Genomic DNA, 288,358 nt, shown 5'->3' on the forward strand with positions numbered 1-288,358 from the left:
GGTTACTTCGGAGGACAGGTGGGTCTGAAGGGCGGAAAGGAAATCCATACATCTCCTGTGCCCACCCCCTGCCACTGCCCCCAGGGGTGTGAATGAAGCTGTTTTCCCGATTCAGAAAGATCCAGTGCCAGCCTGCCGCTTCAACACAAGGGTTCACTGTGACTCATCGCTCTGTCCATGCTCTAACCCACGCTTCCCCCTCCATCCACCTCTCTCCCTGTTCTCTGACTCTCAGTGTCACACACACTTGTTGACCGCCCTCTGGTGCCAGGTCTATATTTGGTTCCGATGACACAAAGATGAATGACAGACAATCTCGTCTTCCGAGAAATTCCCCAAGGGGAGATGGCGCTGAAAACCCAGAATTGCAGCCTAGTGGGGTACCGGGAACCCGGGCAGCTTCTCGTGGGTCCAAGGAAGCAGGCAGTGATGAATCCGCTCCGAGAACCTCAACGGGGTCTGGATCAGGCAAACCCGTGAAGTTTCTTGACCGCTGAATAAAGTGATTATTTTGTCATGGTTACACATAGAGCTTCTCTTTCTCACAGATAAAAGCTTTGGATTTTAGGAGGAAAATGCACTGTTTTAATCACACGCACACATGTGTGCACACACACATAGGCACACTCACACTCACACACACACACACAGGTGTAAGAAGGAGCTGATGTTTCAGGGCCCCTCTCAAAGTGCTCTCTCTCTTCCAGGTAACTTCGATCACCTTACATGAAGGTCTGAAGGTCAGCAGGCCCCGCAGGTAGCCTTCGTGTTTAAGAGGCCGGGACCAAAGGTGAAGCCTGCCAGCAACACCAGAGTTGCATCCCACACTCAGTCCGGCTTGCAATCGGAGGGCAGGCACGTCACAATTCTGGTGGAAAGGATCCAAGGTGTGTGTGTGTGTGTGTGTGTGTGTGTGTGTGTGTGTGTGTGTGTGTGTTTTAGCCATGCCTATGGCATGCAAACTTTCCTGGGCCAGGGATCAAACCCAAGTCACAGCAGTGACAATGCCAGATCCTTTCACCACTAGGCCACCAGGGAGCTCCCCCAGTTCTGTGTCTTTGTGGCTCTCGCCTTTGGCATTTACTCAGGAAATAACATCTGAAAAGCTCAGCCAAGGGGGCCAACTATGAAAGTTTCCTTTCCATCAACAAACCAGTGGCACTGTCCTTAACAAATGACGGTGGATTCATTCCTCGGCTCAGTTTCACGTATGCCATTCAGTCAGTTAATGAACACTCTTTTGGTACCCGCTGTGTGCCGGCGCTGGGCCGAGCCTTGGGATGCACACGGCCACCTCCTGGGTGATGCAGGAAGAGGGATGCTGCTCCCACGCTTTCATCTGGGCTTTTGTTCCTTTGCCCTGCCCCCTTTCTCCCTGCCTGTTCTACCCTCGTCATTTTCATCCTCACTCCAGGCCTACAGGGGGCTGCCCAAACACTTCTTCGTTGATGGAGTGTGGGCTCTGATCGGATCCATCACTAATCACTCGGCCTCCGGGAGTTTCCCTGCAGGGGCCCTAAATAATGCAGGCACTTAGGTGACTCTCAAAGCAGCTTAGGAGACTGAAATCGGGCATCCAGCTGCGCAGCCGCAGCCCTCCTGATAATTTACAAACTGTTTATGCTTTCAGCCCTGATCTGCCCTGTCCCCAAGCGAGGGTAAGTCCAGGGCCAGAGAGGAGCAGAGAAGTGGGAGTTTTCCTTCTCTCTGACACCCGAGGATGAGCTGCCCCCACAGAACATCACGTTGGATTCACTCCATGCTTCTTCTCCAGAACCCCTGCCTGCTGGACCTGCAGACAGACTCAGATTCTCCAGGACGAGGCCCCTGCGGAAAGATGGTGGGAGGAGAGAAGGTGAACTTGGTCCCGGGACTGCATCAGGTGAGTGGTCCGTGGGGCCAGGAGACCTGAATTCCTAGGGCAGGTGTCCGGCTCCAGTCCCGGCTCCGTGTGAACCGAAGTAGCAGGGTCATGCTCTCCTCTGCTGGGCTCCCTGGACGGGATCTTTGGAAGTTCCAAGCACTGAAATTCTTAGGAAGCCATCTCTCCTCCCCTGGCTCTCTGTACCCTAGACCCATTCGAAATGCAGACTCTTCTGAACTTAAACCAGTCCCAAGATCCAGCAATATAATTTTTTATTATTTATTTATTTAGATTTTTGATTTAAATTAAAAAAATTAAAATATAGGTGATATACAATGTTGTGCCAATTTCTGCTGCACAGCAAAGGGACCCAGTCATACATAGACAGATGTTCTTTTTCTCATATTATCTTCTATCCTGTTCTATCACAAAAGACTGGATAGGAGTTCCCGTCGTGGCGCAGTGGTTAACGAATCCGACTAGGAACCATGAGGTTGCGGGTTCGGTCCCTGGCCTTGCTCAGTGGGTTGAGGATCCGGCGTTGCCGTGAGCTGTGGTGTAGGTTGCAGACGCGGCTCGGATCCTGCGTTGCTGTGGCTCTGGCGTAGGCCGGTGGCTACAGCTCCGATTCAACCCCTAGCCTGGGAACCTCCATATGCCGCGGGAGCGGCGCAAGAAATAGCAACAACAATAACAACAACAAAAAGACCAAACAAACAAACAAACAAACAAAAGACTGGATAGAGTTCCCTGTGCTGTGCAGCAGGACCTTGTTGCTTATCCATCCTGAATGTAGTAGTTTGCATCTGTTAACCCCAAACTCCCCGTCCATCCCAATCCTTCCCCCTCCCCCTTGGAAACCACAAGTCTCTTCTCCAACATTATAGTTTTTTTAAATGGAGAATATTTAGGGCATATTTTGAAAGATTCCATTACTTCCATTACTGTTATTGTTGTCGCTGTCATTGTTATTATTCATGATCCGCCTCCCACGCCCCCTGGCAACCACAAGTCTGCTCTCCTGGTCCCTGATATGCTTCTGTTTTGTAGATAAGATCATTTGTATCATATTTTAGATTCTATATATATTTGTCTCTCTCTTTCTGACTTACTTCACTCGTGATGAAAATCTCTAGTTGCATCCGTGTTGCTGCAAATGGTATTATTTTGTCCTTTTCATGACTGAGTAGTATTCCATCACATAGAGGTACCACATCTTCTTAATCCATTCACCTGTTGATGGACATTTAGGTTGTTTCCGTGACTTAGATATCATGAACCCTAAATATAGAACTACCATATGCCCTAGCAATTCCACTCCTGGGCATGTGTCTGGATAAAACTTTGATTCAAAAAGATACAGGCACCCCTACGGTCACTGCAGCCCTATTCACAACATCCACAGAAGGATTTTTATTAATACTTTTTCTTTGGAGATGTTACTTACAATGATTTTTGCTCTTCGATTCCTTACCCAGCTGAACCAAGATTGATAAAAAGGTTCTCCTGGATTCAGAAATTGATGTTCATTCATTGCCATGGTCTCCTTTGCTTGGGGTTGTCCCACCATTTTTCTACCCTTAGCACCTGGAAGACCAGGCATTGTGCGAAGCAGGACAGCAATCAGAAGGAGGGCAGAGCTTGGAGGGACATTGCACCCCTTTGAGGGTTGGCAGGGGGACCGGGGCTTCATTAATCTAATCTGGCCCCTGAGGAAGAAAAAATTAGTGCTCTCCGTATGTACATGACCTTTGCCCCAGTTCTATTTTTGGAATCATTGCTGGAGGGTCTGTCAGTGGTGTCTGGGGGGGAGTTAAAACAGAATTTACAATTGAGTGGTCGGTTCACCCTTGCATGGAGCTCACTGCCTTGAGAGAAATCTGCAGCTCAAATAATAAAGAGTCCGAGATTCCTCCAAAGCAGTCTGTTCATTCAGAAAAGTCATTAAGTGATGCTAAAAGTAGATGCTAAAAGTAGATAGAACTGGAGTTCCCGTCATGGCGCAGCAGAAACGAATCCCACTAGGAACCGTGAGGTTGCGGGTTTGATCCCTGGCCTTGCTCAGTGGGTTAAGGATCCAGCATTGCCGTGAGCTGTGGTGTAGGTCAAAGATGCAGCTTGGCTGTGGTGCCGGCCGGCAGCTGTAGCTCTGATTCAACCCCTAGTCTGGGAACTTCTATATGCCGCAGGTACGGCCCTAAAAAGCAAATAAACAAATAAATAACTAAATAAAATCGGATAGAACAACCACCTAGCTGGGCTGCTGACTGAATTTTCATACAGTGGCTAAATATTTTGATTCAATATATTCAAGCAGAATCAAATACTTGTTTAATTTTATTTATGAAACGTCATTTCAGTTGAACAGATGCTATGGTTAATTTCAATTCATGTTGGAGACAGACGCGTACAATTTCATTATTGTCTTGGTCAGATGTCCAATCTTCTACTACCTCTTTGTGCTAATCCAGTTAGTTGGCAGCTCGTGACTGAGAGGTACTAATGTAGGGAAAGAAGGCCACTTTCTTCGATGGATTTTTAAAATTAGAATTTGGGAGTTGCCGTCGTGGCGCAGGGGAAACGAATCTGATGAGGAACCATGAGATGGCAGGTTCAATCCCTGGCCTCCCTCAGGGGGTTAAGGAGCTGGGGTTGCTGTGAGCTGTGGTGTAGGTTGCAGATGCGGCTCAGATCTGCTGTTGCTGTGGCCGTGGTGTCGGCCAGCAGCTGTAGCTCCAATTCGACCCCTAGCCTGGGAACTTCCATATGCCATGGTGCGGCCCTAAAAAAGCAAAAAATAAAAATAAAATAAAAAATTAAAATTTATCTATGTCGATGTTCTTAGGACCAATGATATAAAGTCGCCTCAAAACTGTGTAACTACAGACCCAATTCTGTACTGCTTACAAGAGACACCCATTAAATATAACTCAGGCACTCAATAATCATGAGAAAGCAGGAGTGACTCTATTAGCATCAGAAAAAGTCCACTTCAAGACAAGACGTATTATCAGAGACAATTTCATAATGATGAAAACAGAACCTGACAGAATTAGAGACGTCAATGCACGCTTATAGTCAGGAATTTTAACATTTCCCTTTGCATCATTGATGGAACCAGTAGGTGGTATAAGACGTCAGGATACAGACGATTTGAACAACACTACCGTTCAATTAACCTAATGGACATTTCTAGAACTACACACGCAACCAGGTAGAATACACGTTCTTTTCTGGTAGACGGAGATCATTTGCCAAGATAGACCACGTGCTATCAAATAGCAAATATTCAGCTAGCCAATACTCAGAGATATAAAAATATTCGATCATGCAGAATATCTTCTCTGACTACAATGGAGTTAAATTAGAAATGGAAAATAAAAAGATATCTGGAAAAGCCCCCGCTATTTAGAAGATAAACCACATACTCCTGAATAACCCTTGGCTGGAAAGAGAAATCCTAAGGGAAATACGGCCAACTGAACGATCGGGGCTGGCACAACAGGTTAAAATCGGAGAGATGGATCAAAGACATAGTCCTCAGTGAAATCTGTAACTCTAAATGCTGATATTACGAAAGAAGAATGGTTTTAAATCAATCCTTTGAGCTTCCCTTTTAAGGGACTAGAAAAACAAGAGAAAGCAAATCAAAACCGAAATAAAAGGAATGAAGGAAACGGTAAAGATAAGATCAGAAACCAGTGAAATACAAAATGCACAGACAATGGAGAAAATCAGTAACACTAAAGGCTGGTTCTTCGAAAGATCAATAAAATTGAAAAAGCTCTGGTTAAACAACTGATGAATTGATACTGATAAAGGTGAGAAAAAAATACGAATGACTAAATCAGGAATGAAGAAGGACATTAGTTTGGATGCCACAGATGCTAAAAAGACAGAAAGGGGATATACTGCGAGCAGATTTACATCCTTCAGTTTAGCGACTCAGGTGACATGGAAAAATTTCTAGAAAAACATATGTTGCAAAAACAAGACACACAAAGAAACAGAAAATGTAAATAGCTCAAAGATGTTCAATTCAATTCATAATAAGATCCTGGATCAAAGAAAATTCTATGAAAGATGGCTTTCCTAGTAAATTTTATGATACAGTTAAGGAAGAAATAAAACTAATTTTAGACAAACTCTGTCTGAAAATGCGAGGCCAGCATAACCCTGATTCCAAAACCAGACAAGAATATTACAAGGAAACCACAGACCAATAACAAAAATTTGTCTTATGAACAAAGATTCCCAGACCCCTTGAAAAAAAAAAATAGCACATATTTATCTTGGTCAAGTTAATAATATCCTAAAGGCTTACCCTTGTATAGGATCCAGGAGTTCCTAAAGAGGCACAGTGGAAACAAATCCGACTAGGAACCTTGAGATTGCAGGTTTGATCCCTGGCCTCGCTCAGTGGGTTAAGGATCTGGCATTGCCAGGAGTTGTGGTGTAGGTCACAGACGTGGTTCAGATCTGGCGTTGCTGTGGCTGTGGTGTAGGCCAGCAGCTATAGCTCTGATTCGACCCCTAGCCTGGGAACCTCCGTATGCGGTGGGTGCAGCCCTAAAAAGACAAAAGACCAAAAAAAAAAAAGATCCATAGACAGGCACCTTCATTTACATATACAAATGTCTTATGCTTATTGGAACACAAAAATTAAAACATCCTATTACTTTAATTATACCTAAACTAAATTTATTATTAATTCCACATTAATGGAATTTTTTTGCTTATGCATATTTTAAGTAATAATTATTGTCCAGAAACTTATTTTTGTGTATTTTTCTTATATTTGGTTATATTATCAGCAAGACTCCAATATCATAACAAAATATTAGCAAATTGAATTCATAACTACATGAAAACGCTAACACTTCATGAGACAGTGAGCTTTTTTCCTTTAAGAAGTCACGACTGCTTTACCCTTCAAAAATCAACCAGTGTATTTTACTACACTAACAGAATGAAGGAAAACTCCTGATCAACTCAATTCGTGCAGAAAAAAGTATTGGGTAAAATGAAAAACCCACGTGTGATAAAAATTCTCAGCAAACGAAGAAGAGAAGCTTAACCTGATCATGAATAGCCATGAGGAATCTACAGCTAACATCATAGTAAATGGCATTTGTAAAAATCTTAACGCTTTGCTCTTAAGATCTGGCACAAAACGAAAATACCCGGTATCCTGATTTTGAATGTACTCCTGTACTCCTTTTAATTTTTTATTTTTATTTTTTGACTGCACCTGTTCCCAGCCAGGGATCAAACCCATGCCACAGCAGTGACAGTGCCAGATCCTTAACCTGCTGAGCCAGCGGGGCACTCCTTCTGTGCTTCTTTATGTGTGTGTGTGTTTTGTATTGTTTTTTATACGCCTGTTGGTACTTTGGATAACTGTCTAGGCTTTCTGTCTCAGAGATCATAGGCAGTTCTGGGATTTGCTTCTTTTCTTCAGCAGAATACTTCTCAGGTGGCTGAGCCTTATTCATTCATTTTCGCTGTGTTTTATTCCATGATGTGAACAGTTTACACTACATTGACTAGCTTTAGATGCTTACTTTTTGGGGGTGGTGGTGGTTTGGTTTGAAGTTCACTGCCTTTGAAAGAAGATAGGGAGTATCTTGGTATGAGCTGGAAATGTAAACAATATTTTAAAGCAGAAGTTCCCAGAAGTTTATCGACATCGAACTTTCCAGGGTTTTACGACCTTCTTCTCGACAGCCTCTTTTGGTCTCAGGGGTTGTAGAGCGAAAATGAGCAAGGTTTATTCTCTCCCAGACTTCTCGCCAGTCTACATGGTGTCTGCTAGTGAATCCGGTGTAAACACTCCATGTCGTTGGTCCTGAGGCCTCGGGGCCCCATTAGATGCCATGCCTTTCAGGACCAGGCGCCAGAAATGGCCCGTCCTACTCAGGGTGGGGAATGGAATGATCCAGTTTAGAAGGGCTTGGGATCTTATCCAAAATGTCCTTTCTAACAAATAAAGAAATCGAGTCCCGGAGAGAGAAAATAATAATGTCGCGAAGGTTATTAGAGGTGTAATAAAGACCCCGGCGTCCTTGGGGTGAGCCCCTGTCTCTGGACACCCGATTGGCATGCAAATCAGCGACATTAGAGAGACGATGCGTGCACCTGCCAGCGTCATGAATGCATTAACAGAACGACCTTTATCAGATTGGCTCCCTGCTACTTAGCAGAGAGGGGGCCGGAGGGAAAGGGTTACTGGAAGGGTCAGTTCTGACTGTGTCTCTCGGAGGACAGGCTTGGGGGGGAATTCTGGGATTGTGCCTTGGGGGGGCGGTGGTCCCCAGGAGGCAAACATAATTCCTGGCTCCTTTGGAGGTCGGGGCTGGGGAGGGAATTTAGGGAAGGGGTCAGCACCAACAAAGGAGAGATGAGGGGATGTCGAAGTCGAGAGATGTGGACGTTTCTGTGTGACGGTGAAGAAATAACTTTGCTTTGTGTAGAACAGGCTGTAGTCATCACAGAGCTGGAGGCCTAAAAACCTTCATGCTCTTTCTTCCTTCCCTGTATCCCTGCTTTTATTGTTTTCTGTTTCTCCTCGTTCCCAACGCCTCCGCCAAGTCTGTGCTGGATTTTGAGAGTTTTTATAACGAGTCTCCTCGCCTGGTCCTTCTTGCCTAGAGAACTTGCCCGTTCCTGCAGATTCACTCCACCTGCTGTTCTGAATCCTTCTGTGGCTCCTCATTATTATAGAACAGTTGGACCTGCCTCTGCTTCTCAGGCAAAATCTATGTGCACTTATTTCCAGTGAGAGCGCTCAGCACCCCCACTCATGGTTTTATGGGTTTTTTTAAAGTGAGGTCTCATCAGACTCCCTGTAACCTACTAACCTTCTCCTCCCCTAATCAGCTCAAAATCACTGCTGTGGCCAGCTGGTCTCCTGGAGGTCTTATCTCGTAACCCCGTCCTGCCCCACCGGCCGCATCTCCTCTCCAGGATGCTCTCCGGTTACCCAGCAGAGAGCATCGCCCACCCTCCCTGCCCCAGCTGGCCCGGCTCAGGGCCTGTTTTGTCAGCTGGATCTTTGTTGACCTTTCCAATGCCGATGATATACTTTCAGTTTTGCCTTTTAAAGGCCAATGAGAACTAATTAAATAAAACAGCAGAGTGCCGTGGAACGCGGCCACTACCTAAGTGCTTTACACGCCCACCGCCTTGTCTCAGGCAAGCTCCGTAACAACCTGCTGAGATGGCTCCTATTAGCGTCCTCTTCTCACAGAGAAGAAAGCTCGAGATGCAGAGGAGCATTAGAGCCAGTATCTAATTCTAAAGACTCCAACCTCTCCCTTCATGGCCTCTGCTAATTAGAGCCACACCCCTTGTTTTCATCAAGACGCTTCAGTTCCCTTCGTGGGATCGAAAAACCTCCCTTAGCAGCTGTGCTTTTCCCTGTAGCCCTGAAAGTGGCCGCCCCGAGCCATAAAGGCTGCTTCTCTACGCTTGTTCATGGATATTCTTCAATGCAACAGTTTTTCTCAGAGATGCTGTCGAGATGCCTTTTAGAAATGAAATGAAGCTACATAAATAAGTCCAGTGAATCCATGCTAAAGAGTTAGCCATTTATCCTGCAGGCTATGGATTGTTTTAGGAGGAATGTAACAGGGTCCAATTTATTTTTATTTGTTTTTTAGAAATTTCCCACTGACAGTGCTGTGGAGGGTGGATTGCAGTGGGAAAGAATTGGGGCCAGAACAATAGCTATTGTAGCACTGTCAGCTCTCAACAAAGTAATTATGTATATAATATATATAATAATCTCATATACGGTATGTATAATATATATAACTATATACCATATATAATATATATAATAAATATATATTTCAAATATATATATACCTTTAGACGTTCATCTACACATATCATTTTTCTTGCAAACATCTTTGTTGTTCCACATACGTGTTTTCACTGGTCAGTTTTTACCATCTTCTGGGACTTAGGAGGCACTTTTATCAGCAAGGATGAGTATAAAAAGTGCTGCAGTAACACACCCTGACAGCTCAGGGATTGCGGCCGGTGGTGGTTCATTTCTGAGCCACACAAGGTCCCATGTGGTTCAGGAAGTGCTCGGGAATTCCAGCTGCTGCCAACTCAAGGCCCTGCCCTTGCGCCACAAGGCCTCCTGAACCACCCCCCCAGCAGAGCATCAGGGGCCGGCTTAGCGGCTCGTAAGTGCAGTGCGCCTCTTCTGCGCTGCCTTCACTGTCTCCAGTGCTTCACACGATCCTGTTGCAGTGCTATATATTGTATTAAAAATACATGTAATATATATATTTTAAAAATATGTATTTTAAATTTTCAGCGGTTACTTTGTACTCGTTGACCAGCAGCACCCAGCAGGGCCCCATGATAAGGAGGGGCTGGGCCCTGAGCCAGGCTGGCTCCTACCTGGGTTCTTGCCTATGTGATGCTTATCCTGGCTCAGAAAACTTACCAATTGTGACATGGAAGGAACCTTCAAGGCTACTCTGAAATAACGGAAACCACACCGATTAAGTCCTTGAATGCTCAACTGTAGAGCTATAATTTGGGGGAGGGGCTTCCTTCAGTAGTATACTTAAAAAAAAATTCACTATGGACTTTCGGCCCTTCACGGATTATGTCAAAGCAATGAGAAGAAAAATATATGTGTATCACTGCCTCTCTGCATCCCTGGTTTATGTGCTCCTTTATTACCCCTGAAATAACCAAAGAATGAATCGACAAGAGACGCTTTACGAGGGCTGAGATGCTGCTGAACCCCAGTGGAAGCTTCCAACGCCCCATTTTGTAGCAGAAAACTTGTTCCATGGGCAGCGTTCTAGCTCCATGGCATGCGGAACTTTTGTTGCTTATCTCTCGCCCCCAGGTCCCCCAGGTCAGGGTGGGAAGAAGATGCATTTGCTGGCCTGGAAGGTACACGCGTAGGGCTGCTCCCAGAAGCCTGGCACTTGAAAGGATTGGAAAATGAGAGGGCACTTCAAGTGAGGAGGAGATAACTCATGGTACCTTCTTTCGGCATCCAATTTCCCTTCCCAAAGCCATTAGCTCTAATGTTCCATCATTAACTGGCTTTAAAAACACACAACCAAGCCTTGTGTTGTTTTGCTTTCCTGCCGTCATTCATGGTGACACTTTTCGTGGGGATCAGAAGATGCCTTCAACAAAAACAAGAGCAGAAGACTCAGAAGCCAGGGATGACCCTCCATGGAAAACATTCCAAGTGTGTGTGTGGAGGGCAGTTTCAGACCCCAGAAAGGTACGGGACAAGCAGAAATCACTTTTCCCCTCCCCTTGAGGTCATTTGCATGGAAACTATGATACTAATTGGCCTAACGTGGCTCTTGGGCTCTGTGCGTTTTGTCTTGCCCTCATCTTCAAAGTGCTCCACGAACAATGGGGCTGATTCTTCCACAGAGTTCCTGCTAAGATTTTCCGGACTGGGAGCAGAGGCGTCCCGAGATCTTGGTCCCCTGCAGGGCGAAGTTGGTGGCTTGAGGCAGGGCTCCTCTGATCTTAGCCCAGAACCGGGGAGGCGGGGTGGGCAGAGACTCACCTAGGGAGCCGCAGTTCCTTCTGAAGAACAAGGATGTAGAAAAAACCCTGAACATGAGGGCTTCCCAAGCTGAGACTGGGAGAGAAGTTGTGGGTGAATTAAACCAAGGGAATGGGGTCAGCCTGGAAGCTGCGTGGTGTTCCTGGTGAGCCCAGCATCAGACCTCCTCTTGCTTCTCCAGCAGGACGTTGGGAAGATGTGCCAGCTTCCCCTGTGTGGTACCCAAAACTCTGCCAAGGCAACGAGTCACAGTCTTGCTTTAAAATCTGGTTAAAGGTGACTACTTTGTATACACACGCAATGGAATATTACTCACCTCTCGCAAGGAAGGAAATCAGATACAGGCAGCAACGCGGATGAACCTTGGCGACATGATGCTCCATGAATAATGAGCCAGGCACCAAGGACACATCCCAGATGATTTCTCTGAGGCTCCTGGCATCATCAGACTCACAGAGACAGAGAAGAGGATGGTGGGCGGAGAGGGTGGGGTGTTCCTGTTTGATGGGGACAGACTTTCAGTTGTGCAAGATGAAAAGAGTCCTGTGGGTGGAGGGCGGAGACGCTTGGCCACCACATGAATGTGCTTCAAGCCACTGACCGGCACACCTCGAGATGGTTCAGAGGGTACCCGCTGTGCTGTGTATATTTTTTTTAACCATGATTTAAAAGAAAAAAAGGCCTCTCTCAGAGCACCTCGTTAGGGCTGCCCACTCTGGAAGGTTAAAGCCAAGTTAAAAGGGGATGGAGAGGAGGAGGAAGAGCTTGTGGGGTGAGAACAGGAGGGGGCAGCCGCCTCCGGAGCCTCGGAGGTCCAGAGGATGGAGGGGGAGAGTGACTGTCCCGCCTCCATTCAAGGAAGAGGAAGGATGGCATTTTCTGGGGTTCCTTCTCGGGACGGTACCATTTTGAAGCCCTGAATGGCCCCCAAGCCTCGGATAGAGGCGGCGTGGGTTTCCAGCATCTGACGTCGGGTGGGAATGCCAGTAACAGAGGCAGTATGGTCGCCACTGACGGAGGGCTCGGATCTGAACTCATGAAGACGCTGCTGCACACTGGCTCATTACTTATGCATCTGATTTTTTTCGTGGCGTCAGACTGGCTGAAACTGGTTATCGTTTCTTCTATTTATATTTTGCAAACCACCAACCATTCTTAACCAGTGAGCCCAGCAAGCATTTGTGGCTGTTTGGGTCTTGGGTTCCTTCTAGCAAATAAGTACATTGAGATATTGCAGAACATGGAAAAGAAGAGGAAAAAAAAAAAAAAAAAAGCCAACTCTGTTGGATGGAGGAGGTTGTTCATGTAAAATAATAAACAGATGCTCGACTTCATCCTAACTCCCAAGCAACCCTTAAAAGTCCTAACTCAGAAACTCGTTATTGTTTGCCTGCCTTGTGTCCTCTGCGGGGTCCTAGACATGCTAGATGTTTAAAGGTATTTTAATGAATCAATTAAAAGAGACAGTCTGCATTCTTTATACTCTTGGCAGCTCTGGAGGCGTTGGATGTAGGTAGACTGTCTTTGCTTGGCTATGGCTTCCTGGGTGATTTTTTTCTATTCAGCTAATGTTTTCTCTAACATATAACTTTCGATGAGGAAAGAATCTTCTCTTAGATCCTCTAACTTTTCAATTTTAGATGAAAGCGAATCCGGCAGACCTGGCACAGATGTGTCCCTGGTACCGTGGGCAGCGGCGATTTGGGTGGCGTGTTGGGGGTGGAAGTCAGATTGGGGTAAAGGTCAAATCGGAATTCAGGAGCAAACAGAATTCTCTCCTCTTTCGGAGGATTTTGGCCTTGGAGAGAAGAAACAAGGTGATGGCTTAGGGATGTCCTGGAGGAGGCTCCTTGTTGTGATTGGAGTGTTTCTAAGCTGAGGGCAGTAATCCAGGAGGGAAGAGGGAGAAGAGAATGGGGGTGAGGCTGCAGAGAGGGAGAGGGTGGGAGGGGAGACAGAGAGGGTGGGAGGGAGAGGGAGGGAGCGGGTGGGAGAGTTACGCTGCAGGATGACTACATAAAAAGTGAAAAGCAAAGTCATAGACCTTTTTCAAGTCTTAGAAAATAATTTTAGAGAGTATTTTATGTTTAAAAAACCCTTCTTCAGCGTACATTTCTCTAATGATCTGTATCAGGAGCGCTAATATTTCTTGTTTCCCTCTATGAAAAATAGGCGTATCGAAAGCTTTCATGTCACCGTTTCTTCTCTGCAATTCATTCCTGACTTTTTTGTTTCGATTCTATGACTTTCAGCACAGAGAATTAGCATTAAACCATCATGTACTCTTATGCAACTTGTGTGTTCATTCTAACATAGTTTTCTATTTGTAGTCTAGTTGTAATTCTAAATTTTACTGGGTTCAATATTCCCGCATTAGGGCTCTAATTCCGTGAAATATTCCCATTTTTGAATTTTATGTTTTGATGCAGCAATAGATTATTGATTTATGTCTTGGTGGATTTTTAAAGCAATAGGACTTGGATGGTACTTTTTCTCTATCCTTGGATGTTGTACATGAATTTCTATTTAATTGCCTTCACCTTGTCCTGATGATTAATTCTTAGGTCATGAATTTTCCTCCATATGAATTAGAGAATGTTCCCTTCATTTTTGTCTCATGTTTAATACGATAGAGAAGAAATTTCAGGATCACCTATTTAAAAAAATTTTTATAGATAATGTCTTTGGGTTTTGTTTAGGAAAAATTATAGCCTTTACCTTTAAAAGACAACGATTTCATAAGACTATGCTTTTTTTGTTTTTTTTTTATGTTGCAATTAATTACTCCTGGCGCTGGATGAAAGTTTGGAATCTAAAGACTTGAACCTATCCTTGGTTTCCTTGGTTCTAGAAAGTTACCTTTTATTCCATTTATTCCATTTGTTCCAATATCTTGCTCAGAAATAAAAATTGGAGTTCCCGTCGTGGCGCAGTGGTTAACGAATCCGACTAGGAACCATGAGGTTGCAGGTTCGATCCCTGCCCTTGCTCAGTGGGTTAACGATCCAGCGTTGCCATGAGCTGTGGTGTAGGTTGCAGACGCGGCTCGGATCCAGCGTTGCTATGGCTCTGGTGTAGGCCGGTGGCCACAGCTCCGATTCGACCCCTAGTCTGGGAACCTCCATATGCCGTGGGAGCGGCCCAAAGAAATAGCAAAAAGACAAAAAAAAAAAAAAAAAAAAAGAAATAAAAATTACTGGGGTTTTTTTGTTTGTTTCTTTTTTTGGCCGTGACACAGCATGGGGAATTTCCTGGACCAGGGATCAAACCCGAGACACAGCAAAAGGAACCAAGCTGCTGTAGTGACAATGCCGGATCCTTAACCTGTTGCACCACAAGAGAACTCCAAAATCACTCTATTTTATAAGCGGAATATCCTCTCCAATGGTTGGCATGGATTTCTTTGTTCTGTCCCATTTCCCATTATATTTTGTAAGCATTCCTGAGGTTTTTTCCCTCCAAATCAATAATTCCACTTGGATTTTGCTGCCACATTTTAATTTTCCTTGGTATCTTCTCTTGCCTTGTCCAGGCCTCCTTTAGTTTTTCCTCCAAAGTCTGTTATCATCTCATGTTTTGCGCGAGGACCCATTTTGGGGGAAAAGTACTCAGAGCACCAATCAGGTGATTTCTTGAAGGTACAGCCTTTCCCATGCTGTTGACTGCTCTGCGCTCTCTCCTGGACAGCTGCTTCTCTTCCGAGGCCCCAGGTTTCCTGGACTCATCCTCGTATTTCCCATGAACAGGATGGATGGAGTTTTCTCGAACCCACCTAATTTTTAGAGTTCTCTCCAATCATAAGATGCAAGTCAGCAAATACCTGTCGTGTTTCCCTTTTTATAAAGAATGACTGAAGACCCAGAATTCCCCAAACTCTCTGCCCTGTTGCTTCTTCCCATTTCTGCTCTTTCTTTGTCTGTAACACCCACCACTTCTTCCCCAAACCCTACTCCGTTGTTGGGTATCATTATCCCAAGTACAGGCAGAAAGATGCTGCTGGGGTGGATGACCGAGTGATTGGAGCCCCCGCTGCCTTAGGTAACTCGTCCATGGTCGCTGCAGAGCTTCTGTTCCTGAGCTGGGGAAGAATGGAGCACATCCTTGTCGGTGAATTTATCCATTTTCAGCTGGGAACTGTAGCAGAGGTGGTTTGGGATTTCGTCCTTGCCCCCCATCTTTTAAATTGTGGACATTCTTCCAAGAGTCTCACAGGAATTTGATTCTCCGTCGTTTCTTATGTGGGATAAGTTTCTTCTTCCTTCCTTCCTCCCTCCCTCCCTTCTTTTCTTTCTTTCTCTCTCTCTTCTTTCTTCGCTCCCTCCCTCCCTTCTTCCCTCCTCCCTCCCTTCATTTCTTTCTTAAAATTTAGTCTCCCTGGTTATTTTGGCCAGAACATAGAAGACCTCCTTTTGTGAACTCCGATTCCGATTTCAACCTAAACTGGAAGTTCCACACCCACTTTCCAAAGTAACGTTACTCGCAGCAAAGGCTTAGAATTCTTACCGCATCACTGAACCATCCTAAGGAAGAGGGTTAGTGCCCGACTCTGTTGGTTCCCCACCCAGCAGACATTCCCACCCTTCTCCACAACCCTCGATTTGGGGGGGACATTTATTTCCCCAGACTCCCCTGCAGTTAGAACTGATCCAAATCCAGACAATGTCAGAAAATGTGTTAGGACTTCTGGCTAAGATTTTTCTCTGTAATGAAAGGAGAGAAAGTCAGAAAGCAATGTCTGGCCTCCTTCCCTCCATTTCTATACTGCATTTTTAAAAAAATAGGCTTTTTTTTTTAGTAGTTTTAGATTTACAGAAAAATTGAGCTTATCGTGCAAAGAGTTCCATGCACCTGCCCAAACCCCTAACCTTGACATAGTGTTTCTTTTATTACTACTGTCTTGCATTAGTGTGGGACCTATTTTGCAGTTGATGAGCCAATATGGGTAAATTGTTATTAACTAAAGTTCACAGTTGACTGTAGGGTTCACTCTTGGTGTTGTCCACTCTAGGGGTTTGGACAAAAGCATAATGCCTTGTATCCACACTGCAGTACCGACCAAAAAGTCCCTCACCTGTTCATAACCCTTGGCCACCACTGATCTTCTAACTGTCTCCGTAGTTCTGCCTTTTTCCAAATGTCACCTGGTTAGAATGGAACAGTACGTAGGCTTTACAGACTGGGTCTTTTCACTTAACAATATGCATTCAATTCCTCCATATCTTTTCTTAACTCATTTTATCACTGAATAATAGTCTATGGGATGGATATACCGCCGTTTGTTTATCCATTTGCCTATGGAAGGACATCTTGACTGCTTCCAGCTTTAGGGAATAATAAATAAAGCTGCTATAAACACTCATGGGCAGTACTTGATGATCTTTTGTGAGAAGGTGATGCCTGGTGCAATGGCAGCCGTGTTTCTACCATGAGGTGACAAAGGTGAGGAAGAAAGCAAAGATGCTGAGGACGAGAGTGCAAGAAGGGAAGAACTGGGACCTTGCCGATGTCTGAGCCAGTGAGCCAATCCAGGACTCCTTAGTAAGTTAGCACTAACTGCCTCCATGAATTAAGCCACCATGACCTTCTGTGTGTGTGTAAAATGGCTAATGCACTCCATCCTTTATTTGGTTGGGGTTAGGTTCTGTAGCACATTCTAATTTAATGTAGCATTTTAGGTAGAAAGAAGACTTCGACAGTGTGGGGGTTTTTTATTTTTATTTTTTCCTTTTCGGGGCCATATCGGTGGCATAAGAATATTCCCAAGCTAGGGGTCAAATTGGAGCTGCAGGTGCCCGCTTACACCACAGCCACAGCAACGTGGGATCCGAGCCTCGTCTGCAACCTACACCACAGCTCACAGCCATGCCAGATGCTTAACCCACTGAGTGAGGCCAGGTATTGAACCCGCATCCTCATGGATCCTAGTGGGTTCGTTACCGCTGGGCCACAACGGGAACGCTGACACTGTATATTTTTTAAGTCAAAATTTCCTGATGTGCTGTAGAACACGAGGGTCATTTACTATTTAAACCTTCGTCCGTAGTAACTCATGCTTAGTAAACTTGTAGTGCCAGTGAATAGGAAGAGCTTACATTCCGGTGCTCCCCGCGGTTCTCAGGGATGCTACTTTGCAATGTGCGCGGATGCCTCTGCCTCTTCTACCCTTTAAGTGCAGCCTCTTTATTCCGGGCCTCTGAAAAGAACGGTGACTTTCTCACTCATCCTCACAAACAGGAGGCCGCCAAGCAGCCAGCAAGCCCCGCTTGGAAATGTTGGGCCAGACAGAATTCGTTAACAGTTGCCATCAGGACGGCCCAAGGAGAAAACCCTCTGTGGCTGAGGAAGAAAATCAGACTTGATGCCTGCCGCCTCATTAGCAATCTGATCTTCAAAGCACCAGCATTCTAAAAAACCTCCATCTCAACACTAATCTCCACTCTGAATAACCTCAAGCTCTTCCAGCCTCAGCTTTATTATCCCTTTCTGGCTGCCTCCAAAGCCACAGCCCTTTCCTCGGGCCAAGGCACCCAGTCTGCCTCCATCTAGGTGCCAAGTCCACACGGTCCGTGGTCACCCCCTGGATCCACCCACACCAAGCCATCCTCTCTTCCGCCTCCCGGGATTTCAGACACAACCATCTCTGTATCCCAGAGCCCTTCCTAAAGTTAAATACCTCTGGGCTCTTTAATTTCCCTGCTAAGACATCATTTCCAGACCCTCTTCTCTCTGGGTCTCTCCCACTGGACGCAGCCTCTCCCGTCAGCATCCTCCGTTCACTGTGGTGCCTCAATTCCACAATTGGGCTCTTCCAGAAGCAGGTCGTCAGATGAGGACCGAAATGCAGGCAGAGTACAGCACAGGGAACGACACTCACTATCTTGGATAACCTATCGTGGAAAATAATCTGAAAAAGAAATACACATATACGTGTCGCCGAACCACGTTGCTGTACACGTGACGCAAACACACCATGGTGTATGCACCATCGTTGGATTTAGAAAAGAATGTTAGAAAGGCAGGTGGCTATGTGGAAATGAGCGCTCTGGGCACCTGTGGGGGGGTCCATCTGCCCTGTGCCTGCAGGCCAGCATCTGGAGCTTACTCTCAGAGCTGCCCACGGATGAGTAAAGAAGCCGTGAAGTCTGAGCCGACTCCCACCTGTGGTTAGTATTCCAGGGGTGACCTGGTACACACACATTCTCATGAGCACTCACTGCCTTTGTGAAGAGTCTAGAGTTCTTTTTCTTTTCTTTTTTAAGATACCTGAATCCTATTCTTGAGTCCTTCACATTAGGAGGGTAACCAATCGAAACCCATGAATTTACACACTGCCCCCAAGTCTCTGCCAGCTTGTATGTGTGCAGTTTGTTGCGTGTATTTGATGAGTTGGGGGCGTCCACATGGGGAACCCTACTTGTATTGCCTTTCCCTTATTTGGTGGGTTTGGAGGCAGAAGCCAAGCTGTGAAGACCTATCTTCTGCCTGAAGATGCCCTCCTTCCACCCTGTCCCCTCCCTTTCTTCTGACATGGTCTGCCCTGTGCTAACATCTTCTCCTGCCCAGGCACCCCTTGCCAGCTCTCAGATCCCAGGCCCGCCACGGGTCACGTACTTAACAGCTCTTGTACTCCCCAGCGAAGCCCTGCACATTAAACAAATGAAGTTACACAGCCGTCACAGAGGAAGCCAGGAAAACAGGGCAGCTGTTTTGCCTTCTAGTTAAAGAATACAAGGAAGCTGGGTTTTCTCTCTGAGTGCATAGGACTACATATAAATTTTCCATGGAAAGTAATTCAGTTAGTACGTGTGGCAAGTTTGCAAATTTATTTACACTATACTTAGCTGTGCACAGACATTTTAACGTTTCTGTTCCCTACACTGTGTCTGTTTTTTCTTGGAATCCCCTCACCATGCCGGGAAGAAGAAGAAACATTTAACTTTTGATTTGCATATGTGTGTGGTATTGTGGTGGTTTCCAGCCTAAGGAGCCTTTTGGATGACTCAGTCTCTCCTGGGAAAATCCTTGGTCTTTCCTATGATTTTCTCCTTCTTTTCCCCGAGTAATCTCTCTGAATGCCAGGAGAGCTGTGTGGAGCTGAGGCTGGGGGCTGGGGCGCAGGCAGTGCAGCCCTCCTTTGGGACGAGGGACGATGGATATTGTACCTGCAGCTGCCTTTAGAATTGATGGTGGGGACCTCTGGCTTCTGGTTGCAAACACCCTGTACACTGCAGTCTTTTTATCTTACTTCCCCATGTCAGCTGGTCCACCAGCCTGTCCACCAGCTCCGTGTCCCCTCAGTGGAGAACAGGGAACCACAGAACCTTCTGGTTTCTCCAAGCAGCGCGGCAGTGGGAGTACAGCAGTGGGCTTATCTCTCCAGCCACCTCCCTCGGCAAGGCTGCCCTACCGGGCGGAACATAGCCCGGTGACTTTCATAGCAGCATCTCCAGGCTGTGGCCAGGGACTCTGACATCCTTGGGTTTGCCCACACCTATCTAGGGATTTCTATCATTTCCTTTTTTTTGAATTCCATTGTCAGAAAGGGAAAACAGGAGCACACTCATGGGTCTCTCTTCCCTATTGGAAATCAAATATTCCAACCCACTCGCTCTCTCTCGCAATTCTTTTGGACCACGTGACTCTGTGGGGCCATTCGCACCTCGGGGTTGATAAGCTGCGACCAGGTGTATCTCCACATCCCTCTCCTCTCAGGCCTGACAAGCCACCAGAAGCCACAGGATTAAGGATGGCAGAGCTCCAAGTTAGAGGCAGGATGCCTGTGCCACCTCAGACTTTAAAAGAACAAGGAGCAAACCTTTGTTGTGATAAGCCCCTGAGATGTCAGAGTCTGTTTCTGCTGTAGAGAGGCAGTTACCCTCCACAGCACACCCTTTCCCAGCTGCTGAAGCAGGGAAGGGTGGTTTTCCCACTTCCTCTTCCGTGGGGAAGGGCATCTCAGGATTTGTGTCTTCCTTCTGGGGGCGGGCTGTGGGGTGGAGGTTGGGGGCAAGGTGCATTAACCTTCATGGCTGAGCCTTCATGGTGGAGGGTGAACCTTACTGGGCCAGTTCAATTGGGTTTTGAGCTCAAATCTCTCCAGTTATAGGTTTTCAGACATAATCATGTATGTTTCATCACATAGGCTTCATGAGGCTTCCTGACTAGAACCAAGGGGCTCTTTTGATTGTAAACGCTGGAAGTCTCAGTGTGAATAAAAGCATCACCAACAAGCCTAAAGGTGGTCATATCAAGTGCAAAAACATGCATGAGATGTGTGAAGGGTCCAATTGTTTCCCCACAAAGAGGCTGAAGTCTTGACTCCCACCTTACACCTGTAAATAGGACTCGTCTTCGGAAATGGGTCTTTGCAGATGTAATCAAATCAAGATGAGGCCATCAGGATGGACCCTAATCCGAAATGACTGAAGTCCTTATTGAAAAGGGAAATTGAGCTGACAGAGAGACAGACGTGCACAGAGGGAGGCTGACGTGAAGACAGGGAGAATGCCACCTGCAAACCAAGACCACCTGAGGCTCCCAGAATCTTCTAGAGATACCCTCCCTCACAGCCTGCAGAAGGGCCCAGCTCTGTTGACACCTTGACCTAGGACTTTCAGCTTCCAGAAGAGGAAGACACTGCATCTTGGTTGTTTGGGTCCCCCAGTTTGTGGGATTTTATTGCAGCAGCTCCAGGAAGTGCATACAGGAGATACACGTCAGTTTCAGGTGTGTGGTTGCTCCAGGGAGAGAGAGGGGAGAAGGCATGGGCACGCAGGTGAGGGGACGGCTACACCTGCAATGCGTCCTCTCTCTAGGAAAGTGAGACCTGCACCCACGTGGTCAAAAATGGTGTTAGATGAGGGTGACGAGGGTGCATACCTGTGTACGGGATCCCATAGGGTTTAATGCATTTTTCTGTTTGTTTGGAGTACAGCCCAGGCCCACGATAATGGGGTTACTGACTGCCCAGCACGCTCAGCCTGGCCGCCTCATCAATCTGGAACTGCGTGGTTCTGTCTTTCGCACATTTGCATTTTCTGGACCTTCCATGCAGAGGGCACTCTGTGCTTTCAGATTCATAATGTCCACTGTAATTCACAACTTCACGTGTAAATCACGTGCTCCCACCTTTCCATGGGAGAATCGGCAAGCGCTCCATGTGAGGGTCCCAGCCAATAGCCAGTGTGCTTTTATCACCACTGAGCTCTTGAACTTCCGGTGGCGGTAAGGGCGGCTTAGAGCCCAGAGGGAGCACTGAAGGGACACCAAGTCACCCTGAAGGGCAGGCCACTTTCCCAGGGTTGATGTGGAGTAGGCATTCAGGGCCAGCCGTCACCTGTAGCATCCTCTTTCATTCTGAACCCAGAAATGTGTCACAACCATGGCATATTTTAAAATGGCTCCATGACGGCAGAAAAAAAATACTGGTTGGAAAATTTATTTTTCTAGGGAAAAAACACAAAATGTCCATGACAACCTTGGGGGAAGAAACCTCTCTAGGCCTCAGTTTCCCCATCTGTAAAATGGGAATAATGATAGGACCATCTCATAGATAGACTGAGATTATATGAGTTAATTATTTATAAAATCTGTAGCACAGAACCATATACATATTGGCAGTTTTCCTGGGTGTAAGAAGCCTTTTGCGACCTTGAAGGTACTTTCTCCTTTTGGTCACCTGAGTTGCAACGGTGCCCGTGCTATAGATGAGAATCGTAAAAATCATTGCTATGACCTTCTGTTGTTGCCATTTTTTAAAGAGAAAACTGAGCTCAGAGAGCTTAGGCGTCTTGCTCTTGTTAAGTCATGCAGTTGATGCCAGACTTGGGAGCTTCCCACTCTCAGAATCCCCGCCTTGCCTTCTTACCTTTGAACAAGTCTTCCTGACAAGTTCCATCCCTGCCTCCCAGAGTGAACGTGATCCTGGCTCGCCTTCACGAGAGCCGTGAGCTGTCATGAACATGAGGCCGGCTTTCACAGATCCCAGAGTCTTTAACACGGGTCCAGATGTTCAGAGGAAGGAGAAGAAAACCCCGCTTCAACAGGCCTAGCTGAAGGCCACATAACTCGTGGTAAAGCTGCTAAATCTATTTGCATTTCACACCCAATAATTTAGACTCCATCTCTGAACCCTCTGTCTTAAATTAGGCCGTGTGATGCTTCAGCCCAGCCGTTTGCTAACCGCCTTGGGGTGAACGCTGGGAAAGACAGCTAGCAGAACTTCTCTGGGTGGAGAGGAACCACTGTTTGTGGGTCTTGCTTCTCCGCTCCAGCAAAACTCTCCAGGCCCCTTGGCACCGCTCCGTTCTGAGCCTGCCGAGGATGGCCTGATGGGCGGGGGTTGGGGGGCTGAGTTTGCCAACCCTCAAGGTCACGTGTCACACTTTCAGAACATGACCTGGAAAGTGTCTCAAAGCAATAATGTTCCGGGTGCCCTTTGGTTCTAGGCTTGAGCTCATTCTCTTGCAGGGACTGTAAATTATTTTGTGCTGCAATGGAATTGTAGGAGTGCTGAATGGTAGGCTCATAAAGAAATGATTTATAATTAAATTAGACCTCAGAAAAATGTCCCGAGTTATATCTATTTGGCTTTCTCTGGCTTTTTTGAAGGTCCACAAACAGACTGAATGGAAATTTCACTTAAGAAATTGTTGTCATAAAATTTTATGGGGCCATCTCCGTGGTTAGGGGGCTGTTAAACATCCCTGCAGAGGGAAAAACAAACACAATTAGATACAGACTAGTGGCTCTGTTTGGAGGGTGAAAACCAAAGTCATGATGGAAATGCCACGTCCCTGGGAGCAGAACATTCAACCCCAGCTGGATTTTCTGATGCAAGATTATCGTAAAAATTCGGTCAGGGTCTAACTTTCTATTCTGTTTTTCTTTTCTCCTCTTTTTCCTCACTGCTTTTTTTTTTTTTTTCCTTTTAAATAGGCTCTATGGTTTAGAGCGTTTTAAAGTGCAGAGCCATAGTGAGCAGAAAGTACAGAGATTTCTTACCTCTGACCCCACCAAGCACACAGCCTCCCATCATCCACATCCCACCAGAGTGGCCCATTTGTCACAAGTGATGAGCCTGCACTGACCTATTGTAAGCACTCAGAGTCTTCGGTTTGTGTTATGCTTCCCTCTTCGTGTTGTCCGTTCTGTGGATTTGGACAAAATAAATAATGTCATGTACCCACCATTCTAGCATCTCGCAGAGCAGTTTCACGACCCTAAAAATTGTCTGTGCTTTGCCTAGCCATCCTTCATTCTCCCTTCACGTTGGGCAACCACTGATCTTTCCACGGTCTGCATAATTTTGCTTTCTCAGAAAGTCACAGAGTTAGAATTATGCAATAAGTAGCCTTTTCATAAGCTTCTGTCAGGCTCAGAAGCCTCCTCCAGGTCTTTCTGGGACTTTCTTTTTCGTGCTGAGTAATATTCCTTTGCCTGGATGGACCACCGTTTATTTATTTCCTCACCTGCTGGAGAACCTCTTGGTTGCTTCCAAGTTTGGCCAACTACGAATAGGGCTGCAATAGACATCCCTGTGCTGGTTTTGGTGTAGTTACACATTTTCAACTCCTTTCAACCAACAAGGGGTGATCCTTACATGCTTTACGTAGATTATGTCATTCAATCATAACAACGCTTTCCTCTAGCTATTATTATGATTTCTGTTGTATAGACAGAAACTCTGACACTTGGTCACATTCTGTGACTTGTCCAAGGTACCAGAGCCAGGCGGCAGTGGACCTGGGATTCAGTTCCAGGCTGTGTGACTCCAAGTCCTGGCTTTTTTTGGAGTCACTACCTTAGAACACACACTGTCACATCTGAAAGGGAGCACGGCTGACAATGTCCTTCCTGTTGCCTTTCTCTCCAGGCTGGGAGCAAGTGGGCTGCCAAAGTTCTAGACATCATAGCTAGATGCACGATTCCCAAAGAAGAGAGGTTTTACCTTCTCCTGTCTCCTTGGGAGTGAGGAAGCCCTTGTCAGGCACTTTCAGCTGCCTTTGCATGTTTTCTCACTGGCCAGAACCTATGCCTGAAAAAAAAGTGGAACAGAAGAGCCTGTGCCCATCATTCCCATGTCAGAGAGTGATGACTACATACAATACGCGAATATACTGACTACGTATATGGTCAATCCATATATGACTCTATGTGACTATACACTGTGCATGGGAATACTTTTAAGCTGAAAAGAATTATACGAAGAACTTATGGTTAATTATCTGGTGGGGAAATACACCATCTGCTTCTTTTACGATGAAGAAAGAGTCCTGTTGATTGTCCACAAAAATAGGAAGTTACAACCCGTGTTCCCTCTATGCCTCTTCCTTTCCGTTCTGCCTTTTTTTTCCTTCTCTTGGATGGTTCCTTTGTTTCTCTCTCTCTCTCTCTCTTTTTTTTTTTTTCACTTCAAGGTGCTTTTCATTTCTGCTGCTCTCTGTACCAAGAGGCAGGCAGTGGCTGCTTATTGAACAGAACTGAAGTCTTCCTTCTATTGTTTCTCCTTTTGGGGGGCCAATATTTTCCTTTAAAAAAGTTTTTATTATAGTTGATTTACAATGTTTTATCAGTTTCTGCTGTACAACAAAGTGACCCAGTCATGCATAGATATACTTTTTTTTTTTCTCATAGTATCTTCTACCATGTCCATTTTCTTATTTTCAACCCTTCGCTTCTCTGGGTGATCTTAAGAGGGCAGCAGCTAGGGGTTCTCAGGGACAAAGGATTTCTGTTCCCCAGGCTCAGCACTTTGACCCAACAAGGCACAGAGGAATCAGGAAGGTGCCTTATTGGAGCAGGGGTCCTCGGGGTTGACTGCAGGGGCTCTGGAGGACGCCCGGCTGGGCTTGGAATCTGATTCGCTTGCATTTGGTGTGGCAAGTGCATTTTTTCTCCGAGCTTGCTTAAGTATATATTTTTAAAAATTCTCCAGGTGGTAGTAACCCACCAAAAAAGGTTCAGAATCCCTGTAAGACTCAATCTGAGTGAAGGCTCAGCGGTTTGACTCTTCACAGCCTTTCCACCTAAGCCACTTAGACCAACTCAGGCAGAAGGAGAGGAGGAAAGCCAGAATTTTCAATGAAGCATTAAATGCCGTTCTCACCAGTTTACTTTTTCTTTTAGGGGTTAAGGGGGAGCATTTATGAATGTTTCAAAAATATAATCTCTTCCTATGCAGGGATCTCTTATTTTGTTTCTCCAACGCTGGTCTTTTCTTTCCCCAGAACATGTAAAAAAATTGAGCTAAGTTGACATACAGCGTGATTAGTTTCAAACGTATAACGTAATGATTCCATGCCCACATATATTGTGAAATGATCAGCATGATAAGTCTAGTTAATATGTGTCACCAGGAGTTCCCGTCGTGGCGCAGTGGTTAACGAATCCGACTAGGAACCATGAGGTTGCGGGTTCGGTCCCTGCCCTTGCTCAGTGGGTTAACAATCCGGCGTTGCCGTGAGCTGGTGTAGGTTGCAGACGCAGCTCGGATCCCGCGTTGCTGTGGCTCTGGCGTAGGCCGGTGGCTGCGGCTCCGATTGGACCCCTGGCCTGGGAACCTCCATATGCCGAGGGAGTGGCCCAAGAAATAGCAAAAAGACAAAAAAAAAAAAAAAAACGTGTCACCATACAAAGTCACCAAACATTTTTTTTTGTGATGAGACCCTAGAGTGTCTTGACACTAATTGTCTACGGATTTCTTCTCCTAAAATACCATGCTACTTGTTTTCACTCAAAATACAGCTTTCATTGCCTACAGAATAAGCCCAGACTCCTTACTGATGAATCCCTGACTGTGTCTCCAATTCCACCTTCCACTTGTCTTTAAGTCTGAATTTGTCACACGTCATAAGGTTTCCTACGATGAGGGGTTGCCCCTTTTCTGGTCCTCTCACTCGGAAAACCTCCCTCCTCTTCCCACGGAGGGCACCCCTCCCCAGGTTTGTTATTCTCCCTCCCTGCTCCTTCGAGACCCAGGCTGCCCCCTTCTCTGTGCCCTGGGGGCCTGAGCCCTGGGGATCTTCCCCGGGGCCTGCCTGCAGGCTGGCACTGGCTGGATTTGGTCCCTAGGAGGCAGGAGGGATGGAGAACAGGAAAGAGAGTCCCACGACTTCCTCCCCTGCCCGCTCCGTGTCTCCCGTTCAGGGTCTGGAAACAGCTGATGGCCCCTCTTCCTAATCACGGCCCTTCCTCCAGGGTCCCAGCTCTTCTGGTCCCAGCATGCTCGTCCCCTCCTGATGGCTCTTCAGCCCTAGGGTGACACTGGCTTCCACTGTGGCTGCCCCCTGGGAACCTCGGCATCACTACCTGTTTCCCTGCATCCTGCTCCCGCCTCTATAATTGGACCTTCCGTAGCCTCTCTCCACCTGGACCATCTGGGGTGAAGATTTCTCACCAGGGCTTGGCACGAGTCCCTCCCTCGCTCACAAACCGTGATGTTTGGTTGCAAGATGGGTAATTGAATAGGAAACCCTTATCCCTATGGTTTTTTTTTTAAATGCTTGGCTGTACCTGCAGCATGGAGAAGTTCCAGGGACAGGAATCAAACCAGAGCTGTGGCAGAGACAAGGCCATGTAGTCATGCTGTAGGCCACAGAAGAGTCCTCCTGGGCTCTTCATCTCGATTTTGGTGATGGGTGCACATGGATCTTTGTCAAAACTGGTTGACCTGTATACTCAAAACACACGCATTTATTGTAGGCAGATCTATTTTGGTTATTTTCTATTTCTTCAAATTTTGTTTAAGGCCTCACTTGCGGCACGTGGAGGTTCCCAGGCCAGGAATCGAATCTGAGCTGCAGCTGCGGCAACGCCAGATCCTTTAACCCACTGCGCCAGGTCAGGAATCAACTCCAAGGCTCTGCAGCCACCTGAGCCACTGTATTTGGATCCTTAACCTGCTGCGCCCCAGCAGGCGCTCTGCAGATATATTTTAATAAAATTGATTTTTAAAAAACCACCTGGAGTCCCTATTGTGGTGCAATGGGATGGTGGCGTCTCTGCAGCGCTGGGATGTGGGTTCGATCCCCAACCAGGCAGAGTAGGTTAAAGATCTGGTGTGGCTGCGTCTGTGGCTTAGGTCACAACTAGAGCCCAGATCTCAGCCGTGGCCCGGGAACTCCACATGCTTCAGGGCGGCCAAGAAAGAAAAAACAACCCCCCAACAACCCCTATTCCTGAATCATTAAAGCCACTCTCAATGACACAAGTATCAGGATGTGAAAACCCCTCCTGCGATTGTCATGTTGTCCCAGGACCCTCTACTCTTCAGTCAGAGTCCTCTTTCCTTTCAGGGTAAATGCAGACACATCCCAGGATGCAGAAGTCTGTTCAGTTTCGGAATATTTATAAAAATCAGTCATAGAGACGCGGTCTTGGAAGCTGGGGTTTTCTGTGGCAAGAGCTGGGTTTTTTAGGAACCCTCTCCCCAAAGACTCAGGATCTGGAAAACTTGGAGGATTGAGTTTCTTCCATAAACCGCAGCGCACAGTGATGTAAGAGAACTTTTCCAAACCAAAAAGTAGCAGCGGGCAGGGGACAGCGGGACAGAGGCTGGAGAGCATGAGACGGGTGAGCGAGCACTATCAGCTCCCGAAAAGAATCACACACAAGCCTGTCTGCTGAATCAAGCTCCCGAGGAGAACCGAGACTCCTGAGAGAATGTTCCGGAGCAACAGAGCAAAAACAGCCTCTTCCTTACATTTCGGACGGAGTCCAAGTGACACGGGCTGGGACCTGGGACCTGGGACCCTTGCGGCCATGGCTGCAGCGTCTACACCTGGACCAGCGCTTCCTCAAGCAACAAAATACAAAGACGACAAATAACTGCGTGTGTGCGGAGTTGGGGCAAATTGTGGACAACGAGATACGCAAAGATTGAAACAACCACCTGCCAGGACCTGAAGAGCTGAGAGCAGAAGCAGGGTGTTGGGAGAAAATGCAGCACACGAGCCTCTGGCACACAGCACCACCAAAGGGTGGGCAGCCCACCAACCCCGGGCCTGTCTCTACCCTCGCCCCACATGAGGAACTGGCTCAGCCTCCTCCCCACCCCACCCCACCCAGCAAGCCAGGGAGCCAGGGAATTTGTTGCTTGTTTTCACTTCTGTCTGCTGCAGCAGGGGCCCCAAAAAGCTTTGCCTGAATCTTCCTGTCTGACCTCTCAGCAATTATTATTGATTAAGGTGGCCAAAAACCCTGCACAGTAACACAGGAAGCCAGGAGCCTTCTAGTGGGTTCTTTAAGCTTGGGAAGCAGAGTCTCATGAAACAGGAAGGATGAAGTGGTGGCTTCTTTGGGAAAGTGAGCATAGCCTAAGGGACTTTTGTCCCTCCTCTGAGTCTCCCATGGCCTGTGACCTCCAAGGACATGAGCCTCCTGCCCCTCCAGGAGTGAGGTGTGGCGGGGGCAGAGGGCGGGTTGCGAGACCTAGAGAGCCTCACCATTGGGATGCAGGGTGGAGTCGGTGCCAAAGAGGTGTAGACACCCCTAAATAGTGTTTTCTTTCATGACTTTAAGCAAGACCATGGGTTTTACAAATGGTGATAATGTAACCTGGACGCCACGCCATCCGATTGTACTCGAAATATTTCATGTACTTCTCACGCCATCATGCAAGAGGGGTGTGGCCCAGCTGGACACCTGTCAGGGGAAGGAAGGACCAAAGCTGGTGACAGTTATGTGGGGCTTGAGACTGTGCAGAATGAGATGTGGACTGGAAGGAGACTAGACTTAGATATTCTCAAACCATAACGTAAAACCGAGATCCAGACAGGAGTGAGACAGTGTCTGGGGGGTTGTGTTCCAGAGTGATGTCATCGAAGGACTTCTAGCCTTGACCAGGGGTCCTGCGGTGTTTTCATCATTGCTGTCCTGTGATTGGACGAAGCTTCCATACTGTGTAAATTTCAACAGGACCATGTCCATTTTTTTCTCTTTTTACCTTTTCTCCTGGCCTCTTAACAAAGATTGAAGGACCTACTAATGCTCGAGGCACCCTTGAAAAAACCACTGTTGGATTAGCTCTTGGTTCTTAAAAAAAAAAAAAAAAAAAAAAAAAAAAGCAGTCTCTTGCTTTGGTTTGCTGCCTTTTGCCCAAGGTGGTGGCGTGGAGGTGTTTCTCTCCCTACCTCTGCTTTGGGGACCAGGTCAGGTGAGAGCAGATTGCCTGGGGTGAGAGCAGAGTCCCGCCTGAAACATTCACTCGGAGGAGCGTTGTGTACTTGGCACTTAGCATCCTGCCACCCTCAGCAGCCGCGTTCCCCTGCCACCCTCGTGGCTCTTTGTTCCTGCTGAGGCTGCAGCGAGCTGTGGCTGCCGAGGTCTCCTTTGCTGTCGGCTTGGATGTCCAGAGAGGCCTCAAGCCTAACAACCAGGAGGGGAAAATTTAGAAGGCGTCTGGTGGTTCTAATTTGCTACAACAAATTATTCCTAAATCCAGGGCATATTTCAGTGGTTCCCAAATGGAAAAAAAAAAAAAAAAAGAGAGAGTGAAATTCTTATCTGGGTTTAGGCAGTGGTATTTCCCCCATGAAGTTGTAGCTTTTGCAAAGACAGAAGAAGCTCTAGCCTGCAACGTCGCCCCCATGTTTTCCAAACATCTAAATCCTGCTCATGCTAAACACGACAAAGGGGTTTTCTGCAACTTTCCAATCAGAGGAAATCTCATCCTTCTCAGAGTTTCCAAGGAAAGTTGGAAACGAGGCCTGTTCAACATAAATTTTATTGTGCCCGTGCTGTTTCCATTCTTGTCTTTTCCGCAAGATTGCAGATTTCTCATTAGCATTTTCATCCTGATGTGCCTCCCAGGGCCCAAGTGTGACGCCTGTTCACGGGCAGGTGGTGGGTTACGTGTGGCGAGAACAGAGCAAGGAACCCATCGGACTGAGACCAGCTGCAGACCAGCCCCCAGAGCAGGAGGAAACGCTAAAGAGAATAAATGAATCAATACTTGACATTTCAGAGTACTTTACACTTAAGTGAGTTTGAACACGATGAATTTGTTAGGCAGTCTTTGTGCTAGAAAGTCCCCCCCCCAAATGCCAATATCTGCTTGACAATACAACTGTATGGTTTGAAAAGGTTCAAAATGGAATCTCTGGGTTTATGCTACAAGGTCCTAGAGGACGGAACTGCCTCTTCTCCCCTCCCTCGATGCATTTAGCCTCACTCCCAGCAATGATGGGTCTTCTGTAAATATCTGATGAATTTCCAAAAAAATAAAGGAAAGTAAGCATTCATTCATAAAATTTTCCTTCTTAGTGATTCATATAGGTTCAACCTAGGGGACCAAAGCCAAGGGAACTGAAAAATGCTGAAACATCTTGTCTACTTTTTTTTCCTTTTTTAGGGCCGCGCCCGCAGCATAGGGCCATTCCCAGGCTAAGGGTCGAATTGGAGTTGCAATGCTGGGTCCTTAACCCGATGAGTGAAGCCAGGGATCGAACCCGCATCCTTGTGGATCTTAAGTCGGGCTCGTTCATCGCTGCGCCACAAAGGAACTCCCTATTCTGGCTACTTTTAACTAGTGGGTTAGGATGACAGCGGAGGCTGTGACACAAAAGTCAACTAACACAATGTGGTTGACTCTGCGGCCTCCCAGAGACACCGCTGGGAGAATTGTCCCAGTCACTGGGGTGGGGGATGATCTGCTGTGTAATGATTTCCAAACTAAGGTTTCAAAGGAAATGAGTGGTTTCTACCAGAATCCAAATCGCATCATTCTCGGCCAGCAGCCTGTGGGGTGTTGATGCTGCATCAGTGACGGTGGTGTATTAACAAGAAGATCGAAAGATGATATTATCTCTGTGGGGTTCCACCAACAGATTTTCACAGCTAATCTTTTTTTTGTGTGTGTGTGAATAATAAGTGTGCTCTTATATACGGACGGTGAGAAAGTCGTGGAATCTGGAGTCTAGAGATCTGGATTGTTTTCTCGGCCCTGTAACCAACTAGCTCCCCCGTCTGGGGACCTGTAGTTTCATCCATCTTTCTATTGCAGTTGTTTGCAACTATATTCTAGTGACTCCTATGAATATTTTTTATTCCATTCCCTCCTCTAGGTCTGAGGCTGTCTTGTTTATCTTCCAACTCCCAGCGCTCAGCAGAGACCTGGCAGGGAGTGCATAGAAATGAAGAGCTGGCTAAGCCCATTCATTTCTGCTGCTAAGGTTGAGATTCTTAAGATCAGAGCAATTCAATGCCCATGCAATTTAAATTATGGGTTCGAATATTTTGCATTGGGAAACTATAGAGGTCCATTGGTCTAAGATTTCCCCCTGGGTGAAGACTGTGGAAATTTGGTCTATCAGCTTTTACCACCTGACAGGAACCCTTGTAAGTTTCCAGTAGGAGGAGTACCAACCTCCACCCATCCATAACCATCTCATCCTCTTTTCCCTCAGGACCACAGGGTCTGGTTCCACATCCCCTCTCCCTGACCCTCTCAGCTGGTTTGCCAAATTCCAGAAAATTCCACAATCTGCTCTGTGAGCTAGCATGAGCTAGGTCCTGCACACAGCTGCAGCGGTTTCTCTTCCCTGGCTGGATTCTCTATTTGGGTTGCTTTAAAAATATCTTCTTGGCTCTGCTGTGGTGTGAGTTCAATCCCTGGCCTGGGAACTTCCGTATGTCATGGGCACAGCCAAAAAAAATATATCTCCTGGAGTTCCCATCGTGGCTCAGTGGTTAACGAATCTGACTAGGAACCATGAGGTTGCGGGTTTGCTCCCTGGCCTTACTCAGTGGGTTAAGGATCCAGCGTTGCCGTGAATTGTGGTGTAGGTTGCAGATGTGGCTCAGATCTGGAGTTGCTGTGGCTCTGGCGTAGGCTTGCAGCTACAGCTCCAATTAGATCTCTAGCCTGGGAACTTCCATATGCCTCAGGAGCAGCCCTAGAAAAGGCAAAAAGACAAATATATATATATATATCTCCTTGGGACCTAATCACACTTACAAGCTTTTGTTCAGCAAAGGAAACCATAAACAAGATGAAAAGACAACCTACAGCATGGGAGAAAGTATTTGCAAATGATGAGACCCACAAGCTTAATTTCCAAAATATACGAACGGCTCACACAACTCAACAACAACAACAAAAAAACCCAGTCAAAAAAATGGGCAGAAGATCTAAAAAGATATTTCTCCAAAGAAGAAATAGAAATGGTCGATAGGCACGTGAAAAAATGCTCAATATCACTAATTATTAGAGACATGCAAATCAAAACTACAATACGGTACTACCTCGCACCAGTCAGAATGGCCATAGAAACGTCTACAAATAACAAATTCTGGAGGGGACGTGGAGAAATGGGGACCTTCCTATTCTGCTGCTGGGAATGTGAGTTGGTGGAACCACTCTGGAAAACAGTATGGAGGTTCCTCAGAAAACGATACATAGAACTGCCACATGATCCAGCCATCCCACTCCTGGGCATATGTCCGGATAGAACTGTAATCCAAAAAGATACAGACACTTCTAGGTTCATTGCAGCACTATTCACAATAGCCAAGCTATGGAAACAACCCAGAAGTCCATCAACAGGTGAATGGATTAAGAAGATGTGGCACATATACACAATGGAATACTACTCAGCCATAAAAAAGTGCAAAATAATGCCATTTGCAGCAACACGGCTGCAACTAGAGATTCTCATACTAAGTGAAGTAAGTCTGAAAGAGAAAAACAAATGCAGTATGATACTTATACGTAGAATCTAAAATACGACGCAAATATACCTATCTGTGAAACAAAAACAGACTCACAGGGAGAGCAGACTTGTGGTTGCCAAGGGCAGAGGGGTGGGGGTTGGGGGCCGGATGGAGTAGGGGGTTGGGGTTAGCAGTTGTAAGCTAGTATATAGGAAGGGATAAACAATGAGACCCTACTGTACAGCACAGGGAACTATATTCAATATCCTGTGATAAAGCCTAATGGAAAAGAATATTTTAAAAAAGAATTTATATATATATATATATATATATATATATACTGAGTCCCTTTGCTGTACAGCAGAAATTAACACAACATTGTGAATCAACGATACTTCAATTAAAAAAAGACTTACAGGCAGGAAAAAACGTATCCTTCATTTTAAGAGCTCAGCTAAATCATCACTTCCTTAGAGACGCCTTCTTTGATCTCCCCGACTAGGTTCAAGCCTCCTACCAGATGTTCCCCTGGCTCACGCGGTGCCTCTTTAGAGCACTTACCACGTTGTTCTTCTGCATTTATTTTATCAGATTTGATCAATGCCTGTCCCTTGAGTAGCCTTTCAGCTTCATGAGTAAGGACGTGTCTGCTTTTCCCTGCCATTGAATCCCCGGGGCTCGACGTAGCATCAAGAACACAGCAAACACGCTACATGGGTTGTTGGATGGGTGGTCAAAAGGGACTTTTGGCACAGAGAGCATCCTGATGTCCATTTCTGCGTTTACGTCTGGAATGGACGTGTCTGGAGCAGGGTCGCTAGTGGGTTCCTGGTGCACGTTCAGATCGATGTCTTACAGATCAACATCTAAAATGGACTGGGAAAGTTCCCGTTGTGGCTCAGAGGTAATGAACCCAACAGTCTCCATGAGGATGCGGGTTCAATCCCTGGCCTCTCTCAGACGGTTAAGGATCCAGTGTTGCTGTGAGCTGTGGTGTAGGTCGCAGATGCGGCTCGGATCCCGACTTGCTGTGGCTGTGGTGGGGGCTGGCAGCTGCAACTCCAATTCGACCCCTAGCCTGGGAATCTCCATGTGCTGCTGGTGCTGCCCTAAACCACCCCCCCCCAAAAAAAGGGGGAAAAATGGATTGGGTCTTCCTCAAAAACCAAAATACATTTGGTAGAAGGGGAAATGCTTAATTGGGTTGAATCTGGTTCCTGAGTTTGACGGACAAATGATCTTCAGTTCATTGCTTATCCTTTAGGTAAACTGCTATTCCTCAGATGTCCGTCCCCTCCCCTTTCCCCTAGATGGAAAATCTGGGTACCGGGGGAAGGGGCGTGGCTGGTGGGACCTCTTGGCCCCAGAGATGAGGGCGGATCAGTGCTCCCTTAGGAAGGTCCTTGTTCACCTCCCCTTACGCCAAGTGGCTCTGTGACCTTCCATGGTCCCCATGGAGGGCGGTAGAAAATGCAAAATTTCTGTGGCTCCGCGGGCTCTCTTGAGGCCGTATCGACTTCTCTCACGTCAAACTGTCAGGTGCTTCGTGTCCGTGGCCCACGTGCTGACCTTTAGCTCCCTCTGCTTTTGCCACGACGCTCCCCTCGCTTGCAGTGTTTCTACCCAGACCCCATTCCAAGCTCACCCCCTGCTGAAGCTGTCCTTCCACCAAAGGGGACTGGTCGCACAGCCAGGTGGCCAGCTGTGCCACGTAGGCAACGCTGAAGTCTGTGCAGACTGAGTTCCCAGCTGAGCCTCTAACTAGCTGGATCATCTTGGACAAGCAGCCTCCCCTCTCTAGGGTGAATTCCCTTTACCCAGTCGGAGCAGAAGAGTAAGACAGAGGCAGCTTTTTAAGTGGCCTCTGAGAGTCTCCTTGAAACCATGCACTGAGGACATTGTTTGTGGCTCATAATCCAAAGACCAGGCACTTTTTTCTTCTTTTTATCATGTTGGGAAAGTATATTGAGTGTGTTTTTCCAAGCTTGGCAATCTTTCTTCCTTTTTTTTTTTTTTTAAGGGGGCACCTGCAGCATATGGAGGTTCCCAGGCTAGGGGTCAAATCGGAGCTGCAGCGGCCCACCTACACCACAGCCACAACAACAAACAGGATCCGAATCATGTCTGCGACCTACACCACAGCTCACGGTAACGCCAAATCCTTAACCCACTGAGCAGGGCCAGGGATCGAACCCACATCCTCATGGATACTATTCAGATTTGTTTTTGCTGAGCCCCAACGGGAACTCCCCATGCAATTTTTAAAAGGATTGAATTAATAGCCAATATGTAAAAACTGGGAGAGTTCACATAACATTTAAATCTCTGGGTTCTTTAGGAACAAATTTAATGCACTGGGCTGGCGTCGCTGCACGGGTCGGTGTTGTGTGGCTGTCCCGTTGGGTGGGATCTATGTTCTCCGGGACCCCCTGCTGTCCTGCACTCTGTTAAGCCAGTTGGCTCCTGTAGACGCTGGGTGTCAGGCCTCGGCTTTAGGTGGTTTCTCATGCCATTTCTTATACTGAGCTACGATGTTGTATTGTTGTTTAATGATTAATGAGTTAATGGCTTGTTTCCCCAGGTACCCTGTGATTGCCTTGGGGCCAAGGCGCGTATCTTATAAGAATGGCGGTTAACACTTTTGAGCTCTGACCACATGCCAGGCATTATAATAAGCACTTTACGTGTATTAACTCATTCAGCTGAACTTCTTTATTCCCCACAGCAGCTGGGAAAATGTATTGCATGTAGCTGCTGCCAAATGTACTTGTGGGTTATTTCATGGACTGTTTGGCTTGGAGTCAGAGTGGAGTCAGGCTCCCTGTGTTCAAGGTGCACTCGAATCCCACGTCTACTCTAACTGGATGACCTTGAGAAATGGCTAAACTTTTGTATTAACACTAAGCCCTACCCATCCCTCCATCTATCTATCTAGTTATCTATCTATGCGTCTATCCATATATGATCTATTATCTATCTCTGTCTGTCTGTCTTTCTATCTATCTATCTATCTATCTATCTATCTATCTATCTATCTATCTATCTTTCTATCTATCTATCCATCTATCTGTCTGTCTATCAACTATCTTCATCACCTGTCAGTATCCTTTTTGAGAGATGTGATTTTCACAAAGCAAAATGCACAGCCCAGTGAGTTTCGACAAACACTCCCTCAACACACACAGCTTCGATACCAGCACCTTGATCAAGACAGTGGTGTCCGCCTCGACAGTGTCTCCATCACTCCTACACATTCTCTCACGTCTCTTCCCGGTAAATATCTACCCCTCTTTGGTTTCTATCATGTAGATTGGTTTTACTTGTTCTAGAACGTCATGAGAATAGATCATGCACTGGGATTTTTATATTGCATACTTAGATAGATTTTTGGGCGGGGTGTTTTACTCCACATAATGTTTTGGAGATGTGTCTATGTTGTAACCGATGAGTGGCTCTTTCATATTTTTATCAGTGAGTAGTATTCCCTTGTACGAATACACCACGATTTGTCCATCAGTTGGTGCACATCTGGATTAGTTCCAACGGGGGGGCTGCTTATAAATAAAGCGTCTATGAATAGTCTCATGCAAATACTTTTTTTTTGGTAGAAATATAATTTTGCTCTTAGTTTTCTCATCTGCCACATGGGGTGAAAAGTAATATCTACCTCTTATCATAGTCTGAGGATTACATGAAAATATGCACGTGAAGCCATAACATAAGCCTCGGCACATAATAAATTCTGACCATTACTTTTACCTGTTATTGTTTTGCGAGGTAACTAAAATATGATTTTACTGTGTCTATAGAAAGAGCTCAGGTATTAATTCTGATTTGTCTCCCAACAAAAAATAAAGTGCATGATTTCAAAACATTCTTTCCTTGAGACCATTTGACCCACACAGATACTTAGGTTTGAATTATCTGGATAATGTCTGCAGCTCAAATTCAAAGGTACTCAAGTTTGACTTAAACTCCAGTCACGCAAACACATGCAGAGTTGAAGGGCGTGCAAAACCAGTAATTGAAAGAACTTGTTTATAAGAAGAACTAATACCAGCCTCATACCAGAAGCTCAGATAATTTTCTGGACTTAAAATGAATCGTATGGGATAATGTTTTGATAAGTTGAGTAGAAATGAATTAGGACCATGTGTGAGTACATTTTCTGTAAAAGGGATTTGAATGTTGAAATAGAATGGAAAAAAAAAAAAAAAGATGCTTGGGGCAAATGCATTTAGAGCTTTGAGATACTCACAAGTTGTCACAGTTGCATAAACATAAAGCCCATTACTGCTCAATTCCCCACCACCACCCCCAAAATGACTAGAATGCCCCGTCGCATCTGCCACTTCGCTCAGGGAGACATGATAAAAACACACTTGCTGTGTTGGCAGAAGAACGAAGTGTGACATCTTTTACCCAGTAGGTGACTTACCAGCCACTTGTCTCTGTCATTGGCTCCATTTGCTTTCTTGTTGAATGTCTGATCTTTCCCATGTGCCCTTCATTCCAGCAAGTTCTCTGAGCGTGGGCCAGTAGGTAATGCAAGTTCTCTAAGCCCGAACCAACCTTTTTTTTTTTTCCCCTTTTTAGGGCCGCACCTGCGGCATATGGAAGTTCCCTGACTAAGGGTCAAATCAGAGCTACCACTGCAGGCCTAGGCCAGAGCCACAGCTATCTGGGATCCCAGCCTCATCTGTGAGCCACACCACAGCTCCCAGCAATGCCAGCTCCTTAACCCACCGAGCGAGGCCAGGGATCAGACACGAGTCCTCATGGTGACTAGTTGGGTTCTTAAACCACGAAGCCACGATGGAAACCCCAGACCACCAATCTTTTAAACCCCTTTTGGATGATCCTGTTGAAAAGAATTACAGAAATTTCCATCGGTCAGTTTTCTGGCTGTCCATTCCCTTGTTCTTGACTCTTCTGACGACTGGAAATACCTCTGCTACGTGTAGGTGGCTCAGCGGGTTAAATGGAGTCTCATGCAGTAAAATGCCTTTTTTAAAAGGCATTTAAAAATCTGTTGTATACTTAACCCAGAAATGGTGCTGTTTAAGATCGTTCTTTGCCCTCTCAAAACTCACTATTTAGAAAGGAAGCCAAGACCCATGTACATAAACACTATTTAACTTAAGACATGAGAGAGGCCGTAAGGGTTTCCTCTCTTCTTCCCATCACTACAAACATCATCCTTAATCTCACCCTTCAGCAAAGTTCACATTCATGTTTTTGTAGATTTCCTCGAATTCCTATTTTTTCTGCGAGGTGTTCACATATCTAGGTCAACGATGGTATGCTTCTTTCACTGAATATACTCTTTCTGATGCAATTAAAACCCGTTCAGGAGTTCCTGTCGTGGCGCAGTGGTTAACGAATCCGACTAGGAGCCATGAGGTTGCGGGTTCGGTCCCTGCCCTTGCTCAGTGGGTTAACGATCCGGCGTTGCCGTGAGCTGTGGTGTAGGTTGCAGACGTGGCTCGGATCCCAAGTTGCTGTGGCTCTGGCGTAGGCCGGTGGCTGCAGCTCCGATTCAACCCCTAGCCTGGGAAACTCCATATGCCGCGGGAGCGGCCCAAGAAATAGCAACAACAACAACAACAACAAAGACAAAAGACAAAAAAACAAAAACAAACACAAACAAACAAACAAACAAAAAAAACCCGTTCACACTTTTTAATGCCCATATGCCACTTAATGGTATGTATCCACTGTCTCTTAAGTATTGCATTGTTATCTTTTAGGTTTAATTTCTATATTTCATTATTATCAGTCAGTATCTTCACAAGAACACATTTGTCTGTGTTTCATATTTCATCCTTAATCTCATCCTCAGATACAGAAATAGGGGAGTCAAATTGTCAGATACTTGTACGAAGGCTCCTGGTGCGTATTTCCAACTTGCTTTAAAATCCTTGCATTAAGTTATTTCCATAACCAGTGCATGATGGCTCCGACAACCTCACAGGCAACAGCTATTAGAGTAGAAGAGTCTTGGCTAATAGGATACCTGAACGAGGGGTTTGCATTGTTTAGAGGTTCCTCGTTCTCTGAGAATGGACGAGGAACCGCACGAGTTTATATATGGTTCTCAGTCAGCTCACACACGGCATTAGAATTCCGAAGTTTGCCAGTTTGTTTAAGCTGTGTATTAAAATCCCACCATGATGGCCAAAAGTGGAAACAATTCACACTTCTAGCACTGGGAACTGTATCCAGTCATTTATGATGGCGCGTGATAACGTGAGAGTGTATGTGTGACTGGGTCCCCTTGCTGGACAGGACAAAACAGACAGAACACTGTAAACCAGCTACAATGGAAAAAAAAAATCATTAAAAAAACACAAACGTCTACCAATGGATTAATGGATAAATAAAATATGGCCTATCCGTGCCACAGGATAGTATTCATTCATAGCAAGGAATGGGGTGTGAGACACTTCCCCAAGGCGGGATAGGGGAAACGGTGTGCCCAGTGGAAGAAGCCAGTCAGTGACAAAAGGTCACACACTGCGTGTTTCCACGTAGGTGAAGTGTGTGGAAGAGAAACATAGAAACAGGCAGTAAGCTAGTAGCTTCCATGGGCTTGGGGAAGAGGGGAATGAGAAGTTACTGGCAAAGAATGTGGGTTTCTTTACGGGGTAATGAAAATGTTCAGGAATGGGAGAGTGGGGACTGTTGCATACGTTGTGAATATATTAAAACACTGAATTAGACACATTAAAACATGAATTGCATAATGTGTAAATTAAATATCCTTTTTAAAAAAGTATTATACACTGGCCATGAAGCTAGTTGCTGGGGACAACAGATAAGATGGAGCCTAGCGTTCGGCGGGCGACGATGCCTGGTTATCTAAGGGCTCAGAGGAACTGCGTGTAACTGGATCTTGTACTAGTTTAAAAGCCAAACAAACCTCCCCAGACTAGTGTGTGGAAGAACCATTAGAGGTAGGAATGTCTTCCATGGATTTTCCATGGAGTCTTTGATTCGGGTTATAATTTTGTCTCCTTTGGGAAACTGACTTTTTAAATTTATTTGGCTTGATTCAAGTAACCGGAAGATGATCAAATCTGCACTTCGCTGTAGACTAAACACTACATATAGGAAATCTCCATGCCTGGGCCTCATTTTCTTAGCATTTACAGTGGGATATTTCCTAGGGAGCATCTCCTTGAAAGCGTCTTTGTGCCCCAACACCTGACGCAGTGACTGATAGACTTCTTTCATCAATTCTGTGTTTCAGCTTTACTCAAGAAATAAGTAAAGCCATTGTTTAATCCTTCTCAGTAAGTGTAAAATACTTTGGGCTAAGTTTTTTTTTTTTTTCTTTTTCCTTCATTGTGTGCAGGTCTATTGTTTGCAAATCCTGCCCTAATGCTAATTATGTTCTGTTTGTTCCACAATCTCTAAGATGGGAGGGGCTTCAGTCAGGCTGCATTTCTCAAGTAGCCCCGAAACACGGCTGGACTAAGAGACTTCTAGATGGGTGATGAGACCCGGGCTTACCCTCCCACTCCTGTCCGCGTCTCCCACTCCTCAAGTACAACATCCTTTGGAATTCAGGTATTCATCTGAACAAGTGTATCGTTGACCGGCATTATCTCTTTCACAGAAGTTCTCATAAAGATTACATGAGAAATAATGCGACACCCTCTTCCAGAGCGGAACGTGCTGTCTGAGCTGAGACGTCCCCTCATCACCGGTGACCAGCATCCATCATCATCAGCTCAATAAGTCTGTTTTTCAAAATCCAAATCCTCTTCAGTCGCCCCAGCAGGATGGTAGAGAATGAGAGGAGGGTAGAAACTTGGTTTCTCTTATTTCTTAAATCAACACCAAAGTCATTTCAGTCGCCTCCTTGGTTATGGCTAAAGAGGAATATGGCATCAAACGCATTTTGCTTGACTTCTACAGTAAGATTTGTAGGAAAATGGAGTGATTTTGATTTCTGGAGGGAGTGCTCACGTGCTGGGCTGGCTTATCCAAACACACCGCAGCCGGGCTATGCCTTAACCTCTAGGCAGCGCACGTCTCATTATTTCGTGGCACCCCATGAAGGTTTTCTGGAAAATGAGGCTGAGTTATGGCTGGTCCTGGAAGGCAGTGTCATTTTCATTTGCTGTCAGCGAGTGCTGGAGAGTGAAGAGTCACAAGGGCACTATATTTTGTGTCAGACGAGATTGCCCTGTGATAAATGATCACTGCACAGCAATGGGAGTCTGAACGAATCAGCCACGGGCGGGTGGTATTGACAAGCACCCATCACCCTGGCAGCAGTGAAGTAGGACGAGAGCTAAAAGAACCTATACTTTACAGTTCATTGTAAGACCAAACCATTACCTGGGACTGGAGGTGGAGGAGAGAGCCTTAATCGGCCATCACCTTTGAACCTTTGCTGGGTGACCTGACATCCAGAATGTTTCCTAGACCGTTCGTAGAAAGCACATCCGATGATGCTTGCACTGCCTTGCGAAGACAGTGAAATCAATTAGGACTAGAACTGAGGGCGTCTGTTCATTGCCCGACGGCGAGGGGATGGGTTTATTAGGGAGAAGCAGGGATGCTGGGCTGCGTGTTTAGAGGTCAGTGAGAAACGTCTTCTTTGCTTAGTTTCTCAAGACCATTAGAAGGTGCTACCTGGAGGGAAGGATTTTCTGCCGGGGGATGTCTGAAGGGCTGCTGGCTGTACCGGTATTGCCTTGCCCACTTCTTTCTGCTGAGACTGCGGGTCCAGAATCACAGATGTTTGGGGCTTGCTGGGTCCATCCACAGCATCACCACCCTCCCGAGAAGCTGGTGCTTGAGAGTCTTCCATTAGAAATTCATTTGGTTGTGAACCGTACTTCTCTGATCTTCCTTCAAAATGCAGCGGGTGATGATCTAACGAGAATGAGGTTTTTAGACCCCCCCCCCTTTTTTTTGTAACAGCAGATGAGAGAGAATCTGAGATCTGGAAAGCAGTGAACATGAAGGGGGAGGGAGGGATGGCGTGGGGGGGGACAGTGGAGAATCCCAAGGAACTGGGCTTTGTTTCCATTTCTTCTGGAGGAGGCTGCCTGAATTCCTTCCACTTGGAAGAAGACAGATCGACAGGTGGGAACGTCTTGGGATGGAAAGATAGTTGGTTGGAGATCGGGGCAGCTCCCACTTTCCCAGGCATGCCTTGGAAAGGACAGCAGGCAGGTAGCGGCTGGCCTCACCCTCTGCAGGCTGGGTCCAGATCCACCCAGAGAAAAGCCGAAAGTCATGGGCACCCACGGATCAAAGGGAGCCTCCCTTGTTTGTTTTCACCTAAGGTAATGGAGCGGTTCCCACACCCTTGCACAGAGCTGTTCTAAAATTCTTAATTCCTTAACCAGCATGAATAATAATCCACTTGACCCCCTTGCAAGGATGAGAGCTGACGAGATGAAACACTGTCCCATTTCAGAGCGGGTACTTTTATGACCTAAAAAAAAAAAAAAGTGAATTCATTTCACGCAAATTAGAAACAAAAAGAGTATTTAAATGGACGAAGATACTGTCACCTGAGATAATCATGATTGCCATTCTGAAGCAGAACCTTTAAGACGTTTTCTCTGTCTGGGTACACATCTGTTTTCTCAAAATTGATACCTTTTAAAGACCACTTTACAACATAATTTTCTCACTTACCTGGTTATGTACGTATTTGATGTGAAATACGTATCAACATCATCGAGGAGATACCTGCTCTCGTACCTTGATTTAAATTTATTTAACCGACTCCATACTGCTGAGTAACTGTTTCCTTCTCCCTCCCTCTCTCTCAACTTCCCTCTTTCCGGTTATCTATTTATGTATCTAGGCATCTATCGAATCTATCTTTATCTATCTATCATCTGTCATTATTGCTATTACAAACAGAACTGGAAAAGGCACTCAAGTGTAAGTCATATGGGCACATCATCATTTCCCTAGAAATGAGATTTCGAGATAAAATGATGCGTCGAAGGTCCTGATGCGTGTTTTACATTCTCGTCATCAGTGTACACGTGTCCGCCTTGTCACCGTTTAAGACAGTGGGTTTTGATCCTCAGTCCTCTATAAAATCATCTGGGGAGATTTCAGAAAAAGGACAGGCCTGGCCTGTGCCACAAATGATTTGCGGCGACGTCACCACGTGAGGGTGCAGTCTTTTTGAAAGGCTCCCCAAGGGATTCCCCTGGGGTTAAGAAGGTCACTGGTCCGTGAGCAGCCCTCTTTCCCCTCTTCTGTGTCCACCGGGACATCAGTGATGGAAACACCCTTCTGAGCTCACAATTTTCATCCTCCTCAGCATGCTGCCACCCACAGTAACTAACACGGGACAGGCTCTGACCTGAGAGGGAGCTGTTCAGATGTTCTCTGACTTTACTGATTTTTGTCATTTGGGGAGAGGGGATGTTACATCTTCCTTGGCACGATTATGGAATTATCCACCTCTCCTTTAATTTAATTGCGCCTCTGTTTGCTTTATGTAGTTTCAGGCTCGATTATTGGGTCCATATGCATTAGGGAGTCTTCCGACTTCCTGATGAGTTTATTCTTTTACATCGTGGAATGTTTCTCTGAATCACTGGTGATACTCTGTTTTAAAGCCGTCGTTCTGACTTAATACAGCCGATCTAGTCTTTGTATGTTTTCTGCTTGCCTTGACTGTCCGTTATGACCCACTTGTTCTCAACCGAACCATGTCTCGGTGCAGCTCCTATGCACACTCTTCTTTTGGGTCTTGCTGTGTTCGCCATGCTGACAAACTTTAACTTTTAACTGGCATTGATTTACGTCCACCACTTTGTCACTTGTTTTCTGCTTGAGGTTCCTCTCGTCTCTTTTCCTGCTATACCCTGTGTTCTGGGCATCGAGGGTTTGCTGGTTTCCTCAGCGCTCTAGGCGAGGAGGGCGACATTAAATCGGAGGAGGTCGGTTCATCATCTGAGGACCTGCAGGCAAGAGGCGCCGAGGAGACGTGTGTAAAGGGGACCCTGGAGATGCTCCGGCCTCTTCTCTGAGTCACTGCTAATGACTTTGTGCTGATCCCTTGACCCCTCGGCGGTTAGTTTCACCTCCACTGGGGCGATGGGACCATATCAAAACTCTCCACTGAGTTCTGACACATGTCTACACTTAGGCAACCTCCAACTCAACTGAGAAAGACATCATCTCTACAATCCACAAGGCTTCCTTCATGGTGATTCCAAGTCGTGCTTTACAGCCTTACAGATGTGTTTCGTCTCTTCTAGAACTTTGTTAGAGTGAACGCATACAGTAGATTTTCCCTCCAGCCAGTGTGGGTGTCTGAGCCCTGGTTCTGTGTGTGTGTTTTTTATTTTTGGTCATCATTCATGCGATTTGATGTACTATCCCCCCCACCCCCAGCCTGCGCCTTTTTGTTTGTTCGTTTCAGGGCTGCTCTGCGGCATATGGAAGTTCCTGGGCTGGGGTCAAATCAGAGCTGCACCTGAGGCCACAGCCACAGCCACAGCCATACCAGATTCAAGCTGCATCTGTGATCTAAGCAGCAGTTTGCAGCAACACCGGATCCTTAATCCACTGAGCGAGGCCGGGGATCAAACCTGCATCCTCGTGGATACTAGCTGGGTTCTTAACCCACTGAGCCCCAACGGGAACTCCTGCAACACCTCTTTTACATGGATGAATGAGAAAAAGACAGTGACCCCGCATTCTCAAAGCTCCACCAATGAGTCTGAGGATGACTGATGGTTGTGAAAGTTTGGAAGGGTCTGATCTCAGGTTCTCTGTCTGAGGTTCTCATCCCGGGCTCTTCATCAGGCCAGGAGACGTCTATGCTGAGCGAGCTGGGTCAGAAGCAGGAGGTTACAGTCCTGAGGTCAGGTCACAGGAGGCTGGGCTGGGTACACAGGCTCCCATCTGGATGGGGAGCAAGTTTGCAGGGAGAGGGTGGTTGCAAGACACAGAACTAAGGCCCAGGAGCAAATACCTGGCGACATCCTTTTCAGCTCTCCAGGGACTGAGCATTCTCTTTGATGAGAATTCTGGTTTTTTTCCTTGGCAAGCAGCGTGTTTGATCGCCAGCTCTCATATCTCAGTTCCCCAGATAAAGCATTCATTGTTGGAAGTGGAAGCTAATAAACGCCTCTGGGCAAGCTTGGGTGTTTGTTATGGGAATCGTGTTTAGATATGATTTAAACTGAGACAAGCAGGACACAGTTTCTTCTGTGTCTTGTCTTCTCTTGGGTCGGAGGATACAGTTCAGGCATAAGGCAGCATCTTATACAGGGGTCGATCCTGCCGTTTCAATTAGCACCTTGCTGATTCCAGCCTTTCTGGGGGGGCGGGGGAAAAGAAAAAAGCAACTGTAATTTTTTTTTTGAGACTCTAAGCCTCAGTGTTGGGTGCATCCTCAAGGAGAGCTGAGAGTCTGCATTTCTTGAGGCTTTGCTGCCTCCAAAGGTCAGAAGCACTGACTGTGGCTGCTGGACGTTCACCCAGCTTGTGGGCAATTCTTCAGTCTGTTATTACCTCTCAGGAAGTTTCACAGAAAGCTGTGTCTGTGGTATAGGCAGCCTTTCCAGCAGTTTCCTTTTTGGGGGACCGTGGTGCATACCCTTAAAAGCCATGAAGTTTAAAAGAAGAAACATGCACCTTCGGAATGGACCAAGTGAACTACACCCGAGCTCATTTTTGCAACATTGAACTTGCTGGAATGATGGACTGAGCACTGAGTGAGTTGTAAGCATCACTGTTAACATGGGCATCTGGTCTCCCATGGACTCCAGGGGCAGGAGGTGGCACCGACATCCAGCACCAACAGGTGGTGCCACTGTCACTTAGCTTCTCGGGGCTTTGGGGCCCTCATCGGGAAAATGAAGTGGTTGGAGGTAAACCCACTGAGGTTTCAGGGCTGCGTCTGGCCAAGATGCTGGATTCTCACAACTGCAGGTTCTGTGCCAAGAGTCATCGTGGAGAGAACAAAGGTGGAAACTGCAAAGAGCAGGCGGAAGCTGTAATAAACTCTGGGGAGATGAGCGGGGTGTGTGTAGCAGGTTGGCCCAGGAAAACTAAAACAGGAAACAATTACTAACGTTCCTTTGCTGCTTCTTTGCCATCGCCTTGGGACAGACATGTACCTTCCTCTCGGCTGCTGCATCTTGATTTCTGGTCCAGGAGTCCCCGGGAGTGAAATTAGGGCAACGTGGAAGTCCAGGACTTGTGAAGAACCAAGAGGAACAGATGTGTCCTGATTCATGACAGCAGTAATTTGGCCAAAACCAAAAAAAAAAAAAAAAAAAAAAGAGAGAGAGAGAGAAAGGTGTTAAGCAACCCCTCTTAGTTACATGTCAGCCACAGGAAAAAGGAACAGCAAAACATAGAAAAGAACTAAAAAAAAAATATTAGTGGTGAAAACTGTAATAGTTGAAATAAGGCAAACAACAGATTAAACCAATGGCAGGAAGGGCACAGATGAGGAGTAATTAGTGAAATTTGAAGACGGCTTGAGGAAACCTCCCACGTGGAAGAAGAATAATAGAACGAAGTATAAAATGTCCATAAAACATGGGGAGAAGGGAGGTGAAGTGGTAAAAGCCAGGTAATAAAAGTCCCGGAAAGAGAGAGAGATTAAAACAAAATAATGAGAAGAGAAAAAAATGATGGAGATAATTTTTCCTGAATTAAAAGGAGAAGGGAATCAGTGAGGAAACCCAAGGAGTTCCCTGGTGGCACAGTGGGTTGGGGTCCCAGTGTTGTCGCTGCTGTGGCAAGAGTTTGCTCCCTGGCTCGGGAACTTCTGTATGTTGCAGGTGCAGCCAAAACAAGGAGCTATAAAAAAAGCCTCATACACTGTGGGCTGGTTTAGGAACCACAAGTTCCCATGGCGGCTCAGTGGAAACGAATCTGACGAGCATCCATGAGGAGGTGCAGGGTCGATCCCTGGCCTTGCTCCATTGGTTAAGGATCTGGCGTTGCCTTGAGCTGTGGTGTAGACTGCAGATGCAGCTCAGGTCTGGCATTGTTGTGGCTGTGGAGTAGGCCAGCAGTTACAGCTCCCCTAAGCCTGGGAACCTCCATATGCCTCGGGGTGGCCTTAAAAAGCTAAAAAAAAAAAAAAAAAAAAAAAAAGCCCAAAACTAAAATCCTATAGAAAAGAGTTGATTATTATAGGAGTCTGACTGCCATGAGACTCTTCAGTAGCAACACTAGGGACAAGGAGGCCACAGAGGGTGTTTAGAGAAGGTTGAGAAAGGGAATGCAGAAAATAAACTTCTGGTTACCAAAGGAGACACAACCTGGGGAGAGGACGCTCTGGGGTTTGGGACTGGCCCGTTCACTCTGAGATACATGGAGTGGCTGGCCAGAGGGGACCCTCTGTGGAGCACAGGGAGCTCTACCAATTGTTCTGTGATGATCAGTAGGGGAAAGACTCTGGAAAAGAACGGATGTGTCTGTGGGTAACTGAATGCAGCAGAAATGAGCACAACCTTGCAGACCAACTCTGCGTCAACAGAACTTTTAAAAAGAGAATGGAGAGCCTCTGTTTCATAGCCAGATTTTCACTCCACAAAAGCAGGATTTAAACTCTTCTCGGGCATAAAAGGACTCATAGCGTTTTGCCACACAAAGACCCACATTAAAGACAATTCTGGTTGAATTCCTTTCCAATAGTGGGAAAGAACATGAGAAATACTGCCAGAACTATAAGAAGGCAGTCAAATATCTTGGTGAGTCTTCTTATTTTAAGAAAACTAATACCAATTAATTATGAATATAATAACAGTTATTAACTAGTATAAATTTAGATATTTGCATGATATCAGGAGATTCCAAAGAGACCAAAGAATACGAGAAAGGGCTGAAGCCTCTGGATTATCAGGCTAGAGATAGAGGCATCATTTGTTTTTAAGGAAAAACAGTTAAAAAGTAACTTGGGAAAAAATGCGACAGATTAATAGAATAAATTCAGTTGGTAAACATAGTTCTAAATATAATTACTAGTTTTACTATTTAACAACAAAACTCATCAGTTAAAAAAAGGAAAGATTTGCAGATTAAAAAATCAAAAACAAAATCAATACTCAGATTCAGGCTGTTTTCAGGAGATATATCTAAGAATCAGGGCACATAAAAGTTGTAAGTAGAAGGATGGAAATATATATATATATATATATATAAAATAAAAATAGAAAATATTCCACTAATTTTGGGGGGCTTTAGACTATGCCTGCAGAATGCAGAAGTTCTCAGGCCAGGGATCAAACCCAAGCCACAGCAGTGACAATGCTGGATCCATAATCACTAGACCACCAGGGAACTTCAACCGATTCTTTTTTGAAGCTAACCTAACCCTGATACCAACGCCAGACAAAAACATTACAAGAAATGAAATAGAAAATACAGGGCCACTTTACTCGTGAATTAGAAGACATTAATCATCTAGGAATAAAGTGAAAAAGATTTCCAAGATGCTATGAAAAAATATTAAAAATATGTTTGGAGATTTTAAAAGACCCAAATAAAAAATAAACTATGCTAATTGATTAAAAAAAAAGACAGTATTGTGAATATATGTATAGACCCTCAAATAACCTATAGGTTCACTGCATTTATAAACAAAATTATCATCCTGGCAAGAGAATTCTAAAATTTGTTTTGAAGCGGAAAGGGGCAAGAATTATCAGAATATTTCTGAAAACCACTTTTCTTAGTGGGAAGGAACTTGCCCTGTGGTTTAGCAGGACGATATAAAAAGTTTTATATATATATATATAAAGTTATAGTTATTGACAGATATATATATATATATAGTTATAGTTATTAAGACGTGTGGCATTGGCCCTGGTATAGACAAATTGATCATTGGAGTAGAAGATCCAATCCAGAAACAGGCTCACATGTGTGGGATGTTTTGGTATAAGAGAGGTGACAGGTCACTAGAAAAAGGTGAGACTTCCATTAGTAGCACTGAAAAAATAACTGGTTACCTTTTTGGGAAAACCTGTATCCCTACCTCGCATCATGTATAGAAATCAACCTGAAATGGACTAAGGGTTCAAGTGTCCAAATCACCTTCGAAATACTTAATAGAAATTACAAACACCACTCAGACCCTGGCGTCAGGATAACATTCTTAAACAAGTCACAAAAAGGCATTCCTCTATTAGACAAATTTCCTAAAGAAAAATTTTCACGTTGTTCATTCAGACACTTTTCAAAGGGACAATAATTTACAAACTAGGAGAAAATCTTTGCAGAACGCGGAAATAAAGCATTAGTGTTAAGAACAGAGAAATAAATAAGAGACAAACAGAAAACCGAGCAAAAGTCAAAAATAGGCAGTTCACATAGAGCCAAACACTTGCTGGGGAGATTTGATACCATTAGTGAGGATGAGAATGCAATTCAAGGCTATATAATAAGGCATCATTTTATACTCCTCTGATTGGCAGAAATTGAGAAGGCTGACAGCACTTAGTATTGGAAAAGACCTGGGGCTGTGGCTTCTCTGAGGTGCCATCCTTCTGAGACATTTGTTGCCAAAACTCATGTAACCAATTACTCAGCAATTCCACCCCTAGAGGTGTGTGCCCACCCCTAAGCTGTGTGCCCAAGCAGGTCAGAGGAATGTGCAAGACCTTTGTTAGCAGCACGGCTCTAGCAAAACCCAGAAAACAGCTCAAATTCCTATGAACACAGTAGATGAATACCCTGTTATATTGCTGAATGGAATAGTATACAGCTGCCCAAATCATAACCATGGTACATGCGACAATGTGGACACATCTTAGCAATGTAGCATTAAGCGACAACATTGAATACCCTTTTTTAAAGCTGGAGATGACATTACAATGTGCCTTTGGAATTGTCTTAGAACTGCATATAGGCACGGTAAATGTACAGGAAAGGAAAAACATCATTGCGATGCAGGACGATGGTTACCTTGGGTGGGAGAAAGCAGAGCAGGGAGGGGAAGCCACTTGGCTAGATGGAGGTTACAGCCGACATCCTACTGGGATGAGAGGATCACGGATGCGGGTTCCATTATTATTGTGAGCCAAGAAAGAAATGAAGGAAGAAAAGAAGAATGCAAGGAAGGAAAAAAGAGACGGGGAGAAGAAAAAGGAGGAAAGCAGAGAGAAACGAAGAAAAGAAAAAAAAGGAAGCGAGCTCATGAAACACTGCTGGGCGTCTCGGCATCTCAAGGAGACGGGGTGTTTCTCAAAGCAGACGCTCAGAAATGCCTCTGCAGAACGTCACTGCTTCACTTGTGGGCTCTGGTAAAATCTGTCCTCATTAGGCATGTTCAAGAAAACGTGCATGTCTCTGGGGCATCCCGTTGTGAACAACTGCCAGCCACCCTGGCGCAAGAGGGGCGTCTATTTAGGAAACACACGCACCGGAACAGATCCTTCTTGTGTGCAGAAAGGACAGCCGCTCCGCCATCCCGGGTCCCCTCTCCTTCGTCTCTGCCTCCTCCTCTTTCTCATCCCTCCTGCCCCCTCATTTCCTCCCTCCCAAACCTCCATATTTTGCTCACACTCTGAGGCTGTCACGGGGTAGGGTTGCCTTAGGGAGGACAGCGTTCCGTCTTTTGTCCCAGTGGCACCAGAAAGCGTTCTGTTTGTTTGGGTAAATTATATTTTCCGGCTCACAGGTATCTTTTCTATGCGGCACTTACGGGAGGAACCCGATCCCGCACCTTCCCTCGGAGCCAAATTGGCATCTATTTCCTGATTTCTGAAGAGGGTTTCTGGGCTTGTGGATGGGGGAACGTCTCACGCAGGGCAGCGCTTTGATTTAAAAGAATTTTCTGCCGAGAGATCAGTTCCAGACTTGCCCAGCTATTAGAGCTTGAGGGAAGAGAGGAGCGGAAGGTGGTAATTTGCTAAGAAAGGAAGGAAAAACAATAATATTTATTTGATTTCATTTTCTCGTGTCCTCGTGGGGGGTAAATTACAGGCCTGATGACTTCAAGGTTGAGGGCTTGCCATGAACAAAGCTTCCTAAGGTGGAGAGGGTTTTGCAGTTAAAGGGAACTCAGCAGAGAGGAAATACACCCTCCTGTCAGCGCTAGGGTTTTATAGGCAAGACAAGCATTTCCAATAAGACGGTTTTGCTCCGAGCACCCTCTGCCCGCTCTCTTTAACCATGACTACAAATGAACTTGAAAAGAAAGGGGGAAATTTGCAGGTTATTAACGACGGAAATAAAAACATGATGCATTCGTGTTTCAAAGGCCTGTCATTACTGGTAAATTTTCATCGTCGCAGCGGCTCCGGGCAGTATACACTTGTTCCCATGTTAGAAGTGAAGAAACTGCGACTCTGTTCCCTGAATATGATTTACTAGTTCTTTTTTTTTTTTAAGGATTTGGACTTTGGACAAGGGTCTCCTATTATTTTCCAAAGCCTGAATTCCCAAAGAGCTCCAGACCCGTCTGTCAGCAAAGCTCTCCAGGCGCACGAAGGCAGGATGCGCCCCAAGGCTCACCACGCGGGTCTGGGAAGCTGGGGAGGCCACGGGCCAAGGACTGGTCCAAGGGCTTGGTCCACCCCCCCACCCCCCCACCCCCGCTGGCCCCTTTCCTCTCTGCTCTGCGGCCCAGGATTCTGCACCCTGACTCCACAGAGGCTTAGACAACTGGTCAGCTTGGGTTTTACGCCCAGATCATCTCCCTGGGGCAGTGAGTCTGGGGGAAGGGGTGGATTATGGACTGCTTTAAGTTCTGCATTCCTCACCCTTCGTTCAGGGGAAATGCTTATCCACCTCGGGCCCTTGTTGGTGAGGCTCAAATGCAGAAGCAGATGAAAGGGTAGCAAGACACCGCGCATGCGCACACACCCAGGCGCCTCCCGACCGGAGGTGTTCGCCCAGCCCACGGGGAGCCACGTGACTTTATCTTCAGGATAAAGGTCCCCCCCCCTTTTTTTTTGAGACTAGAGGTGGGGGAGGGAAGAAAACAAGCTCACCCACATCCTCACGATCAGGATGGAATTGCTAGGAATTTCCTCTGAGGCGGCAGGGAGGCCTCGCCTCTTCTGCAAAGCCTAATCCTGCCCTCATGATTCTGGGAGGTAAGGGTTCCAGAAAGATCGCTGGATGGAAAAACAAATCCTTGGGGCTCGACGTCCCAACTCGGTCACTTACTGTCTGTGTGACCCTGAGCCCTTCACTTAGCCTCTCGGAGTCACCTACGTCATACATTTTCTGCTCCTTCATGGTGTCAAAGAAATTTGAGAGAGACCAGATTTTTAAAAAGATTTTTAAACTATACAGCAGTCTCCGACAAAAAGCTGCATCACCTCTGCTGTTGACATAATTAATATTCTGCACTGCAACAAACGTTTCTCTGTAAACTTCCTCCAGGAGACTAATCCTTAAAAATCTTCGGGAAATAGACCAGAACTGTCTCTGTCAGTTGATGCTCCTGCCTCCCCGGGCCCCTGACAGCCTCTGTGTTCAGGAATCTCAGTGGGATCCTGATTCCCTGGGGGGTTTGGAGGCATTTCTCATTTGCAGGATGAGCCAAGAATTAGACCAGAAGCTCCCTCCATCTCCGAGGGAGAGAAACAGGCTCCAAACCCAGCTCACAGCCAGATAAACTGGTCCCAGGGACCAGGTGTTTGGGAAGGGTTAATTGAAGGTTCGGTCCACTTTCATGGCATCTCAACCAGGGGGCATCATTGTTCTTGGTTCAGTCCTTCCAGCTCTCCTCTCCCTTCAGCTTGCAGGCTTCTGATGATAAAACGCCATCTTTCTATTACTGGCATTTGACCTTTAAATGGCGAGGAGCTGCTCTGTCATCAGATAGAGTCATGAAGAGCCATAAAGGAGGAGATGGGGCTAGAATACTAACACGTCTAAACCAGTGCATTGCACAGCCTCGTCGACTCAGGCACGGCTCCTTGTTGGGGAGCCGCGGGAGAACCGGCCTGCCAAACTTCCCTGCCGAAGCCCTTGGCTGCAATGTCCCAACATTTATTGAGAGCTGGCCGGGTGCCCAGCCACCCACAGCCTCCCCTCTTTCAAATCTCGACTTAAAACTCTCTGTCTGCATGATGCCACCCACTTCCTCCGTTCAAGATTTAAACAATAACGATTCACACCTGATTGCCAGTTGCACGGTGCCACCTCCTTGAGTTATTCTAAATGTCCCCAAGCACAGACACTGAAAATTCTCTGATGTTTGAACCTTCTCTATGAGATCTCGCCAGGCAGGAGTTAAAACGCACGCTCGTCATCAAATTGCTGGGCAACCTTGCCAAGCCACTTAACCTTTCTGTGCCTCTGCTTCCAGAGCCATAAAGTAGAATGAGTTTAATAGCATCGCCTCACCTCGTAATGGGCGTGTTTTCGGGAATAACTAAAGCTGCACCTTGTAAAACACGTAGAAAACTTGGAAACATGACATGAAGCCTTGATCTTCATTCTTCCTCCAGGGCGTTTGGGGCGGGGGCAGTGGAGCGGTGGGAGAGAAAAAGAACGACATGGGGGCTGTCAGGTCGGCTGGGGAGACCCAGCATTTCTGTGTTCGACTCCGCAAAGCAGATCCTTTTAGATTTTTGCACAGCAGAAATCAATAGGTAATATCTCTGGCATGAAAGGCAACAAATGGAGGGAGCATTGATCCATCTGGCAATTCCAGCCTTCCGAACTCAAACCAGGTGCCCTGATAGGTCAGGGTGACAAGCGACAGACACACTCCCTCATCATCGGCCATCCTGTCTTCCTCTTCTGAGCCACCATCCTCCTGCCACATCTCACATTAATCCTCGCGCGACGAGGAGCTGTCACCAAATGCGACATCTGCAGGAGATGTTGAGCACATCGTCATCAATTCGGCACCTGGAGGCCCTGTGGCTATAACTTTACACCTGTGTGGTGCGCCATCAACAAATCAACATTCAGAAATGCACCTACAGAGGCACACAAGCTAGGAATTGAGGGCATGAAAAATGGTAAGAAGTGGCACCTAAGAGTAGGGCCACCAGGCAGGGAACAATTGAGACATCAGATATGACTCTGTATAAGTCAGGGCTGACTCTCTGGTACAGGTGGTCCATCTGCAGGGTTTGGGAGGATACGTGGGGGGAGTGGGCAACACAGCCTTTACGAGTCACTGCGAACTGAACCAAACCCCTTAGACGGAGAAAACCAGGGTTGGGGCCGGCGGCAGGGGTGGGGTGAAGAGGCCGTTACCTGGAGAGCAGCAGACACGCAGGTGCAGAGACGGGAAGGGGCTGGTGTGAGTACGTGGGGGACATGAGGGGGTGATGATGCCGTGGTGAACTGATGCTCGGCGGGATGGACCCACGGTGATGGGGAACCTGGCTGCCTATTTGACATAAAAGCTTCAGTTGCAGAGGTCTAAGGCAGGTGCCACCCCCTTTTCTGTGAATTAACATTTAGGGACATTGCGACAGCTATTTACAACTCAAAAAGATTGGTTTCCCCTAGCTTCCTAATACAGTTTGGTATTTTGGAAGACTGAAAGTAAGCCAAGTGAAACTTTTAGACAAGTAGGCTTCTGTTCCCATCCCTGCAGGGTCCACGTCATATCATCATCATTTCAAGCTAATCATGGCATCTGGAAGTGCTGTTGAAATGGCACAAAGATATGAAGGTGCAAGAGGGGAGGTTGGAAGAGCTCCAAATTCTGCGGTTCTGTGGGGCCAGCCTCACGTGCTGGCAGAACAGGCAAGTGCCTATTCGCGGTGTGATGTCTGGGATTTCAGAATACGCCCCAAGTGTCAAGGAGGAGGCTCCCCACCTTCTGGCTGACTGAAATTTCACCAACAGCACTTAAGCTCTTTTGATGAGGCGTTGATCCCCAGTAAAATGTCTATATCCAGGGGTGTGGTAAGAATTTAAGCTGCCCCCTCAAGCTACTGTCCCATTTCTTGCTTCCTTTGACTGCAGATTTCTTAATTAAGTGGTCGGCAGCCCTGAGCCCCCATTTCCTTACCACCCACTTTCTCCTTCATCTCCTAAAATCTAGCTTCTGACCCTGTCTCTCAGCAGAACCCATTCTCTCCAAGGTCACCAAAGGTGATACCAAGTTTCCCCACTTTTAACCCTGCGTCCATGCGCCTGCTTCCTTGAAATGCTCCGTGCTCAGACCAGCGGTCCTGGGGCTTTGTCCATATAACCCTCAACGGTTCCTGCTCATCTCCCAAACCCTCCAGAGCAGCTCAGATGTGCACATGGCTTTACAGGTCACTGAACACGTCCGTCCCTGTTATTTCTGCTTTTCAAAGCGTCACGAGTAGGTGTATCACCACCCTCGCCCGCCTGAGAGTCCTACGTCTCAGAGAGTGGCTCACAGGAAGCGGAGCTAAGTTCCCCCAGACTCCCTGACTCCAAGTCTGCACTCTGACGGCAGACACATCTGAATGGCCAGTTTTCACTTCCCTCCTCTTCCCTCTGTAGTGCCAGCCGTCTTCAGGGCAGCTTTCTCATTCCACTTCCATGGGCCCGCAAAAGGACTGGTCTATGCGGTAGCGAGTATACATTCGCCACACCCTGAGGCATTTGGAAAAGGTGCAAGAAGCTCCTACTGGCTTAAAGGAGCACCGTTTGTGCTTACCTGCCGAGAGATTGAAGCTGTGTAGATGCTGATGTGGGGGCCGCCAGGAGCCCATGCCCATAGCAGTGATACTATTGGAGGCCTGTTAGATATGAGGACAGCTGGGTCCACCCCAGATTTAGAACATGATGGGTCACCTCTTCGGACATTCTAGAAAGGATCCGCTTACCTCCCTTAGCATGTCCCCCTCTAGAATCAAATAGTTTGGATCACAAGGGTTTTCCGAGATTTTTGTCTTCGTTTTGGTGCTTGTCATCAATGCATCTTCCCAGGTAGTAGGGGCGTGGCGAGTTTTCGCAGCGGGATACCCCACGTGCGCCCGTCGATGACAGACAGCGCTAACTCCACCTCTGGTAACACTGACGGCATAATTATAGGGGAAAGGGAATGGGGTCTTTAAAATACGAGCGCAGGTGGCTTTGCTTTTCCTTTTGCCCTTCCTGTGCTCATCCAAATTTTGGAAATAGCCCTGTCATTTTTTTTTTTTTTTGTCCACCACACCCGTGGCATAAGGAACTCCCCAGGCCAGAGATGGAGCCCACACCCCAGCAGTGACAACACTGGATCTTTAACATTCAAGCACCAGGGAGCTCCAGTAACCCTGTCATTTAAACCTCCCTTCTTGGGAGGGGAGTTTTAGGAGAGGTTTGCCAAAAGGTTAAGAAAAAAAGAACATTCATGAACAGGCTAGTGATGAACATGAAGGGACGTGGCCTTGAAAAAGACACCTTCCTAGGCCAGCCATAGAGAAATGAGAACATCAAGGCACAGACAGGGAGCTTTCTTCTTGATCTTTAGCTGGCCTATGCTGGGGCTGAAATTCTGTGGGGTTTCACACCTTTTGTGGCCATTCTGGGTCCCTCTGGCCCCTTTCATTAAGAATCACCTATTGTTGCCTCTGTGTCTCTTTTCCTCTATGCTTCTTTAGAAGCTTTTATTCCCCGTGTCTTTTTAGAACTCAACTTTTCTCTTTCATGCACTTGGCAGATGCCCCCAAAGCCTGAAGGTTAGAGTCTCTCTCGGCATCAGAGTGTGCATCTTTGTAATTCACACTGAATTCTGATATTCTCAATCAGAAAGGAGGCATTTTCTTTTCTTACGCCCTGAAGCTCCCCTCTAAAATTTACAACCTGCTCTAACTCAACCTGCTTTAAGGGACTAACTTACCAAAATCCAAGCCTACGAGACCATAATTACTTCTGAAGCATATTTAGTCTGAATAGACATACAGGTGCACAAAAAAGAATTTGAAGTACATGCCCCCACAGTTTTATTCCATGCTACCAGTCAAAAGAATGAACGTGGCTGTGACGGAAGATAATATAAGAAAAGGAATGTGTGTGTATATATATATATATATATGACTGGGTCACCTTGCTCTATAGCAGAAACTGGCACATCATTATAAATCAACTACACTTTAATAAAATAATACAATAAATCAACTCTACTTTAATAAAAAATGTAAAAAAAAAAAAAAGGATTGAACATGAACGCCATATGTTTTCAGCATCCCTGAATTACAGGTCAACCAGGGAGTCATGCATTAAATTCCCTTTGGTTCCTTGGATGAAAATTAAATTTTGGATTTAAAAAAAAAAAGGTAAATAACCTTGGATGAAAATTAAATTTTGAACTTAAAAAAAAGGTAAGCATTGATTTTAAAAGTAGTCATTGGGACGCACTCTGTGAGAACTAGAAGTGTGTACAAGATACAGCTTTTATTTTCGATAGGCTTAGAGGTTCCTAGGAGAGGGCAAAATATACCCCAACCATTGAGCTACAAAGGTGAATTTTAAGGGACTAAATGAAAGAGAAGGCTGCTGGGCACTTGGGGAAGAAAGTGGTACTTAGTCGGCACTTTCGACCGTAGAGATGATGCGGACAAGCAGAAATGATGGATGGACAGACATTCTGGCTGCCGCCGGAGGGTGAGCGAAGCTGATCAAGACCAAAAAATCCCTGCCCTGGTCTAAAACAACTAAAAGGTTATTTTTTCGATAAAGTAAGATCAGAATGATGCTGAGGAGGGAACGGTGAGGTGAAAAACCCAGCCTGGAGTCACTTAAGGAGTGTGTGGGGGGAGGCTTAAATGATGTAAACGTAGTTTGAACTTTATTCTTTGCCACTGAAATTTTCAGAAGTAATTTGCTCTCGAGCCCTTGGTAGTAAAAAAATATATATAATTCCCTCTTACCTTCGGTGTAGAATCTCATCAAAGGATGCACATTCCCCTCCTTGGGTGGGGCGGGGGGGAGGCGGGGAGGTCTTTTCAGCTTACAGACAAAGAAAGCAAGTGCCAAGAGGAGTGATGGCGGGGAGAGGGGAACCAGGCATCCTCCGTGGGGCTTAATGCTGTTTCATGGTGCAGGACGCCAGCCACCCCTAGCGTGGCAGCGGTGAGTACGCAGAGCCTGATGTCGGATTGGGTGTTTGGCAACATGTTCCAGAGGCTTTCTGTTCTCTCAACAGCTTTGCCATCCATGGGGGGAGTACGTGGCCGCTCCTAAAACTCCGAGCATCGTCGTTACAGGCTTTCTGTCGGCATAACAGCCGATGGTTACCGTACAAACAGTCATTAACCGCAGGCTGTGGGCAAAGCTAATCCTGAGTGTGTTGCAACCCCTTGGAGCCAGGAAATCTGAGCTGCTGCTAATAGGCTTCCAGCAGCTGAGTCCTCAGCCAGTTTTGGCCCAGCTTCCACCCATGATAACAGGCCTCGAGTCCTGCTTGGGCCCTGTTGTTTGGTTTCTGTGAAAGGGTTTTTTCCCTGGGTGGAAGAAAAATCATGGATTGGCCTTTTTTTTTCCTTTTCCTTCTGAAAGTGCAGTGCCAGAGCTGGACAGGGATCTTAAAGAAAGATCTTCGTGGTAACCATGACTCATCGGCAGATGCTGAGGTCCAGGAGAGGGAGGGCGGCCTGGGGCAAGTTAGGCTGTGGTTTTTGGCCGACTTCTCTTTTATGAAATCCCCTTTACTCAGCTTCTCCTCTTCAGCAGACCTGGGAAGCAGCCATTCTTGCCTCTCAGTCTTTAATTATCTCTCCCCACCTTCCAACTTCACTCAGAGACGGCTGAGCTTGTAAAAGCTTTCAACTGGTCCGTATCTTTCTCTGTAACATCTCCCTTCGCGGATGGCTTGACAGGATGAGGATCCAGGGAAAGGAAAGGGCTGATAGACCCGAGGGGTTGGAATAGTTGGACCTCTGGGGACTCGTGGGTATGTGGTGGCACAGCCCCCTTAGCCCACTGGATGTCAAGGACCAACTGTGAAATGTCTGTCATGGTAAGGCGGTAAGGAAAACCGCTCAGGGCACCTGATTTTGACATGCACTCATCCAACGACCAAATCACATCTGAAGGCTCTCAGCGTGAGATGCTGGGCTAGCTGCAGAGATTGGTGGTCCACTTTCTTGTCTAAGAAGGTCCAGTTTCTATGACGCAGAACTTGGGTCATGCGTCCAGATCCTCGTTGCAAGCTGCCTCCCACCAAGACTCCCCTGGAGGTGAGCTTTACAGATGCGGGAATGGGGGTTCAGACGTGGGGTGGCCAGAGAGAGTGATGCCTGCCCCATGCCGATGGGAAAAGCTGTCACAAAGATGCCAGTGCTGGCGCTGGGTATCGACAATGGCGGGGAGACCCGGATCCAGGGGATCCTGCAGCTCAGACAAGACAGGACGGGACATCCTGAGTCATACTCCCGACTCCCCACCGGATTCACGGGGGAGAGGGACCCGGACCGCTCGGACTGCGTATCCCTATCAGGTGCACTGATCTCAACAGGGTTATCCTCTTTAACCGGAAAAGCGCACCATCTGAGACGTACGTGCAGCAGATCCAGTGAAGCACGTCTGCGTGGAGTCATACCTCACAGAGTGGATTTCGGCAGGAAGATAATGCAACCGATCCCGTTACTTTTGTGTGGGGACGTGTGTTTTGGGGGTGGGGCGGGAGTCCACGCAGGGCCTTCTCTGGGGTTACATCTTTTTCGTATTCTTCTCATCCTAAAAAGACGGGGAGGAGTTCCCGCCTTGGCACAGCCGTTTAAGGATCCTGCCTTTGCTGCAACTGTGCCTCGAATTCAATCCCTGGCCCTGGGAACTTCCATGTGCCGTGGGTGTGGCCATAAAAAAGAAAAAAGTAATAGCATAAAACAAAAAGATGGGGAAATTCAGAACTCTGAAAGAAAACCTTAGACGCGTCTCTCCCTGGTCAGAAGATTCCCTCCGTGACTTCTGAAATTCCCCTCGTCAAATCCAGTGAAATACTACTCAGCAATTCAGTTCAGACACTAACTGTCCAGATGGAAGCTCCACCCTTCAACAGGAGGCACAGACTGGGCTTTGGAGGTGGTTTGGCTTCTCGGTGATGGGGCTGGGGACACAAAGGAATTTCTCCTGCAGCCACATAGCCCATGTTTTTGGTGGAAGCCACTGAGCAGTTGTTTTGATAGGTGGGAGATGTCCTGACTCCCTTTATTTTCTTCCTTGGGGCAGAAACTGTGCTTATAAACAACCACATTTTATCACTTATTTGGGTGCAGGGAAGGAGGGCGGCCTTCTCTGTGAACAAATCATGATATTGTGCAAGCACAATTTCTAAACAAATATAAATATTAAACAGGGGAGTCAGAGATATGACTCTTCTCCTCCTTGGTGTAGCTACGAAGCCCATTTTCCATAAATGGGTCTGGGGTTTGCCTCTATTGCTTAATAACAATATAAAAATTCACTTTTTATCCACTTGTTTTCCAGAAGAAGGGAAGGTAGTTACATGATGATATTAAAGAGTCTTGGAGTTCCCACCATTGCTCAGAGGTTAACGAACCCGAGTAGCATCCATGAGGAAGTGGGTTGGATCCCTGGCCCTGCTCGGTGGGTTAAGGATCTGGCATTGCCGTGGGCTGTAGTGTAGGTCGCAGATGAGGCTTGGATCCCACGCAGCTGTAGCTGTGGCGTAGGCCAGTGGCTACAGCTCTGATTCAACCCCTAGCCTGGGAACCTACATATGCCTCAGGTGCAGCCCTAAAAAGACAAAAAAAAAAAAAGGACTCTTGATCTACAAAAGGGCATTTTTTTTTTTTTTTTTTTTTTTTTTTTTGCGTGGGGGATAGGCTGGTCTTCTTTGTTTGGATGTGAGAGCAGTGGGGAATAAGAGAGACATATGCACATCAAAGGTGTGATTTCTAGCCCTCTGGCAACTCTTTCATTTTTGGAAATATGATCGACCAAGTAGTTCTCCTGAAACTCTCTCATTACCAAACCCAAATTCTGGAGAAAATATCTCTTAGAAACCTTGAAATTCAAAGATTCAAAGATGGAATTGTAAGAAAGCAAGGACATGCTTCTGAGGGCAGGAAAAATCTGGGCACGTGAATTCAGGAAGGTAAGTCCCCACTCTCCGCGGGGCATCTATTGCTCAGAGAAGCCCGGGGCTTCCGCAGTAATGGCTGCATGCAAATCGGCACAGAAGATAAAGCCTTAGACCTTTGCAGGCTGCGGAGTCAGATCAGTGAACCCAGCATACATCAGGGGCACGTCACACCCTCAAGAAGAGGGTGAACTCAGACCACCCCTGAAAGGTCCTAGTCTTGGCTCTGGGTGAGAGGGAGCATTGTCTAAGGACTCATAGCTGACTCTGGTCTTACGTGGGCTTGTGCTGGATTCATAGTATTTATGTGGCCCCCAAATCCATCATTTCATTTGAGAATTCTACTTAAAGGTGAAGCAGGTTAGGTAGTAGCCCAAGGAACCTTGCAGGTGGAAGTTGTTCCCTCACAACAAATCATCTCATTCTAGCCCTCAAAGAAGGTCCCCGAGAGGGTTTGCGCAAACGTGCTCACAGTGAAAAATAAAACACCCAAGGTCACTAGGCGTCGTGACAGAGAGTCAACAGAACAAGCCATGCCCTAAAATTTTACAATCTAAGATACGCATATTTAATGTGCTTAAAGAAATACAATAAGGGGTACACATTCCAAGTGGGAAGCAAGAGACTACCCAAAATATTAGAGCTGTTTTAAGACTTCCCTTGTGGCACAGTAGCTTAAGGATCTGGCATTGTCACTCCAGTGGTTCAAGTCATTGCTGTGGCATGGATTCAATCTCTGGCCTAGGAACTTAGTGGTCACACCAATTTACATTCCCACCAACAGTGTAGGAACTACCACATAATTCAGCAATCCCACACCTGGCCATATATACAGAGAAAAACATAATTTGAAAAGATATACACACCCCAATGGTCACTGCAGCACCATTTACAATAGCCATACATGGAAGCACCTTAAATGTCCATTGATAGATGAACGGATAAAGAAGATGTGGTACATGTATACAGTGGAATACTACTCAGCCAACAAAAAGAATGAAATAATGCCATCTGCAGCAACATGGATGGACCTAGCAATTGCCATACTGAATGAAGTCAGTCAGACCAAGAGAGACAAATATCACAGGAAATTATTAATATGTGGCATCTCATGAAAGCGATACAAAAGAACTTATTGCCAAAACAAACTCAGAGATTTCAAAACAAAGCTTATGGGTAGCAGAGGGGAAATGTTGGGGGTGGGATAAATTAGGAGTTTGGGATTAACACAGAGACTACTTCCTATTTACAAAATAGACAACTAAAAAGGACTTACTGTCTAGCATGGGGAAATCTACTCAGTATGGTGTAAAAACCTATATGGGAAAAGAATCTGAGAGGAAATGAATATATGCTCATGCATAACGGATTTAATTATTGTAAACCTGAAACTTACACAGCATCGTAAGTCAACCATATTCCATTACATGTTTTTTTTAATGTCCAAAAAAAAAAAAAAGTAGTGACTGTGTTGCAGGAGCTCTCCCACAGGGCGGCAATAGCGACACCTCAAGGGGAAGAGAGGAAAGATGCATGGGACATGGGACAGCTGAGATGAACCAGTGGCCGGTTGCTCCTGAGTAGGGATGGCGGTCACACAAGCACATAAAGGCTGCTACGACTTCGGAGAGGAGACGTCGCCTCTGAGCGCAGAGAGAAAACAAAAATAAGACGGCGGAAGGGAATACTAACGTCTCAGGACCCACAGCTCTCGTAAACAGGCTCGGAACTTGAGTTTAAAAGGTACAGGTCATCCATCCGTCTAGGTTGACGTACAGTGTTTACAAGTCGCCAGGAAAAGAGGGGAAACTGCCTCCTCCCAGCATCACTGGCCCACGTCCTCCCCATCCCTTCAAGGCTGGGTGGTTCCTTCCCTCTGCCGACCCTGCTGTGTCTGGTTGCTGGGAGTCTTGGGACACCTTTTCCCGCTGGGCATCAGAGTGAGAGGGTTTTTTTCCTTCGTGTTATTTTTAACTGTTTTATGGCCAGACCTGCGGCACACGGACGTTCCCAGGCCAGGGATCGAAAGCGCAGGTGCAGCCACGCCAGATCCTCAACCCGCAGCACCGGGACACGGATCAAATGGCTCTGCCACAGAGGCAAGTTGGATCATTCACCCCCTGGGCCACAGTGGGAACTCCCAGAGTGAGAGCTTTAAAAGAAATAAGACATTTTCCGTCTCTACAAACAAAGGAGTTGGACATAAGGAGGAGAAGGGATCTGTCGAAAGTCACAAAATCCTATAGAGGTAGATCTGAGACCAGAAGCTGGGTATGTTAAGGCCAAATTCGTTTCCTCTGCCTCCATAGCAAGGTGGGCAGCAAACGTGTTTCTGGAAAGGATTACAGATTTTAGTCTTCGGAGGCACTTAGGTCTCTGTTGTGACTACTCAAACCTGCCATTGTGACGCAGAGGCAGCCCAGACAATATGGAGATGAGTGGCCAAGGCTGTATTTCCGTGTGATTTTGTTTACAAAAACAGCAAGCAGTACTTTCTGGGCTTTGCCCTGCGTGGGGCTGCCCTAGCCAGGGACTCAGCCCAATGCACATGGATGCTAAGGCTATGGCATCCGCTTTTGAGAAAAGAAAAGGCTTTATTGTGAGGTCAACCAGCAAAGAAACAGGAGATGGGGCTCAAATAGGGCCCTTGGGTAGGTTTGGTCAAACTTTGAGGAGTTGGGGGAGGAGGGCTGGTCTGCAGAAGCGCTGAAGGGGCAGGTTTGGGTTGGGGGCTTTGGACCTGGGCATTCATAGTCTAAACGGGTGTCAGCATCGGATCCTCCCGACATGACCCTACCCTCAGGTCCTGGCTGTGCTCTGGTCCTGTGGTTCCCTGCGGAGGGGAGAAACTTTGGTTCTGGGGGTTGGTTGGGGCCAAAATGTCCTCCGCGCTCACGTTGGCTGTAACTTGTCGCTTTGTCCTGTTGTCTCAGAAAAACAACTCAGCCCCTTGCTAGACACAGGGCAGGGCCAGTCCGGGGCGGGTTCTGCGGCTACATCAGGGTCTTTTTCTCAGCTGTACCCAAAACAATGTCAAGCTCACGTCTCACAAATGAGAAGTAGCTGTTCCCCCCCCACACACACATCCCACCCCACCTCCCCCACCAGGATGGAAGAAAAAGACAATGAAGGAAAAGAGAAGAGGCTACTCCCTGATCTTTTCAAGATGGTCATTTAAGCCCACAGCTTTCCTTTCAAAGTCCCTTGTAGGGAGGGCAAGTTCCCAGCGGTCTCTGACGCAGGGGACATGCTGGCTGAAGACGAGTACGCATCTTCTCAGCTAAATAGCGCTCCATTTGGTAATACATTTTCTGGAAGCCCCTTCCCCACCCCGCCTCCTTAGCCCCTGGAAAAGTCTCGCCTGCCGGTCGAGGTCATTCCCCCCACCCCATTCCAGCCACATACAAAAGAGACCACCCCAATCTAAAACAACATCTATTTCGCCCCCTTGCCCATTTGTCCAAAATTATGGAAATGTCCCCTTTTATAGATAAACATTTTCTGCTGTTTCACAAGGCTCGCAGCTTTCTTGGAAGCGAGGAGTTCAGTTCTGCCGCAAGAATTGCTTTGTTTTCCTTCTTCCATTCGCCTCTTCCCCCCCCCCCACCCTCTGGACATGACAAAGAACAGTTTATGCTTGTTAAAATATAAAACTTGGCACCCTTGCAGTTGAAAAAGGACAGAATTTAATTTGTCCTTTGTAGTTCCTCTTTTCTCTCCCGTTTGGTACCATTTCATTAACTCCATGCTTTCCTCAAAAGTCACCCGTCTTATTCTTTGTTTTTGAAAAAACAAAACAAAACAAAGCAAACCCCAAAGCTAACAGCCCTTCTCCAAAGAACAATAGGAAATGAATGGCCGAGGGCTCCCAGCAATGACTATTATTATGAATCTCTGTGAGAAAATGTCCCTGAGACCCAGCCATGGAATTGAATTCCTCTTCCCGACTTTATTGGCACTTATTGGGTCTGACAGTTTGATGAGAGAATCACGGATTATTTAGAAGCTCTTCCATCACTGATCGGATCCAGTTTGATAAAAGGCATTTATTGAGTGTTAGTTACAACCTCCGTTACTGCGAGGAGGAAGGAGACAAATTAAATCGCTGCCGTCCCACCAGAAGGGGAGGGAAGGAGAAATTCATGAAAGACATTCGTCTTGTTCATTTAACCAAGATTTAGTCCTCACTTCGTTTTTTGTTTTTTGTTTTTTTACACAACCAAAGAGAAAAGGCATCGATGATGGCCATTCAGAATTATTTAAACCAAGTTTCTCAGGGAGATGCGGGCACATGGGGTGGAGATAAGCAGGAAATGCTTCCTAGGGGATTGAGCACGTGCCAGATCACCTCTATGGCCGTGGCATCAAAACCCAAAGTCAGAGGGTGTCCATTTCTTTCCTTTTTAGAATGTCTCAATTTTGGTTTTGTTTTGTTTTTTTTAGGGCCGCGCCCATGGCATATGGAAGTTCCCAGGCTAGGAGGCCAATCAGAGCTACAGCTGCCAGCCTCCACCACAGCCACAGCCACACCAGATCCGAGCTGCGTCTGTGACCTACACCACGGCTCACGGCAACACCAGATCCTGAGCCCACCCGGCGAGGCCAGGGATCGAACCCGCATCCTCATGGATACCAGTTGCAAACGTTACCACTGAACCACGACGGGAGCTCCCTCAAATTTTTTTTTTTTTTAAGAAAACATTTTACTTCCCAGCTTAAAAAATGGAAGTTTCCCCCTCCCTGCCCGCCACGTGTGAGTCCTGGCTGGACTCCGATTGGAAGATTTGAGTGTTGAAAAGAGGAAATCTAACCAGAGTGGAGACCTCTGGCCGGCACTCCAGGAGCCCAGCCCAGCGATCAGAGGTCACATCACCAGTGATAAGACATCCGGATATTAGGTACGTCCTGAGATGCTTCAATGAGAAAGACACCTTGCCTCCGTGGTCTCCTCTCCCCAAACCCAGTCGACTCATGGGTCAAACATCAGACAAATTCACATGGAGGAGCAGCCCAGGAAAGGCCTAGCCAGTCATCCTGAAACTGCTGAGGTCGTGGAAACCACTCAAGGGCTGAGAAACAATCAGAAGGGGGTTAAGGAGATAAGAGGTATCTTGTAACACCCTCAGGCGTCCTGGAGGGGATCCTGGGACAGAAGGAGGACAAAATGGGAAAACTGCTAAGATCTGCATCAAGTCTGGAGTTTGGTTAAGAGTCACGTGCAAATAGAGGTGTGCCCAAGTAATGTCTCAATTCTTAGTTTTGGCAAATACACCCAGACGACGCATGGCAATGTAAGATGCTAATAGCAGGGGAAGCTGCCCAAGGAATGTATGCAAACTATGTTTTCTGCTTTTCCGTAAGTCGAAAATTATTCCAAACGAGAGTCTAATGAATACAGTTTCTGAACCACTCAATAACGGATGAAAATAGGTTTGGTATCCAAACTGTCTTCATGAAGACATTATAATAAATTAGTACCTCTGTTAACTTGGAAGGTAGCATAACAGCCCCCTGGGCAGCAAATGCTGAGGATAAGCTAAGACGTCAGAGGGGCTGTTCATGTGCTGTCACACTTTAGTTGGATCTGAGGGGTTGGCTGTAGGAAGAGCCAGCTTAAAAGTTCAACCTCACAAGGTTGTAATAACATAAGATACTCTGAAAAATAAAGATAATCTGTAGCAGCCACCGTTTTTTGCCTTTTCTGGCTTCCACTGTGGTTGACAAGGATGCCAAGCCTTCCCTCCCTGTGTGCTCGTGTCTTCTTACTGGGACAAAAGCCAGTGGCAAAAAGTAAGACTACATGTCCTTCCTTTCTCACTCCCCCATCTCTGGAAGCAGAGATCCAGAAATATGCCATCTGGAGAATAAGGAAGCTTTCCCGTCACCCCCACGAATGCTGGTGGCAGAGACACCCCCGCCCCAACCCCCTGCTCTTACCCAGACAGCAGCTACCAGGACAGAAGAGGGAAACAGGGCGAGGACGCGCAAACCGGGACCGAGCGCAGACGGCAGTCATGGAAGAACGGGCTCCTTTTTCCTTTGCACCAACATCCAAGACACCAAGAAAGACCTTCTGCTCTCCCCTCCTCCCGCCATAACCACCTCTTTCGACCATGAGGGCTCTGGTCCCAGCCAAGCTCATCTTTCTCGCTCTCTCTTTTTGCTTTTTAGGGCCACATCTACAGCATAGGGAAGTTCCCAGGCCAGGGGTGGAATCGCAGCCACGTCTGCAACCTACAGCACAGCTCAGAGCAACGCCAGATCCTCCACCCACTGAGGCGAGGCCAGGGATCCAACCCACATGCTCGTGGATACTAGTCTGATTCCTAACCTGCTGAGCCACAACGGGAACTCCCAACCTCACCTCTTGACACGAACCTTCTAAGTACCCCCTCCCCTCTTATCCTTGCCCCCTCGGTGGTCTGTTTGCAAGCTCAGAAAGAGAAACAAAGTCAGGGGGTGTCGCTCCTCCGCTCTAAAGCCTGCAGTGCTTCCCCCACTTCACGTGGGCAGTCAGCACATCTTCCCATGGACCACACAGCTGACCACCTGCTACCTTGGTGATCTTAACACTTGCTTCTCTCTCCTGCTCCCTCGTTTCAAGCACGCCGACCTCAGGTGTTGCTTCTAACCTGCCAGGTATCTTCCCACCTTGAGACCATTGCATGGGCTTCGTTTCCTGCCTGGGACTCCCTTCTTTTAGGTTTTTGTTCTGTTTTGTTTGGGGGGGAACAATGCGCCAATCAGTAGGTAATGAGTTGCTCAAGAAAAGAGTTGACTGGAGCCAGAGAGGAGAAGAACCTTTCAGAAGCGCATGTTTTGGGTAACATAATTTCATTCAGCCACAAGCCTCACATTGACCAGGCGATACGGTAAATGCCATCCCCTTGGCATTAGAGACCAGGCAATACGGTAAACTCCCTCCCCTTGGTAAAGAGGAGTTGCTTTAGTGAAAGTCAAAGTGCGGGGAATTGAACACACAAGGAGCTGGCTGCTCTCTTGCTTTTGTTTGTCTTCCCCTTAAATTCTTAGCAAACCAGCTTTCATTCGAACGACGTTTCCATCCCTCGCCAATGGTCGGGGAGAAGTTCTGGATCTTTCCCTGCCTTCTCTGCCCACCAGACCAGAGCATCAAGCCTGGAAAAGAATGGAGGGGGTGCTGGGGGCGGGGAGGAGGAGGGAGGAAGGAGGTTGCAATTAAAAAAGGAGAGAGAAAGAGCCTCGAAGGAAACTGTGGGTCAGACCAGCTTCAGAAGTCAGCAGGACCACTTCCCGCAGCGCCCCCTCCCGCTGCAGCTATCACACACGGAGAACAATATTCAGTAGTCATTTTGATCTGTGGCCAAGGCTTCAAAACGTGTCTTTGAAACGCCAGGCAGCATCTGGAGCAAAAGACATCCAGCCCCCGAAGGCCCCCCAGGCTGAAGGAACTCGGCCCTGGAGTCGGATGGCCTAACCTGCCATGTCACAGTGTTGCTTGCTTCTCCAGGGTGAGCCTCCAACGCAGCATCGGGCCTCCGATTCCGCAGGACCCCGCGTCTGTGTGGGCAGCCTCTGCCCTGCAGAGGAGAAGACGGTCTGTGCATTTCTGCTTTGGGCTTCTGGGTTTAATTACGGGAATACGAGGTGTCAGGTACAAATTCAAGGACTGCTTAGCACACCTGCGGCCTCCTCGCGTCCTCTCCCCACCTCGCCGCCGCCGCCCCCCTCACCTCCTGCTGAAGGCAGAGCTCCTAGGGCCCCTGATGTCAATGAGGCAGGCAGCCCAGGGCACCGAGGGAGCCCCATGGAGCCAAGAGCAGCCTGTGTTCTTGGTCTGGGATTTCTATGATGAGACCTGGTTCTCAGGATCAAGAACAAAGGCCCAGTCTCCAGCCATCATATCTGATCTCGAGGTATCAGGCTGGAAGATGAGAAAAAAAGCAAAAAAAGCAAAGGTCACTTGTCAGCGATTGCCAAGATCCCTTCACTCCCATCACATTGACCGGAATTTAAACCTGTTACACTTGAACGGAGGGAAAACTGGGAAATGAAAGCCCAGCCCAAATCCCGGTGTTCTTTTTTCCTTTTTTTTTTTTGTCTCTTTAGGGCCGCACCTGTGGCATAAGGAGGTTCCTAGGCTAGGGGCAGAATCAGAGCTGCAGCTGAGGCCTACACCACAGCCACGGCCATGTGGCATCCTTAACCCACTGATCAAGACCAGGGATAGAACTCAAATCTTCGTGGATCCTAGTCGGGTTCTTCCCTCACTGAGCCTCGACAGGAACGCCTGAAGTTTTCTTAACTAAGAATGAGAGAGAAGAGAAACTGAGTTCTCTGCCAGGATTGATCATCTTGAGTGGCCAACCAAAGTTCTTTATTTGACCAAAATAAGAGTGGGAACATCTGTTGTGCACCAAACACATTCACATGGCTCCTCGAGGGAGGAAAACAAAGTTTTAACGCTTTGCCACCTCCCGGCAAAGTTGAGAGTCTATGGCCCTCTGTGTCTGCCTCCCGGCAAAGTTCAGAGTCTGTGGCCCTCTGTGTCTGCCTCCCGGCAAAGTTGAGAGTCTATGGCCCTCTGTGTCTGCCTCCAGGTGCTGTTTCTTATAACCTTGCAGTTTGAGGCAAAAGAAAGTTATGCAGAGGGTGACTTACCCGATATCAAGACCTGTTATAATTCTAGCACGGGGACAGACAGACAGATCAATGGGGCCAAAGATAGCGCCTAAAAGAGACCTCAGCGTTTATGAGACTTTGTGATATGGTCCAGGAGATATGATAATTAAATGGGGGAAAAGCTGGACTAATCAAAAAGTGTTTTAGAGATATATCTCTCTCTGCCTCAGAGTGTGCACAAAAATCAGCTCACGTGGCATCAAAACTCTCAATGTCGAAAACGGAAAACAGCTCCACAACGGGAGAATATCTTTATGACACTGGAGGTCAGACAGGCTTTCCCTTTTTTATTATGAAAATTCATCTTTCATTTATGGCGAGAATGATTGCAGTAGGTGACAGGTTTAGCTATGAAAAATATTAACTATGGGTATTTTCGAGCATATACAAAAGGAGAGGGAAGTGCCTCATGAACACCACATATGGCCCCTAAACTTCAGTCTTCTAAAGACTTTGTTCTGTTTTTGTACCCTCTCTTCCTCCCTCCTTGCTTGTTTTTTTTCCTCCTGTTTGCTGGAGAATTTAAAACTAAATCTCAGACAATGCACGTTTCACCTTTAACATGCTCCTACCAGAAAAGGACTTCAAAAACAAACTAACTAACTAACTAACTACAGTACCACCCCATGAAATGAATGCCTCATTAGCATCTAAAACTCTGTATGTGTTGATGTTTCACCAAATGTCCTTTGATAGTTTGTTCAGATCAGAATATAAAAAAAAAGTCCCTCAAGAATCCCCGGATGATGCGCTGTTAACTCGACACAGCTGCCCTTTCACACCTCTTCCCCCACTCCCACCCCCCACCGACCCCCCCTGTTATCTGTTTTGGTGAAGAAAAGGGGGACCTTCGTTCTGCAGAATGTTGCATCTTCCGATTTGGCTGACAGCTTCCTGTCTCCCCTTCTTTCTTATAAACAGACGGTTTGGGCTGGAAGTTTGATGAGATTCAGTTTGGGGTTTTGTTGGGGGTTGGGGGTGTCTGGGTGCGTTTTGCACAACGTTTTGAAAGACAGTTCGCAGGCTGTGTGCTCCTCCCTGCATCCTGGTGACTTTTTCCATTAGGCATTTTATGACGTTAACATGGATTGTCAATCTGATCCGTCCGTCGAGTTTTCACCAACTTTCCGCCTCGTGACTGTGGCAGCTGATGATGATAACGGCCCTGGACGCATTATTTTCCGTGTTCTGCAAAGGGACGCTTTTCTAGCTCAATTATCCTTCTGCATTTATGAGCTTAATTCTTCTGTAAAGAATTCCCTTATTGACTATGTAGTTACCTTGAAGGGTGGTTCTTACTGAGGAGGCAGGATAAGTGCCTGGGTGCCTTAGCAACCCGCCAAAGGGATCAATGACGTTTATTTGTTCGCATTATAAAAGGCTCATGGATTTTTATATATTTAACTGGTTTTTATCTTCCGTAATCATTATTAATCATGATGCTCAAACTGTCCCCACTTTGACCTGAGAGTTCCTTCCCGTGGCTTCCGGTGTTCTTTTGACCTGTTTCCGTTACACGTGAGAGCCTCCTGGCTTTTCAGGTACAAGAAGGCCCAAGGTCATCTTTTACATTTGCAGTCCCAGATATGGAATCAGTAATTTCTCAAGGGGCACGATGCCTGTTAGTGAAACATGATACTTGGAGAACAGAATGCGTCTGCTAGAAAAGAAGGGATGCCTTCCATAGGGGAAAAAAAAAAAAAAACTGACTTACGCTGGAAATGTAGATAAATTTGATTTTGTCAAAACTTCATTATTATTATTATTATTATTTTAGACTGCACCCGCGGCATATGGAGGTTACCAGGCTAGGGGTGTAATCGGAGCTACAGCTGCTGGCCTACACCACAGCCACAGCAACGCAGGATCCAAGCCACATCTATGACCTATACCACAGCTCCCCACAACGCCAGATCCTTAACCCACTGAGCGAGGCCAGGGATCGAACCCACAACCTCATCGTTCCTAGTCGGATTCCTTTCTGCTGCACCACAATGGGACCTCCAAAACTTCACTATTACAAAATGTTCTTTTATTTTTATTTGTTTTTTGGCCATGCCTGCAGCATGTGGAAGTTCCTGGGTCAGGGATGGAACCAGAGCCACAGCAGGAACCTGAGCCACTGCAAGGACCACGTCAGATCCTTGACCTACTCCACCGCATGAGAACTCCTCCAATTTTTCTTTTCCTTTTAAATAAAATAAACAATTTTAAGTTTGACAATTTTCTGTGCTTCCAAGATGCCCAAAGCAAAGGTAAAAAAACCAAGTCACAGGTTGGGCAAAGCAAAGGAATCATATTCACGATGGACCAAGGACGCCTACAAACGAAGAAGGAAAAGATAAACACCCATAAGAGGAAAAGTCCAGGGACACTCCCAAGGATTTAACAAAACAAGGAGAACAAATTATCAGTAAACCTATGAAAAACTACTTTCCCTCACCGGAGGTCAGGAAAATACGTATTAAAATGTCAATAACGGAGTTCCCGTCGTGGCGCAGTGGTTAACGAATCCGACTAGGAACCATGAGGTTGCGGGTTCGGTCCCTGCCCTTGCTCAGTGGGTTAACGATCCGGCGTTGCCGTGAGCTGTGGTGTAGGGTGCAGACGCGGCTCGGATCCCGCGTTGCTGTGGCTCTGGCGTGGGCCGGTGGCTACAGCTCCGATTCGACCCCTAGCCTGGGAACCTCCATATGCCGCGGGAGCGGCCCAAGAAATAGCAACAACAACAACAACAACAACAAAAAGACAAAATACAAAAAAAAATGAAAAAAAAAATGTCAATAACTTCAAGCCTATCTGATGGGCAAAAATAATTTTAAGACCCGTGTAAGACCAAGTTTTTGGTAACATGTAAAGGGCAAACAATTAAACTATTGCATTTCCTCCTGGCTAAAATAGAAATTAATACAGCAGCTTCAAAGAGAACTTGCTAATCTTTAGGGGAACTGAACATGTGTGTAACTATTGATCCAGGAATCCTACCTTTACACATTACATGAGAGAAATTCGCACATATGTAGACAAGGAAGTATGCACAAGAGCGGTCACTGCGGTGTTGTTTCTGAAGGTGAAAAATTGGGATCAACCTTCACGTACATGCAGGAGAATGGGAAATAAATTGTACTGTGGTCGTCGCATGGAATCCTGTACAACACTGAAAGGAATTAGCTAAATCTGTATGCGCTGATATAGAGAAATCAGGGAAAGAATGAGTTAAAAGAAGAAGAAAATCACATATCCCTCTATTTAGGTGAATTTAAATAAAATCTAAAAGCAACCACATATCTTTAATCAATCAATAAAGCAGATGTAATATAACCGCATATCTTTAATTAATTAATAAAGTAGATATAATAAGATGGAATTTGGTTATATACCAAATCCATGAATATGCTTCCTCTTGCCGTAAACAGATGAGGAGCCGGATTATAGCCGGCACATAGTGGAGCCTCAGGAAACATTGGTTCTTCCTTCACTGAGGAACTCTGTCCCACGGTCCCCATTTTTCTGTTCATTGTCTTGACCTGTTCTCTACATACTGGACTCTGTTCCCACCAGCCCTGGACTCTGACGAAGGGGGAGCTTGGATGGAGTGTGAAGGGTTAATGACATGTGTTCCACATGCTAACTTGTGAGGCTTTCTCCCTGATTCTTACGCCTTGTGCTGTGTCCACCTCTCCCAGTCTGCCCGACTCCAGGACCCAGGGCCTCCTCCCTGCTCTGCCAGCCAAAGACAACCTGTGAGTTCTACCCACTGGCAATGGCAGCCATCATGCCAAAACAAGGCATCATCTTCCTGGCGTCCTCTCTCAATTTGAACATGAAAGCATTTCATGGTAGGACTTCCCGACGTAGCTCAGAGGGTTAAGAACCCAACTGGTATCCATGAGGATGCGGGTTCAATCCCTGGCCCCTCTCAATGGGTTAAGGATCCTGCGTTGCCACAAGCTGCAGTGTAGGTTGCCGATGTGGCTCAGATCTGGCGTTGCTGTGGCTGTGGTGTAGGCTGGTGGCTACAGCTCCGATTCAACCCCTGGTCTGGGAACTTCCATAACCCATGGAAGCGGTGGGGTGTGGGAAACATTTCATGGTAAATTGTATGTTTCACGACCCCCTTTTTTGATCATGTACCCCTCCTCTTACACGTGGGCTTGCTCCTGTGGGTCCCTAGCTGGTCTCTTACCTCTTCTGTCTCCCCTGTTGGTCTTCGGGTGTCCTGAGAATCCCACACCTGGACCACCGAGATCTTAGAATACCGTGCCTGAACCAAAGTCATCTAGGAAGGGAGAGGTGTGAGCTTGAGGTGTGCACAGAGCTGACCAAGACCTCTCTGGCGATTTCACACACTGTCTTGTCTTGCTCTTTCATATCTTCAAGGGCAGCGGAAGACTGGCTTTACCAGCCTGTAAATCAGCAGCAGCTATAAAACATCTCTGTCCTCGGCAATGACTTTCCCCTTGTGGGGAATCTTTACAACCATGGAACATGCCTAACATACTAATGACACAACGTCCTGTCTCTAGATGCCTGTTCTGATGGACACGTGCCATAGGTGTGGGGAGAAGGGGGTGTGTGGACCAGGGTCTGTTTCTGACGCTGAGGACTATAGACGGATGAGCAGATCCGCCCCCATCCTCAGCCCTTGAATGCATGAGTTTTGGTGCAGCCACCTCGCACCATCCCAGCACATCAAGGGAGCTCGAAGAACAGGGACAATCAAAATGACAGAGACCCACCGACTCCCAGGGCAAGCCCCCCTCGAAGCGTTTCACAAAAGGAACACGGGCCCGTTCATCCAAACCCTGGGCAGCCCCCGTGTTTTAGACGTTTTCTGCTTTCCGTTGTTGGGATGGTTCAACGATAATAAGGGATTTTGAAATTAAGGAACGAGCCATTCGTAAACGCATTTTTTTGTCTGTTTTTCCTCCTGGTCCTAATTGATTTCTGGGAATCCCTTCGCATCGTTATCATCATGTCACAGATGACATGGTGTTCTCCACCATTTGCCACGGCTTAAGATCTTAGGACGGTTCTTTGAAACTGTCGTTGTCAGTAGTCAGAGCAGAGAAGCCATGCATTTCTTGGCGTGTAAGCCAGCCTGGCTAGGAGAGAGTAGTCCCTCCAAAATGCAGCCTGGAGCCCTCCGTCTCTGCCACGCTCTCTAGTGGCTGACTTGATGTAAAGCGCTGTAAGATATACATAGGTTTGCCAGCTCCTTGGGATTCTGGGTTGACCTTGATACCTGGACAATAAGAAGTTCGCTCCTGCTTCTCACCCCAGGTCTCAGCAGGAACCAGTCCGTAGGTCCTGCTCATCGGGGGGTACAGATATGACCGCTTGCTGGCGGAGAGAGCTGATGTTTGTAAAGGGAGAATAAAGCTGATGGGCTTCGCCGAGTGCCACTGTCACTGTCAGCTAACTAGACTGCAAGGTAGCACTGTAAGATGCAAATGAGCCAAAGAATGAGTTTGGTGTTTTGGTTTTTTTTACTACAAGAAACAAACTCCGGAACCAGGCTGTGTCTGTAGGGCTCTGGCGCTTGCAAACCACAAAGTCCTCTTTCCTGAACACTGTGCGTGGATCGAGCCTTTTATTGAAATGATTATTCTCTGCAACCCTCCTATTCACGTGTAAAAATTACGACTCCCTCAGAGGTTGGGCTGAAAGGCACCTGCTACCTATTGATTTGTCTACTGGCAAGGCTTCAAAAAAAAGGTTATTCTCTCTCAGGCTACATATGCGTTACGAGTTGGCTGGGGATTCTGCTCCGTGCTGTCACCCACACTGGGCCCCAGGTTGATGGAGAAACCCCAAGGGGACATTGGTGGTGGCCACAGAGGCAGAGACCAGGGTGCCGTGTCCCAGTGTGCACTGGCTCCTGATGCTCCCGGATGGAGGGAGCCCTCCATCTGAGTTCCGGGGCCATACCTGAGGGCGAACGTCCGGGGGAAAGAGCATCTCTTATTTTCCGTAGCCTTTGCGACCGCCACAGGGACCTCCGACTTCCAGACGATCTAAGAACAAAGTCCTGTGGACATAAAGCAAGGGTGATTCACAGAGCTTGGGGCAAACAGAGCAGTGAGGCATCCGACTGCTTAGACGGACTCACCCTACCACCTCCGTGCATCTCATTATCATCCCCGAGTTACTGAATATGACTGAGCCCATCTTCCGGTTGCTGGGTCCTCCTACAGCCTACCAAGTGCGTGGGGGTCTGGGGGAGGGGAGCTGCCGGGATTCCTGTTGGCAGCTCTGCCTGCCATGCCAGCATCCTCAGGCCCACCTCACTGTCCACTCTGCAGAGCCTCAAGCTCCAATCAGAGAAAAGGAGGCAAAGGGTTACCTTTCTGCTCACCAGTCCCAGTGCTTACAAAGGGATCTCTTTATCCTCTTAAATGAGTCAAAAATTAGAAAACAGCCTACCTCCTAATCAGTTAATTAACTAGTTGATTCTTGTGGCTAGAGATAGATGTAGGCCTTAATCTCCGCTTAGAGAGGCTCTGAAACAATCCGGGAATTCAGTCAGGGGTGCGTGCAGGGGAATGGCAATTCTGCATTTGCTTCCTGGGTCTTCGGGATTTGAGGAAGCCCTGCCCAACTCTCAACCCAACTGGCTTTGCCTCTCCTCTTGTTGCCCATCGATTCCCGCCCCTGTCAGCCACACACAGACGTCCCTTGTTTACTTTTTTAATAAAAAGGTGTTTTCACATGGACCCCAGTGGACCTCAGTGGAATCGATGGGCTATGGGAGCCAGCAGAGGTCAAGGCCGGCACCTAGGACACACACCATCGGTGTGTGTAGGAACACGAGCACCGAGGGTTTATGGTTTTTTTTTTTCAGTGAACAGTCTGACTCCCCACCTTATTTTGGCCTCACCAATGACAGTGTCACATGGGAGAGGGGCCTGGTATAAATCTCACAGCCTGCTTGTACAGTCTATGAACACAGCCATGTTGACCGAGAAGCATAATTCATCAATGCGGTTTGACCAAGTTATAGCCACCCGTTGACTCACCTGAATGGTCACCCCAAGCTCAAGATCCAACAGGTTGGATGGACAGACGTAGTCTTGCTCTTCACGGCCAAGGTTACATGGAAGGTGAAGGAGGACGATATGGTTCATTCGTCTCAAATTATTCAGAAAATGGATTCTACCCTCTGCCCGGCCTTAGCCAAGGAGGTGGTGTCAGCGTCTTCCAGGAAGACCCAGAGAATTCCATGCACGTCAATGGCTTGTGACCCAAGGAGATAGTATTCAATGCTGAGCAGAGTCGTGCAAAACCTGGGCAGACGGAATGAACAGAATGTGTGGGATTAGTTTAAGAGAACGATTTCCTGCGCAGAATATCATTATCCACAATTTTCAGGCCTCTGCAAATAGCACTTATGGTCATTTGGAGCCCATTAAAATGCTTTTTAGGCATGAGGCTGAGCTAAAAAGTAGTCATTGCTCCAAATCCCCGTGATGAGCTGATGGCATTACGACGCAAATTACAGGCTTTGGCAAACTATTTGCGCAGAATCCTTCTAGCCTTGCTTGTTGAATAGAACTTGGGGAGCTTTAATTTAATTATGATTAAAGCAAATTCCTTAGTGAAACGAGGGTGCAAGGGTGGAGGATGCGTTGTTTTTGTTTGAACAGGGGAAAAGAGCTCTGAGCGCTTTATCGACTCAGACACTAAAGGAGGGTAAACACAGAAGTCAGTGATATGACACTTCTTGTTAGGGAACCGAAAGGGCACATCATCCGGCTGACTTATCTGTTCAAGTTCTGTCTTTAGGATTACTGAGAAAGGAAAGGAAAGACCAGAAATTGCCCTTATTTAATGCATTAGGAGAGAATTGACCATAAATTGAACTTTTATTAAGAGCAATTAATTTCCTCCTGCTAAATAGTCAATTGGGGCCAAAGGCATGAAATCATTTATAAGTACATATCCTCCGACAATTGGGGAAAATATTACTTTTGGCATCATTTTTGGCGTGGACGCATTGAATTGCGCTATTTATCACCATTCTGTAAGTCCAGTGACCGTTTGAAAACACTGACCTGGAAAAAGTAAAACACGACCCACCAGAAACCAAAAGCACTCAGCCCCCAGCAGAGCAGCACGTGGGATTTGGGATTTGCAGAGTGTGGGTATGTTTCCTAACTTGCTCTCGCTACCTTGTCTAAGGACCTGGCAGCCACTTCCCACATGGGAACAGCCAATTTCTGCAGGACGGCCAAGACTCAGTCGTACCTATTGTTTTGGGAAGCCTCCAACACGCACCCCCAGACCCCCTGGGCCTGGGGGCCTGGTGCTTGCTGATTATCTAGAAGTTTTCCTACGTTCCTTCGCTCTTCAACATCTTTTTTATTTGGAGGCTCGGACTCTTGACTCTCTTCTCGCCCAGCGTCTTCGGCCTGACTTCTGTCTCTGCCACCACTTGTAAGACGTGCATTCGTTTCCCACGGCCGTGGGAGTGAGTGATCACAGATGACGTGGCTTAAGACAACGGAAATGTCTTCTCACCCAGTTGTGCAGCCTTGAAGCCTGAAATCACAGGGTCTGCAGGGCGTGCTCCCTCTGAAGGCTCCAGGAAAGAACCCTTCCTGATCTCCATCTAGATTCTAGGGTACGCTGGCAGTCTTTGGCACTCTTTGGTTTGGGGCTGTATCACTCCCATTTCTGCCTCCCTGGTCACACGGCTGCCTGTGTCTTTACATGACCTTCTTCGAAGGACACCAGTCATTGTGTTTAGGGCCCGTCCTAATCCAGTATGGCCTCGTCTTAACTAATTATGTTTGCAAGTTTCTGGGTGGACATGATTTTGGGGGGTACCCTACAGAACTCAGTGGAGGACTTTTGTAAGGGAGACGACATGGTGCATCAAGAGCAGCTCCTAGGTGACGATGGCCGTAACACACAGCCTGAACCTCTAAAATGGGTCTGCAAACTCAAACGCCTCCAAGAGTGTGAAGCAGGATACATAACGGCTACCAAGAAATGGGCAGCGGGAGGGCTGGGTTAACTAGAGTGTTCAAGTCTTAACGACGCCAAATCCATGTTCTTTCTCAGGCTGTACCTCTCTAAGTTGGCCTGTGGGTCCCCAGGGTGTGACTTCTACAACTCAAGTGGTCCAAGCAGCTCCGGAAAATATACTTCGGGCACAGAAACACACACTTTCTGAGTGAGTAATAGGGAGGAAAGGAAAGATACCCATGATCTCCCAGGGCAGAGTGCTTTGATGTGCAAAGGATAAAATCATGCATGATCCATTCTGCTCTCAAGATTTCCAGCTATTAGCCAGGAGGAAGAGCGCTAAGAGAGCATGGCTGAGGGAAAGAGAGGTCGGGAGAGCACATCATTAGCCTTAGAAGTTGATGCTGAAAGGAACAGCATCGTAACGACTACAGGTAGAACAGCGGCTACAGGTAGACGATGGCCGTGGATGATGCCTACAGATAGATAATGATGAGAATAACGAAGGCTCCAGGTAGGAGCAAAACCACGGGGGAGCCTTTCCCGTGATTATAGCTATGATCTGTGGCACCTGCTGGCCTGGCTGTATTTAGGTCTGCGCACGCATTATCTTTTTTCGTTCATGTCTATCATTCGTATATTTCAAATATAGGCTTTCTACTACTTGACACTATGCAGTTTTCACAGATTTTTGCCTGTTTAATTTCTACATTTTAGAACGTATTAAAGTTTTCTCTGCAGCCAAGTATATTAATTGAATTTTGTAAGCAATGGGTTTTTGAAAAGAATTGTATATCCTCTTGGGTATAAAGTTTGATATCTAAACATGTTCATTAAAATAACCTTATGAATTATATTACTCAAAGCATCTATGCTTATGATGTATATTTAATCCAGTCATAGAGTCTAATGATGACAGCTTTTGATCCTACGTATTTATTTATATATGATCATAGTTTTTATTAATATATTTCAATTCTAGGTCACTTGAACTAGATAGGCTCATAACTAGAATTGCTTTATGGTGGCTTATTTCTTTCTTCCCATTAAAAAAATGTAGCATTGTTATAAATTCTTGTTCTTCTTGAAATTAGTTCTGCCAACCTATTTTCTCTTTTTTTCTCCTGCCTTTCTTCCATTCCCATCTCTCCTTTAAAATTTTTAAAGATGATATATAAATAAAAAGTTTATACTTTACAATTTATAATAATTTTTGTTCTTACTGTTTTCCCCTTGTGCCTTTTGAAATTAAAATTTAATTTTTGCATCTAATATGAGAAACATTTATGTCAATATGCCTGCTTCCTTCATCTATATTTAATGTTATAAATGCTATAATCTCTTTGATTTTTTTTTTGCTTTATGCATCCTGCTTTTTATGTTTCTTTTTTCTATGTTGCACATTTTCTTTCTTAGGTACGTTCACCACCCCCTCTTCCCCAGGATAGTATTTTTCAAAGAAACTTTGGCAAAATAATAGTTTGAGGAAATGCTAATGAGTGCTCTGGGGGGGGGGGAAATACATAACACTTTCTATGATTAAACAAGGCAGGGAAACATTTAGGGATTGTTTTGGGGAAAACCGCAATAAATATTTAAAATGTAGAGTTTCTGTGATGCTCAGCTGTGAAAGCAATCTGTTTAACTACGTGGAATTGAAGTTCACAACCTCATGGGACCTCATATTTTTCATAAGATACCTAGTGACACCCTATGGAACAGTTGTTTGGGTGCTATGGGTTTGAGAAAGGCACCCTTTAGGATTCGGAACTCAAACATCCTACCTCAGTAAATCATTGTTCACCTCTGAGTCTTGCAACACAGTGTGTTGAACGCATTTCTCCAACCCTACTTTTGAGCTCATCTTCTGCTTTGTGTGTCTTTTCATCTGGACCCTTCAACTGCTTCTTTGGATTTACGGCTGCACATGACCTGGTTTCATGGTGTAATTCTATCACCATTAGAGCTTGCCAGCTGAGACATTTTATTAGCAAATGATTAAATTGAGCTATTGCAAGAGAAATTTATAGTGACAATGCTTAGCTTGGCCTCAGGTAGGTGTTCGGATGGCTACGGGTAAGAAGGAACATCTAATGGATGCTAAGAGAGACAGAGACGATCTGAAAGCCACATGAAGATGGGCAGGACATTATCACCTAAGACACGGAGATCTGGAGATCGGCTTTAAAAGGGGTAGTGTCACCGCGTTAAGCTGGCACTTTTATTCCAGGGAGTTCAAAAGACTTCAAAGGCTCCATGGCAAACGTATTTTATGAGAGTCAAAAAATAGCTTGTTTGGCTTAGAAGTAGCCATCGATGGTCTGATGGTTTCCTAGTTGGCAAAGAAGAGAAAAGATGCTTTGTGAGAGGGAACTTGTCTCAAGTCAGGAGAACTGGGTACCCCTTGGCATCTTCTTACACATCTTGTGCGTGTTTGAGAGCTTCTCTTGGGGAGTACCTTGCATTTTTTATCCTCTCCATATTGACTTATAGGAGCTTACAAAATATATTCTGGGAGTTCCCGTAGTGGCTCAGCGGTTAATGAATCCAACTAAGAACCGTGAGGTTGCAGGTTCGATCCCTGGCCTCAATCAGTGGGTTAAGGAGGTTAAGGATCCGGCGTTGCCATGAGCTGTGGTGTAGGTCACAGAGGCGGCTTGGATCCTGCGTTGCTGTGGGGTGGTGTAGGCCGGCAGCTATAGCTCTTATAAGACCCCTAGCCTGGGAACCTCCATGTGCCACGTGTGCGGCCCAAGAAAATACAGAAAGACAAAAAAAAAATTTTTTTTAATTAAAAAATATCTATTCTGGATACTCCCTTTCCCAGAGGATTGTGAGATAAATTCAGCAAGCCACTACCAAAGTTTTTTAAGAACCGCGAGAGCAGAATAAAAACGTCAAAATGCACCACATACAGTTAAGGGTAATGAATGTTTTCTGAAAGTGTGTCTTATTTTATTTACCAGTGTATGTGTACACAGGTGCTGGGTTGTCCTAGAAAAGGTATTTTCTACAGTGGGTCCTTTCAAAACAGTTTGAAAGACACTCCATGGACAGTAATTACCTATCTGTGGGTTCGATGAGTTCATATATTGTGTTTATTTTACTCCCAAGCGTGGCGGTATCAGCTTACACTCTCAGCAGCCACAGTGACTATTCAGAATCTGAATATTCATTAACACTTTTTTCCCCAGAAGTGCTCATTTTTCCAAGCTAAAGGGTAGAAAACAGTAGCCGTTTTCATTTTTTGCTTGCTAGCAAAGCTGAACTTTTCACGGTCCTACCAGCCACCCGAGATTCCTAGTCATTGACTTACTCACATCTTGGGTCTACTTGTACATTTTTTGGTCCCTTCGTTACTGACTGATAGGAGTTTAAAAGTAAATTCTAGATATTTCATGAGTGGAATTCCCTGCTAATATATTTTTTTTCCATTAAGAAATGCAGGGCTCGATGGTATCTGGTGTCTTACAGTTCAGAGGCCTTAAAATTTCATACGGTCAAATGTCTCAGTCCTTCATGACTTCTGTTTTTGGGGTCTTGTTTAAGAAAGTCTTCTCTCTTCCAGGTTCATAAAAACAAACCCTTATATATCCCTCTAACAGTTTTAAAGTTTTGCTGTACAGATTTATGTCTTTATTCCATCTGGAGAAGGCTGTTGAGTGCTGTGCAAGGCACGGATCTATTTTTTTTCAATATGGATAGCCAATTTTCTCAACAACATTTATTAAGTCATTCATTCTTTGCTCAATCGTAAAGTGCTCGTTCTCGTACACCCAGCTCCCAGATAGATGGAGCGCTGTTTTTGTTATAAAAATGACTGATGTCTTACAAAGCTGATCTTATTTGCTGCCAGACCCTCCCTGATAACTCCTTGAAAGAGTGGAGAGGAGATTATTTAGCAGAGGATTGTCACTCTGTATTAATGTTTGAAGGGTTTCCATTAGCAAGAAACAGCGACCGCATGTTACAGGCGTTAAATAACCTTAAAATGCATCGGTGTCTTCTAGCGGGGAGGCAATCGGTCATGAACCAGTGGCAAATATGAATATGATTGTTACCCTTGAATGACAGGAAGTTCTTCAAGGAAGTTATGGGGAGAGTTACTCTTACCCCAGCAGGTCCTTCTTTAGAACATTTTATCTCCACCTACACCCCCTCCTGGATTTTATTTTATTTATACAGACAAGAGACTCCATCTGCTCACACATCAGCAAATCAATAAAACACGAGTCGGTAATTGAAATGAAAAATACTTAAGAGATATGTATATTAGCATGCAAATACTCAGGCAGGGCCCACCCTCATAAAGGCATCAAATGCCTACCCTGTGTGTAGAATCACCTGGAATGGGACCGTTGCAGGTGTAGGCTCATTTTTTCACTGTTACTATTTTTTTGTTGTTGTTTTTAGTGTGGGCTCATATTTTGGGTTGTTATTTCTTTGGTTGTTAGCGTAGGCTCATATTTTGGGTTGTTAATTTTGTTAGTGAAGGCTCCTATTTTGGGTTTGTCGGTGGTGGTGGTGGTGGAGGCTGGCATTTTTTCACCATTCATTTTTGTTGACTCAGTTACCATAAGAACCACTGCCGCTGAAATAGTGAACAATTACCTAGGTTTGAAACAAAACCAAGTACCACCTTCCCTTGACTCCCAGCAGCTGCCTTCCCGGAGAATTCAGGAAGCATGCAAGTGGGGAAATTTACTTGTGTATCGTGTGGCATTCGAGTCTAGGCTCAGGAGAGTATAAACAGAAATATCCAGCTGAACAAAAATCAAGAGAGATGAGGGATGATTCTTTTTCTGGGTGTGTTCCTTGTTTGGCAGGAAAATTCAGTCTCCCGGGTTCTTGCCCGAGACCTGCCCGCCGGACCCTCTGGATCACCATGACAACCAGAAAACGCCTCCTCCCCATCAGCAGGCCCTGGAACGGACCCCCGCACCCACGGAAACTAGCATCCCAACTGACCACACTTGGTAGAGGTAAGAGCCAGAAACACCAAAAAAAGCTGCCATCAATGCTTATGTGGGGGCCCCGGGCATGAACGCGGTGCGGGGGCGGGGGGCCCGCTGGTGCCCCTCCAGTGGGCCGAGGAGTCGTCACCAGTGGCAGAGCGGACAGAGGGCTGGAGCTTAGCAACGATACCTAGAACATGCCAGGCGGACCGAGTCTAAAGCACAGGGTTGAAGGCGTTTCTGTCTGTAAGGAAAGCCTCCTCTTCTGCTCCCTCAAAAGATGCTGAGGCTAGAAGCCACCAACAACGAAGGTCTTCCCACAAAAATGTCACCCCAAGCCAGACTGGACCGCCTCCACTCCCAAAGGATGCAAAACTCTCTTGGTCTTAACTAGGTTATAGATGCGGACAGAAAAGATACATCATTGTCTTAAGTCAGGAAACAGGTTTTTGGTTTTGTTTTTTGCCCTATAAAACTCATACACTGAGAGGTCCCTGAATGTTTTTCCTCTGAAAGCCTCACCTTGTTACGTTGCCTGCAAAACAAGCAGCTTCACTTCAACCGTGTCTCTTCCGCGTCTGTTTTGTTAACACACCTCTCCTTTGAAATGATACCTGGGAAAGAAAAAAAAAAAAAAAATGGAGAGAACATTCCTCTGGGAAGGGGCTTGCTCCTTATAGGAACTTTTAAAGGTCATTTCTCCCTTAATATATTTATTTTAGCATCCATTGGCAAGTGATAGAAGAGAAATGGACACCGAGCTGGATCATGACGCAGAATGTTCTATCAGTTTATTAGTGTGTCCAGGAAATTCACAGCTGGCATAGGTTGTATCCTCCAGAGGGGTAACAGTTCAACCAAAACCTAATCTGAGGAGTTCCCGTCGTGGCGCAGTGGTTAACGAATCCGACTAGGAACCATGAGGTCGCGGGTTCGGTCCCTGCCCCTGCTCAGTGGGTTAACGATCCGGCGTTGCCGTGAGCTGTGGTGTAGGTTGCAGACGCGGCTCGGATCGCGCGTTGCTATGGCTCTGGCGTAGGCCGGTGGCTACAGCTCCGATTCAACCCCTAGCCTGGGAACCTCCATATGCCGCGGGAGCGGCCCAAGAGATAGCAACAACAACAACAACAAAAAGACAAAAAAAAAAAAAAAAAAAAGACAAGAAAAAAAAAAAAAAAAACCTAATCTGAATGATCTCACAGGAGATAAGTTCTCCAGGGAGAAATTTTTATCACTAAACAAGGCAATTCTTGCTGGTACTAATTATCCAAAAATAATGTTGTTGATTATAACGTCATTCCCTCTTTTTTTTTTTTTTTTTTTTTTCCTTATCGTCTTTTTAGGGTGGTTCCTGCTGCATATGGAAGTTCCCCAGCTAGGGGTCAAATCAGAGCTGTAGCTACCAGCCTCGCCATAGCTCACAGCAATGCCAGATCATTAACCCACTAACTGAGGCTAGGAGGTGAACCCACATCCTCGTGGATACTAGTTGGGTTCATTACTACTGAGCCACAATGGAAACTCCCATTCACAATCTTTTTAAAAAAAAATGGCCATTGCTAGATATGAATTCTGGGTTCTACTCAACCTGGGGCCATGACTGAGAACATCTTGTCCTCAGGGATCCCTGGTGGCTCAGCTGGTTAAGGATCTGGCATTGTCATTGGCTCTGGCGGGGTTGCTGCTGTGGCGCGGGTTCGATCCCTGGCCGGGCAATTTCCACATGCTGTGGGTATGGCCGAAAAAGAGAGAAAAGCATCATGTCCTCAATGCCAGCCCTGCACTTGCTATAATGAACGGCTGCTGAATTAAATGTCGAATAAATAAACACCAGGTTCATGCCAAGAAGCCGCATAAGTGCATACACTCAGTTAATTTACCCTGCTGTTGTTATTCACCACGTTAACCAGGCTCCTAGAGTTCCCCATCTAGACCCCCAAGAAAGACGGAGAGAGACCGAAAGCTAAGAGGAACAGGAAGGAAGCCTAAAGCCCAGTGGGAGGTCGGCTGGTCCCAGCACCAGGCCGTCAGCATTTCCATCTGTGCTTCTCTTGCACGCCTCTGCCTATCGTGGGCTACCAGGCAACCTGGGAGAGAAGGAAAATACAGAGCCAAGGCGGGACTGCTGAGTAGTCTTACCTACCCGAAAGGACTCCTGTGGCAATTGCATCAACCCACGGCGTCCAAGGTGTTTCTCACCCTGTGACTCACAGCTGTTTCCTGAGGGTTCGGTATGCAACGGACCCAAGCCTCGAACCCGCCCACCACTGGGACTTCGCTTCTGTCCTAAAAGAGCTGACTCCCTAGTGAAAATACTAATGTATACAAATGGGCTGTGCCTTCAGGACAGAAAGAAGGTTCATTTAAAAGTTCCTGTAAAAGGGTCTATTCGGCTCCAGTGTTTCTGCATCTAGCAGCTGCTGAAGACAGAGCATCTCGTGGATTTAGGAAACAGTCAAAGGATTTGGTAATGACTGGAGGAAAGCAATCTCAGGAAGACTTGTACGCACTTTACTACATTATTTACATAAAGTGAACTCTGAAGAATATATCACGGAGTCAGAAATCAAGTTCGGCTCCCTAAGGAGCTGAGGGTAACCAAGAACCAGGGGCCAAGCCAGTGGCTTGGGCAGGTGTGCTTTGGTCTCATCCTCTTTGCTCCTTTGCTTCTTGTCTGGAATGCCCACTTCTTGCTAGAGGGCCTCTTGCTGAAAAGCTTTCATCTTTTTTTTTTTTTTTTAATCTTTTTTTTTAGTGCTGCTCCCACAGCATATGGAGGTTCCCAGGCTAGGGGTCCAATCCTGTGCTGGCCTGCACCACAGCCACAACCATGCCAGATCCGAGCCACGTCTGCGACCTACACCAGAGTTCACAGCAATGCCGGATCCTTAACCCACTGAGCGAGGCCCAGGATCAAACCTGCATCCTCATGGATCCTAGTCAGGTTTGTTAGCCACTGAGCCGCGAAGGGAACCCCCAATTATTTATTTATTTATTTTTTTCAGTGAAACACAGCAGGTGGTTTGTTGTCTATGATAGGAAGAAAAAAGCATGGCAGCTTTGCACAAGTACGGTTCTTCCACCTTCCTGACTTCCGTGTGTGAACGTGTGTCACACGCCAGCTGCCAATCAGGGAACCCACTGCGAAGATGAGCTGGTACCAGTGCCCTTAACCCCGAACCAGACAAACAGCAGGAATGAGGGGAAACCCCCCTCAGGGTCATGCCCCTCAGCTGGCGAGTGGGCGTGTGATCCCAGGAAAGGAATCTACCTTTTCTTTTTTTATTTCCTTTTTAAGAATGAAAGTGTAGTTGATTTACAATGATTCATGTGCCCCACAAAGTGATTTAATGATATTTTGGAGTCCCCTGGCGGCTCAGCAGGTTAAGGATCCAGCATGGTCACTGCTGTGGCTTAGGTTACTGCAGGGGTACGGGTTTGATCCCTGGCTTGGGAACTTCCACATGCCACAAGTGTGGCCGAATAAAATCATAAAATAAAATAAAGTAAAGATTTTAGGATATTTAATGCATATAAGCTGAGAGTATTTTTTTCCATCTGTTTTTGCCTCCCTTGGAAGGAAATTTATTTTTTTAAATTGAGGTATAATTGATTTACCATATGATATTAGTTTCAAGTGTACAGCATTGCAACTCAGTATTTTTACTGATTATAGTCTATTAAGTTATTACAAGAGAGTGGCTCTGGTTTCCTGTGCTGCACACATGTATCCCTGTTGCTTAACTATTTTATACATAGTAGTTTATATCCTTTAATCCCATCCCCCTAAATTTTTAACATAAAGAAATACTTAAGGTTTCCAAAATTATTATGCAGTTTTTGATCTACGTTGTTTCCCAGATTAAAGGGACAGCTATACGAAAGCCACCTCATGAGGACGCAGGTGGAGGTCAGACACTCTTCCACTTTTGTCGTCATCAAGAAGTTGCCTCTTGAAATTCCCATCACAGCTCAGCAGGTTAAGAACCCAACATAGTGCCCGTGAGAATGTGAGTTCGCTCCCTGGCCTTGCTCCGTGGGTTAAGGATCCCAAGTTCCCAAAAGCTGCAGCATAGGCCACAAATGTAGCTTGGATCTGGCGTTGCTCTGGCTGGGCTGTAGGCCCCTAGCCCGGGAACTTCCATATGCCACAAGTGTGGCCCTAAAAAGAAAAGAAAAAGAAATTGCCTCTTCACCACAGAACCACAGGGCCTTCTCTCTGCCTCGAGATGGCAGGCAGACGGCTTGTAGGCAAAACGCAGGAATTCTGCAACCTACCTTGCTGCTGACACCCTGCAAAATGTTTGCAAAAGCAATGTATAATTATAAGCCTGGAATCTGTACCTATTTAAAGTAGCATCAAGGTGACAAAAAGCACTAGATTGAGACCAGATTGAGGAAAAGTGAGAAAACAATTCTGCCTTCTACCCCGGACCACAGGGCCAAATGGACCCAAAAGAACCCAGAAAGCACCCTCAAAATGGTACCTGGGGGCAATGAAAACAAAATCTGAGCTGATGGCTAGACTTTTTTCAGACTTTGGGGGAAAAAAAAAAAAAAGATGTTTTTGTCTCTTGTTGACATTGTCCATTTATCAGAATTTGACAGGTGGAACAAGAACAAATTCCTTATAAATGATTCAATCTTTTGGATTAAAAAAAAAAAAGTGAGGAGTTTCCGTCGTGGCGCAGTGGTTAACGAATCCGACTAGGAACCATGAGGTTGCGGGTTCGGTCCCTGCCCTTGCTCAGTGGGTTAACGATCCGGCGTTGCCGTGAGCTGTGGTGTAGGTTGCAGACGCGGCTCGGATCCTGCGTTGCTGTGGCTCTGGTGTAGGCCGGTGGCTATAGCTCCGACTGGACCCCTAGCCTGGGAATCTCCACATGCCACGAGAGCGGCCCAAGAAATAGCAAAACGACCAAAAAAAAAAAAAAAAAGTGAGGCATCAGTGAAAGCCTTTTTTCTGAATCTTACCTGACCTTTATTTTAACTCTTACCTGACCATTTGGAATAAGACTGGCCGGGGTCTTCTCTGCGTTTCAATTTTTCCGTAAGTCAGGGTTTGGCTTCCTCTCCTGGACAGTCAGTCACATCTTCTCGTCAAGGGACTCTTTGGGAAGCTGCATCCATCGTGAGGGTCTTTAGTTTCAAACAGCAGAAAAAGAAATCCAACTTTTTTCCAAAAGGGGATCTGTGGTAAAGAAACAGGAATGTTACCTCTCCTGAGTGTGGAAGATGCCGGCTCAGCCTCGATGGCCTGGATGGGGGTTGAGATCAAACTAGAAAGACCCACCTGCCCAAGGCGCTCTGACCTCCCCCCCCCAGGCCCCCACACGACCACCGCAAATCCGGGACCCTCTGTCATCACTGTCTCCTCAAGGGGACCTCACACATAGGTAGTTCCTTGCGAGTAATTCGCACGCAGGATCTCTTTAATGTCATGACTGTGCGAAACAGTGCCGGCCTCACCAGATAGTGGCAGGAACCAGGGAGCTGGCCCGTCAGCCGGGCCGCTCAAAAGGAGGGTGTGTTTGAGCAAATGCCAGATTTAAAAAAAAAAAAAAAAAAAGGCAAGAGAGGACAAGATCACACAGCTCTGGAAGAATCGGAACTTGCTCCCGAAGGCTTTTCCAATTAGTGGTGATATTGTCATTTCCCCGCTATCAATTTATCTGGACCAGCGGGCGGGCTGCCTGCACATAGGTAAGGACACGCTGGCAACAGGAAAAACAGAGACGTGAGAGCGCCCCACACGTTTCCACAGCTGTGTTCCTTCTTAGTGGAAATGCCAGACCGCACATTTCAACCGCAAGCTTCTGGAAGGCAGCTGAGCTGCAAGGACAGCCGCTTTAGATGTGCGCGCCCTCCAAAAGGAATCTGAGTGTGTCAATTGATCCAAAGAAACCAAGAGAGGAGAGAGTCAATATTTAGCTGAAGTAATTTACACCACAGCAGCCTTTATAACAGTGAAAAACTGAAAGTTGGAGTTCCTGGGGCGGGTGCAGTGGGTTAAGAGTCCAGCTCCCCACAGAGGTGCGTGTTTGATCCCTGGCCTCAGAACTTCCATATGCCACGGGTGTAGCCAAAATAAAAAGACTGAAAGTAATCTAAACAAACCCATTTAATGGAAGTCCATACAGCCATTAAAAATGATGGTGGGGAAATATCGTTTTCACATGAACAGATATTCATAATATTATGTGAAGTGAAAGAATAGGCTATGAAATAATACATTTAGTGTGATTCCATTCTAGTAATTGTAGGAGTTCCCTTCCTGGCTCAGTGGAAACGAATTTGACTAGTATCCATGAGGTTGCAGGTTCAATCCCTGGCCTTGCTCAGTGGGCTGAGGATCTGGCATTGCCGTGAGCTGTGGTGTGGGTTGCAGCCATGGCTCAGATTCCATGTTGCTGTGGCTGTGGCGTAGGCTGGTGGCTGAGCTCTGATTTGACCCCTAGCCTGGGAACCTCTGTATATGCCGGCAGGTGCAGCCCTAAAAAAATATATATATATATACATTGTAATTGTACATGCTAGGGAAAAAATATCAGGGGATGATGTTGGCAGGGTTTTATCTATCTATGGGTGGTGGGTTATAGGGAGTTTATACTTCCTTTTTTTAAAAAAAAAATCTGTTTTCTACTTTTGTCTATAACGCACAAGTATAATTTTTTAAAAGGAATACAATGAAACTGCTCATCCGTGGACGAATCCTTCCGTAACACAAATAATCATATCTTCTGTTTCTTAATATGGGGCACACCCACGCCCTCCGAGAACGCTTTAGATGCAGATGGAGAATTAGCCATTCCTACTGTTTCCCAGGAGGGGTTTTCAACAGACGTTTACTTAAGGAGAGTTAAGTTTTCTAGGATGATTTGGGGTTTCTGCAGAAGAAAGATCTTACACTGATTCAGTTACTGGGGACACACTGTGGGGTTTTCTCTTTTTTTATTTGAGGACTTGGAGTCCAGAGGGAAGTGGCCCCCGTCGCAACCTGGGTTCGGTAGCCGCATGCGGGGGTGTCAGTCCCAAAGTTAGGGGGCTCCTGGAACGGAGGAGGATTCAACAGCCCCACCCCCCGCCCCCAGTCCCCAGCCAGCAGTGTCTGCTCCCGCCTGGTTCCTGGTTGTATTTCTTCTGAATACTCCCAGATCCTGAAAAGATTACATTGGAAAAAATTCTTTATAGGTCAGTACTTCTATTTTTGACAGGTGAACTTGCACTGACCTCCACGGAATCCTGCCTCTGGAAGCCAGGCTAAGGCTGCCTTCTGGAAAAAAATAAATACAAAGACTTGTTTCATTCACTGGGCTGAAAAGAGGTATCACCCTAATTCTTGATGTGCTAATGATTCCTGGTTCTTGAAGGTGTTAATTTTCAAACTCCAGGGTGGAAAATGTGCTCCTTCCCCACCGAGATTCAGCATTAGCGGCTTTGTTTCCCTGTTGCCTAATCCTGGTCTTAGTTCACATTTGGACTTTGGCCTAAATAAATAAATTACCGAGATATACATTAAAAAATAAATACCACGATAATTATCTCTGTGCTTCAAATTGTACTAAAACGCTTAAGGTAAAAATGATCACTGCTATGTAAACTACATAAACAATAAAAAAATAAATTGTACATCAATTAGCAAAAATACATGCATGCATCCATAACACGTTTGATATTTTCCCCAGACTTTATTACCCAGCATATGTGCACAACATAGATTTTTGATCTTAAAAACTGCATTCCCCTCTTTCATCTGAGAATAACAGGGGTAGGAATAGCTTTTATCCCACCTCCAAAGGCCTTTTTATTTTAGGGAGAATTTGGCTTTTCTTTACAGGGTGTGCTGGTCATTGCTCATGCTTCCCCATTTAAAAAAAAAAAAGTACGTTCTTCATTTGTGAGAATGCAGAGAAAAAGAGGAAGAAGAAGCTATGAAGACACGAAACGATGGACTATTTTCCCTTTTAATTCCCGGACACATTAGGGATGCGTGAGTTGCCCTCTCTCCGTGGGAACTGCTTCACACCACACCTCCATCTGTTACATAGCTCCTCTTCCAGAAGCAGCTGACGGCTTGCAGTTCTTTTTATAAAAGCTGCTTCTCACAAAAGGGGGAAGAAGTGGGCTCACAGTGGGGGCAGGGGAGGAGGATGCAGGGGAAAGTGAAGAAGCCTAACACTGGAAGGCACGGTGGCCCGGGGTCCCCACCTCATTTTAGCATTTTGGAAAAAGAGCCTCAAAGAGGTGGGGTCCTTACTCAAGGGCTCCAACCGTAGGAGCTGGTCCAGTCTGGAGTTCTTCGACCCATCTCCCAACGGTACGCCCCACCTCCACCCCCCACCCCGTTTGCTTAGAATAGGTCCAGGATCGTGCTGTTCACGAGCCATCTAGGTCCATTCTCTTCACTCATCACAGACTGGGTCTTATTATGGGTGTGCACGGTCCATGGTGCTGGGGGTAGGCGTGGGGGATCAGGACGAGCGGGCAAGGCTGTTGGAAAGAACTGAGGCTTCAGACCAGCCGGATTCGACGGCTCACCTCCCAGTTCTCCCGCCAACAGCTGGACCTCGGCCCTGTTACAACCATGTGCTTAAGCCTCATGCCTCCCCTGGAAGGTGGAGACAGGTGTTCTTACCATCCTGAAGGCTTGCGATGAGAATTCGAATGGGCATAAGCAAAATGTTTAGTGCTCTGTGGTTGCTCACTCAGCAGTCGCCGTAACCCCTATGACCACTTCTAAGATAAAGAAAACAGAGCCCCTGCCCTTCTAGCGAGAATCAAGGGAGAAATGCTTTGGGCAATATGGCCCTAGAATGCTGGGTTCCTGGACGAGCTACTGGATTAGTTTGCAACTAAATTAGATGCTGTCGTCTTCTCAACCGACACTATACCAGGGTGAGGAAATGACCTAAGTTTTCTATCAGAGATCCCAGGAGTCAAGAAGAGAAGAAAGAAGAGCCTGGAAATGGAGTAAACCAGACTCGATGCCCCCACCTTTGTCTCCTGACCCTGTAACCTGGCAGCTGGGAAAACTCACCTAGAAAACATGAGACTTTTCCCCGAGGATGCCCTCCTCTTGGCGATTATATGGCAAATGAGAGACGGGAAGGAAACGGGGCTGGCTGAAGACCTGTGAACACAGGCACTGGGTCATGTAAATAAAATCCCATTTATATGCAGCTTCTCATCCATCTGAGAACCTGGAGAGGGTGAGAAAAGATGCGGGTCCTTAAGGAGCAGAAGGGAAAGCCGAGATCTTGGGCTCGAGTCCCCCTTTTTGGCAGCTGAGGACGTACCTGAGGCAGGAGGGGGGACAATGCACCCCAGGTCTCCAGCTGATGAATGTCAGAGCCCAGAGGGAATCCAGGCCTGCTGACCCCCCCAACACTGAGTAGTTAGGGGTGAAACCAAATGTCTAAGAGCGGCAGAGACAGCATGAGAAGCAGGAAAATTGGGGCACACGAGGAACCATCTAAACCTTGTTTTCAGATCCCCAGTTCTTTCACTATCAAAGCATGTAAGAGAGATGGATCAAAGGGGCTCAGAAGGCTTGGGGCGAAATGTAAAATCTTAGAAAATTAGCACACAAAGTCAGCTTACTGGCTGTGTTGACATGCAATGGCAACAAATATTTATTTCACAAACTGTGGTATTGGAGTTCCCTGGTGGCCTAGCCGTTAAGGACCTGGCATTGTCACTGCTGTAGCAAGGTTTGATCCCTGGCCTGAGAACTTCCACATGCCATGGGCATGGCCGAAAACAAACCAAAAAAACCCCCAAAACCCAGCGGTCTTGAGGTGTATTTCATGTATCATAAAATTCACCCATTTCAAATGTACAATTCACTCAACCTACACTATACCATGTGTATACTATCCATTGTGCAGCCACGTCCATAAACCCCGTTTTAGCCTATTTTTATCACCCCAACAAGGATCCCTCATGTCCACTTACAATAACTAATATTTATTGATCCCTCATGTCCACTTACAGTAACTAATATTTATTGATGCTTACGACAGGCTTCTGTCTGTAGTCCCTCTCTTCATGGTACTCTGGAAGGTTCTATGATCATTTTGCCAAAGAGGAAACTGAGTCATGGTGAGGTCAGATAGCTCCCAAGCTCAGGTTCACCGTTTCTTATCCTATATTCTTACATCTTGAAAGAGACAACGATTCCCTTTAAATAATCAGCAGGTACAAAGAGCCGGTTGACAGTGCCCAAATGCATCTTCAGAGGTGTCAGACTCTTCAGCAAGGCATGGGTGTACGTGAGAAAATAGGTGAGCAGACAACACACCTGTTAATAATGAATGCCGGAAGCTAGGATTTTTCATACACTCCCTGGATTCGGCGTATGAGGCAGAGCATGTGTATTACAGAGAAGAGGAAGCGATCTGCCCGCCCCCATCACAGAGTTGGCCCCATGGATGTCTTCTGGGGTAAGCATTAGGCAGGAGGCTGCTCATTAAGATGCTTTGGAAAAGGGACGAGACCTACAAGGAACCCAGTCAATCCACTTATAGAGCTAGACCTCCTCCTGCCCAAGTCTCAGAAGAGCTGACCTCTGAAGATAACCTTCCCCAGGATCCAGGAAAAAAGTTCCTTGTCAATATTTGATATCCTTAAGAGAATATAAGATTAGCCTCTCCTCAAACAGGAAGGAAGGAGCCTAAGGAGACAAGTTTCAAAAGCGATAAGATGGGAGCTCCTGTCATGGCGCAGCAGAAACAAATCCGACTAGGAATCATGAAGTTGCGAGTTCCATCCCCAGCCTCCCTCGGTGGGTTAAGGATCCAGCGCTGCCATGAGCTGTGGTGTAGATTGCAGACTCAGCTCAGATCTGGCGTTGCTGTGGCTGGGGTGTAGCTCCGATTGGACTCCTAGCCTAGGAACCTCCATATGCCACAGGTGGAGCCCTAAAAAATAAAAAAGACAAAAAAAAAAAAAGCCATAAGACAAGATGAAATAGAAAGGCAGATGATTGGAGTAAGGGAAAAGGGCCAGGAACCCAGAAGTTCAGCTGCAGAATTAAAATCCACATGGCTGCTGTAGAGCTGGAGTCACATCAAGGAAGTGACAGCATCACCTCCCCGCCCAAACCCTGGTGTAATGAACTCAGTGCAAGCAACCAGGAGTACGCAGTGAAGACAGACAGCAGAGACCAGGTCATAAGGGTCAAATATATTCCTGACGAATGAAACAAGCTCAATAGAATGAGTAATTCAATGTGCATACGTAAAATATTTTGTTTACATTTTATTTTTGTTTTTCCACGCAAGCTCTGTAGGTTGGAAAACTATACCACATTCTCTTGGACACAAATGCAAAAGGAAGTCCAACACCTAGAAATACCACAGTGAAACTTTTCCTTTCAAAGACTGAGAAAATTATATCAATAGCCAATAAAAATTGGGCAAACACAATTCTTTGGCCACAAAGTATTAGAAATCTAGTGGGTTTCCTATTTCTTCTGTATTATGTCAAATATCAAAAAAAAAAAAGAAATCAAAAAAAGCAGTCTGAGGGGAAAGAATTGTGATTAAACAATGATAAACGCTGCCATTTTTTCTTGATATATGCAGGCAATAGAAAGATCACTGTCCAAAGATGTAATATGGTGCCAGGGTATATTTCTTGAAAAATATGACTTGAAAATTATGTGAACGGTGGAACAAAATTAAGGACTCAAGGCCGGGAAATTCTGTACAAGAGAAGTGGTGGTGAGCATTGAAACAGATAACCAAAGCAATCAAAATATTTGCCAAAATAATCATTTTAGAGCCAACATGTATTTAGAGCTTACTAAGGGCCAGGCTCTGTGCTCTTTGACATATATGTTTGTTCATAAACGCTAAGGCAGGTGTCAAAAATTACTCGTCAAATAAGAGATGTTTCATATCAAAATAACGTCTTCTGGGCCTAAATCTTCGGATTTCATCATGAAAACCAGCCAGTGAGCAGAGAGAAGTGCTCAGTTCATCTTAATTTGGGAAAGATGGGGGATTCAAAAACACTATTTTTTTTTAATCAACATCGATAATTAGCAGTATATTCCACAACATACAAAGTTAAAACAATTAAAAGTTATAAAGAAAAGGACAAGTTGGAAAGAGTTTTTCTAACCATAACGGCAGAAAAAAAGAAATGATAAAATGATTTATAAAAAGATGTCTTTATAAATCAGTAACGGAAAACCAACACACACACAGGGAAATAAAACAGCACGGGGATTCGAACTGGCAAATTGACAAGTATTATGGAAAAAATATTAACTTCCTAAGTCATTTTTAAAAGCGCAAATTAAAACAGCAATGCCATGCCTGCGACGTGAAACGCATCACACTGGCAAAAACTCAGAAGAATGATAATCGCTGGTGTTAGCTAGGCTTGAGGGAGAGGTCCCTTTCATAGCCTGCCAGGAGGAGGGTAAAGTGGTAAATTGGTACTCTTCTGGACGGGAATTTGGCAACAGACATCAAAAGCTTTCTAAACGCAGACACCTTTGGACTCGACGATTCCATTTCCAAAGGACTTAGGAGGCGGCGGCCACAAAGATTCAACCCCAGCGATGGGAAGCGCAGCCCTCACGCACCTGCGGGTCTTCTGCTTTCAAGTGGAGGATGCCAGTCCCGCCAGAACTAGGAAGAGGGCAAGAGCCGAAGCTGCAAAGGCAGGGACTTGCTGAGTGTCCCAGGCTCTGCGGATGCAGCCTCCGGAACGTCGCTGCCGAGAGCCGCTCACTTCTGCTAAGCCGGTCCCCTGGTTGCGGAGTGCCTCTGGTGTCTTTCCTGGGGTTGTCCCCAAGGCTTTTCCAAAGCCCTGTTTAAACATGTCAGGTCACTTCTGTCACACTCCAGGCAGCTAAGGGAAGGGTGGGATAGAAGTGCAGTGGGTGCCTCCGGGAGCTGGCTGGGCAAAACTGGAGACTCAGCGCAGCACCCGCAGTGCAGAGCTAGTGGCTGGCGCGGGGCGGCTGGTGCGCGGCCCCTTACCTTGCGCGTTCCTCCTGATGTTGGCCAGAGCCGCCTCTGCTGCAGAGAATAACCTGTGCTCCCTGCACGGTGGTGTCTTTGGCTCCCAGTCACAGGACCCGGAAAGGGCACAGGGGCTCCACTGCACGGGAACCACCATCCACCTGTTACCCGGAGGTGGAAGCGTCTGAACACCTCACCGTGACTCTCGCGGTCGGAAAGGGCGCTCAGATGCCAGAGAGCTCCCGCTCCCTCCCTCTAAAAACCAGACCCCCTTCTGCTGAAACTGTTAATGAAAACGAGCCTTGCAAAGATGCTTCTCTCCTGGACCGCTGATACCTTTGGGCTTGAGAATTCCATTTCCAAATGTGATCCGCGGGGAAAGCAAAGGACTTTCACTTTACGGAGCAAACGTCTCCTGAACTTTTCAATCATGCTGAACGGAGGCTCTGTACCTGACTGACAGGACCGCCCTCTTCCCCTCCCCCAGCCCCTGGTAACCTGTACCCACTTCCTGTCTGGGAACTGGACTACTCTTGGTCCCTCCTCTAAGTGGGATAGCATGTGAGGATGTCACGGCTTTGACGCTATTTGCCCTTCGGTGTCTGGCGTGTTTCATGGAGCATGTTGCCGTGGAGGGTTTCAAGTCCCCAAAGATTTGGTGACATATCTCAACTAGAGACTGGCACTTCAATCTCAGAGGGCTGTCCCCTGCCACGCCCTGTTTGATGCCAACCAGCTTTGCCATGGGAACCTTTGGTTTCCTATCTCCCTCTTCCACTGGAGCCCCAGGCACCAGCTGTCTTCAGCATCCTTCCCTGCATCCTTGACCATCAGAGGGATGAGTGTACCAGACTCTGGGAGGGAACAGCAGCTGTGTGATCAGAGGCCATTTCAGATGCAAACTTTTGGTCTGCACAAACTATCAAAAGGACCTCCAGATACAAACACCAACAAAAATCACCAGGCTATGTGGCACAAGAGCCACCTCAACCCACATCTGGCGACAGGACACGGGGCTCTTCTTTTTCTGTCCACCCTCTTGAGGCCAAACGCTGAGCAGTGGCCGTGATAGGAAGGAGGCCTGGGCGCTGGTAAAACGCATGGCTGAGTCTCATCTTTTCCTGAGCCCTTGACATCCCTGGGCTCTGATTTTAACAAGAAGGCATCTCTTATTGTTTCACTGATAGGGACTTGAGACGGATAGTTTTGGGGCAGTTTGGCCATCATCACAGGAAGAGGGGAAAGGCTGAGAATGGAGCTTCATCTTGGAGCCTTGGTCCTCGAGGTTGGATGAGCAGCAGCATCACCGAGAACGCTTTAAAAATCCACACGGCTGTAATAACAAGTACGATGACATGTTCGGTTAATGGGTCTCAAGGAACGTCGAGACCATGTCCAGGTACCATCATCCACATGGTGTTTGAATTTATTTCTCCATATGATGCCCGTGCTCTAAGAGCTCCGCTTTTCAGACGAGGGAACGCATGCAGCCATGTCAACTCTGTCCAAACAAAGAAACAAACCAGCACCAGACACTTGTTGGAAGTGGCAAGACAGCTGTCACCCAGATGATGGCAGCAGGAGAGAAAGACTCCAGTGTATAAACTGGGCTCAATTCCAAGTGCGACAAGGTTGACCGGGGCCTTTTCAGCGAGAACGACTAGGAAGCAAGCACGTGAAGAGGTGACAAGGAGAACTGGACAAAGAGACTGGCAGTGCAAGTGAAACGGAAAGATGCAGAAGTGGGGAATTCTAGCGGAGAACTGCAGGACCGGGCTGGCCAGGCTGGGCTGGGACAAAGCACATTCTTTGTTCGGCAGCAGCTTTTGCTTGAGCAAAGATTCACCACCGGGGCCTGGGTCGCCTTTAGGGACACAGCCACCTGCAAGCAGAAGCCAGGCTGATGTCTGGGCAAGTATCTTAGCGCAAGGTTGGGGCAAGCCCTTTGTGTTGTGGTGTGGGTTCGGAACCGCGTCACTTGCCTAAGGAAGGCCACACAGCCAGCAGGCAGTGGCATTGGGAGTTAAGCCCGAGCAGCGGGATGGAATTCCGAATCCTATCCTGTCTCTGCAGACGTGTTTTTAGCATCAGCCCTTTGCTGTTCCCCGAGTGAATGCTCCTGTCTCCCTCACCTGTTTTCATACCTGTGCAGTTCGGCTCCACCAGTTGCTCCCACACTTCAGGGCCAGAAAGCCTGTCACCTGTGGTTCCCCGGGCACCTGCGCTCAGCTTCTCTGCAGCCACAGCCCTGGCAAGGACAGACCCAGCCTTAGCCCTGCGGAGTCCTTTCCTCTGTCTCCATCTGTACCCTCGCCTTCTCCCACTCTGAAGGAGTCGCCCCTGAAGGCTTCAGAGCCGACCCTGAAGAGTGCGTTTGACAAGGGGACATCCTGACCTGGCGACGTTTTCGCAACCTTAGAAAAATGACCTCATCCCACGTTACCAACCAACCAACCTCTCCATCCTAACACAGAGCTCAGCCAAGCCTCCTGGGAAAAAGACACAGAGGGAAGAGGAAGAGCTGCTGTAAGGAATCCGAGGAGCTAAGCCATCCAGAAAAGCTGTTTTCAAACTTTGTATATATATATATTCAATAATATATTATACATAATAAATAATAATACGTCTATCTTTAATATAAATATATGTATATTTAATATATTACTATACTTGTATTAAATATACACATATATATATATTCAACCTTATGTAGCTTACATAATATGTATATTTTTTATAAATATACACTCTTAGTTCCGCTTCCCAGGCTGGTCCGGAGAAGGAGAGAGAGTTCCATTCTCTCTGCCATAGTTTATGGCAGATGCTTGAGCCGGGGACCCCACAGCTGGTCGTCACCCTCCCTGTCTCAGTTCTCGCCTGACAATGTGTCAGTGACCCTGCGGCACCTGTGTCCCTCTCACACACGATGACAGGGTTTTAATCCCCTGTGCACGCGTCACAAACCCAGACCAGAGCCTGGAGGTGCTGAAGGCAGGAATGAATGCATGAGCACAGAGGGGGAGGGGCAAAAATGAACCTGCCGGGAGAACTGAGGGGCATGGGGATGCGGTTTGCTCCTTGGCAGGAAGTTCCGTCAAGGTGACATCCGGGAAAGCGTTCAGGACTTAGGTCGGGCATATAGTTGGTGCTCAATAAATGCTTAAGAAACAGAGAATGGGATCGACCTGTTTGCTCTATTTCTCCGGTTGAGGGGGTCTCATCTCAAAAAAGACCACCAAGATCTCATTATCTTCATTTTACTCAGAAAACCTGAGATTTCTGTCCAATATCACATGTTTGCAGAGTTCTGGAACTGGGATCTGGATGATTTTGCTTTGGTTCCAGAATTCTCTCTTAGGTCCACAATCCTACCCAGTAGTTGCACCATCTTGTCCACTAGTCTCTCTTCTCTTTACTTGGTCTACACTGAGCTTTGGTCAGCGCCGGTGGCTTGTTTTCACAGAATCTGCTCTGAACCCCTTCTTCCTCCATGCAGCCCACATGCCTTGGGGAGCAGGGCCTGTTGCTCTGAAAGCACAGGACGTTTCTCAAGCTGTGACATCCTTACAAGTCACCTGGTGACCCGGTGACTAGGCAGGTGCTGGGTCAGGGGAGGGGGCTGGGCCTGAGACTCTGCATTTCTAGTGGCCTCCACCTGCTGCTCCTGCCTTCCTCGGGGCAGGAGGACAGCTTGGTGCCTTTGTTTGCGCTGAATTTCTCTCTGAAGACACGGCAAGTTTCTTGACAGCTGGACCAGTGTGGTTCATCTTTCTCTCCCTGGATGGAAGGATTAGCTCAGGGGAGGGGGATTAGCTCCAGGGAGGGGGATTAGCTCAAGGGAGAGACGTCTTTTCCTTCGAATCCACCTTTTTGAGCAGAGAAGCAAGGAGCTAAGTGGTTCCCTTCTAGGACCTTGGCCCTCGCTTCTTTTTCATGACACCAAAACCCCTACAAAACCCAACCAAACAGAACAAACTGTGAAGTACCTTTGTTATTTTTCAGAGTCCACACAGAGGTGGTGGGTGGCTGCTGAAGCCCAGACTTCCATCTGGGACATCGTCTCTCCACGTACAGATGATGCGCGTGTGTGGACATCTTTGAATAGAGAGGGAAAATGTCAGATTTGGGGCCTTTTGAGCCCAGCATCATCTTTTTAAGAAGTCTCCCCCATGCCAAGGAATCTGATTGGGTGGCTCCGGTGTCTGCCTGACATTGGCACCTAGACGATAATCTCCTTAACGCTGTAAATACTAAAGCTAAGTACCTTGGCAGGCAAAACAGCTATGATCTCGGAGAACACGTCGCGGCCGTCTGGCCGAGACCACTGCTGCGGTCAGCGACGGCCAAGCCCCACGCAGGGCGAAGCGTGTGACCTGACAGAGCAGGAAATGGGCAGCCAAGACCTCGCCACTGTTTGGAAATCTTTAAAGATGCCAGGAGAGGGTTTCTCTTCCTGTGTAAGAGAGAAGCCAAGCTGTTGTCATCTGAGGGGCAGCTGTAGGGAGTGGGGTGCGGGTGGGTCTGAGAAAAGGAGTGACAGCAGGGAGGGGGGCTTCCAGGCTTCTCCTGCCCCCGGGACCTGGGTTCCCTGGCTCCCACAACTCTCATTGAGAAATGGATCTTTCCACTTAGCCTCGGGGGTGAACAAAGACGCTGCAACTCTGAGGCAACGGCTGGGTGACAATACCTGGCCATCGCCTCCTCTCCCATGTGCTGGTCGGAAGAAAACCTCTCCCCTGCAGCCTTCCTGCAGAAGCCGCGTGGCTGCATGTGCCCTGCTCTTGTGCTCACGTGATTCTGTCCGCCTGGGCTCCTTCCCCTCTTCTGTCTGATAACCTCCCAGTTACCCTTCAAAACGCAGACGAGGCCTGGCGGAGGGCCCTCAGCTGCCCCTTTCTCCCTTCACACCTAAGACGGGCCAACTCAAACGCGTGCCATCTGCAGGGATGAAGTCACGAGCCACAGCAGCCGCGGGCCTTCGACACCCCTGAAAGGAGCTGGGGGGGAGCTCAGGAGGAGGCGCTCTGTGCTCCAGGAAAACTGGCGGAACAGGTCTTCAGAGAGGGAGATGTTTTCCGGAGACGTCATGAGCCCAGTTTCTTGCATCGTCTCATGTCTAGAACAGCCCTAAAATCATTCATGGAGATGGCATTTTATTACACAAACATTTAATTTTTATATAACTTAGCGATTACCTGTATTATATGGAAATATCGTCTAACTTAATCCTCACGTAACACCACGGGAAGGAGCCATCCCGGACCATTTGACAGGGGAGGCAGCTGGGACCAGAGGCACGTGGGCCTTTCATTAGCTGTTCCTCCCTCCTCATCTTCTCTCTCCCAGCCGATCCCACCAATGGGTCCTTGAGGACCCACTTTCTCGGTGGGGACCACATCGCCCCCCAAGAGGAGGAAAACGGGCTCCTGGAAGTATGAAAAAAAACTTAGGTCACACAAAGATCTGTGCTTCGGAGGTCCCGCTGTGGCCCAGTGGAAACTAGTATCCATGAGGACGCGGGTTCAATCCCCGGCCTCGCTCAGGGAGGCAAGCATCTGTGTTGCCATGAGCTGTGATATAGGTCACAGACGTGGCTCAGATCCCGAGTGGCTGTGGCTGTGGTGTCGGCCATGGCTACAGCTCCAATTCGACCCCTAGCCTGGGAACCTCCATGTGCTGCAGGTGCAGCCCTAAAAAGCAAAAAAAAAAAAAAATCTGGGGTTCTTCAAGCCTCCAGCCCCCCTGATGCTATCTTGCTCCTTACGCTTTAATTTCTGTTGTTGGGGAGAATCTTAAATTATTCTCCTTAAGGGATCAATGAGGAAAAGAAGGTTGAGAAATGCTGCTTTAAGACAAAGACCATCTCAGACGTCTTCTCAGTGGCATAAACGTCTTTCTGGGACATAGTCGGTCCTTAGTTCTGTCTGATGGATGGATTCTGGCACACACGGTTCAAATCTCTGCTTGAACATACCAGCTACCGAAATAAACAAGAGACACAGGCCGATGTGATGCTCTGGGCTCACCATAAGAGAAGTCCTCAGCGAAGACCAAAGACACAGACGGCCCCGTGAGCCATCTCCTGGGAAGGAGGTTCAGAGCTGGCGGGTGTGAGCACCACCTGTCAGGAACTGTGATGGAAATTATCCATTTACAGCCTTCGATTCCCCGACCACGGACCTTCTTACGCCTGAACAACACGTCTCACTGCGCCAGCTAAGCTGTGGATTTCTAAAAGTAGATAATTAGTCCAGACAGCTCAAGCTCGAAAGGAGATGAGCTTAAGGTTTTCAGGAATTACAGCAGGTGTCTGGGGGACCTGGCCCACTCCTGCTGGTGCTGGGGGAGAGCCCAGATCCTCAGTCTGACTGGTCAGTGGGGCTGTTCTCCCATTTACCCCCAAACTCAGGACTGTTGCCCTGGCAACCCTCCGGTCTGAGATGAGGCAGGAAGGTGATGGCTGAACCTCAGGGGTCCCTTCCAATCATTCCTTCCTAAGCCTACAGATAAGTTCCGGGTCGTAGAACTCTTAGAAGGATCCTAACAGAAGTTATAGAAATCTCAGAAGGATGCTAAGTCTTAGAAGGATGCAAAGCTGACGGAGCTGCCCTGGGGGGCCCAGGGGTCTGCAACAGAGCAGGGCTGGGGTCCCCAGTGCCTGACGCTCAGCCTGGGGCTGCTTCGCCTCAGCCCAGACAGACTCACAGGAAGCATGCCCTCTGCAGCTCTTCTCTGGGGCATCGAGCATGAAAGAAAATAGTTATTTTCCCCTGTAGAGTCCACGGCCTCACCCTCTGCCTTCTCCCGCCCCTCCCCACCCAACTTCTGTCTGGTTTGAGTTTATTGTCAAAACACACCCAGTCGAATGACTTGTCTGCAGACATTTAAGCGGGCCTCGGTGTATCCACAGGAGAGCCGCTAATGACCGCCCTTCCTGCTGGTGCTTGGCTCATCCCGCCAAGGAACTGCTCATCACCCTTCCCTGACGGCGGCCTGGACCGTCTGGAAACCGTCAGTCAGGATTCCAGCCACACAGCTAAAGCACCAGCATCTTCCATCAGCTCACATCTTCAGCAGGGGCGGTTTTCAGCTCTGGGGGCCGTGGACCTGCCGGCCTCCGGGCCAGGCTCCTCGGGGCCACTGTGCAGGGGGCACGTCTGTCCACAGCTGGCCTCCTACCAGGGCCAGCGACACAATCGTCAGAGCCCTGCACAGAATGAAAATGGGTGGGGGGCTTTGTTCAGAAAGCGGGAAGAGGAGTTTCCGTGGCTCATCGGATTAAGGACCCAATATTGTCTCCATGAGGGTGTGGGTTTGATCCCTGGTCTTGCTCAGTGGGCTAAGAATCCGACGGTGCCGGGACCTGTGGTGTGTGTTGCAGATGCGGCTCGGATCTGGTGTGGCTGTGGCGTAGGCGGGTGGCTGCCGCCCTGATTCGACCCCTAGCCTGGGAACCTCCATGTGCCACAGGTGCGGCTCTAAAAAGAAAAAAATAGGAAAAAAGTGCTTTTTCTTTTCTCTTGAGTGTCTCTCTTGCCTCATCTTAGTGAGATTGGCTACTGAATGTTGTACTAATTAAAGAAAATTAAAATTTTTAAATTATTAGCATAAATTTGAACACTCATCTTTATACAGTGAAATACCAGTTTTAAATGTAAATACATGGCATTTAACTCACATGTAGAATCATCGGAATTGCACGCATATCTGGTAAGACATGATGGCTTTTCTTTTCTTTCTTTTTTTAGGATAAAAAGAAACAAATTGGGTTTTGGTGGGGTTTTTTTTTTTTTTTTTTTTTTGGTCTTTTTGTCTTTTTAGGGCCACACCCGCAGCATATGGAGGTTCTCAGGCTAGGGGTCGAACTGGAGCTACAGATGCCGGCCTACACCACAGCCACAGCAACATGGGATCCAAGCCGCATCTGCGACCTACACTACAGCTCACGGCAACGTCAGATCCTTAACCCACAGAGCGAGGCTAGTCGGGTTCACTAACCACTGAGCCACGACGGGAACTCTAAAAAGAAACAAATTTTAATTCTTGCACCGGGAGGTCTCAAAGCACTGGAACCTAAGACATGGCCAGAGCGGTTGCCTTTTATATTTGAGAGGAAATGACAGAACAAAGAAATTGAGGTTTGGGTGCTTCATTAGCGGGAAATCAAGCCAAGTTTGGACTTGGGTAGTGAGTGCGTAAAGAAGTAGCATGGTTTGTTTGACCTGGTGTCTTTTCTAAAATCGAAGTCTAGCTCCCCATCCCCCCACCGGCCTCCCAGCCACCAGCAGGGTCTCTTTCCTGCTCCCGACCCCCGACCACGCTCTGCTTTTCTCCCACAGCGTCGGCCACGTCCAACATGCTGTACCATTTTCCTACACATTATTCTCACTCCTTCTTATGGGTTTCCCTCCATTAGAGTGTAAGCCCCCTGGAGGCAGGCATTTTCCCAATTCCTCTCTCCTCATTTGGAATGTGTCAGTAACTGTCTGAAAGCTGCTGCTGTTAGACAACTTTGCAAAGGGAAAGACGGTGGGGGGTTCCCGGGAGCACGGGCCCCTCTTCTCCTGATGAGATGAGGGAAATCCGGCTGCTCCCGACAGAAATAATCGCCGCGTCTCCCTTTACCGCCCCAGGGTGCAACATAAGATCGTCTTGCTTCTGTGTCCAGACTATGGCTCCCCGGGCTCGTTCGGAACACTGGAAGAAGGGCCTCTGTCTCTCCCTGCCACGGTAAGTCCCCCAACCATGAGGACATCTGCCTGCCACAGAGGATTCTGTGATGCTCACAGTCGCCTCATCAGGAAGAAACACATCCATCATCTGATAGGTCCGTCTCTGGCTGGTACTTAGATGCCACTCTCAGGCTTTGCACAAGGGCTACCCTCACCGCAGATGAGCCTCACATCGTGGATGTGGGTGTCCAACACCGCACAGTAGACGCACGATTGCAAGCAAGTGCAAAAAAATTTTTTTTAAAAAGCATATGGCTTTCCCCAAAGCCTACTCATTACTCCAGGAAACCTAGAGCAGAAGCTCCTGCACCGTGAGCTCAGAGCCATGTCTTGGGATGAGCAGGGTCCTTCCTATTTAGCCAGGGGTCACCAGCCAAGACAACCCTGACGCTTAGCATCTTTTCCCCGAGAGACCCTCCTTTCCTGACAACTGGCCCTAATCGGGTAGCCTCGGCTCATCGGGTGTGAGGTTGTAACTTCCAACGTCACGTGCGAGGAGCCCCGCATTCCCTCTCTCCCTTCCCAGGGGCTCTGGCTACCAGGGTAGGGGTGATTTCTCTTCATCCACAGGGATGGAGCTCCTGGTCCAGTCGAAACATCCACTTATTGATTATCTGAGTGTCCCGGCGACCTACCCAGCACCAAAGGGAAGCGCCAACATGTCTTACTATCGCTGCATCCCTACAAAAAGGAATATCCCACACGAGGGACACGTCACTCTCCTAAGCCTTTGACAGGAGAATAAACACACATGGGCTTGTCAGAAACTAGAAGGTAATTCCCCCCGGGTGTGTGTTCCAGCGTCCAGCTCTTTCCACGTAATTCCTTTTTTTTTTTCCAAAATAAAGAACTCTTTTTGTCTTCATCAATTCTAAAAATGCACCGATTACATCTAAAACACTCTTTTTGATCCATTGCTCAGTGCGGTCGCCAAACAGAAGGGTTTTTTTTTCCCGCCGAAGCCATTTTGCTCAATCACCAGAATGGAAACAGGAAAGGGGAGCATTCCAGGGTACAATCCTTAAATCCCCTGAGAGCCTCTCCAAGTGGGCCAGGCCAGCCTCTGCTGGGGTCTGACGAGCTCTTTGCATGCAACGTGCAGGCGTTTTTAAACACCCTGCTTGAGCTGAATGGATTCCATCCCAGTAGGCTGCCTTCATAATTTGTACAGCATCGGCCCTGCCCGTCACCTGCAGTTCCCTAGCTAACCTCAGCCCTGGAAAAAACAAAGACCACATACCCTTTTAGAAATTCCACCCCCCCCAAAAAAATTTTTTTTTTCAGAGCTCTAGTAAAGATAGGCTTTTTTTTTTTTAAAGGGACTTTGCACTGGTTCCTCTTTTCTCTAACTCATCTTCATCCTCAAGGGAAAGAGGGAGAAGGAGCAGGTTAGAGGGACCCCAGGGGTGCCCTGGAAATCCCAAATGTGATGTACCCACTTTAAAACTCAGGAGCAAAAGGGATGCCTTGAGCCTCAAAAGGCCCATTTCTCTTTGTTTCATCCACCACCAAGCCCTGCGCTGCCACCCCTTCTTTCTGAACTAGAGTGAGATCAAGTCCTGGAGCAGGCTGGGTAGACAGAGCGTCCACGGGGGTGTGTTCAGGCCGTCCTCTTCCCTTTAGAGAAGGAAGGAAGGCACTTCCACCTGTGGCTCAGGACTTGCTACGCTGGATTCAGAGCCACAAGAAGTGGTAGAAATTCGGTCACGGGCGGCTATCTCTGCGGTGATCATACTCCATGGAGGCAACTTGACATCCCAAGGAAGTGATTCGTAGGCAATACTTGAAGTTAGTACCACTCTGTGTGGTCCCAGAATTGTTCACTGGAAGACGGAGTTCAAGTCTCAGCTAAACCACCTCGGAGCCTGGAAAGTGGAACCATTTCCTGGGGCTTGTCTTTGAGAATTAAGTGAGATGATATATGTCGGTCCTCTGTAAATTCAAACCCACTATGGTATCTATAAATTCTGGGTTCTTTTTGGCCGCACCCCCCAGCATGTGGAAGTTCCTGGGCCAGGGGTTCACACCCGAGCCACAGCAGCAACCTGAGCTGCATCAATGACAACGCCAGATCCTTAACCCACTGCACACAAGGGCATTCCTACCAGTAAATTCTAGATAGTTTTTATGACACCAACATTGCGTGAAGATGCTTAAAATGCTGAATCTCAGGCGTATAAGGGGAAGATGATTCTTTTGCTATTTTGCAGGTTACTAAACCAACTCTAGCACAAGCCTGCTGATGGCGTGTTCCATCCTTAGAGATTTTGATTTAATTGATCTGAGATGTAATCTAGGCATGGGAACTTTATACATCCCCCAGGGGGTTCCCATGGGTGACCAGAACTGAGAAGCCCTGGCTTAGGGAAGCTAACTCCTTGTCCCTGCAGGGGAGGGCCAGCAGCCGAGTTATCACCAGGAAATGCAGAACCCTGGGCCTCCCCCAGAACTGCCGAATCAGAATCTGCATCCTAACCTAACCCGCAGGGGATCTGGGTACACACTACAGTTTGAGAAGCGTGGAACGAAGTCACAGCTAAATTGCAGAGACTAAATGTTTTTAATTTTATTTTTCTATGGAAGTATAGTTAATTTACAGTGTCGTGTTAGTTTCTGGTGTGTAGGAAAGTGATTCAGATATATATATATATATATATATATATATATAATATTCTTTTTCATATTCTTTTCCGTGATGGTTTACTACAGGATATTATATATAGTTCCCTGTACTATACAGTAGGTCCTTGTTTATTTATTTTATACATAGTTTGTATTGCTAATCCAAACTCCTTAATTCTCCTTCCTTCATCCGCTTCCCCTTTGGTAACTAAAAGTTTGTTTTCTATGTCTATGATTTCTGTTTCATAGGTAAGTTCACTGGTGTCATATTTTGGATTCCACACGTAAATGATATGATATTTGTCTTTCTCTATCTGCGTTACAACACTACCTGTGGTCATCTCTAGGTCCACCCATGTTGCTACAAATGGCATTATTTCTTTTTCATGGTTGAGTAGTATTCCATTTTATATATACCATATCTTACTGATCCATATCTGTCAGTGAATATTTAGGTTGCTTCCACATCCTGGCAACTGTAAATAGCACTGCTGCAAACACTAGGGTGTAGGTATCTTGCAGAAACTAAATTTAAATCCAGAGCTGGCTGATTGCAAAGCCGTGTTCCTGCTCTTTGACCTCTTTCTCTGCAACTGCAACTACATTTGAAAGCACTTTTTCATAATTATAACCTTCGCGTCTCATCCTCACAGCAACCTTGTAAGGCAAATAAAGATATTCATATCCACTTAACAGATGACAAAACAAAAGAGACTTTGAATCCCTGCCTAAGACACAGACAGGAAGATATGAGGATATGAACCCTGGTTTTCTGACAAATCACAGCGATTCAATGATGTATTTCCTTAAGAATGTTTTTGTAACTTTTGAAAGATTTTTTTCCTCCTTAACCCTGGCTGACATACAATAAACGCCCTCTTCGCCTTTCTCCATATTTTTACAACATTATTGCATAGCCCATGCTGAGCTGCAGCAGGAGTTGGGCGGGGGCAAATTCAGCTCTGGAACATTCTCTGCCACAAATCACAGCTGCCACAAGGACGACCACGGCCAACCCCCCGGGACTCCCCCTAAAACAACATTCCATCCGCAGGACGCTGCCAGGACAGTGCCAATCAGGAGTGGAAAAGATGTACCGAGAAAGGTGGGTGGCACGACAGAAAAGCAAGCTGAAAGCAGGTGTTTGCAAACACCCCCCGTGGGCCCGCGCTGAGGCGGATCAAACGACCCAGGGAAAAACAAATGAGATAAAGGGTCGTTTGTTGAAACCTGGTCATAAATGCCACAGGACAATGCCACATTGTCAGGCTGCCCCCTCATGACATTTCCCTGCCCATAACACTGGTATGCGAGCGGCTTGGAGACGTCCCAGCAGCCACAGAGAAGACAAGCCCGCTGTGCTGGAATCTTCCGCGAGCTCAGGCCCGCAAGGTCCATCCTGAAAGGTGAGTCAGGCAGTGCCGCAGTCAGGATGGTGTCGGCTTGGAGTAAGCCTAGGGGCATCTTTTGCGGTCCGACACGAGGGGACCACGAGCCTCATCCCCCTCCGCTCAGGCATCCCCGCGTGCCCTTTGCTCAGAGCGGAGGAGCATGACGTCATATAAACCAGCCGCCTACGAGCACGTGAGCTTCACCCGCGTTATCTGCCCCCCGGAGTACTGGGCTTGGCAGAGACCCCGGAAAGAGTCCAGCGTGAACCTCTTTAAACCGAGATAAACATCCCTCCCCTCCAGGATCCGTGCACGTCGTCGACTCGGAGCTGACCTGTGTCACCTGGAGGATGCTGCCGAAAGTAACCATGCGTCACCTCCGAGGTCCCGTCGTGGAAGACCTCAAACAACAGGGATCCTGGGAGTTTGGGGAAAGGAAACTCTCCGAAGGCATCTGAAGGAAGGAGAAAACACAGGAAGTACTGGCGAAAAGATGTGAGACCCTCCTGTAAACGTTCCTGAGTCACATGCAGGCGGCATCCCCTTTTTTCCTTCCCTGGAGCAGAAGGTATGCCCTTGGCATGAGAGGAGTGGGCGGGCAAAGCCCTTTGGCAGGTATGGGGACCAGGCATTTCCCATCTTTATCCTCCAGCCCCTTGCGGAGCGGCAGCCCACACAGTTTAGTGAATGAAGGGGCTCATGTAAACCCCCAGAATAGCGGGTTTCTGCTACCGCGTGTGGGACGAAAGCCTGGTCCCCTCGGTGAGGCCGGAGACTTAATTCAAACCTTACCGACAGGATCCACCTCCATTTTTTAAACTTTTTTTTTTTGTTTGTTTGTTTGTTTGTTTTTTTTTTTATCTTTTTGTCTTTGTTGTTGTTGTTGCTATTTCTTGGGCCGCTCCCGCGGCATATGGAGGTTCCCAGGCTAGGGGTTAAATCGGAGCTGTAGCCACCGGCCTACGCCAGAGCCACAGCAATGCGGGATCCGAGCCGCGTCTGCAACCTACACCACAGCTCACGGCAACGCCGGATCCTTAACCCACTGAGCAAGGGCAGGGATCGAACCCGCAACCTCATGGTTCCTAGTCGGATTCGTTAACCACTGCGCCACGACGGGAACTCCCACCTCCATTTTTCTTTGGACCCTCAGAGGACAGAGGCTGCCTCCGTCTCCCAGGGAAGAGTGACTGGCCCCAGAGCTCAGGCCCAAGTTGGGTAAGAGCTGGGGTTTTGTTGTCAAGCCCCAGCTGAGGGGGAACACGCCATAAATAAGTGCCTCTTGGAAGCTGAGGCCTGCACAGCTTATTCAGACCTTGACAACCACCAGCCACCCCCTCTGCCTTCTCCAGGGCTTGTTCCTGTTTTCACCAAGCAGCAGGAGCCCCGATGGTCCCCTTGCAGCCCCCACAGCCCCGGGTTGAGCCTCCCAGGCATCCCTGCCAAGCCGAGCTGGGAGCTCCCTCTGGGCTGCCTTTGAAGGCAGTTGGGCTGGTGCAGGAAGAGCTCAGATCGGCAGCCTCGGTGGGGGGTGGGAGGGTGGGGGTCGAGGAGGAGGCAGCCCCTCCACCCCCACCCCTTGCCCAGGAGGATTAAGGAGGCTGCATTGTCCCCGGCTGTGGCCCCTGTATTTGCATATATCAAGTCCCTGAGCTGGGGTGGAGGAGAGGGTTGCACCTGCCACCCTGGGGTTCCCAGGGCTGACTGCAGTCAGACCTTCCAGGTAATCCATTTGGGTCCTTACCGATGGGGATACAGGCTTGAGGGTGGAATTGTGATGGAGAGGGGAGCAGGAGGCGTTCCCTCGGACTGGCTGAAAGTGGTCAGGGGTCTGGGGAGGCCCCCGGCTTTGAGTCCTGGGCGCTCTTTTAAACAGGCCTTTATGTGGAGAGCCCTCCAACCTCTAAGCCTCATTGAACTTGAAAAGCTACAAGCTCCCTTTCTTTCTGGAGACCCTCTGGCCTCTTTGCTTATCGCTTTCATCGAAGCCATTGTGAGGGGCTGTCTTAGAGGGGACAGGACCCTCCGGGGGAGGCGCCTATCTCAGCACAGATGTAAAAACGGGGGAACAAAGCGTCTGAGCCACCGAAGGGGGGGGACAGGGCACGCCTGAAGGGGATTCACGTCCTGGTCGGTGCTTCCCGGCAGAAACTGTTTAGATTACAAATTGCGGACAAATGCAGAAAGTGCTTTCTTGAGCCAAAGGACCTTTTCCATGTGACGGGTGGTGAAACTGAGGCTTGCCCACAAGACGCAAAGGGATGGTGCCGCTCGGTGAGGCGTCCCGGACCCGAGCCCCAGATTTCAGACGTGGGGTCGCGCCTTCTCTCGCCACGTGTCCCCCTCCCCGTGTGCAAAACACCAGGGGAAAGAGCTTTAGGACTTGGTTGCATCTGGCTTTTCGCTTAAGCAGGACTTAGCTACAGGGCTCCATATACCTGTGATGTGTGACTTGGGTCTCAGGTGATTTTTTTTGGCAAATCGAGGAAACGAACTTATTGAGCAGCCGAAGTAAGTGGGGCTGGGGGCTGGGCACCAGTGCTCCCGGGAAGTTGCACCCTAAGAATCATTAGCAAATGAATGGCTTATTCAAGTGTGCCTGGAGGGGCTGGAGGGGAGCGGGCCTGCGCCTTCAGGGGATGCTCCCCCAGCTGGTCCCTCAACAGCCTTTCTTCCCTTCTTAAGCCCTGGGTGCTCCACTGTGCTTAACATTTGATCTCCAAAATCAGCAAGGGTCAGAACACCAGCCCCTGGCAATTGTTGGCCAATTGACCTCATTTTAATGCCATTGGCTTTTAGCCCAGTGCTGTCTCTCACCGTTATTTGCATTCTGAGTATGAAAAAAAAAAAATCTGGTGTAATTTACATAGCGCAAATGCACCCTTTTAAGATGGAACCATTCTAGGAGATTCAAGAAATCATACCATTTGGGGAGTTGGGGTTTGTTTGTCTGCACCTGCTGCTTGTGGAAGTTCCCCGGGCCAGGGATCCAACCTACAGCTCAGCTGGGACCTGAGCCGCAGCACTGACAATGCCAGATCCTTAACCCCCTGAGCCACCAGGGAATTCCCAAATCATACCATTTTGTAACCAACACCGCAAGTCTGAGCAGAGTCCCTTCACCTCCTCAAACGTCCCCCTGCCCCTTGATGGTCAGCTCCATCCCCTCCCGCTGGGCCCTTCGTTTACCTTTTCTAGGTCATAAAAACGGAGCCACATGTAGGTAGCATTTTGAGTGGGGCTGCTTCTGTTTCGAATAATGCTTTGAGCTTTACCCGCGCTGTGTTCCTTTTTCTTGGTGAGTAGGATTCTCCTGAATGGAAGGGCAACAGATGGTCTATTCATTCATCAACTGAAGGCCATTGGATGGCTTCCAGTTTGAGGAAATTATGAATAAAGTTACTGTAAACATTTGCATACAGGTTTTTGTGTGAACATATGCTTTTATTTCTCTTGGGTAAATGCCCAGGAAGAGATTGCTCATCGTGTGGTTCGTATATGTTTAACTTTGTAGAACCTGCCAAGTTCACTTCCAAAGTGCCTGTGTATTGTGGTTGCATTCTTGCAGCTTCAGGGAGAGTTCCAGTTGCTCTACCATCTAGGGTTGTCTTTTATTATTATTATATTTTCATTATTTGCCCTTCCAACAGGTATGTGGGAGTATTTTATTATGGCTTCAATTTGTATTTCCCTGATGACTAATGATGTTGCTGTGTGTGTGTGTATTTTAAGACCTTGTTTATTTTTTCAAAATGGATTAGGTTCACAACACAATTGAGACAGTGCTATAGAGATCTTTCCAGATACCTCCTTCTCCTGTCTGCTTCAAGCAACATCCCCCACCAGAGTGGTATACATTGCTCCTTCTCAATTGTCCATCTCAGGATGGAAGAGGCCCCAAGAATGGGGGCTCTTACCTTCCTGATGTTTTGGCTCCGTCTGGTTGTGAAGCCTATAAAAATGAATAAGATGCAACCCCAGCTCTCCCTGAAAGCCTCTTCTGTCTGCTCATCACAGCCCTGCCTCCAGGCCCCTCTTGCACCTGGTAAATGCTCCTGGGAACCTGCCTGTTTGTGCTCTAGCAGCTGCCTGAAGAATCACCTCCTCCAGGAAGCCTTCCTCTCTTAGTCATGTGTGAACCCTGGCCTTCGCCCCTGCTGGGACTTGTCCAATCTGGAAACTCCTATTCATTCCCTGAATTGCTCCTCTCCGGACTACCCCAGACTTCATCAGCTCCCATCACCAGTTAGAGAAATGAGGTGTCCCTTATCTGCAAGAGCTCAGGCTTTGTCGCAATCGGACCATCAGAATAAGGTCATTAAAAAAAAAAAAAAAAAAAAAAACTCAGGTGTGGAGACAAACCGTTTGCAGCCACAGAGGCGAAGAGCTGCTCGGGTATAAATGAGGCCAGATTCAGTTCAGATTCATGGACATTTTTTTATGCTGCAGGATTTTTTTCAAAATCTTTTTTTTCCCCTTGCACGGGCATTCCAAGGCAGCAGGGATGAGGGGAGGAGGCGGAAAACACAGGAAATGTAAAGGATTCTGGAAATTAAGCTGCATGGGGAAGGCAAGGAGCTTCCCTGTATCAAAGTAGAACGTGGTAACTGGAAGTTCCATTAAATGGACCACCTGCAGAAAATGGGGGCCCGAGGAAAAACACGCCGTTGGCACAAAGAGAAACCACACATTTCTCAAAGCTGCCGTCAGTGGATCGTTAAACCTACAGCGCCGCTAGTTTCGGGTCTGGAGTTTTTGGCCGTGGTGGCGGGAAGAAGGCCAAGGCCCACGCGCCCGGACTGAAGGCTCACTTTGCAATTCCTGGCAGACCCCTCCACTCCCACGCGGAAGGCCTGGGGACGGTTAAGGCAGAAAAGCACTTGGGTCAAAGCAAAGGAAACCGGTGGCACTTCCAGGGTAAGCGGCACACATACGCGGGTTTACTTTCAGAGAGCCAAGAGCAATTTCCACGCCAGTGAACATATACTCAGGGAACCGGGCCCCTCCACTGGCCACATCCATCCGTGAAGGAAGAGGCTTTGTGCTCCTGCGCGTCCTGTACCTGCCTGTCTTGTAGTCACACTTGGGGGTGAATCGTTCCCTTATTTTACGAGGGAGGCAGTTGAGCCTCAGAGGGTATAACTCGTTTTCCAATTAATTATAATTAAAAGTAATCATGCCGCATATTTATTCAACCCTTTCTATACACCAGACACTCTGCTAAGAACTTAAGCCACACGATCTCATTTACTGCTCATGACATCGCCCTGGCTGGTCCCCGAATCCCATTCCTCGGCTTCTTTGCATCGCCATTTGCCTCGTGGCCTCACGTCTTGGTGGTTTCCACTCATGCTTAAAATAAAAGCCCAGGCCCAAAGTCTACCATCATCAGTTCATGACGTCAAGCTCTTTCCTGTCTCAGGGCTTCGTATTTGCTCCGCGCTCTCGCCCTAAACACACCCAGCCAAGCATCACACTAACCCCTAGTATCTACTCAGCCTTCATCGCTCAGTTAAATACTCCTTCTTCAAAGAGGTCTTTCCTGACCCTCCTGTGAAATTCAGGCTCCTCTGTTGTAAGCTCTCCAAATACCCTGCCCTTTTCCCTTAGAACATGGACACGTGGGTCCTTACTGAGTTGCTTGGTTTGATCTTCTCTATCTGTTCTTTCGAGGCCAAGACTTGGCGCCCTTGGGGGCACCACTGTATCTTTATCACCAGGCAGCATCTGGCACAGGGTGGGTGTTTAAGAACTGTTAACAAAGCAAACTAAAACCACACTTGCAAGGAAATTCTATGAGCTGGAAAGCATACACGGCCTGTACCTAATGTCAACACAACAAACAAAAACAGCACTGGCAAGGAAGGGCTAAGAGCTGGAAAACATACATAGCATGTACATACCTCAACAAAACCAACAAAAACAACATTTACAAGAAGTTCTAAGGGCTGAAAAAATACACAACTGGAACATAGTGTGTGTGTTTGTATATAGAGGTTTCAACTCTTAGAATATAAAATTTTAGACCATATGGTTTTTTGACGTTTAGAATCAACACACACACAAAGTGTGGAAGGCTTCCCAGGGACTGCGGGAGAGAAAATGAATGTTAAAAAACCTTGGAGGCGTTCCCGTTGTGGCACAGTGGAAATGAATCCTACTCGTATCCATGAAGATGTGAATTCGATCCCTGGCCTCGCTCGGAGGGTCGGGGATCCAGCATTGCCATGAGCTGGGGTGTAGTTTGCAGACACAGCTCAGATCCCACATTGCTGTGGCTGTGGTGGGGGCCGGCAGCTGCAGCTCCAATTCAACCTCTAGCCTGGGAACTTCCCTATGCTGCAGGTGCAGCCCTAAAAAAGCAAAACAAAAACAAAAACCTTGACCCAGTAAGAGGAAGGGCGTAGTGGATCAAAATCAGGGAAGGAGAAGGTAGTGGATCCATTCTAACCTTACTAATGTTTGAGTCATTATATACAGTCCGAGGTTGACTTATAGAAATAGGTTTAAATAGATTATTGAAAATTAAGTATAGCCAATAACAAAGCCAACATTTAAAAAAAAAGCATGTTGATTGTTGAAGACTTTGGGTGTAATCATCAGTAATTACATCATCATCTTTCATAGCTGAGAGTCTCTAAATATCCCTAAAATGGTTAAACCAAAACACAAAGAGATCAGCATTTTATCTCCAGGAATGAAGGCACCGTTAAAAGAACCAGAACTGAAGAAATAAGTAAAAAGCGGCCCTTGAGGGGTAGGATTCTGGGCTTTCATCACAGGCTCTTCTGTGGTCTTTTACTGGGATGGCCTTTGTGTGGGTTCCCCCAGAAGGAGAACTTGACCCAGGAGTTGCAAGGATTACCTGCAAGGGTGGGAAAATGATGGAGGGAAGAGAACCAATAAAGATTATTGGTTGTTCAACCATTGAGCAACTAAAGCTATGTCCACGAGAAAACTGGAAAAGAGCATAACCCAAGCATTTTATAAGTATCTGAGAACCAAGAGATCTAGGGGGAGTTTGTCCATGGATCCCCAACAGCCATTGGCTGAAGGCTGTTCCCAAGATGTTGCTAATTTCTCAGCCCTTCCGGACTGCTGCCTGCCATTGGAGAGCCAGCTGGAAGATGAGAGGCTGTCCCATCAGAGTCTGTAGAAGATGAGCTAGTCTCAGCTAACACAGCAATGGACTGCGGCTGCATGAGGGACTCTGGCCAAGACTAGAATGACCCAGCCGAGCCCAGCTCAACCTGCTGACCCTCAGAATCATGTACTAAAATACAATCTATTGCATTAAATGCTGGGTTTGGGGTAGTTTGTTATGCAGCGTGATGGTGCTAGATTACTAATCGGACACACGGGCAGAGTGATCAAAGAATATTTGCTAATTTATTTTTTAATTTTTTAATTAGAGCTTAGTTGTTTACAATGTTCTGTCCATTTCTGCTGTACAGCAGAGTGACCCAGTCATACATACATATACATTCTTTTTCTTACATTATCTTCCATCGTGGTCTATCCCAAGTGATCAGACCTAGTTCCCTGTGCTATACAGCAGGACCTCATTGCACATCCATTCTCAACGTCATAGCAGATGCAAAATATTTGCTAATTTAATGAGTGGCCTCACTTGATGTCCTATCTTAACAGAATTTCACAATATTTACTTTCACCGAAACAACAACAACACGACAACAACAAAAACCGTACGCTTCACACTAGGTGTGACTTGTTGTGGGTGTTTGAAAATTCTAGCACAATAAAGGTCAGTGCTGGGAAACAAAGGGCCTTGGCGTCTGGGCAGATTGGGTGCCTTCCCACCCGCCCTCCGCACAGGATGATGGCTCATCTCTGAGGACAGATTTCTTTCTGAAGAAGATGAAGAAGAGCTCTGCATAAGAAAAGGCGCTTGGGGGCACGCCCACAGGAAAGTGTAGAGAAAGCAGAAAGAGGAAGGACTCCAGGAGAGAGATTTTTTTCAGATGATTGTTCCATCATCTGTTACTTTGATTCCCTCACCTGATGGCGGGGCTAAAGTGAATCTGCCTGTTGATTGCATTAGTCACCATATTTTCTAGGGGCCAGCAGCATCCAGCATCATGCATCTTATCTTTGGACAGAAACATTAAAGCAGAGCAGTTGAAGGGACGGCATGAAACATCTTTGGCCCTCTTATCAGCAAGGATACTGGGTGAGCTTTAATCTGGGTGCAGAGGAAAGAGCTCGCATCCATATTTGCCTCTTGGTCTTCACCCCAGGTCTTCACGTGGGTGTGGGATTGTCTTCAGGTCTGGAGAGAGAGGGGCTGCCTCTGAGCCGAGCCAAAATGTCTGGATGAACAACGGAGCAATTGAGTCCATCACACACACGCTAGGTCTCCATGCCAAACATACGGACATTTGAAAGCATCTGGGCAATTAACCATGGTTCGGTTTTCACCTAGAAATGTTGGCCAGACAGATTGACCCGACCCAAGACATGGAGATGAATTTGCCATTGCAGTTTGGTGGAGCCCAACCACAAAACGTCGTGACCCCATGAAACGCCTCCCAGACCATGAGACCTGGAAAGGAACTCCAATGCGATCTAGTGTAAACCTTTCGTTTTATAGGTAGAGAAGCCAAAGTCCACAGAAGGGAGGGACCTTGGTGAAGGACAGGTAGCTCCTTGATGTCATCCAGGTGTCACTCTAGGCATCCTGACATCCTCCAGACTTACTCCATTTTAAAATTTTTTCTTGAAACAGAGTTGATTTACAATGTTGTTATACTATTTCTTTGTTTCCTTTTTTATTAAAGTATAACTGATTTATAATGTTGTGCCAATTTCTGCTGTACAGCAAAGTGATCCAGTCATACATATATATATAGACACATACATATTCTTTTTAATACATATTCTATTCTATATAAATATATATATATATTCTTTTTCCCATATTCTCTTCCATCATGGACTATCCCAAGTGATTGGATCGAGTTCCCTGTGGTGTCCAGCAGGACCTCATTGCTTATCTATTCTAAATGGAATAGTTAGCATCTACCCACCCCAAACTCCCCGTCTGTCCCACTGCCTCCCCCTAGTTATACTTCTATTTCTTTATGCCTTGTTAAGAAACGAGAGAGAAGATCTCAACTTGTGTGTAATTGGAAAATAAATGGCTGCTCCTCACCCCAGAGATTGGGCAGAAATACCCCTCGTGTTCGCTGACTTGCACGGGTCCGTGTGTCTGTAGGACACCCTATAGCTTGTCCTGTTGTTTAACACTCTTCATTCTGGATCATCACACATCAGCACTTACGGCAACCAGAGCCGCTCACTGAATCCACGATTACGGATGGAGTTAAGTGATGACATAGCTTTGGATGACATAGTCTCATAGCCTTCGGATGACAAAGCTGGCATTTTGATTCTTTGGAACGCTTACTGAGCACCACCTGCATGCCAGATACCATACCAGGAGCACATCTGCACCCACCTGTCTCCACTCCAGCCCTAGGTATACCTCCCCTGGAACAGTCAGCTTTGGCTAAATCATGCTGCGGTAACAACTGCAAAGAACTGTGGCTTGAGCTCCAGGGGTTTCTTCTGACGCGTGCTACACATCCCAGCTCTGCCCTATGCCATCATCCTCCTACACCAGGAGCCAGGCTAATAAAGTAACCAAGAGCACTGAGCCCTGGCAGTGACCAGCCACCAGGACAGGTCTTAGAGTTCTCCAGGAAAGAGGAAACAAGAGCAGTAAGAAAGGAGTGACCCAAGAGATGGAAAGAGAAGCCATTGTTCAGAGCTCAGCCAAGAGGATTTCATTAGTTACAACTGTAGGGAACAGAAAAGTGACTGGTTCGCATTTCAAACAACAGCAGAAAGAACCATTGTTTCCTGCAAGCTGGGCTGGGTATTGGATCCTGAATTCTTTGTTCTATCCTCTGGCGAGAATTCAGCTGGCCTCTTACTTCTTCCTGTCAAACCCTGAAATGGACTACAGCCTTTGAACTAAAAAGCCGGTCGTCCACCCAACCCGAGACCCTGAAAATGTTCACCGCTCAGCTGCCGATTTTAAATGGCTCTCGCCCTGGGCTATTTTCAATCATCGCTCCACCATCACCCTGGAATACATTAGACAACTTTATTGCCACATTCCTTGCCAATTTAATTTTTGTAAATCATATTCTAGCACTTAAATTTCCTCATGTGATGAAGCGATTTTTTCACCCCAGCCATTCAATCAGTGGATCCCAGGGCTTCTGGGGATCACTTTGCTGCATCCTTCAAGGGGGACGAGAGTAACTGTCAGCTCACCGCCTTGGCTCATCTTGGTGTTCTCGGATGCTCGTAATTATCACGACTGTTGTGATAACTGGACGTGGGTGATTCTGTGGCATCTGAAATATTGCACGCCCAGCGTCAGCCCAAATGAGCACAGAGAACCTGGCAGAGACAGAGCCGTTAGGATACTTTTATTCACTCTAACGTGGTGTTAAGACCGTTTGAAAGGATTTATTTTTAACCCCCGAATGCAGGAAATGCTCAGTGGAACACTCTCTTCAGTTTATACGTTTATTTCAAAATGGCTTTTTAAAAAATCATAGAATTAATGGTAAATGTGGTAAATGCAGAATATGGAAAATGTAACTATGGGAAAATCACAAAAAGGAAAAAATTCAAAATCCTACAATCTGGTAATGACTACTGTGGCTTTTTGGTGTAATTACTTCATTTTTTTATTTTTTAAAAAATTTTTATCCGAGTGTAGTTGATTTACAATGTTGTGCTGGTATAACTACTTTGGTCACTTTCTGCGTGTGTGTATGTGCGTTTGTTTTCTTTTTTTAAAAAGGTTTAGAGCATTTTAGAGTTTTTAGATTAGAGTTTTACTCGTGCCAACAAGAATTCTTACTGAAAATGACTTTTGATGACTATCGTATAGATGTAATGCTCAATCCTTTATTATAATATATTTATGTTCAATTCAGCTTTTCTCTGTTACAAGCAACGGTGCAATAAGCATTTTTAGATAAATCTTTCCATTTATTCATGACTATTCTAAGAAATATCCTAAGCTTCTGAGCTAACAAATACGGTAATGATTGGGGGCACATAAGGCCAAATTAGCCATCAGAACAAAGTAAGAAATATTTGAAGACACTGCATATTATCTTCTTTTAATTTGTCGATTTGATCTTTGAAAAATAGTGTCTTTTTAATTACTTTTATTTGATGAGGCTAAATTTTTTTCTTCCTTTTTTTTTTTTTTTTTTTTTAATGCCTTCTAGGGCCGCACCTACAGCATATGGAGGTTCCCAGGCTAGGAGTCAAATAGGAGCTGCAGCTGCTGGCCTACGCCACAGCCACAGCAATGCAGGATCCAAGCCACATATGCCACCTACACCACAGCTCATGATAATGCTGGATCCTTAACCCACTGAGCAAGGCCAGGGATCTGAACCCAAATTCATAACCCACTGAGCCACAATGGGAACTCCTCGTGGGTTTGTTTGGTTTGGTTTGGTTTGGTTTTTCTATTTTTCCTTTTTTTTTTTTTTTTTTGTCGTTTTGCCTTTTCTAGAGCCATACCTGCGGCATATGGAAGGTCCCAGGCTGGAGGTCTAATTGGATCTGTAGCTGCTGACCTACACCACAGCCACAGCAACTTGGGATTCGAGCTGCGTCTGCAACCTACACCACAGCTCATGGCAACGCCGGATCCTTAACCCACTGAGCAAGGCCAGGGATCGAACCCACAACCTCATGGTTCCTAGTCGGATTTGTTAACCACTGAGCCACGACGGGAACTCCCCTTTTCATATTGATTTTGTAGGGCTTGACATAGTAAGTTGAAGAGCAACCACTTGACTGAGTAGAGAATTTCTTGGGGCACATTCTATTTCAGTCAAAACTCATTCTGGAGTTCCCACTGTGGCTCAGCAGGTTAAGGACCTGACATAGTCTCTTCGAGGATGCAGCTTTGATCCCTGGCCTCGCTCATTGTGTTAAGGATCCAGCCTTGCTGCAAGCTGCAGCAGGTCACAGATGCATCTTGGATCACACGTTTCTGTGGCTGTGACATAGACTGGCAGCTGCAGATTCCACCCCTAGCCTGGGAACCTCCTTATGCCGCAGGTGCAGCTTTTAGGGAAAAAAGAGGGGGAGAAAAAAAATTCCTTTTGGTCAAGATAAGAGGAAGGTGTGCTAATATCTTGACATAAATTATCTGCTGGTTTTTATACCCCTGTATCCTCTAATCTTCTCTGAGGACAACCTCTTGGCCCCAACTCATTTCTGCACCAAAAATGTTCATTTTCTTGCTCTCTTCCTCCCACACTGTCAACTTCATGAATAAAAGATTTCTTTGGAGACTGCTGTGAAATGCCAGTGGCCGTTCCATTTGACACTTCTAACAGTCTTAAAAAAGCTATGTCTGGAGAAGCACAGCATAAATAGAGTAAATAGCAGAAGGCTGAAAGAAAAGCAACACAGGTAATTAAGTGACCCTAGTATTGACGATTGAAGATATTAATACAAACCACATTGCTTTCCTAACGCCAAGTGAAAGAGGGGGATTGATGACGCGGTAACAGCCGATAGAATAAACAACCAAAGGAGAAAGACATCTGTGGCTGGTATCAAGGGTAAGAGTCCAGATTTTTGGAGGGAACTTAATACCGAAACATGGAGGCTGAATATCGGAAGAAAGTTCCAGTTGGTGGGAGGCTAGGGGCATGGCTTCGGAAGGCTTCGTGGGGCTGCCACTGACCTGAAATTCTGTGACCAAATCAAGTCCGAGGATGCTGATGACAGACCATCTCATGGAGACCAAGCATGTGTGAGGGGTTCTCTCATTCTCGCCCCTGGCCTTTTATTCACAGTGGATTTGGACAAAGCAAAAGGAAAAATGAATAAAGGCAGAAAAAAAAGTGATGAGGGAACTTTTCTGGTGCATGCGAACAATGTCAGTCTATCATTTTTGTCTTCAAAAAAAAACCAGTCTAGAGGGATAGACATCAGCTAGTATTCCAGCTTATTAAAGACTAAATGACAGTGAGGGAAATGGGGCTGCCTCTCAAAAGGTCCAAACTTCCAGCATAAGGTGAATCCGTTCAGAGGATCCATGGTACAGCGTGGCAATTATAACTAACAACACTATATCACATGCTTGAAAGTTGCTGGATACATCCTAAATGTTCTCACCACAAGAAAGAAATGGTGGCGTTCCCGTTGTGGCTCAGGGGGTTAGGAATCCCATTCGTATCCATGAGGATGCAAGTTCCATCCCTGGCCTCAAAGCTCAGTGGGTAAGGCTCCAGCATTGCCACAAGCCATGGTGCAGGACACAGATGTGGCTCAGATCCGATGTTGCCGTGACTGTGGTATAAGCTGGCAGCTTCGGCTTGGATTTGACCCCTAGCCTGGGAATGTCCATACACTGCAGGTGCGGCCGTTAAGAATAATGATAATTATGCAACCCAGCAGAGGGGGCAGGTTATGCTTCGTTGCTCATCATTTTGCGACAAAACATAAGCGCGTCAAATCCTCACACTGTACATCCTGAACTCACGTAATGGTACGTGTCAATGAGATCTCAATAGAGCTGGAGAAAAAAGGATCCACTAGGGACTGTCCTATAGCTACTATACAACCTCTTTTTTTTTGGTGAATGTATAAAAGATGTCTCTTGCATTCAACCAGATAAGGTTTAAAAATATTTTAACGGAAAGCAGAAGGCTGCTGTTACCACTGTAGGTTAACCTGAATGTTAGTTGTACGGGGCTGGGGGCACCTTTTTCATTGCCCCTTGGGAAAGGGTGCGTATGAACATGTCACAGCATCTGTGGGATCAACACAAAATTAGGCGGATGGGAGACTTTGAACTGAGATGGTACCTGTGTCTGAGCTGTGCTCTGGCTTTTGTTGATTACACGTGCTGGTAGCAATATAAATAGAGAGTCAGCCATAGAGCATCACAGAATCCTTAGTTCCTCTCCGAGGACACAGATAAAGCATCTGATGCTCATTCCTGAGTTGTTCTACAGATACTCAAACTGCCACCAAAAGGAAAAAGCTAACTGCGTGCTGACCAGACTGTAGCCATGACGTCAGGTGGTCCATCGTATGCAGTTCTAAGAATTGGCCTCGAGAAAACGGAAACGAACTGACTCTGCAACAGAAGATGAACTGTGCTTAAAACACTGAAGATGATGCTGATCAGACCACTGCATGAGCAGTTCCACGGTGATGGTTGCACCTGACTGTGCTGTTCTGCATAGAGCGCCCCCACCTGTCCACCCCTGAAGCTCTCCTTTAAAACCGTTGTCCCCTGATGGACACCAGGGAGTTGGTTCTTTGGGACATGAGTCTACCTCCTCCCCAGGACTGCAGTCTTCCTTAACACGGCTACCTTTCCTTTTACCCAACACTTATCTCTCAGGATTGAATTCTTGAGCTGTGAGCAGCAGAACCTGAGTTGGGTACCAGTTTCTCCGTAGCCCTTAGTGATTTATCATGCATTTATTCACCTTCTCACTTGGTCACTTTATTTATGCACGCGTCACAAATGCAGAGTTTTGGTCCATTTTGTTTTTCACTGCTGTATAGCTGATGCCTTGATCCGTGCCTGGCAAGCACTCAGTAATAGTTGTTAAATAGGTATACGATTAGTCCAGTAATTCAGTGCCACGCACATCAAATTTCAAATTAGTCTTTCACCGAAATCAGGAGGTGGAGGCTAAGATGCATGTGGACCAATAAAGCAACACAACCAGCAGAGATTTGAAAGATGCGGGAAGGAGGATCGGCTCTCCTATGGATTAAGAGTTCCTCTAAAATCATACAAAGCCCTGGTAGTAGTCTAGGAACTGGGAGCCACACACGAAAATGTGATAAAAGACAGGGTTTGCATAATGAATGAGTAAGAAAATGACAGGATATTCATTAAGCAGCAGCAAAAAAATTGGCCATTTGTGAGCAGGAAAATGAAATTCGTTTTCTACTTCATGCCAGGCACAAAATTAAATTCCAGCCAAATAGATGAGTGAAACATGAAAATAAGAACGACGAAAGTTTTCAAAGGAAATGTAAGAGAATTATCATCATAATTTAGGAGAGGGCAGGATTCCTCAACTGAAAGGAAATAACACAAACCATGAAAGGAAATACTTTTATAAATTTCATTACATTTAAATTTAAGTATTTCCATATGATAATAGGCAAAAAGAAATACCATGTGAACAAATATATATAGTTTACAGATTGGGCCAATATATTTCAACCCATGTAACTGACAAAGAAGTAGTGTTCAGAAAATAGATTTTCTAAAATTCTACAAATTAAAAAAAAAGCAAAAAATAAATGAACCAACATTGAACAGGTGAGAAACTCTAAATGGTCAACAAGCATATGAAAAGATACGAATGTCACTTGTAACCAGGACAATGAAAGCTAAAACAAGCAAAAAGGATGGACTGGTTGAAATGTATTTGGCCCAGTCTGTAAACCGTATTTCATTCCCAATTGAAGGAATGAATCAAACAGATGAGGATGTTTGAAATTCTAATTGGCAAGGACTTGGGAAAACACAGACCTTGCTGATGGAAGAATGTCATAAATTTATAAAAAGGCTTTGAAGAACCGTTGGACAATGGCGATGAAGTCTAAGCTGTAGAATGCCTAAGACTCAGCCGTTTCACAAAGAAAGTCTAGAGGAGACACACACGTTGAGATAAAGAATATTTGTGGCACTGTCGTCTGTTAAAGCAAAAACGTGAGACGACCTCAATGTATATCAATGGACGAAGTCATCAGTTGTGTTATATCCAGGGAACACTTTGTAAAGCGGCAGAAATGAATGAACCAGATCTTCAGGTACCAACTTGATTAAGTCTTGTAAACGCAGTGTGAGATGGAGAAAAACAGTTCATGGGAGGAGAAATACAAGACGGCATTTTTAGAGGCATTCGAAATTCACACACAGCAGCAGTGTACAGTATTTATGGAAATTTACACGTACAGCCACCTGACTGAGAAGGAAGGTGGTTCTGTCTGGCGACCGAGGGCAGGACGTCGGACAGGACAGAAGTACAGGAAAGGCTCCGGCGCTATTTACAACCTTTCATTTCTTAAAAGGAATAACATGAGGCAAACGTGACAAAATGTTGACACTTGCTAAATCTGGGTGTTTGGGTACCTACAGGCTTGTTCTTTTCCATGTTGCCTAATAAGAATATATTCGCCAAAAAATAGTGTCATTATTTTCCATTTTCCCCTGAAGCATGCCAATGTAATACACATATCTTCATAAGATGTAATATGCCTTCCACAAGCTCTTTTTTTTTTCCTTTGCCTGTGCCTCACCCCTTCTCCTCTGTTCTCATGAAGATGTAGCTGCCAAGTGAGTCAGGAAGGCTGGGAGAAGCAAATGTTAATGTGGCTTTGAAAAAACTTGCTTTTTTTCTTTTTTTGGTCTGGTTTTCTGCTGTGCACGCACGCACCTTCCACCAAAAAAAACTGGTTGTTGCTAAATGCTTTAATCAGCATGTAAAGGAATAGACAGGCTATGAAACAAAGTTTAAAGAAATAAAGGCCCACAAATGCAGTCAGCCCCTTCTGCAGAATCTTAACTCTTACTGGATGGTGCGTTTCCCTCTGTTCCTCCCCCTCTCTCCCCTTTTCCTTCTCTCTCAAGCATAAAAGCAGGACTATTCTATCCTACCTTGAGTCTTTTAAGGTCTAAGTTCTCTTTCTGACTCTCTCCCCACGTCTAAGTCCCTGAGCCCCCTTGCCAGAACTTTCCTCGCAATCACTTCTGGTTTGAATTACAAAGGGTAACGCTTTGGTTTGCGGTAGAGCCTGGCTCTCTTTTCTTTAGGTGTTGGTGTGTGTGTGTTTCACTGCCATCAGTAGGAAGGCATAATACAGAAAACACTCGGGTGTTGCCACCCCCTGCGCGCAAGTGGAAAGATACTCCCCAAAGTCGATTTATGCTCCACAGTTTATTTCCAAAGACTGTTTTCCAATCAGATTTTCATAGGTTATTTACTCACTCTATGCATTTTCCTCATTCTTTCTGAAAAAGGAAAGGAGTTTGCATTTGGTTTATTCGTAGGAAGGCTTAGAATCTGACGATTCTCTCTCTCTCTCTCTCTCTTTTTTTTTTTTTTTTTCTTTTTTGGCCACACGCACAGTACATGGAAGTTCCTGGGCCAAGGATCAAATCCGAGCCTCAGGTGCAACCTAAGCCATAGCTGCATTAATGCTGGATCCTTTACCCACTGTGCCACAGTTGGAACTCCTGATGGTTCTTTAAAAAACAAAACAAAACAAAACAGGGAATTCCTGTTGTGGTTCAGTGGGTTAGGAACCTGACTAGTAGACTAGTATCCATGAGGATGCAGGTTTGATCCCTGGCCTCACTCAGTGGGTTAAGGATCCAGCATTAAGAATCCTTAGTATCGGGAGTTCCCGTCGTGGCGCAGTGGTTAACGAATCTGACTAGGAACCATGAGGTTGCGGGTTCGGTCCCTGCCCTTGCTCAGTGGGTTAACGATCCGGCGTTGCCGTGAGCTGTGGTGTAGGTTGCAGACGCGGCTCGGATCCCGCGTTGCTGTGGCTCTGGTGTAGGCCGGTGGCTACAGCTCCGATTCAGCCCCTAGCCTGGGAACCTCCATATGCCGCGGGAGCGGCCCAAGAAATAGCAACAACAACAACAACAAAGAGAGACAAAAAAGACAAAAAAAAAAAAAAAAAAAAAAAAAAGAATCCTTAGTATCCTAAGAATTCCTAGCCCTAAAAAAGAAAAAAAAAAATGCTGTGTCTTAAGGAGATTTTCCCAATTTTTATGCCACGCATTGACATTTTTTTCTACTTAGAGCACAATAATGCTTATCACAGAAAATTTGGAAAACACAAAAAAGAAGAAGAAAAGTCTTTCTATTGTTAATACTTTTGGGTGTTTCCTTTCACTTAAATATACACTCGTATATATTTCAAATATAACTTAGATTATCTATGTCTCAATTATTTCAGTAATTTTGAAACTCTATTTTGTCTTTATAAAAGTAATGCAAGCTAGCTGTCGAAATATGAGAAGAGAAAAATACAAAGAAAAAATAATCGCTCATATAACCTACTAAACAGAGTATTCCATAACTGAAATGTTAGGTTTATGTATAGGCTTTTTTTTTTTTTTTGTCCAAATATGAGTGTGTGTGTGTGTGTGTGTGTGTGCGTGCGTGCGCGCGCGCGCGTGCGTGTTAAGATCATGTTGTGTATACTAATTTCTATGTGTGGAAAACAGAAGCGGTTACATTTCCTAGACAGAGACACGAAAAGAATGCTTCACTAACAGATAGCATCTGCCTTCGAGAGGTTTATGACATTCCTAATTTTAAAAAAACCTCAGTGACTCATTATTCAATATGGGGTTCTTTGATTTAACTGCTTTTAATCAAACATTAATACTGTTTCCAGGAAAAAAATCAGAACACAAAATATATACAAAAGACAGTGTCTTGAATATGAATTTCCTTAGTTCCTTTTCCCAGAAGTAACTGCGTGGCCAGCATAAACCTCCCAGAACTACTGTGCACACAGTAAAACAGATAAATATTAGTTCCCACGTACCATATGGGTAAATGCTGTGATTTTTAATATCCATAGTCCATCTTTCACAAATGGGACTATGCTGTATATTCTGTGTTATCCTGTGATTTTTTTTTTGTTATTTAAACATTTGAAGATTTATATTCTATCTTGAATATGTATTTATATTCTATATAAATGTTTAGATATATATTGAACATGTATTTTATATGTTTTATATAGAGTTTTCTAAATGTCAGTCTGCTTCCTTTCTTGGCTGCGCATGCAGGTGTAACGTATTCCTTTATCCAGCCCCTTTAATACTGGACACAAATGTCGTCTCCTATTTTTTCAATGACGAGCGATGGGATAATGAACACTCTAGTGTAAATCTCTCTGAACCCAGGTACAGGCTGAGTTATGAGACACAGAAGCACTGGAACCACGTCTGTCTTAAACATCAGCAAATTGGTCTCCAAACTGGTCCAATATGCCGGCTGGAATTTACCCGCCATGTGGGAGAGCGATCTTTCTCTTACCTCAGCTCACACATTGTGTGTTACGAAGCTTTATATATATCTGCCAACATGCTAGGTGCAAAAGAGATGTCTGTGTCTAAAACTGAATTTCTTTTCTTTTCTTTTCTTTTGTCTTTCTTTTAGGGCTGCACCTGCGGCCTATGGAGGTTCCCAGGCTAGGGGTCTGATCGGAGCTATTGCTGCCGGCCTACACCCCAGTCACAGCAATGCCAGATCTCTAACCCACTGAGCAAGGCCAGGGACCGAACCCGCACCTTCATGGTTTCTAGTCGGATTCATTTCCACTGTGCCACGACAGGAACTCCTAAAACTGAATTTCTAAACTCTGTCTAATCAAGAATGATGATCTCATCTGTTTATCAGCTATCCGTCTTTCACTCTGTGAATTTCCTGTTTATATTCTCTCCCAATTTCTGGCTATTGAACAGTGGATAACTTTGGTTTGTTAGACTTGTTCGTATTTCTAGGAAATTTAGCCTTTAGTATCTGTCGCAAAAACTTTGGCAAGAGTTGATTGCTTTTGACTTTGCCTGTGATGATGCTTTTACTCAGAAACGTTTCTTGTTACATATCCAGTGTTATGACTCTTTTCTTTGACAGCTTATGAACTTCACTCTGCTTCAAAAAGCCTCCTTCATTCCATCAAGATAATTTTCGTGAAATATCTCCTTGTTAATTCTGCTCCTAGAGTGATTTCAAAACTCCTCTTTCATCTTTAATACATTTGCAATTTATTTGGGTTGAAGGAGAGAAGTCATGCTGCCTATTCATTTCCTTTCTTCCCAAATGGTTAGCATATTCCTCAACCATTATTAGCCACGATTCATCTTCCAGCCACTACCGTAGAACAATTTGAATCTATTGGTTCCCGATGGCTCCTGTAACAAATTATCTCAGATGCAGTGGCTTAAAGCAACGCAAATGTGTTCTCTTCCAGTTCTGGAAGCCAGAAGTCTAAACGGGGTGGTCAGGCCTGCGTTCCTTCCGGAGGCTCCAGACGAGAACGCGTTTCCTTGCATTTCTGGCTGCTGGTATCTGCCCACACGCCTTGGCTCACAGCCTCGCCTCATTCTCACCTCGGCCTCGGGGTCACACCTCCTGCTCTGGTTCCGATTCACCGCCTTCTACACTCCCTCCTAAGAACCCCTGTCATCACAGTGGAGTTCCCTGGGGGCGTGGCGGTTAAAGATCGGAAGTTATCAGTGGCTTGGGTTCCAGTCCTGGCCTGGGAACTTCCACGTGCGGCCCCAAAAAGAAAACCCTTGGCACTACGGTGGATCCTCCTAATTAACACGATAATCTCCCCGTTGCAAGGTTCTTAATTCAATCACAGCTGCAAAGTCCCTTTTACCGTCCAAGGTGGCCTATTGATCAGTTCCAGGGATTAGAAGAGGGGTGTCTTTGGGGTGGGACAGGGAGGGTTATTCAGCCTGCCCCAGTGATGAAATCTTTGCTTTCTGCCTGTCTTTTTTGAGGGCCACACCCGAAGCATAGGGAAGTTCCCAGGCTAGGGGTCGAGTCTGAGCTGCAGCTGCCGGCCTACACCACAGCCGCAGCAACGCCAGATCCTTAACCCACTGAGCGAGGGCCGGGATCGAGTCCGAGTCCTCATGGATACTCATCGGGCTCCTTACCACTGAGCCACAAGAGGAGCTCCCTGCCTGACGGTCTGTGAGCCAGAACAGTGGTCTTCTCCTGCCTTTGGTCTCAAACTCAGACTAGAGAATGTGTGGAACCATGACCAATACACTACACCTGTTTTTCTAAGTGTTGCGGCAGCACAGTGGGTTTACAAGGTTGTGGTCTTTTCTGCTGCACAGCAGTGATTCAGTGAGACATGGACAGCCACCCGTTCTCTTGCAGGTTCTTTCCCCACAGGCGATCGCAGAATACTGGGTAGAGGACCCTGTGCTGCACAGCAGGTCCCCGTCGGCCAGTCACTCCCCATACCTCAGTGTGCACATGCCAATCCCAATGCCCAGTCCATCCCCCACCCCCCACCGGTCCCCTTTGGTAACCAGAACTCTGTTTCCAAAGTCCCGTCAGTTCCGCCAATAAGGGCACTCGTACCCTTTCTCTTAGGTTCCACCTGTAAGTGATGCCATGTGATGTCCGTCCTTCTCTGTCTCGCTTCGCTTGGCGTGATCATCTCCCTTTACAGAAAGAGGGTTTGGACTGTTCCTCATTCAGCCCCTCTGTTTCCTTCTCTTTGCAGCAGCAGACAGACTCTCAGGAAGACATCCTGTATGTGGCCCATTCTCCGCAGTCAGGACATCTTGAGCCGTGCGTTGCTCTCTGCTGTACCTTCCAGCCCTGGGGCCTCTGACATTTACTTTCCTAGTGTGTCCAACGCTCCGATTTCTTTGAGGAGGTAAAGTTGGTGTCCAGTCTAGAGGAAGGACGACAGGTGTCCTGTCCTTTTCTGTACAGACTCAGAATAATAAAAAAGTCAAAGTTACTACTGCTTCTGGTGTAAGAGTGAACTGAAGCAGAATGACTTGCCTAAGGGGTGGTGAAAATCCGTGTTGATGATATCGTGGGCCCGGCCCATTTGTCAGAAAAAGAGGAAAACAGCTGTTCAAAAACATGGAATCATCCAACCAGGCACCACGTGCATAGGGGCCATTTGGGTTTTTTCGGTCAGTTGGTTGATTTGGGTGTATGTGTTTGCGGGTGTTGATTTGTCTTTCTTAGGAGAGCATGTGCTTGTGGTTGGACCCCAAAGATGCTTCAGGATCCATGATGGGTAGACTTTCTCAAGATACCCTTGTGCCAGCTGCATGCAGTGTGGGTGCCCCCCCCCCCCCGCCTGGCTCAGGTCATCAGGCTAAGCAGACCTCAAAGGCCCCCAACAGAGCAGGAATGCTGAGTCTCAGCTGCAGACTCACCATCCCTGCTCTTAAACTTGGATGGTGGGATTGGCCTCCCGGGGGTCACATCAGCCCTGTTTCCTGGTGTGAATGTGACACCTACTTACTTGCCAGCTCTCCCACCAATGCTGTGGGTTGATTACAAGTCCCCCTTTTTACACAATGAGGCTTGAAGCCACAAGGCTGGTAAGTGGTGGAAAGAAGACGTAAACTCTTGGCTTTGAACTCTGAAAACCGCAAGCTTTCCACTACAACATGTTACCCATGACTGAAGGAGCACAGACTCCAACTCTTCTCTGCTGAATATGTAAGTAGCACAGATTCTCTGGAAAGCTCGCAGTTCCCCTGCTCCTTGGGGACCCTCTTTTAAGAAGACACTAAATGGCCTGGAATAAAATGCTGCTCTGGCTGTGGAATCTTCACAGAGGACAGCCATCCTTGGACCCAGGAATCCAGCCCTCTCTGACCACGCTGTGTGTGCTCAGGCCAGGGCTGGGCTGCGAATTACTCTCCAAGATGCACCCACAGTGGCAGCGCTCGGCCACATTCAGAAGCACAATGCCTGTTCAGAAATTGAGTCTGACTCTGTGTGTGTGTGTGTGTGTGTGTCCTGCATTGAACCAATCTGCTCAAGCATGTAGCTCACAGCAAAAAGAGGCCAATTCTCAGAAAGGCTAATGAGCACCAAGAAGAAAACTTGGCCCTTAAGTGTAGCACAGTGGGTCTCAAAGAGTGTCCCTGGAGCAGCAGCAGCAGCAGCACCTCCTAGGAATTGGTACCCAATTTAGACTCTTGGGACCCAACCCAGGCCTGCTCCTCAGAAATTCTGGGGGTGGAGACCAGAAATCTGGTTGAGTCTGACACATGCTCAAGGTAGAGAACTACTGGTTTCAAATATGTTTGTAATAGCATTTGGGTCCTTGCAGCAGCAATAAGGAGGTATGGTGGTTAGGGCAGCCCTTCTCTATCTGGGGAGACAAATCATACAAATATCCAGTCTTCTCATGAAACATCATCCTACACACAATTGTCTTCATTTTCTTAAAAAATTTTTTTTAAATAAAAAGAACAACTTTATTTTATCAAATAGAGAAAATTTTTATTTTAGAAAATAAGTGGAAAATTGTATAAGATAAATAGAAATAAAATACATACATAATACATTTAACTCAAATAAATTTTAAAAATAATGTTTCCAAAAGGAGGGGAAGTTAATGCACACTGACAGGGAGGCCATTCCAGCCCATTTTGGGATTCCTGAGAGGTGAGAAGTATTATAAGGATGTGAAGTCACTCAAGAGTGGAAAACCACTGTCCCATCTTGTTTCAAAAATTGCTGGAAGGTTTTGAGAGCTTGACAGCCATGTCTTTCTGGACCCCAGAGGTAGACCTAAGACTGGGTGGTAGGAGTGAGGCTGGAATCTGTTCTGATGGGAACCCCAGCCCCAAGAAGAATAGCAGATTCCACACCATTCAGTGCTCTCTCTGGTTCATCAGCCCCCAGAGAGAGCCAGCCTGCAGGACACACACACATCTCCCCACACGAAGATGAAAAGCAAGGGTCAACCGCCTGGCTCTTGTCAGCTGTGGACCTGACAGCTTTACATCCTCCACGAAGGGAGGAGCTGAGAGGAGGTGCCATGAGTATCTGTGTGACAGGGACAGAAGACGGATATTTTTATGGAGGAAGAAATACACTGAACAAGGGAAATTAGATGGAAAGACCATAAAAGCCTCAGGTTGGCCAAACCAATTAGTAGATGTTTACAGAAGATACCCCTGAGGTCAGACAGGATTTGCTTTGATGTCAAAACTCTTGAGTTTGAAAAATGGATTAGCATCCTCTGCACCAGGGTGCGGTGGAGAGACCCGCTCCCCTTCTGCTGGCGCTTCCAGCCAGCTGTGCACCCTCAGGCAGGTGATTTAAAGTCTCCGGCATTTCTTTCCTCATCTGCGAGAGGGAAGGATTATACGAGATCTCCCTGAAGGTCCCTTCCAGCTCTGACATGCCAGGAAATCCTCTTTGACTTCTGGAAACTTGGAGGGACGTTTCAGGGCTCTCGCATCCATAATTTGGCTCCGTGGGATTTTCCATGCAGTCTCTAAAATTCCTCTACCAAATTTGGAGGGAAATTGAGAGTCTCTCATCTTTTTGCATGCAGTGTGCTTCAGCCGTGTTGAAACAGAAACCATCTTGGTCTAAATGAGGACCAACTCCAGGAAATATCCTCCTCCAGGGGTGTTCCCTGCTGTCTGATGAGATTTGCCTTGAATGTGAGCCATTGGATTGAAAGTCAAAATACAGAAGCTGTGGTGTCAGGTCCAAATAGTTATATGGTGGATGAGTTTTAGACATTTTGGAGTGTGTTCTCATGGAATGCTAAAATCCACTCGGTGGAAATTTATGGACATCCAGGGAGATGAACAAGGGATTCTGGAGGAAGCAAAGAGGGACACAAATTTGGTATCTTTGCACCCCTCTGGAACAAAGTAGCGTCCCAGGTAAATCAGTACAGTGAGATGCAGAGATAAACCAAAGTGACACAGAAGTGGATCTGGGGTCTGACACCACCTCTCCCTAAAGACAAAGGAAGGGTCATTTTTATAACTTCTATTTCTGCTATGATTAAAATCAGCAGTGATGCAATAATTCAACCCCTCCTGTGTCCCAGCTACTATGCCAGCCAATGATGTGACTTATCTCAGTGAATGACGCTGTCAACAACTGGGGAAGGTTATGCTCAGTGTTGGTAAATAAAACAACCAGGTCTCCATGTGTATTTCTGTAGAAATATGTCAAACAGGAAAAAAAAAAAAAAAAGCTGTACTCTGTAGCTTCTGCCAATTTTCATGGTGTAAAGACTCCCACTGGTGACCAATGTCAAGCTACCAATATGACATCACCAAATGCTGAGCTGGGAAAAGATGTGTATGAGGGTCTCACACTGGCAGGAGCAAGCTGGTACTACCCCCAACACACACACTCCCTACCCCCACCCAGCTCTTATCCTCATTGCAAAGATGAAGATCCAGAGAGAGGGGCTCGGCAAAGACACACAGCAGGTACAAGTCAGAGTCAGACTTGGCACCAGGCAGCCTGATTCCAAAACTTGGGCTCTTAATCAGGATGTTTCACTGTCCCTCCTTAAAGGCTGGCAGTCTGACATTTGGGAAAATGCCTAATGCAAACATTTCCGTCCATTCACTGACCACAAACCTCCCTTCTAACCCTGCACTTGATTCATTCCCTTACTGTCATATTTCTCCAGATTATGGCTACATAACAAAGACCTCACTCTCCTCAAAGCCTCCTGTCCCGCACCCCCACTTCCACCCTGATCCCCAATAACTCAGGCTGTCTAGGGTTCTTCTCTCTTCTCACGAGACTCCCAAGTAGAACCAGATGTTCTGACTACACCATCTCCATGGCCTTTCACCAAGTTCCAGAAGTTCGATTTTCTTCAGTATGTTTCAATCAATGAGTCGAAGGCCATTTGATCAATGTTCAGATGTGGCTAGAGAAGGTCACCCAGAGGCAGCGTGTTGTAAAGACCCTTGCAGCTGGCTCAGGAAAGCTTCTATTTCCCAGTGGATGCTCTACGGATGGATAAACTTTCTTAGGAAGTCACTGCCATCTGTCCTGCAAAGTTTCGGTTCTTGAAGCCTCAGAGAAATGCTTCTGATCTGGATAGAACATCTCGGTGTAATAAGAGTCAGATGGAGGAATAGCTCTGTACCATAAGGGAAAGCAGAAACTCCCCATCTCATGGTCAGGTGCCCCCAGCCGCAGTCCCAGCCCTGAAAAGGGAGTCAAGTGTTTTTGTCTGGGTTTCCTCATATGGGGAAAAAGGAATGAAGAGCCACCCTGCCTTACCTCTGGAGACTGTTCAGTGGGTCTATATGAAAAGCTTCGAAAACTATCAAGCACTGCACAAATTTAAAAGGGTATCCTCCGTCCCAGAAGACTGATTAAGGAAATGTGCCATTCTATCACAATTCATGGAATCCTACGGAAACGATGCATTTAAACTTTTCTGTGTTTAAAGAGATCAGTTTCTTGATATGTGGAAAGTGTCTTTCAAATTTAAATGTCTGGGCTTGAATATACAGTCCATATCGAGGACTGCACTGAAATCCATATAGGAGAGAAGCCACAACACTAAGACTTTTAACTTACTTATACAGAATTTCATATCAACTCATTCTTTTAAAGAAGGGTCAATTTTATTTCAATCTCAGATATCGCTAGGGTAACAATCTCATATTCATTAGGATAATAATATGTCCTTTTGTTTTCTTTAAGGACATCATAATACCGAAAACACCGACGTGAGTATTAGAATTATAAACAGAAGAACAGAGTTAACAGCTATTCCTTCTTGATATTTTCCCTGAGATGTGTCTTTTATAAAACAAACAAAGAAAGATTTAATTTACACTGTTTCATGCCTTAGAAAGGGGAAATCACAGTATCTTGGAAAACATACTGTGTAAAACTCCTTATTTTTATGACTATTCGATTTCATTTTGCCAAAAATAGATCATTTTTGGGGAAAATTATAAAAATAAATATCAAGGCACAGCCCACAGAAGGTAAATACATCTCACTTTTCTTTAGCTATTAAGGATTTCTATAGGATAGGTAAAAAGTTACCTATAATAGGCCATTTCAGATTTCTTACTCAAACATAATTGAAACAAATTTTAAAAACGTTCTATTGATAAGACAAAAATCACTCAAAATTAGTGAAAGCAGCTAAAGAGGGGAAAAGGACAAATAAATAAAACACAGAAGTTTATAAGAGAAGGGAAATGCCTCTGGTGATATAATTACACAATTTAGCCCTTTTGACCTATAGAAGCACTGACAATAAATTAACTAAACTTGATATTTTCAAAACATGTCAACCAAATGAATCACTGACGAATACTTTTAATTAAAGCTACAGTAGTTCTGGTTTATGGCACAGCTTTTTTTTTTTTTTTTTAAATACACTCTCCAAGGTTGAAGATAAGAATTTGGTAGAAATTGCTGCAGGAAGTCTCTCGTTTTAATGTACTGGGAAAATAGAACTGTACCATTTTAGGTTTGGAGAAAGCATACTGCAACGGTATTCTCAAGTTTGAGCAGCATGAGAGACAAACAGAGATCACTGGGCCTGGACCAGGGAAAGTGTCTGATGCAGCAGGTGTGGGATGGGGCCAGGATGCATTTCTAACAAGTCCCAGGGAGGTAGATGCTGCTGGTCCAGGGAGCACACTTTGAGAATCGACGCTCTGGAATAACAAACTCGACCCTTCCGATTTGCAGCCTTTGCCCTGAGCTACATCTGGATGCAGGAACCAGACTCCCAGCCCAATTTCATCCCGCTACTTCTACCAGCAGGAACCGCCTACAAAGATCAGTCTTTGGAACTTAAGCCTTGCTAATGATGAGAAGCCTTTCTCTACACCCTTGTGCAAAAGAAAAATATACATTGGCTAATTAGCTGTAATTGGACAGATCTGTTAGCAGTCAAGTCTGTGCTAGGAGATTTGAAGAACATCTGACTTTTTTTTTTTTTAATTTTGTGGACACAGGCAAACTAGAGACAAGGGGGGAGGGGGGAATCTTAGCCTAAGAAAGTCTTCAAAATTAGAATCAGAAAATAAGTTGAACGCCGCACAAAATTCTTAAATCACTTCATCTAAGTAATTAGCCAAAACTCCTTAAGATAATAGTATGCCTTTCTTATAAATCACGCTGCTTTATTGTATACAGAGCATGTTTAATTATAAAAAGCTTGTACCGTGCTTACCAGGGCCCAGCTGTGCTCCAAAGTGCGCTGCAGAAGAAACTACGCTGAATTCTCTATGAAGGAGGCATTTTTCTTCCCCCCGTTCTACAAGATGGAGAAACCGTGGATCAGAGGAGTTAAGCAAATCACCGAGGCCACACAGCTGGTAAGGGGCAGCCCAGGGATTTCAACCCAGGCACCATGGGTTCAGCATTTGAGCTCTTAGATAACTAGCTCAGGTTCAGACTCACTAGTCTGTTGAAAACCCAGCTACACAGTAGACTTACCGGGGGGTGGGGGGGGAATTCTAAAATGTGCTAATACCTGGACCTTCCCCAACTAACTGACAATATCTTTGCAGGTGGGACCCCAGCATTGGTATGTTTTAAAGGTGCCCCCAATGATGATGACGCCAATGATGCTGGTAGGAGCAATCAAGCTACCATGACAGGTGACCGTAATGATACCTCCTGCTTGCTGTTTCTTTGAGAGCAGTTGGGGGGAGAACAGGACCCCCCAAGGCTATTCTATACACACAGGGAGAGGGGAGCACCAAAGGGGAACGGACACTGATGCTCTTCTCCAGGGACACAGCTCCAAAAAGCCAGACCCGGGAAAGAAGCAGGCGGAGTGGTACCCATCAAGCAAGTGAATTCTATCAGGTCGTCGGATTAACCTACATGTGGCTTTGATCAGACCTCTTCGTGCTCACAGCCTGCACTTTTGGTTGGTACCCCTTCTCATCCACACAGAAGAAAACCACTCCTCACACACACCTTGATTTTTTTACCTTGGAACTTCTGACCTCAAAACCCTCTGACCTAAACTCTGTGCTTCCTACGTTACCTGGCTGGGGAGCATCGCTCTCCTGGCAGTGGATCTGGGGGGGAATTTAGAACATCTGATGGTGTGACCAGCTAGTCCGTGAGGACGTGAGACTCACATTGGGAAAGAATTGTGATTGACACCGTGAGGGGGAAGTGGCTGGCCTCGGGGTCACAGAGTTTCCCTTTGAAAGGTCCTTCCCGTTTCCTTCCAGCACGCGGTGGCACCGGATCAGTATTAAACCAAAGGTAACCACAGGGCTTTCATACCAATTAAGTGAGATTAAAGAGGAAATGATTACTAAGAGTTAAATAGCCAAAATAAGAGGAATACTAATGGTGCTGTATTGGCACAAATTAGCACTCAAGGTTGCCAGGAAGGGCAGTAAGATCCGTATGGGTAACTCAGCACATGTTGCCTCACCATCTCATCTCACCCTCCCAGCCACTGCCATTCGTCCTACTTATCAGCAAAGGAAGTGAACAAGGGAGTCAAGGCCCTTCCTCCAACACATGGCCTGAGTGCCGGGCAGAGTCATCATTTGAACCCAGCTCTGATGCTGAATCAGGACCAGATACATCATTTACAGGCCCCTGGTTTTAAAACGAATTAAGAATTTCAAAACGGCAGCAGAAGAGCCTTAAACCAAATGCAGGGTCCTTCTAAGTGGGGGCCGGGGCCCCACTGAGTCACAGTCTGCATCCAGGGGAACTCTGTGTCCCTTAAACTTAAAGCTCTATCTTCGACTTCTGGCCCCCAGAACTCTGAGAAAATAGATCAGTGTTGCTTTAAGTCAGTAAGTTCATGATACATTGTTACAGCAGCAACAGGAAACTCATACAACTGGCCTGTAAATGTATCTACTGCCTCCTGAAGCAGCCTGCTCAGTGTAGGCAGGGACTTGGAGCAGGGCAGCCCTGGGTCGTCCTCCAGACCCCTTCCATTGCCCAGGAGAACAGGTGTTTATTACAGTCCCCAGAGAGGCCCTGTCTTTTACGAATTTCCCCCTTTAATAATGTGCTCCAATGAGTGAGGTATTGCACTAGAACAATTTGCTTCTAGGAATTAATACACCTAGCAGCATTAATAGAACATGCTGGCATACTCTGAAAATTCCACTTCATCGCTCATGAGGTTGCCGAAGACATGGCAGAGGAGTGGGGATGCTCACTGAGCCACGGATCCGTTTACCCCAAACTTCCATTCCCTCCCTCCCTGCTGGGTCCAAACCAGGGCACGTGGGAGCGGGGAGGTCCTTTCCGACTTCACAGACCCTCCCCACCCCACAGAGCCTGCTGACGGGTCCCGCCTGGGGACAGATGGAAATTCTCCACCTTCTTGCAAATTTCCCAGCACCATTTAGTGACCTCCCTTCCTTCTGATTTTGATCCAGACCACAGGTGATGGGAGGGAGAGGACAGGTGACAGGCATTGATGGGCTTCCAGAAGGCAGGGCATTGACTGGACCAGAAGAGTACAATTCTTTTTAGAACACACTGAATGACTGACTTCTGAAAAAAAATAAGTTTACACCAGAATATGCAGAGGGAAGCTGACCCCTCGGAACACCTACAAACATTCCCATTTAAACACTCATTTCAGATACATTATTTTTAAACCAAATGACGGAGCACCAGGGACACCTACAATTTGAAGAAAGAATCCAGGGTTATCGCAAAGTGGGTAACGACTTCGAGAAAGCAGTGTTGGTTAACAGTAAGAAACGTCAGACTGAGAGGAGAATTTTGAAAGAAAATAGTGCTTTAAAAAACAACTGTGCCCTAGAAGAAATCATCTCTCTCACGTGCTTTTAGATAATGGTCCCTTTGCCATTTCCACTGAATTCTTTCCTCCCTACTTTGAAATATTACAGTTTGGAAACATCCCATAATGCACCCAACGTAGCCTTTGGGATGTGTATTTGATAATGACTTTGACTTTCCTCTGCTTGGTGCCCAGTAATGAGAAAGTGGAGGTTGTCTATGACAAGACATGTGCTGGGGTTGGGGGTGGGGGAGGAGGAAGAGAAGGGAGAAGAGGAGAGAAGGGGGAGAGGAAAGGAAGAAAAAGTCCTAACTCTTGTGATAAATTCTAGAACATCCTCTAAGCCCTTTATTCTGAAGTCTTGACCTCGTTTGCCCAGAGCATCGCATGATCACCAATGCTTTGCTCAGGGTGACCCCACCCATAGAGAAAGAGAGGATTCAGCCAGATGCGAACATTTTAAAAATGAATAAGTGACCCTCCCCTAGGAAATCAGATTCTGAGTTAGAACCCTCGTCTGGCGTAGCACATAAGCCCTTATCTTCTGGGCCCTAAAATGAACACCCGCTGGTGAAACTGGGAAACGTCTGAGTTCCACTGGCAGACTCAACAGGGCAGGAGATGAAAAAAATTAAAAAAGAAAACACAAAAAGCTTGAAAAGGGGAGAGAAACGCAGCCAACGCAGGACAAGCCCGCATCACGTGAGCTGCAGAGCGCTCTCCTGGCTTTCACGCGCTGGGCAGGATGCCGAAACAGGCCCCGTGATTGATTGTGAGCTCCCTCGAGTTTTCCTTCCTTAGAGTTCCCGTCGTGTCTCGGGAGCTCCCGACATGGCTCAGCAGTTAATGAACCCACTGGCATCCACGAGGACACGGGTTCAATCCCTGGCCTCGCTCGGTAGGTTAAGGATCCGGCGTTGCCGGGAGCTGTGGTGTGGGTCGCAGACACGGCTCGGATTCCGAGTTGCTGTGGCTGTGGGGTAGGCCGGCGGCTGTAGCTCCGATTGGACTCCTAGCCTGGGAACCTCCCTATGCTGTGGCTGTGGCCCTCAAAGACAAAAAGACCAAAAAAAAAAGTTTTCCTTTCTTAATTATTATTTTTACTTTTAAAGAGCAAGTGGAAGATGTATATTTTGATGAAGGATGGTGTGGTTTTTTTGCAAGTCATCTGAAAGATGACTGGACGGCCAAGCAAAGGCTGTGGATGCACTGAATTCCTAGAATGTGACTTTTTCTTTTCTTCCTGAGTAGGCCTGTCTGTTTGTTTAGGCAGACTTGGAGTTCGGTTGTTTGGAAGGATGAACATCACTGTTTTGTTCTGGAGAGAAGTTCTTGATGGTGTCTGCTGCTGGTTCTTTATCCCCACACATTGACTCGGATATTAAAATTCAGTACTTACAAGAAAGAGTTAAAAACATGACTAGCCACGCCTCGGTTAAAATTACAAATGAGAAAAAAGGATGCCTCCTACACCAGCTTCCCAATGTCCCCATTTCTGTCAAGAATACCAGGATTCTTGCCGTGAGCCGAGCGCAAAGCCTAAGCAGCGTTCATCCCAACAGCCTTTCTAGTCTGAAAATATGTCCTGTTGATTTTTTCCAACCCCTCGATTGTCTCACGTCCCTTTTCCCACCCTCATGGACCTACTTCTGGACTTTATCAGCTCATGCTGGAATACATGCAGTGGCCCCTTAACCACCCCCCCAACCCCCCGCTGTCATTTCTAACCTCCTCCTTCTGGCACTTCTCTTATTGCCAGTTAGATCACGTCCAATTCCTCGTGAAGTCATCCATAATTTGGGCCACACCACCTGCTCATCTTGCTCACGTCCTTACCTTGCGTTCACGGTCATGTGGTCTATCAGTGATCTACTACTGAGGAACAAACCAACCCACACCTCTGTGCCTAAGACAACAGACCTTTATTTTGCTCATGAAACTGAAGCAGGAAGATCTCCGTGGAGCCGACTAGTCTGACCCAAGGTCAAGACGGCAGTTTCTGCTCAGCCAGGACTATGGACAGGCACCTCTTCATCTCCACCAGTGGCTGGGCTTCCTCATGGTACGGGGGTTCCCAGGCTCAGCATCCCAAGAGAACCAGGAGGGAGTTGTGCCACATTTTATGACCTAGCTTCCGGAGTCAAGCAATGTCACTTCCACGAGGCCACTCAGATTCAAGGGGAGGGGACATGGTCACCATCCTTCAATGGAAGGAGTGTCAAGTCACGGAGTAAAAGAATCATGCAGAACGGGAGACACCATTGCAGTCATTTTTGGGGAAATGCAATCTGCCACCTGCAGCCTATGATTGGGGTGATGGATTTAGGACAAATGCCAAGTAACACTTGCCATCCAGTGGGCAGTGAGTGCAGGGTCACATGCTCAGATCTTGGAGTTATCTGCCTCATCTTGGAACCAAGACCACTCAGGCCAATAAAAGCTGTGACTTTCCCACGTCATGGTTAGTGGCAGATTGGCCATCAGCCGGCAGATTTTTATTCAGTGGGTTGGGTTTGGATGAGGGTTTGAAAATGTCTGCGTTAAAAACTCTCCACGATGATTCGCATGAACAGGCAACTTTGGGGAACATCAGGCTGGGATTTATCTCTCACTGTCCCTGCAGTTGCCAGAGGACACACAGGCAGCTTGTTACCAGAAATCCAGGAGGGTGTGGGTATATCACCGGAATATTTAGGGTCCTCTCCAAATGGCAGCCGTCCTCATCAGTCCACAGCCCGGCTGCACAAGCTAATCTCCCTGGATAATTAGGCGAATGACTAGTCAAGTTCCCATCCTGCCCTGGAGAAACGGGAATCAGGCACCAACTTGTTGGGGGTAATTGAATCCATGCCGGTGTGTTGGCTCGCTGCCTTTCCCCCTCCAAGGATTCAAGAGAGTAGCCTGTTGCCACAAGCAGAGGGTTTGGGTACCAGCGGCGACCAGGAACTGGCAGAGGCAAAGGCACCCTTCATTATGCAATTATCCATAATTAGGTGCTCATTACTATTTTACGATCAGAGAGCCAGCACCCACCTGTGCAGGGCTGTCGTGGGGACTGGCGGGGCCGGGAGGCAGAGCCTGGCCTTTTCCCTAAGAACATGACATCGAACATCAGCAGTGCCCACGCAGCATTGTAAATCGACTCTACGTTGATTTAAATTAAAAAAAAATTTTTTTAAGAATAAGGCTATGACCAAAACAAACAAAAAACCCAAAAAACAAAAACACAAAATATCAAAACTCATTTGGAATGGGACTTTTAAAGGGTTAGAGGTGGAACTTAGGACTGGCCCTTTAGGGTTAGAGGCAGTAACAGTGACAATGGCCAAGTGGCTGTGATCTTTCCTAGAAGGTGCGACCCAGAATGTGAACCTGATTTTGTTTTTTGTTTTTTGTCTTTTTGCATTTGTCTAGGGCTGCTCCCACGGCATAGGGAGGTTCCCAGGTTAGGGGTCAAATCGGAACTGTAGCTGCTGGCCTACACCACAGCCACAGCAACACTGGATCCTTAACCCACTGATCAAGGCCAGGGATCGAACTCGCAACGTCATGGTTCCTAGTTCGATTCGTTAATCACTGAGCCACAAAGGGAACTCCATGCACCTGATTTTGATCAAGTGTTGATGATTAATCTAATGGAATGAAATATAGTTTTTAAACAGAAATACATTTTTTTTCTTTCTGTATGCGCTAAACATAAACTATACCAAAGGAGATTGGGAAGGAAGGGAGGGAGGGAGGGAGGGAGGGAGGAGATCAGCAGCTTCAATCTGCACAGGGGACGAGGTTGCACCAGTAGTCAGACCAATTCAGACACGTAGGGGCCTCCTGTTTCATAACCCATGTGTTCGCTTCAGGTTGTGCTTGTGGCTGATGCATGATGCACAGGGGGGAGTAGTAGGAAGGCAGGACCACCTCTTTATCCTCAGTTACTGGAAACCCGTTTCTGCTCAGAATGAGCCCCCTTAAGTTAGCAATGAGGGCTTGAAGGGTGAGCAGTTGACATTCAGACTTGTTCACATCCTCTGTCAAAGAAATCCTCTTCTAAGAAGCTCCTCCTGGACCCACATTCAGAGCAAGGAGTCTGTCTCTTTTGTCCTTTTATGTCCTGGCACCCAGCGCCCGGGGAACGCTCGGTGTTCAGTACCTATTTGATTAAGTGGGGATACCTGGATAAACACACATGTTAGCAGAAGGCTTTGTAGGGAGGATCAAACTTTAATTCACAGAGAAAATGTCTGTGATTAGCTTGCGAGATGAGGGGACAGGAAAGCAGAAGGCAAACACTGAAACTAAGTATACAGGGAAAGAGGTCACTTTTTTCATAAAAAACAGGAAACGTAACAATCATGATGGACTTTGAATTAATAGAATCTGAATCAGTAAGGGTTAACAGAGCGAATCAACACCTTCAAAGTCTGTTTTCACCAAAGAGGAAATGTTTGAGGCTCTCATATCCCAGAAATGACTAGTGCTTTGCTGAATAATCCATTCTTCCCGTCTTACAGCCAAAAAAAAAAAAAAAAAAAAGTGGAAGAGTAAGTTTATTGATGTATCTATTGTCAAGCGCCACCAGTTAAAAGGTTCCGGGAGTTCCCACCATGATGCTCTGGGTTCAGAATATGACTGCAGTGGCTCAGGTCGCTGTGGAGGCTCGGGTTCGAGTCCCAGCCGGGTGCATGGGTTAAAGGATCCAGCGTTGCCACAGCTGTGGTGTAGATCTCACTTGCAGCTCAGATTCAATCCCTGGCCAGGGAACTTCCAGATGCCCCAGGTGTGGCCATAAAAAGAAAAAAAAAAAAAGATTCTGGTGCTAACACACCAATAGACACATGTACTTTTGATTGAATACAAGTTCAGAATTAGTCTCAACCGGTATCAGGGTTCTGGAATTAGTGGTGATAATTGCACGACTGTGACTATGCTAAAAAAAGACTTCCTTTTACATTCAATATATATATATTGAATATATATTCATATTGAAAAATATATATGGAATGTTGAATATATATATATTGAAAATGATAAGGGTGGGACTTTTGAAATATTTCAGAGGTAATATTGGTTCAAGTGAATTGACATTGAAGGAAAAGAATGTAGTATCACTTTATTTATTACACCAAATCGATTGAAAAAAGCATACATATTTTACACAACAGCCGGGGCAAACTATTTTTTACGATCTTCTTGTGGAAGGGCTTTTAAAGCTTTATAGAAATGTTCTGAACCCAAATCGATACACTTAAACACATAAAACTCTTGCATAACACATAGCAAAATGTTTTCAAAGTATCATATGCAAAGTCAGGGCACATAATATAAAGGGAAGAAAAAGTTGCCCATGTGATGAAGGGCTACTTTTTGTGAGATTCAGAGCTCATACACGTCAATTTCTTAAAAACATCACCCAGTCCAGAGACCAAGAGAGGTATGAGTGGTTAACAGAGAGAGTAAATACGTGACCCCTCATTTGCAGTTAAGGGAACGCTTATTAAGTTCACAATGCAATGCCAGTTTTTACCTGTCAGGTTGGGAACTATTAAGACTTCTATCAGGAAAGGAATACACTTCCCAAATTAGACCACTCGGGTGCAATTCTGATTTCACCACCTACCCGCTGTGTGTCCGCAGGTTAATTACTCAACCTCTCTGTGTTTGTTTCCTCGCCTGTAAAGTAGAAATACTAGCATCCAATTCGCAAATAGTGAGGAAGGTAGAATGAGACTGTACACACGAAGCACTCAGAACGGAGCCGACACCAAAGGTGCAGGAAATAAACGTCAGACTTTGCAAGGCTGTGGGGAGAAACAGGTGCACGTGTGTTTGGTGGAAGCGCAGATCAGAACAACCCTCTTGGATGCCAGTTATGGAGATCTAACCATGTGCAAAACGCACACACTTTAAACAATGACTCAGCAGTTCCTCGGCTAGGATTTATCTCCATGGCTCTTCTCACGAATGCGCCCTGTATGCTGTGCACAGAATTGCTCACGCAGCACGGTCAGCCCTCACTCACAAAATGGGAAACAACTCTGCCTGTCCGTACTTTTTTCACTTACAGCCTGTCACGGCGGAAGTGGTTATTGGAGGGTACCATGGTTGTCCAAAAGAATGGAATTATTGGGCATGAACGGACAGAAAAAGTTCTCAGATGTATTCTGAGTGAGACCAAACCAGGCAAGGGATTCTTATGAAGGATAGGAAGGAATTTGCTTATGAAATGTCTTCTCTTTTCTTTTCTTCTTTTATGGTGGCAACAGTGGCACATGGAAGGTCCCAGACTAGGGCTGAATCACAGCCTACGCCACAGCCCTGCCAGATCCAAGCTGCATCTGCGACCTACACTGCAGCTGGCAGCAATGCCAGATCCTGAACCCACTGAGCGAGGCCAGGGATCCAGCCCACATCCTCAGGGACACTTTGTTGGGTACTTCCCCGCTAAGCCACAATGGGAACTCCTGTTTAGGAAATTTGAAAAGGTGATGCACCCATATATGAGTGTATATCACCTTTTAAAATGTACATATATTTATGAATTATATATAGATTATTAAGAAAAAAGCTAAATGTATTTAGCTCCCTTTCCATCCTTCTTGCAAGTACAAGAATTTAGAATATGTGTCTAAAGGAATTAGATGTGAGAGAATTCTTTATAGTCTCTCCAACAAACACTATGGGAGGCTCAGGCTCCAACTGAGCGAACACGGGTCCTTGTTTGGAGTCTGCAGGGCAGAAGTGGCCAATCCTAGAAGTGCAGAGGGTCCGTGGGTAGTAGGGACCCAGAGTTCCTCTCCTGCACAGACCCCTTCCCCACAAAGGGGGCCCTTTCCCGACAAGACCGGCGGTAGGGGGTGCCAGCGGACTGGGCAAGCAGCAGGCTGGATCCCAGGCTTGGACACAGCCTTGAGCCCACAGTGGAGACCAGTTTCTCTTGCCTCCAAGAAAACACAGAAACTTGGACAATGAACACATCTGGGTGACCAGGGTGGGCCAAAGACCATAGCACCCTTCTCCCACGTGCTCTGGGCCACAGACAACGCCAAAGACACACAACACAGGGAGGGAGAAAGATCCTCAACACGTGATCCAGATTTAATGTCCAAGGGTATGGACCTAGTTTAGGAAAAATCAAAGTTTATCCTACACCAAAAGTAAAGGGCATCGTGGACAAATTTTGTCACTGAGATCTGAATTCATTTCCTTTTCCTATCGCTCAGATGCAGGATTGTGCAGGAAATTCAGGCTCTCCTCACATGGATAACTTTTCTGGAAAAGATACGCAATGGATGGCTAACAGTGCTTCCTTGCAGTGATAAGGACCAGGGATTAGGACATCGAAATTTTATTCCATATTTTTCCATATTCTTTAGAACATTAATATGTAATCATAACTATAATATGGAACGTGTACATATTTTTAAAAATTTATTTTATCGAAGGAGAGTTGACTTAGAGTGTTGTGTTAATTTCTGCGGTGCAGCAACTGCTTCAGTTACACCTATACATATATCCATTCCTTTTCAGATTCTTTTCCCATAGGAGTCATCACAGAGTATGGAGTAGATTTCCCTGCGCATAATTTGAAAAGGTACGTGCACCCCTATGGTCATCACAGCAATATTTGCAACAGTCAAGATATGGAAGCAACCTAAATGTTCATCCACAGAGAAGTGGATCAAGAAGATGTGGTACCTATACATAACGGAATATTACTCAGCCATAAAAAAGAACGAAATAATGCCATTTGCAGGAACAGGGATAGACTTAGAGGTGATCTTCCTAAGTGAAATAAGTCAGAGAGAGAAAGGCAAATATCATATGAGATCACTAATATGTGGAATCTAATAAAAATGATGCAAAAGAACTTATTTACAAAACGGAAACAGACTGAAAGACCTGAAACCAAACTTTTAGTTACCAAAGGGGAAATGTTGCCAGGAGGGATAAATTGGGAGGTTGGGATTGGCATGTACACACGACCACATGCAAAATCGATAAGTAACCAGCCCCTACCGTACCGTATATGATATTTTTAATGTTAAAATCTCTATTTTCATTATCATTATAAGAGGCATTCGTGATTTCCGTCTACATGGCGGGGAAGAGTTCTGACTTACCATCTTGATGACAGAATGGGACATGTCACCCGCCCTCCTCTCTGCCGTGAGCGGGCTCTGTAACCTCGGAGGTGGCTTCCCCCTGTGGGATTGGAATAGAAACCCAAGATCTTTATCTCTAAAACCTCACTCTCGATAACTCAGTAACCAGATGCCGGCTGTGTCCTTGAGATGCTATCTCGGCGAATGAAATGCATGGGGATTTGTCAGGACAGGGATTGGCTTTCCTTGGGAAAAGAAGGCACGGGGGCGGGGGGCAGCAGAGGCGTGATAAGTTAGGTCCGTGGAAACATGGTCGTGAAGCGAGGAAAGCAGTGGAACAGAAAAGAGCAAACAGTCCCCGAAGAGGTTCGGCTTTGAAACCCCAGGGTGTTGTATCTGCCCTTTGCCATAAAAATGACAGAGGTGGGTTAAGGGGTCTGCACCCCTTATTAGCCACGAGCATTAACGACAAAGATGAAAGCCCTCAAAGGCCATGTTTGTCACTGGGATCTGAATTTATCTCCCTTTGCTGAATCTTAAATTCGTAGTTAACTGAAGGCCAGGCCGGCACCAAGGAGGTCATGTTTCCAGGCGACATTTCCTAAAGCCATTAGAGGTCCGTGGTTCCCCCCATAAATCTGGAAGCTGGGATCTGACAAGGCTAATGGGGGGCAGGGGGGGATCCACACTCAACCCCACTATCTTAGGTTTATCTTTGAGAAGCAGACAGAGGCTGCTAGCCCACCGCTTGTAACTACCCAACAGGACGCGGTAGAAGAGCCAGGAGGTGGGAGCTTTTGGGGAGAAAATCCTTTCAGGTTTTGATCTTTTCCTTTTGCAGAAATTCTGACAGTTGCTGGAAACCATTATCTACTTACCAGGGTTTAAATTTGGCTTAGATCTCCTCGATGACTTTTAAGCCAAGCTCCAGTTGAAAAGAGAGAAGAAAGGAAGTTTGTTTGTTTGTTTCAAACAAAGAAATTGGTCGGAAGCATCCTAAAAGACCTTGGCTCTTCCATTGTGGTCAAGGGGAGGCCTTTAATTCCACCTCCTGCTTCAAAGTCACAGTGTAGACAATACTTTTCTAAATAGTCTGTTTATTACACCTTTTTAATCGTGTAGTGGCAGTTTCTGGAGAGTACTCATAGAGGCAGAGAAAGAACACTAACATTCATTGAGCACCAGCTGTTTCCAGGGAACTGTGCTTTTTCATATAGGCTGCATTAAACTCGCTCCATAACCCTGTTTGGCAGAAATTATTCCCATTTTACAGATGAATCTCCTGCCTGCAAGCCCTGGGACAAGCAGCATCATTATAAACTGATCTGGGGACCTCAATTTGAGAACCATTGATTTAGACTTTGCTCGAGTCTTTGACATTTCTGCTTGACATGCCGTCCTACCTTTGTTCAATTTATGCATTCAACAAATCGTGACTGAATTGTAACTGTATTGCAAGCCCGGTGTGGAGTTCCAGATGCGGACGTTAGCTAGCAAGGGATCCATGCCCTGCTCTTAGAGAGCATCCAGTCTTTGGGGGAATGACAAACAGTACTCATATTTGTGTGACTAAACATAACCTTTGAAAATTGTCATAAGTGCTATGAAGAATTTCAGGGTGCAACGAGACTCAGTGAGAGAGGGTTTCTATCTGGGGCCCCCCAGCTCAGAAGTGGGGTGGGAAGAGAGAGGGACAGGAGATCTGTCAGCAGGAGCATATCCCCAGATGGTCCTGCGCACATGCGAGGAGCAGAGAAGGCCCGGGGGGCTGGAGGTTATCCTTAGGCAGATGTTGAAGGCGAAGCTTGAGAGGTAAGCAGAAGCCCGATCACAGAGAGCGTAGTTTGTCATGGAAATAATTTTGGACTGAGCTTTAAAGCATCGCGGGGCTGTTGGGCAGGGGTAGGCAGGGGAGGGACTTTGTACTGCTTTGCATTACTCGATGATCCCTTGGTTGTGAGACAAGAGAGTGGAGCGGGCCTAGGGATGCTGAGGGGAAACTAGGGATGAAGATGGGAGTATGGCCCAGGTGAGCAATGAGATGAGGCTGGAGAAAAGTCCTTCTCTCTCCCGCCCTCTCCCCCGTGCGTGTGTACATGCATTTCCAGGCTTTGGATAAATGAGAGAAAACGCATCTTGCGACTTTGGGATTAGCATACGCGCACCCAAGTATACGGAACAACTGGCCAGCAGCCCGTGGACCTCTGCCCAATATTCTGCGATCACCTATGTGGGACAAGAACCTGAAAAGGCATGGCTGTGTGCACGTGTATAACTGAATCTGATGTACCACAGCAGAAATTATCAGCTATAAATCAGCAGTAACCCAGCTGTACGTCAATAAAACTAAAAAATGAAAAAAACTTAAAAAAAAAAAAAAAAGACGATGCATCAGTGGATCCAGGTCTGGGCAGCTGGAAGGAGGGCGTGACACCGACTGAGATGGAGAAGTCAAGGCAGCAGCAGAGTCAGAAGAGACAGGGGAGGATGAGGTTGCGAGTGGAGGTCTGAGCGTGGAGAGGTGGTCAGGGTTGAGGTGGGGCTTTGGCAGTTGAGATCCTGATGTTCAAAAGAGGGGCCTGGACTGCAAATTCGAATCTAGCCACTGTGCGTGCCACTTAGCAGACATGGTTCACGTACTACACAGAGCCGTGTGAGGAAGGCATTGCTATATTTTTTAAGGCCTTGCTGAAGCGTTTCGTCCAGGTTCACAGCAAGATAAAGTGGCGCTCCTGAGATTCTGACCCAAGACGTCTGATGAGCATCAGCTCTCCCTATGGCCAAGGGTGGGCGTGTTTGTACAAATTCCATCAGCATGATCCGCCCCGATGGGGGAGGTGCTGAGTCCAAGGATTTTCACTCAGGAAGCAGCCACACTGCTGTCCTAAAATGTATACTCCTGCCCGATTTACCAGAACAGAGCTGTCTCCTTGCATCGCTGACAACACTGGGCATGGTGAAGCTTATAAATTCGTGCCAATCTGATAGGTGAAATACGGTGGTGGCTCATCGTTTAATATCAAATTTATTCCACTGAGCGGGCAGCGTTCCATTGATCACATTTTTCCTATGAGCTTCTGCTTTATGTATCTCACCCACTTTCTCTGTAGAGTCATTAGTCATCTCCTGATTGAGTTATAAGAGTATTTTTACCCATTCAGGAAATTTGTTCTTTAGCGTGCTTTTTTTTTTTTTTTTTTTTCCTTTTACTTTCATGTGCTTAGAAATTTTCCTGGAGCCTGTCTGCAGACCTTGAGTTACCAAAACGTAGAGAAATAAGGTACCCAACGTCCCCTTAGCATCATCTGTACCATCATTTTTAAATTCTAGAGCTGTATCGCTTGGGATTTTTACGCCAATGAACTTTACGCAGGGATGCAGTGATGTCCTCTAGTTGTTTCTTTTTTCCCCATCTCTCTTCTTGTGGCTTTAAGCTCCCAAGTTGCGAGTTGAGAGCGCTTTTGTGATGGCGAAACCGTAGTAAAATCTTCTGTGGGCTGATGTTAATGGGTGACACTCAGGGCAAAGGCCCCCTCCATTTCCACATCTGCAGCTTTGTGGCGGCCTCACCTCCGAGAGGCCTGAAAGTGTGAAGCGAGCCAGGCCGTAATGTGTATTAGCAAGACAAAGAGCCCTGCGGCGCGGGGGATGGGCTGTAATTTACGGAAGATTTATTAGACCTCCTGAAATCTGCCCCCACCACCCCATTTTCCATCTCCTCGGCCCACGTCTGAATGCGATGGCTTTGTCCGCGTGCGATGCTCATGAAGAATCATCCAGCAACAAATCTCGCCCCCGCTTCAAAAAAGCGGACCGACGGGAAGCAGCCCATTGCCCAGAGTTCAAGGTCTGACCACCGAACCCCAAATCTGGAAATAATGGAAATGTGGGAAGAAGGCGGCCTCTCTAGGCACCAACCCCCCGGCACCGCACCTCCCCCTCCCCCCCCCCTCCCCCGGCCCTGGTTTGTGGTCTAAGTCCTTTGATGTGTCTCATTTACTTGCGCATGTGACTAAGGCTTGGGGGAAAGGCAAGGTGATTTCACAGAGCAGCCTTGATTCTGCAAGGATGGTTTTCAGGCTGTTTTGGAAAAAAAAAAAAAAACAACATTGCCCAAACCTGAAGACTCAATGGAGCATGTCCAATAGTATTTTAAAACTCATACCCAAACATCTCCCTAAGGTGAATGCGAGGTATAAGTTATTGGGGCTTGGTTTTCATTTAACCTCAGGCTTACAGCTCATTAATGGGATGTTAGAAGGGTCTCCTGGAGGTCAGTCCGAGGAATGTCCCTCCAGGCTGCCTGGCGTTGCTGTTCCATGTGTCTCTGCCCATCTGAGCGATGGGTTGAGTTTGCAAGCTCGGGACCGAGGTAGGTGTTGGGAAAACATGTGAAGGCGTTACCGATTTCTCCGCATAGAAAATGATCTCAGTTCCCTCCACTCAGCTTTGGCATTAAAGGAGGTAAAAGCAGGACTTTGTCCACCTTCGTAAAATTCTCCTTCCGCTTTGACCACCTTCATAAAATTCTCTTCACGCTTATGGCTGCTGTCATATGAAAAATAACATGGTCCTCAATTGAACAAGAAGAGGGATGCCATATGCCTTCTGCCGGTCGTAAAAGGACTAAGTGGGACCAGAGAGGGTACAGCCAGACAAAGGGGGGCACAGTGGTAATAGCCACAGTCAGGCCCCTTAAAATTAACACCCAGGTGGTAGAAGGATGCAGGCAGGGCTGACAGGGCGTCAGCCCAATGGCAATGTGTGCTTGGCCTTGGATAAAGAATTTGGAGAAAAGCAGGAAGACAAGCAAACGCCCTGCCTGGTGCACACCTGGAGCCAACAGTGAGTGGCTTTCCAACCGCGGTTAAGCTCTTGGTTTGTGCATCCATGTCGGCATCATCTGTTTGCCTGTGGGTTGCGGTACCCAGCCGTCCTCCCATGTCCTCCCCCAAATCTCTTCCCACACAATGGGACAGTCCTCTGTGAATGCAAATTAAACCCTCCCTGTCTTGCCTGCAATTGTTTCAACTAGCCAAGCGCCTTTCTTCAGTGAGAAGAGCCATCCCAAACTCCTCCCTCTGTCTACCCTAAGGGCCTGGTACATGCTCCATCCTTTATCTCTTTCTTGTGGCTTTTATCCACACAACATTAAAGGGACTCTCTCCCCTTTATGCAGGCAAATAAAAAGTAGATTTAGAGACCAAAGATGAAAAGGACGCATTCCTCTGCTGGCATACTGCAGAATCCAGTGGCCTGGCTGTCAGACGCTGGCCAAGTGAAAAGTTGCTCCGGGTCCCTCGACATCAGAAATTCAGATGAAAAAGTGAAATCAAGCATGAGCCCTTAAGGACTCGTAATGCATTAACATGACGCTGTGTCATTGGCAGCTCTTGAAAAAGGATTTCCAGGCCTGCCTTTTAGCCTCTGCAAATGGGAAGAAACGCCCCAAAGCTGCAGCCTTGCCATTTGCCCCCTCAATCTGTTTCCATTTAAAGAATAGTTTCTCTAAACGAAAGGCAGGTAATAGAGCCTGCCCCGCACCATCACCTCTGAAAGATCAACTCGACCCCGCCCCAACCCCAGGTCCAGCCCAGCGTTCGCAGTCGGTGTGCTCCCTGGAGACTTCAGGGGCTTGTGCTGTTTTTTGCAAGCAGATAATCAGCAAACAAGTCCCAGTGAACACTCACTGAGCTCTTCAGGAAACAGCCTCGGAAGAGAGGATGGGGTTGCTTTCCAGAACAAGCCTAACTTTAGAAGGGTCCAGACGTGGAACGGAGGCCATGGGTCTGTTTCAAGGATGTTCCATGTGCGAGCTTTGCATCCCAGGGGGCCTTTCGATCCATAATCGCTGCCGTCACATCCTGGACAGTGGCTCCTTCAGTGCTGGCAGGTCAGATGACACACTTCAGGTGAGATCCCAGCTCTAGTTCCACATAATTTGATTGAAACCATCTTCCTCACCCATGTCAAGTCAACCCTCCCTGAGGCCTATGGCCACAGGCCCTGCCTTCCCTTAAGGGACCACTGCCTGGCTCAAGCAGAGCCCTCTGGCCTTGGTCCTAACAGATTTACTCTTGTCTGCTCTCCTGCCTGTCACCCTTTCCTGCCCATCGACGTGTGGCTCGTTTCCATGCAGTCTGCTCACATCGTTTCATTCATTTCCTGAATACCAAGAATACCAATGGATGTGTCCTTTAACACACCAGTTTTTCCCTGCTTTTTCTCAGAAGTACCCATGAAGAGCGTTAAATTCTCCACTGAGGATACCTGGAGTGTAGAAGCACTGGTGTTATGATAGGATGGAAAGGGTTGGATTAAGAAAAATACCACTCGACCTTCAGCTCATGGTTGAACTTTGTATCCTGAAAACAAGAGGCCATGGAAAGTGGTAGGAGGTGACTTGAGTCACGGGCAGGTGGTGGGTGAATATTGATGAGAACGTGGGGCAGGTGGTGGGTGAATATTGATGAGAACATGGGGCAGGTGGCCTCCTCCGTCCTTCCAGGGCTGCTCCCTGGGGCTGTCAAGATATGACTGTTTCTGCTTCTCTTATGTCTTCTTCCCTGCTCTCTAGCCCTGACTCATTTCTATAGCTAGAGACTGAGATTGAGAAGCCCACATGGCATTTGGCAAGAAAATAGGGGCAGCAAAATAGGATTTCCCAGTGCCCCCTGGGAAGAAAAGAGCTGCAAGTCAGGGGTGGGGGAAGAGACAAAAAGGCCAATGACTGTAGGTTTGCATGCCTATAGGCAACCAGAGGACAAGAGGACCAATTAATAAGAAATGAAAAATACACGTACCCTTCTAAAGGCATGTATCTCCTGGAAGGTCTAGTGCAGAGACATAACAGATCCTGTTGGAAACCAAGAACTGGGCTTAGAACTGTGAACAGAAACCTGCCTTCCCCTGTGGCTTCGAAAAGCAGAATCAATCATCAGAAAGTGGAGGTGAGGAGGGTCATGGGGCCAAAGTGCAAGGTGCTCAATTTGGCCAGTCAAAAGAATCCAGATGACAGTGGGTACAAAAATGAGGAAAAGAGAAAGAAGCCCCAGAGAAGGAAAAGGACATGACACCTGGACGTTTTAAAGAACCGTGTGCCTGGGAACAGGGAATATTTTAGATTTCAAAGAACAAGAAGCTCTGTTTTCTCTGAAACAAGAACTGATAGTCGTGAGGAGAGAAACGGCTGATGAGAACAAATGAAGAGAGCAAAATGTAAATGTCAGACTTGCAAAAGTATTTGTTGCACATGATAAGGAGTTCATATCTCTTATACAAAGAGCTCATTCATGCCAATATAAGGGCTTACACAGGACATTTTCCAGTTATCAGAGAAATCAAAATGTGGATGTGGATACGAATGATATCACTTTAACCTATTTAATCATTCAATCTATTAACCTATTAACTACTAGATTGGCTAAGGTTTAGGTACCAAAAGATAAAAGCACTGTCCTATATATTGCTGTTGAGAATATGAAATGTGATCTTTCTGAAGAATAACTGGCAACACGTATTTTTAAAACCTTTATAAAGTTTGCAAATTTTGACCCCCCCCCACTAATTCTGCCTTGTCTTCTTCATCATGTTATTATGAAGATTTAAGATAATATACCTGAAATGCTTTGTGTTATTGGTTTTAGGGACCTACACTATGTTCTTTTTTACCTGATGAGATAGATCTGCAGGCAGCCTCACCCATGCTTCTATCTATAAAACACCTGTAATTCCACTGCTCAAAACGGAGCGAGGCAGGGCTGGTATCCACACTCACATCTGCACACACATTTTTTCCCTCGGGCTCCCCACCCAGGACCCCCCTAAACTCCTCCTCCTCTCCTCCATCTCTCCTGCCCTTTGCAGAGGTCTCAGCTGCCTTGAAGAGGCAGACAAGGACACGTCCATCACCAGGAAGCCTCTCCCAGCTAGAGCTGGCCCCTCCTCCTCTTGTTTGCTTAGATGCATTGTTCACGACTGATTCGATTACAGTCCAAACAACAGGCACCACAGTGCAAAGCAACAGACTCGAGTCAATAAGGGTTTGAGCAAGCAGGGCATTATCTGAAAGACGGCCCTCCCTATTTTGGGTTTGAGCTTGAAGAGCCACTTAGAAAGAGAGTAAGTAGATCTCTTGACAGACTGAATGACGTCCAAACCAAACAAATTCCTCCCTCGGCGAAGTCTGGACACTCTTTGACCGGATCGCAATGGAGCCCGAAGACTGGCCCCTCCAAAAGAGCCGGCTTCCATTTCCCATGGCCCCCTTCTCCTGAACAATACTGGTTCCATTTTAATGTATTTACACACTTTTATTACTTCTGCTCTTAAAGGAACAAAAACACATCGCCAAGAGAAAAGGCTATATCAGCCTTGCTGGGCCTCTGGGGGCGGGGGTGGGGGGGAAACGACGCCTTCAGATGGATTTTGAATTGATCCTGAAGCTCTACTTTGAACATCAAATAGTCATCGGCCGTATTTTAATAGCTCCTGGGTGTTTATACAGGAGTTCGCTGAACTTTTCAACCAGTTCCTACTGTGCAAACCACACTAGGCTGACCATTTCTATAAATAAATCCAAGCTATGGTGACCGTTCCAACTTCCTGACTTCAAATTGCTGGGGCAGGGGAAGGACATTTGAAAGACTTCTGGAATATCTCACTGCCCTCCAGGAAAATCGATTCCATGTTCACCCCACCAGCCCTCTATGTACCCGCTACAGTCTTATGATATTGATGTGTCAAGTGACAGACTAAATGAATTCTCAAAGTTCACACAAATATCTTTGAGAATGAAGGGCCTCACATTTTCAAGTACTGGTCCCTTTGTCTCCATAGAGACATATGCGTGTCCACTGCTGAGGCAACCCCGGATCCTTAACCGACTGAGCAGGGCCAGGGATGGCCCTTAAAAAAAAAAGCAAAAAAAAAAAAAAGGAAAGGAGCTGAATAGACATTTTTACAAGATACGCAAATAGCCAATATGCACATGAAAGAGTGTCCTCTCCCCCCATCTTCCCCCCACCAGCTTTCTCTTTCACTTTCTTTGTAGTTAACTGCAGTGAGTTGAGATAGATTTTGGTCCAGGCTCTTGACAGCCTGGGTCACAGACCTAACTATTCCCCTACACTTTACAAAATTCTATTCAGGTTTGTCAACGGTTACTGAAATCCAGGACTGCATATACTAAAAAGGATTGGGATCATTCCAAAACAAGAAATCTATGAAATAGAAGCTTTAATGATTTGTCCATTTGGGGAAGAATGACTCATAGCTTAAGCAATGTACTCTTTAAATATTTTTTCTTTTCTGTCTCACCAACTGGATCCATAAAACTTAGAGGAGAATTAATAAATAGTTTGGGGTTAAGTCTTCGGCTGTTCTGAATTGGGGGAAATTTAAAATTAACTTTATAACTGGAAATGTTTGCCCATTCAACTTCTCCAAACATACTGAAATGTCTCCTAGGCTTTAGAGGAAGGCAGAAAATGTCAGTGCAGACCACAGACCCTTACCTGACTGAACCCACTTTTCTTGCCCTGTCTTGATCCGTGCTTCCTTCCGCTCTGTCTCTGCGATCCAGCCCAGTGGGCTCTTTTACTTGTACAAACACGACATGTTTCTAAACTTGGGACGCGTACGTGCGGTGCTGGACCGCCCCATCCTCCTCCCCCAACCCGTTGCCTGGTGACTCCTCTTCCTCGAGATCTCAGTTTAAGCAGCACTTTGCTCTAGACCAAACGTTTACATCCCCAGAAAAATTCATATGTTAAATCCTAAGCCCCAGTGGGGAGGGGGGCGGTGCTTTGGGAGGTGATGGGGTCATGAGCGTGGAGCCTCGTGGATGGGGTTAGCACCTTATAAGGAGACCCCACAGAGCTCTCCTAGCCCTTCCCCAGTGAGAATACAGCATCTGTGAAACAGCAAGGGGTCCTCCCCAGACACCGAATCTTCCAGCACCTTGGCCACAGGCATCCCAGCCTCCAGCACGGCAAGAAGCCATGTTCTGTTGTTTATAAACCACTCAGTCTATGGGATTCTGTTAGCAGCCTGAACTGACTAGGACATGCATTTTCACACCCGTCTCTCCGCTCTGCCCTCCCTAATATGCTTCGCTCTCCATCCTGCCTGCCCTCGCGGCATTTGCACGGCTCATGTGGGGTGCTCAGCCAGCGGTAATTTATTCATGCAGTGGCTGCTTAGTATCACGACCATATCTGGTACGGTACCTCCAATACTGAGAAAATCCCTCGTTCACATAGGCACTCAAATATTGGCTGAAAGTAAGAATACACCCAGGTCATCGGACAACACCAGAGACAGACTCAATCCTTTGCATTTTAAAACTCGTGGTCTCTGGAATTTGGAGATAAAATGAATGGTTTACTCTTTTCAAATAATAATTCTGCCAACCAGGGTTTTATTTTGTTCTTATTGCTTTAACCTGTGTAAAGATAACTATCTCAGAATTCCCATGGTGACTCAGCAGGTTAAGAAGCAGACATAACGTCCGCGACGGTGTGGGTTCGCTCCCTGGCCTCGCTCAGTGGGTTCAGGATCCAGCATTGCTGCAGGCTGTGGCGAGGGTCACAGATGTGGCTCAGATCTGGCATTGTTGCGGTGTAAGCCAGCAGCTGCAGCTCTGGTTAAACCCCTAGCCTGGGAATTTCCATACGCCGCAGGTGCAGCCGGCCCCCCGAAAAGATGAATATCTGTCACAAGAAAATTTCCTTAAATTTACAAATACCTTAATGAATATCCTGCTCCTAGCATTTTTTTACTCGTTGACCAGATATCGTGATGTCTTCCTAAATTATTATTTTTCAAACATTTGAGTTTCAGAAGGTGGTAAAAACTTCCAGCTTTTCTCTTTGATTTTCCGATTCTCAGAAAAGGTTAGTCCTCTTCTTGATGTTGCATCTTCACCCATGTCGATGGAGTTATCCAAAAAGATACATCTGTCTTTCGCCTCAGAAACAAAACTACCAATTGGCAGAGCCCAAAAGAAAAGGAAACAGGTGTGAAGCTATTTAGAGGAAAGTTCAGATGTAGCTGTAACATCCGTAAGCTGAAAGTCAAAATCATACAGCTGACTCTTGGAAACTCCAATAGAATGCACCCCCACTTAAAATGACTAATGTAGCATTTTTTTTTTCTTAACATCTGTTAGGCCCTCTGTGGACACATCGTGGAGAGTTGTAACAAGGTTTTATGAAGGGATAGAGAAAGAAGGCCTGCTTGTCTTCGTCAGCTCTTCAGTAAGTAATATTATGCCAGCCATAGTCGCCAGATGGAAGAAAATTATCCCCAGCCCTCCGGGTTCATCTACCATAATTGAGAAAATGCACGTGAGAGCACGTGCCTGGTGCTGGCACAGAGTCCACACTCTGGGTTTACTCAGCCACTTCTTCACTCAGTTGGGGATGGGAGTGAAAGCCATCTCACCTCCTTACACTGAGCCACAGATGGAGTCCCTTCTGGTAGTTACACCTGTGCCCTGTCCCCCCACCCCCGCCCCATTCTGACCCATGTCCATCTCCATATCACTGCAGGCTCTGCTTGCTCCTCATACCCACTGGATGGACTTAGAGACACAGCACTCTCTCATCCATCATCCCCGAATCAAACATTACCTTTTAGGCTTCAATAGGCACGCTGTCCTGAGAAACTCAGAGAAAGGGGCTTTTTAAGAAATGTGCCTGCCCCACTGTCCGCATAAACCTTGACCTGAGTCTCAGACTCTTCTGGCCGAACGGCGGGCAGGGCCTGAGATCTGACTCTTTTGGTCTTCCCATAAAAAGGGTAATAAAATGAATGTTTGGTGAGAAAAATGCTTTTATGGAAACTTGTGTAATTCAAACTTTTTGGTGGTGGTTTAATGTCAGATTTTACAACAGGGTAGTTAAATAGTTGGCTGGATTTTTTAAAGGTCTGGGGAATTTTAAAGCAGAGAGTATAGTCTTTGTAGTCCGTCAGTCGGGAGGATGAGGCGGGCAGCTAGGATGCCTGTTTCAGGTTGCCCACTGCAGGGGCTGGATAACCCTCCCCTCTGTTATCTGCTGCCCCTTAGACAAAAGGGGGAGAGGGTAGCACACAGTTAGGAGGTGCTATTGGCTCTCCAGGAGAGGACTAAGTTAGTCGGGAGTCCTTCCCACACTGGCAAGGTCATCTATAGTCATAAATGTGACACAAAGTCCTAGGCTGTTATCTATGAACAAAAGAAAACTCATCTTGGAGACTCAAACCCTCAATCCTCATTGTTCAACGTCCAAAAACAGCCAGAGCGTTCTCTTTCATCTCTGAGACAAAGATGACAAAGCCAAACAAACCCCTTCTCGACCTACAAATGAGTGAATGACAAACCAGGTTGAACTTCCAGCCTCTCCAAGTGCCTACTACTCAAGTGAGGGTGTTGACAGAGAAAGAATGGGATCCCGGGCGTTGAGATGGAAATGTTGGAAGACACTGATGAGGCTGGGGTTACTGAGCCCCTAAACGCTGATGCATCTTTTCGTGCCAGTGGAAGCAGCCACCCCACCCTCAGAGGAAGCAAGATCCCTGCCTCCAGGGATGGCAGCATCCTTAACGCTGGTGGTAGTACCATCTCCACCTCTGTGGAGGAGACTCACCTGCTACTACCATAGTCAGACATGTCATCCCTTGTGCCACTGGCCCATCCTGCCTGCGTAGGCCACCGACAAAACAGTAATGGCCTCCCCATAGGACATCTGCCACTCAAGACAAACCTGGTTCTCCTCAGGACCCCCTCTCACCCGCCCTCTTTGCTTCTAGACCCATAAGCAACTAGAGTCACATCCCAGCAAGCTCCTGAAGGGCCAGGTACAGGGTACAACCCATCAAGAAGAAATCTACAGAACACGCGTGGGAGTGGATGATGGTGAAAGGAACATAAAGTTGGATCAGGCTGAACTCATGGATATGGGCTCACCAAGCGGAGACTCCACATGGAAAGGTGCAACCCTGGGAGCCGCAGAGGGCTCTCCCTGGTTGCTCAGTTGGCTGAGAGGTGGACCAAAAGTCGGCCCAGAGTGAGCTCACTGGACATGCTGGCTGTGCCTTGGTTCCATGTAGAGGAGGGGGTCCAGGCTTAGGGAGGTTGGAATGGGAGAGTGGACGTGTCATTGAGGGACCACCCCCCGCCCCTGCGAGCCCACACTGGGAGGGTCTAGAAGACGTCTCTTTCACGCACTGTAAGAAGGAGATTTCGCCCCAGATTTCCGGAAGAGCTTCTGGTGATCACCGTTCTCTGTAAGGCAAACCTTTGCAGAGGGAACTGCAGTCACAGAATTGGCCTCACTACAGCCGCCGATGTGCACCCCATGCCTGAGCCCCTCCCCAGCGCTCTTTGCCTGCATCCCCAAACCCACAGGCATCCCCCACGCTCCGCAAAATCCCGCGCAGCCTCACTAAAGTCAGCGGGCGAGTGCACGACGCGCAGGGATTTAGAGTCAGTTTTATTCCAAAGTGTAGTTTGGAATCTTCAAAGCCGAGGTTTTGTGGCTTTTCCGCGGGAAGCCAAGGTATTAAGAATAAAGGCGAGGAGTTCCCGTCGTGGTGCAGTGGTTAACGAATCCGACTAGGAACCATGAGGTTGTGGGTTTGATCCCTGGCCTCTCTCAGTGGGTTAAGGATCCGGTGTTGCTGTGAGCTGTGGTGTAGGTTGCAGACTTGGCTCGGATCTGGCGTTGCTGTGGCTGTGGTGTAGACCGGTAGCTTTAGCTCCGATTAGACCCCTAGCTTGGAAACCTCCATATGCTGTGGGTGCGGCCCTGAAAAGCAAAAAAAAAAAAGTACCCATGTAGAAATGAATTTGGCATCTCCACATTAATGCGTACCCTGCTGGGAGGCTGGGCGCTCTGATGTGTGTGCTGCAGACACAGGTGGCTACACGGGAGAAGGATGCTCACCCTGCAAAGGTTTTCTCTCTGTCCTGGTGACGTTGTGTTGCCTCAAGGGAGGAGACTTGCTGATTTTTCTGAAAGAACCGAGGGGATTGTTAGGGTCCATGTCTTGACGTGGCACAGATTGCAACACGAACTCGATTCATGGCAAAATCAATGGCGCCCGAGAGTCGCCATTGTCCCAACACCACTGGACCTCAGAAATTTCACAGGGGCCCCCAGTGCTTTCAGAGTGAACCCATCAATCATCCATATGGTAAAGCAGGACTAATGCACACATTCAAAAGCATCTGGTCCTGACAAACCAGGAGCCTTCCGAGGATGACTTCTTGGTGGCAGCACATCCTCCAGCAAGGCTTACGGGATCAATAAATGTCCCAAAGCGCTGAGGACGCGTTCATCTCTTTTATGTTTTCCTTTGCATAATGACAAAAACAAATCCAGGGGCATGGGGAGCAGTTGTCTCTACACAGAAACTCCCTTTGGGGGCCCTGTCAGTCAGCGCCTTAAAGAGGTGAGCTTTTGAGGTCCAGAGGAGGAGATGACTTTCCTTTTAAGGATCAGACACTAAAACAGAAACCAGCAAAAGAAAAGTCTGTTGATTTAAAAACCCTTAAAAGAAGATATTGAAGGGGGAAAAAAAACCTCAGGTGATGGAAGCACCGTAACTTCTAACGAGCTGGCAGCTATACACATCGTTTTTCTCAAAATAAGGCCCTTAAGAATTTTTATTACTCAACTTCAATTAAAACAAGAATTTTTATTAATCCGTAAGAATATAAGACCAGTCAAGCTGTTTTTTGAAATGACTGGTTCTTTTCCTAAATTGACTGTTTAATGTAATCAGATACATACTTTGTGTGTGTGCGCGCACACATGCGCGCGCGCGCGCGCGCACACACACACACACACACACACACTTCTGCCTGGCTGTGTATTTGTAGAACAACACTCTGAAGGTGGCTTGCAAAACCTTAAACAATTTGCAAAATGCCTTTTAAACATCAAGTAAATCTTTCATTTTGAAGGTGTCAGGGACCTACCTCTTTCACTTCATTCACAACAGATTTTTTTTAAGTTTATTGAAGGAGACTTGATCTGCAGGGGTTTTTTTTAAGTTTATTGAAGGAGACTTGACCTGCAGGGTTGTGATCGTTTCTGTTGTACAACAGTGATTCAGTTACACATGGACACGCATCCATTCTTTTTCAGATTCTTCTCTCGTATAGATTACCACAGATGCTTTAGCAACTATGGATGGAGAATTTTTCCACCAAAAGTAACAAAACGGATTAAAAACGTCTTTTGCTTCTCTGTGCATGGTAGTTCGCCAGGACCACGAACAAAAACATGTGCTCCTAAAGCTAAGTCTATGTACCAGATATTAGAAAACCAACTCCTCTTAACCTTCAGCCCCATGCTGTGAATGTAACGCTTTATGATAAGTTTAAATAGGTGAAAATTTAATGGAGGGCCACAAAAATAACCTACGGCTACAGGAATGATGGAGCATTTTGCATAAGTTAAACTGAGCAAACCTCGGAATTAGATGTGTAGACACGGAGATCCCTGCACCTACAGTTCAGTGCTGCTAAAATTCCGGAGTCTGTGATGATCTCCAGCTGAAGTATTTAGACCATCTAGATATTAAGCCAATGGTGAGAAGAAGGGAGGAAAGTAGGTGATGCAGACAAGCTCCAGTGTTGGGAATGAACTAGTCACCGTATTTAATCTTTGGAGGATTTAATTTTGTCAGGGACCAGTTAGACCTGGAGTTCAGTCCTTTAAATTCTTCATGGATTACGATAATCTCATTCAGACTCCACTATTCCATGCCTTTTGTTACAGAGAAAGAAATCATTTGCACGCTTATGTAAGGTACATTCTATAAGCAAGGACGTAAGAGCTATTACAATTCTCTAAATTCAGATAAAACTGGGACTAAAGGAGGGAGCCTTTTTTGTTCGATGTGGGGTTTTTTAAAAGCAAGGTGGTGGTGATGGTGGTGGCGTTTAGGGGTCTGAGGTTTTGGGAATTCCAGCCCTCTGCCTGCCCCATGGCTGGCAGTGAGCCTCAGAAATTTGCTCATTACACCCCATGAATAGCAACGTCCCCCGGTTATTGCAATCAGTGTCCATCAGTTGGAGAACCAAGCAGATATAATGGCTGATGAATCACATTTTATGATGCAAATGGCCCTGGGAGGGCTTGTGTTCTGTGTATCCCAGGTCCTTTCTCCTTTTAAAAAAATCTCATTTTCAATGTCTTGCATGTAACATTTAAAAAGTTATTTTTATTGTTTTTGTTCCCTTAGAGAAAAGCCTTATTGTAGGAGTAAAGAAGCTTGCATGACCAAATCACAAAAGAAATTTAGTTCTAAGAAGTAACAAAAGAAAATGAAGGAATTTCTTTTTCTTTAAGGTTTTACCATTGGTTTGGAGGAGGAACAAACACAAAAGATTTCATTAGACTACATGTTCCAAAGAATCTTCAAAGAGGGAAAAAAAAATTCCTTGAATATAGCCCTCGAAACTAAATTAATATTTTTAAAAGCTTATCATGTGTATAACCTTCAGCTATCATGAGAAACGACTTACCATGAGCCTGTCGGATGTGAAGGAAAATTGATGAGTTGACAATATAAGAGAGAAAAAGAAAGCAAATTGACTTGCCTTTTCACTTAAAATAACGTGAGGAAAAGGCTGGGAGTTTTTTTCTATTTCATCAAATTCCATCAATGTCATTGATTCTTGGATAAGGAATCTAGTTGTACGTTTTTTTGTTTGTTTGTTTTTCCCATGTCCAAAGTTCATGGCACCGAACTCATAACTCATATTGTCTGGCTCAGGATCATCGCAATACATTCTCCCAGAATCTGAATATCTCTCTTTGCACAATTTAGGGTGAACCTCCCTTCATATCAAGTTTTTCTGTGGCCATGCCCACACAGCATGCAGAAGTTCCTGGGACAGGGACTGAATCTGTGTCACAGCCAGGGCAATGCAGAATCCTTAACTGCTTGGCCACCAGGGGGCTCCACACATCAAACATTTTACGTTGTCCCCAAATACACAGGTACTCAAAGGTTCCATAGAGAAAAAGTTTTCTCTCTCTCTCTCTCTCATTCCCAGTGGATGAAAGACAGTTTCTAGAAGGTTTCTTTCTCTGCCCCTCATTTCCTGTCTTTCTCATCGTCCAGAGACCTATGCGTAAGTAGCTCTTTGTTATTAAATCCTCTCCCAGCCTCATTTCCTCCTTTGATAAACCGCCCTTTCACCAATCTCATGTCCCTTCTCTGTCGTGAAACAGGCGACTCTAAAGCAAACATTTGTCCATCTGACTCCGGAGCAGCCGCTTCGCCCGCTGCCCCCTATCCATTTCCAAAACTGGCTGTCCTACAGTTATTTCTATCAGTTCTCCCTTTTCTCCATAGATAAGCGATTGCTCTGGGTTGGTAGCATCTGTGATTTTCTGTGTCCTTAACAGACATGCTGTCTGCCCTGGTAGATTCCTTTGCCGCTCGCTGGATATATGCCTTCAAGGTCCAGCACGTCCCAGGACGAGTTGCACATTTTCATGTCCTCTTTCACATCCTCAACATAGTGGACGTCGCAGAGAACTGAGATTCAATCACTTTTTTTTTTTTTTTGCCATTTCTTGGGCTGCTCCCGTGGCATATGGAGGTTCCCAGGCTAGGGGTCGAATCGGAGCTGTAGCCCCCGGCCTACACCAGAGCCACAGCAACGTGGGATCCGAGCCGTGTCTGCAACCTATACCACAGCTCACGGCAACGCTGAATCCTGAACCCACTGAGCAAGGGCAGGGATCGAACCCGCAACCTCATGGTTCCTAGTCAGATTCGTTAAACACTAAGCCACAACGGGAACTCCACCAATCACTTTTATAACTCAAAATCTCCTTCTCTGATTTCACTATCCATACCAGGAGCTCCATCCTATCCCAGAATTTCCATAATTTGGACTCTGTTGAGAGTCTAGCTAGGAATGACCCTGACCAGACCCACCCCGCTTAAAAGCAATCAGAGGGGCAAAGGCACCATCTCTAGGAGGCTGGGAAGGCATGTGATGGCAGACCTTTGGTGTCACCAGGTTGAAGCTTTATGTGTGGGTGTGACTGCACCCACAGGGCAGATCCAGTCACCCCCCCCAGCTGGCCCCTGGAGCTCCGGCCGTCTTTCTTCTTCAATTACGTTTAGTCAGTGTACATCCAAGTTGTCTATTTTTAAATTTCTTTTGCTTTTAAGGAGTTCAGTTATGTGCATTCTTCTGTTCTTTCAGAGAGCAGACCTTCCCTTTGGAGTCGTACACATTTCAAATATTAGATACTCCAGCAGCTTCTGTTCTTTCAGAGAGCAGACCTTCCCTTTGGAGTCCTACACATTTCAAATATTAGATACTCCTAATCATGTCATGGAAGCTAAAGGGTTTTCCTCCATAAACACCTCCTCAATTGAGCATATAGGTCCTGAAGGGAGACAGAATGTCCTTTGCAGCTCTTCGTATGCTTTTGGTCCTTCGAGCTTTGTACACAGTCAGCAATGATGGGTTGACCAATGTCTCAATCCAAGGCACTAGTTTCTTTTAACTCTTGGCTTATTCCAGCTTCAGTCCAAAGATCAAGGCCCTATATTGTCTGAGTAAAAATAGCCACTGCCGTTTGCTGAAGACTGTGTCGAAATTGACCTGTATACAGAGATGGAGGAAGCTGCTTACAAATGATAAGGCGCAGAATTTTTGACATAGGCCACCTTCATCAGTTTTTTTCATTATTCTTCTATTGTTTGGTTTCCTCCAAGATCTGCTTCCAGGGAGCCCCCCCCTGAACGGGGAAGGAAGGGAAAAGCCTAGTCAACAGTGAGGGTTCTACCACTTATATACCAGCCATCATAAGCTCTGCATAGCCTGGGAGTTATTGTGGGTAACAGAGGAAAGCTGTGTTTCTTTAAGTACAGATGGAGGAGTTCCCATTATGGCTCAATGGGTTAAGAATCTGACTCGTATCCGTGAGGATGCAGGTTCAATCCCTGGCCTCTCTCAGCTGGTTAAGGATCTGGCATTGCCATGAGCTGTGGTGTAGGTCACAGATGCAACTCGGACCTGGCATTGCTGCGGCTGTGGCCATGGTGTAGGCCGGCAGGTGCAGCTCTGATTCCACCCCTAGCCTGGGAGTTTCCATATGCCGCCAGTGTGGCCCTAAACAAGAAAACAAAAACAAGTGGCTATGCAGTCACCCTGTGACGGAAAACAGCTCTCATCTAGACAGCTAAATAGTCGTGGACACCCTGGATTGGATCACGGCTAAATAGTCGTGGACACTGGTATGTCTGAGGAGCAGAAACAGACAAGAGAAGCACCAAAGTGGGAAAAGAAGGACCTAAAGAAGGAGAGGGTTTTGTGAGATCTGAGCCAGGAAGAAAGGGACAGAGAGGGGGGAGCATTCAGGACAAGCATGGATCTGATCTGTGTGGTGGAGGCGACTCGGGGCCACGGACCCCACAAGGAGGTAAGAGATCCCCGGTAACAACACCTGGAAGGTTGAAACAGGCATAACCGAGTCTCCGATGGCCTCAGAGAACCTGTTCTTTAAATTAAACCTAGACTGTCTAAATCCAGCCGTAAAGTTTCCCCTTTGTTCCTCTCCAGAACCAAGAGCGATGGGAAAAGAGGAGATAACCTAGAGGTAAAAGTATGAGGCACGTCCTGACTGAGAAACAATCTTACACATTGAGTTGAGCAAAGAAGGACGAGGCGTGGTATCTACCATTTTTCCACCTGCATGTGAATTATGACTCGAGCTGCGGCTCCATGGGTACAATAAACTCGTCTCTGCACTCTAAAAGGCGAGTGAAATATGAAGTGGATGAGTAAACAGATTTTCTAAAGGCTGAAAATCCAGAGCATGATTTCAGTCTTAAAACTCTCTTTTTTTATGACTGTGGCTGGTGACAAGAGCAACAGACGTCTTGCCGGGCAACATGGATTCGTTAATCAGGTCAGCGACATTTCACTCGAAAACTAAGAGCAAGGCGCAGGTGTGTCTGGATGTGTGTTGATCGGGATGGGCTTGAAATGAGGTGCATAAACGAGCTGAAGACTGTGAGCTTAGGAGGTCCCCACAGGGGATCAGGCTGAGGATTTGGGGGTGACATGAGGACATGAGTTTCTGGGAGGAGGACTCCATGAGAAAGTTTTCTGAAGTCCCTGTCACAAGAACTATGTGAAATTATGGTCACAAATAAATGGACTCTCTCACGGACTTGACTTTGTAAGGACAAATGCTTTTCACCTGTGGCACAGTTTTGAGAAGACAAACCCGGAATGCCGCCAAATACGGAGCCAAAGGGAAGCAGAAAGAGACTGACCACAAGTTATCTCTTTAGCAAACAGCGCGTCCATTGTCTGCAGGTCCTTTAATTGGCTGTGAACTGAAGTTCACCTTTGGCATTAAGTGGAAGTGTTTATTTTCACTGTCCCCATCGCTGGGCTGTTTACATGAGATATAAAAACTGAGTGGCCTCTATTATGAAACCAGTGAAATAACAACATAGATTGAAGCAGCGAGAAGCTAATCCCAGTGTGGTGGGGGCTCCGTGTTTCAGAGGCTCGGCAGAGTTAGCTCAATCTGTAGAAGGATGAGAATATAGACGCAGAGGCTTCCGGGGGAGGTGGGTATCATTCTGTCGCCCCAGGGTTGCCCTGTACCCTTAAGACTGCAGGTGTGGGTTGTTATGGCTTCTGTTGCCAGTAAGAGGAAGGGACCTCGTGGAAAGCCAAATTCACGTACGTCCTGCCCAAACAGAATTTTCTGGGATGGGAATCTTGGAATCTTGGAATCAAGCCCATTTGGGGAGGTATGAGAACTAATTACCCAAAGCCAAAGGGTTCAGCGCTCCTGAGGACAACAGAACTGTCACAAGTGATGTAAACCACCCGCCCAGCCTGGAAATTGAAATGCCATCAACCTCTGTAATTAAAACAAAAAGAAAGATTACCGCAAACAAAGACCGTGGGACAGATTTCTGGGAGATGTGGCAACCGTGTACATATATTTAATTCCTTCCCAAGCTGGATTCTTGCCAAAATGATGCGTAAGAATAGTATGCTGTCATGCAAAAGTGTATGGGAAAGGTCTGTATGTAGGGACAGGGAAGAAACATACAGGATATATCAAGTGGATAAAGCAAGCTGTAGATTAATATCCCATTTTTTGTAAAATAAACAAAAACATGCAAGTATAACAAAGAGATAAGTTCGTAATATGTAAAACTAAGATCACTATAGGAAAAGCACTAAGAAAAGTTTGTCCATGTAACAAAGGCAGGAAAGATTATTTCCAAGAAAATTAAATGAATAAATTCAAACCCAAAACAGGATGGGAGAAGACGTAAAAATCTGTTGTAACAAATGAGAGTTGGTGGAGCTCCCGTCGTGGCTCAGTGGTTAGCGAATCCAACTAGGAACCATCAGGTTGCCGGTTCGATCCCTGGCCTCGATCAGTGGGTTAAGGATCTGGCATTGCCGTGAGCTGTGATGTAGGTCGCAGACGCGGCTGGGATCCTGTGTTGCTGTGGCTCTGGTATAGGCTGGCGGCTGCAGCTCCGATTAGACCACTACCCTGGGAGTCTCCATATGCCGCGGGAGCAGCACTAGAAATGGCAAAAAGACACACACACACACACACACACACAAAAGAGAGAGTTGGTTAGGCTTTAAAAAAAAAAAACAAATCAGTTTTATCAAGGTATAATTTACATGCCGTAAAACACACAAGTCAAAGATTTCTAGAGAATCTACAGAGTGGTCAATTTTATTTATTTATTTATTTATTTTGTCTTTTTGCCATTTCTTGGGCCACTCCTGTGGCATATTGAGGTTCCCAAGCTAGGGGTCTAATCGGAGCTGTAGCCACCGGCCTACACCAGAGCCACAGCAACGCCAGATCTGAGCCAAGTCTGCAACCTACACCACAGCTCACGGCAATGCCGGACACTTAACCCACTGAGCAAGGCCAGGGACCGAACCCGCAACCTCATGGTTCCTAGTTGGATTCGTTAACCACTGCGCCACAGCGGGAACTCCAAGAGTGATCAATTTTAAAACATTTCCAACGTTCCCACAAGAGCCTCATCCCCGTTTTCAGTAACTCCCCAGCACAGCCCAGCCCAGCCCAGCCCCGCCCAGCCCCAGGCAACAATGCATCCACTTTGTCTCTATAAATTTGCCTTTTCTGGATATTTTGTGGAAGAATATCCTATTGCTTTTAGAAAGAACATGCTACGTTTACTGCAGTTAAAACAAAATGACTTTGGTTGAAAATAAAGGTTTCATGATGCCAAAAAAATGAAAACCCAAAAACGAACAAACAAAAACAAAATCAGATAAGACAAGGAGGAATGGTAAACGCATATTTGTAAGTGAATGTAACCAATCTGAAAAAGCTATAGACTGTATGACTCCCTCTATGTGACCTTCTGGAAAAGGCAAAACTAAGGACAGAGTAAAAAGATCAGTGGTCGACAGGGGTTTGCTGGGGATAAATAGGTGGAGCACAGAAGACTTTCAGGGCAGTGAAACACTGTTTGATACCATAGCGATGGACACGTGCCCTTCTGTACTCGTCCAAACCCATGAAATGAACACCACCACGAGTGAAGTGTAGTGTGAACTGCGGACTTTGGAGGAGAATAAAGTGTCCATTAAAGTGCATCAGTTTTAGGACGGAGACCGTCCTGGTGGTGATGCTGCTGCTGAGGGAGGCCTTGCACGTATGGAGGCGGAGGGCACATGGGAAATGTCTGTGCCTTCCCCTCAGTTTTACCGTGAACCTCAAACTACTCTGAAAAAAAAGTCTGAAAAAAAGAAATTAAATGTGGAAACACTAACATAATACAAAATAAAATTCAAGGCTATTGAATGATTTAGGGGGAAACATGATCCAATTATCATTTGAAGCAAATACTTTTGGATGTCTTCTGGAATTTGGCACCACACTGTAAACCAGCTATACCTTAATGAAAGAAAGAAAGAAGGAAGGAAGGAAGGAAGGAAGGAAAGAAATAAAGAAAGAAAGAAAGAAAGAAAGAAAGAAAGAAAGAAAGAAAGAAAGAAAGAAAGAAAGAGGAGTTCCCGTCGTGGCGCAGTGGTTAACGAATCCGACTAAGAACCATGAGGTTGCGGGTTCGGTCCCTGGCCTTGCTCAGTGGGTTAAAGGATCTGGCGTTGCCGTGAGCTGTGGTGTAGGTTGCAGACGCGGCTCAGATCCCGCGTTGCTGTGGCTCTGGCGTAGGCTGGTGGCTACAGCTCCGATTGGACCCCTAGCCTGGGAACCTCCATATGCCGCAGGAGTGGCCCAAGAAATGGCAAAAAGACAAAAAAAAAAAAAAAAAGAAAGAAAGGAAGGAAGAAAGAAAGAGGAAGGAAAGAAGGAAGGAAGGAAAATCACTCAATGGAATAACCACATTGATATAACTAAAGAAAAGAAAACAGAATTATTATCTCAAATGCTACAGCAAGAGAATTTAAGACAATCCAATGACATTTGTGATAAAAGCACTCAGAAAACTAGGAACTAGATAGAGGTGGTGTGTGCATAAAATTGAGAAGGTACCATATGCCATTGAACTCTTCCCTTTAAACAGTCAAATCCACGGTCTGTGACTTTCCCCTGAATGAAGTCAAAAATACTTCAGTCCACCAGACATCTTCAATCTACAATTCACCTCTGCCCCAAATTCTCCCAAATATCCCAACCCCTCGCCCCTGCTGTGACACATCTTCAGAGGTGACTCCGGGAGTCAAAAGCAGAGGCTCATGTGTGATGGGAAGTGATGAAGCATTGGTTGAGCCAATGATTTTCCCCTCAAGGAGACGTGTGGAAAACGCCAACGTACCCTCCGAGTTCTCGATCTGCTTTTCTTGTTCGCGGGAGAACATTCTCGTGACACTGGGTTTGAAGAGAGAAAACTAATAACAGAAGGAAAAATAAGAGGCAGACTAGCACAGACCGTTTTGGTTTTTTTTCTAAATGCCTCGATTCATCCTCAAATCTTTGGCCCTTTCCGTTGCTGTGGAGTGTGAGTGGCAGAGAAGAATCTGATCATTAAAAGATGAGGAAAAGCATCAACAAAATATGTTTTCACAGCCCCTGTTGTCACTCTTCCTTGAGATCCAAGATCAAAGATAAACAAACACCCCGGGGCGGGGCAGGGGTGTGGGGGACCCTCCGGAACGACAAAAGCCTCCTTTCTTCCTCCTCCGGCCCAGAGCCTTCCTTTTGGAATATAAATGTTGAAAACTTTGGATAATGACGAATGTAAGGAGGAGAAAAGCGCTTTCTTCCCAGTGGGGTTTCTCATCTGCGCTGACCGATCAGCTCCTTCCACAGGGGATGCTCAGGGTGGGGGGTGTGTGGGGGGGACTATTCTCAGGATTTTAGAAAAGCTTGTGTGAGCCGGGGGTGGGGCTGGAGGAGAGGAAGCTGAAATGTGCTGGATGGTTTAACATGCAAATGCCCCACTGGCTTTTAGGTAGAGGATGAAGGTTTGGCTACTTTCAGCTTCTTGCCAAACCCCCCTCTCTTCCCATCCCCGTCGAGTTTCAAGAGGCCTGTAGATGTGACAAGCGCTTTGTGTGGGGAATTCAGGCCCGTGAAAGGGCCAAGGAGACCCAGTTGAGGGAACAAACTTTTGGGGGTCAGTGGGGTCAGCGTAGAATAAATGTGTGGCATTGTTGTCATTAAGGACATGCTCTCAGCAGGGTGTCCTGAGCCGGGCTCACAACGCACAGGCCTGTTTATTCAACACTGAAATACCTACGGCCGGCCGGGGTCTGGGGGAGAAAAGAGAGACTTAAGCAGCAAAGGCCTGTACCTTCCAGGATCAGAACATTCTCCCAAAGCACAAAGACTTGCTTTTTTTCTAATTACAGAGACGCCCCAGCCTGGGCATAACCCAAAATTCATTGATTAATTAACCAATGCATTAAAAGAAGAACTTCTAGAATTTTCTTTGTTTCTCTCTTTCTATTTTGTTCCCTCTCTCGCTCACTTTTTTTCCCCCCTCCACACATGGACAATCCAGGTCATTGAAAGCCTAAGATAGAAACAGTCTCTTAACGGTGTTTGAAAACAGCCTTTGTCTCCATGGAAGTGGCCCAGGCCCGCTGTGGTTTCCTTCCAGAAAACATTTACCTACCTCAGAGGGGGTTTGTGTGTGTGTGTGAGTGTGTGTGTGTGTGTGTGTGTGTGTGTGTGTGGATTAAATGGGAGAAAGTGCTTAATGCAGTCTGAAGACAAACTTAGAACTAAATAAATATGAGTTGTTTGTTTGTGTTGCTCCGCGGCACTGGGTCCTGAGGAGGTGGGGGCAGAAGGTGGCAGGTTGTGCCCGGGGCAGCAGAGGGAGATCCGAGCAGACAGGAGGGGACTGGGTGTGGCTGCCGACGGCTGGGCCCCAGGGGGAATGGAATCCTTTGGGTCCCCAGGGGGCATTTCCAAACCCAGAATGCAAGTGTGTGACTCCGAAGAGTGAAATAAGGGATAGGAGTTTCCATTGTGGCTCAGCAGTAATGAACCCAACGAGTCTCCATGAGGACGCTGGTTCGATCCCTGGCCTCTCTCAGTGGGTTAAGGATCTGATATGGTCGTGAGCTGTGGTTCAGGTCGCAGACGTGGTTCAGGTCGCAGACGCGGCTCAGATCCTGTGTGGCTGTGACTGTGGTGTAGGCTGGCGGCTGTAGCTCCAATTCCATCGCTAGCCTGGGAACCTCCCTATGCCACAGATGCGGCCCTTAAAGGAAAAAAAAAAAAAAAAAAAAAGAATATACGGCAGATTTGTGGCTGCCTGGAACTGAAGCTTAGAGAGGAAGGAAGAGATGAGAAAACTCGAAGTTTCCCATCATAGGAAAGCGCAGTGTCGCAGCACCGTGGGAAGAAAAGTGGGATGGGGGGAACGTCCCTGTTTTGAGAAGGAAGCACATTTTAATCTAACTCACGCAGAATTACGAGGTGATAAATGTTGGAGGTTGAACTGTGCAGAAGACCCATCTGTTAAATAAGAGGAGGGGGAAAAAAATCTCAAGGTTTGGGCGACGGGAATGTAATGAAGTGGTCAACAGGAGTCTCAGAATGGGTTGTTACGACGCCTTCATAGAAAAGACCAGAAAAAGAGGAGGCGCTGCCCCTCCCCCATCCTTGTGACCTGGGGGGAGGGGGCAGGAATTGGGAGAACAGCCTCGGAGGGTAAACCCACCGCCCTGTGTTTTCCGCCAAAAGCCCAGGATGTGCAGGGCACCCTGGGCTACCCTTGCAGCATCCCTTCCTCCTGAGCAGGGTGGCAGGAGTCCCAGTGGCAGTAATGGCCCAGGCTGCTCGCTCCGGGGAAGGTCTCGGCGATGTAGACGGGATTTGCACCGCAGACTAAGGATGAGCCTCGGAAGAGGAGAACTGGAGCTCTGTGCCTTAAAGCGGCTGCACGGGTCCTGCTTGTTCAGCTACATGATGGGTTTTAATGGCCTGTTGGGGTCCCTGCTGACCTCGCTCCTGGCCATTCTAAATAGCCAACACATATTCTTATGTGTACCCAGAATGCCTCCTGTGATGCCACCGCTACATGGAAGACACCCCAGAAAGGAGGGTGAGCCAGAGGGCCCTGCCACGCGTGGCTGGAAGTCCTACGAGGGAGCCAGGGTCAGAAGCTGGCATGATGCCCCCGCAGGCGGAAATTGCGTCTCACCCACCGACACGTCCTAGAGCCTAGCATGGCGCACGCAGAAGGTGCTCTGTAAGTGAGCGGCAGCGGGAACTCAAAACTGCAGGAGGTAAAGGGGAAGCGTGTGGCCAGGCTGCCACTTGGAGGGCAACCTGAGCACTTGCAATCGGGGATGGTTTCAGGGCATCAGTGAGGCTGGGTCGGAACCCAGCATCACACACACACACACAGACAGCTCCTGGTCCATAGGAAGGGATCTTCCTACATTCTCTGGGGACGTCATGCATCCTTGGGCTGGCGGGGTTTGAGGGAGTGAGGGGAAGCACGGAGCTCTAAGGCAGAAGGCTCACTGGGATCTGACTTTGGGTGTGCCCTCGGTAGCCAGCATCAGGGCATCGATGGATCAGTGAGTCCTCGATCACTCCATTTCTTACCTGCACCCCACCCCTGCAATTCCCCTTGCCTGGGCATCAATTGGTCCAGCTCTTTGGCAAGCATTCATTGGACTCTGATGTGTCAGGAATGGGGTCTTAGTGATGCAACATAGCTAAGAGGGAGAACGGTGCCGGGGTCTACAGCTAAGTAGGCCGTGTAAGAGCTCTGAGTTAAAGAATCCGAGGACGCCATGGGAGCCCCCAGAACAGGCAGCTGTGTCAGCACCCACTCGCGCATCCTCCCTGTCACCGCTTTTATCTCTGTATCCTGGAAGCAGGCTGCTGCAGCGATGGTGGTGACCTCTGTTCTCCCATCGCTGTGACAGGAGAGTCAGGCCCTGATGGAGCGGTAGGCATCCTCTTCCGAGGAAAGGTGAGCAAAAAAGCCATGGAGCAGAAAAGCCCTTGGTCAGAACGACCAGCCTCCGCTGAAGACCCAGAAAGAGGAGCAGCATCCCAGTTTGCGGGGTAACCTGCTCACGATGCAGCTGCTGGGGCCCAGCCAGGTCCTGGCACGGCTGTCCGGCCAAGTCTGTGATTAATGATGTCACTGCCAGCAAGACAAGCCCTCGACTGAATAAGCCTCGGCTTTTAACAAAAGCTTTGACTGAGCAGTAAACGGACCAGAGGGATGACCAACTGTGGGGTGTCCCAAATAGCGCTAACATGGAGAGCCTCCAGAAGGAGCACCCACCCGTGATGGGCAGAAGCAGAATCTGATGCGGGAGAGAAATGGCACCATCATTTGGGGATGTTTGAGGTCATTTCCTTCACTGAATATGGAAACGGACATCTCTGGAGAGGTCCAAGGTCTTCAAACGCAGAAACAAAGGCTCAGAGGTTAAGGGACTCCCTCCTAGACACACGTAGGATGGCGACAGAAGGGACCAGGTGCAGGGCCATCCCTACGGTGCCACACAGTTTTCATAAAACGTGGCAGAGTCTTATAACCGGGCAACCACAACAGTTTCCTAGGTCTGGGAACTGACCAGAGGCACGAGCAGCTACCAGCTTCTCTCATCATCACCAGTTGCTGAATTGCATCAAGAAAGATGTGGGGGTTTTTCCAAGTGGGGGTCCTGGATGCAAAAATCCCTCCTCGGTCCTTTCATGTTGGAGGAATACAGCTCCCACCTTTGGTCTTGAACCACTTACTCGGGTAGAATATTCTTGGCTCAGACATCTTCCTTTAGACTTTACACCTTTCTCAATTTTCTTACGACATTGAGGGTTATTTGAGGAGAAATCTGAGGTCAACACAACAATTTTCTGATTTATAAATGGCATACTATTTTTTCCTAGATAGCTTTCTTTTCTTTTCTTTTCTTTTCCAGATACATTTTTTTTTCCCTAGACAGCTTTCTTTTCTTTTCTTTTCTTTTTTTAGGGCCCCACCTCAGTCTATAGAAGTTCCCAGGGCAGGGGTCGAATCAGAGCTGCAGCTGCCGATCTACCCCACAGCCACAGCAGCACAGAATCCAAGCCCCATCTGGGACCTACACCACAGCTCACGGCAACACCGGATCCTTAACCCACTGAGTGAGACCAGGGATAGAACCTGTGTCCTCGTGGGTACTAGTCAGGCTCATTACCGCTGAGCCACAATGGGAACTCCCTCCTGTATAGTCTTCCTTCTTGAGCATCAAGTTCCATCAGCACAACCTGACATATGTCCACTGTTGGTTGCGTATGTCGAATTTTTCCCCAAAGTGATTCTTTCAGCTGAAGATTCAATTCTTTATTCTCATGAAGCATCCATTTGTTTTGTGCTTACATATATTTTCCATTCCAATACTTCAGGAAAGGTGATTACCCCTTTTGACTCACATAAGCGGGGTAGGTACTTCCCAGTTTCCAAGTACTTCCCCGGCTATCCAGAAACTCCCTCAAAAATAGAGTTACCATGTGACCTGGCAATCCCATTCCTGGGTCTCTAGCCAGACAAAACTCTAACTCAAAAAGATGCAGGCACCTGTGTGTTATTGCAGCACTACTCACAACAGCCAAGACACGGAAACAACCTAAATGTCCCTTGGTAGATGCACAGATTAAGAAGATGTGGTACATGCATGCGATGGGCTATCACTCAGCCATAAAAAAGAATGAAATAATGCCATTTGCAGCAACATGGATGGATCCAGCTCGGTGGTCCCATGAAGATACTTGTCAAGTAGGGTTCTTGGCATCAGTCTTTGGTTCAGGGTGGACTGCAAGCCAGTGGGTAAATCTACCATCTGCCCTCCTCCCTGTCCAAGGTCCCCCACCTCCAAGACAACCTTTCATTCTGAATCTGGTGATGGATACCAGAAAAAGTCAAAGAACAGAAGGGCCAGGGCCAACAGGACAGAAGAAGCCATTTTTCAGTTACGGCTGCTAAGGATGAGATAGTTTCACAACAAGCCAAAAAAAAAAAAAAAAAAAAATAGGTGACACAGATATGACATACTTTCCCTTTCTGGAGTTCCTGTGCGGCGCAGTGGAAAGAAATCTGACTAGCATGCATACGGATTCGGGTTCAATCCCTGGCCTAGCTCAGAGGATTGGGGGCTTGGCATTGCCGTGAGCTATGGGGTAGACCGGCAGCTGCAGCTCCAATTCAACCCCTAGCCTGAGAACTTCCATATGCCACTAATGTGGCCCTAAAAAGCAAAAAAAAAAAAAAAAAAAAAAGGAAAGGAAATATTTTCCCTTTATTTCCCTTCAGTGAGAGTTCTACATGGTCATCTCCCTAAGAGCACAAAATAGTACCAACCTGGTCTATTCGTCTCTTGCCAGTGTCCGGCCCTGGGCTTGACATCCAGCCTGAACACCAAGTATCTGCTAAATAAATAAACCAAGTAAAAGGAGTCGTAAACTCAGACTAATGAGTTTCCAAGCTAGACAGTAAAGAAAGGCAGTATCTCCCATCACCATGAAGCCTGTATCACCTACACTTGAACCAGCAGGCAGACTTCCGTTAGGATGACACACGAGCTTTTATTTGTTTGGTTTCATGAAAATCCCTAGGGCAGCCGTGCCTAGAGAGAGACGCGGCCCGGGGTCCCCGGCAGCGCAGCCTGGTGGAAGGGATCGCGCGTCAGAGTGTACGAGGTCCAAGTTTGAATCGCAGCATCCCCGCCGAAGTCACACTGGATATGCATCTTAAACTTCCCTGTGGCTCTGTTCTCACCTGTGAGTCACTAAACTAACATTTCATGGGGCCGTTGTGGGAACTGGGTAAACCCGCCACGAGAAGCCCTTGACATAGCCTCTCGCTCAGAATAGGTTATGGATGAACTTGACTTAGCTGTTTCTGCTGCCCTCCTGGTACCCACAGACTCCAGGCCTAGCTCCGCCCCTTGGTGTGGAGGGGACAGGGGCTGGGCAGTGGTCTTGATGAGTGGACTGCCTTCCCGTTTCAGCCCCTCTCAAACTGCTCCCTGACGCCTAGCTTAGCCACACCCGCTGTCCCACAAGATTAGGCAGGAAGCAAAGAGAAGACATCGCCCACTTTTCCAAATGGTAGAGCATTAGGTTTTAGTATAAATAAGAGTACCGGTGTCCTACAGAATCTTCCAAGTCCCTGCTAACAGTCTGGGGTTATGTGGTTCCCTGACATCTGGCGTAAGCTCTACGGACACTTTAAAGAAAATTAAACACATTCGATCTTTTCACATACAAGACTTTCTAAGTAGCTGAGAAAGCCACACGCCAGTGGCCGCCTTGTTAGAGATGAACCAGGTAAACACCAAGCCAGGATGAACAGCCTGCCTAGAATCCTTTCTGGTCCTTGGGATACAGGGAAAGACCTGTTTTCCTCTCTCCTGGGGCCCCTTGCCCCAGCCTCAAACCCCTGCCACCACGTGTAACTTGCAAAGGGGCAGTCTCCTTTACATGATGCAAGACAGTTGCAAAGTGTGGAGAAAAAGAGTTTGCACACTCTGCTACTAATTGGCAGCTCAGAATAAAAGGTAACAAACCCCGACCCCATTAGAAAAGTTTCTGCCACTATTGCTGATGGCCAGGCGCCCTCTGCTGGTGGACTTGGCAGGGAGCTGTCAGAAGCTGAGAGATGTTTTGGCTCTGGGATGCTTACGGGTGACCTGGAATGCAGGTGTTTGTCTTCAGGGATTTCCAAACGGAAAACAAGCTTGAACTGGGCCATACCTCACCGGAGAGAAATCTTTTCATGCCTTTACACATCCAGGAGGTGGTCTTGGGAAATCTGTACTAGAAGTGAACAGAGAGCCCCCTATGCTCAGAAACTGAACAAACTGTTTTTAGATTTTCAGATGGAATCAGAACGCCCATGAAAATGAATTATTTGAATTTAATGAATTATTGAATTATTAGAACTTAAGGATGTTTATTTGTAAACATGATGGACTTTGAAGTGGTATGGAGGAAAAGAAGGCTAGCATTCCTGGGTAGAAATGGGAAAAGTCTTAGTGACCAAGGAACACATACAGAGTTAAGGAGTGGTCCCCCGGGCTTGGTGGAGCCTGGACTACGGTTTTGGGTGGTGGAAGGGGCCCAGCAGCTAACCAGACCTGGCTTTGCACCCCAGTTCTGCCACTCGTTAAAGAAGTAACTGAAAGCCCTTATTTTCATTGATATAACATTTGCTTAAGTGTTTCAACACAGTGTACAGATCAAGTCCATGAAATCCAATCTCACTCCATCAGACCCACTGTACTCATTCAACAGGGACACGAAAGAAACACACTACAGAGTGGATGACAGAATTTATCCATTCATTCTCTCACTTGGTTTTACTGCACAGCGATGAATACTAAGGAACAAGAAATCAGACACAGACCCTGCCCTCAAGGAGAAAAGAGTCTAGGAGAAAAGGTAAGGAGTTCTCATCATGGCTCAGAGGTAACAACCAAACTAGTATCCATGAGTATGCGGGTTCAATCCCTGGCCTCACTCAGTGGGTCAGGGACCTGGCACTGCCGTGGGCTGTGGTATGGGTTGCAGCCACGGCTCAGTCCCATGTTACTGTGGTGGTGGTGTAGGATGGCAGCTACAGCTCCAATTAGACACCTAACCTGGGAACCTCCATAAGCTGCAGGAGTGGCCCTAAAAAGACTAAAAAAATAAAAAGGTAAAGAAAGAGAAAAAAGAAGAGAGAAGATATGCAGACAAATAGCTGATAAGGCAGAATGTTCTCCATGACGTGAGAAATGCATGTGATCAGTGGGAATTCTCAAAAAATAAATTATTTCCAGTTCTGAGGAACCAGGAAAGGCTTTTCTCTCCAAATTATATCATTTCTATGATGTCTGAGCTTTCCTGAGCACCAAACCTTGAGCATGTCGAAAGACAAAATTCAGAGTTTTTAATAATTCCATTAGAGAGCTTGGGAAGTATCAGTAATAGAGATATATTTTAAAAATTTAAATGAAAAAAATAAGGCAATTATAAACTTAGAGGAGGGAAAAGAAGGAACATGTATTAATAGTCTATTACTTGGCTCAGCAACGAATAATACTTACATTTTTGTAATCGCCTAACTTCAATCTAGTGAATTAACCAAAAATGTAATTGAACTTTACGAGGAGTAGGAAAAGGACAGGAAAAGGAAAGGCCTTCCCCAAATCCTTGGGAGGCCACTGCGATGGCACAGTGGGTGGTTTGGGTTTTTAAGTGAGGTCTTTCCTATGACTAGGAAGCATGCTCAGTCACGCTGGGAGGAATTCTGGACTTAAGAGGCAGGTGAAGATGAACTGGAAACAGGCTTCACATGGAACGGCAGAGAGATGTGCCATCAGGGGTCCAGGATTAGGCCAAACCCAAACCTGGATTGGGGCGGGGGGGACAGCACACCAGAGGTTCTTGTGGGGGCATCAGGAGTACAGCTGATGCCCACTTCACCCTCTGTCCTTCTAAAACCTTTTTGGACATTGAGTCTGTGCAGGCATTGGGCGGATAGTGATAGAAATGGCTGGTTATATGCAAGGCGTTTGTTCTAAGAAGAGTCCATCTGGCTACAGAAAGGACTGGAGGAAGACACAGAGATGGGCAGAGCCAGGGGGCTGGAGTGGCCACAGATTCTCTTTCTTCATGAGACTCCAAGATCAAGATAGCACGAGCAGGGGGAATTTTAGAGTGGAGCCGCCCTGGGCGAATGCCTGCTAGAAATTACACTTTGGGGAGTTAAAAAAGAAAGAGAGAGAGAGAAACATAAATGACACTGCAGAAGAAATTAAATCCAGGCAGAGGATGGGGAGGGAAGATCCAAAGGGAAGTGACGGGAAAGGAAGTGACAGATGTGGAGGACCCCGAGCCAAGGCCGAAGGAGGAAAGCGTGGAAGAAATGGAGCCCAAGTAATTACCAAAGAAAAATACAAGTTCATCTTCAAGACTCTAACTTAAAAAAAAAAAAGCTACATACAGAAAGCAAGCTTCTGCTCTAAGGAAAACAATACGAAAATGTTCATTTAATTCTGGAGCAATGTTTAAATTAAATGGATTAATATACCTTAAAAGTCTTCCACCAAAAAGAAAAGATTATGCATAAAATAAAAACAATAAATAACCAGTCTGGCCGCTAACTTCTCCTCTGCAGCATTCAAGCTATAAGACAACAGAGAAACACCAATAGAATGTGGGGTCCAAACTACTGAGATACAAGTTGTCTTTGATAAATAGAGGAAATTAAAAGATGCTGTTATTAGGAGTTCCCATCGTGGCGCAGTGGTTAACGAATCCGACTAGGAACCATGAGGTTGCGGGTTCGGTCCCTGCCCTTGCTCAGTGGGTTAACGATCCGGTGTTGCCGTGAGCTGTGGTGTAGGTTGCAGACGCCGCTCGGATCCCGTGTTGCTGTGGCTCTGGTGTAGGCCGGTGGCTACAGCTCTGATTCGACCCCTAGCCTGGGAACCGCCATATGCCTCGGGAGCGGCCCAAGAAATAGCAGCAGCAGCAACAACAACAACAACAACAAAAAAGACAAAAAAAAAAAAAAAAGATGCTGTTATTAAACCAGAGCTTGAAAAAGATCCATGGAAAACCATTATTGGAAGATTGTCTCCAGGCGACTGGAGGATAGTAAAATATTTCAAGCTTAAAAATGGGAGAGTGAGTTCCCTTTGTGGCTCAGCAGAAACGAATCCGACTAGTATCCATGAGGGTGCGGGTTCGATCCCCAGCCTCGCTCCGTGGGTTAAGGATCCAGTGTTGCCTTGAGCTGTGGTGTAGGTTGCAGACACACCTTGGATCTGGCGTGGCTGTGGCTGAGGCAGGTGCAGCTCCAATTTGACCCCTAGCCTGGGAATTTCCATGGGCCGCAAGTGTGGCCCTACAAAGCAAAAAAAAAAAAAAAAAAAAGCAAAAAGAAAAAAAAATGGGAGAGAGAGTCATCTTTTCCATAAAGGTGTTGGACTTAGCACGAAAAACTAGGGAGACCATGGCCCATGTTTATCTAATTCTCTCCAGGACAAATGTAAATCTAGCGGTAAAATCAACCTAAAGTCAAAGCATCGGTTCCTTGCAAAGAAAAATGTAAAATTCATGATTTCAAGGGGGAAAAGAAATGTGTTGAAAACATCAGCTAATAGTCACAGAAACTGAAACGTGTGAGGAGAAGGAGAACGAGGGTCATGTCCTCAACATACCGCTTCCTTCTCGACTCTCGAGAGCGAGTTCACGCAAAGCCAAAGAGGGCTTTTGAAATATTCAAAGATAAACATCAAAGAAACGAAAAGCAAAGCAAACAGGTTGCCTAGAGCAAATAGGGGTAACAAATGAAACGGCACAAAACAATATTTTAAAAGTATAAAACTATATGTCAGAACACGAAAGAGGCCTTTTGTGCTAATAAACACTGGTGTTAAGTGCTCCTCTTAAAAGGCAAAGACTCTTGAGCGGTTTTCCCCAAACCCAGCCAATCACTTTCTCTACGAGAAGACCCCCAACAAAGGCAGGCAGAATGTTGAAAGTGAAATAAATATTGGACAGAGCACTTTGGGCGAATTCAAATGAAAGAAAGGACAGGTGCAAGCCTGAAGAATCAGAGCCCCACTTTCAGGCAAAATCACATAGGGGAGCAAAAGTTCACTGCTTTTGATGAACGGGACAAACACGCACGAGATGAATAAAATAGCACCGTGGGTTCAGGCTCCAGTGTTTTCACTGCTGTGGTGGAGCTTTGGCCTCTGGCCCAGGAACCCCTGCGTGTCATGGGTGCAGCCAAAAAAAAGCAATCAATAAATTAATTTAATTAAATAGAAAGACAACATTTCAAAAAACGCTAAAACATTGGGCACGCAATAGCAGTTGGAGATATTAATGTATTTCTCTATTCGTGACAGATTAAACAAGCAGAAATGACCAGCATGCAGAGAAATAATAAGATGCGTTCAGTAAGATAGCACTGTTGCCTTTGTAAATGAACAAATGAGCAAGAAAAATTAACATCCAGCCTTCATAGAATATAGCTTTTTGGTCCATAGGGACCTGCTATTTAGCACAGGGAATTGTACTCAATATTCTGTGATAACCTGTATGGGAAATGAATCTGAAAAAGAAAGAATATGTGTCTATTTATAACTGAATCACTTTTTTTGTACAGCAGAAATTAACAACATTGTAAATCAACTCTACTTCAATAAAACTTAAAAAATGAAAAAAAAAAAATTCAGGTCCCAAAAAATTGTCAAATTAACAATTTGATAAAATAGGAGTTCCTGTTGTGGTGCAGTAGTTAACGAATCCGACTAGGAACCATGGGGTTTCCGGTTTGGTCCCTGCCCTTGCTCAGTGGGTTAAGGATCCGGCGTTGCCGTGAGCTGTGGTGTAGATTGCAGACGTGGCTCGGATCCTACGTTGCTATGGCTCTGGCGTAGGCCAGTGGCTACAGCTCCGATTCGACCCCTAGCCTGGGAACCTCCATACGCTACGGGAGCAGCCCAAAGAAATAGCAAAAAAAAAGACAAAAAAAAAAAATTAACAACTTGATAAAATAAAACTAAAAATGATCAAAGTATTAAGCCATAGACATAGAAAAATTGTAAGTATGTGTCTAAATAACTTATGGACAAAAAGTGATTTGTACAAAATTACAAAATGTAAATACTATAAAGAGACTACTACATATTACCTCTCCAAGATTTTCGCTTTTTTTTTTTTTTTTTTGTCTTTTTAGGGTTGCACACAGTATATAGGGAAGTTCTCAGGCTAGGAGTTGAATTGGCCAGCCTATGCCACAGCCATGCCAGATCCAAGCCACTGCAGCTCTCGGCAAAGCCAGATCCTTAACCCACTGAGCAGGGCCAGGGATTGAAACAGCATCCTCATGGATGCTTGTTGGGTTCATTACACCTGAGCCACGACAGGAACTACCTTTCTAAGATTTTTAAAAATATATGAGTTCTGATGTGTGCGTCCTCTGTAGAAAAATAGTTTAGCAGGAAAGATAGCAATATGCTGTGAGAAACTAGCATGGGTAGTGTTCCCTTTGTCTGAGTATGTGAGTTTCCTCCTGCGTGCATTGCCTTGCTACACAGACTGGGTACTTGCTAGAGGCCATAGGTTTGCCTTTTTGAAGTTGAAAACCAATTCGGGGGGTTGCAAACGCTCATCATCTTTAAGACCAGGAGTTCCCATCGTGGCACAGCAGAAACGAATCTGACTAGGAACCATGAGGTTGCAGGTTCGATCCCTGGCCTTGCTCCATGGGTTAAGGATGCGGCATCTCCATGAGCTGTGGTGTCGGTTGCAGACGTGGCTCGTATCCCGCATACCTGTGGTGGTGTAGGTCCAAGATTTGGCTCGGATCCCACACTGCTGTGGCTCTGGCATAGGCTGGCAGTGACAGCTCCGATTCGACCCCTAGCCTGGGAATCTCCATATGCCGTGGGTGCGGCCCTAAAAAGACAAAATACATAAAAAAAAAAAAAAAAGACCAAAGGTACAAGTTATCTTAAGAGAAGGCACAGCTTTTTTATCTGAAGCAGCTATATAACCAATATTCTTCTAGAATCAGTGACCTAATCTGAATACAGGCCCTTCGCACCCAGCAATGTTGAAAGTCCTGTTCAGATAAGTAAACTATGCATATTTTTTTAGGGACCAGATTAACCCAGAATTGGAAATTTATTTTCCTTAAATGGATTTTAAACTGCTCTGTGCCTAAAATGTATTATTTGTTTTTAAGACATGGATGTATGCTCTCAGCCAGACTTTTGCTGGCAAGCCAGGCGAGGGCTGGATGGACAGGATGCTCTTGCCGATCAGTCTGTCCGTCTCCGCACCGTTGGCACTTGGGGCCAGATCATTCTTTACTGGGATCGGGAGTCGTGGTGTCCTACGGAGGTTTAGCAGTGGTGCTGCAGGAGGTTTAGCAGGAGCCTTGGTTTCTACCCACTGGATTCCAGGAGCATCTTTTTCTCAGGCTACCCACTAGATTCCAATACTATCTCCTCTCCGGTTGTGACAAGGTGACCAGGCCGGGGTGGGGAACAGCGCCTCTGTAGGGCTGGCCCGTTTTTCTCATCGGCCAGCCAGATAAGAGAAGGACCAGTGAGGCCAAAGGTGTGCACTGCCGAAGAGGCATCCTACAACAAAGGAAGCCGATGGAGTCCTTGTACCTGGGCCACCTGTGCTACTTGAACCTGCCCTACCTCTATCTTGCTACAACCTTCCACCCTTAGGACCAGGTGGGTCTGACTGTATCCAGTTCGTTTTGGGCAGTTCTGGCTCCGTGGCCATCTGATGTCCCCTGGTGAGATGTTCGGTCTCCATCACAGATCAGCATCAGACCCAGTGTGTGTGGTTCTAACGGTATCTTGCTCTCGGCTGCAGATGGCTTTCTTTGCTCAAGAGAAGCAGCACTGGGGGAAACCTGTTAGTTTATGGTGGGGCGTTGCTAGAGACGCGCAAAGCATCTCAAGAGATGCTGCTCACCCTGCAGCCTGATCCCCACCCTTGCTCACCCTGCAGCCTAATCCCCACCCTTCCTTCGGATGGAACCTCTTAGAACGCTTTGCCTTCAAGTGTCACCACGTAAATGGGTCAGAGCAGTAGTCCCAGCTGAGCCCTGTCCTGCTTTCTTAGTAGCACTGAGTACAGGGAGCAATAGCTTGTGCTTTACTTTGGAAGGACAACCCAGTCTGCCCCCAGCACAGACCCTCCGGTACTTAAGTGATGCCTCAGACCTCTGCATCTTTATAGGGTACCTCCCTCCTTTGAAGATGCCTGCGTCTTATCTCCTCTCTCTGTTCCGCTTACAGGATGTCAGCAATAAGGGCTCCTGTGTGTTCTACCGGATGCCCAGATGGCTCAGATTCTTTTAACAATACAGTGACAGAGAGGAAAGGAATGCACCTATCTCTGGGGCAAGAACAGCAACGTCCACTGCTATTCATCCCATATGCATGCAAATGGCTTCCGTCCCCCTATTTGATGGGTCTTAAAAGAATGCATTTGCCAGTTCAATAGCTTCAGGCCACTGACCAGCGGTCTCTGATAAAGATACCACTTTCAACAGGGCAGCTACAATTGGTTGTAATATTTGGTTAAGGCTGCAGTCCTGCACTGTTACTTTTTCTGGTTTTTGCAAGACCACCAAACCCTGCCTCTTTTAAGTCTTTTTTTAAACCATTTTTATTAACGTATAGTTGATTAACCCCTTCCAGTCTTTGGGGATGACACAAGTCTGCCACTTTCTCCAAAGATGTGAAAACGGTTTTACATTTCCTATTTTTGCCCAGGGGTTGGGGGAGCGATTCAAGGGCTTCTGTTTGGCCTTCTTAACTTAACAACTGAGTTTATGGATCCATGAGCCAATGTAAGGGTTTCGCCAACACCGACCAGGTCCATGTCCATTGCATACTGCTAGTGATAGTGATGGGGTAGGACAGTCACACAGGCGGCTGTGGAAGTCCCAGTAAGGGACCATTCCGAACCTGGGGAAGTGACCTCTGGGCGAATCTGGACCCAGTGAGTACGGCGAGATGGACCCAGGTCATTCCTCAATTTAATACAGAACTCTTACGCTTTTATTTTATTGGGGCCAGGATGGCGCTCTGGGTTCTGGGGGTCAGTGTCAACCTGATCGTGCACCTACAGCCCTTGAACGGTGTGGACGTTCCTTGCTGCCCAGGTGCTATCACCTGAGCAATCACAGGTAAAGGCCTCCCTTTAGTAAAGACCCAGGAACCAATAGCTCACATATTGACCATGATGCTGGTTGGGCTGTGCTTATAGGGATCTGGCCTCTCCTTCAGTTGATGGGCCCTGGGGCTGAGAAGGAAATATGTCTTCTGTCCATCCATTCTTGGTGTCTTTGGATGATGTTTATTGACTGATACTCACAGGGATGGAGCAGGAGGGTTACACAGGTGGTTGTAGAAGTCCCATTCAGGGACCGTGGATAGAGACGGAACCCTAGGGGACTTTGGGACATCACTGTAAATTAATAACGGCTCAAGAGAGCCATCAGACCAAGGCAGGCTTGCTTGACTAACGGAGGCACGAGCTATGCCTCAGGTCATTGGGTGGGGTGGGGTGAGGCCTGCATTCAGGTTCAGACCAAGGGCAGGAGTTGAAGGACCACCTTTCTGCTGATTTGAATAAGCACCAGGCGGCCAAGGAGGAGTTACTACTCCGAGAAAGAGGACAGGTGGTCTTTTCCCACCCCCACTCCCCTTGGATGATAAAACTGTAGCCCACCTAATCCTGGGGCACGGCCTCCTCGCCTGCCCGCCTGCATCTCTCACAAGCATCCTGTCTTAATAAGTCTATTTCTTGCCTATCACTTTGTCTTTCGTGGAATTCCTTCTGCACAGAGGCATAGAGAACTTGAACCTCAGTGAGTCCAGACACCGGGCGAGTGATTGTAATTTAAAACCCGTGGGTTCAAGTCGCCGTCTGTGTTCTGGCTGGGCTCACGCCATTAGTGCTCTCAGTTTCAATACCATTGTCTTGCTCTTCTCTGAGCCCTTGTGAACACCCTGCTCTGCAAACTAGCCCCTAGGCCGACGTTCACATCTTGCTGTCTTTTTGCCGAGGGGACCATGAGGGGACCATGAGTCTAAATCCCTGGGTATCAGAAGAACTGGGAAGCATCACAAAATTTTGTAGATCACAGAACTGCCAAACACACCCTCTCTCTATGGGAGGAAGGGTTTCCTCCGACGTGGGGATCAGACCAGTAAATGCCCCATGGGTCCCTGTGTCTTTCCCCCTCTATGAACATGCCAGCCAGGCTTGCGTGACGCCCCCATGGCTGCTTCCTGGATGACAGCCAGCTGCCTCTTGTGGTCATGCTGTCTAAGCCTTTGACATTGGCAGAGAAATAGTCGAACTAGGATCAATGAGTGAATCACAGCATCAGAGCAGCAGCAGGGCCCCCCAAAGCCTGAACTCCCCGGACCGAAATGTAAGGCATTTTTAAGGGTTCCCTGGTGGCTCAGTGGGTTAAGGATCTGGCATGGTTTCTGCTATGGCTCAGGTGGCTGGTTTGATCCCTGGCCCGGGATTTCCCACATGCTATGGGGTGTGGGCAAAGATATAGACAGAAAGAGAGATAAGAGATATTGCAAAGCATTTTTAAAGGTCAGGAGGGGGGGTGGTCTCAGAGTGAGAAATCAGCTAGTACACGATTCTCTTGATTGGCCGATGGTGAGGAGGTCACAGGGGTTAACTTTACCAATGCTTAGCCTCCAGGACGCCTGGGGGCTCTGTGTCCTCGGTCATTGGTACCAGATATCTTCCACTGGGTGAGGGGAGAGGGAGGGATTTTCACAAACAGCTCAGCAAATGGGCATCAGGAGCTGTTACATGGGGGAAGGGCCTGCCCCAGGAAGGCCCCATAGGGGCTCACTAGGTTCCAGTTTAAGGCAAAATAACGCAAATAGCAGCAGAATTAGGCATCTAATTCTGGGACTTGCCACTTTGGAAGTAAACCTTATAAATATTTTCATCGACATAAGAATCTCAAATGACTCTTTTCTTTTTGTCAAAACAAAAATACTCCAGGTTAAAAGCTCTACCGTGAAGGACCACCGTTTGTATAAAAGCCTCAAGGTGGTTCTGGGGTTCTTTTATTTGGATCAATCAAGTTGCATAAACGTCTTAGGCTTGCACCCAGGTAGCTCCATCTCACCTGACTTGGCACCTCTGTGTAGGAAAAGCTTCTTGTAAAAAGCCAGCAGACAGGGAAAGTGCTTTAGGAAGAGAAAGCAGAAGCGGAACAGAAAGCTAAACATAGCCCGATTTACTTAATATTTAACACTTGGCATTTTCACGCAGCAGGTTGAAAACTTAAGCTCCATCCGTGGTCAGGAAAACCAAGAATATTTCTTTAATATTTTAGGACCTGAAACCACTTAGCAAGAAGGGAAGGGCCGCCGGTTATGAAATATGTTTAATTATGGAAGATTAAATTTCCCCAAACTGCCAAATTTCCAGGGTTAGGGAAACCAGCCCCCCACTTGCTGTTAAGAAGGACACAAACCAAAGCCACCAGGCGCAGAAGTCGGCTCTGAAACTTATGGGGGGGGGGTGATCACTCCCCCTTCCCTTTTCTTTCCTGATCTTAGTGTTCAGCCAAGGAGTATCCCAATCCTGAAAGGCTGTTCTTTTTATTTTTTTATGACTGCAGCCACAGCATATGGAAAGTCACAGGCCAGGGACTGAATCCAAGCCACAGCTGTGACCTACATCACAGAGGTTGCTTTCTTTACCCCGCTCCTCTGCAGGACCCAAGCTGCATCACAGCAGGAGTGCCAAGACTATTCTCTTAGTGATGCTTGAGATCCTTCATGATCTCACGCCTGGGGCCCTGATGGCTGCCGATGGGTTTGGGGGAGTCCTCGCCCTGCAAAGTTAGGTCCCCATCCTCCTGGCTGCTCTGAGCTCTCTCACACCCCACCGCCCCCGGTTCTGACACTTACTTCCCAAACTGGCACCCGACACCTGATTCCATGCCTCTGTGAACTTAGATGCTTGGGTGGGTCTGAATTGGTTAGCTCGTGGTTCCTCCAAAATGGTAGACTTTAAGCCAGAAATACCAAGATTTAGATCCCCTATTCTTGCTACATTCTGCTGTATCCTGTCTTCCCAATGCACTGTTCATGACTTTTTACCAGCTGTAGTATAATAAAATATATATATATTTGGTCGACAGATGAATGGATCAAGAAGATGTGGTACACATACACAATGGAATACTACTCAGCCATGAAGAAGAACAAAATAATGCCATTGGCAGCAACGTGGATGCAACTGGAGATTCTCATCCTAAATGAAGTAAGTCAGAAAGGCAAATACCATATGATATCATTTATATGTGGAACCGAAACTGTGACACAAATGCACCTGTCTACAGAACAGAAACAGACTCACAGACATGGAGAACAGACTTGTGGATGCCAAGGGGGAGAAGGTAGAGAGTGATATAGACTGGGAGTTTAGGGTTCATAGATGCAAACTATTCCATTTAGAGAGGATGAGCAATGAGGTCCTTCTGTGCAGCACAGGGAATTGTATCCAGTCTCTTGTGATAGACCGTGATGGAAGATAATATAAGAAAGGTACTATATATATACACATATGGCTCGGTCCCTTCGCTATATAGCAGAAATTGATGCAATGTAATCCACTATACTTTGACACTACACTTATATTAACTCTGTTTTGATTTAAAATATATATATATTTGGTCTTTGTCCCTGGTTCCTGACACACACCCCACAAAAACCCTTGGGATTTCCTGAGGAATAGGCGCATCTTTTGTCATCCTTAAAAAGCCCCTGTTGACCATACCTAAGTTTATGCTAATGAGCTGCATCAAGGTGGGTCCCCAGATGGCTTCAAAATGGGAGCTGCTCACCTGAGGAACCAACCACATCATTAAAGGGTTAGAACGATCAGCCCCACCCCATTCTCCAGGGAGGGGAGAAGGGCCGGGGACTGAATTCAGTCACCCATAGCTGAGGACTTAACCAACCATGCCTATGTAACGGACCTCCATAAACAACTCAGAGTGGCAAGGGTTCGGGGAGATTCTGGGTGGGTGAACACGTTGGAGTACCAGGAGAGGGGTCTGCTCCGAGGAGACACCACCTCCCTCCCTATAACGCACTCTGTGCATGTCTTCCCTCTGGCTGTTCCTAAAATGCATCCTTTACCATAAACTGATAAACTTAAATAAAGCACTGTCCCCAGGCTCTGAGTCATTCTAACAAACTGCCAAACCTGAGAGGGGTTTGTAGGAACCCCTGATTTATAGTTGGCTGGACAGCCGTGCAGGTGGCCTGGGGGCCCTGTTGTGGCTGGCATCGGAAGTGGGGGTGTCTTGTGGGACTGAGCCCTGCACCTGCGGAGGCTGCGCTAACTCGAGTCAGAACTGAGATGGACTTTAGGCTGCCTGGCTGGCATTGGGGAATCAGCGGTTGGAAAAAACCTCACAGTGGCTGCGAGGCACACTTGTCTCTCTGCAGAAGAGGCGTGGTGGCCGTGGGAAGGTCTTGCGTCCCTCCCTGCCTTTGGAGCCTGTGTCACTGGAGTGAGACGGGGGAGGAATTGGGTTGCGGGCTCACAACACGGGCTCCTTTGCCTTCCAAGGAAATCACACTCCCTGTCACTTCGTTGGCCAAGTCACGGACTTGGAGTATCAGCTTTGTGGGAAACCAATCTAAGTACCAAGCTGCTGCCACTCTGCCCACATTCTTGGCTTTGTTTCAAAGGAAAATGATGCCTTGGAACAATGTCTGGCACGTTGGGGCTGAGGGTAACGGAGGCTTGGTTTTGCCTCGAGGGCCCCATCGCTGCTTAGATGCTGTGATTCATTCATTGATCCTAGTTCGACTATTTCTCCGCCAATGTCAAAGGCTTAGACAGCATGACCACAAGACGTGGCTGGCCGTCATCCAGGAAGCAGCCATGGGGGCATCACGCAAGCTTGGCTGGTGTTTTCAAAGAGGGGAAAAGACACAGGGACCCATGGGGCATTCACTGTCTGATCCCCACATGGGAGGCGACCCCTCATCCCGCAGAGAGAGGGTGTGTTTGGCTAGGAATTCACTCTCTGCCTGGTGAATCTGCAGGTGTTGAGCCTCACCAAATATTCCTCACCAACGCACTGCCCGTTCTTAAAAGCCTGGAGGTAGGTGAAATATTTTAATTTACATACAGGGCCGCACCCTTAAGGATTCAATTACAGAAATACTGAGAATTCAGCTACTGAACATTGGCCAACCTCAACCCCAAGAAAAAGGAAAGAAACCCCTCCTCAGCTCCCAAAGGATGCCTTCCCTCGAGGACCAGAGGCGCCCTGGTTTCCTTGGTCCGTGGTCCTTCTTTCCCAGAATGATGCCTGAATTCCATCCCCGATGGGGACCTCGAGGGGGCTTCCCTGTAAGCCAGGCGCCTCCCCTCTTCCCAAAGCAAAAACCTATGGGGGAAAGCCCTGGGCTCAGGCCCCCTCGACGTCGGCAGCAGGTGCCTCTCCGATGCCTGAATGGCCAGTTCCTTCCCAGGCCTCCTTCCACCCAATTCCAAGTCGCTGAAACCCTCTCTGGCCTCCGTGAGAGGAAGAAGAGGAGTCACTGCAGTCCTGTGTTTCCGGGAACTGGAGGCTGACCTATGTTCTTGCTGGGCTCACGTCTGCAGGTCGTCTTCCTCCACTGACTTGGATCTCATGGGCCTCTTATCTCGGACGTGCCCCTTCCTCCGCGTGGTCCTTACAGTGGCCCAATCGGATTTTCAATCCCAAGCGCCTTTCGTCTCTAGCTCCGTTTGCTCCTCTATCTTACTGTCTGCACTGGGAGCCCACCAAGCCCCTTTCCCCCTTTGGAAGGGAGGTGTGGAGGGGGAGGGTGTTTATACACTTCGGCAATGTGGCTGGTACCTCTGCGCGGCGGCCCTGGCACCTGCTACGGGTGTTCACCAAATCGGCCTCTGCAGCCGCTTCTCCTTCTCCTTGTTAAGCGCCTTTCCCTCAAGGATCCGAGCTGCTACTTGTTCTCGGTTTAGTACCTTTTATTTTTTAAAATGTATTTTACTGAAGTGCAGTTGATTACAACGCTGTGTTAATTTGTGCTATACAGCAAAGTGATTCAGTCAGATATATTAGACATACTCTTTTTCGAACTCTTTTCCGTTATAGCTTATCACACAATATTGATTCTAGTTCCGTGTTCGCTACAGTAGGACCGTTTTGTTTATCTCCATTATTTTGGCCTTGTCCGTGGCCTGCAGAAGCTCTCAGGCCAGGGGTGGAACTCTTGCCACAGCAGTGACCTGAGAGCCACAGCAGTGACAACCCTGGATCCTCAACCCACTGCACCACCAGGGAGCTCCAGAGTCTTTCCCTCCAGTCTTGAGGGTCACGGGAGTGGCCACAGGAGGCAGGAAGAAACTTCTCCCATTCACAGCGAAGGGGTCTCCAGAGAGAGACCTCAGTGTTCCCTGAAATTCTCCCAAGAGCACCTGGAGCAGCATCCGGCAGAAAGGGCTGCAGTTACCTCTGCACTGGCCAGGCTGTTAGGGTCCTTTGCCACTGTCAAGTTCAGAAATGCTGCCTTTCCAGCCATGACCCAGAGCATTTTTAGCTCAGTTTCACCATTTCTTTAAAAAAAGGAAAAAAAAAGGAAAAAAAAACCCTACTATTTTGCCCCCACCCGCTCCTCCCTTTGGACTCCAGACTCTTCCCCCACCACCCCCGGCTGCTGCTGCGCTGAGATAAGGCTGTGGTATTTTCCCATCATCCTCCAATCTTACATTATCATAAGAAAGTGCCAGGCATCCATCAGCCCGCAGCCCCTGATTTATGCTCAAAGTTGGGATTATCTATTCTGCTCCAAATCCCTTCAAACGGCCAACTTGATCAAAGAGAATCACATCCCCCAGATAAAATTCGAATATAGCTCCATGCCATAGAATGACAGGCAGGATTTTTTTCTGTTTTTAATCTCCAAACGGCTTCACCCTCCTCATTTTGTCAGGAATTGTTCTTTATCCATCATGCAGGACCCACCCGGCAACCTGATTGTCTTTCTCGAAGCTTTCCTGCTGGGTTCTGCCTTGGGAGTCGTTTGTGGCGTTTTCTCCTGGGGAAGGTGTCTTTGTCCCACCGGTGATAGCCTGTGTGACCAAGGCTAGCTCAGCCCGGGGCCAGGTAGATGGGAAACATTTCATTACCCAGATTAGTCTTCCTGTCCAACCAGTTGCTAACTTGGACGATGTGGAACCAGGAGAAAGCCAAGGCCACCTCTTCAACATTGGCGACCATCTCAGTGACGAAATGAAAGCAAATACACTCTAAATCTAATCATTCTCTTCCCTCACTCAGTAAAGATTTATTGACTGTCTCGTGGGCAAGGCTCTGGGGAACCGAAGAAATAAATACATCATCAAGGAGCTTAATGTCCAAGAAGAAAAGATGTACCTGGGGATTAAATAAAAACAGAGCAGAGGAGTTCCCTGGTGGCTCAGCAGGTTAAGGACCTGACATGGTCACTGCTGTGGCTCGGGCCTGACTCCCAGGCCAGAAACTTCCACATGCCACAGGGGCAGCCAAAAAAAGAAAAACAAAAAAGAAAGGAAGAAAGAAAGAAAACTACAACAGAGCAGAGATTTCTGGTTCAAAAAGGGAATCTGAGCCCAACGGAATTCAGCTCCCCAGTCCTCCCAGTCCAAATCCCTCTGGCATTGGCCAGAGATTGTGGCAAAGACGTTAGGGGAAAACACACATCACTGCTGGAAACTAAGAAAGGATTGTATCCACTGCCAGAGACATCGTGGTATTGCTGGAAAATATGAAGCAGGGTAAGACTGGTGGGAGGTCGAAGCATCTTCACTTGTAGGTCCCCCGCCTTGAAGGACAAATGTACTGAAAAGAGTAAAGAGAAAAGGAAAGCCCGCTATTTGGAAGCAGCAGGAACTGAAGGCGAAGATAAGCCCCAGAGAATTAGGCAGAGGGTCCCCAAGGATGCAGGACCCTCTGCTGCCGCTGGCAGCATCCTAATGGCAGGTGTCTGGGTGGGGCTAGGGTCCCGGCTCGGGGCATAAATAGTTACAGCCCGTAGGAACACGGTCCACATTCTCCTTCCATTTTTTGTTTTGGCTTCTTTTTATTTGATTTTATGGGCGCAGGGTTGACTTGTTATGTTGTGTCAGTTTCAGGTGTACAGCAAGTGAAGCAGCTCTCCACCCGCACATAGCAGCCTTTTCTCAGATTCCTTTCCCTTATAGGTTATTAAAGAATAGAGTCATTAGGAGTTCCCGTCGTGGCGCAGTGGTTAACAAATCCGACTAGGAACCATGAGGTTGCGGGTTCGATCCCTGCCCTTGCTCAGTGGGTTAAGGATCCGGCGTTGCCGTGAGCTGTGGTGTAGGTCGCAGACGCGGCTTGGATCCTGCGTTGCTGTGGCTCTGGCGTAGGCTGGCAGCTATAGCTCTGATTCGACCCCTAGCCTGGGAACCTCCATATGCCGCAAGAGCGACCCACGAAATAGCAAAAAAAAAAAAGACCAAAAAAAAAAAAGAACAGAGTCATTAGGTTATTAAAGACAGCAGGTCCTTGTTGGTTATCTATTTTATGTCTAGTGGTGTGGCTGTGTTCACCCCAAACTCCTAACTTCTCCCTTTCCCCCGTTGCTGTTTTCTAAACAGGTTCTTTCATATCATGTTTAAAATGAGATTCCGCAGATAAGTGAGAGCATATGACTCCTTCCATGTTTGTTTCGTGTCTTTTGCCGCTTTAATCCAACCCAATTTTCTTACCCAGAGAGTAGAGAGCACACTGACAGCTCAGAGTCACGGTACTTTCTGTACCGTGACCACTATTTTCGGCTTTCCTTGAGGTTACGCGGTGCAGCACAGTTCTAATGCATAACACGAGCAAAAAGAGTCCAGGCATCTTTTCTAGCATTACTCCAAATTCCAAGTTCCAAATCACTGGCTTGGAAAGAAACAGTTGGCATCGCATCAGTGGATAAGAGCTCTCTATATACGGAAATCTGGTGGTGCCTCTCATGCCCGATACCTCATGACTGGCTCCCTCCCAGGGCATCATCTTCACCCCTTCCAACTAGTGTGTCTCTTTCCACATGTCCAGCCCCGCCCCAGCCCCAGATACCTGAGGCTACACCTGAGACCGCGTGAGCATCCTCCTCCCGATGCCTTCGTGGTCCGAGAAACGCCCTGTACTAACTGGTACTGAACCGGCAACATTCACACCAAAGCCATGAGTCGTATTTGCATGGAACGTCATTCTTCCATTTTGAGAGAAATAGAGTTTTTCCCTGAGGTTTAAAGGCAAAGAGAGATATGCATCCTGAAAAAGGTCAGTTTATCTTCTGTCCTTTTTTTTTTTTTTTAGGGACCCACCCGCAGCATATGGAGTTAGTTTCCCAGGCTAGGGGTCTAGAACAGCCCATGGCAGGGTCTAGAACAGCCCATGGCAGGGCAATGCTGCAGCTTCCATCCACCAGCGCGTGCCACCCATCGCTGGAGGGCTGCTCAAGGGACCTTTGCTTAAGTGCACCTGGCCAGGCCCACCCGGTTCCAGGGCATCAGAGACGCCTCCAGAGAAGAAGGAAAGACCCTCCCCACTGCTCGAGAGGTCAAGCCGAGCTTGCCCAGAACTCTCGGCCAAAGTCAGAGGTGGCCAAGCGGCTGTGCTGGGGGGACACCAGGCATGCCTGTTCCTCCTGGTGCTAGACAGAAACATGGGGACATCAGCTGGGCTCCCCCTTGTGTGTCAGTCATCCGTCACCAAGCTCTTGCTGGCTCTTGACAGACACATTCATCCATTCATCCATTCATTCTTTAATTACGTTTCTTGAATTACGTTTGCTGTGTGCCCGGCACTGTTTGAGTCACTAAGGATATAGCTGTGAACGAGACACCAACCCTTGTTGTCGTGAGGAAAACAGACCCCGAGACCGACAAGTGAAATATAGCATGTCGTCTAATGATGAGTGCGAGGGAGAAAAACAGAGCAGGGAAGAGGAGGTCAGGCGGCTTGGGGCCGCCCCGGGAAGGTGGGGGGACGGCATTCCATCAAAAAAAAAAAAGCAGCTCTAATCTATTTAACGTGGCAAATTACCCCCATCTGGCCTGCCTCTTGGAAAACCAATAATCAAGTTTATAGGGAAGTATAACTCTTGCTGTGTCGTCTCATTTAAAGATATTGGCTCACAAGCAGCATCTGCCCAGGGGAACAGACGAGGGCCAGTGTGACTTCAAGGCAGCCCCTCCCCAGGGGGGCGTCAGGAGGGCGACACAGCCCCACAATTTCGGCCACCAGAGCCTTTTCTGCATTTTTCAAATTAACGGGTGCAGCTTTACTCACTGTCTTCTGGTAGGAAAAGCCACTCTGCAGAGAACAAAGATGCCACACGTTCATCGGTTATCCATAAACACCGGGCTCTCAGTCGCTGCCCTGGGCCAGCCTGGCCTCAGGTCTCATGAAAGGCGACCCTGTTGTGATTTTGGCTCTGACCAACACTTCCAAAACAACAGTAAACGATACCAAAGAGAGCTCAGTGGTTGTGTTTTGGCTTGTTTGTTTGCTTAATCTGGCACCAGTTAAAAGTAGGTGCTAGATATTTTGAAGAGAGGGAGATGATACACCTGTTGGCCTGAGAACCCAGGAGCTCCCAGGGTGAAGTCGGAGGCTGGTCGGTACACAGAGGGCACGAAGAGTGAAGGGGGCAGCCACACGCCAGGCTGGTGGGTGGCAGGGTTAATAAGCAGGGGAACTTAGATGCCAGGCTTGTGTGTTAAAGTTTATACAGAGATGACCCAGCAACCCCACTTTTGGGCATATCTCCAGACAAAACTTTCCTTAACAAAGACACATGCACCCACATGTTCATTGCAGCACTAGTCACAATAGCCAAGACACGGAAACTACCCAAATGTCCATCAACAGATGATTGGATTAGGAAGATGTGGTATGTATATACAATGGAATACTACTCAGCCATAAAAAAGAACAAAATAATGCCATTTGCAACAACATGGATGGAACTAGAGACTCTCATCCTGAGTGAAGTAAGACAGAAAGAGATAGACAAATACCATATGATATCACTTATGTCTGGAATCTAATATATGGCACAAATGAACCTTTCCACAGAAAAGAAAATCATGGACTTGGAGAATAGACGTGTGGTTGCCAAGGGGCAGGGGTAGGGAGTGGGGTGGATTGGAAGCTTGGGGTTAACAGATGCAAATTATTGCCTTTGGAATGGATTAGCAATGAGATCCTGCTGTGTAGCGCTGGGAACTATGTCTAGTCACTTATGATGGAGCCTGATAATGTGAGAAAATAGAATGTGTACATGTGTGTGTAACTGGGTCACCATGCTGTACAATAGAAAAAAAATTGTATTGGGGAAACATACGCAATTAAAAAAATAAAAATAAAATAAAGTTTATACAGAGGCCTGAACTGGCTTCAGTCACGTACACAGACCAGCTGATCTTAGGGACACTCTGCTCTCTCAGGGCTGCGTCCTTGCACATGGCTCCTCCTGTGGGAACAGCAGACAGAAGTGTATTCCCAGGACAGGGGAGGAGTGGGGTGGGGGGAGCCTCTGATGGCCAGGGTCTCGCTCACAGGTCCACCAGCGGTCACATCCTCTCCATGACATCCCACGACAATAGCAAGGACGCCTCGGTGGAGATGGATCGTGAGAAGCATCTTAAGAACAAGTACATTTTAGCAGAGGATGTGGCTGCTGGCCTTTTCTGCAGTGCGGGGCAGAGAAGTGGTCCCAGCCTGGATGGAAGACAGGGAGGATGGCTGCCCCACAGAGATGGCTTCTGCTGGGAAAAGTGGCATGTCTGGCACAGGATTGTGTTTGCACGGATCCCCAGAAGACATCCAACTTTTGTTGGCCAGCCACCCAGCATGCACCAGGCTCTGCGCTGGCACATGGGGAAATACGTCCCATGGCCAAGGAGTGGCCACCGTGGCTCAGCGGGTTTAGAACCTGACAGGGTCCAGGAGGGCGCAGGTTCAATCCCTGGCCTTGATCAGTGGGTTTAAGGATCCTGCGTTGCTGCAAGCTGCAGTGTAGGTTGCAGATGTGGTTTGGATCTAGGGTTGCTGTGGCTGTGGCATAGGCTGGAAGCTGCAGCTTGGATGTGACCCCTGGCCTGGGAATTTCCCTATGCCACAGGCGTGGCTATAAAAAGAAAAAAAATTTAAACAATTTTAACAAAGGAACTCAGCAGGCCCCTAGATAGGGTTTCCACACCTGCCCCCTGTCCCATCGAAGTGCCATGGTACAGTCACTTTGGAAATCAGTTCTGTCTCCTATAAATATAAACACAAATTCACCACAGGACCCACTGATCCCAGTCCCAAGAAAGGTGCCAATTTATGTTCACACAAAAGCTGTATCTGACGCTTTAGAGTGGCTTTCTTCAAAATCTTGCCAAACTGGAAGTCACCCCAATCCAGCCAAAGGCAACCCACATAGCTGTAAAAAGGAAAGCGCTACTGAAACATCTAAAATAAAGACGAATTTCAAGGGCATTGTGTTAAGTGAAAAAAAGAGCCAAACTCAAAAGCCTGCATACCACACAATTCCATTTCAATGACATTCTGGAAAAGGCAGAATTATAAAGACAGAAAGGGATGGGGGTCAGGGGTCGGGGGTGGCAGGGTATTGAGTGGGGAGAGGGGTTCACTCCCTACCAGGGGCACAAAGAATTGGGGTTGGGTGGGTAACTGCCCGGCTCTAGACATCCATGGTGGTGGTGACCATATACGCTTGTCCAAACTTAGGGAACTCTGCGAACCGTACCCTATATGAGCATCCCTCAGTAAACCTGACAACCACCACCTCACTCTTAGATGGTGGATTTAACCTGTGTATCACGGATAAGATAGACTACACCTCGGGAGAAAGGCTTTATAGGCTCCCCAGCACGCTCTACAAATCCCCCTGTATCCCTGATTTCATCTCTGAAAGCCTCAGGTTCAAGGGCGAGAAATGAGTTCCTGCTGCAGAGGAAGGCTTCCTCCTCCAGTGAGCCCGCCTTGCTCTGCAGCTCAGTCTCTCGTGCTCTCAGATCCTGTGCTTTCTGCTGCAAACCCTGGATTCCTCAGAGGCCACACCCCCTTCGAGTCTGCCCCGCCCCCTCCGAGTCTGCCCCGCCCCCTCCGAGTCTGCCCCGCCCCCTCCTCCTTCCCCTCAAAGTATCTTTAGCGGTTATCTACCCAAACTTTCCCTACCAACCCCCGCATCTAATCCACCCTTTAACATAATTCTGAAAAAGTTCTAATGCAAAGACCCCGATAATAACAAACCATGTTTTCAATAGCCAGATTTAACACATGTTAACACTTACCTATATTTGCTCAGAACTTTATATTTTTTTCCTAAGAAATAAAATATTACCTATATAACTGAATCCCCCTTTGGACTCCATCCCAATCCTATTACGCCCCATTCCCCAGAGGGAACCTCTATTATGAATATGATATGTATCATTCTGTCTATGGTTTTAGGTTTTACTGCATCTGCATGTGCCCATAACTGATAGCTAGTATTACACAGAGTGTGTGTAAACTTTATGCAGCCGACATCTCACTGCACCTATCTTCAGCTGCTTCTTGCGTCCTGTTTAGTCCTTTGTTTGTTTTGTTCATGCTGAAATATGTTCTTTCGTAATTCTTTCAAAAAGAGTATGCGCGGATGAACTTTATAATTTCTTGCCTGTCATAAAAATGCTGTATTATCTACACACTGAAATTAGAGTTTTCCTGATACAGAGCATATTCTCAAGTTATTTTCCTGAGATGACTGGTGCATCGCTCAAGTGTATCTTTTCTGTTTGCATTTCCCGGTTAGCCCTTACAAGACTATTTTGAGTAAAAGCCGTCATGGTGGGGGGGGGGTTCTCTTTTTGAGCAACTCCATCCCCTGCCCACCACCCACAGGAAAATAGGAAGACCCCAACCCCTAGAGAGTCCCTGCAGGAATCTGCTTAGACGAGGGCCAGGTACCTGACACGGGTTGCGGGAATCAGAGCCTGCTTTCCAGAAATTTGAAAAAACAGTCATGCAAATGCCTCCTTTTAAAATGCAGTCCGTGAAATGAAGATTTCAAGGAGCAGTAAGAGGCTGGGTTCTGAAGGACGTTATCAAGCGGAAGAAGGGATACGTGTTCTAGGCAAGGAGACAGGTGAGGACCACGAGAGAACAAGGAACGGGCACAATTTAGGATCCAGAAGGAGGCCAGAAGTCTGGAAGGTAGAAGCCCAGGCAAAGCGCCTTCCTCCTCCTCCTCCCCCTCCTTCACCCCCCCCCCCCGGGCTATCCTCCTGTCTGTGCCCATCTTACAGGTACGAGCATCTCCAGATGAGGAAGAGCTGAGAGAGGCTGCATCCTGCAGGACACTGAAGCCGTAGGAAAGACTTCTTTTCTCATCCCCAGAAAGGAAGAAAGCCATTAAAGTTATAAAGAGCAGCCGCAGGAGGAGGCGTGCCGATTGGAGGAGCGTTCGGACCCTACCGCAGAGAGTGGGAGGAGGTGGGTGAGATGAGGCGCAGGGAGACCAGTGAGGAGGCAATGCCATGGCAGAGCACCTTGACCTTGATGGGCGCACCTCCTGTAACCGCAACATTCAGGGCGATGGTGGTTGGCCATTTCAGACAATTACTGCTGCAGCGAATGAAGGGTACACATTATAGAGGACTCAGAGCTCGTTGCTTTAAAGTCAAGAATGTAAGTGCACTCTGGAAAATGTCTTTCGGAATTTACTGAAATGACTTTTTCTCTTTCGGTTACTAACGTTAAATATATTCCTCGTAAATCAAAGAAAAACCCTACCTGGTCAAGCGGTGGAGTTCATTTACTGATAGGAGAGGATTTTTTTTTCTGTTTATATTAATAAGAAAAGCTGATAAACAGTTTCATGTTTAAGGTTATCTCAACTTTTTCAAAGCACATCAGGTAACTCTCCTTTTTTCCTCTCTGCCCAGAAGGGATTTAAAGTGCAGAGACATTCTGTTGAATCTTGGAAAGAATTTATCCATGAAACTTCCTAGGCCTGGACACTTTGCGGAGAAATGATTCTTTGACAACTTTGAGAATGTTTCTCTTTGTTATATACCCATTTTTCCCTAGGGAAGATGTGTGTTCTTTGTAATACAAATTTGCCCATTTCATCCAGGTTTTTGGAGATTATTAACATAAATCAAAACAAAAATGTCTCACATTTCTTAACTTCCTCTCTCTGTATAAATTTCTTTTCCCATTCTTAACTTCTTCCCCTTGCTTAATATTTCCAGAGATATGTCATCTCATTAATATTTGCAAAGATATCAGTTCTTATATTAATCAACTATCCAAATTTTCTTTGTCTTGCATGTAGTAATTTCTGCTTCCCTTTCTCTAATTTCTTCATGAAAAGTTATTGCCTATCTTCGTGAGCTGACTATTGAATTACATTCATTCTCCTTGTCTAATTAATTTATTTAAAGCTATGCATTTTCCAGGGATTACAGCCTTGACTACATCTCATATTTTGATAGGCAGTGTATTTATTTATTTATTTCTTAGGCAGTGTATTTAATAGCCTCTTAAAATCCAAAAGGGCCTGCTACTTGTTTTTTTATAGGGTGGGAAATATCAATTTTATTTCTCTAAGTTAGAATCCCCCCACTTTTGATAGAGATTGAAAATACCATATACTTGAGGCCCTAAGCTCTTCTGCCTTGAGAGTGAAGGGGGGTATGTCTCTCTTATCTGCTTTGTCCTTCTCTCCTTTATCTTCTTCACATTTCAAAGATCACGTCTTGGTGTCCACGTCACAAGATACTGATTAGGAATCACCTTCCCTCATCTTCCCAGCTCAGAGGGACAGCCTCCCCAGGAGAGTAATACCCAGAAACACACCTTTTTCTCATCAGTGGCTCTTAAAATGTGCTGAAACCCATGGTTAAAGTAGGTGCTTTTTTTTTTTTAGGTTTTAGGACTCCATATTCTAAGAATGAAGTGACATCAGAGAAGTAATTGCTATCGTGCAAGATGTTGAAAAGGTGAGTAATAAAAATCAGATGGATTTCTTGGAAAGGAAACCAGTTTACAGTTCAAACACAAGTCCTGGGTGGAGACACGGAACCAGGGGAAGAAGCAAAGCATGTGAGCTTTACGGGTAAGGGTCAGAACAGCTTCAGAAAATGAGGCTGAAGGAGCAGAGGCAGAAGGACCCGAAGGACAGAGTGTCGCATTGTGGTCAGTCCATTAAAAATCTGAAGCTATTGAAAGAATTGGGATGGAATGATGTGTCCAATGAGAGGTCTTTGTTTTTTGATGTGCTTTCTCATGCTTAGCACTTTGTAGCCCTGGCCTTTGTGATGCTTCCCTTGGAACGAGCTAGAAATCTATAAAAGTCGTGAGGAACGTTTCTCAAAGGAAAAAGATATTGACCCACTAATGGAGTAGATAGTCCTGTCCCTGAACCAGAGAACACTGTCCCTTGGATGGGACGTTGTTTACTTTTCACCTTGGTGGTAGCTCTCTTCCAGGGGCTCCACCCATTCTTCCTGTTCCTGTACATGGGTGCTGCTGCTTCAATCAGGAGGCAGAATCCGATTCCATTTTCCTTGAATCTCCGTTGGTCTCAGAGACTTGCTTGATCAATAGAGTGCAGCGGAAGTGATGCTACTTCTAAGACTTCCCAGGCTACGTCCCAAGAAGCCTAGCAGTCTCTACTGTGTTCTCTCTTTTGGGGTCCCTTGTGCGTCCCCTGGATGGCTCCCTCTTAGAATCCGTCCACTCTGCTGTAAGCATCCAGAGCCACATGGAAAAGTCACATGTGGGTGTGTTTGAGCTGAGATCAACAGCCAGCCTCTGAGGGAGACTTTTTTTGCCACTCATTGCAATTGGACCTTTAGCCGACTACAGCCTCATCTGATATCTGTCTGCAACTGTATGAGTCCCCAGAGGAGAACCTAGCGGAGGCAACCCACAGAACATGAGAAATAATAATACACTGTTTTACACCACACAGCTCTGCAGTAGTTATTTTTTTCATACAGCAATAGATAACCAGGATACTCTATGCGTCAATGACCTCAATACATGCCCTTCTGAGGATTATATGTATTCTTTACTTCTCCAGACATATCACACCTTCTTTCAGGTTAAAGCCAAACCAGACTAGAAGCAAGTATATCTTGAATAGTTCTGCTCTGATCCATTACTATGCTATTTGTTGGTCAAAGAGCAGTATCATTTCCAGGTTCTTACTGAGACACCTAATTTTTAACCCACTAATCACCTCATGATAATTATGGTGGATCTCCAGACTGATTTAATAAACTGCAGAGTTTACGCTTCAATTGAGTTGCTCTTCAACTCAACAGATATTTATCAACTGCCTTTGTGATAAAGACTATGGGGGGTTACAGAATAAATAGATGTCTGCTCTCAAGGACCCTTTAGTTGGAGAGCTAGAATCACTAACATGTAAAGACATTATAATTCAAAGAAGAATGCCATGTGTTTCCATCACAAGAAGCACAAATAAAGACGCACTAGGGTTTGAGAGGAGGGGAGTATCCTTCAGGAGACAGCATGGAGCAGGAGAATGTAGAGGTGAATCTAGCTTGAATGCTAGATCTGCCACTAACATGGACAGGTAACTTAACCTTCTGCCTTTATATAGAAGGACAAACACACTTCATTAATCAACATCCTTTTAATAAGTTTTTTTTTTAAGCAACTACTTTATAGGATTATGGGAATTACATAAAACAGGAAAATAAAAGAGTGCTTATCTCATAGAAGGGTGATTTATTGATGGTAGCTGGCAGTATTTTCATCATTGTTGTCATCATTTAATTAGCGGGATCAGAAGAGACTTACTGGAGATCACAGCGCTGACCTGGGAATGGATGGTCTTACCTCATACCATGTACAAAAATTAATTCAAGATGGATCAAAGACCCAAACTATAAATCTACAGGAAAAGAGAGGTGTGAATCTTTGTGACTTTGGATTTGGCGATGAGTTTCTAGATACAACATCAAAAGTAAAGCAACAAAAGAAAAAATAGATACATGTACTGAACTTCAGCAAAATTTAAAACTTTTGTGCTTCAAAGGACATTCTCAAGAAAGTGGGAAAAAGAACGTAAATACTGCGAGAAAATATTTTCAAATCATAAATATGATAAGGGACTTGTAGCTAGAATATATAAAAACTCTAGCACTCAATAATATAAAGATAAATACACCAATTAAAAGTGGGCAAAGGGAGTTCCTGTCGTGGCACAGTGGTTAACGAATCCGACTAGGAACCATGAGGTTGCGGGTTCGGTCCCTGCCCTTGCTCAGTGGGTTAACGATCCGGCGTTGCCGTGAGCTGTGGTGTAGGTTGCAGACGTGGCTCGGATCCCGCATTGCTGTGGCTCTGACGTAGGCCGGTGGCTACAGCTCCGATTCAACCCCTGGCCTGGGAACCTCCATATGCTGAGGGAGCAGCCCAAGAAATAGCAACAACAACAACAACAAAAGACAAAAGACAAAAAAAAAAAAAAAAAAAAAAAGTGGGTAAATATCTGAATAGACATTTCTCCCAAGAAGATCTACAAATAACCAAGAAGCACTTGACAAGACATCCAGAATCACTGGTCTCCAAGGAAATGCAAATCAAAACCACAATGAGACACTACTTGAGACACACCAGGACAATTAGAATCAAAATGTCAGGTAACAACAAGTATTGATGAGGAAGCGAAGAAATCCAAACCCTCCTACACTGCTGTTAGGAAGGTACAAACATTTTCCAAAATGTGCAGACATTTTGGGAAAAAAAAACTGGCAGTTTTTCAAGTGGCTAAAGAGAATTACCACATGACCCAACAAGTTCATTCTTAGGGATGGACCCCAAAGAACGAAACCATGCATTCGAATAAATATTTGTACATGTTGGTTCATAGAAGCAGCATTCACAAGAGCCAGGAGGTGGAAGCAAGCAAAATGTTCATCCGCTGATGGATGAATAAGCAGAATGTGGTCTATCTTGCGATGGAACATTATTCAGTCACCAAAAAGGATGAAGTTCTGATACACATTAAAATAGGGATAAACCTTGAAAACATTATGCTAAATAGAATAAGCCAATTAAGGAGTTTTTGCTGTGGCACAGTGGGTTAAGAACCCAACAACTATCCGTGAGGATGTGGGTTTGATCCCTGGCCTTGCTCAGTGAATTAAGGATCTGGCATTGCCACAAGCGACAAGCATAGTTTACAGATGCAGCTCCAATTCATTCTCTAGCCTGGGAACTTCCATATGCTGCAGGTATGGCCCTAAAAAGAAGAACAATAAAATAATGTTCATCTTAAAAAAAAAAAAAAAAAAAAAAAGACTCTGACTGCAGCAGCTCAGGTCCCTGCAGAGGCTCAGGTCTGATCCCCAGGCGGATGCAGTGGGTTAAAGGATCTGGTGTTGCCACAGCTGCAGCTTCAGTCCCCGGCCTGGAAACTTCCATATACTGCAGGTGCAGCCATACAATTTTAAAATAGAATCAATGGGGAGTTAGGTGATAATTAACAATACAGAGTTTCTTTTTAAGGGGATGAAAATGTGCTGTGCAGGGATGGTTGCCCAACTCTGCATATACCTAAAGCGTGGATGGTACACTGCCGATGAGTGAATCATGTACTCTGTGGATTATATCTCAATAAAATGGTAACCAAAAGATGACATCCAATATTTCAACACTGGGAGGGGTAGGGCAGAGGCTAGAGATGGAACACAGAGGTGCACGCAGAGATGAAACATCATCTGAGCCTGAGCTGTGTGAAGCCATAGAGCTGGGAGGTGATGTCACGGGGAGGGGGTGGGGCTGCGAAGGCTGAACCATCAGTAAAGACGCCACCTCCAACTGGTCGGGCAAAAAGAGGCCAGGGGTGTGACCTGGTGTGGTGACAATGGAATGGAAGGGACACAGCCAAGAAATACTGCGGTGGTTGAATGAGCGGGATATTAGTGTTGTCTGTTGAATGGAGGCTTCCGTGTACAGTGGACTCAGATATCAGAACCACTGCGAGTCGGAGAGTAGGAAAAAATAATATTTAGTGGCAAGAAATCAAAAGCCAGGAAAAGAAGCTGATTGGACAGAGCCCGATGGGGAACGCGGAGGGCCAAGACACCACGGGGGCCCTGGAAAACCCATTTCCCGTCTGAGAAACGGGCCCAGTGGGAACTACCTCATTTCTAGCGGGGTTTTGATTTGATGGCTGTTACTGGTTTTGTGGGTGCTTTGAGGGGAGGGGGAGACCGACGTTTACCGAGTGTGGACTATGCGTCGCCCTCCCTCCGCTAAGTGCTTTTAGGACACGGCCTTTCATCTTCACACAACAACCTTATAAAGCCTTACGTATGGCTTTTACTATCTTCAGGATTTGAAACCGGATCCATTTGGTTAATGATTATCCTATGCCCCATAGTCTTATCGCATCAACGAGTCAACACGTCTGAGAGCCTAACCCAGGGTCTGGGACTCAGAGGCGCTGTAACACGTACCCATGCTCTTCGCCCAGACTGGCAGCAACAGGCCCTCGGCTGACCTCCTGGCCAGGCTGGAATCTGAGTGTATTGACCAGCCTCCGTCTCGCCCTGCCTCCCCCGACCTCTTCAAAACCGTGCAGTGAACAATCCATCCCTCCCCACTGGTACTTTCTATAGCTCCCTTTGCGAGGCACCTGCGCTTCCTCCTGCTTCTCTCCCCACCCCCACCCCTAGGCCCTCGCTGAACCAGTGGGGCTTGAATACTGATGAATGCGTGTGGAGTTTGAGGCCACAGTGGGTTACATGGTTAAATGCTTGCTGGGAGTTTGGTGGGGACCACACACCCCGTCTCATCAGAAACTGACGTCACTGGAGCTGAGTCTGCAGAGAACAGAAAGGTTAGGATGCCCTGCCATCCTCTCCAGCGAATCCAAACGCCAGAGAAGAAAACTCCAGAAGGCTCATCCCTGGAAGCTTTTACAAGTCAATTGCAGCTCATCAGAGCCAATGCTTCAAGCCATTCGCTTTAATCGAAACCAGAATTTCTCATCTCCCCTCACGATCCCATTTCAGAACTCTGGGGCGGGGTGGGCAGCCTGTCCATATGTTGTCCTTCTAAGGAAAACAATCAGAGCCTGGTGGTTGTCATCAATCGTCCGGCCTTATCATCCATTAAAGGAAAGCCCTAGGAACCAAAAGGGCGTGTGCTTTATTCCTGGATTCCAGAGAGTAAAACCCCAAAGAGATGAGAGATGTGAACTCAAAAGTTAGTTGCATTGGAATTTTGAAAATGCATTCTGTCTCATTAGTAGCTTCTTTAATTAAGCACCAGTGTGGCGTTGGAAATAAAATATTCAGCCCTAGATGGAGTTATCTGAACATGCTTCTCTGGTATCGTAATTCTCATAGTTTAACAGGAGATTTGGAATTCCAGGAAAACCGGAGTATCTTTAATCGGCTTTTTAACTAGTGTTCAGAAATCCCTAGTTCCCCTACGTGGCATTCAACATTCACACTGGCATGGGGCACGGCGAGGCCATGATGACCTAGCTTCGTTCAGACACCTAGCTGTATCCAGTTTAAAGTTGTCCGTAAAAGGAAAACCACAAACAAACCATTTAAAGAACATGGTTAGGTTAATTTTATCTATTTATTTACTTTGGTCTTTATAGGGGGTCAAATCAGAGCTGTAGCCGCCGGCCTACGCCACACCAACAGCAACGCCGGATCCAAGCAGCATCTGTGACGTACACCACAGCTAACGGCAATGCCAGATCCTTAACCCACTGAGCGAGGCCAGGGATCAAACCCACGTCCTCATGGATACTAGTCAGGTTTGCTACCGCTGAGCTGCGACAGGAACTCCAAAGAGCATGGTTAGATTAAAAGACTGGGAGATCCTCAGAGATGGAATTCTTGTAAGCAGTGTTGCAAGGCTAGTTTCCAAGGCAGGGACTGGAATGCAAGGTGTAAATTTATAGCAAAGACACCTATTTGGAGGCAAACCCTCAAAGCAAAGCCACATGCACTATGCACTTCTGGGAACTCCACCAACCTCCTATTTGGAGGCAAACCCTCAAAGCAAAGCCACATGCACCATGCACTTCTGGGACATCTTGTCCTCACCACCAACCAAGAAAAAGAGACATTTGGGCAAAGAAAGGTGCCATGGAAAGTAATCCAAGCATCCAGCCATCATTTTGTTTGGCTGGCTACTTTCACGGAGAGTAGGTTGTATCTGAAGTGGCCCTGAATTCTGCAGAGCGCAAAGAGAGAGCAATAATCCACAGGAAAGGAGTTTGGGGACAATCCACAGTCATGCCTAGTCTGTAGGATCCAGGCTAAAGAGGGGCGTAGCTGAAAAAGGAAGTCAGAGGGATAAGACAGCCCCTCTTGTCAGCCCCAGGAAGTGTCCTGGTTCTGAGCACAGCAGGGCATTGCCGTGAGCTGTGGTGTACGTCACAGATTAAAGATACTCTGGTTTTCCTGGAATTCCAAATCTCCTGTTAAACTATGGAAATTCGGGTCCCTTTTCTGCAAGATCCTTTTCCAATCCCATGGCAATTATTTTCAGCCTTGGCAGTTTCGTGTTGATTTGACACTCTCTGACACAGCACCCCTGTACCCCAGGTAGCAGCGGACCCAGGGCTGAAAGCCTCCTTTGGGAACACCTGTTAGAAGCCACACACCTGCTTCCGGATGACCTCAGTCCTGGCCATGCGGGCATCCAAGGATGGCGGCTAGCCGTTCATAAATCCAGTCCCCTCGGCATTCCTTCATCGCATGCTGGATCAGAAGGCTCCCTGTTCGGGTTTTGTTCCACCCAATTTCTGGAGGTGGAAAACGTTGATGTTTGCTGAGAGCCTGGAAAAGCAGCTCGGCGCACACTATTAGCAGTTGTGATGTGTCAATGTCACGGCCGCAGAGGACTTACTTCTAAGCGTTTAGAAACACTATTGTCACCCAGATATTAAAGGACCACTGCTGAGAGATGCTGTGAATTAGAACATAAAAGGGAAAACGTATTTGCCTATCTCACAGGAGTTATTCGGAGTCAGTGGAAAAAAGACCAAGTAAGTCTTTCGCTCTTCCAAACTGTACTAATAGATTAAATCCCTCCGTACCTAAGGGCAAAGCCTTTCACTGAAGGGACAGGCATGTATCGTAGTACCAAGCGGTGCCGGGGGCTGGTTAGAGATAGGCTTTCTGGAATCCATGAAGCCAACCACAAGGTGTGGACAAAGCTCTGTCCTGGAGACAGTTCAGTTTCCTTGTGGGGTTTCGTAAAAGCCGACTCTTGGGTCTCACCGGCATTCCTGAGTCACATCTCCCTGGGAAGCGGTCTTTGACACGCCCAGGTCTCAGGCTGGGGTTTGGGCTACCTAATTCTTGGGGTGAAGGAAGCAGTGAAATCCACCACCAACGACCCAGGGTTTCCTCTCCGGGGCTGGTAACTTGCACAAAGTAGAACCTCCTCGAGGCAAGGGCTGTCCCTCTGACTGCAGCACACTAGGCACAGCTTTGCATATCACATTGGATGGGGAGCTCAGGTACCCACCTTCCTGGGGGTCAGGCTCAGAGATTCTAGTTCACTGAGGCCCTGCCTGCCCTCCTGTTTGCTGATGGACCCTATAAGGACCCTATACGGGCCCCCTCCATCCACCCCCCCTCCCCTCTGCCCCCACCCCTCCCCTCTGCCCCACCCTAGAAGAAATGCCCACATGAGGTTATGGCTGATGGCTGAATGTTGCAAAGACACTTGGGGTCAGGGTATTTATTTCCCCAGCAACTCTGTGCAGGCTCTGGTCTGGCAATAGCCTCATGCAGGCCTCTACCTGGGGCCATATATCCTAGGGAGAGGCCCCCTTCCCACGGCAACAGCCCCCTGACTTTTCCCCTTTGAGCCTAAGGGTGTTAAATGGCTTTTCTGCCCACGGTGGGTTCACCGTGCTCGCAAAGACATACTATCTCTGCAACAGACACTAAGGCGTGAGAAGTCAGAGTTATCAATGGTGCTTCCCCCGCGGTCAGAGCAACTTGCAAGTGCATCTCTTCTGTATCTGTAGCTGACCTCATCAAAGACAGCTTTTCTCCATCTCGTGTGATTCTGTCCCCAACACACCTGTGAGCACAGGTGCACACACCTGCACATTTCTCGGTGAAAGCTGATTCCAGGGCCAGGATTTTCTGGGACTCTACCTACCTCATCCACTCCCCATAACCCCGCTGACATCAAAGAGCAAAGGCTCTGCCCATTCCAGTCTCCCAAACTTTACTTTAGGTATTATTTCTAAGGACCCACCCAAGGGGTCCCATGCTCCATTCTTTGCTCAGAAGGACCAAATCTAGAGGTCTCAGGGCCCAGGGGACCCAAGGCAGCAGTGTTGGGACAAGGAGCTAGAGACAGAGTAAGGTGAGTTCAATGGCCCGCGGAATTGGCTCCATCCCCATTGCCTCTGGGGGGCTGCTGGAATGGCATCCAGGAGTCTTGGAGCAAAAGGAAGGGTGAAGACAACGGCTTCTTATAAAACGCAATGTCTGGGTCGGCTTGCTATCAGAGGCTAGGAAATCAGAAGCGGAGTTGTGCAAAGAATAGAATAAGAATAGAATAAGGAGGGGCGAAGAAAGTGTCTGCAGAGACGTATGGATGAGGATACAGGGTTTCACCTCATGTGGCCTCATCCCTCCTCCTTCCAGATTTTCATTAATTGGTCTAGAAATGCAGCTTTGGGCATCTGGATTGTTCAAATCTTCTGTCCTGGTGATTCCAATAGGCAACCAAGGTGAGAATCATGACTTTGAAGAACAACAGCCAGCTTACTTGGACTTGGGGAATTAAGGGTTTCTTAGCCATGTTTGGGTATGAGAACAGGTTCTACCATCCCCCAGAGCTGGACCTAGTAGCAAAGGGATCTGACAGAGGCTGTACCGCAGCGGAAATACAAAAGTGACATCTGAAGAACGTTTGGGGATGCTCTTTCCATCTGGCCAGCTAGGGGGGATTTTTTGTTGTTGTTTGTTTGTTTTTTGAGCAGTGGTCCTCAAACTCTAGCAGCAACCGAATCATCTGGGGTCTAGAGCTTGTTGCGGCCCAGACGGCTGGGCCTGACCCCGGAGCTTTCTGATTTGGTAGGGCTGGTGGGGCCCTAGGATTGGAGCTGCATTTCTGGTGCATTCCCAGAGGACCCTGCGCCTCCTGGTCCAGGGACTGCACTTGGAGAAGCACTGCTCTAGAGAAGGTTCCTCTCCATCCATCTCTGAGTCCTCTTTGCTTTATGTGATTAAGAGAATGGTTTCTTTACAGCCCCCCAGAGAGCCTTCCCTCGCTGTGACCACACAAGGGACCATCCATCATCCTAAAGCAGAAAGCGCAGCAAAATGTTATCTATTCCCCACCAGGTGCTTACAGCCCATTCCCCCCCGCCCCCGGCCGCCCCCGCCTCAGGGCCGATGCGAACACTCCTAGAGAACCTGGGTTTAGCTGCTGTCATTAAAAAGCTTGGACCCTCCACGGCAAGGAATGCCCATTTGTCAGCAAGAGTCTTTCCTCTTATGATCACAGATGCTTTCCAGTCATGAGGAAAATTCAGGAGACACACGGGAAGAAAAATTGCTAAGTCTGTGGCTGTAGTCTCCTTGCAGCCCCAACATCAGAATGAAAAGTAAACAAGAGAAATAACTCGATTTCTCTCTGCCCACTCTTGCCCTGCTCTTTGGAATAAACAGATTTTTCCTGTAGGTCCAGTGTTCAATATTAGCAAAGAACTGATCCCTGGAGACTTAGGTGGAACATCTAGAGGGGTTTCAAACACACATGTTCATCTCTGAGAAGAACAGGTATTTTCTTTTCTCACAAACACACAAACATCATTCATTTTTAATTGCTGCCTTTTCTTTTCTTTTCTTTTTTCGGCTGAAACACATTTGGGAAATGGAAACATCAGGGCTGCCAAATTTCTCCAGCCTCGGAAGAAAGAAAATGTAACAGCTGGCACAAAGATCTGAACTCTCTTGGACTCTTTCAAAGCCACCTCTTTACAAAGGCTGCGCCGAGGCACACTGATCCCTCAGGCCAGGTAAGGACCAGTCTCCCGTTTGTGTGCATGTCACATCCACACTGAAGCCTTGGGAGCAGGGACTGTGGACACAGCACCACAGAGGACAAGGATCTTTCCTACCATCCCTTAAGTGGCATAAGCCTGGTGTGTCCTGAAATCCACTGCATGGGATGCTAAGTCCACGCATTAGTCACAGACATGCAGTTTGGGGAAACACTGAGTTAAAGAAAGGCAACCATACACCATTTCTTTATTTCAGGACTTTTGAGAACTCAAGATACTACTGTGCCTGGGGAATTTTCCAGAAGGGGTTTAATTGGGCCATAGGAAATGTATTTGATCCTGGGAGAAAGAAGCGGAGCTTCTCCTGGGGCATTCCTGAAAACTGCTCTGGGAAACAATGGTTAGGCAATGTCTAGTCTCTTCTCACATAAACTCTGCCTTCCAAGTCTCAGGTCTCTGCCACTTGGGAATGAGCCTGAACCTACCAACGAGACTCAGAGGTGAGGTCTGAGCCAACCCTTACCAATGACCTAAGAAGCGAATTTCTATAAAGCCATTGCGTGTGCCTCCTGCTCCCTCTCCACCACCTCGCTGGAGTCAGAAAGGCGTTCTGGTGAAAGCGAAAAACCAAGGCAGGACTCTAAAACACCGAGCCTCCACTTTTATGGGCATGTTTTAAACATTTTCCGTTCACTACTTTATATCTAAAATATTTGGGTTAGAATATTCTTGCCAACAGAGGTCTGCTGTGCCCAAAGGTCCTTCCAAGAGGCCAGAGCATCATGATGGACCGAGACCGCCTTTCTTTAAAGAACACCAGGCATTACATATGGTAAATGGCTATTCAAACCGTAATCGCAGCATCAGAAAACAGTTGAGCCTCTTCTAATCTCCTTCGTTTGCTTCTTGGGCTGTGACACCTGATCTAGTTCGACGTTTGACCAAATCTATGGGGATTCAACATTTTTGCTGGGAGTGACCCTGTTTTCTAACAGGGGAAATGTTTTAATAGTCCACACACGTTATTATATTCTATCCTACTATGTTACCTTCATTCTGAATGACCATGCACTTAGCTATATTGTTTGATAGTCAACAGTAAAGATATCCTGCCGAAGCAAACACTGTCGACATTCGCTTTCTCGGTAAGAAAAGCACGTCTGGGCGAAGTTAAGGAATTATCCCAAGTCACAGGATCAGGAACCACCAGAGTCTGGATTTGAGCCAAAGCCTTCAGAAACCAAAGCCTTTTTTCTTCTCCAGCACCTTAAATTGCCTCCCCGAATTACTGGAATAAGATTGAGAAAGAAGAAAAATAGAATGTCTAAGATCATTTCTTAGACGAAATCTCCAAATGCTTTTCAATTAAAGCCATCAATAAAAACTGGAAAGAGATGAACTCCCCTAACACCAAGCCACGCGGTGAACACACAAGACCAGATGAGAAAGATGCCGCGTTTCCGCGATCTATAAATAGTCACATGTCATCGATAATAGATTTTACAGCAACTAAATCAACCCTCTGCAGATAAAATCTCACACGATGGGGGCTGCGACTCCTCCAACATACACTTTGAAAGATGCACTCCAAACTCTCTCAGCGTCAAGGGACTTGTTTTGAAAAAAAATAAGAAAAACAAACAAACACACACACCTGCAAAGGCTCTAGAGCAGTGTTTATTTCTGAGCCACTGAACTGCTAAAAAAAAGAGAGAGCATTTTACAGTTAGGAAAATGCAATTCATCTTCAAGTATGATTTGTGAAGCAGGCTCATTTGTACCCATTAACGTCCGTATTCTCTTTGGGAGATTTTTCTTCCTCTCTGTATTCCCACTGTCTTTTAAGTCTGAGCAATTTTTACTGCTTTATTTCTAGTTAAGATTGCAATAATTTGTCATTGGTGGGCAGACACTTTCTTAACTATCCCTGTGTTACAAATAAAAGAATCACTATTGCTCGGAGGTGATCCCTGGGGCCCTGCAAAGCCAAGCACTGCAAAATGGTTAGACATTAAGATGCGAGGAAAACTCATAAAACAACACATAAAAATGTGACTTGCCTTGCCGTTTATGTGGAAAGACAGTGCCGTTCAATCTTCAAGCCAACGACTATTTTCGAATTAAAGTTTCAATCAGAACAGGAATGGGGAGGGGTTTCACTCTTTCTTTTTGACCCTCTTTTTTTGCTTGTAAAAGTGCCAAAGTGAAGATCACGTGCCGTGTTGGCTTCTCCTTGGGCCTTTTGATCTCTCTCTGTCCCTCCCTGCCTCTCTCTCTCTCTCTCCCTCTCTCTCTCCCTCCCTCCCTCTCTCCCTCTCTCTCTGTCTCACTCACACACAACAAACGAAATCTGCTCCTTCTGGCTCACGTTCTTTCAGAAAAAAAGCATTGCTAACTCAGACCTCTAACTCTTGGACAATTGTATTTGTTTGTTTAGGCAGACTTATAATTTGAAAAAAAAAAATCTGAGAAATGCAGTCCTGTTCAATTGCGCTGGAAGCGTCGGTGTCACCATTCGAGGAAATTGATCCTTTTTGAAGAGGTCACATTTCACCATAAGTGGTCACCGACCACTCCGACCAAGAGCATGAACGGAGGTCGGTGGGCCGCCGTTGGTCTGATGGCCCAAGAACAGCCAAGGACGGCATCCCGGGGATGCTAGAAATCCAATTCCAGGTGTCGGAGTTTTAATCCCACAGTATTCAAGGATAATTGAGCAGAGGGCATCTATGGTCTGCTAGCGTTTTACCACATTTCCTCTTGGTTGTGGGCACAGATGAGGAGCAGCCAGAAAGAGGACCACGATTTGCTGGATTTGCTGGTTGGCGCAGCCGCCGCCGTCAGCGCCCTGTGTTCGTGTTCCCTGGTCACCGTCCCTGCACCGACCAGGCTGACAACCTCCAGCTGCAAACAGCTGTGACTCCACCACCCGAAGGCCCCTCAAGTTATCCCAACCTTCATGGAAACCTAGAGGTTCTGAGGCGTCACCACCATGCCCAGGAGCCCTCAACCCATAATGAATCGGGGTTCGCAAAGACCTCGGGTAGCATCTTCCAGACTGTGTGGGACCGGCTCCCAGGAGCGGCCAGTGGCAAATTACTCAGGAAGTCACCTTGTCTTTGATTCCTGTGTCTACGCCTCACGGATGCTTCCTGGGGTTGCCTCCCACATGAACATCTTACACTCAAACCCTTGCATCCCCAGAAACCCAGCCAAACACAGGCACCCACATGGATGGGGAAGGGCAGACATGGGAAATTCTAGGTTCCAGAAGCCCGTCTTCATGGAGCAGACTTGTCTGTTAGGAGAGATGAAACATCGGTGCATGAACGGGCTCTCGCATTCTCCAGGATGCTCTGTCCAACTAGGATGGAGGTGCCGCCAGGCTCTTGACGCTTCCCCCAACCCCTCAAGAAAGGAGTCCCTTTGGCAGATTCCAGCTCAGCAGCCAGAGGCTTGCTTCCTGGCTTCCCCAGGCCAGCTCTTGGCTCTCCAACAACTGCCTTCCTTGGATGGGGTCCCCCCACCTGCCAGCTCCCCTAGACATCTCGCTGGAACCCACTTATCACCTTCTGTTGCCTGAGATGCTCTGAGACCCCTACCCACTCAAGCCAAGTGTTTTTCCCCATGACCCACCTGCTTTCAGTTCTAACTCCTGTCCAGCCCGCCTGGGTCTATACTGCAGGCTCCTCTGCAGCGACTGGAATTCCTCTGACTTTACCTATTTTGTCCTCTCGACCCCATCCTCTGAGCTTTTCTGGAACCGTGCCTATCTACCCTACTCCCCACCTCCAAACAGGTATTTCTAATCTCTACCCAGCTTCTCGTCTCCACTTATACTGGATATCACATACCCTTTTTTATTAGTATAATTTCCTGCATATATGATGCTCATACACTTTGGCATGTGAATCTTTAAGGTTTTTTTTCCCCTGATTCTTCTAAAGTTTATATGTATTTTTCCAATAACTTGTAATTCGTATTACATTATATCTCTCAACCCCTGTGTCATCACCCCGTAAGATCTTTTTATAACGTCTACCTTATACCTGTGTGCTCTCTCCATGCATAACTCACCCCCCGCCTTAAATGTTCTGATTTCTCAGCATTCTTCCATTCTCGCCATGTCGATAATTCCCCCTCCTCTGCAAACTCCTACCTTTTGGCATTTCCTTTTAGGTTGTCATCATTTAAATTTTTTGAGAATTTAAAAATTCTCTGAGACGCTTGTCCTTTCTTTCTAATCAAGCCGTAGTGTAATAAAATACAAAATATGGAGTTCCCGTCGTGGCGCAGTGGTTAACGAATCCGACTAGGAACCATGAGGTTGCGGGTTCGGTCCCTGCCCTTGCTCAGTGGGTTAACGATCCGGCGTTGCCGTGAGCTGTGGTGTAGGTTGCAGACGCGGCTCGGATCCTGCGTTGCTGTGCCTCTGGCGTAGGCCGGGGGCTCCAGCTCCGATTCAACTCCTAGCCTGGGAACCTCCATATGCCGCGGGAGCGGCCCAAGAAATAGCAACAACAACAACAACAAAAGACAAAAAAGACAAAAAAAAAAAAAAATACAAAATATTTACGCGTTTATCATTTACAACTTGCTTTTTCCCCGGTGGTAGGTATGTGAGCTGCTTTGGAGTACGTACTCCTTGCTATTTCCTACAAACTTAAAAAGAGTCTTCTTCGATGAGCCGGCCGAACTGACATCCAGAAAAGCAGCAGACTTTCTCGATTCGATGTATCTGGTATTTTCAAAATTGTTTCCTTGTTCATTCTCCCTTCCCTTATTTTAATTTTCCAATTATTTTTCACACATATGAAAAGTAAAACTTTTGTGCATATCTGACCCGGCCTGCACCTGAGTTTCCATACGGTGCATAACCCTCCCTGGCGACTGGAGACGGTTCAATGCCTCTTCCTGCCTCCCTTCCCAGCCTCGCCATTCACTCCAGCAGTGGCCGAACCGTCCTTAAGGGATGTCAGCTCACTTTCCAATAACAACGTCTGTCTGAAGCACACAGGGAAGATTTTTAAATTTTAAGTACATTTTTGTATTGTGTGACTGCAAAGAAAAAAAAAATGGTTTTCCTTCTGGGAAACAGAAAAAAAAAAAAAAAATGAAAAGATGAACAGCAAAAGAAACCAGTCAAAGCCTGGGAAGAGATCATTGATTTTTAAAAGTCAGGAGCGATGGGACTAAAATGCCAGAAGAGAAGGACCGGAGCCCACCTTCGCTCATCAAAACAGCAAAACTACGACCAACTGCTGAACAACCTTCAACCAAATAGACCGCAAACTATCAAAAAAGGATGTCCTACTCCAGGCCACACGGAGATGTAGGAGGGGTGATTACCCGATATAAACAACCCCATACCCGCCAGGAGGGCAGCCCACAGACTGGAACACAGAGACTCACCTGCGGGAGTGCTGAGCCCCATGACAGGTGCCCACGCCTGGGGATCTGGCACTGGGGGAAGGAGCTCCAGGAGCATCCGGCATCGAAGGCCAGTGGGGCTTGTGTGCAGGAGCTCCACGGGACTGGGGGAAACGGAGACCCCATTCTTGAAAGGTGCACACAGCTAGGGCTTGTCCAAGCCTGGACTGAAGTGCAGCCAGTCTGCCCCAGACCCTGTACCCCAAACCACCATGTGACACCACTTCTACAGCCATATCCTAGCGCTGGGCAAAGAGTTCTGGGTGGTTCTTGTTTTACACGATGCTGCAGCGCAGCACCTCAACCAATGTGTGGGTTAAGTAAGAGTATGGGGCTAGCCTGGGTCCTGAACCACCGTTTATAATATTATTTTTATGGAAAAAAAAAAAAAAAGCTGTGTGCATTCCAAAGGACTAACCTACGAAGGAAATTTCTCAATCGTCTCTTTGCAAGCCAGGAGTTGCCTATATGTCGCACAAGGACGTTTTTGTTCAGGGCCAACATGTACTTCCATCTGAAATCAATGTCTGGAAATCATGTGGCCTGTGAGTAACGTGAGGCCCTCCGTCTTTGGCCAGGAATTCGCTCTGAGGACTCTTTCTCAAGTGCTTACATTGTGAGTAAAGACTTTTTGGGAGGCGGACAGCAAATCACAGACATGGTTCTGGAACGCCTAGCATCTTCGCATGGGCACACGTGCTCCTGGGGAAGAAGCCCACTTGGCTTCTTGAAGAAGAGGCCAAAAGAGCTGAGCATGTCCTGACCTTTTCAGAAGCAGATGAATGTTGGGCCCGGTAGAAACTTCCACTGAGATTTCACGGAGGGAGAAAAGGGGGCGGACCCAGAGGACTTTATATTTGCATAATTTGTATTGCTTTTAAGTGTTTTCTCCTTCGGGTTTGGATTTGCTTACTGGACGCAGGCCTTTATAAAAACTGATTCCAGAACTATTTCCTTCCAATCTCTAATTGCAATAAACAGAATCTGATTTTGCTTCATTTCGCTCTCCCAAATTTAAAACTGTCCTGGAATTTTATCATTGTGTAAAGTGGTCAAAGAACAGTAGTATGTTCCATTTTTAGAAAGACTCATGTTTAATTATACATTTTCTCCTTTTCAGGTCACAGAAAGTGGGGTTGCTGGGAGGGCAGAGCAGAAATCTCCCTGGCAGAGACTTAAAACCAGGAAAAACAGGAGTTCCCACTATGGCACTACGGGGTCAGCAGCATCTCTGCAGTGCTGGGACACGGGTTCCATCCCCGAACCGGCAGAGTGGGTTAAGGATCTGGCATTGCCGCAGCTTCCGAGGCATAGGTTGCAACTGTGGCTTGGATCTGATCCCTGGCCTGGGAACTCCACATGCCACAGGGTGGTGGGGAAAAAAAGAAAGAAAGCAAGCAAACCAGGAAAAATGAAAGATACTGTAATTTAATGGTGGACAACCACTCTGTGGGGAAAACAAAAGAAGCAACGAAGTGTCCCAAAAGAGCAAGAACGCCAACCACATTGCCACAAAGTGGAAATTTTACAAGATTAGGAATGAACAAAATCAAAGTCTATGCTTAGTACTGAGGATGCATTCAAAGCCGCGGACGTGCCACAGAAACACTGGTCAGCTTTACTAACATGAGGAAAAATTCAGGACCAGACAAGTGTAACCTCTACTGCTAATGGTTAAGAACTTTGTTATCAGCGAATGTCTATGTCCCCCTAGATTTAACTTGTGAAATCCCCACCCCCACCATGCCAGCTTTAGTAGGCGGGGCTTTGGGGAGGTGAGTGGGTCACGGGGTGGGGTCTTCATGAATGGGATTAGTGCCCCCCGAATAAAACCATTTTTTTAGACACTCCCGGGAAGACTTTTATAGAGATGAGAAGACGCAAGGCTAGGAAATGATCTGATTGGTCATAGCGCAAGCATTTCCTTATTTGCTTACTTGCTTGGCGGTTTGTGATTGGCTGTCCTTACACTGGATGTCTTTACCTTGACACATTTCCCGTTTGGGTTTCGCTTCGCTCACACAGGCTGCTGAAACATCAGAGACACTTCAGTCGAACGCCGCCTTGCTTAATTAACAATAGTGATGAATGCCCCATTTCACAGGTGAAAAACCTGGGATGCAGCGTGGTTTCATCAATGCACCGAAGGCCCCGTAGCCAAAAGCGGGAACCGGGAGTCCAGCCAGGCAGCCCAGCTCCAGAGACTGCACTGTCAGCCCCTGTGCCCTACACCCTCTCCGAGTTCATCTCTGAAAAGCAGTTACATCTCTGAGTCAATACTCACCACAGCCTATAAAGTTCCAAGAAAGATGGGGGCTCAGAATAGCTTCTGTAACTTGCCCAAGGCCTCCTGGCTCTTCACCATCAGGTTACTCTGCCTCCTCGGTCATCTGAGAAAATCAAGGGGGGCCAAAGTATAGAGAGTTTTCAGCACAAGGATGAATAATCGGGTCAATCTGCGATCACGCCCGGCTCACTCCTCTTCATTCCTCCAGCCTCTCTGTGCCAAGCCGTCCACCACCTAATCACCATCTCTGACTCCGTTTTCACACCCGACCTTGTACTCTTCTTCTTCCCAGTGGTCTCTCTTCTTGTCCTCATCCTTCTTCTTCCATTTGCTTCCATAGCACTAGGCTTTGGACAGTTGTCCTACTATTTCGATTTTCTCCACCCGTTTTACAGATGGATGGATGGAATTGAACCTCAGCAGCTTTGCAGGCCAGCTTGATTGCCCTAAACCAGGCATCCTGGCTCATCAATCTGTTGACAGTGATGGTTCAGGGATAAGAATAGTAGGTACCATAACCATCTCTTGTGGGCTTCCAAGAGTCGGTTTTGAGGACCTCTTCCCAACTCTGGTCTCAGTGACATCACACTGGTAGTGTGAAACCAGCCATGGTGAGAATATTTATGCCATGGATAGCAAATGCTACAATTCGGGATTTCTTTTCCTTCCTTCCTTCCTTCCTTCCTTCATCTCTCTTTTTGAGAGAGACAGAGAATGCACATCAGTTGTTAAACACTCATCTGCACAGTCAGGTAGGCATGACCTGATTTAAGTCCACTATACCCAAGGAGATATTTTTTTTCTTTTTACAGCTGTACCTTCAGCCTATGGAAGTTCCCAGGCTAAGGGTTGAATCAGAGCTGCAGCTACAGGCCTATGCCACAGCCATGGCCACACAGGATCTGAGCCAAAGCTCAAACTGTGCCACAGTTTGTGGCAACCCCAAATCCTCAACCCACTGAGTGAGGCTAGGGATAGAACCCACATCCTCATGGAGACCATGTTGAGTTCTTAAACTTCTGAGCCACGACAGGAGCTCCCCAAGAAAACAGTGAATCAGGCTTTTGGGAAACCGTTGAAGACTCTGAGAAGGTTATAAAGAAACGCGATCTCAGACTCCCGAAGCTGCTTTGCCACTACGAGGTCCATTAGATGATGAAGCTGATACACATGAAAGCATCAAAGCGATCTGGAGTCAGAGCCCTGTTTGCACAGACGTCTGAACCAACACCCCTGCACCCCGTGTACCTTTTTCCTCCTGAGTGAAGTGGGACAGTAGAGTCTCTGATTTAAAACCAGTTTGGGAGGTCCTTTCGTGGCTCAGCAGAAACAAGTCTGACTAGCAGCCGTGAGACACAGGTTCAATCCCTGACCTTGCTCATTGGGTTAAGGATCCGGCTTTGCTCTGTGGTATAGGTCACAGGAGCGGCTCGGATCTGGCATTGCTGTGGCTGTGGTGGAGGCCGGCAGCTACAGCCAATTCGACCCCTAGCCTGGGAATCCCCATATGCCACGGGGAAGGCTCTAAAAAGAAAAAAAGAAAAAATGAAACCAGTTTGAATTGGGACCTTTTTTTTATCATCATCAATAGAAAGATCTTGAGCGGATACATCATGAGGGAGGCCACCCGTGTGGCACAGCCCCAAGGTCATCGTCTCTGACGTCATCGTAAAGAGCAGTCCTTGGAGGTGGGCAGAACACAGGCTGTGCAGCCACATTGGCACACGTGGTGGGCGGGCCTCAGAAACACGTTTGTCCCCGCCTATAATTCAGCAAGACCCGCCCCCCGTTAGGCCCCGCCCTCGCTTCCCTTTATTTCCGTCGCTCGGCTGTGATCGACCCCGTCTTCGGACCCTGCCCCAAGTCAGACGCCCACTGCCCTGTTTTACTTCCTCACTTCCTCCAACCACCAACCTTCACTGCCGTCTATTCTTTTTCATGTTTTCTGTGGCCTCCGGGAATTCCTAAGAAGAATGAATAGACTCTTTAATGCCGGCCAGCGCCGTCGATTAATCAAAGCGCTCCCCCCAGTCTTGCAAATACTTACCCTGTCGTTTTGCTTTCCATTTCCTCCATATTGGCCAAACGGGCCCATTCATCATCCTCCAAAAATGCCCAACAAATGTGTGTTTCAGCACCTCTGTGTGTGCTGTTCTTGCCTCGAATTCCACCGTCCCTTTATCTTTCCCACTTGAAATCTTGTGTTTCCAGCAACTCCCAATTCAAATCCCTTCCCTGATGACTTAATCTAATATTATTACAAGAAACAGACCTCTTTGGCCCAAAGAGCTAATCTTTCTGGATTAAAAAAAATATACGGGGCTCACTCATAGAACCTCAGGCACCAAACGCAGCCAGGTCTCAAATGAGGCCAGAGTCAGGGGAACCAGGAACATCAGGGGTGGAAGTTACTCTCTCCATCCCTGTGCTTTTGAGCATTGCTGTCTGCCTCCCCCCTTTCCCCCCCCCCCCCGGCCCTGTTCCAGCTCTCCCAGCTCCCGGGTCCCCCCTTACAAGCTATGTGCAGGAGGGGTTCTGAAACTGACAGCACTGATACCTTGAACTCAGCCTAAACCCAGGTAGGGACTTGAACCCATGGTTTTTAAATTAGAATCATTCACCTGGTGTCTGGACGTACTGAGGTTCAGGTTCTTCATGCCTCAGCAGAGATGGAATTCAGCAAGAGCAAAGTGATAGGCGAGAAATAAGTTTATTAAGATAGGATGCTTGTGAGAGATGCAAGAGGCAGGTGAGGAGGCTGTGCCCTGAGGATCGGGTGGGCTACAGTTTTATAATCCAAGGGGAGTGGGGAGGGAAAAGACAGCCTCTTCCTCTTTCTTAGAGTAGACTCTTTCTTAGAGTAGAGTCAGGCTCACACCACTAGTTTCTCCTTCGTCTCCTGTAAGAGGATATTTGACCCTTAAGGTCAAACTAGGACTGTAACGGTCCTTAATTTAATCAGCAGAAGGGCAGCCCTTAAACTCCTGCCCTTGGTCCTAAGGGTCATTGTCTTGCTGAACTTGAATTCAGGGCTCATTTTATCTTTCACTTAATGCCCTGAGGCATAGCCCATGGTTTTATAGTTAAGCAAGCCTACTTCATTCTGATGGCTTTCTTGAGTGATTTTATTAACTTACAGTTAGTCATCCCAAAGTTATAAACTCTCAAAGTCCCCTAGGGTTCCCTCTCTCTCTCTACGGCCCCCTACTGGGACTCCTACAACTACCTGTGTAACTATCCAACTCCATCCCTATCAGTTCTATGAGCTTGAAAAAGTCTTAACTGATGTACGGACCTCCTGTTCCTCTGCCATGGAGCTCTGAGTGGGAAAAAAAAAGAATCCAGCCAAAAAGAGAAGTAGCAATACTCGAGGGGACGGTGTTGCCCTCATCAGACACAATTTTGTCAAGTCTGCAGCTCCATCTCTCAATAACATTTCGGAAATTAAGAGAGCATCATCTTTAGAAGCGGTCCTGTAAAAATAACTGAAGAAACAGGTGTAGATCTCCAACTCGGCTTTGCTTTCTTCTGATGAGAAGAGGGAAATAAAGCCCATTAAACCCAAGGTCAGCCCTCATCAAGAGAAAAGAAGCAGGAGTTTCCGTCGTGGCGCAGTGGTTAACGAATCCGACTAGGAACCATGAGGTTGCGGGTTCGGTCCCTGCCCTTGCTCAGTGGGTTAGGGGTCCGGCGTTGCCATGAGCTGTGGTGCAGGTTGCAGACGCGGCTCGGATCACGCATTGCTGTGGTTCTGGTGTAGGCCGGTGGCTACAGCTCCGGTTTGACCCCTAGCCTGGGACCCTCCATATGCCACAGGATCGGCCCAAGAAATAGCAAAAAGACAAAAAGACAAAAAAAAAAAAAAAAAAAGAGAAAAGAAGCAGAAAGCCCTCGTGATTAAGGCGCCACTTCCTCAAACGTTCTTAACTTTCATAGCTGGGTTCCCTTCTTAAAATGTTTTCTCAAATTTTCTAGGTAAGCATTTTTGGATATTTCCTCCTATTGGGGGAGTTTACTCTTAGGCAGTAACTTTTAGGAGCTGTCTGTCTCCATTAGGCTTTGCTTCCCAGGCTTTGCTATGCTGCCTTCCAAAAGCCATCAGTGACCCCCTGGTCTGCCCTGTGTCCCCTGGACCAAACACTCAAACTCTCCCGTGGGTGTAAGTTTTCCTTCATTTTTAATTTTTTCATTTTCTTCAGGCATCTGTATTCCTTCTGTCCATCAAGTCAAGGTGGGATTGACAGACACTGGCAGTTGTTACAGCTGCTGCTGGGCACTGGTTGCCTTAGCAACAGAGAGACAACAAACAAAGGAATGTCAAGGAGTGGTACCAGACACCCCTCACCTCTAGGCTTTTGAAACCTCGTAGAGTAAATGCATCACAAGGCCTCCTGGCATCTGTCTGGCTGATGTTGTGGCCACATTTACAGGAAAATAAGGAAGACAGTAGCCCAGGAGAAACAGAAGTCCACTGTCACCACCAGTTCCAAGGTGAAAAACTCTGTTCTTCTTTTAAGCCATCGGATTGAGAGTTTGTGATGTTAGGTGGGAGAGCACCCACAACCCAACCCAAAGCTTTTCGCGTGCTGACCTGCGACAATGAGCCTATCAACCCTGATCAATCTCCCATTGTGTTGAGGGGCCTGAAATTTAGCAAGCCCAGTGGTGTGCCGAGGTCTTGCCGTGCAGGAACTAACCTCATCTTTGACAACCGGCTCGGCCTTTGCTGTGGCAAAAGTATCATTCCGGTTAATGCCGTGGGGGAGGGGCTGCCATTGTTCACTGAGATAATGCAGGATGGTTTCCATTTTTAATTGCTGGGGCTAATTAAGGCCTGCGGCTCTTGCGCGGAGCTGGACCCTTGTGGGTAAGTGTTCCCAGACACCTCTGCAGAGCCTCACGCCAGCATGGGGGAGCCGCCTGTCCCAACTTCCTGCTGCAATTAGCAAGGGCTTCTCTTCCGATTAAGTACTTTATGACAGAAGCTAATTACGAAGTCTAGAGCGGGCTCACTGCGCCCTAGGAGGGATTTCCTTGTGCTTTGTGAGACCAATTCTAAGGGTGGGTGTTGTTGCAACCCTGAAGGACAAAATAGGCATTGTCGCCTCACACGGAGGGTCAAATGCGCACATGTCCAGGGAAAATGGAAGTATCTTAAGACCACACCAGGAACACCAAGCAAACAAAGCTTCTTTTTAACTGAGATTTGGATCGGTGGTTAGAGAGGAAGCCAACACTCTGTCCACCGCACCCACAAAGCTGTTGTAACAAAAGATCCATCTCGGACCCCTACGCATAAACCCTGCGGTGAGGGATCTGTGTTTTGTCTAATGCATGAACCCAGAATGAAATCAGGTAGCAAAAGGGTTTCAGGAGAAACTGCATGTTTTATCCTGTGATACTGTGCTCATTCATGTGCCCCCAGAATTCACCCTCGTGTTTGGAGAAAAGACAGATTGTGCAAAGAATGAAACCGGGAAAGAGCGGGACGTTGCAATGCTCTTTAGTTGGTTTTTACATTGTTCGTCTGAAAGCCCTTTTGTTAATGAGAATTAAGGAAAGAAGACATGTTCTTTCTTTATTATACCTGTCTTCATCATTCTATATGGATTCCTAATATTTCTAGATGAATACAGATATCTATATAGACATCTATTAAATATAGATAGATGATTGATAGATATTAGGGTTCTGTTTGGGTTTCGTGGAGTGTGTGTGTGTGTGTGTGCGCGCGCGCGCATGTGTAAGATTTAAAGATTCATGGAGTTCCCATTGTGGCTCAGCAGAAATGAATCTGACTAGTATTCATGACGATGCAGGTTCAATCCCTGGCCTTGCTCAGTGGGTTAAGGATCCAGCGTTGCCGTGAGCTGTGGTGTAGGTTGCAGACAGGGCTCGGATCTGGTGTTGCTGTGGCTGTGGTGTAGTTCCGATTGGACCCCTAGCCTGGGAACCTGCATATGCTGCGGGTGCAGCTCTAAAAAGACAAAAGAAAAAAAAAAGATTCAAAGGTTCTAGCACTTGTCTTTGCAAATGAAGAAAGTAAAGTTCAGAGGCAGTGAGTCTTGCGATCAAAGCATTTACACCCGTGGGGATGGATCCCAAGCTTCCAGCAGACCTGATGACTGCAGAATCAATCAATTCACCTCAGTGTCACAACTGTTGACGTATCTGGGCTGAGTCCAACCCTGGGTACAGAACCGTCATGATCCTACAAATTGTTTTGCGATTTTAGTCGTACTCGAGTCAACCCAGCACAAATCAAAACGTTGTGGAGGCTGTGGCTTCTGTCTGCCCCAGTCTGGGCGTGCCATGCGAGGAAGGGTTCCCTGCCCCAGAGGCTTGTACCTTGACCTGGCTCAAGGCTGCACCCTCCCGTAAATACTCACGCCCGTAAATCCAGCTTGCCAGGCTGTGTGAGAGAGGGCCTTCTTTTAAAATAAAAAATATCGGCTTTGGCACATCTTTGCAAAATGAGGACAGAGCACTCATCCATCAACCTAGCCCCCTAGACGACCTGGATATTGGAAATGACCCATGCGAACACCTCTGTTGAAAAATGGATAAAACTAGGAGAAATCGCTGCCAGATTTAGCGGACAGAGGGTCTGGCTTAAGGACGTATGTTTTGTTGATTCATGATCCCCACTTTCCATCGAAAAATCGAGTGGCCTTCGAAGGGGAGGACCCCAGCCAAACGTCACTAATACCGCACACCTTGGAGGGGAGGGGCAGATGGGGGGGCCTCGAAGCACAGAGTGCAGGCTAGGGCCCCCACCCCACTAATCCATCATGGGTGTGTATTTTAGCTTTGACCAGCACAAGAGGGAAGTGTCCTTTTACACAAGGGCAGGCTTCCCAGCTGTGCCTGCCTAACCTCCATGTCTCTACACCCACTCACACACCCAAGCCACTGAATTACTGAAAGAAATGCATACTCGTGTAACTTTTCTGTTTTCCCTTCATCTAGAACTGCGGCATATGGACAGAAGCCCCCCCCCCCCCCGGTTTTTCATTTGTTTCAACAAGTTAAGCATTCCCATTAAAGGAACAGGCCTAACGGAGAAAAATATCAGTATCCGAAATGATACCGCTATGCAATAAAGCACCCTTCTGAAAAATTAGAGACAGCGCCTCTCTATTAAAGGAATCTGCCAGAAGAAATAACACGTTTTTAGACAGCTGTCCGTCCAGGGACTTATTTTTCAGGTGAGTTTTGCATTTGTTAAGCCCGTGAAGCGGTTCTAAGAAGATGGTCTCTGAGCGAGAGAAATGGACATTAAAAATACGGTTGCGGCATTCCCATCGTGGCGCAGGGGTTAATGACTCTGACTAGGAACCATGAGGTTGTGGGTTCGATCCCTGGCCTCGCTCAGTGGGTAAAGGATCCAGTGTTCCCTTGAGCTGTGATGTAGGTCACAGACGTGGCTCGGATCCTGGGTGACTGTGGCGTAGGGCGGCGGCTGCAGCTCCGATTTGACCCCTAGCCTGGGAACCTCCATATGCTGAGGGTGTGGCCCTAGAAAAGGCAAAAAAAAGACCAAAATAATATGTATATATATATATATGGTTGCTAAACGTATGCTTAGTGGAAAATGGGGTGGAATGAGGAATAGAAATGCTGACACATACACACACTACTATATATAAAAGAGATAAACAACTAATGTAAAAGAGATGAACAACAAGGAACTGTACAACACCAGGAACTGTACTCAATATGCTGTAATAACCTTTAAGGAAAAAGAATCTGAAGAGGAATATATATAGAGATAGAGAGATAGAATAGGAATTAAGTGATCCTATAAATATATGTAATATATATTTATAGAAATCACTTTGCTGTACACCGGCAACTAACACAACATTGCAAATCAACCATACTTCAATTAAAAATAAATAAACAATAAAAAATGATTTAAAATACAAAAACCTTAACATTTATCAACTGTGAGGTTAAATATATGTAACTATGCGATGGGGGAAAAGAGGTGTGTTCATCAAAAAGTCACTTAAAAATCAATATACTGAGGAGTTCCCGTCGTGGTGCAGTGGTTAACGAATCCGACTAGGAACCATGAGGTTGCGGGTTCGGTCCCTGCCCTTGCTCAGTGGGTTAACGATCCGGCGTTGCCGTGAGCTGTGGTGTAGGTTGCAGACGCGGCTCGGATCCCGCGTTGCTGTGGCTCTGGCGTAGGCCGGTGGCTACAGCTCCGATTCAACCCCTAGCCTGGGAACCTCCATATGCCGAGGGAGCGGCCCAAGAAATAGCAACAACAACAACAACGACAAAAGACAAAAAAAAAAAAAAAAAATCAATATACTGGATTATATTAACATGTAAACGTTTCTGCCTCAAGAAATGAAAAGATGTTTTTGGTTGAGATTACTAGTCACACTGTATAAATGCACCTTCGAAGATAATATAAAGGTATTTATTCTAGTGTGAACATAGGCTGCGGATGGAAACAAAATGGCAGAAGGGTTAGAAAAGACCATGGCTCCTGTGCCCAAAAAGGAAAAAATAGAAACAAAACCCCTCCCAGAGTAAAGAAGGAAGGCATGTTTTAAAACACATTTACTTTTTCCAATTTTCATATGGCAAAAGTTGTTTAAGTCTTTTCCTGTTGTCCTTGTGTCGAAATAATTCTCTGATGAGAGGCAGAGAGCATGGCTTTGCTCACACACTGCTGTACCCTGGTCAGGGATGTCATTTTTCTAATGTTAAATTTGGCAATCTGTACTCTGAAAGCCTGACAAATGTTTATATCCTTCTTCCCAGTTATAATAAATTTGTGTTTTTATAATAAAGGAATCGTCAGAGCTGCACACCAAGATGTTCATGGTTCTTGGTATAATTTATGACACACACCAAAAAAATAGGAAAGAATCTGTGTCCCTTAGAAGTTTGGTTAAACATAATTGAATATGTACAGGCATTCAACAAAACATATTTGAAGAATTTTTATGAACTTTTAAGGAAAAGAAAAATGCTGAGGATATCTCATGTAAAAGCTTTACTTAGCAGGATACAACTGTGTATATATAAGGCAAAGATGAAACATAAAGGGAAAGAGAGGAAAAAGGCTACAGTGTTTCTCTCTGGGTTGTGCTGTTGTGGAGCATTATCATTATCATTATTATTATTATTCAAATGTTTTGCAACAAGGAGTTCCCTGGTAGCTCAGTGGGTTAAGGATCTGGTGTTGTCACTGCAGTGGCTCAGGTCAATTCTGTAGTACAGGTTCAATCCTTAGCCCAGGGGCTCCTGCATGCCATGGGTGCAGCAAAAAAAAAAAAAAAAAAAAAAAAGTTCTGCTATAAACATTTACTACTAGCATAACCAGAAAAAATCTTTTTTAAAATCCACATTCAACATACTCCTTGCACCTGGGAATAATTTGTGATCTTTCCCTTGCGATATTAGCTTAGAAAAATAAAATATCCACACCTCAATTATTCTGCTATTCCAGCTAGATCAAACCTGACCTTAAATCCACAATGATCTTGGAGGGATAAAATATCACCAACATCCTCTGCCAAGGGGCCAGAGTTTCCTAGGAGAATTTCTCGGACATTGAAAAATAAGCAGTTTAATGACCTCTTTTGGTCCATGCTTTCCTTCCAAGGGGAGCACCCAGGTACAGAAAGCACCCTGTATGGATTGCTAGTTGGATGGAACAGGTGTGCCAGGAGCAACTGATGCCATGACAGGGATGCAGTTATAAAAGATGGCTGCCTTTGCCCACAGCCCACGTGAATCCAGGCATCAATTTCCAGAAAAAGTTAGTATAAGGCAAGGAAGGAAACTTACCATCACTCAGGGATTTCTTTCTTTTTTTTTTTTTTTTTTTTTTTTTTTTTTAGCAGATAACCATTCTACATTTTTTGAAAATGCAAGTCATCTTCAGACTGTTTCTTTCTGAATGAAATGATAACAGGAGCGGCAGACAGGTCCAAGCGGGTCCCCGAGGGCCGTGTGTCACAACGAGGTCTTCATCGATTTGCCCGGTGTGTTTACTGACAGGCCCTCCAGCAACCAATCAGGATGAGAAATGGAATCTATTAGTGGACTTGTTAAGCATCCCTGGTCTCTGCAGATGACAGCTGAGTATCTGCCTTTCTCTACAAACATTAAATCATTCATTCTCCCAAGAGAGTGATGGAGGGGAGAAGTTGCACAATACTAGAAAAATCCGAACAGTGATTGCTTTATTTTGGAGATGACATTTGAGAATCCCAGACGTTCCGGATGGAAACACATGGAGATTTGTTTTTATGAGTTTGAAGCCTCGGGAATTATTTATAGGGCAACTCCTGAGACCAAGTAATAATTCACTGTGGACGGTGGGGTTCTGTCGATGTTCTGAAGCCTTGAGAATACAAGATTCATCTTTTATTATGTGTGTGGTTGTGCAAGTGAATGCTGAAGGTTGGTGATCAGTGGGAACTCTGTCATATTAATGTATAGACTTGTCAGTTCCAAAATTAATACTCCTTTACCCGTGTGCCTAGAGCTTCCTGGACTCACCTATATTAACTTCCCAGCACTGTTACTCCTTTTGTTATGCATCACATCTACTTAAAAACATAATTTTGTATTGGATGAAAAAGATGCGGTCCTTCCAGTAATTAACAGAGTGCCGCTGATTGTCGCAACAAACGGAGTGGTGAAGCACACCCCATCAGCAACCTAAGTTTGCCAGCAATCAGTAACCCACAGCGTTCGTCATGCTGAGCTGGTATTTGACTATGACTGAGAAACCTCTGCTGCAGACAAAGGCAAATGCATCTATCACTTGTCAGAGCTTTGGTCTCCACACCCTTGCTATCTCCAGGCACATATGTTCATCATAACTTTCTAGATCGTGTCTCTTTAAAGCATGGTTGTGATGCTCAGCAATTTAATTCATCCAGTAGTCCTTGGATTGTTCAGGTTTTCCAGACGGGAAAAGAAAAAATTATACCATTTTGGTCACGAAGACTTGACAAGTGTATTTCACAAATATAATTGTTAGATGACGATTCCCTCCAAATGCCTTCGTGTTCCCAATAATCGTTATTTTGATAAAGGCTTCAGGGTGACTGCCTTACTTGGGCAGCTCTCCCCATCCCACCCCACGCCCACTCCCGCTGATACTCCAGAAGCTATCCCTTTCCTTACCTCGCATTATAATCTCCATATATACAGGTTGCATTATAATCTTGATCTACAAAAATGGAACCAAGAACAACCATGGATCACAAACACAAGGATGAAAACAGTGCTGCCCACAGAGCACAGCTACTCTGAGATTACTTGGGTTGCGTAGAGGAATTCTAACTCCAAGTGCAGAGTTCACATTTCAGATATGGAGCTTTGCTTTTTTTTTCACCCTCGACCCGGGCAGTTGCACTGACAGTGTGAGCTTCCCCGTATCTGTGCCCAGCACTCAGAACGTCATCTCTCGGCCCTGGTCGTAGTCGATCTCTGCTGGCATTTGGGGGTTTTACTCCGAGTTCTCATCCAGTGGGAACACTGTGTGCTCCCCACCGGTGTGGAGCTGGTGGTGTAAATGCAGAGGGCGACACGAGGAAGGGTAGGCTATAAATCAAATGATTAACAGCAGTGAACACTGAGGAGTGAGCCGGGAGAGAGTGGTGTGAAAAGAGCCAAGATTCCACCTTTCACTCTGTGCCTTTTTGTTTTAATTCATTGGTTCGGTAGATCTTTCTGGAGGCCCTGGCCAGGGGCTGGGAGGCTGTCCAAAGTGCCCAGAAAATACAGGGGCCCCTGTTTTCAGGGCTCTTACCTGCTAGGGAGAAAGGCAAAACTAGCAAAGACAGAAATTCAATAAGTAAATAAATACACGTCAGCAATAACGCAGAGAAGACAATAAATGGTCCACAGGCATCTTCTTTGGAGACAGGAATGGCCTCTTGGAAGCCAAAACACACACTCTTGGGGACACATGGACCGTTTGAACTGTATTCAGAGACCATGTAGCTTCTTTAAAGAAATGCTTTTGAAGAAAACAAAAGCAGGGCATGCCTGGAACCCTTCAGCGGGCTTCTGAACCTGAGGCTTTGGTGTGCACATGCTTCTTTCTTGGAAATGAATTTGGCTGGGTCTGGACGGGGCAGTAAGAGCCCCTCGGACACAGAAGCAGAGCTCTGTCAAAGGCACAGACCCCCAAATGGGAGACAAGGAGCCCCCCTTCATTTTCTGAGACCCAGGGAGAGGCTTCAGCAGATGATGGCACTGTGGCCCCCTCCAGCTCAAGCGACCGGCCGGCCCCGTTATCTTGCTGTTCCTGACGCAGGAGGAGCTTCATAAATGTCGCCTGAAAGGAACGTGAGTAGTCATAGTACCTTCTGATGACTTATTTAGTGATGCGGAGGTCCCCTGTGAGGCAGAGCTAGACTGGAAGGGGAATTCTTTTTTTTCTTTTTTTAATGTTATTGGAGTACATTTGACTCACAAAGTTGTGTTCGTTTCAGGTGTACAGCAAAGTAAATCAGTTCAACACCTACATACAACCATTCCTTTTCAGATTCTTTTCCCACACAGGCGATTACCCAGTATTGTGTAAGTTTCCCTGGTCTGGAAGGGGAATTCGTTCATCTATTTTGGCAAAGAATTCCTGAGCATCTGGGGTTCTATAATCCTCCAGCTCTTTAAAACCCTCCTGCCCGTAAATGTCCTTGGAGCCACCAGGCATCTGGACCAATTTCCTGTTCCTCCATTCACTGAGTGCCACGGAGCTGGATGGGCCCTCGCCACAGCCACAGCAACCCAGCATCTGAGCCGAGTCCTCGACCTACACTGCAGTTCACTGCAATGCCGGATCCTTAACCCACTGAGCAAGGCCAGGGATTGAACCCACATCCTTAGGGACACTAGTCTGGTTCAGTTACCACTGAGCCACAGTGAGAACGCTTGGATTTGTTTTTTAATGTTCGTGTCTTGCCTTTCTTTCTCTGTTATCCTTTTTTTTTTTTTTTGCATGTATACATTCTTTTTTCTCACATAATCATGCTCCTTCACAAGTGACCAGACATAGTTCCCAGTGCTATCCAGCAGGATCCCACGGCTTATCCATTCCAAAGGCAAGAGTTTGCATCTATTAACCCCCAATTCCCAGTCCCTCCCCCTCTCTTTTGGCAACCACAAGTCTGTTCTCCATGTCCATGATTTTCCTTTCTGTGGAAAGGTTCATTTGTGCCATATATTAGATTCCAGATATATGTGAAATCTGGATTTTTTTAAAGAAAGGTTAATAAATCCACAAAAATGCAAAGATTATCTTTACGATTTAGCAGGAGTCATTTAGCATGAAAAGGGATTTTTAAAACCCCCTTAGCAAACACCTTAGAAACTTGAAATTTACTGAGGAACCAAGGAGAAGAAGAGAAAAGGGTGTAAATGAAGAAAACAATGAAAACCCTAAGATCTCAACAGATGGATGAAAAAACAACAGGGCAGCCAAGTCAGTCCTTCTCCCTACAAATGAGCGTCCAGTGAAAATCATAAGGGGCTTTAATGGAAATGGACAACATGATTTTAAATTTGATACTGCAAAATCCATGTGTGAGAATTGCGAAGAGAACGTAGACAAAGTAAGAGGAGGCTGAGGCTACATATGGACGGAGGCGATCAAAAGAGTTTGGAAAAAAAAAAAAAGAGTTTGGGGCTGGCACAGGACTGGCCAGAGGAAGCCATAGAAGAGAGTCCAGAAATAAATCCGAATATATATAGGAACTTAATACATGCTAAAGGTGATGTTTAATTCAGGCATGAAAGAAGAGTTTATTTTATAAATGAGACCAGAATAATTGGCTATTCATCTGGAATAAAACAATATTAGTCCTTTACTTCAGGCCATAGACCAAAATAAATTTCACATGAATTAAAGATCTAATGTAAAAAAAAAAAAATAGAGGAATAGTGATTATTGGAAGAAAACCTGGGAGAAGACTTACCTAGCCATTGAGGGAGAAAGTTCTTATTAAGCAGAAAAGAAACTTGAACCCATTAAAAAGCAAAATACATTTTATATCAAAAATCAACAGGCGTTCCCATCGTGGCGCAGCAAAAATGAATCTGACTAGGAACCATGAGGTTGCCGGTTCAATCCCTGGCCTCGCCCAGTGGGTTAAGGATCCAGCGTTGCCGTGAGCTGTGGTGTAGGTCGCAGACAGGGCTCGGATCTGACATTGCTGTGGCTGTGGCTGTGGCTGATGGCTACAGCTCGGATTAGACCCCTAGCAAAAAAAAAAAAAAAAGAAAAAGAAAAAATTCAACAACATCTAAGTGGCCAAAGACACCATTATACAAGTCAAGGGACCTATAATAGATTGGAAAAAATATAAGCCCATGTCTGAGTCCAGCGTTAATATCCCCGTTGCACAAAGAAAGAGAGAATAATTTCTTACAATCAAATCACCGACAGACAAACGGGCATGGAATAAGAAACAGGACGTTTACTCAAGAAAAAATGCAAAGGGCCAATAAACACATGAAGAGAGGATAAATTTCACCAGCAGGACTGGCAAACGCAAATTAAAAGGCAAAGAAGCAGCCTGTCTCCCACCTGCTATTAGAGAAATGTGAACATCAGTGAGGAGGAGGAGGAAGATGCTGCTGCTGCTGCTGACAGAGGCTTTACCTGCAGCGGCTCATTAACTCCATCAACAACCCACGAGGTCGGCCTATTAGCCCCATTTGATAGCCGGGGAAACAATACAAAATTCTCGTAAAATAATGCTTATCCTTATCACGGTGAGTTCTCTGATAATTATTATTCTCTCCTTTTTTTTTTTTTTTTTAGGGGTCCGCACCCTTGGCATAGGGAGGTTTCCAGGCTAAGGGTCGCATCAGAGCTGCAGCCACCGGCCTCCGCCACAGCCACAGCAACTCGGGATCCAAGCCACATCTGCGACCTACACCACAGCTCACGGCAATGCCAGATCCTTAACCCACTGAGCAAGGCCAGGGATCGAACCTGCATCCTCATGGATGCGAATCAGATTCATTTCTGCTGCGCCACAACGGGAACTCCTCCTATGTTGTTTTACTTAAAAATTGCTGGGCGGGACCTAGTGCATTAATTTTATGAAACACGAATGGTTAAACCCAGTTTGAACCACGCTAATCTAGAGAGATGTTCACAAAATATTAAAGGAGAATAGTAGGTTTCTGAGAGATGGGTATACTGAAATCTCACTTATGGGAAAAGAAAGGACCGGAAGGAAGGAAGGAAGGAAGGGGAAATGGAAAGAGGAAAGGGGCCTGTGTACATGGATTCTGTAGAAACGTGGAAATGTGTTCATGCAGAAAAAGGAAGGCACCGCCCCTCACTAATCCCATCGGTTACCTCAGGGGGTTGGAAATAGGAGAAGAGAGATTTTTTTCAGCTTTTCCTTGTGTATCTGTTTTGTCTGTCATGCTGCACAAAGGAAGCTTTGCTTTTGGCGTTTTTAAAGAAGAATTCAACACATGGGGCCAAACAGTGATGCTGACTGTAAACTTCTGTGCTCTGGGATAAAATCTAAGGTGGTTTTTTTTTTTTAACTATATTACCTCTAATGTGCGAATGGCCTCCATTCAGCATTTGGCTCCCATTTATTAAAAAAATAAATCTTTCGATTCTGCCTTTAAACCTTACTGGGAGAGGGATAAACCTGGTTAGGGTGTCTTATCAAAGGAGAAGGGTAAGCGATTATTCTCGCGTGCAGTAGTAATGCAATTGAATGAACGGGATGGGATCTCCGTGGAAAAATAGCCAAGAAGAATTCCACGGGATGTTGATAGGAGAGAGAGAGAGAGAATTCCACCAGAATGACGTCTCTCTCATACACACATCATCCAACAGGCACCCGATGTGATTTATCTTCCCTTGATGTGACATGCCCGGGCGGCCACCTCTCCTTCCCTTCTGCATCCTAATGACACAGAGCAAATATGCTCCAATAACAGAGCTGCGAACGACCTGCGATGGTTGTATGGAGAAGGGAGGGAACACAGACATGCGGGTCGGCAGAGCTGGTAAGAAACAGGGATCAAGGAACTGGAACTGGGATGTGAGAAGCCGAAGTGCTGAGCCCCGTGTGTGTGTGTGTGTGTGTGTGTGTGTGTGTGTGTGTGTGTGTGTGTGTGTGTGTGTGTGTGTGTGTGTGTGTGTGATGCGTTAACGACCAATGCATTTGCTGGGCAGAGAAGATCTGCACCAGCGCAAAGTTAAAGGTCATGCAGAGCAGAAAACACCCACACAGGCACCTTTACCCTTCCATCCCTGTTTCCAGAAAGAGTGCAATTTCACTGTCTTGTGTGGTTACGTTGATCCTAAACAGACTGGGATGCAGAGGTGGGGGAGAGAGAACCAAGTATTTTTAAACAGATTCAAATCATTCATTTTGATTCAAAGAACAGGCTCCGTATCCACAGAGGCTTTCTTTCCACCTGCGAGAAGCCAGGGGCCTTCGTCGTAAGGAAAGGAGGCCGGGATTGTCTATGGCCCCTGGTGAAATCTGAGTTAAAACGCCGTCTTGGAAACACGCAGTGACCTGGAAAGGAGCCTATCTCTGTGCTGAAAGGAAACCCAAGGCAACCAACTAGCAAATAAAAACTCCTGACCCCGCAGACGCCCTAGTAATCACCCTCTTTCCTTCTCTTTTTCCTTAGAAGTCATGCTGCCTTCATTTTTCTCACCTCCTTGGACCTGCAGCCCACCTGCCGTCGGAGGCCACCCTGCGCCTCCTCCCAGCCCGTCATCCATCTCTCCTCGTGGTCAAACCCACCCTGGCCTGTTGGCCTCATGCTAGAGACTGCTCTGCTCCCTGGCCTTCTGGAATGCTCAGCCCTTTAGGCCTTTCTCCTTTGAAAACATTACCTGTTTCTCCTGGAAGTCAGGTGGGAATTTGCATAGGTCCCAGCACCCCTACGGAATATGCATTATGACTGCCCTTTTACAGCAGAAAAACAGGTTCAAGGTCATGACCCTATTCACTGGCCGGCTTTGGACGGCTTCCTCAAGCTGTGCTCTTTGCTGCTACAGCCATGAAGCCATGAAGCCGGGAGGAGCCAGCCCTCAGGCCTCAGCTGACTGTGGTCTTTGTTTTGAACTTTGCCATCTGAATGAAAAAGATAGCTTAAGCAGCACCCAGAATTCCTGCCAAGCCTCCGGGTATAGGTACCAGGAAAGGTTTTTTGTCTGGGCTTCCCTAGGTGAGGAGCAGAACAAGCCTGGGGAACGGTGACTCTTATTATCCCTGTTCATAGTTAAGGAAACAATTTGCCCCAAACCACAAATCTTGTTGGTGGCAGGACCCAAATTCCAACTCAGGTAAGACACAGTGGAAAGCAGGTGCTCAGAATGGAGGCCCTTCTCCCCAGCAGCTGGCGGGGGGCATCCCGTGTCTTCCTTGACCCTCCCCCATCCAGTCCTCTCCCCTCCCTGGACACTGCATCCAGGAAGACCTCAGCCACGCATATGACTGCTCCCCCCACCCGGCACTGCAGACCCCAAGTCCGCCGCTCCAGCCTCTTCCAGGTTCAGAGCCACGCATCTATCTCACCATAATGGTCTCCAGTTTCATATTCCAAAGTCATCTCAACTGAAGGGGGAAAGTAAAAAAAAAAAAAAAAAAACACCACACCCACAGGGTCATCTTCCCCCCAAAACATCAACGCCATCCCCCTGCCCTTGCTCGTCCAGTGACAGCACCGCCACAGGCACCATCGATCAGGCCAGAAATGTGAGACATTCTTACCCCAAGTTTGTCTCCCCTCCCCGGCTCCTCTCTGCATGGTCCCCAAGTCCTCTTAGCTCCATCTTCCCCGTAAGGTGCACGGCAGCGGCCTCTCTCCTGGGTTCTCATGGCTCCTCCCCCCATCTCTGCTCCCCTCCCACCAAGGTGACCTCCAGATGGGCCCCGGACATCGAGAGCCTCTGACGCTCACACCTGCAGGGCAGCCGAGCAATCTTTCTAAACTTTTCTTCTCATCTCGTGGGCCCGCAGGTTTGTCTACCTGCCCCCTCCACACACACACACACACACACACACACACACACACACACGCCACTTTGTATCTCCAGGTGCAGCTCCTTTCCCAAGCCCTACACGGAAACTCTCAACCACCGCTAAGACATCTCAGGCAGATGCCCGGTGGGACCAGCAGCTCAAAGGCGGAGCCAGAGGGTGGCTCTTCCTGCCACATACACATTCCCTACGGGACTCTTCTCTTAGCAGCCCGTCTTGGTTAATGGCACTGCCGCCTTCCAGTGTCACAGCCTCAACACCTCGTCATCGCCTTAGACTGAATCCTTGTCAACTGTTACTGTCTCCAGCTTTTTTAAAAATGTTATGACAGCCCCTGCAGCATATGGAAGTTCCCCCGCCAGGGTTTGAATCCGAGCTGCAGCTGTGGCAACACCAGCCCCTTTAACCCACTGGGCTGGGCAGGGGATCAGACCCCCACATCCACAGCGACCTGGGCCATTGCAGCCAGATGATCAACTCACTACACCACAACGGGAACTCCAGAGGTGTTAGGGCAATAAGCAGGACTTATCCCAAGCTGTCAGAATCCAGTAGCTCTGAAACCACCAATTTGGTGAGGGAAGAGGCCTGGTGTTGAAAAAATAGGCTGCAGTTCCCCAGACTTGCCTCAGAAGAAGCTGCCAAGACCATAATGGTCTGCAAATCTATGGCGAGTGACAAATACAAACAGGAACAGATTAGAAGACCGAAAAGAGGAGCGTCTCGGCCAGAACCGGGCCCACAGTGGGGATTCTCTATGTATTCGTTGAATAAGTGCAGAAAACACAAGCTTTTGCTTCCGAGGCCACTTTAGCATAGACGAGGGCTGTCAAGCTGAGGGGGACAGAGCCAAGTGACCCTGCCTCTGAGCTTAGACGGTGGCTGCCCTCTGTGTCCCCTCCCCTATCCTCCCCCCTCCCCCAATCCTCCCCTCCCCCAGGCTCCTACTGATTCCAAAAGGGGCTCATTCACAGGACACCTGGGAGTTTCCCTTTGTCTTGGGACCCAGAGGGAACTGAGGAGGGGTGGCAAGGTCCCGGAGACAAGCCTGGGGTCACCAGATTCAAATAAGAATGCAGGGCGCGCAGCTACATTTGCACTTCAGAAAACATTGGATACTTTTTTTAGTTACAAGCGGGGTCCCAAATATTGCACATACTTAAAATTATCGGTCACTTACCGGGAATTTAAGTTGAGCTGGCTGTCCCACGGTCTACCTGGCAGCCCTCCCCAGGCCGGAGGCAAAGGCCGGGTGGCTGGAGCTCAGGAGGAGGGGCGGCCCTGCAGGAGCCGCGTGCCTGGGAGGAAACTGGTCAGAAATGACCGCAGGGCGGCAACAAGCTGGGAAGAAAGACAAGATCTCGCTCTCCTCCTGACCTCTGACCTCTGACCTCTGAACATAGTCAGACACCAGCATCAGGGGCTGCCCGTTGCTACAACCCTTAGGCATGGGTCTCTTGGGATAAAGAGGTGAGCAAAGAAACATTTTCTACATCCCTTCCAGAAGTATCTGGAGATTATTCTTCCTTTTGTTTCACATCGCTAGCAAAACCCGATTCTCAGAACGCAAATATTTACAAGCGATGGACTCCAAACAGTATATAGTAACAGGAGAGCCCAGGTTTCTCAGGGATGGATTTACGCTTATACCACTTTTTTTTTTTTTTTTTGGCTTTTTAGGGCCGCACCTGCAGCATATGGAGCTTCCCAATCTAGGGGTAGAAGTGGAGCTACCACTGCCGCCCTACAGCACAGCTCACAGCAATGCCAGATCCTTAACCCACCGAGCGAGGCCAGGGATGGAACCCGCATCCTCATGGATACTAGTTGGATTCATTTCTGCTGAGCCACAGCGGGAACTCCTGCTTATACCTCTTTAAATGGCAATGTGTTCGGCTCACGAACCAGTGATCCCACTCTTGGGCATCTAGCAGTAGAAAAACGTAATTTGAAAAGATACGTGCACCCCGATGTTCATGGCAGCACTATTCACAATAGCTGAGATGTTGAAGCAACTTAAATGTTCATCAATGGATGAATGGGTAAAGAAAATGTGGTACATATATACAGTGGAATATTATTCAGCCACAAAAAAGAATGAAATGAGGCCATTTGCACCAACATAAATGGACCTAGAGATGATCACAGTAAGTGAAGTCAGTCAGACAAAGACAAATGCCTTATGATATCACTTACATGTGGAATATGAAAAAAGGACACACTCACTGATCCCTTCTTAGTAAAGAAAGAGCACCATGGTTCCCATACAGAGGCTGGGTTTCAGATGATCCCCCAGAGAGACCCCATTTAAAGAGAAAGTGTTCGAAAGTATCACAAGCCATCGGTGGCCCAGCGCGATGGTCATGTCTCCAGCCTTTGATGTCTGCAAGGAACCTGAGAAGCCGACTGGAGTTTCCACAGGGGAGGGCATGGGCCCTGCAGGATGGTGTGAACGGGGCTCCTGCATTCGCCTTGGGCTCCCGTCTATAAAATCGCCACATTTAAACCGACAGCTGTTGTTCAGGCTCTTAAAACGGAATCTGGAGGGAGATGTGGGGCTCGCGGCGAGCCTGCAGCCCAGCCGATGGTCTGATGAGAAATGCAGTTGAAAGAACAGGTTGGAAAGCCAAGTACCTCTCAGTCTCCTTCACACTCCGGCATTGCCAGAAGGTCTATAAAAACGTCATTGTCGCTCAGCTGCCTGTGATTATACTACCCTTTACATTGGCTGTTGGTAATAAAAAAAAAAAAGCAAATATCATTTTTGCACTGCTCTGGCCTTCCTCTGGCCTTTTTCAAACAATAATAGACGAAATAGAAAGAGACAGAAATCATTACATGGCTCTTTAACTAGTGCCAAGGAAAATGAATAATTAAGGAAACATTACTTGAAAGAAATTTACACGGTTTCTTTTAAGTTAGAACCAAATAGGAGGTCTTGAAAAATATATCATTTCCCCTTTATCTCAACATGGCGTTCGGACGCTGGTGTCACATATTAGGGTTGCTACTGTTTAGATCTTACCAGAAAAAAAAAAATACTTTTAGTTTCCATTATCTTATTAAAGGTCCCACATCAAACAGAGACACCGTGAGAAGATGAAGAGCTGTTTGTGCTGCTTCCTGATCGTCCAGCAGAGCAGCTGATGTTTGATTTTGGTCACGTGGGACAGCAAAGCCCCCCAGCACCCCCTGACACCTTGGGAACATTCAGCTCCATGGTCGGAAGCCAAGGTAACTTCTCAAGCCTATGCTCAATGTGTCCCTTAAAGTTGTCAGGAGAAGGCCCGCCCATGTGACCTTGGACGTGCCTGGGCGTCCACACAGTACTGGGCAAGGTAGTCCTACCCACTCTCTGTGGCTCTCTCTCCCTCCCCCCACCTTGCCCTCCTGCCTGCAGGGAGGCTGGGAGTCTGGGTTCCCAGCCTCCCTTCAGGCAGAAGGATCAGGCAGAACCAGCACCAGACCCAGCTCAGCACCCTACGCCCAGCCTCTGCCCACCTGGCCATCTGGACCGGCTAGAAGGAGCAGGGCAGGTTGTCCCTGGCTTGAAGGAAACTTGCTGAGCCCAGAGCAATGACTCGGGGGCGGGGGGGTGGGGGGGAGGCTGCAGGCACATTCGTCCAGAGCTGCTGGGCCAGAACCAGAGACACCCTGATGCCTGATGGTCCAGGCTTATGGATGAGAGGCTATTGTCAGAGACGTGCCCTGGGTCCCCGCTGCTGACAAAGTGTGGCAGCACACAAGGCCTGGGGCATCCGTCTTCAGGAACTGTTTGACTTGCACAGTCAAATAGAGAGCCTGCATCCTCTCTTCGCAAATGCTCGGGCTCCCTGCTCCTGGCTGTTTCAGACAGCAGAGCCCCGCTCCCTTCCTCTGTGTTATAGGCTGACTTACATCCCACCACATTCATACCTTGAAGTCTCAGCTCCCAGTACCTCGAAATGTGCCTGTATTTGGAAACAGGGTCTTTAAAGAGGTGATTGTATTAAAATGAGCCTGAAAGGATGGGGCCTGAATCCTATGTGATTGGTGCCCCCATGAGATGACATTGCAGGACTGCACATGCACAGAGGCAGCAGGAGGATGGCAACCAGAGAGCCAGGGAGGGAGAGGAGATCTCAGCGGAAGTGCCTCTGACACCTTGACCTTGGGTGTGAAGATAAACATGTGTTGTTTAAGCCACTCAGTCTGGGGCATTTTGTTATGGCAGCTCGAGCAGACTCATAACCCTGCAAAGGTCAATGCTCTGCTCCTTCCTGAAAAGTTCCTGCATTCATGTTCCAAGTGCCACAAACTGGGCAGCTTAGACACACAGAAATTTAGTGGCTTACAGCTCTGGAGGCTGAGCATCTGAGATCACAGGGTAGGCAGGGTGGGTTCCTTCCAAATTTTCTTATCAGAGAAGAGAAAGTCTCTGGGCTCCCTAAGAAGGAGGGTTTCAGCCACATGCTGATGAATCCCTATGGCCAGATATCCTTACTGAAGACACATGCCATGCTGAGAGGAGAGTTTTCCTGGCAGACAGTGTCATGACCAGAGAGGTTCAAGAAAAAAAAGGGGTGAGTGCACACAGGGTCCAGGACTGGGCCCTGGAGGAGGAAGAGCGAAGGGGGTGAAGGAGGCTGGGAGCAGCAGAGATCTGTGTGTGTGTTGATGGGACCATTGCACCTTCCCATTGTGTGTCTGCTGTCCTAGAGATGTGGGCCTTTGCAGCAGAGGCGAGAAGAGTGGTTCCAAAGGAGCCACTGAGGTACATGCCTGGTCACATTAGACTCAGAGCAGAGCAGATCAGAGGGGAGCTGCAGAGTCTTCTGACAGGAACAAGATAGGGAGAAAAGAAAGAAGACTGCCAGAGTCTTTAAAAGCTACCTTGGCTGGTTGGTTTGCCTGGAGGTGATTAATTATACATCATCACAGGAAAGGCACATGTTTCGGAAACACTCTTCTGCAAAGTCCATCCATTTGTGCTTTCGCAGGGTCAATCCAGGTGATGAAGGCCAGAGGGAGGACTTGGCTCAAGAGAAAACCACCAAAGCAGTTTTATTCCACACATATGTGCTCTTCCAAAGCAAGTTCAGCAGGAAATCCAAACCGCTGATGCAAACGTTTGCCTTTAATTTGTTCCCAGGGGCACATTGAGGGCCTTCATCCCAGAAACAGAGACAGGAAAACCCCATTATTTGAAACCCCATTGTGTTTTTGTTTCACTCTAGGCTGGAAATTAACTTTTCATTGGCTCTTCTTCACACCCCAAAATATGGGGAGGAGGAGCCATCATAACCACCATCACCATTATCATTATCACCATCATCCTCACCATCCTCATCACCACCATCGCCAACATCATTACCATCACCACCATCATCACCACCATCACCACCATCATCACCATCACCATCACCATCCTCATCACCACCATCATCACCATCACCACCATCATTACCACCATCACCAACATCATCACCATCATCATCACCACCATCACCACCATCACCATCCTCATCACCACCATCACCACCATCACCACCATCATCACCATCATCATCATCATCACCATCCTCATCACCATCACCACCATCATCACCACCATCACCACCATCATCACCATCACCATCACCATCCTCATCACCACCATCACCAACATCATCACCACCATCACCACCATCACCACCATCACTACCACCATCCTCATCACCACCATCACCACGATCACCATCATCACCACCATCATCACCATCACCACCATCATCACCAACATCATCACCATCATCACCACCATCACCACCATCACCACCATCATCGACATCATCATCACCATCACCACCACCATCCTCATCACCACCATCACCAACATCATCACCACCATCACCACCATCACCACCATCACCACCACCATCATCACCATCACCACCACCATCCTCATCACCACCATCACCACGATCACCATCATCACCACCATCATCACCATCACCACCATCATCACCAACATCATCACCATCATCACCACCATCACCACCATCACCACCACCATCCTCATCACCATCATCATCACCACCATCACCACCATCACCACCATCACCACCATCATCACCATCACCACCATCACCATCACCACCATCATCACCATCATCTCCACCATCACCATCACTACCATCATCACCCATTCATCTTCATCTTCATCATTATCTAATTAGTCCAGCCCTTACAAGGCCATTAACCGGCTACCTCACTGTTAGTTAACCAGCTTCACTAGCTGTTTTAGTCCCACACAGACATAGGCCAAACCTTTCTGGAAAGCAACCAGCCAACCCTTCACAGCACCATGCAAAGCACTAGCTCCATGCAGAGCACAAAAGAGAAACAGATAGAATTCATAAACAGCATAAATGGCATTCAATAGGAAAAATGTTTTTAAGAAATGAATGGGACACCCATACGGTGGAAGCTCTGTGCTGGTTAAAAAGAAAAAAAATTCCCTCTCCACGGAATGGAGACTAACCTGGTCTTCCCCTTTAACAGATCCTGCAAGTGGGGTGCAAGTTATATGTACCATAATCCCAGCTCTCTTAAAATAAACATCCAAAACTATTTTAGGAGGGAGAGGGGGGGAGACTAAAGAAAACTTCCACTACTTTATTTGTGCAGTTAAAAAATAATCATAAAAGGATAAGCTCTCTTCCCATCATGATGGAAGGAGGCAAGGCTAAGGAATATTTACGTCGCGTTCACCTGTGTGACTAACAGATCACTGGACGGAGGGTCTTCCGGACCCACCTACAGAGGTCAGGACATGACGAGGGCTTTGAGGGGTGGGTAAGATGTGGACAGGTGGCGGAAAGGCAGGAGGCAATTAGACAAGGTGTCTTATTTGCTATCCCCGTGGGAAGAGGGAGAAAAGGAAGCTGTATCCCTTTCCTTTGTCCACCCCCCCAACAAGGGGTCATTTGTATTTTCTCTGGGTGATAAAGTCATTATAGAAGTTTGCTCTCTGGCAGTTAATAAAATCAGGGAAACATACCTTTGTGGGAGGATTAGAAATATGCACCCTGCTTCTGAGGTTAAGTGAACATTGCATTTCTCTTCGCATGAATAAAACATCAATAGAAAGCAGAGGAAAAGAGCAGCTGCTGGGGAACAGGACAGGATTCTAGCTCTTCAGTGACCTGCCAGCATCTTCTGATAATCCATGCTCTCCCTCCCTCGTCCGGTAACAACTATTCTAAACCAAAGCCCATTAAGTCTATATTCATATTTTTCCAGTGAAAAATAGATTATAAACCGCCTTTCCAAGTGCCCCATTCTGATCTCCTTTTAGTTCTAACAAGTCATCTAAAGTCCTTTCTGGTTCCAAGAACTTCCAGTGCCTCTTGGCTGCTTCCTTATTGCAATGAAGGCATTGGCTGCTGGCGGTACCTCAGCTGCACACAATTAATCCCCAACCAGGATGCCACTGGATATGGGATTCAGCACCCCCTCAAAGGGCCCGGCTCATCTTCATGCAGAGACAACATATCCTACAACGAAGTTAATCCAACATGGAACATCAAGAAATTAAGCAGATTTATGGGGGGGGGGCAGAGGGGAGTGGATTCAGGAACTAATACATGAACACGGGGAGGGACAAAGCAGACTCAGCCAAGAGCAGGAAATCTGCCAGTGCAGGAAAGAAGGTTCTTCCTTGCCAAGGTCAGGCAAGCCCTCGTGATTCAGACTAGCATTTCCACATGCTTCCGAAAATCTGCAGCTTTGGCAGTTCATGTTATTTTGAGGAGGGGAAAAAGGAGTTTGTGGTCAAACAAGTGTGAGAACGGTGGCCTCCTAGAAGTTCAGCAGTTTTGCTTTTTTTCCTTACTGCAGGACTTCTCAGAGCCTTTATTATTGCAAAAGTGCACAGTGAATCTCCAAGTGCACTGACGGTCAGCATTTCACAAACGTTCTCAGGCAAAAGTCCCTTGTGGTCATCAGTATGTGGTTTAGGAAACAGTGACTTAGATCCTGGAGTGATTTTTCTTGGGCAAAATGTATTTCCTGGGAAAGTGTGTCATGCCCTGAGGCACCCTGAGAATAACTGCCCTTGGTTACTTGGGGTTACAGCAGCCTGGCAGGCACATCTCATCTAAGCGACCTCGCCTCTTATGGCTAAAGTCTGGCCTTTTCTTTCCCTTCTAGAGTTCTTGATCATTATTCAGGCTCTTGCAACCTGGGTCCTCCAAGCGTGGTCTATGAACCAGATGGCTGGGGGGTTTGCCAGAAACGCAGCATCTCTTGCCCCAGCCCAGACCTCCTGAGTCAGAACCTACTTTGGGACAAGCCCTGGGTGATTTGCCTGCCCACTGTGGTTTGAGGCGCTCTTGGTGGCAGGACAGGCTCCTGACATCAGCTTTATCAGAATCAACTGGAAGGAAGGGAGGAGAAGAGACTTGTAATATTAGGGGGCAAAGCTGTTAAAAAATTTTCAAGAGTTCCCGTTGTGGCGCAGTGGTTAACGAATCTGACTAGGAACCATGAGGTTGCGGGTTCGGTCCCTGCCCTTGCTCAGTGGGTTAACGATCCGGCGTTGCCGTGAGCTGTGGTGTGGGTTGCAGACTCGGCTCGGATCCCGAGTTGCTGTGGCTCTGGTGTAGGCCAGTGGCTACAGCTCCGATTCGACCCCTAGCCTGGGAACCACCATATGCCGCGGGAGCGGCTCAAAGAAATGGCAAAAAGACAAAAAAAAAAAAAATCTTCAGGGTACAAAACAGACATCAGCTCACCTCACCCATCAGCCTCTGCCTGTCTTTGAGGCTCAAAGCATCCCTTGGCCTCAGCTGGTCCCCTAAGGAGATGGAGTGACAAAAACATGTGGATGGAAGACGGAGCCAGGGATATTATTGTGCAGGATACTTGATAAGATTGGTTTTTGGTTTTTTTTTTTTGCGGGGGGGAGGTTGTTGTTGTTTTGTTTGTTTGTTTTGCTTTTTATGGCCACACCTGAGGCACATGGAGGTTCCCAGGCTAGGGGTCTAATCAGAGCTACAGCTGCTGGCTTATGCCACAGTCACAGCAATGCCAGATCCAAACTGCGTCTTCAACCTACACCACAGCTCATGGCGATGCCGGATCCTTAACCCACTGGGCGAGGCCAGGGATTGAACCCGCAACCTCATGGCTCCTAGTCGCATTTGTTTCCGCTGTGCCGTGATGGGAATTTCAAGCCATACTCATCTTATATTTTGGTGTGACTCTTTTTGTACAGTGTCCACAGCCCGGAATGCCCAAATCCCTGAATCAGACTTGCCTGCCACATTTGACTTCATGCACGGAACCAGCAAGAAGGGTTCTTTGAATTTTGCAAGGAGAAGAAGTAGCATCAGGCATGTGCTCTGCCTGGTAGGTGTAAAGTCTGTGTGTGCTGCACGGTTAAGGGTGCAGGGCTGAGTTTGTGTCTGGGATTAGGCTGCAAAGCTCTTGTCCAGAATTAAAAGTTCACAGACCATGGGCACAGAACAGTTTTCATCAGTGTGAGCTCACCGGGAAACAAGCCAGCAGCCTTGATCCCGTTAACAATGGACTCTAACGAGCCTATCCAACCAGGTAGGAGCAAAGCAGATGACCAAGCAAGCCAAGAGGTCCATGTAAGTCTAAACGGCTAGACGGGGCTCTCCCCCTTACAAAGGGAACCATGCTGCATGAAATCTGTCTTTTATCTCCATCACTCCATCTGGATGATGAGAACATGGGGAGAGCAGAGGGCAAGAAACATGTAAAGCATTACTGCTTGGAGTTGACCCTATAGTTTTTCAAAGCAAGTACTTCCAGAAATCTAACTGATTGGCACAAGCTCAAACCTGTGTAGGTCATCGAAAGTCCTGGGCTAAATCTGTAGCCTTGCCAAGGAGCTTCATGCAAATCTAACTGTTAGTAAGAGTAGGCTTGGAACTCTTCTTGCACCAAACTCCCGCAAAGGGCTCAGAGGAGCACCTGCGTGATGGGACGGATCCCCGTTGCTCTGGAGGAAGGGTGGCTCTGAGGATAACAGGGCATCCCTACCCTCTCACTTGGAAGCCCCTGGTTCCCCCATCCGTGGTCCATGGTTGCCCTCAAAAGAAGGATTTTGCAGCATGGGCTCTGCCCTGTGAGTTTCACTGCTCTCTAAGAATCCAGAGACCCAGCCAGGTCAACTGCCAAGATGTCCAGGATACGAAAGAACATTCTTTCTTGAAAAACCAAGGGCTGAGTGCCTTTACAGAAGAGCTTGCTGGAGAGGCTGCGTGTGTGTGTGTGTGTGTGTGTGTGTCTGTGTGTCTATGTGTCTGTGTGATCTGATCCCTTATGAGCACCCACAGACGATCCCTGAGCTTTCTTTGATTTCTTTTTAGCATCCTTCCTTGTAGGGAGAAAGCCACAGGAATCACTGCTGACCCCGCCAGCAATTTACCATTGCAATGACTTATTTTAGTATTGTTGGACAAATCTCAAGCTGCAGACTCTCTGCGGTAGTTAGATTATGTGTGTCCAGGTGCCACCGGTACAGACTGAGAAGTTCACAAACAATTAGAAGGCAGTGCAGTTGGCACCAAGATCCGAGTTTACGGATGATGCTGCTGAAACACAGAGGCGGGGACCTCATCCGGGGTTATCAGGGAAATCTTTTTCGAGGAGCAGATGCTTTAGGTTTGGCTTAACATTAATAACAGGTCACCTAGGAAACCAAAAAAAGGAAGGAATATCTAGATCGGGGATAGAAGCTTCGGGAAGAGTAGAGAAGCTTAGCATACTCACAGACAAGGGGCTCAGGGTGCCTGGAGTAAAGCCGGTTGGGAATGATGGGGTGAAGAGGGGATGCAGGCATGGGGGTCGGGGAGGAGGCTGGAGCTCATGATGGGAGCCCGGAAGGACTCCGGGCCTCCAACGTGGCCACATTTGCCCTGCAGACCCAGTCCTCCAGCAGCAGCTTGGAGAACGCACTGGAAAGAGGGGAGACTGGAGACAGAGACCAGGAAGACAGCTATTGCATGACCAAAAGGCAGGGCGGAGAGTGTGGTGGAGGAAAGATGGGCAAGGAGGGAGGCTCCCTGGGAAGGCCTGCACTAAGTGCAGGGAGGGACCAGCCCCTTCCTGGTCCCGACAGCCTGAGTGCAGTCTCTCCAGGGTGCAGGCTCAGCAGACCCAGGAAGCCTCGATGGGGCCCTGGCCCCAAGCACAGCAGCTCAGACTCAGAGGGACCCCATCCTGCAGAAACCCATGCCTGGGGGCTGCTTCTCCCTGTCTCCTTGGAGCATCCAGCCACAGCGCCAGTGATGGGGCCATATTTCCTACAACCCAGGAAACCATCAGCCACCTGGGCCCTTCTGACCGTGACACTAACACCCACAACTCCTGCCTCTGCTGGTGGAGGAGACACGGGGAGGGATGTCTCCCAGTCCTGAGGGCCTCCGGGGTGCCAGAGTTTCTTTCCCCCTTAAAAAAAGAGCTTAGAATTTCGCTTTCTGCCCCGGGGTGCACAGAGCCATTGAGGACTGGTCTTTCAGGCCAGCCATCCCCACCACCCCAGGCAGGACGTGTTGGGGCAACCGTAGATCAGCCGGTCACAGTCATGTGTTCTGGGCCTGTGGAGATGTGCTGCTCATTAGCAGGAAGCCGTGGGGTTTCCTGGAGAACCGCCTCCGACCCTGTCCCTCCCCCGACCACCACCGCCACCAGCACCGCCCACATGTAGACAAGTGTTCTGGGATCAGGGGGAGATTGTAAAAGAAAGAAAAGACACAGCCCCCATCCTTAAAAACGTATCATCTAGCTGGGAGAGGCACAACACTCCCATATGTACCAAACAACTTAAAAACACATTTACAGAGAAACGTAATTGAAAGCATAAGTGGGGGAAACCACTTCCTGATGGGTTAGAGACGGAGGATGTATGCGGGGTTCCAGCAAAGAAAACCTCCCTTCAGACTTCCTCATCTCCTTTGGAGTTCTCCTCTTTCTAGAAACGTCTCGAGAAAACATGTAAGGAGAGGCCAACCGAAATAAAAATGGAAAACTAGAACCAAGAAAAATAAGTGCCCAGAAATGCCCAACATAAGTCCACATAGGGGTCTATAGCTATGCTTCCAAAGCTAAATCTGCTTCCTCCTGGTGGAAAAAAGGCATGATTTATTATGCAGAGTTCATGATCAGATATCAAAGGAACACTGAATTCTAAACTTTTATTGCTCATGGTGTGGGCCTTGGACCAGCAGCCTCAGCGTCAACGGTAAGCTCGTTCGAAGTGAAAAATCCCCAGCCCATCCCAGACCTACTGAAGCAAAACCTGCATTTTAGGAAGATGCCAGGTGAAGCACATGGCCACGACAGCACTGTTCGAAATGAGGTCCTTCACCCAGAATTTCACAGAGGAGGTCATGAGTAATAAACGGGGCAAATCTACCCACAGGACCCTAACAACGAATGTGCAAAGGAGCCGAATGGTTGTTGCTTACAGCAATTTTTGAAATGACAAAGGATATGATAAGAAAGCTAAATCTAAGGCTAAGCGTTCTTAGAGGTGACACCAAAAGCACAATGTATTTTTAAAAATTTGGTAAATTGTAAATTGGACTTCATCAAAATGTACGTGTTTTGCTTTGAAGACACTGCTAAGAGAATGAAACGACAAGCTACGGCCCGGGAGAAAATACTTGCAAACAATATAGCCAGCAAATGACTAGCGTCTAGACTCTATAAAGAATTCAGCACTTGGAGTTCCCAACGTGGCTCAGTGGCAATGAACCTGACTAGGATCCTCGAGGATGGGGATTCCATCCCCGGCCTTGCTCAGTGGGTTAAGGATCAGTGTTGCCATGAGCTGTGGTGTGGGTCGCAGATGCGGCTCGGATCTGATGTGGCTGTGGCTGTGGTGTAGGCCGGCAGTTCCCCTAGCCTGAGAACTTCCATATGCCTAAAAAGCAAAGAAAAAAAGAAAAAAAAGAAAAAGAATTCAACATTCAACAGCTTAAAATACCCAAGTAGAAAACAGACAAAACACATGAACAGACATTTCAACAAAGAGGAGCCATGGATGGCAAGCAGGTCAAAGAAAAGATGCTCAGCCTCATAAATGATGAGCAAAATGCAGATTAAAACCATGATCATATATCGCCACATGCCTATTTCGACAGCTTAAAAAAAAAAAGTAGTGATAATACCAAATGCTGGTGAAGATGTGGAGAAAGTGGGTGGGTCACACATGGCTGGCGGGAATGTAAAATGACCCAGCCGCTAAGGAAATGAATTTGGCAGTTTCCCTTCCAAAGCAAACATGCGTTTACCATCCAACCCAGCAAGCCCGCATCTTTGAACATTCATCCCAGAGAAATGCAAACCTATGTTCACGTGAGAACTTGCACGCAAATGTTCACAGTAGATTTGGTCACAGCCAAAAAGTGGAAACACCACAAATGTCCTTCACTGGGTGAAAATAAACTCCGGTATCTTTGTCCTCAGGAATACTATTCAGCCATAAAAGGAAGAAACTATTGCTACACAGCAATTTAGATGGCGCCGTGCTTGGTGGGAAAAGCCAATCTCGAAAGGCTGCAGACGGTGTGGTCTACTTACATAATATTCTGGAAAGAATGAATATAAAGAAGAAGAACAGATTTCCAACAAACAGGGATAGGATGGGAGGGGGTGACTTTTTTTTATCCTTTGTAAGGATAAAACAGCTCTATTTCCTGATGTTTGGCAAACTGCATAGAACCACACACACACACACACACACACACACACACACACACACAGAATGAACCCATGGAAACTGAATAAGGAAGCTGAATAGGGTATTCAGTCTAAATCACCCAATGTGAATTACTTGGGTTTGATACTGTATTACAGTTATAAAATATGTCACCATCAATGGGTTCCTGGGATGTTCTGAAATATTTTTGCAACTTCCTGTGACTCTATAGGTATCTCAAAATAAAAGTTAAACAAAGAAAAGCTAAATAGGCCAAAAAAAGGTACTGTGACTTCAGGCTGTTGATAGGTTGGTAAACCAGCTCTCTCTCCAGAAAACAAAAACAAAAACCTGAATCTTAGCTTTTGCCAATTTCTACCATGTAAACACTCCCACTGATCAACGGGTAGCTAATCTCAAGCTACCCGTTGGTGAACAGTGGGCTTGCAAGAGATAACAACCGCCCTTCAGAAGCCAGCAGCAACGCCAGGTCATCACTGCTTTCTGATCTGACCCTTGGACTACCGTCGTAAGACTCGCCTGGAGGAGCTTATTAAAAATCCGTAATCCTGAGCACCAAGCCAGAACAACTGAATCAGAATCCTGAAGGCTCAATGGGGAACGTGCATTTAGAACCAGTTCCTCCGTTGTCTTTATGCTCCTTAGAAGGCGAGCATCACTCGTAGGGGCAAGCATCCCTGACCCAGCTGTGGAAACACCAAGCAGAAGATGGCTCAGGAAACCAGCCTCCCCCAGATTCAAAGGATTGGAATGAGCCTTGGAATTTAGCATGAGATCTTGTCACCAGGAAAAGAGGGAATCAAAGACTCAGTGGTTTGTGAGCTGCTGAATCTAAGTTCCTCTGAACGCCTGAGTTCCATCAAAGGGACTTTTGGCAAATGGCTTCTGATCCCAGCCAGGGCTTCGCTGTGCTTCCTGTTTCGTCCTCCGAAGAAAAACCAGGGTTCAACGAAAGTAGTATTGATAGGACCATTTTTGTCTTTTTTTTTTTTTTTTTTTTTTTTTTTTTTTTTTTTTTTTTTTTGCTATTTCTTGGGCCGCTCCTGCGACATATGGAGGTTCCCAGGCTAGGGGTCTAATCGGAGCTGTAGGTCTAAACGGCCTACGCCAGAGCCACAGCAACGCAGGATCCGAGCCGCGTCTGCAACCTACACCACAGCTCACGGCAACGCCGGATCGCTAACCCACTGAGCAAGGGCAGGGACCGAACCCGCAACCTCATGGTTCCTAGTCGGATTCGTTAACCACTGCGCCACGACGGGAACTCCCAGGACCATTTTTGAAAAAGAACTTTCTTTTTTGGCCTGATTCTGGGATCCCCAACCTTGACGATACACTGGAGTTGTTGAAGAATTTTAAACAGTACGGATGCCTGGTTCCTCCTACTGAGACTCTGACTGCACTGATCTGGGGTCTGGCGGAGGCATTAGGAGTTTCTATAACAGTTTTTATAACTGTTCTGATGGGTAGGAGCACCACTGCCGAGTTCATTGTATTTGGTTAACAGCTGTATTTGGTTTATTTACAGTGAAAATAGTATTGTTTCTGAAGAGGTAATACAAGTGTCATAACTCAAAACCGTATTAAAAATATACAGTGAAGAGTCCTGTTCCCATTCTGCTCCCTTTATCCCATTTCTGCTTCCACACACACCTTCCAGGAAATATTTGGGCAAATTCTATATGTGCAGATATATACATCTATAACAGATTCATGTGTGCGTACCTAAATTGCAAGGAAACAATGTAAGGATATAAATATAGAGACAGATCAATAATTATTGTACGCAGTCTTATTTGATGGCTCTTTGCCTTATTGGGCTTCACAGCTACCGCATTCTGTTTACAAACGAAAGTTGGGGGGCCACTTTGCCTCCAGCGAGTATCTGCAGGGCCATTTTCCCAACAGCATGTGCTCCCTTGGGGGTCTCTGTGTCACATTTGGGGAATTCTCAAAATGGTTCAAAGGTTTTCATGACTACTACTTGGCTTTTTTCTTTTTTAAGTTTTATTGAATTAGAGGTAACGTGCAAGGCTGTGCTACAAATTTTCTTTTGCAGCACAAAGGGATTCAGTTAAACATACATCCATCTCCATTCCCACCACTAAGACTTGTTACCATGATCTGGGGCCAGTGATCTTTGATGCTACTGCGGCAAAAAGATTACATCTCGCTAAAGGCTTAGGGGATGGTTCGCATTTTCCCCCAGTAAAGTATTTTTAATTACATGTTCATTAATCAAGTTTCATTGTTTGAATTAATTAATGTAATTTTTAGACAGAATGTTATTGCCCGCAGACTACAGTAGAGTGTAGACATAACTGGGAAACCAAGAAAATGTGTATGACCCACTTTATTGAGCTATTCGCTTTATTGCGGTGGTATAGCACAGACCCTGCAGTCCCTCTGAGGTCTGCCTGTATATTAAAATATAGCTATGTGTGTAATATATTCTTATTTGCATAATAAATTCCAAGGAGACCATACAAGGCTATGAATACACATAGGGATATATATTTTAAATATAATGTACTTACATTATGTGTATTTACAACTTGTATGGTCTCCTTGGAATTTATTTTTTATAATTCACTAGGTGTTATATTTCCACTTGTTCTTTTTAAAAATTATTTTTATTTTGGCTGGTTTACAATGTTCTGCCAATTTCTTCTGTGCAGTAAAGGGACCCAGGTATACATATAAATACATTATTTTTCTCACATCATCTTCTATCATGTTCTGTCACAGGCGATTAGATAGAGGTCCCGTGCTATACAGCAGGACCTCATTGCTTATCCACTCCGAATGCTATAGTTTGCATCTACTAATCCCCAACTCCAGCAAGTCCCTTTGCTCTTAAATGCACTTAGTTCACCCAGCCATGGCCAGGCCCTGACATCTGACGTTTCTTCCAGCACTGCTCAGAGGCACACACAGCGAGAGGAGAGCCTAGAACTGTAGTCGCCAAGGTCAGATTAGTGTGTGAGTGTGTGTGTGTGTAAGGGATGTGGGGGGTGGGGTGGGGTGGGGTTGGTTGTCCTGGATCCCGAATAAACGGGTACCACTGAGTTCCCGAGCCTGGCCATCAGAAGAACCGCATCTGCACTCAGACATGCATCCAACCACGTGCTCAGGAGACACCCGGCGCCCGGGGCCCCGCCCACCTCCGGACACATCTCTCAGCAACTGTTTGAAAACCGCTTTCCCCTGAATCACAACTGATTCTTCCTGAACCCCGAGCACCCAGGAGACGTCGGAGGTCCCACATCAGGCCAAATCAGGCCACTGGCCGACCCCAAGCAAGTGTCGCGACATCCACACTTTCTTCTTTTCTTCTCAGGTGGAAGCCCATCAGCATTTTCACACCTGAGAAGATTCCCATGCACATGCTGGTCTCAGGAGCACCACGGGAGCTGCCACTCCCTGGGGCAACAGCCTGCCCGGAGCCGGGAGAGCCTCCATTCACTCAGCACTCTCATTCCCTCAGTTCTGCTACCTGCCCAGCCCCGGGGGGGCTGGGCGTTTCCTCTCTCCTGCAGGGGAGTTTTTGCCACTCGATTCACCTCTCCCACTGTAATAGGAGAACCAGTGGGTGAGCAAGTACCAACCAGGCTGAAGACACGTCCCCGCCCCACCCACTCTGCCCTTTCTCAGAGTCTCACCCATGTCACCACCGAGCCCACCAGCCTTTCTGGCACCTCCTTGGTTACAACACCCGCAGGCCTGAACCTCCGCCGCAATCGCCAACGGCTGGAACGGTTTTTAAAATGTACTTTGAGGATGCTAACACGTGCCACTCCGGGCTGATGGAACACCGGGCCCTGGCATCTAATGGCCCTTCGTGATTAATACCAGTCATCTGTTCAAAGTTAACAGCCCCGGAGTGACAGCCATAGATAAATTAACCACATTAGAAAAACACTAAAGCAAGCGTTTATGGAGTGGGTCACTGAAGACTATGATAGCGAGAGAAATAAGCTCTGTTTCCCATACACGATTAATGAATTTGATCTGTTGAAGTCATTTTTCCCCAGTACCTTTTCCATTGTCCCAAAGTTGTCCGTATTTATCTTGATTAAAAAACAAGCCAACTCCTAGCGACATTAATGGGTTTTATGTTCTTAGAAGTGAATATTATAAGCAGATGGAGGAAGTGAGGGGGGTGCGGGGAGAAGGCTTTGCGTTTCCATCAGTGCAGTTTATCACCACGAACCCAAGGCGAGGAGTAATGGGCCGCTATAAATTAGAGGGCCGTTTACCTCCCAAGTCTGCCAAGGACGTGGAGCCAAATTTGGGGCTGGCCTTGGCCTTGGCCTGCTGCTGCCTGCCTGAGCCTGGTGAAAGAGTCCCTCCTGGAGGGATAAATCTGGCCGCAGACTATGGCTTGAAATGCCACTGCTGGAGATGCGAGGCTGTTTACAGGGACACAGAGTTTAAAATCCTTCTTGGACTTTGTTGCCTTAGCGCCGATATTTCAACAGAGTAGAGGTCCCACCTCTGAAGAGCAAATGCTGATTCTGTTCATTCGCTTGGGATAAAGCACTAAGCTGCGTAGGAAGTTATAGGGGCTGGGAGGCGCCGGGCCCCACATTCCATGGCTGAGAAAATGGTCACCTAAGGGTTAAACCTATCGAGCTGGAAAGGTGGGGCGTCAGAGCCACTGGAGGGGTCCAGCCCCAGCCCCTAACTGGTCTCGCCTTTCTCTCTCCCAGCCTCTCCCACCGCACAGAGAGGAAGAAAGAAGAAAAACCTCGTGGCATCCTTTGGGGAGCTCCCGGCTACAGAAAGTCAAGACAGTAACACCTGCTTTCTCAGGCCAGGTTGGGGGCTCAGCTAAGGCACCTCCTTCTGGAAGGGAGCAACCAGGTCGCCTGGGCAGTTTCTGCTGTGCGTCTGGGGTGACCTCCTGAGTCTGTTGCTCTGATGGGGACCTGTGGACGGCTGTTGTCCCTGTCCCGACAGGCTCCATGGTCCAAGAACAGAGCCAAGGCCAGAATCGCTCAGGGAGAAGGCCACCCTCTGTCTGGTTTCTCAGATTCCAAGCCCTGCCTGGTGGATCTTCCAGCACCTCCTCGCTCAGCGACTCAGAGACGTAAATTTTCAGGGTCTGTTTCTCGGTCTGCAGCCGCCGAGTGATGGATTTCACTTGGATCCGGTGGTGATGGAGCTCCCCCAGTCCGGGGACCACCCTTGAAGAGTGGTGGCAGCTGGAATGGAAGGGGGCAGCGAAAGCGGTGCCTCGGCCAGGGGAGGAGGAGGGCCCCCAAGGAAGGACTTGACCCGGGCCACACCACTGTGTTAGCGGCAGCCTCAGGGCCCCCACGCAGGACCCCTGCTGAGGTCCCCACGCTGTGTGTGAGTTGTCACTCTCGGTGTCTGAGGGCAGCAGGAATTGTAGAGAAAAGGGAAAGTCAGAACCACCCCCCCATCTGCTGCATCCGCTGTGGGCTTCCCCCAAACCCCCTCCTCTCCTGCTTGCTTTTATCCCCGCCCCCCCGGAAGTTATTTCTTCATGGATTGCCAAAGCCTAAAGCTGCAAAGAAAGAGATGCCTCCCCAAGCTCAGAGTGAGGGGCAAGATATGAAATTCCTGCTCACCTTCACTCCAGCAGGAATATTACACCCCCGCCCCCCCAGGTAAAGTCTTAGTGAACCGTATGGAGAAGCCGGCCCATCCACCTTGCTCTAACTTCCGGCCTTGGATGGGTCATCAGGCCTGGCTTTAATCTCACTCTGTCTTCCAAACCACTTGAGCAGGAAGCTGAAGGAGATCCATAAAGAGCTGTCAGATGCCACCTGGAGCCATTTCAACTCCAAAATGAAGGGGTTCGGGCACCTAGAGGGTGTTAACATTCAGAAACGTAAATTCCTAAACTCCCATCCCCCCAAGGCCAACCTGCAGAAGTCAATGGAGGAATTCCAAACAATGGACCCTAAGTTCCCTCTCCCAGGTCCCCGGCCCTTTTACAAAGGGCCTCATTTATCTCTCCAGCTACAAATAACAATCCGTTTAGGCCTGGGAGCCAGCTCCCCGCGGGGGCAAGGTCAGATCCATTTTCCCCACAAGATATACATGTCCTGAGCAGAAAGGAGAGTACGTTTCCAATCTCTAAATACATGTGTCCATACCCAACGGTGGCGACCTAAAGCGGGGACGCAAATCGTGCAGGACATGTGGCGAGCACACCATCACCCCCCCACCCACCCCCAGCCTCGGCTCCCCCACCTCAGTCATTGGTGGGGTGGAGACAAGCCAGGATCTGGGTCCCAGGACCCTTTGTTGCCGTGGCTGCCGTTCCTGCAGCTGCACAAACATCTCCTCCAGCAACAAAATACAAAGAAACTGTAAGGAACTAAAAATAACTCTGCCTTCTTCTCTACAGCATGACTTTGTCACAAAATGAACAGAGCAAAGGGCTTGTATTCCCTCATGGAAGTGTCCTGTCATGACTGCACCCACTGAGGGGTCCTGGCCAGCAGAGTATGACCCCACACATTTCCAGGCCGTCCCTGATTTTCGGCAGGAAAAAAGAGCCCTATTTCTGCTTGGAGTTGAGACATGTAACTTCCATTCGGTGCAGGAGGTGAATTTGATCACTGAGATTCCGGATTTAGTAAAACCAAAGCTGGGAAGGGAAGAGGCCTGCAGGCAACTTCTGCTACCACCAGAATCTTTTTCAAGAGCAAAGAAGCATAAAAGATCTGTTCCTTTTGTTAGTATGGAAGTAGGGAGGCAGGAAACAGAAGGAAAACCCCCAAACACCGGTATTTCTCAAAAAAATACCCAGCCAGACTATTATTCTTTCATTCCACCTCACAACAGACTTGTGACAATGGCTTTTGCCTCTGATTTTCAGGTTAAAAAAAAAAGAAACTAAAAACCTCCAACAACTTACCCAAGTTCACCCAACTGGTAGGTGGCCCAGGAAAGATTCAAATTCAAAATCTGGCCAACCCCAAACCTATGCTGGCTTTGGGGAAAATAAAGAGAACGTAGGGAGGAGACACGGGGTGATGGCCTGAGCCGGTGGTGGCTCAGAGAGGTTTTCTCGCTTGAGGTGGAGTGTCTACACTGGAATGTCCCTGGTGCAGAGAAAAGGATGGTGGGGAGAGGCTTGCTTGAGAAGCAGAAACAACGGATCTGAGTTATCAAGAGGGGAACAGAAGGTGCCCCGGACCCGGAGCTCTGGGTCTTGGACTTTCCATTCTGAGTCATTCAATGTGTCCCCGAAGGCAAGACATGTTTTGCAGCAGTATTTGGAGCTGTTTTTTTTTTTTTTTTTTTAATGTATTCCAAATGAGAACCCTGTCCTCTTCAAGGGACAATCTCTTGTTTTAATGCCAAAGCTTTACTGTTTGATGGAGGAAATACTGTCAAAATATGGTTCCCATTCTACCATCATCAGAAAACACATGGAAGGGATAGACTTCCCGAACACACGCACACACACACACACACACACAACTTTCCTAAATAATTTGATGATGACATTTGGAACTGATCTCATACATCTTCAACCCTCTGAAAAGTCCTTGCCTAGGAAGACAGGCTTTAAACACTAAGCTTCCTGGCCTACGAAGGTCAAATACACCCTCTTGTGGTTAAATGGCATATTTTATTTCCAGATGGTTTCTATACTGGAGCTCACGAGATGAGAGTTTGAAGACCAACGTGCAACTGAGAAGAAACAATGAACCTTATAATGTACTTTTTAAAGATCAACACTGTCCATTGACAGACCCCATAATCTCCAATTTTCTGATGGAAACACCAAGACTCGGGAGCCTGGCATAGCACGTCCCAGCTGGCCCAAGTCGTGGGGAAGAGTGAAGCAAAGCAAAGACTTGGGATGGCCTGCCTCTCTACCACGACACATAGCCCACTAAGAAAACTGAGTTCCAATCAGGATGAGGGTTAAGTCTGGACAGATGGAGGCTTTGCCCCAAGCTTAGCGCAATCCTGTCATGAGTCCATTATGATAACCCAGGAAGCAGTCAGCGTTCCAAGCTGAAAGGACCTTTGTTTCATTATTCGTCTTTCCAACAAATATCTGCTGTCCATCATCAATCACTTATGGAGCCAAGCCATCAACATGAGCGCTTGCTATCTGCTGGCTGACTTGGAGCTAGTGAGGTCCGAGACAGGCAAGACCCCGGCCCCACGGAGCTTATATTCCACGTGGTGTCAAAGTTTTCTGCCCTGAGCAAAACCAACTCAGAGGTTTAAAATGACGCCCACTTCGAGCATACACGTCTAGGAGTCAGAAGTCTAGTCGGGACTGGCAGGGGTCCCTACTTAAGAACAAAATCAAGGTAGCAGCTTTCTTGGCTCTTCTTTGGAGAGAAGGCTCCACTTCCACTTTCCTTCAGGTCGCTGGCAGAATTTAGCTCCTTATGGCTGTAGGACTGAGGTTTTAGTGGTGGTCCTGTAGGAAACTCTTTAGGTTTCCTCATGCTTCTTCCCCCATGACCCCCGCCCTCCTCAAACCAGCAATGACACACACCCAGCTCCCTCCTGCCTCCCCATCTGCCACCAGCCAGAGAACACACCCTGATTTGGCTGTACTGAAGTATGCAGAAATTCCCGAGCCAGGGATTGAACCCGAGCCACATCAGGGATAATGCTGGCTCCTTAACCCACTGAGCCACCAGGGAACTCCTGATTTGTATTTTTAAAAGATGTCTTTAGATGCTGAGTAAGGGGATTTGGAGGAAAGAGAAGCAGAAGCAGAGAGAACAGCTTGGAGACCCTTGGTGGGTCCAGGAAGAGATGATGGTGGGAAGACGACGGCGAAGAGGAATCATCCAGAGATAAATTGGGAAGCTGTGCTTGGTGGGACTTCCGGATGGACTGTTTAATTCTTTGATACCTATCATAGCTCAAAGGTGGGATGTTACATATCTTAGTGAAAACAATGCAAGGTACCAGCAGTAGATATGTTGCTGCATCTAGAAAGAGAGAGAGAATCCACGGAACCACAGCAGGACTGAGAAGAGGGGTCAGCGACTGGCGGGCTGGGTGCAGAGTTAAGGGGACCCTGGGGTCAGAACCTTCCTGGTGGCCTCATTGGAGAGAGGGACCCTGCCCCACACGCCTGCACCAGCCTGGGGTTTTCACAGCAGGGGTTGTGGGAGGCTGGTCAACAGGAAAAACTCCCCCAGACTAGGCAGCCTCTTTTTCTAGCCCACGAGGACCACAGGCACGGAACTGGCAAAGGAAATTTAAAACATAACTTCTCCCATCCCGAAGCTCAGCTCCTGAGCGATTTCAGAAAGAATCACACAAATTCCTAAAGAATCTAGGCAAAAATCTCCGTAAGGACACAGACCGACTGTGGAGGGTGAAAGGTTCAAAAAGAGACCAATACAAGGAGTCAGAGCAAACGACTTCATTTAAAACAGACTCAGTGCAATCAGCGGGAGAAACCTTTTCTAAGAACTTTATATTCTCAAGGACAGTGAGGATGTGACTCCATCAAAAAAGGGGAAAAAAGCGCAGGCCATTGGAAAATAAATCCAGCATCCACTCTCTCGTGCTTCACTCTATAAAGTGTTATATGTACATATAAACATTAAACATTCCACACGCCCGTAAATGAGCAGCTTTCTATCTTTCTACCGTCTGGAATCATTCAGATAAATACAGGCACTATTCCACCGCACTGATCTCAGCTGCGAGACCATTTGAGCCTCGTTTCTTTTCAATAGCAGCTCTGTAATCACCATTTCTCTCTGTCCTGTGTGTGTTTCAGTTTTCTTACCTCTACTTGGGTCCCTTTCAGAACTTCATGTTGTAAGAGGAGGCTTTCTGCGTTCTCAAGACCTTGTAATAAATTATTATTATTATTATTATTATTTTTTTTTGTATTTTTGTCCTGTTACAGCCGCACCCACGGCATATAGAAGTTCCCAGGCTAGGAGTCGAATCGGAGCTGTAGCCACCGGCCTACACCACAGCCACAGCAACGCCAGATCTAAGCAGCGTCTGCGACTTACATACATCACAGCTCACGGCAACGCTGGATCTTTAACCCACAGAGCGAGGCCAGGGATCCAACCTGCAACCTCATGGTTCCTAGTCGGATTCATTCCACTGCACTACAACAGGAACTCCCACCTCTACTATTTTTAATCTCTTCCATCATTGTACCTCCTTTCTCAGGACTAAGACAGTCTAATGTGACTACTTTCTTTTTAGTTAATGGGATTCAGCAGGGAAATATCTATTCCATTAGTCTTCTCAGATACCAACTTTAGGTTTCATCTATGTTTTCAACTCTTCCTCTGTTTTCTAGTGAATCAGCATAAGCGTTTATCTTCATATCTGCCTCCTGCTTTCACTTGGGTTATTTTGTTTTTCTTTTTCTCATGTCTGAGTTTATGTACTTTGTTCATTTGGTTTGGGTCCTTTCTCAAAATTAAAGGTAATATTGTCTACAGCTATACAGTTTTCTGGAAAATTAAGTTTGATCCCATAGGTTTGGGGAATGAAATATTTTCTCTGTAATAGTTGAGAACAATTCAGTTTTTTCGTGATAATTTCTTATTTGGCTAAGGGGTGACTTATGGGCGTTCCTCAGTTGATAAAAAGTTCATTTTGTGTCCACTTTTCATTGTGGATTCTTAGTTTTATTAGATTAAATTGAAAGAATGTGATCTGTTAACTTTCTACTTTGGGTAAATTAGTACAGTTTCTCTCCCTCAAGTACATCATTGAACTTTTATAAGTGTTACACGGACATGAAAAAAAAGAATCACATTTTCTCCTCCAAGAGAGTTGTGTTCACGCTCTATCAGTGTGTGTGTGTGTGTGTGTGTGTGTGTGTGTGTTGTACATTCATTTATAAGTTGTGTTATTGAAATACCATGGATACCTGCTTATAGCTTGCTATTTGATTTGCCAAATTTTTAAATTTTCCACTATAATTGCATCTTCTATAAACCTCTCTTGGTATATGTAGTTCTTTTTTCAGACATTATCATGTTAAGTAAGTGATGCTAGCATGTTCTGCTCTCCATCTAGACAAAAACAAGCCAGACTCATCCTATAGGCAGTAATTCACTGCACATGAATTAAACATTGAAATGTAAAAATAAAAACCACTAGAAGAAAAAGCAGGAGCATATATAATGCTGGAGAATAGAGCTTTCCAAAGAAGGCTATAGACACCCAGAATCATAAAGACATTTTGGCTCCATAAACTGTCTACACTTCTATACCCTAAGGGAGTTCCCGTTGTGGCTCAGCAGGTTAAGAACCTGACTAGTATCCCCGAGGATGCAGGTTCGTTCGATCCCTGGCCTCAGTCAGTGGGTTAAGGATCCGGTGGTGCTGTGAGCTGTGGTGTGGGTCACAGATGCGGCTTGGATCGTGTGTTGCTGTGGCTGTGATGTAGACGAGCAGCCACAGCTCTGATGCAACCCCGAGCCTGGGACTTTCCATATGTTGCCTCACTCATCATCAAGGAAATACAAACAAAGCAACAATCTGATACCATTTTCCCCCTCAAAACTGACAAAGGCTAAATAAGCCATAGTCTCCAGGGCTGGAGAAACTCTGAGTAAATGGGCATCTCATGTGTTGCTGGTCTGAAGGTAAATGACCCACCATAACTTTTGCAAAGTATTCCGGCACAGCCCCTGGGCACTTGGGATTCATGCACATTTACCTTGGGAAATGCAACCTATAAAATTAAAAGCACCAGTGAGATTAGAAGTACAATGTCAGGAGTTCCCTTTGTGGTTCAGTGGTCGTGAACCCAACTAAGACCCATGAGGACGAAAGTTCGATCCCTGACCTTGCTCAGTGAGTTAAGGATCTGGTGCTCAGAATCAACATTCGACTTTTCAAAGTTGGCTGTCCTCAGGGCTCCACAGTCAAGGCATCTAGGAGAATGGCTGCCAAAGGCACGAAATGTCTATGACAATTTTCCTCGAGTCTGATCTCGGCCCCCAGACCCGAGGCTCATGACTGATGCACATTACATGGTGAAACACTTGAAAACCAAGAGCTGCTCGGGAAATACCCAGCCTCCAGCTCTCAGGTTTGTGAGCACATAATCACGCTGGGGTCTTTGAAGGAGAAAATACAGTCAGAAATGAGGTCAAGCTGGGATTTTCGAGCTAAGTTGGCAGCTGGAAATGAAGGCAGATGAATCTTTGCCTTTCTGTTGTGTGAACGGTCTGCCGGGGCTTGGCCTCAACAAGCGCTTGACAAGGTTAGCTGGGCTGGGGAAGGGGCGCGGGGGCGGGGGGCAGACATGAAAAATGTGGCCTCCTGTGGTTCTAGGAGGATCCCATCAGTCTTAGGAAGCGGGGACTCTGGGGGCAGCTAAACATATGCAAATAAAATGCAACTTTTCAGAGGGATTTGTGGAGTTCCTTCATTAGCACCAGGGCCAAGGGCAGTCCAGACCTAATGCAAAGTAGATCTGAGGGTTCCCTTTTGTTCATTTCAGGGTCCTCCTGGCGGTGGGAATAAAGGGGTGAAAAGGCGGACAGCAGCGTCCTTGAAAGGGAGCAGGACCTGTGAGCAATCCCAAGTCCTCCTGCCTTGAATACCAGCCTTTGTCTGCAAAGGGGCCACGGCTGGGCTCCCCGAGCGTCCGAGTAATGAAGCCCTTGATTAAGACCTCGTTAAAAGTTCATCGACATTCATCCAGACCGGAGCCATCACGGCAGCCCAGTGAGGCCGAGCAAGGGCCAGCCGGGAAGCTTAAGCCCCCAGGGTCTGAAGGCCCCTCCTGCCACCTCAAGGCTCTGTGTTCCTGGGTGAGTGGTTTAAACTCTTGGGGTGCCACTTTCCTCAGCTCTAAGGGACTCCAATTCCCCTCGGCTGTGAGCAAGCCCTTTGAATGGTTCAGTCGGGCATCCTCTGGGCATCCTCTGTCTTCCCGTCTGGCTGTTGAGGAACAGCCGAGACATGTATTTCCTGCATCACAGCACCATGAAGCTGCCTGAGACAGGAAAACTCTTTGAGAAGCATGGCCAGGTTATGGGGAAAAAAAGCCTCTGGCAGCTGGCAGGTGCAAAGCAACCCACTCACGCCCCCATCCCCCAGAAAGGAGAGGGTTGAAGGCAGCTTAAACTGTCTCTGCCCCCAAGGTGTCCAGTGTGCCCTTTGCCCAAATTCAAGCCCCTGGCCTCAGACCTAAGAACTAAGCCCAAGAGCAAAGCACAACATGTGTCCCATAGGCCACTCATTCCAGCAGACATCTGGGGCTCCGCCCCGAGGTGGAGCAGGGAATTCTGGCTGCTTTCCCCCAGGAAGTTCAGGCATCTGCAAGGCTACCTTCATGTCCATATGGCTTCAACCAGTGGACTCAACACCTGCATGTTTTGTTTGGACTCAGACCTGGGGTGGAGGGGGGAGAACAAGACTCAACTGAGTACCTTTTCAGGATCATATTGGCTTTCTTGAATGATTCATGAATGGGGGCGGCCCCCCACCTAGCAGACAGAGAGGGGCTCCGAGGAGCTGTGCAAAAATGAAAGAGCTTCACAGGCAGAGGGAGTGGGAAGAGGAAGTTGTACTCGGGCAAAACATGGGCTGGTTATGGCAAGGTCACTTCCCTTTGGGGGGCGGTCAGCAGGGGTCGACCAGATGGCCTCGCCAGTGCTGACTATGCCATTCTTGATGCTTTTAAGATTGTGTCTCTGGGAAAGCAAAAAGTTGGAGCCTAGAGTTCTTCCCAGCAGTGTTACTCCCTGGAGAAGCAGAGGAGGCTCAAGTTCTCTGGAAGCTATTTTCTAAAGAGCCTGAGCAGACCTGGTGTCCTCTTCAACTCTCATCCGTCCATCCATCAGTCTCCTCCCTTCCACTGGCAAAGCGAGAAGAAGGAGGAAAAGAGTGGGCATTTTCCTTGCAACATGTAGGCTCAAAACCAAAGGGTCCTAAAGAGCTGTGTATAGATAGAGCTGCACTAAAAGCAACCCAACTGCACTGTTTGCTAATAGTATCACCGTGAGGTTCTGGATTCCACTTGCTAGTATTTCATTTCGATATTTCTGCCCCTGTATTCGTAGCTTAGGTGGTTCTCCACCTGTGCTCCCTGTGCCATGCCTTTCAGGTTGTCCCCAAGGTAACGCAGCATCCTGCCGTGTGCCACGACTGCCGTTTGCCCCTCAAGAGGCATCTTTCTGCACATGCTCTCTGCCCTAGGAGGCTGACTTGGATGGACCACACCAATGGGCTCTGTTGACCTATGGCTTCCAGTTGGGTGCAGACCAAGAGGAACCAGGAAAGAAATGGAGGGAGGGAAGGGAATGAGGGAAGGGCGTCTTTTCCCCAGGACTTCCTGCGAGGTCAAGGGAAACGGACTGTGTCCCAGGATAACAGTCACAGCTCCTGCCCGGATCTCCTAGGAAGTTCTGATTAGACCCCCACCAAGTCAAAGGAAGTGAACAGGACTGCCCCACCCCTCGGGCACTTTCACGTGCTTCCCACACCTGTACTGAACTCCCTTCAAATTACCTAATGTGAGTGTGACATCCGTTTCCTGCCGGGAGGCTGATGGACACGTGTGGTTGGGCCAACTCAGTAAAGTGAACAGGAAAGCCTTCTATTTTTACCTCTGCTCTGGAACACATTAAGTATGGCAGGCCTTTTCTAGTCTCTGAAGGTCAGAGCTCATCTTCGGGGCCCTCTTGACCTTCGTATTTTAGGAATGGGTTAGTTGGTTGACAAATAGTTTAAGATGCTCTCATGGTTACTGCTTTATTTAGGTTTATTCTTCTTGCGTCAAGTTTTGATTTTCCTCGAAGAGCATCCGCGTCCTTAGGAACGTGAAATGTATCGGCATGGAACTGTTTACAGAATCTTGCCTTACTGTTTTAATCCCTTCGGAGTGCATGGTCGCCTTCTCTGTCTCACTTTTTATGTCCTATATTTGTTATCCTTTATTTTGATTAAGTTTATTCAGTGTTGTGTGTGTGTGATTTGCCCTGGGGTCACCCTGGGAGTGAGCCTAAATATGTTGCCTGCAGATGACAGTTTTTCCTGGCAAAGAGTGAGCATGAGCCCCGGATCTAACCAGGATCCATCCCATGGCAGAAATTTCAGGAATCAGGTGGAGGAGCTCTGGGTGCTGGAGGCCAAGGCGCACCTGGGGGAGAGCCTGGGACAGAGATGACGACCTTGGCCGGATTAGAGGGAAGGCAGGAGCAGCCTGCACCCTGGAGAGCGAGGCCTCTCTCTCTTCTGGGAGATGATACTTTTAATTTTCATCAGCGCAGGACTATGTCCCACAGCAGAAGGGGTTTGCCTCATTCATCACGCTCCCGGGCCACACAATGAGACCCCTGACAAGCAGAACATTGGGGAGTGAGAGAAACGGACATCCCTCCTGCTCATGAATTGCAAGTGCTTCTTCATTAAAGGACTCTCTACTGCTTGGGACCATCTGCTGGATATAACCGGGCCCAGGTCCTCGGGCTAGAAACATCTGCCACTTTAATCATTTTACCTCTTAATTAAAGCACAACCAAGAGGAGGCCAACCATAGCTATGACCCGGGACACGTCAGACCCTTGCCTCGCAGCGTGGAGAGCGCGTCTGCCTGGAGAAGGCGGGAACGGGAGCTCATAGGTGTGTGGCTTCCCCCACATCTGTGTTCCCCACTGAGATAAACAAACGGGGCACAGGAGCCCCCTCTCCCCATTAACCGCGTGTCTCATTCTAGAGACACTTTGTCTTCAAATTTAATTGATCCTCCACCCAGTGCAAGGGCCCCCTGACCAGTTGTCAGTGAGCAGCTTTGCCTGGAGGCATCTTGGGCAAATAATTAATGATCTAGAAACAAACATGCTGATCCACTGGGGAAGTGCTATTTAAAGGAGCTCTCCGCTAATCCTTTTGTGCCGCGAAGAATTCTTTTATCATGCAAATAGTCACCCTGTAATGGATCTGTTTTGTAACTTCAGATTTTTCACATCAATTTCCCATGCGTTGCCAATGAAACCTTGTGCAGAATCACTCGAGAGCACGCTCGGTAAACCTCTTAATAAGTGGTAGGCGATGCCCTGATTTCTTGCTTTGGGATAACGCACAGGCTCTTGAGCTTGGTGAGCATGTCTCGGAGATTCCAGTTATGTATCTGTCTACCCCACTCCGTTAGTCTGTAGGCTCTCAAAGAGCTTCGACGTTTATATATATATTTTTAATGATTTTCATTTTTCCCCATTAGTTGGTTTACAGGGTTCTGTCAGTTTTCTACGCTACAGCCACGCCATTTATACATATATATACATTCTTGTCCTCACATTATCCTCCATCAGGTTCCAGCGCAAGTGACGAGATAGAGTTCCCCGTGCTGTACAGCAGGCTCTCATGGCTTCTTCATTCTCAATGCAAGAGTTCGCATCTACTAACCCACTCCCACTCTCTCCCCCTTGGCAACCACGAGGCTGTTCTCCAAGTCCATGAGTATCTTCTCTGGGGAATATATTTCTTTTATTTGATTTCTCATAGAGCTGTCTTGTACTGAGTTCTGTACCCCAAGAAGTGAAATGGTATCAGGAAAAATTTATATATGCATCTCCTAATCATCCAAAGGCTTTTAAAATGCTAAAAAGAAACCACACATGGATATACACTCAAAAACGCTAGAAAAGATACTCAAAAGAATGGAAAGCAGCATCTGAAAGAGCTATTTGTACACCGTGTTCACAGCAGTAATGCTCACAAGAGCTAAAATGTGGGAGCAACCCAAGTGTCCATCAATGGATGAAGGGATGAGCAAAATGTGGTCCATGCATATGATGGAATATTAGTCAGCCTTCAAAAAGGGGAAACTCATGCTACAACAAGGCTGAACTTCGACACTATTATGCTGCATGCAACACGCCAGACCCCAAACGGCAAATCCTTCAGGATTCCACTTGTATTAAGTACCCACCATGGGGCTTGAAGGAGGAGAGCTAGGGAGCCAGTGTTGACTGGACACACACAAAAAAGTTTCACCTTTACAAGATGAAAAGAGCAATGGGGCTGGACGGTGATGACAGCTGTACAACCTTATGAATATATTTAATTCCACTGAACTGTCTACTTTAAAATGGTTGACGTGGCCAATTTTATGCGTATTTTGTCACAATTAAAAAATGAGGAGGGAAACTATAAAAGGTCACTGTTTAGACAAATACAATAACCATGTCATGTGGGGTTGGTAATATATGTAAAAATAATGCATCACAACAATAGCACAAAAGGCGAAAGACGTAGAAGCGCCAAAAGAACTTTCGGCAGACCAAAGTTGAGTGGTAACACTCTCTGGTTTCAAGACTCAGTTATCTACCTCCTATATAGAGAAAAATCTCATTTTAGGAGGCTCTTAGGAGCTCCATGCAAGGGGCAGAGACCAACATATATTTCCTTTTTTTCCCAAGACTGTTTTTTCTTTTCTTTTTTGGCCATGCCCACAGCATGTGGAAATTCCTGGGCCAGGGATCGAACTGGCACCACAGCAGTGACAAGGCCAGCTCCTTAACCTGCTGAGGACCAGGGACGCCAACATATATTTTTATGATCTCCTCAAATGGCTAAAATCAAAGACTGACTGGGCGATGGCAAGAACATGAAGGAACCAAAGCTCCTACTTTGCTGGCAGAGGTATTGAAGGTTGCAACCACTTTGCAAAGCAGGGTGGCCATTTCTTAAAAAGTTAAACTCCCCCCAGTCATAGGATTCAGTCATTTGATTCCTATATATTTGCCCCAAAGGACATATGTATTCATTCAGACTCTTACACACGTGTTCACTGCAGCTTTACCTGTAATGCTCTTAAAAAGGAATCAACCTTAATATCTATTAACAAGTGAACGGATAAAATGTGTTAGCCAAACAGTGGAACACGTGTCCACAATGAAAAAGAACCAGCTGTTGATATAGCTTAAAAATGTATTTCTCAATATTTTCAAAAAGTACCATGAAACAGATAAAATTAATTTCAAAAATATATTTAACCCAGTGTATCTAAAACATTCTGATTTCAGGAGTTCCCGTTGTGGCTCAGTGAAAACGAATCGGACTAGCATCCATGAGGACGAAGGGTGGATCCCTGGCCTCGCTCAGCGGGTTAAGGATCTGGTACTGCAGTGAGCCATGGTGTAATTTCGGACACAGCTCAGGTCCTGCGTTGCTGTGGTTGTGGTGTAGGTCAGCGGCTACAGCTCCGATTGGACCCCTAGCCTGGGAACCTCCATATGCCACAGGTGTGGCCCTAAAAAGGCAAAAATAAATAAATAAAACATTCTGATTTCAGAGTTCCTTGGTGGCTCAGCGGGTTAAGGATCCAGCATTGTCGCTGCTGCGGCTCTGGTTTGATCCCTGGACTGAGAACTTCCGCATGCTGCAGGTGCAGGCAAAAAACCAAAACCAAAATGAATAAAACACTCTGATTGCAACATATAACAAGTATTCAAAAACAGTATATAAATTATTACTAAAGGTAAAAAGGCAGTGCCTCCACATACTGGCCATGTTTCAAGTTCTCAGGGGGCACACATGGGCTGGTGGTTACAGACAGGAGCTCACCAGAGAATATGCCACACTTTCTCCGTGGTTGAAAACGAAGGTTAATTTAATCTTTCAAATCCTTGCAACCCACCTACCACCCGTGACGGAAGCATCCCTATGTAGCGGCAAAAGGGGAGGCAGCCGTCTCTCTTCTCCTCTCTGTGTCTCAATACCTCCTTTTTAGAAAGTGACGCCAAGAGGCATTTGGGGACCGAGGGATGTGTGCAGTGGGTCCTAGTGTTTTGACCCCTCCTCCCTCACCACCGCAAGCCTCTAAAGCACCCAGAAAAACGGTCATTTACTTTTGCAGCCCCAGCCCCCTCCTCCAGCCTGGCTCCATCAGTCCAAAGTGAGGGCCCTTGGACCCGCAGGGAGGCTGTGTGCAGAAACAGCCCCCACCTCGACAGCCCTGCCCCTCGTCCACTCTGCTGCATCCTCCCCTACAGACGTCTGGAACTGCCTTCCACCCCAAGGGCAGACTGTGTAAGAGATTATAGCGGAAAAGAGCAAAATCAATGGGGAAACACAGGAGGTTTTGCGAGCTTTCCTTTGTGGAATCCGAGGTGAGAATGGCTCGGAAAGATCCAATAAACAGAGACGAATTTAAGACCATTGGTTCAGCCCAGAATACGTGGATGAACATCTGGATCTTGGGAGTTCCCGTTGTGGCTCAGCAGGTTAAGAACCCAACTAGTATCTGTGAGGATGCGGATTCAATCCCTGGCCTTGCTCAGTGGCTTAAAGTATCCTGCGTTGCCGTGAGCTGCAGTGTAGGTCACGGACTCGGCTCAGATGTGTTGTTGCTGTGGCTGCGGACTCGGCAGCGGCTACAGCTCGGATTGGACCCCTCGCCTGGGAACTTCCATATGCCACAGGTGTGGGTCTAAAAAAAAAAGAAAAAAAAATCTGGATCTTGACACTGAGGTGTGCTGATGTCCTTTAGTTGGTACCAGAGCGGTACTTAGGAGGTTATGATGGTGTACATACATTTACAAGGGATTTTCCCCTCTCCCTTTCCCCTAATGTAAAAAAAATGTTTCCGGCGCCTTGAAGTGACAAAAATCATCACCGGGTCTGTCTTTGGAGGCTTTGTTTTCTAAGACATTTTCCTCCGCTACAAAGAGATTTTATGCCCCCTTCCTGTCACCTCTACCCCCAGCCACGTCCCTTCCCACCCCTCCCCCAGGACGTTGGGAGCGGGAGGGTTGTACGGGCCCAGTTCCCTTTGATACCAGATGATAAAAATATGGACAGGATGTGGAGTCGGGGAAAAATTATACGGTGCATTAAGTAAAACAATTGCCTAGTTATCAGCCGTAAAAAAGAATGAAACGCTGCCATTTGCAGCAACATGGATAGACCCAGAGGAGATCCTCCTGAGTAAAGTAATTCCGACAGAAAGACAAATATCATATGATATCATTCATACGTGGAATCTAATTAAAATGGATACAAAAGAACTCTATCTAGTCATCTGTGATGGAGCCTGATAATGTGAGAAAAAAGAATGTATATGTGTGTGTGTGTGCCTGGATCACCTTGCTGTGCAGTAGAAAATGGACAGAACACTGTACACCAGCTATAATGGAAAAAAAATCATTAAATTTAAAAAAGGATGCAAAAGAACTTCTTTCCAAAACTGAAACAGGCACGAAAGATTTTGAAACCAGACTTATGGTTACCAAAGAGGAAAACGGGGTAGGGAGAAGGAATAAATTAGTACAGACACCGACTATATGTGCAATAGAGAAGTAACAGGACCTACTGCACAGCACAGGGAACGCTACTCAATACTCTGCAATAACCTAGACGGGAAAAAAATGTGAAAAAGAATGCGAGCATGTATGTGCCTCACTGAATCGCTTGGCTGTATGCGGAAATTAACACAACATTGTAAGTCAATGAGACACCAGTGATTTTTTTTAAAAAAACTGCCTTGTTATGGGACCTGCAGTTGTCGACAGAGGCAAGGATAAAGCCGAGCTGGAAGGAGTGAGGAAGAGGATTAGAGGATTTCAGTGCAAGAGGTGGGACACCAAAGAGAAACTGGGTCTAGTCAAACAGAGAGCTACCAAGGACCTAGGGTCTGGCACAGGGCAATCTATTCAATACTCTGTAATAACCTATATGGGAAAAGAATCTGGAAAGGAATGGATATATGCTGGTGAATAACTGAATCTCTTGGCTGTACGCCTGAAATTAACACCACTCTCTGAAGCAACTATACTCCAATACAACTTACTTAGAAAGAAAAGAGAAAGACAGACAGACAGACAGAAAGACAGAAATAAAGGGAGAGAAACAAACAAACAAAAACACACTGACAATAACCCCTATTATCTATCAGGCTCTTATTATTTGCCAGCATTATGTCACCTGATACTCACTCTGTAAGGTAAATATTGTCTTCATCCTGGGAAGTTTGGACACATCCAAGTGACAGCGTCGGCGAATGGAAGAGCTGGAATTGGAACTACATGGCTTTTTAGCAGCAAGTTAGATCAGTTCCTAAAATTGGACGATTCAAAAATGAAAGGAAAAAAAAAAAGGTAAATTCCATCGTCTGGTATCATGAAGACGACGACAGGATTGAACTTGCAAAGACGCAGCATTCTTTGCCCCCTAACTCAGAGAAATCACTTAGGGAATCCACTTTCATTCAGTTCCGCAGTCTCCAGGGCACCAGCTGAGCCCCAGTCCTCACCCCAGATCCTCCCGACTCACCTGAGGCTTCCTCTGAGATGGCACAATGCTTCAGACCGTCTGGGTGAACGTGAGTCCAAGGTGCATGCCAGCCACCCATGCAAAGCTCTAAGCCTGTTAAGGAGCATGTCTCCTTTAACTAGAAACTAAGGGCAGGAGCCACATGTGCCCCCAGGACAGATGAAAGAGGTTCCAGAAACACTCTCAGGTGCTTCATGGCCAATTAGCAGACACCAACGCCAAGGTCCCAAACTCTGAACTCCAGGCAACTCCCACCCTGGGGTCTGGGTAGAGAAACAGCCATTTGAGCCATTTCAGCTGAAAACATTCTTGTGCTTAGAGGACAATTAGAGCCAGAGGTGGAAAAATTATGAAAATGAATTCTGTTCAAAATCTTCAGTGGATAAGTGTTATGGAAGGGACGCGGAATCTTCTATTACCCAAGCAGGGGCTCCCTCTGCTGGAAATCTATTTTGAAACCCATAAATCCTAACTGACTGCTTGAATTACCTACTTGATAGTAGAATGAGGAAAGCATTCATAATTTAAACTTTCAAGATGGGCATTCCCCGTCCACAAAAGCAACGAAAGCCTTTCCAATGCTTTTGAAGCTAAGTCGCTGATTTAGTAAAGTAAACGGATAATCACCTGCTCTAGGATGAACAGGATGAATACAGAAGGATGCTATAAGTCGTCGGGAGATGCTCTCAGACAACGCTTCTGCTGTTGTTATTCTTAACTTGCAGAGCAATGAAATTATCCTGGGAAATACCTAATGGAGCCCAAAGGAGCAAAAAGCGTGAAGGGAATGGTTTTTCACTCATCAACCTGGTGAGCAATTAGGAGCTATTTCTTGGCTGCAGTCCACACGGAGATGTGTGTCTATTTCTCAGAGATTTAGGTCCTGGGCCTTGACTCCATTTCTCTCCAACTCTTAAACCCACATGCCCACCAGGTGTGGATCAGGGCATTGCAGGTTTACAGTCTAACGCTGGGGGGCAGTAATAAAGCATGGGCCCTTACGAGTCTTATTTTTGCCTTCTTCGTGGCTCCATCTGGAATTCCAATAAAAGGACCCATAGAAATTCCAGACAAGATGCAGCTGAAATTCTAGACATGTCCCGTTAAATTTCAGAACCCACTGATTGGATGGTGAACGATAGAGTCTAAAAGTCATTAGCAATTATGTCAAATCCATAGGTCAATCGATTGTGAATTGTCTTACAATCCCAGTAGTCGTTTGCACAGAAGTGTGAATGGCATGAAAACTGACACATGTAGAGAAAACTACTGTCCCCATGTGGTGGCCAACAAAACGAAGCAACACAGACTGAGTTCAGAGACAGGATACTTCCATCCTTAAAACACACACACACCTCCCTACAAATCCATCTCATTTACAAATATAAACAACAAAAAAGCATTAGGAAAGGGCTAGCAAAAAACACCATCCCTCCTTCCTAGAGAATTCCAGATCCCAGCGAGGTCGAGGGTCCTCGTCTGCCCTGTCCCCACGGCCATCCTTAGGAGGTCTTTGAATGACAAACCCTGGGCAGCGTGTGGAAAAGAAGGTGCCCTCCCACAGGGTGGGTCTGTACGTCCGTGTGTTCAACCACCATGGACCACAAGATCCAGGGCACCCCAAAAGAACCCTGGAGTGACCGTCGGACCCAGCGCGACCACTCATGGCCATGTGTCCAGAAACATGTTCCCTTCCAAGACTTAAGCGCCCCACTAGGTTCAGGCCTCACTTTTCACAAGAGCAAGGCGTGGAAAACCATACTATGTCCGTGGACAGATGATTGGATTAGGAAGCAGACGTCCCTATCCACAACCAGAAGCCCACACAGCAATAAAATTGCACAATTATCTATCCATTTCCTTAGCTATTCTTTTGTACTATATATGCGTGTGTGTATGCATGTACGTGTGTGTGTGTGTGTGTGTGTGTGTGTGTGTATTAGAGAGAGAGTGAGAGAGAGAAGGAGAGAGAGAGAATGAGATAGAATGAGAGACTCTTAAGCCTGGCAGGAACGTGGGAACTCCCTGAGAGCTGCTTAAGAGTCTCTCCTGGTCACTGCTGGGCCTGGGGCAAGAGCTGCACTGGTCGATCCACCTCTGGCCAGACCACATCTCCGTGTGTCAGGGGGCACCCAAATCAGTGGATCCGTAAGAAGAGCGATGGAAACAAATGATCTGAATGGATAAAGAAAGGAGTCAAGGTCAATCTCTCTTTCTCTCTCTTTCTCTCTCTTTCTCTCAGTCTCTCTCTCTCTATATATATATATATTTGTATACAAACAAACACACATACATATATATATTTGTACATGCATACACACATACACACACATGCATACATAGTACGAAAGAATTGCTAAGAAAGTAGATAAATTAATCCTAAGTCTCTCCTGACCCAATATCTTGGGTGTGAGTGGGTTTGACGTGCCCGCCTGGGGATGCCCGCCTGGGAGTGGTTGCTTTTGCCAAGCAGAGTGGATCTGCATGCCACACAGGTGTGCAGGAAAACACCCGGTAAGTGAATCAATTTAAAAAGAATCATGTCTTTACACTCATAAATACACCCAAGCCAGGGAATTCGTTTGGGTCTGATGTGTCTAGGCTTAGAAATCTTGACCGAATCCACGGAGTCCTTAGGTCTGTCTCATATCCCGAGGGGCAGCAGTCTCGACCCTGACACCTTCTCTGGTGAACTCTGAGACTCTCATTTTTCAGATTTTTATTTTCATGACTCATTTTTGATTGTCGCTTCATAGAAGTGGATCCATTGCAGTTTCACCACAAAGGGGTCCCACCTGACATGTCTATCCATCCCGTTTGCCTCACCTTCTCCTCCCTTTGGTTCCAAGAAGAGGGACTCAATAGCATACCTTCTGCTACACAGCAGGATGGCTGTGCAACCCCCTGCAAGGGCAAGGGTTTGGATCTAGGACCTCCCCAATCCCAGGCATTCCCACACCCTCCCCCTCCCATTTGGCAACCACCATCTGTATGGCCGTCCAAGCGTTTCTTTCCTGTAGGAAGGTTCCTGGATGTCACTGGTAAGGTTCGAGAGGGAAGGGGTTTCCCATGGCATGCGTGTCTCTCTCACAGACCTCTTTCGTTTCGTGTGAGCATGTCCCTTTCCAACACTGCGGCTGCCAATGGCACCTTTTTTGTGCAATTTGATTGCTGTGTGGGCTTCTGGTTGTGGATAGGGACGTCTGCTTCCTAATCCAATCATCTGTCCATGGACATAGTATGGTTTTCCATGCCTTGCTCTTGTGAAAAGTGAGGCCTGAACCTAGTGGGGCGCTTAAGTCTTGGAAGGGAACATGTTTCTGGACACATGGCCATGAGTGGTGCGCTGGGTCCGACGGTCACTCCAGGGTTCTTTTGGGGTGCCCTGGATCTTGTGGTCCATGGTGGTTGAACACACGGACGTACAGACCCACCCTGTGGGAGGGCACCTTCTTTTCCACACGCTGCCCAGGGTTTGTCATTCAAAGACCTCCTAAGGATGGCCATGGGGACAGGGCAGACGAGGACCCTCGACCTCGCTGGGATCTGGAATTCTCTAGGAAGGAGGGATGGTGTTCCTTGTTCCGGTGCTTGATGCCCTCTGGCTCTCTGGATTTGGGCAATGTGGATTCAGGCCTCCTTCCCATTTGTCACCTGGGTTGTTGGTTTTGGGTTCTCTCTCCTGGTTTCTGTACTTGAGCTGTTCAATTTGGAAGCCCAGCAGGTTCTGGGTTTTGCGATGCACGTAATGTGCCTGCGAGGGGTACATGGGAGGTGCCAAAACGGAGCTCCTAGGGAGAGCAGTGGTGCCAAGCGCTGGGCATAGTCTCTCAAGAAGGCTCATGAACCTCCCTTGGTCTTTCCATGGGCGACCCTTCTCTTCTTTCTAGGCACCTGATGAGATGATGTGAGCTAGAGCCAGGCCGGGCATCTGCACGCTGCTCTGTGGACTGATCCAAAGAAAGCTCTCCCTGAGCTCCCTTCTGGCCCCCAGGGGAAAAGGGCTGATTTGGTCGGTGTGGTGGTAAACTCTGCGCCTCGGCAAACATCAGTGGGGATCCACATCGGGCACATTCCAGGTGGGGTCAATACATTTCGAACACAATTGGGAAAGAGCACCGGCAAGATAAAAAAGTCAGAAGGAACGAACCGAGGTCAAACTTAATGGTACCAAGGAAGGAATCAAAGGGGGAAATGAAGAAAAAACAATCGTTCCATCCGTACACACCTATCTTCATCCATACATATGTGCAAGGCTCTATCCAATCGGAAGCAGGCTGGCACGCCCTGATGGATTTGGAGAGAAGGGTTTACAGAGCGAGGCATGGGCGTAGGAGGGTCTCTGCGTTCTGAAAGCTTTTGAGAGAGAGAGAGCGAGAGAGCCCACGCGGAAGGGCCCTTCTTGGTCTTTCATGAAAGCGGGGAAGGAGGCCCCACCCTCACAGGGGCCCCAGACAATGCAGCCCCAGGGACTGCTGAGCCAGAGAGAGGAGGAAAGCCTGAGAGTGGCTGTTCCAGCCGATGTCCACACGAGGGCGCCAGAACCCCTTCCGGCCCAGCTGCAGCTCCGAGGCTCGAACAGGTGAGAGCTGCAACCCTGCAAATGCGCAGGCTCCGCGCTGGGGCTGATGGAGTGTTGAGCGGAACAAGCACCCAGAGGATGTGCGGGTGTTTCCTGGGCACCAGGGACTCTCTCCTCCAAGACACCTCCTGTCAGGCGGAGGGCAGAGGTGTCCCTTCCGGATTTGGAGGTGGATGGGCAGCCTGGTTGGGTGGCAGTGGGTTTCGAAGGCTTGAAGCATGTCCTGGGTTTCGGCGTGCCGTGGATTCCTCTAGAGGCAGGCGCCCGGACACACACAGCCTCAGGATTGGACCGTGAGCTGGCCCTGGTCAAGCCCCTCCCCGTCAGGGGTTCAGGTAGGTGAGCAGGAGGGTGGTGCTGAGGAATCCATGGGGGGCCTCTGTGGCAAGAGCGTGGGCAGCTGGGCTAAGCCCCATGCTTTTTTCCCAATCGGGAGGCTGAGGGAAATGCCCTTCTCACCTTTGGAGAGGAGCCTCCCTTGTCAGGAGGGCGGCACGATATGGAGGCAGGACCGAACCCAGGTCTGCTGAGTTAAGGACAATTGATTGGTCTCCTCCAGCAAGCTCCCAGGGAGTTCCTACATGGCTGCCAGGCTTAAGAGTCTCTCCTGGTCACTGCTGGAGCTGGGGCAAGAGCTGCACTGGTCGATCCACCTCTGGCCAGACCACATCTGCGTGTGTCAGGGGGCACCCAAATCAGTGGATCCGTAAGAAGAGCGATTGAAACAAATGATCTGAATGGTTAAAGAAAGGAGTCAAGGTCAATCTCTCTTTCTCTCTCTCTCTCAGTCTCCCTCTCTCTATATATATACGGACACACACACACATATATAGTACTGAAGAATAGCTAGGGGAATGGAGAGATCTGTCAATCCTAAGTCTCTCCTGACCCAATATCTCGGGTGTCAGTGTGTTTGACGAGCCCGCCTGGGGATGCCCACCTAGGAGTGGAAGCTTTTGCCAAGCAGAGTGGATCTGCATGCCACACAGGTGTGCAGGAAAACACCCGGTAAGTGAATCAATTTAAAAAGAATCATGTCTTTACACTCATACATACACCCAAGCCAGGGAATTAGGTCTGGTCCAATGTCGATAGGCTTGGAAACCTTGATCTGAACCACGGAGACCTTACGTCTGTCTCTTTAGAATGGGGCAGCATTCCCAAGACACAGAGACATAAAACCATGGATGGGAAGATTAGTAATGCCTGTGTAGTAAAGGTAGGGGAAAGAAGTGTGGGGGAAAGAGAGACAGAAAAAAAGAAACACGCAGGAGTTCAAAGTGGGAAAAAAGGAATGAAACAGGAAATTTCGGCAAATATCAACAGCTACTTCCTGACAAACCTATGTTCACAAATACCGGAGTACACGGATATATATATATATATATATTTATACTTTTTTTCTCTTTTTTGTTAAAAAGGAAGTATGCTCTTGTGGGTGAATGGGTCTGGAGCTGAGGGTTTGAACGGTGTGGCTCAGGGTAGGTGGGCCTCAGGGCTCTGGGCCCCTTTGAGAGGGCGAGGGCGAGGGCGAGGGCGAGGGCGAGGGCAAGAACCCCCTGGGAAGGGCCCAGCTTGCTAGGTCCCCACAGCTTGCTTCCTCCCGAAGCAACATATTGCCCAGGGCCAATGCAGCCCAGGTGCTGCTGGGCCAGCCCGAGCGGGAACCCCGGGGCGGTGCTGTGCGCGCAGATGTCCACAAGACGGCGCCAGAGGCCCTTCTGGCCGCAGGTGCAGCTCGGAGGCGGCAGGCACCCGCCCAGGAGTGGGGTGGATGCTGCGTGGGGCCGAAGCCGGAGCCAGCAGCCAGAGGTTTGTGGTGGTTTTCCGGGCACCGGGGACTCTCTGCGCCCAGGTGCCTGACGTCCGGCCGAGGACAGCGAGGTGTCTCTTCCACACTCGTTGGGGGAGAGGCAGCCTGGTTGGGTGGCAGGGTGCTCAGCCTTGTTGAGGGAGTCGCTGGGTTTCTCCACGCCTTGGGCTCCTCCAGAGGCTGGAGCCGAGGTCCCCGGAGTCTTCTGGGTGGAATCGTGAGCCGGCCATTGTCAAACCCCTGCCTGTGCAGGTTGGAGGGATGTGGCGAGAGGGAGGCTGGTGCTGATGCATGAATGTGGGACAGGGGTGGCATTCGGGCTGGAAGCGGTGCCATCCCTGGGCTTTTTTCCCTTGTTTTTTGCCCCTTTTGCCTTCGTTTTTCTTTTGGTGATATTTGCTGGTGATATTTGCTCCTTGCCCTGAGCGATGAGCCTGTCTTTTCTGTCCAGCGCCGGGGTGTGGAAGCTTGACCGCACCCGGGTCAGCTGAGTTAGGCAGGGCTGACTGGGATCTTGAGGACCTCTCTGAGGGAGTTCCCTCGCGGCTGCCTGGCTCCAGAGTCTCTCACGTTCCCCGCTGAGGCTGTGGTCAGAACCGCGTGCGGCGATCCCACCCTGGTCCGTCAACCTCCCACTGTCGCAGGTGACGCTGCAACATACTGACACGGCCACAAGGTATTGAAAAGAATGAGCTCCCTTGCGAAAGAGCTCTCTGTGGACAGTCACACCCTCCTATCGAGGAGCTCAGGCAATTGACAGAGGAGGCCACGAGCAAGTCTCTCCTGACACAATACCTCGGGCGGCAGAGGGTCTTCAGGACCTGCCTGGGGTAGGTCCGGCCGTGGTGTGGCTCCAGGGCCTGGGCAGACAGCATCTGCGTGCCAAGCATTGGTGCACACCCCTAAACGGGGGAGCCAAAACAGAAATACATAGAGAAAACTAAAATCCTGAGCCTGCTAATATAGGCACAAAAGTGTCCACCATAGGGAATTCTGTCTGGTCCGAGGTCTCGTTGCTAAGAACTATGGACAGCATCGGCGGTGCCCGTTGGCCTAGTTTTCTCTCCAGGGGCAGGAGTCTGGCCCAAGGCACCGTCTCGGGGCAACGCCGAGCCAGCCTCTTTGGGGGCTTCCTTTGCTATTGTTGGTTTTAGGTCCATTCAAGCGGATGGATGGGCGATCGAGGGGTACCTGGAGGTGCCTGGGGTTTGGCTCCCGTTCTCCTCCCTCTTGTTCCCAATCCAAGGGACTAGATGGAGGACCGTGGGCTCTCGGGCAGGCTGTGCTTGTTTCCCCACGCCACGTGCAGCTGTTTGGATCGGCGACACCCCAAACCCCCATCCTTCCCATCCCCTCCCGTCCCATCTGGCCACCCCAAGTCTGGGGTCCAGTGCATGAGTGGCCTGTCTGCACCCAGGGTCCCTCGTGCCATTTGTGAGACTCGCCCTCCCAGGGGTCTTCTGTGGCATTGGTCTTTCTCTTGCGGACTTATTTCTCTTCGTAGGAGAGTCTCTCAAGCCCTCCCTGTGGCCGAGCAGGGCCCCTTTGGTCCTGTTTGCATGATTATGCTTCCAGAGCCTTGTTGCACGGGGTATACGTACACCACCTCCCTCCTCCTGTCCGTGGGCGCTGGGCGCTGGGCGCTGGGCGTGTTTCCATGTCTTGGTTTTCTGAGAGTTGCTGCAGGAACCTAGCGGGGCATTGAGCACTTGGAGGGCAGACGTTCGGGATATGTGCTCAAGGGTGGGATGGCTGGGGTCTAGGGTGGTTCTGCATGTATTGTTCCGATGGACCTCGAGCCTGTGGCCCATCGTGGTTTCCCCAGTTGCCAGAGCCCCCCTCCTGGAAGGAGAGCCCCCTGTGCTCCACAGCCCCTCCGGGGTAGTTTCTTGCTAGTCCTGCTAACGAGGGGCCTTCAGGGAGGGATTCGGAGGCACCTCAGCCTTCTTTTGATTTGCAAGGCCCTCCTAAGGAGCGCCGGTGGTCCTTGGTTTCTGAGGCTCGTTGCCCTGTGTGCATCTGGATTCGGGCATTGTGGATTCAGGGCTTTGACCCCTCGTGGAATGGGGGTGTTGGTTTTGTTTGGCTGTTGGCTGGTGTCAGCTGTGGAGCTGGTGCTTTGGCAACCGCGGCCTTCCCGGGGCTTTGGGACCCGGATCGAGTTGTGCTGGGATGTGCATGGAAGGTGGGAGAATGGTGCGATGTCGGGGAGCAGCCCCGCTCCTCCCCGTGGTGTTCTCTCAAGAGGTCTCCTGACTCTCGGTGCCTAGAGGTCCATGTGGGAGCCGCCCGGCTTCCCGAGAGACACCTGGTATGAATGCCTGATCGAAAGAGAGGTCGAGTGGTTTCAGGCCGGTCGCTCGATAGAAAGAAAGGGCGCACAGACATTCCCCGTGGCTCCCAGGGTGAAAGGTCTGTCTTGGTCCCTTTGGGGGCTGGGATCATCGCTGTGGCGTACAAACCGAGGACGGGAAAATAACTCATGCCTGTGTGAGGCGGGGTCCAAGTGGAAGGAACGCTGAGGGTAGGGAGCAAAAACGGACAGGAAAGAAGCAAGGCTTTCCTGTCCGAATGAAGGAATGACAGTGGGAAGAGCCAGCAAACATCAATAGCTGCATCCTGAGAAACCTATGTTCACAAATACCGGAGTACACGGAGAGGTGTAATTTATATGTATTCAAAAAAAAAGAAAAAAAGAAAAAAAAGAGGCAGGATGCTGTCGTGGGAGAATGGGTCTGGAGCTGAGGGTTTGAACGGTGTGGCTCAGGGTAGGTGGGCCTCAGGGCTCTGGGCCCCTTTGAGAGGGCGAGGGCGAGGGCGAGGGCGAGGGCAAGAACCCCCTGGGAAGGGCCCAGCTTGCTAGGTCCCCACAGCTTGCTTCCTCCCGAAGCAACATATTGCCCAGGGCCAATGCAGCCCAGGTGCTGCTGGGCCAGCCCGAGCGGGAACCCCGGGGCGGTGCTGTGCGCGCAGATGTCCACAAGACGGCGCCAGAGGCCCTTCTGGCCGCAGGTGCAGCTCGGAGGCGGCAGGCACCCGCCCAGGAGTGGGGTGGATGCTGCGTGGGGCCGAAGCCGGAGCCAGCAGCCAGAGGTTTGTGGTGGTTTTCCGGGCACCGGGGACTCTCTGCGCCCAGGTGCCTGACGTCCGGCCGAGGACAGCGAGGTGTCTCTTCCACACTCGTTGGGGGAGAGGCAGCCTGGTTGGGTGGCAGGGTGCTCAGCCTTGTTGAGGGAGTCGCTGGGTTTCTCCACGCCTTGGGCTCCTCCAGAGGCTGGAGCCGAGGTCCCCGGAGTCTTCTGGGTGGAATCGTGAGCCGGCCATTGTCAAACCCCTGCCTGTGCAGGTTGGAGGGATGTGGCGAGAGGGAGGCTGGTGCTGATGCATGAATGTGGGACAGGGGTGGCATTCGGGCTGGAAGCGGTGCCATCCCTGGGCTTTTTTCCCTTGTTTTTTGCCCCTTTTGCCTTCGTTTTTCTTTTGGTGATATTTGCTGGTGATATTTGCTCCTTGCCCTGAGCGATGAGCCTGTCTTTTCTGTCCAGCGCCGGGGTGTGGAAGCTTGACCGCACCCGGGTCAGCTGAGTTAGGCAGGGCTGACTGGGATCTTGAGGACCTCTCTGAGGGAGTTCCCTCGCGGCTGCCTGGCTCCAGAGTCTCTCACGTTCCCCGCTGAGGCTGTGGTCAGAACCGCGTGCGGCGATCCCACCCTGGTCCGTCAACCTCCCACTGTCGCAGGTGACGCTGCAACATACTGACACGGCCACAAGGTATTGAAAAGAATGAGCTCCCTTGCGAAAGAGCTCTCTGTGGACAGTCACACCCTCCTATCGAGGAGCTCAGGCAATTGACAGAGGAGGCCACGAGCAAGTCTCTCCTGACACAATACCTCGGGCGGCAGAGGGTCTTCAGGACCTGCCTGGGGTAGGTCCGGCCGTGGTGTGGCTCCAGGGCCTGGGCAGACAGCATCTGCGTGCCAAGCATTGGTGCACACCCCTAAACGGGGGAGCCAAAACAGAAATACATAGAGAAAACTAAAATCCTGAGCCTGCTAATATAGGCACAAAAGTGTCCACCATAGGGAATTCTGTCTGGTCCGAGGTCTCGTTGCTAAGAACTATGGACAGCATCGGCGGTGCCCGTTGGCCTAGTTTTCTCTCCAGAGGCAGGAGTCTGGCCCAAGGCACCGTCTCGGGGCAACGCCGAGCCAGCCTCTTTGGGGGCTTCCTTTGCTATTGTTGGTTTTAGGTCCATTCAAGCGGATGGATGGGCGATCGAGGGGTACCTGGAGGTGCCTGGGGTTTGGCTCCCGTTCTCCTCCCTCTTGTTCCCAATCCAAGGGACTAGATGGAGGACCGTGGGCTCTCGGGCAGGCTGTGCTTGTTTCCCCACGCCACGTGCAGCTGTTTGGATCGGCGACACCCCAAACCCCCATCCTTCCCATCCCCTCCCGTCCCATCTGGCCACCCCAAGTCTGGGGTCCAGTGCATGAGTGGCCTGTCTGCACCCAGGGTCCCTCGTGCCATTTGTGAGACTCGCCCTCCCAGGGGTCTTCTGTGGCATTGGTCTTTCTCTTGCGGACTTATTTCTCTTCGTAGGAGAGTCTCTCAAGCCCTCCCTGTGGCCGAGCAGGGCCCCTTTGGTCCTGTTTGCATGATTATGCTTCCAGAGCCTTGTTGCACGGGGTATACGTACACCACCTCCCTCCTCCTGTCCGTGGGCGCTGGGCGCTGGGCGTGTTTCCATGTCTTGGTTTTCTGAGAGTTGCTGCAGGAACCTAGCGGGGCATTGAGCACTTGGAGGGCAGACGTTCGGGATATGTGCTCAAGGGTGGGATGGCTGGGGTCTAGGGTGGTTCTGCATGTATTGTTCCGATGGACCTCGAGCCTGTGGCCCATCGTGGTTTCCCCAGTTGCCAGAGCCCCCCTCCTGGAAGGAGAGCCCCCTGTGCTCCACAGCCCCTCCGGGGTAGTTTCTTGCTAGGCCTGCTAACGAGGGGCCTTCAGGGAGGGATTCGGAGGCACCTCAGCCTTCTTTTGATTTGCAAGGCCCTCCTAAGGAGCGCCGGTGGTCCTTGGTTTCTGAGGCTCGTTGCCCTGTGTGCATCTGGATTCGGGCATTGTGGATTCAGGGCTTTGACCCCTCGTGGAATGGGGGTGTTGGTTTTGTTTGGCTGTTGGCTGGTGTCAGCTGTGGAGCTGGTGCTTTGGCAACCGCGGCCTTCCCGGGGCTTTGGGACCCGGATCGAGTTGTGCTGGGATGTGCATGGAAGGTGGGAGAATGGTGCGATGTCGGGGAGCAGCCCCGCTCCTCCCCGTGGTGTTCTCTCAAGAGGTCTCCTGACTCTCGGTGCCTAGAGGTCCATGTGGGAGCCGCCCGGCTTCCCGAGAGACACCTGGTATGAATGCCTGATCGAAAGAGAGGTCGAGTGGTTTCAGGCCGGTCGCTCGATAGAAAGAAAGGGCGCACAGACATTCCCCGTGGCTCCCAGGGTGAAAGGTCTGTCTTGGTCCCTTTGGGGGCTGGGATCATCGCTGTGGCTTGCAAACCGAGGACGGGAAAATAACTCATGCCTGTGTGAGGCGGGGTCCAAGTGGAAGGAACGCTGAGGGCTAGGGAGCAAAAACGGACAGGAAAGAAGCAAGGCTTTCCTGTCCGAATGAAGGAATGACAGTGGGAAGAGCCAGCAAACATCAATAGCTGCATCCTGAGAAACCTATGTTCACAAATACCGGAGTACACGGAGAGGTGTAATTTATATGTATTCAAAAAAAAAGAAAAAAAGAAAAAAAAGAGGCAGGATGCTGTCGTGGGAGAATGGGTCTGGAGCTGAGGGTTTGAACGGTGTGGCTCAGGGTAGGTGGGCCTCAGGGCTCTGGGCCCCTTTGAGAGGGCGAGGGCGAGGGCGAGGGCGAGGGCAAGAACCCCCTGGGAAGGGCCCAGCTTGCTAGGTCCCCACAGCTTGCTTCCTCCCGAAGCAACATATTGCCCAGGGCCAATGCAGCCCAGGTGCTGCTGGGCCAGCCCGAGCGGGAACCCCGGGGCGGTGCTGTGCGCGCAGATGTCCACAAGACGGCGCCAGAGGCCCTTCTGGCCGCAGGTGCAGCTCGGAGGCGGCAGGCACCCGCCCAGGAGTGGGGTGGATGCTGCGTGGGGCCGAAGCCGGAGCCAGCAGCCAGAGGTTTGTGGTGGTTTTCCGGGCACCGGGGACTCTCTGCGCCCAGGTGCCTGACGTCCGGCCGAGGACAGCGAGGTGTCTCTTCCACACTCGTTGGGGGAGAGGCAGCCTGGTTGGGTGGCAGGGTGCTCAGCCTTGTTGAGGGAGTCGCTGGGTTTCTCCACGCCTTGGGCTCCTCCAGAGGCTGGAGCCGAGGTCCCCGGAGTCTTCTGGGTGGAATCGTGAGCCGGCCATTGTCAAACCCCTGCCTGTGCAGGTTGGAGGGATGTGGCGAGAGGGAGGCTGGTGCTGATGCATGAATGTGGGACAGGGGTGGCATTCGGGCTGGAAGCGGTGCCATCCCTGGGCTTTTTTCCCTTGTTTTTTGCCCCTTTTGCCTTCGTTTTTCTTTTGGTGATATTTGCTGGTGATATTTGCTCCTTGCCCTGAGCGATGAGCCTGTCTTTTCTGTCCAGCGCCGGGGTGTGGAAGCTTGACCGCACCCGGGTCAGCTGAGTTAGGCAGGGCTGACTGGGATCTTGAGGACCTCTCTGAGGGAGTTCCCTCGCGGCTGCCTGGCTCCAGAGTCTCTCACGTTCCCCGCTGAGGCTGTGGTCAGAACCGCGTGCGGCGATCCCACCCTGGTCCGTCAACCTCCCACTGTCGCAGGTGACGCTGCAACATACTGACACGGCCACAAGGTATTGAAAAGAATGAGCTCCCTTGCGAAAGAGCTCTCTGTGGACAGTCACACCCTCCTATCGAGGAGCTCAGGCAATTGACAGAGGAGGCCACGAGCAAGTCTCTCCTGACACAATACCTCGGGCGGCAGAGGGTCTTCAGGACCTGCCTGGGGTAGGTCCGGCCGTGGTGTGGCTCCAGGGCCTGGGCAGACAGCATCTGCGTGCCAAGCATTGGTGCACACCCCTAAACGGGGGAGCCAAAACAGAAATACATAGAGAAAACTAAAATCCTGAGCCTGCTAATATAGGCACAAAAGTGTCCACCATAGGGAATTCTGTCTGGTCCGAGGTCTCGTTGCTAAGAACTATGGACAGCATCGGCGGTGCCCGTTTGCCTAGTTTTCTCTCCAGGGCAGGAGTCTGGCCCAAGGCACCGTCTCGGGGCAACGCCGAGCCAGCCTCTTTGGGGGCTTCCTTTGCTATTGTTGGTTTTAGGTCCATTCAAGCGGATGGATGGGCGATCGAGGGGTACCTGGAGGTGCCTGGGGTTTGGCTCCCGTTCTCCTCCCTCTTGTTCCCAATCCAAGGGACTAGATGGAGGACCGTGGGCTCTCGGGCAGGCTGTGCTTGTTTCCCCACGCCACGTGCAGCTGTTTGGATCGGCGACACCCCAAACCCCCATCCTTCCCATCCCCTCCCGTCCCATCTGGCCACCCCAAGTCTGGGGTCCAGTGCATGAGTGGCCTGTCTGCACCCAGGGTCCCTCGTGCCATTTGTGAGACTCGCCCTCCCAGGGGTCTTCTGTGGCATTGGTCTTTCTCTTGCGGACTTATTTCTCTTCGTAGGAGAGTCTCTCAAGCCCTCCCTGTGGCCGAGCAGGGCCCCTTTGGTCCTGTTTGCATGATTATGCTTCCAGAGCCTTGTTGCACGGGGTATACGTACACCACCTCCCTCCTCCTGTCCGTGGGCGCTGGGCGCTGGGCGCTGGGCGTGTTTCCATGTCTTGGTTTTCTGAGAGTTGCTGCAGGAACCTAGCGGGGCATTGAGCACTTGGAGGGCAGACGTTCGGGATATGTGCTCAAGGGTGGGATGGCTGGGGTCTAGGGTGGTTCTGCATGTATTGTTCCGATGGACCTCGAGCCTGTGGCCCATCGTGGTTTCCCCAGTTGCCAGAGCCCCCCTCCTGGAAGGAGAGCCCCCTGTGCTCCACAGCCCCTCCGGGGTAGTTTCTTGCTAGTCCTGCTAACGAGGGGCCTTCAGGGAGGGATTCGGAGGCACCTCAGCCTTCTTTTGATTTGCAAGGCCCTCCTAAGGAGCGCCGGTGGTCCTTGGTTTCTGAGGCTCGTTGCCCTGTGTGCATCTGGATTCGGGCATTGTGGATTCAGGGCTTTGACCCCTCGTGGAATGGGGGTGTTGGTTTTGTTTGGCTGTTGGCTGGTGTCAGCTGTGGAGCTGGTGCTTTGGCAACCGCGGCCTTCCCGGGGCTTTGGGACCCGGATCGAGTTGTGCTGGGATGTGCATGGAAGGTG

The 288,358-nt window shown here is 47.2% G+C and overlaps 1 protein-coding gene, 1 long non-coding RNA gene and 2 other non-coding genes across 4 annotated transcripts; 3 read left to right on the forward strand and 1 right to left on the reverse strand.

Annotated features, from left to right (window-relative positions):
* Nucleotides 346-159,746, forward strand: LOC102160183. The gene is made up of 10 exons (XM_021066318.1): nt 346-380; nt 733-887; nt 1,775-1,882; nt 83,481-83,636; nt 105,220-105,316; nt 130,662-130,817; nt 137,118-137,259; nt 137,455-137,544; nt 147,207-147,270; nt 158,952-159,746. Exons 1-8 carry the CDS (start codon nt 346-348, stop codon nt 137,539-137,541), a joined length of 936 nt encoding a protein of 311 aa, XP_020921977.1. The 3' UTR covers nt 137,542-137,544; nt 147,207-147,270; nt 158,952-159,746.
* On the reverse strand, nt 106,145-114,310 carry LOC110255893. Its single transcript, XR_002336859.1, has 2 exons — nt 110,461-114,310; nt 106,145-110,136 (listed from the first exon to the last, which is right to left on the reverse strand). It is a non-coding gene; the product is annotated as an uncharacterized LOC110255893 (long non-coding RNA).
* On the forward strand, nt 282,266-282,363 carry MIR9828-1 (microRNA 9828-1). Its single transcript, NR_128513.1, has one exon. It is a non-coding gene; the product is annotated as a microRNA 9828-1 (primary transcript).
* MIR9828-2 (microRNA 9828-2) lies at nt 285,353-285,450 on the forward strand. The gene has a single exon (NR_128514.1). It is a non-coding gene; the product is annotated as a microRNA 9828-2 (primary transcript).

This window comes from Sus scrofa, chromosome 12 (genome assembly GCF_000003025.6).
Source record: "Sus scrofa isolate TJ Tabasco breed Duroc chromosome 12, Sscrofa11.1, whole genome shotgun sequence".
NCBI classification, from domain to species: Eukaryota; Metazoa; Chordata; class Mammalia; order Artiodactyla; family Suidae; genus Sus; species Sus scrofa.

Excerpts from the sequence above, each read along its gene's own strand:
- LOC102160183 (XM_021066318.1), top strand. The coding sequence starts at position 346 with ATGGCGCTGAAAACCCAGAATTGCAGCCTAGTGGG. Across the intron at positions 130,818-137,117 it reads GCTCCGATTTCTTTGAGGAG|GGCCCAGCTGTGCTCCAAAG; the intron begins GTAAAGTTGGTG and ends CGTGCTTACCAG. Across the intron at positions 137,260-137,454 it reads TCACCGAGGCCACACAGCTG|GTGGGACCCCAGCATTGGTA; the intron begins GTAAGGGGCAGC and ends ATATCTTTGCAG.